Here is a 288,358-nt window from a genome sequence, read left to right on the forward strand (position 1 = left end):
CTTACTCCTTCGCAGGGCTCTGGGGAGAAGGGGTGGCCCCTCCCTCAGAGATTCAACTTCACCAGGTGGCAACTGAAATGCTAATTGGGGCCCATTAACAACCAGGATCAGCCCCACCCATGGGAACTACTCTTACACTGAGTACCTGAAGGAGGTTTTCATTCAACTTAGAAGCTAACATTCTTCAGGCAGCCAGGAAAGTAAGACTTGACAGTGGTGTGTAACATGGGTTCTCCCTGGCTCATCCAAATCCAGGAGAGGGAGCCACAAACAGCAGAATAACAACAACCACAGAAAAAAATTTGGCAGGCGCCAAGGCCCACTGTGACAGCCAAAATGGTGAAACACAGAAACAAAAGCCAAATGAAAGAACAAGAAACCTCTATCAAAGAGGAGATAAATGAGGTGCAGTTAAACAAGTTAACAGACCTAGAATTCAGAGGCATGATCTTCAGGAAGCTCAATGGCATGTGTAAGGACATGAAAACCATGAGTAAAGACATAGAAGTGTTGAAAATCAACCAGTTGGAAATTAAAACCTACAAGAAGAAATCAAGAATGACATATCAGAAATAAAGAACACATTGGAAAGTCTAAATAGTAGAGTAGAAGAAGCTGAGGAACAGATCAGTGAATTACAAGATAGGGTAGAAAAAATGAACCAATCATAAAACCAAAAGGAAAAAAAAAAATTAAAAAACAGGAACACAGATTAAGAGAACTGTGGGAGAACTGGAAATGTAATAACATTCACACCCTAAGAGTCTCCGAAGAAAAAGAAAATGAGCAAGGTTTAGATAATATATTTGAAGAGAGAGTGACAGAAAACTTCACTAATTTGGTAAAGGAAGAAGGCATTCAAGTCCAAGAAGCACAGAGAGTCCCATGTAAGAAGAACCCAAACAGGCCCATACAAAGACACATAGTAATTAAAACGCCAAAAATTAAAGACAAAGAGAGAATCCTAAAAGCATCAAGAAAGAAGAAACAGGTTACCTACAAAGATAACCCCATAATGTTCTCAGCTGACTTCTCAACAGAAAAACTACAGGCCAGAAGGGAATGGCATGAGGTAATTAAGGTCATGAAAAGCAAGGATCTAAAACCATGACGACTCTACTCAGCAAGGCTATCATTTAAAATAGGTCAAATAAAGAGATTCCCAGGAAAAAAAAAAAGGCTAAGGGAATACATTAGGACCAAACCAATGCTGCAAGAAATGTTAAAAGGACTGTTGTAATTAGCAAGAAAAATTGGAAGAAAAATATAACTACAGTAAACAAAAATGGCAATAAATAAATACATATCAATAATCACCTTACATGAAAATTGATACAATTCTCCGATACAAAGACACAGAGTAGCTGATTGGATAACAAAGCATGACTCATCTATATGTTGTTTACAAGAGACTCACTCACAACAAAACCATCACATAATTTGAAAGTGAAGAGATGGAAAAAACTCTTCCATGCAAACATAAATTTAAAAGAAGCTGGGGTAGAAATACTCATATCTGATAAAATAGATTTCAAAATGAAGACCATAATTAGAGACAAAGAAGGCCACTACATAATGTTGAAAGGATCTATCCAACAGGAAGATAAAACCTTGATAAACATATATGCACCTAATATAGGAGCACCAAAATATATTAAAAATCTTTTGGAAGACTTCAAAGGAAAAATCAATAGCAATACAATCATACCAGGGGACTTCAACACCCCACTCACATCACTGGATAGATCCTCTAGACAAAAAATTAGCAAAAAAACAGAGACTCTAAATGAAGCACTAGACCAAATGGATTTAATATATATTTACAGAGAATTGCACCCCAAAACTACAGAATTCACATTCTTCTCAAGTGCACATGGGACATTCTCAAAGATAGACCAAATGTTAAGACACAAACTTGTCTCTACAAGATCAAGAAGATTGAAATTAAATCAAGCATCTTCTCAGATCACAATGGCATGAAACTAGATATCAATAGCAACATGAACATGCAAAGATATTTGAACACATGAAAGCTAAATAGCATGTTATTAAACAACAAATGCGTCAATGAGGAGATCAAGGAAGAATTAAAAAACTTCCTGGAATTGAATGAAAATGAGCACACAACAACACAAAACCTATGGGATACAGTGAAAGAAGTTCTGAGAGGGAAGTTCATAGTACTAAAGGCCCACCTCAGGAAACAAGAAAAATTTCTAAAAGACTACCTAACCTCACAACTTAAAGAACTAGAAAGCAAACTAAAAGAAAACCCTAGAGCAAGTAGAAGAAAGAAAATAGTAAAGATCAGAGTAGAAATAAATGACATAGAGTCCAAACAACAATTCAAAGGATCAATGAAACAAAGAGCTGTTTTTTCTAAAAGATAAACAAGATTGACGGACTCTTAGCTAGACTCACCAAAAACCAGAAAGAGAACCCAAATACACAAAATCAGAAATGAAAGAGGAGAAGTAATAACAGACACCACAGAAATACAAAAGATCATGAACAACTACTATGAAAAATTATATGGCAACAAATTCGACAATCTAAGCAAAATGGAAAATTTCTAGAAACACATAGTCTCCCAAAACTGGACCAGGAGGAGATAGAAAACTTGAGCAGACCAATATCAACAGAAGAAATTGAAGATGTAATCAAGACTCTCCCAGCAAAAAAAAAGCCCAGGCTCAGATGGCTTCAAGGGGAGTTTTACCAAACATTCAAAAAAGAACTAACACCCATTCTTCTCAAACTATTTCAAAAAACTCAAGAAGAAGGAAGAATTCCAAGATCATTTCATGAGGCCAGCATAATTGTAATTTGAAAACCAGAAAAAGATATTACAAAGAAAGAAAATGACAGGCCAATATCCCTGATGAACATAGACAAAATCCTGCATACAATACTAGCAAATCAGATACAGCAACCCATCAAAAAAATTATTCACCATAACCAAGTAGGATTCATCCCAGGTATGCAAGGCTGGTATAATATTTGCAAATCAATAAACGTGACACACCACATAAATAAAATGAAGAATAAAAACCACATGATAATATCAATAGATGCCAAAAAAGCCTTCGACAAAATCCAGCATCCATTTCTGATAAAAACGCTCAGCAATGTGGGAATAGAGGGATCATATCTAGACATAATAAAGGCCATATATGAAATACCTACAGCCAACATCATACTCAATGGGCAAAAACTAAAAGCATTTCCCTTAAGAACAGGAACAAGACAGGGATGCCCACTTTTGCCACTCTTATTTAACATAGTACTGGAAGTCTTAGCCACAACATTCAGACAGGAGGTAAAAAATAAAGGGATCCAAATGGGAAAGGAGAAAGTGAAACTGTCAATATTCACAAAAGACATGATACTATACGTAGAAAACAACAGAGACTCTATCAATAATCTACTAGACTTAATAAATGAATTTGGCAAAGTAGCAAAATACAAAATTAACATCAACACATCAATGGCATTCTTATACACCAATGATGAACTCACAGAAAGAGCAAATAAGAAATCAATCCCATTTATCATTGTGGCAAAAAATTAAGATACCTAGGAATAAACCTAACCAAAGAAATAAAAGACCTATTCACAGAAAACTACAGGTCATTGAAAAAAGAAATAGAGGAAGATATAAAAAAGTGGAAGCACATACCCTGTTCATGGATTGGAAGAATTAACATCATTAAAATGTCCATACTACCCAAAGTAATCTATAGATTCAATGCAATCCACATCAAAATATCAACGACATACTTCACAGAACGAGAACAAATACTTCAAATGTTCATATGGAACCAAAAAAACCTCAAATAGCCACAGCAATCTTGAAAAGGAAGAATAAAGTTGGAGGGATCACATTACCAGATTTCAGGTTATACTACAAAGCTACTGTAATCAAAACAGCCTGGTACTGGTACAAGAACAGGCATATAGACCAGTGGAACAGAACAGAGAACCCAGAAATGGACCCAAGGCAATATGCTACATTAATATTTGACAAAGGTAGCAAGAGCCTACAGTGGAGTAAAGACAGCCTCTTTAATTAATGGTGTTGGGAATATTGGTCAGCTACATGCAAAAAAATAAAATAAAACCAGACTATCAACTCACACCCTACACAAGAATAAACTCAAAATGGATAAAAGACTTAAATGTGATTCATGAATCCATACAAATCCTGGAAGAAACTGTAGGCAACAAAATTTCAGACATCATACGCAGCAGAATTTTCACCCATGGCAACAGAAACAAAGGAGAAAATGAACACATGGCACTACATCAAACTCAAAAGCTTGTTCAGTGCACAAGATGCAATCATCAAAATGGAAAGGCAACCCACTGTATGGGAGAGCATAATTGCCAAAGATATATCAGATAAGGGGTTAGTTTCCAAAATATATAAAGTGCTCTTACAGTTCATCAAAAGGAAGACAAAGAACCCAATTAAAAAATGGGCAGAAGAACTAAATAGACACCTCTCTAAACAGGACATATAAAGGGCTAAGAGACATAGGAAGAAATGCTCAAAATTACTAATCACCAGAGAGATGCAAATTAAAACAACAATGAGGTATCGCCTCCCACCTGTCCCAATGGCTGCCATCAACAAATCATCAAACTACAAATGTTGGTGAGGGTGTGGAGAAAAGGGGACTCTAGTACACTGCTGGTGGGAATGCAGACTGGTGCAGCCACTGTGGAAAACAATGTGGTGTTATATCAAAAAATTAAAAATTAAACTTTCATTGACCCAGGGATTCCACTTATAGGAGATACCGTAAGAAACCTGAAACACCAATCAGAAAGAATATATGTACCCCCATGTTTGTAGCAGCACTATTTACAATAGCTAAGATCTGGAAACAACCCAAATGTCCATCATTAGACAAATGGTTAAAAAAGCTTTGGTACATATACACCATAGAGTACTATGCAGCTGTAAGAAAGAAAGATCTCTTATACTTTGATACCACATCGAGGGACCTGGAAAATATCATCCTAAGCAAAAAAAGCCAAACGGAGAAAGACAAGTATCATAATATCTCGCTTATTTGTGGAATACAGTGACCATAACTGTCTGAGAATTGGGGTAATCCCAGAGACGGGCAAGTGGGGTACAGACTGACAATCCTCAGAAGAGGTAATGGTGGGGGAGAGATATACCAAAGAACTTATATGCATGAACAATGGACAAGGACAACAAAGCTGGTAACAGTGTGGGGAGGGAGGGTGAGGAGGAATCAGTGGGTGAAAAAGGAGAAACATCTGAAACAAAAATAAATAAATTAATTAATTAATAATAAAAAATACACTAAAAAATAGAAGAAAAGGGACTCTAGTACACTGCTGGTGGGAATGCAGATTGGCGCAGCCACTATGGAAAACACTATGGTGTTACCTCAAAAAATTAAAAATTGAACTTCCATTTGACCCAGAGGTCCCACTTCTAGGAATATACCCTAAGAAGCCTGAAACACCAATCAGAAAGAATATATGTAACCCCATGTTCATAGCAACAGTATTTACTATAGCTAAGATCTGGAAACAGCCCAAGTGTCCATCAGTAGATGAATGGATAAAAATGTAGTGTACATATACACAATGGAGTATAATGCAACTGGAAGAAAAAAACATTTCTTATCTTTTGAGACAACATGGAGGGACCTGGAAAGTATTATCCTCAGTGAAACAAGCCAAGCAGAAAAACACAAATATCACATGATCTCACTTATTTGTGGAATATAATAAACATATCAGTCTGAAAAACAGTGTATTCCCAGAGATGTGGAAGTACGGTACAGACTTACAACCCTTACCCTTAGAAGTGTGGGTGGTGGGGAGAAGAGTTAAACCAGAGAACTTATATGCATGTACGCATAACCAATGAACATGGACAAGAAAACTGGGGACGGGGCAGGGAGGGATGAGGAGGAGGCTCTCAATGGGGGAAAGAGGAGAAACTTCTGAAACAAACAAACAAAAATAAATGAATAAATAAATATCAACAATCACGTATTTCAAAGAACTAGAACAAATATTCCAAAAATTTATATGAAACATAAAAATTCCTAAATAGCTGCAACTATCTTGTGAAGGAAGAATAAAGTAGGAGGAATCCCAGTATCGAATATCAAACTATATTAAGCCATTGTAATAAAATCAGCCATGTTCTTTCCTGGCCATTTTGGCTCAGCAGTTAGAACATAGGCCCATGGTCCAAAGAATCACAGGTTCAATTCTGGTAAAGAATGCATACCTTGATTGAGGTTTCATCTCTAGCCCTGATCTGGGTTGTGTAGGAGACAACCAATCAATGTGTCTCTCTCGCATTAATGTTAGTCTTTCTGTCTATCCCACTCTATCTGAAAATCAATGGAAACATACCCTCTGATGAGGATTTAAAATAAAAAACAGCCCTGGCCAGTTTGGCTCAGTGGTTGGAGCACTGGCCTGCGAACTAGAGAGTCCTGGGTTTGGTTCCTGCTTGGGGCATGTACCAAAAAGAAAACAAAACAAACAAACAAAAAATATAAAACAGCCATATTCCGGTACAACAACAGGCATATAGAACAATGGAAAAGAACAGAGAACACAGGAATCAACACAAGCTTTTATGCTCAATTAATATTTGGCAAAGACAAGAGCATACAATAGAGTAAAGACAATCTCTTCAACACATTGATTTAAAAAATTGGAAAGACAGGTACATGCATAAAAATGAAATTAGAATACCAACTTACACCACACAAAAAAATAAACTCACAATGGATAAAAGACTTAAATATAAGTCACAAAATCATAAAAATCTACAAGAAAACATAGGGAGCAAAATCTCAGATATCTCACATACCAGAATTTTCACCAATACATTGGCTAGGACAAGAGATACAGAGAGGGAAAAAAAGCAAATGGGACTACATCAAAATAAAACTTTTTCAATTTATTAACTTATTTTTTACAGATGTTTCTTTTTTTTCCCCATCGACACCCTCCTCATCATCCCCCCAACCTCATACCCAGCTCTGTTGTCCATGTCCATTGGTTATGCATACATGCACATAAGATCTGTGGTTTATCTCTTGCTTCCCTACCTCCTCTTCTGGGGGTTGTCAGTCTGTACCCTACTTCCACATCTCTGGGTCTACCCTATTCCTCAGACTGTTATGTTCATTATATTGCATGAATAAGTGAGATCATGTGATATTTGTCATACCCGCTTCACTTGTTTTGTTTAGGATAAGACTTTCCAGGTCCCTTCTCGTCGTCTTAAAGGATAAGAGATCATCCTTACAGCATCATAGTACTACATTGTGTATATGTACCACACCGTTTTTATCCATTCGTCTACTGATAGACAATTGTTTGTTTCGAGATCTTAGCTATTGTAGATAGTGCTGCTATGAAGACAGGGGTACATATATTCTTTCTGATTGGTGTTTCAAGTTTCTTAAGTTATATTCCTTGAAGTGAAATCACTGTGTAAGATGGCAGTTCCATTTTTAATTTTTTGAGGTAACACCATAATGATTTCCACCATGGCTGCACCAGTCTGCATTCCCACCAGAAGTGTACTAAAGTACCCTTTCTTCCACACCCTTGCCAACACTTGTTGTTTGATGATTGGTTGATGGCGGCCATTCTGACAGGTGTGAGTTGATAGCTCATAGTTGTTTTAATTTGCATCTCTCTAATGATTAATGATGTTGAGCATTTCTTCATATGTCTATTGGCCATTTGTATGTCCTTTTTGGAGAGGTGTCTATTTAGGTCGTCTGCCCATTTATTAATTGGGTTCGTTGTTTTTCTTTTGTTGAGTTGGATGAGTACTCTATATATTTTGGAAATTAACCCCTTGTTTGATTCATCATTGGCAATTATGGTTACTCATATAGTGGGATCTCTTTCCATCTTGATGGTTGTTTCTGTTGCTGTGAAGAAGCTTTTTAGTTTGATGTAGTCCCATGTGTTCATTTTCTCCTTTCTTTCTCTTGCCTTAGGTGATGTTATCAGTGAATAATATTCTGCTGCATATGATGTCTGAAATTTTGTTGCCTACTTTTTCTTCTATAATTTTTATGGATTCACGAGTTACATTTAACCTTTTTATCCATTTTTAGTTTATTCTCGTATATGGTGTGAGTTTGTGTTCTAGCTTAACTTTTTTGCAGGTAGTTTTCTAATTTTCCCAAAACCATTTATTAAAGTGACTGTCTTGATTCCACTGTATGCTCTTGCAATCTTTGTCAAATATTGAGCATATTGTCTTGGGTCAATTTCTGGGTTCTCTATTCTGTTCCATTGATCTACCTGCCTATCCATGTGCCAGTACCAGACTGTTTTGATTACAGTAGCTTTATAATATAACCTGAAATCTAGTAATGTAACCCATCCTACTTTGGTTTTCTTTTTCAAGATTGCTGTGGCTATTCGGGGTCTTTTTTGGTTCCATATAAATATTTGGAGTATTTGTTCTAGGTCTGTGAAATATGTTATTGGTATTTTGATGGGGATTGCATTGAATCTGTAGATTGCTTTGGGTAGTATAGACATTTTAATGATGTTAATTCTTACAATCCATGAACAATGTATATGTTTCCACATTTTTATATTTTTCTGTATTTCTTATTTCAGTAACTTGCAGTTTTCTGTGAAGAGGACCTTTACTTCTTTGGTTAAGTTTATTCCTAAGTATCTGAATTTTTTGCTGTGATGGTAAATGGGATTGTCTTTTCATTTCTCTTTTTGTATTTTATCATTGGTTTATAAGAATTCTGTCAATTTCTTGACGTTAATTTTGTATCCTGCTACTTTGCCAAATTCATTTATGAAGTCTAGTAAATTTTTGATGGAGTCTTTGGGGTTTTCTATGTACAATATTATGTCATCTGCAAATAATGACAGTTTCACTTCCTCCTTTACAATTTGGATCCTTTTTGTTTTTATTTTTTTCATGTCTAATTGCTGTGGCTAAGATGTTTAATACGCTGTTAAATAAGAGTGGTGAAAGTGGGCATTTAAGTCTTGTTCCCGTTCTTAATGGAAATGCTTTTAGTTTTTGCCCATTGAATATGATGTTGGATGCAGGTTTTTTGTATATGGCTTTTATTATGTTGAGATATGATCCCTCTAATCTCACATTGCTGAGCGTTTTTTTCAGAAATGAGTGCTGAATTTTGTTACATGCTTTTTCGGAATTTATTGATATGATCATGTGGTCTTTAATCTTTTCTTTTCTTTTATGTGGTGAATGACATTTATTGATTTGAGAATATTGTACCAACCTTGCATGCCTGGGATGAAACCCACTTGGTCATGATGAATAATTTTTTTTATGTATTGCTGGTTCCCATTTGCTAATATTTTAAGGATTTTGGCATTTGTGTTCATCAGGGATATTGGCCTGTAGTTTTCTTCCTTTGTAGTGTCTTTATGATGTTTTGGAATTAGAATTATGCTGGCTTCATAAAATGAGTTTGAAAATGTTCTGTCTTCTTGGATTTTTTGAAATAATTTGAGAAAAATGGGTATTAGATCTTCTTTGAATGTTTGGTTAAACTCCCTCGTCAAGCCATCTGGGCCTGGGCTTTTGTTTGCTGGGAGAGTCTTGATTACTTCTTCTATTTTCTTAGTTGTTATTGGTTTGTTCGAGTTTTCTATCTTTTGCTGGTTCAGTTTTGGGAGACTGTATTTCTAGAAATTTGTCCATTTCTCCTAGATTGTCCAGTTTGTTGGCATATACATGTTCATAGTATGTTTTGATGATCCTTTGTATTTCTGTGGTGTCAGTTGTTACTTCTCTTCTTTCATTTCTGATTTTGTTCATTTGGTTTTTCTCTTTTTGTTTCTTGGTGAGTCTGGCTAGAGGTCTGTGGATCTTGCTTATCTTTTCAGAGAACCAGCTTGTTTCATTGACCTTTTAAATCGTTTTTTTTAGTTTGTATGTCCTTTATTTCTGCTCTGACCTTTACTATTTCCTTCCTCCTACTAGGTCTGGGTTTTTGTTTGTTTGTTTGTTTACTTTCTAGTTCTTTAAGTTGTATGGTTAGAAATTCAATTAGGAATTTCTCTTGTTTTTTGAGGTAGGCCTGTAGTGCTATGAACTTCCGTCTCAGGACTGCTTTCACTCTGTCCCATAGATTTTGTGTTGTTCTGTGTTCATTTTTATTGGTTGCCAGGAAGTTTTTAATATTTTCCTTGATCTCATTAGTAACCCATTTGTTGTTTAATAACATGCTATTTAGCCTCCAAGTGTTTGAATGTTTTTGTGTGTTTTTATTGTAATTGAGTTCTTGTTTCATGCTACTGTGATCATAGAAGATACTTGATATGATTTCAATTTTCTTGCATTTGTAGAGACTTGCTTTGTGTCCTAATATGTGATCTATCTTTGAGAATGACCCATGTGCACTTGAGAACAATGTATATTCTGCAGCTTTGGGGTGAAATGTTTTGTAAATATCAATTAAGTCCAAATTATCTAGTTTGTCTTGTAAGGACTCTATGTCCTTGTTAATTTTTGGTCTAGAACATGTATCCACTGGCATCAGTGGTGTGTTAACGTCACCCACTATGATCGTGTTTCTATTGATCTCTGCCTTTAAATCCTCCAGAAGTTTTTTAATATATTTTGGTGCTCCCATATTTTGTGCATATATGTTTACCAGGTTTATATCCTCTTGTTGGATTGCTCCTTTTTAATATGTAGTGACCTTCTCAGTCTCTTATTATTGCCCTTGTTTTGAAGTCTATCTTGTCAGATATGAGTATTGCTACACCAGCTTTTCTTCATTTTCATTTTTATTTGTTTGGAAAATTTTTTTCCATCCCTTCACTTTCATCCTGTTTGTGTCTTTTATTGTGAGTTGGTTCTCTTGTAGACAGAATATATATATATATATAGGGGCGATGCTTTCTTATCCAATCAGATTCAATATGTCTTTTGATTTCAGCATTTAATCCATTTACATTTAAGGTAATAGTTTATAGATAGTTACTTGTTGCCATTTTAATTTTATGCCTGTGTTTCTCTCTCTCTCTCTCTTCCCTGTTTCTTCTTTTTCTTACAACAGTCCCTTCAGCATTTCTTGCACTGCTGGTTTGGTGGTGGTAAATTCCTTTAGCATTTTTTTTATTCATGAAGCTCTTTATTTCTCCTTTAGTTTTGATTGATAGCCTTGCTGAATAGAGTAGTCTTGGATCAGACCCTTGCCTTGCATTATTTTGTACACTTCATACCACTCCCTACTGGCCTGCATCGTTTCTATTGAGAAATCAACTGACATTCTAATGGGAGCTCCCTTGTTGGTAACTTTATGTCTCTCTCTTGCTTCCTTTAATATTCTTTCTTTGTCTTTAATGTTTGCCATTTTTATTATCATGTGTCTAGCTCTGAGTCTTCTGGGGTTCATCTTGCTTGGGACTCTCTGTGTTTTCTGGACTTGTGTGAACTTTTTCTTCACCTAGTTAGGAAAGTTTTCTGTCATATTTCTTCAAACAGGTTCTCTATTTCTTTCTCTGATTCTTCTACTTCCGGTACCCCTATAATGCAAATGTTACGTTTTGTATTGTCCCACAGCTCCCTTAAACTTTCCTCTTGCTTTTTAAATTTTTTTTCCATTTGCTGCTCTATTTGAGTGTTTTTCTCTACCTTGTCTTCTAAGTCGCTAATTCAGTCTTCAGTTTCTTCTTATGTACTATTAAACCCTTATAAGGTATTTTTCATAACAGCTATGTTATTCTATTTTCTCTTAATTTTTATGCATAGCTTCTAACTCTTTTTTTTTTTAAGATGAAGTAGTTCCCAGCTTTTCATAATTCTTGTTTTATCTTCACCACAGGACATTTTTGCATTTATCTTCAGATAGAGCAGGAGGGAGACAGAGAGGAAAAGAGAGAGAAACATCAATGTGAGAGAGACACAACAACAAATAATCAAACATCAAGTGCTGGCAAGGATGTGGAAAAAACAGTACTCTAGTACACTGTTGGTGGAAATGCAGACTACTGCAGCCATTATGAAAAACAATAGTGTTTCCTCAAAATATTAAAAATGGGCCTGGATGGTGTGGCTCAGTGGATTGAGCATTGTCCTGTGGACTGGTTCAATTCTCAGTCCGGGTACATGTCCACGTTGTGGGCTTGATCGCCAGTAGGGGGCATGTTGGAGGCAGCCAATTAATGTTTCTCACTCACATCAATGTCTCTCTCTCTCTCTCTCACTTTCTCTTTCTTCAAAAAATCAATAAAAACATATTTAAAAAATTAAAAATAAACCTGCTGCTGTAGCTCAGTGGTTGAGCATCAACCCATGCACCAGGAGGTCATGGGTTTGATTCCCGGTCAGGGCACATGCCCAGTTTGTGGGCCTGATTTCCAGTGGGGGGCATGCAGGAGGCAGCCAATCAATGTTCTCTCTCATTGATGTTTCTGTCTTTCTCTCTCTCCCTCTTCCTTTCTCTATAAAAAAATCAATAAAGAAAAAAATTAGTAGAAAAGGTATTAAAATGATACTCTAGAAAATCTATAAAAAAATAAAATAAAAATGGAACTGACATTTGACCCAGTGATCCAACTTCTAGGAATATATCCTAAGAAGACTGAAACACTAATCAAAAAAATATATATGTACCCCTATATTCATAGCAGCACTATTTACAATTGCTAAGTTCTGTAAACCACCCAAGTGTTCATCAGTAGATGAGTAGATTAAAAAACCTGTGGTACATTTACAGTGGAATTTTATACACCTGTAAAAAAAAAAGGCTCTTCCTTAGTCAGTGTGGTTCAGTGGTTGAGTGTCAACCCATGCATCAAGAGGTCACCAGTTGGATTCCCAGTCGGGGCACATTCCTGAGTTGTGGGCAAAATCCCCAGTGGGAGCATGCAGGAGGCAGCCAATCAATGTTCTCTCATCAATGTTTCTATCTCCCTCTCCCTTCCACTCTCTCTAAAATTAAATAAAGAGAAAAATATTTTTTAAAAGAAGGATCTTTTACTCTTTGGGACAGCACAGAGGGACCTGGAGAGAATTATGCTAAGTAAAATAAGCCAGTCAGAGAAAGACAAGTACCACATGATCTCACTTATTTGTGGAAAATAATTAACAAAATAAACTGACAATATAGGTCCAGAGACATGGAAGTATGAAACAGACTGAAAAACCTCAGAGGGAGAGGGGGAATGGTGCAGACAGAGCTAATATAAAGAAATTGCCCTAGCCAGTTTGGCTCAGTGGTTAGAGCTTTGGCCTGCGTTCTGGAGAGACCCGGGTTTGGTTCCCGCTAAGGGCACGTACCTCGGTTGCAGTTTGTCCCCAGCCCTGGTTGGGTCTTGTAGGTGGCAACCACATGATGTATCCCTTTCACATCAATGTTTCTCTCTCACTCTCTCGCTCCCACTCTATCTGAAGATAACTATTTTTAAAAAATGTTCTCAGGTGAGGATAAAAAAGAAGAAATTATATGCATATATGTATAACCCATGGACACAGACAATAGTGCGGTGAAAGCCAAAGGTGGGGTGAAATCAGGGTGGAAAGAATCAATGTGAGAAAAAGTAGGGATATCTATAATACTTTCAAAAATAAAAATACATTTTTAAAAAGATTGATAACAAAATATTTTTAGTGTCTTCCCATTGAGTATGATGTTGGCTATAGGTCCTTCATATATGGCCTTCATATGCAGCAGACTTTTCACTGATACATCACCTAAGGCAACAGAAACGAAGGGAAAAATGAACACATGGGACTACATCAAACTAAAAAGCTTCTGCACAGCAAAATAAACAACCATCAAAATGGAAAGGCAACCCACTGTATGGGAGAACATCATTGCCACTGATACATCAGATAAGCAGTTAAAATCCAAAATATATAGAGTACTCACACAACTCACCAAAAGGAAGACAAAGAACCCAATTAAAAAATGGGCAGAGGAGCTGAATAGACACCTCTCCTAACAGGACATACAAATGGCCAAGAGACATATGAAGAAATACTCTACATCACTAATCATCAGAGATATGCAAATTAAAACAACAATGAGGTATCACCTCACACCTGTCAGAGTGGCTGCCATCAACAAATCATCAAACAACAAGTGTTGGCGAGTATGTGGAGAAAGGGGACTCTAGTGCACTGCTGGTGGGAATGCAGACTGGTGCAGCCACTATGGAAAACAATATGGTGTTACCTCAAAAAATTAAAAATTTAACTTCCATTTGACCCAGTGATCCCACTTCTAGGAATATACCCTAAGAAGCCTGAAACACCAACCAGAATGAATATATGTACCTCCATGTTCATAGCAGCACTATTTTCAATAGCTAAGATCTTAAAACAGCCCAAGTGTCCATCAGTAGGTGAGTGTATAAATAACCTATGGTATATATACACAATGGAACACTGTGCAGTTTAAGAGAGATCTCTTATTCTTTGAGATGACATGGAGGGACCTGGAAAGTATCATCTTAAGTGAAACAAGCCAAGCAGAAAAAGACAAATACCACATGATCTCTCTTATATATATAATATAATGAATATAACAGTCTGAGGAATAGGGTAGACCCAGAAACACAGAAGTAAGGTACAGACTGACAACCCACAGAAGAGGAGGTGTTGGGGGGTGGGAATAGATAAACCACAGAACTTATATGCATGTATGCATAACCAGTAGACATTGACAACAAAGCCTGGGATGGGGCAGGGGGGATGGGGAGGAGGGTGTCAATGGGGTAAAAAAGGAGAAACCTCTGTAACAAAAATTAAATTAAGAAATAATAATAATAATAGAAGAACATGAGGTTTACTTGTAAACTCAATAAAAATTATGACAACATTCTAAAAAAAAGTTATTGATAACAAATGCTTGACACAAGGGCATCTGTGAACCAGGTGACATTTTATTAGGTGTAGGGCAAAAAGCATGGCTGGGGTGGCTCTAATGTATTAATAATGAACAAATTTCTACCTCCTGGTGGTAATTGTTTCTTCTTCAGAAACAATATTGGTTCAAAATGGCTGAATAATTGGGATATAATTTACCTCTGTATTGAACATTTCTATCACTGGGGATTCCCTCTTATCTCTTCCACCACTTCCCAGTTGCCTAGGTTGTCCCAGTGACTACCTTGAGGTACCAAATCCCTTTGTATAGAATACTAACATGTATGCAGAAAGTTCCTATAAGAAAATTTAGGTTTTTCTTAACCCTTTTGACTCATAGAATTTCTTTTTATACCAACTCACCATAATACCACATTTCAAGTGGTTAGCTGGTCATTGCTATCCTTAGGGTTCTTTGAATCTGGAGGATTATATTAGTTTTTGACATATGGCCTACTTGTAGATATAACTTTGCAATTCTGCTTCTGTAAGAGAAGAGGAGAGAAAATAAAGGACAATAGACAACTATGTGCTGACAAGCTACAAGTGGTCTGAAGCCTGGGGAATCATACTGTTTCCATAAGACTCAATGAAGGGGAATCCTGGAACTGATGGAGGAGAAAGTATTAACATTTGTTGAAGGCCTTGTATGTGATAAGAAAGTTAACTTGGAGTCTTCCCAGAAATTTCATGCAGTATGATGAAATTGAGGCTAATAGATGTCAAGTTACTCAGGTAGTAAGTAGCAGAACCAGAATAAGTGCCAAATCTGTAAGATTTCAGAGTCTATGGTCTTTCTATAAGAACAGTCTGCCTCCATAAATGGAGGGAGGAACATCTGAAATGAGTCCTGACTGGATGCTTCTCACACCTCCTCTTGAAGAAGGGGATTGCTTCCTCCATGTCTATGAACTCATCTGCTCAAGTCTGGGTTTGGCAGCTGTCAGCCCAGAAAGGGCATCAAAGGCAGTGAGAAGTATGACAGAAGCCCTACAGGTACAAAACCCAGGCTGAACCTCAGGCCTGGTTTGGCCATGCATTCCCCCCTGCTGTCCCTTTACCTAGGCCATATGAATAGCTCCTAACATATCTGGTAGTCCTCAATGTACATCCAGGACATAAATACCATTTTCCTAAGAAAAAAATTCTAAGTATTCAGAGAATAGAGCAGGCAGTCAAGCCTTGTGCAAATTCTTGCTAACACCCTTGGAAAGGGAAGACAGCAGGAAACCATTTCACCTTCCTGTGAGCTTCTTTGTTGAGATCACCAAATCTTAGCTTTCACTCATGCAACCAAAAAACAATGAACTCTAAATATGTGTTGATTATTTTGTTAGGCTCTGGGAATACAAAGACAAATGGCATACTTCCTTTCCTCAAGTAGCTCCTAGCTCTTAGTAAAATTTCAAGTTCTGAGAGGCAGTCTGGGGTTGATAGCATGAGCCCCAGAATCTGTCAGGCTTCAGTCCTGACTCTACCACTTACTATTTGTGTAACTTTGGTCAGGTGATGTAACTTTTCAGTTCTTCAGTTTCCTTAGCTCTGAAATTAGGGTTGGGAAGTTAGTTAGCCCATGTAAGGCACTATAACAATACCGAGAAATTATAAATCCTAAATAAATATACCTTATCATTACTGCTACAAACTGAAGTGAATTCTTCCAGTACCTGCCCTAGAGAATGAGTGTGTTCAGTGAATGAGGTAACTTTAGCTTTTTAGAAATCATTCTCAATACTGTATGGATATACATTAAAACCAGAAACTGGGGGTGAGGATGATCTTCAAATGAGTGGAGAAATAATCCCTTTATCCTGATTATTTTGAGAATGTTTGCCAATTAAATTAAGTAGTACTAACTAGGCATTTTATTTTATTTTTTACCTCTATTGTTGACAGTATTACAGATGCCCCTCCCCTTATTTTCCCCATTACCCTCTCTACCCAGTTCCTGTCCCACCCCAGTCACTCACCATCCTATTGTTTGTGTCCATGAGCTATGTGCATATACATATATGTTTTTTCATTAATCTCTTCCTGCCACCTTTCTCCCCATCCCTCTGAGATTCATTAATCTATCCCATAATTGCATGCCTCTGGTTCTATTTTATTCATCTACTTATTTGGTTCATTAGATTTCACATATAAGTGAGATCATGTGCTACTTGTCTTTCTCTGACTAGCTTATTTCACTTAGCATAATACACTCTAGGTTCATCTATGATGTCCCAAAGGGTAAGAGATCCTTTTTTACAGCTGCATAGTATTTCATTGTGTAAAGGTACCACAGTTTTTTTAATCTACTCATCTACTGATGGACACTTAGGCTGTTTCCAGATCTTAGCTAATGTAAATAACAATGCTATGAACATAGGGTGCATATATTATTTCTGTTTGGTATTTTGTGATTCTTAGGATATATTTCTAGAAGTGGGATCACTGGGTGAAATGGCAGTTCCATTTTTAATTGCTTGAGGAAATATTATACTATACTATTTTTTATAGTGACTTCACCAATCTGCATTCCCACAAGCAGGGTTCCTCATATTCTACATCCTCACCAGCACTTGTTGTTTATTGATTTATTGATGATAGCCATTCTGGCAGGTGTGAGGTGGTACCTTATTGTTGTTTTAATTTGATTAGTGACATCAAATATTTTTTAATATGTCTCTTGGACATTTGTATTTCCTGTTTGGAGAAGAGTCTATTCAGGACCTCTGCCCATCTTTTAACTGGATTGTCTTCTTTTGTTGAGTTGTATAAGCACTTTATATATTTTGAAAATTAATTATTTTTATTAATTTTTTTGTTACAGATGTTTCTCCTGTTTTCCCCCAGTGATTCCCCCCTTGCCCTCCCTCCCTGCCCTGTACCCAGCTTTGTTCTCCATGTCCTTTGTTCATGCACACATGCATATAAGTTCTGTGGTTTATCTCTTCCCCACCACCCCCTCTTCAGGGGATTGTCAGTCTGTACCTGACTTCCACGTCTCTGGCATTACCCCATTCCTCAGACTGTTATGTTCATTGTATTCCACAAATAAGTGAGATCATATGATACTTGTCTTTCTCTACTTGGCTTGTTTCATTTAGGATGATACTTTCCAGGTCCCTCCATGTACTCTCAAATGATAAGAGATCTTTCTCTCTTGGAGCTGCGTAGTACTCCATTGTGTATATGTACCACAGCTTTTTTAACCATTCGTTTACTGATGGACACTTGGGCTGTATTCAGCTCTTAGCTATTGTAAATAGTGCTGCTATGAACATGGGGGTACATATATTCTTTTTTTATTGGTGTTTCAGGCTTCTTAGGGTATATTCCTAGAAGTGGGATCACTGGGTCAAATGGAAGTTCAATTTTTAATTTTTTGAGGTAACACCATATTGTTTTCCATAGTGGCTGCACCAGTCTGCATTCCCACCAGTAGTGTACTAGAGACCCATTTTCTCCACACCCTCGCCAACACTTGTACTTTGATTATTTGTTGACGGCGGCCATTCTGACAGGTGTGAGGGGATACCTCATTGTTCTTTTATTTTTATTTTTTTATTTTTTTTATCCTCACCCGAGGACATTTTTCCATTTTTTGTTTAGATAGAGCGGGAGGGAGAGAGAGGAAGAGAGAGAGAGAGAAACATCGATGTGAAGGGACACATCGAGTGGCTGCCACCCGCACGACCACCCAGGGCCAGGGACAAACTGCAACCGAGGTATGCGCCCCTAGTGGGAACCAAACCCGGGTCTCTCTGTATCGCAGGCCGGCGCTCCAACCAGTGAGCCAAACTGGCCAGGGCCTCATTGTTGTTTTAATGTGCATCTCTCTGATGATTAGTGATGTTGAGCATTTCTTCATATGTCTCTTAGCCATTTGTATGTCCTGTTTGGAAAGGTGTCTATTTAGTTCCTCTGCCCATTTTTTAATTGGATTCTTTGTCTTCCTTTTGTGGAGTTGTATGAGAACTCTATATATATTGGAAATTAACCCCTTATCTGATATATCCTTGGCAATTATGCTCTCCCATACAGTGGGTAGCCTTTCCATTTTGATGATTGTACATTTTGCTGTGCAGAAGTTTTTTAGTTTGATGTCGTCCCATGTGTTTATTTTCTCCTTTGTTTCTATTGCCTTAGGTGATGAATCAGTAAAAATTCTGCTGCATATGATGTCTGAAATATTGTTGCCTGCAGTTTCTTCTAAGATTTTTATGGATTCATGAGTCACATTTAAGTCTTTTATCCATTTTAAGTTTATTCTTGTGTAGGGTGTAAGTTGATGGTCTAGTTTCATTTTTTTCTATGTAGCTGTCCAATTTTCCCAACACCATTTATTACAGAGGCTGTCCTTACTCCACTGTATGCTCTTGCACTTTTGTCAAATATTAATTGAGCATATTACTTTGGGTCCATTTCTGGGTTCTCTGTTCTGTTCCACTGGTCTATATGCCTGTTCTTGTGCCAGTACCAGGCTGTTTTGATTACAGTGGCTTTGTAGTAAAACCTGAAATCTGGTATTGTGATCCCTCCTACTTTGTTCTTCTTTTTCAAGATTGCTGTGGCTATTTTGGCTATTTAGATCTTTTTTGGTTCCATATGAACTTTTGAAGTACTTGTTCTAAATCTGAGAAGTATGCCATTGATATTTTTATGTGGATTGCATTGAATCTATAGATTGCTTTGGGAAATATGGACAATATAATGATGTTAATTCTTCCAATTATGAATATGGTCTGGCTTCCACTTTTTAAAATCTTCCTCTATTTCTTTTTTCAGTGACCTGTAGTTTTCTGCAAATAGGTCCTTTATTTCTCTGGTGAAGTTTATTCCTAGGTATCCTATGTTTTTTGCCGCAAAGGTAAATGGGATTTTTTTTTTTAGTTTCTCTTTCTGTGAGTTCATCATTGGTGTATAAGAATGCCATTGATTTCTTGATGTTAATTTTGTATCTTGCTACTTTTCTAAATTCATTTATTAAGTCTAGTAAATTTTTGATGGAGTCTTTGGGGTTTTCTACATATAGTATCATGTCATCTGCAAATAATTACAGTTTCACTTCCTCCTTTCCACTTTGGATCCTTTTTTCTTCCTAATTGCTGAGGTTAAGACTTTCAGTACTATGTTAAATATGAGTGGCAAAAGTGGGCATCTCTGCCTTGTTCTTGTTCTTAAGAAAAATGCTTTTAGTTTTTCTCATTGAGTATGATGTTGGCTCTAGGTTTTTCATTTATGGCCTTTATTATCTCGAGTTATGATCCCTCTATTCCCACATTGCTGAACGTTTTTGTCAGAAATGGATGCTGGATTTTGTCAAAGGCTTTTTCGGCATCTATTGATATGATCATGTGGTTTTTATTCTGCCTTTTATTTATGTGGTGTATCACGTTTATTGATTTGTGAATATTGTACCAGCCTTGCATCCCTGGGATGAATCCCACTTGGTCATGGTGGATAATTTTTTTGGTGTATTGCTGGATCCGATTAGCTAGTATTTTGTTCTCGGTTTTGGCATCTATGTTCATCGGCGATATTGGCCTGTAGTTTTCTTTCTTTGTTGGGTCATTTTCTGGTTTTGGAATTAGAATTATGCTGGATTCATAAAACGAGTTTGGAAGTCTTCCCTCTTCTTGAATTTTTTGAAATAGTTTGAGGATAATTGGTGTTAGTTCTTTTTTGAATGTTCAGTAAATCTCCTCCGTGAAGCCATCAGGGCCTGGGCTTTTGTTTGCTGGGAGAGTCTTGATTACATCTTCAATTTCTTCTGTTGTTATTGGTCTGTTCAAGTTTTCTATCCCTTGTTGGTCCAATTTTGAAAGACGACGTGTTTCTAAAAATTTGTCCATTTAGCTTAGATTGTCGAATTTGTTGCCATATAATTGTTCATAGTAGTTGTTAGCGATCTTTTGTATTTCTGTGGTGTCAGTTGTAACTTCTCTTTCATTTCTGATTTTGTGTATTTGGGTTCTCTCTCTTTGTTTCTTGGTGAGTCTAACTAAGGGTCCATCAATCTTGTTTATCTTTTTGAAAAATGAGCTCTTGGTTTCATTGATCCTTTTAATTGTTTTTTGGTCTCTATGCCATTTATTTCTGCTCTGATCTTTACTATTTCCTTCCTTCTACTTGCTCTGCGGTTTTCTTTTTGTTTACTCTCTAGTTCTTTAAGTTGTGAGGTTAGATAATCTATTAGAGATTTTTCTTACTTTTTGAGGTAGGCCTGTAGTGCTATGAACTTCCTCTCAGAACTGCTTTCACATGTTGTGTCTTCATTTTCATTGGTTTCCAGCAAGTTTTTGATTTCTTCCTTGATCTCCTCGGTGACCCATTCATTGTTCAATAACATGCAATTTAGCTTCCATGTGTTCAAATGTCTTTGTTCTTCTTGCAATTGATTTCAACTTTCATGCCATTGTGATCTAAGAAGATGCTTGATATGATTTCAGTCTTCTTGAACTTGTAGAGACTTAGTTTGTGCCCTAAAATGTGGTCTGTCTTTGAGAATGTCCCATGTGCAGTTGAGAAGAATGTGAATTCTGTAGTTTTGGGGTGTAATTCTCTGTAGATATCTATTAAATCCATTTGATCTATTGCTTCATGTAGAGTCTGTTTCCTTGCTAATTTTTTGTCTAGAGGATCTATCCAGTGATGTTAGTGGGGTGTTGAAGTCCCCTGCTATGATTGTATTGCTATTGATTTCTCCTTTGAAGTCCTCCAGAATAATTTTAATATATTTTGTTGCTCCTATATTGGGTGCATATATATTTATCAAGGTTATATCTTCCTGTTGGATAGATCATTTCAATATTATGTAGAGACCTTCTTTGTCTCTAGTTATGGCATTCATTATGAAATCTATTTTATCAGATATGAGAATTGCTACCCCAGCATTTTTTTTCTTTCCGTTTGCTTGGAAGATTTTTTCTCATCCCTTCATTTTCAACCTATGTGAGTCTTTTTTTTATGAGGTGGGTGTTTTGTAAACAACATATAGATGAGTCATGCTTTCTTATCCAATCAGCTATTCTGTGTCTTTTTATGGGAGCATTCAATCCATTTACATTTAAAGTGATTATTGATATGTACATATTTATTGCCATTTTTGTTTAGTGTGGTTCTATTTTTTCTTCCTATTTCTCCTGCTAATTACAGCAGTCCTTTTAACATTTCTTACAGTGCTGGTTTGGTGCTAATGTATTCCCTTAGTCTTTTTTTATTTGAGAAACTCTTTATTTGACCTATTTTGAATGATAACCTTGCTGGGTAGAGTAGTCTTGGATTCAGATCCTTGTTTTTCATGACCGTGATAACTTCATGCCATTCCCTTCTGGCCTATAGTGTTTCTTGTGAGAAGTCAGCTGAGAGCCTTATGGGGTTTCCTTTGTAGGTAACCTGTTGCTTATCTCTTGCTGCTTTTAGGATTCTCTCTTTGTGTTTAATTTTTGGCAGTTTTATTACTATGTGTCTTGGTGTGGGCCTGTTTGGGTTCTTCTTACTTGGGGCTCAATGTGCTTCTGCAACTTGAATGCCTTCTTCTTTCACCAAGTTAGAAAAATTTTCTGTCATTATTTCTTCAAATATATTCTCTAAACATTGCTCATTTTCTTCTTCTTTGGGGACTCCTATGATGCGAATATTATTACGTTTCCAGTTGTCCCACAGTATTTTTAAGCTGTCTTCCTGTTTTTTAAACATTTTTTTTTCCTTTTGGTTTTCTGATTGGTTAATTTTTTCTACCCTGTCTTCTAATTCACTGATCCGGTCCTCAGCTTCCTCTACTCTGCTTTTTAGACCTTCCAATGTGTTTTTCATTTCTGATATGTCGTTTTTAATTTCCAACTGGTTGATTTTCAATATTTTTATGTCTTTACTCATGGTGCTCATGTCCTTACACATGCTCTTGAGCTTCCTCAAGATCATGGCTCTGAATTCTAGTTCTGTTAACTTGCTTAAGTGTACCTCATTTATCCCATCTTCGGTAGAGGTCCCTTGTTCTGTCATTTGGTTTTTGTTTCTGTTTTTCACCATTTTGGCTATCACAGTGGGCTTCGGAGTCTGCCAATTTTTTTCTGTGGGTGTTGGTGTTCTGCTGTTTGTGGCTTTCTCTCCTGGGCTTGGATGAGGCAGGAAGGACCCACTTTAAACACCACTGTCAAGTCTTAACTTTCGTCTAGCTTTTTTTTTTTTTTGCCTGGAGGCTATTAGTAGAGGTCACCTGAACAACCTTGGTTTCTGAGTTGCCTGAATAACTTTCTCAGGTGCTCAGTGTAAGAGGATTTCCTGCGGGTGGGGCAGATGCTAGTTGTTAATGGGCCTCAATTAGCATTTCAATGGCCACCAGGTGGGGTGAATCTCTGAGGGAGGGGCCGCTGCCTCTCCCCGGGGTTCTGAGATGGAGTAAAATGACCACAGTCTTGAATGGCTGCACTCAGCAAAAGCTCTGAGCACCCTCCAAATCCCGAGTGTCCCCACACAGTTCCAGTCCAGTCTGTCTTCCCTCTGCTGGACCCCAAGGTGAGTGGCTGCTGCCAATTTAGCCTCTGTCCAGACTCTGCATCATGGACACACCTGGGACTTTTAACCAGAGGTCGCTTCTCCCAGCTAAGGGTGGCCGAGTCTGAGGCACTAGCCGAGGACATAGCACTCAACCGAGCCGAGGCAGCAGCAGCAGCTTCCAGCCAAGTTCCCTGGTCCCAGCCCAGGCCACTGCGGACTGTGAGCTCCCGGCCCCCTCTTGTGTCCTCGCAAGCCTACCATGATTTAGTCAGTGTCTCTGGTTATGTGGTCCTCCAAGCTGCCTTTCGGTTGCCCCTTCCTGACGATTTGTCTTTATTTTCGTTGTAAATCCAGTTTGGTCCTGGGAGATGGTCTGTGTAGCTCCATTCACTTCACTGCCATTTTTTTCTCCCCTGGGTCATATTTTTTTATTCAATCAGCTACCCTATGTCTTTTGATTGGAGCATTCAAGTCATTTACATTTAGGGTTATTATTGATAGGCACTTATTCATTGCCATTTTAATTCTTTTTTTTAAATCCAGGTTTAATTATAATAATTATTTTATTAATTTATTTTTGTTACAGATGTGTCTTCTTTTTCCTCACATTGACTCCCTCCTCCCTATTCCCTCCCACCTTATCCCCAGTTTTGTTGTCTATGTCCATCAGTTATGCATACATGCATATAAGTTCTGTGCTTTATCCCTTCCCTTCCCCCCTTCTGAGGAGTCTCAGCCATTTTAATTCTATATGACTGTTTTCCTTCCTGTCTCTATTTCTTCTTTTTCTTACAACAGCCCATTATCATTTCTTGCATTGCTGGTTTGGTTGTAGTAAACTACTTTAGCTTTTTTTTTTTTTTTATGTAAAGTTCTGTATTTCCCCTTCAATTTTGATTGATAGCCTTGCTGAATAGAGTAGTCTAGATTTCAATCCTTTTCTTTTCATTACTTTGTATACTCCATGCCACTCCCTTCTGGCCTGTAGTATTTCTATTTGGAAATTAGCTGACTGTCTAATGGGAGCTCCCTTGTACATAACTTTCTGTCTCTCTTTTGATGTCTTTAAGATTTTTCTGTGTCTTTAATGTGTGCCATTTTAATTATAATGTGTCTAGGCTTTTGGTGTTCATCTTGACTGGGACTCTCTGTGTTTCCTGGACTTATGTGAACTTTTCCTTCACCTGGTTAGGGAAGTTTTCTGTCATTATTTCTTTAAACAGGTTCTCTAGTCTTTTGTCCAATACTTATCTTTCTGGTACCCCTATGATGCAAATCTTGTTAAGATTTGTGTTGTCCCAAGGCTCATTTAGACTCTCTTCCTGCTTTTTAATTTTTTCCACATTTGCTGCTCTAATTGGGTGTTTTTTTCTACCTTCTAAGTTACAGATTCCGTCTTAAGCTTCTTCTAATCTACTATTGAATCCTCCCAGAATATATGTTTAAATTAATTAATTTACCTTTATTACAGATGTTCCCCCAGACACATTCCTCCTATCACACCACCACCCCAAAATGATCGTTGTATATGTCCATTGGTTATGCATACATACATATAAGTTTTTTGGTTTATCTCATCCCACACACCCCCCCTTTCCCCTACACTGAAGTTTGTCAGTCTGAACCATACTCCTTTCTATGTCTCTGGTCTATTTTGTTCATCAGCATTTACAGTTTATTATATTCTACACAGAAGTAAAATTGTGTGGTATTTGTTTCTCTCTGATTGGCTTATTTCACTTAACATAATACTCTCCAGGTCACTCCGAGTTTTCTCAAAGGATAAGAGATCTCTCTTAGGCTGCATAGTGTTGCATTGTGTATATGTACCAGAGATTTTTATTTCCATCAATTTAATTTTGTGAACAGATGTAACACATTTTTAAATTTAATTAATTTATTTGTTTTTGTTACAGATGTTTTTCCTTTTTCCCCACTGATTTCCCCCTCACCTTCCCTCCCCGTGCTATCCCAAGCTTTGGTGTCCCTGTTCGTTGTTCATGCACACATGCATATAAGATAGGTGGTTTATCTCTCCCCACCACCCCCTCTTCTGGGGATTGTCAGTCTGCACCCCACTTCCACATCTCTGGGACTACCCCATTCCTCAGAATGTTATGTTCATTATATTCCACAAATAAGTGAGATCATATAATACTTGTCTTTCTGTTTGGCTTGTTTCACTTAGGATAATACTTTCCAGGTCCCTCCATGTCATCTCAAAGGATAAGGGATCTTTCTTTCTTACAGCTGCATAGTACTCCATTGTGTATATGTACCACTACTTTTTTTATCCACTCATCTATTAATGGACACTTGGGATGTTTCCAGATCTTAGCAATTGTAAATAGTGCTGCTATGAATATAGGGTTATATATATTCTTTCTGGTTGGTGTTTCAGGTTTCTTATAATATACTCCTAGAAGTGGGAAGACTGGGTCAAATGGCAGTTTAATTTTTAAATTTGAGGCAACACCATATTGATCTCCATAGTGGCTGCACCAGTCTGCATTCCCACCAGCAGTGTACTAGAGTCCCCTTTTCTCCACAAGCTCTTCAGATTTTAAATGAGTGTATCTATACCCAACAATACAGAGAGGAAGATGCTTCAGGAAACCAAGCTCCCTTTGTTCTCCTCTTCTGAGACTATATAGAGGGATCATGAAACCCTTTGGTGACTTGATTTGCTGGCCAGGTAATATTACCATCCCCATCACCTCACTGAGTTCTCTGCAGAGGTGGGAAAAGAACCTCTGTCCACTCATAAGTGACTCATCCCACCTGCTAGAATATATTAAAGATCTATTGGAAAGGACAAACTAGTACTAGCCAGAAAATAAATTGATCAACTAGAATCAGGGCTTCAAATCGTTACCTTCTGAAATACATTTACATTTAAATTTCCATCATTTCAGGAAGGCATGCCAATGATGGAAAGAAACTGTAAATTACTCAGTGCCCAAGTTTTGCTTTGCCCTAGAATAATCACTGAGGAAATAATGCACAGTGGTATCATACAAAGAGTACCTAAAAGGAAAGTCAGGCTTCCTGAGTTTGGGCCTGATTCTGCTATCAATTGACTGGGTGAACCTAATCAAATTACTTTACCTCTCTGAGCCTTGATTCTTGATCTGAAAATAAAGGAGTTAAATTAGAGGATCTTTAGAGTCTCTTAGAACTGGGCAGCCAGGGGTCCTGGAGTCATCCAAAGAAAGATGAAAAAAATCCAGTGGAAATGGCAAAAAAAAAAAATTATTTTAATACTGAATCCTAGATCAAGTAATAATCCTAACAGAGAGAAAAGGTGGTGGTACAAAATGTTTGTCTTTCATAGGAACTTGTTGTAACCCAGGAGAATCAACCTCACTCAGACACAAAGTAATTTTGAATATTAGGAGCTTTATTACCTGCTCAAGGACTGCAGCCAACCTTCACAGAGAAGAACTGCAGCACCCCTTAGCAGACTTTCAGCCCTTTTAGAATCAGGGTTAAACAAGCACTAATTAGCAAGTTTGTGACAGAGAGTTAGCCAGGTGCAATACATATATTCTTAACAGTTACAGTTTTATGGTGTAAAAGGAAGCTTCACTTTCTCCTTATTTACAGCTGAAGGATGTTACTTTTCCAATTCCCAGTGGAGGTCAAATTCTGGTTAATTTCTGGTGGGGCTAAAGCCACCTATAACATTCCCCACTGGTCTTATGTACAGATCAAATCTTTGATTTCTGTTGTTCGTCTAATGGCAACCTTTGGTAATGAGAGGCTAGGACTAATAATTTGACAGATTGGACCCTCTCTCTTATGAAAATTATTAATTTGTTTGTAATTAAAGGTCCACATGACAGTCCTAGAAATAGGAGTATGAGGGGGCCTGCTAGAGCAAAGAGAAGAGTAGTGAGCCAAGGGGACCAGTTATAGAGATTTTTAAAACAGTTATTAGGGGCCTCTTCATTTCTGGCCCATTCTGCGAGGTGCTTTCTAAGAACCTGAATACTCTCTCTGATGACTCCTGATCTATTAGCATAAAAACAGCTATCTTCCCCTAGTGCTGCACATAAACCACCTTGCTGGAGGAAGAGGTATGGTGGTCGGGTTACATTTTTCAGGATCATAACATTTTCCAGGTCAGGGAGTGATATGCCTGTGTAAATGTATTAGAGGGTCATTTCTTCTCCCCAGACCCCAGCCTAAAGCCAAAGTTTCACATCCCCAGGATCTGCAGTAATAGTCAGCCGCTGTTCCACAGGACAGATTTGGGGGCAGGTTTTTGGGACAGGCATAATGTGGCATTTACACATTGTCCCGGCCATGGGTTGTACAACCCGGTCCTGGGTTGTACTTATGAGTAGGGGATGGCAGAGGTTGTCCTTCAGGTCATTGAAGGAGCTGTTGAGTCTTGTCTTGAAGAAGTTGAATAGCCTGTAAGGTCTTTAAGAGATTTCGGTTCTGAAATTCAGCAAGCTGTACAGAACTAAGTTTAGGTATAATGGGCGGGTGTCGCCGGAACATAATTTCAAATGGGGTGAGTTTAGCAACAGGTGCACACTAGTGCAAAGGGCCAGAGACTTACCCAATTTTTGCCCGTCTCTAAGTGTAGCTTAATGTTTCCTTTAGAGTCCTATTCATCCTTTCTACTTGTCCTGGACTCTGGGGCCTGTAAATACAATGTAATGTCCAATCTATCCCTACAGTTTTTGCTAGTAATTGAGATATTTTGGCAATGAATGCCGGACCATTGTCGGACCCCAATGCTAAGGGAAGGCCAAATCGAAGAATGATCCCAGAGAGTAGATGCCTGATGATGATATGAGCAGATTCCCCTTTTGTGGGGAATGCTTCAGTCCATCCCAAATAAGTATCAATAAAGACAAGTAAATATTTGTAGTTAAATTTTCATGTCAGTGAAGTCTAATTCCCAATGTTGTCCAGGTTCTCATCTGCATCCACGGGTTCCCGAGGCTGGGGATATGGGTGGGCCTTCGTTTACTTTGGTGCAGGCCAAGCATCTAGCAACAGCTGAATGAGCCATTAGTTTTAAGTCTAGAATATGTTTAGCAGTAGAACCTGATATTGGGTGATCCTCACATTCGAGATCCACTAGTCTGGCGGGCTCTTCAAGAGGGCTTCTGTAGTGTGGTCCCCTATAATCTGCAGGTCCTGTCCTCAAGTTAATTTCTGAGTTTCTTTGTAAGAGCGCTGTGGCTGCAATGGCTCTCATACAGTTTAGCCAGCCAGAAGAGACAGGATCAAGTCTCTTAGAGAGATAGGCCACTGGCCTTTTCCATGGCCCTAGGGTTTGGGTTAGGACACCTTTTGCAATTCCCCTTGTTTCAGCTACAAAGAGCTGGAAAGACTGGGTGATCTCTGGTAAGGCTAGGGCTGGAGCGGAGGTTAGGGCCCTTTTGAGTTCCTCAAATGCCTTTTGTTCTGTCTCAGTCCAAATAAGTTCATGCCCTTTCTGGAATATAGTGGGTTTGCTATTTCCGCAAAGCCTAAAATCCATATTCGGCAATATCCAATAGCCCCTAGGAATTCCCGTACCTGTCTCTTGGTGGCTGGAGTCGGGATCTGGAGGATGGCTTCAATCCTGCTGTTTGAGAGGGACCTCCTACCTTCCTTTAGTTGGTATCCTAGGTAGGTTACCTCCTATGTGCATAGTTGAGCCTTTTTGGCTGATACTCGGTAACCTAGTTTCTGCAGTTCCTCTAGGATGGCTCATGTCACTTCTAGGTATTCCTGCAAGGAAGAGGCTGTGAGAAGGAGGTCATCTACATATTGTAGAAGGCTTACCTGTGGATGGCTTTCTCAGAAGCTGAGGAGGTCCCTGCTGAGAGCTTCATCAAACAGCGTTGGGGAGTTCTTAAATCCTTGTGGCAGGCGGGTCCATGTCAACTGTCCAGAAAATCCCCCCTCAGAATCCGTCCATTCAAAGGTGAAGATGGGTTGGCTCAAAGGTGATAAAGGCAGGGAGAAGAAGGCATCCTTCAGGTCCAGGATCATGTAGAAGGTCCTAGAGGGCAGTATGAGGCTCAAAAGGGTGTAAGGATTAGGCACAGTAGGATGTATGGTTTCTATCCGAACATTTACCTCATATAAGTCCTGGACAGGGTGATAGTTTCCTGTCCCTGGCTTCTTCACAGGCAATAAGGGTGTGTTCCAGGCTGACTGGTAGGACCGGAGAATACCTGCCTATAATAGTCTTCTGATATGCTTAGCAATCTCAACCTTAGCCTTTTGGGGAATTGGATATTGCCGTATGGAGGTAGCAGAACTCAAGAGTTGAACAAATATTGGCAGTTGGTGTGCAGCTAAGCCTGGGTGGTTAGTCTCGGCCCATACACCTGGAATTTCATCCTGCAATTTTCTTAATAGGTTCTAGTTATTTGGTCTCTCAGGGTCCCCTTCATATAGTATGTATTCCTCTGATATGGTAACTGACACCATAATTGTCTGTGGTATCTCCCCTATAGATAGGGTGGATTCTCCATTTGCAAAAGATATAGTGGCCTGTAGCTTCTGCAGCAGGTTCCTTCCAAGGAGAGGGTAGGGGCAGTCTGGCATGACTAGAAAGGAGTGTGTTATAGTCCCCTTACCTAGGTCAGTGATTTGTGCCCGTGTCCAAGGATAGGGTTTGGGCTTCCTGGTAGCTCCTATAATGGAGGTCCATTCAGAGGTAAGGGGTCCATGGGGCTTTTTGAGTACTGAGTAAGTGGCCCCTGTGTCGACTAGAAAATAAATCGGTTGGCCCTCAATTGTCAAAGTTACCGTAGGCTCCTGAGGGCCAAGTTTGTAGAAGCCTTGGCCTCTTCATTCTTGGTCCTTGAAGAGGATGCCAGGGGAGTCATTAGCCTGTTCTCTCTTTTTCTTCATGATCCCCTTGGGGCATTCATTCTTCCAATGTCCCTTTCCTTTACAATAAGCACATTGGTCCTTGTTAAGGGGAGGCCTTCCTTTCTTTTCTTTTTGGTTTCCTTGGGGTCCGTTCTTATAGTGACCTTGTGGAGTTATTTTTCTGCCCTGAGCGGCTAGTAGAATTTTAGCTGCTTTGTCTGGCCCATTATGGGATCATCCCTGTTCTGGAAGACTTTTAGAGCAATTTCTAACATCACTAAGATTCTTTCCTTCAAATCCTTCTATCTTTTGTAATTTCTTTCTGATATCTGGGGCCGACTGGGAGACAAAGGCTATGTTAGCAATACGTTTATTTTCATTTGCTTCTGGGTCCAAAGGAGAATAGGTCCAGTAGGCCTCTAAAAGTCTTTCTAGGAAGGCAGCCGGAGATTCATCCCTGCCCTGTAAAACCTCATGTATCTTATTAAAGTTTATGGGCTCCTTAGCTGCTACCCTTAGACCCCCTAAGCAGAGACTGGTAATAATGGCGTAAGGCTTCCTGACCTGCATTGGAGTTGGGATCCCAGTTAGGGGGAAGTGTGGGGAGTTGTTCCTCTATTTCTTGGTGGAATGCTTGGGTGTCCCATTCCCCTTCCCCCAAAAGGCTTTTTGCCACTTCCCTATATATTCTCCCTCTCTGTTCTGACATAAATAACATCTGCAAAATCTTTTGACAATTGCCCCATGTCAGTTGATGGGTACAGAAAAGAGTCTCCATCAAGGAGATTAATTCTTGGGGCTTCTCCGAAAAGGAGAGGTTTTGGTGTTTCCAACTGTATAAATCACTAGTTAAAAAAGGGACATAGATATAACGCTGTCCTGGAGGTGCCCCTGGCTGTGGGGGCACCTCACAGAGAGGCAACATTGGAACCCGGGAGTCTGGGATTTCTTCCCTTTTACTGTAAGGGATTCCTCCATGGGTATGTGGGGGAGGAGCCTATTAATGGGCCTCAGGAGGTCCCTGTGGATAAGGGGGAGGATTTAGTAGCCCCTCGATTGGGTCCTCTGAGTCCTCAAGCAACACCGGATAGAGCCTGTTCTTAGGGCGTGGCTCCAGCTGCAGACTCCTCCGGGGTTTTTCTGAGCCCTTTGAGGGTTGCTTGAGAGGCAATTCCCCTTTTGGTCTCCGCACGGCTAGCATAATAGTGTGGCCCCCGATTTTGGCTTTTATTTCTTTCCCCTCCATTTTTGAAGGTGCTAGGCACTTTCTTAGATAGCCCTGTTTGTCATGGGCCATATCTATCCACACATTTACATATATTTGTTGGTCAGGGTGTGGAACCTTATATATCATCGCTCTGACAGCAAACAATAGGAAGAGGTTAAATAACCCCTCAGATGGCCAGTCTATGCCAAACAACAGCCATTCTAATTCACATAGGGTCCTGAGGAAGCCTGGGTCTGCTGGCTTCCCGTAGTCACAGGAACGCTTAAAGAAATCAGAGAAGTTATTCAGCATGCATTGGAGCGGTGTTTGGGCTTTTGAATCGGCTTGCCCCATTCTGTAGGAAAGAAAAGTAGCCAGCACACAACAATAACAACACAAGGACAGACAATAACAGCAGTGAATGCCCACTTTCATTCATACACCAACCGAATCCACAAGCGGATTCAAAACCATGAGCCGGGAAGGCATCCCCTCCCGACCAGGGTGAGGCAGTTCTGCGGCGTCCCTCCTGCCGAACACCCGATACAGTTCCTCAAGGAAACAACAGAAAACATACGGAAAGGAATGGTATTTCCCTTACCTCCAGAAGTCCCAGGATGGATCCAAAAAGCTCGTGGTCAAATGGAAAGCCAATTTGAGGCGAAGGATATGGAGGCTTCCTTCGCCTAGTCCAAGGAGGCCTACACCAAAGGGAGGGGGACCTTGCGGTGATCTTGCTGGGGCCTCCAAATATTGTAACCCAGGAGAATCAACCTCACTCAGACACAAAGTAATTTTGAATATTAGGAGCTTTATTACCTGCTCAGGGACTGCAGCCAACCTTTTCAGAGGAGAACTGCAGCACCTTGTAGCAGACTTTCAGCCCTTTTATAATCAGAGTTAAAGAAGCAATAATTAGCAAGTTTGTGACAGAGAGTTAGCCAGGTGCAGTACAGTTTTATGGGGTAAGAGGAAGCTTCAGTCTCTCCTTATTTACAGCTGAAGGATGTTACTTTTCCAGTTCCCAGTGGAGGTCAAATTCCAGTTAATTTCTCACAGGGCTAAAGCCACCTATACCAGAACTCACTTTATTCCTTCTGGTCCTTGGAGAAAAACATAACAGGGCTCAATGATGGAGATAAAAATTCAGAAAGGGTGGCCACTGATCAGTCAAATAGAAAATCCAAATTCACAAATATTGTAACTTATGGAACAATTTCTGGCACTGCCAAAGAGGAAACAACATGGAAGTTTAAAAATGTAAATAATAGTGCACGTCATAGGAAAACCAAATTCTGCACAATGATTTAAGAGAGAAACATGTGGGAGGAAAATATGGCAGTAAAGTGAATGAAAGCTACACAGACAATTGCACAGGACCAAACAAGAATTACAACTAAAATAAAGACAAATCGTCAGAAAAAAGCAACAGAAAAACAGCAAGAAAAGACCATATAACCAGAGACACTGGTAGAATTGTGGAGGCATGAAAGGGTGGTGGGCTGGGAGCCCATAAACAGCAGCAGCCTTAGCTATGAGCAGCACCCTCTGAGTTAAAATCCCAAGTGGCCCCATAGTAAAGAGGGCTGGAACAAAGCACTGAATTGGCCACAGCCACTCACCTTGGGCTCAGGCAGCGGGAGGGTGGACTGAACTGAAACTCTGTGGGAACACCCAGGATTTGGAGGGCGCTCAAAGTTTTTGCGTAGTTATGGCCAAAAATAACTGTGGCCAGCTTGCTTCTTCCCAGAGCTGTAGGAAAATCAGCAGCCCCTCCCCCAGAGAACCAGCCACTTTCAGGTGAGCCAAAGAAATAGAAATTGAGGCTCCTTAACAACAAGTATCTGTTCTACCCTCTGGAAATCCTCTTAGGCAGAATAGCAGAGGGCACCTAAGGCCCAGAGTAACTGAGACTAATAGCCTCCAGGCAAAAAGCTAGAAAATAACAAACTTTCCTGGGATTGCTAATATACCCAGGAAAGTAAGACTTGACAGTGGTGTTTAACATGGGCCCTCCCACACGCATGCAAACCAGTAGAGGGAGCCACAAACAGCAGAACACCAACACCCACAGAAAAAAATGAGCAGACTCCCAAACCCACTGACATAGGCCAAATAGTGAAACAAAGAAACAAATAAAAAAAAAAAAAAACAAGAAAACTCTACCAAAGATGAGATAAATGAAATGCAGTTAAGCAAGTTATCAGAGGTACAGTTCCGAGCCATGATCTTGAGAAAGCTAAACAGCATGAGTAAGGACATGAACACCATGAGTCCAGATATAAAAACATTGAAAATCAACCAATTGGAAATGAAAAACCACCAAGAAAAAATGAAGAATGGCATAACAGAAATGAAGAACACATTGGAAGGACTAACCAGCAGAGTAGAGGAAGCAGAGGACCGAATTAGTGAGTAAAAAGACAGAATAAATCATGTGGTATTTCTCTTTTTCTGCTTGGGTTATTTCACTTAGGATAATACTTTCCAGGTCCCTTCACATGATCTGACTTATATATGGAATATAATGAACATAACAGTCTGAGGAATACGGTAGACCCAGAAACATGGAAGTAGGGCACAGACTGACATCCCTCAGAAGAGGGGGTGGGAGTGGGTGGGAAGAGATAAACCACAGAACTTGTATGCATGTATGCATAACCAATGGACATGGAAAACAAAGCTGGGGATGGGGGGGATGGAGAGAGGGTGTCAATGGGGTAAAAAAGGAGAAACATCTATAACAAAAAAAAATTAAAATTAAAAAAAAAAGGACAGAATAAAAAAAAATTAGTCACAAATCAAAAGGAATAAATAATTCAATAACAGGGAGACAGGTTAAAATAACTGTGGGACAACTGAAAACATAATAATATTCGCATTACGGATGTGCCCAAAAAAGTAGAAAATGGACAAGGGTTAGAGAATATATTTGAAGAAATAGCAACAGAAAACTTTCCAAACTTGGTGAAGGAAGAAGACATTCAAGTTCAAGAAACACAGAGAGACCCAAGTAAGAAGCCAAACAGGCACAAACCAAAACATATAATAATTAAAATGCCTAAAATTAATGACAGAGAGAAACCTAAAGGCAGCAAGAGATAAGCAACAGGTTACCTACAAAATAACCCCATTAGGCTATCATCTGACTATCTGACTTCTCAACAGAAACACTGCACCCCAGAAGGGAATAGCATGAAGTAATGAAGGTCATGAAAAACAAGGATCTCAATCCAAGACTACTCTATCCAGCAATGCAATCATTAAAAATAGAAGGTCAAAGAAAGAACTACCCAAACAAACAAAAATAAGACTAAGGAAATAGATTAGCACCAAACAAGCACTGCAAGAAAGGTCAAAAGAACTGGTGTTATTAGTAGAAGAAATAGGAAGTAAAATATAACCACAGTAAACAAAAATTGCAATAAATAAGTACATATCAATAATCACCATAAATGTAAATCATTTGAATGCTCCGATAAAAAGACACAGAGTAGCTGACTGAACAAGAAAGCGTGACTCACACATATGTTGTTTACAAGAGACCCACTTCACAACAAAAGACTCACATAGGTTGAAACTAAAGGGATAGAAAAAATCTTCCAAGCAAACAGAAAAAAAAAAAAAAGCTGGGATAGCAATACTCAAAACAGATAAATTAGATTTCAAAATAAAGGTCACAACTAGAGACAAAGTAGGCCACTACATAATATGGAAAGGATCTATCCAACAGAAAAATATAACTTTAGTAAACATATATACACCCAATATAGAAGCACAAAAATATATTTTAAATCTTCTGGAGGACTTAAAAAAAGAAAAGGACAGCAAAACAATCATAGCAGAAACTTCAACACCCTGGTGACATCACTGAATAGATCATCTAGTCAAAAAATTAAAAAGATGAAGTGCTCGTTCATATAGATTTAATAGATATCTACAGAGAATTACACCCCAAACCTGCAGAATTCACATTCTTCTCACATGTACATTGGACATTCACAAAGATAGACCACATGTTAGGATGCAAATTAAGTTTCTACAAGTTTCAGAGATTAAAATCATATCAAGCTTCTCTTCAGATCACAATGGCATGAACCTAGAAATCAATTGCAACAAGAACATGCCAAGACATTAGAACACATGGAGGCTAATTAGCATGTTATTGAACAATGAATGCATTACAATAAAAATCAAGGAAGATATTAAAAAGTTCTTAGAAACCAATGAAAATGAACACACAACACAAAATCTATGGAATGCAGTGAAAGCAGTTCTGAGAGGGAAGTTCATAGCACTACAGGCCCACAACAAAAAACAACATTAATTTCTAATTGAATACCTAAACTCACAACTTGAAGAACTAAAAAGCAAACAAATAGAAAATACTAGAGCAAGTAGAAGGAAGAAAATACTAAATATCAGAGAAGAAATACATGACAATAAAACCAAAAAATTTTTAAAATTCAAAAAATCAATATAAAAAGGGCTGGTTTTCTAAAAAGATTAACAAGATTGATGGACCCTTAGCTAGTCTCACCAAGAAACAAAGAGAGAAAAACCAAATATACAAAATCAGAAATGAAAAAAGAGAAATAAAAATGGACACCACAGAAATACAAAGGATTGTTAACAGATATTATGAACATTTATATGGCAACAAATTGGACAATCTAAGTGAAATTAAAAAAAAATTCTAGAAACAGTTAGTCTCCCAAAACTGGACCGGGAAGAGATAGAAAACTTGAACAGACCAATAACATCAAAGGAAACTGAAGATGTAATCAAGACTCTCCCAGTAAACAAAAGCCCAAACCTAGATGGCTGCATGGGGGAGTTTTACAGAACATTCCAAAAAGAACTAACACCCATTCTCCTCAAACTATTTCAAAAAACTCAAGAAGAAGGAAGACTTCCAAACTCATTTTATGAAGCCAGCATAATTCTAATTCCAAAACCAGAAAAAGACACAACAAAGAAAGAAAACTACAGGCCAATATTCCTGATGAACATAGATGCCAAAATCCTGAACAAAATACTAGCAAATTGAATCCAGTAATACACCAAAAAAATTATTCACCATGACGAAGTGGGTTTCATCCCAGGGAAGCAAGGCTGGTATAATATTCGCAAATAAATAAATGTGATACACCACATAAATAAAAGGCAGAATAAAAACCACATGATCATATCAATAGATGCTAAAAAAGCCTTTGACAAAATCCAGCACCCATTTCTGATAAAAATGCCCAGCAATCTGGGAATAGAGGGATTATATCTCGACATAATAAAGGCCATATATCAAAGACCTACAGCCAACAACATACTCAATAGGCAAAAATTAAAAGCATTTCTCTTAAAAAGAGAAACAAGACAAGGATGCCCACTTTTGCCACTCTTATTTAACATGGTCCTGGAAGTCTTAGCCACAGCAATCAGACAGGAAGAAAAAAATAAAAGAGATCTAAATTGGAAAGGAGCAAGTGAAACTGTCATTATATACAGATGACATGATACTATAGGTAGAAAACCCCAAAGGCTCCATCAAAAATTTACTAGAGTTAATAAATGAATTTGCCAAAATTGCAGGATATAAAATTAATGTCAAGAAATAGATGGCATTCTTACATAACAATGATGAATTCACAGAAAAAGAAACTAAAAAAAAAAAAAAAATCCCATATACAATTGTGGCAAAAAAAGTAAAGATACCTAGGAATAAACTTAACCAAAGAAATAAAGGACCTATTCACAGAAAACTACAGGCCATTGAAAAAAGAAATAGAGGAAGATATAAAAAAGTGGAAGCACATACCTTGTTGCTGGATTGGAAGAATTAACATCATTAAAATGTTCATACTACCCAAAGCAATCTATAGATTCAATGCAATCCTCGTCAAAATACCAACGATATACTTCACAGAACTAGAACAAATACTTCAAAAGTTTATATGAAACCAAAAAGGACCCTGAATAGCCACAGCAATCTTGAAAAAGAAGAACATTTCTTGTAGTGCTGGTTTGGTGCTAAAGTATTCCCTTAGTCTTTTTTTTTTTGTCTGGGAATCTCTTTATTTGACCTTCTATTTTGAATGACAGCCTTGCTGGGTAGAGTAGTCTTGGATTCAGATACTTGGACATGGACAGCAAAGCCGGGGATGGGGCAAGGGGGTGGGATGGGGAAGAGGGTGTCAATGGAGTAAAAAAGGAGAAACATCTGTAACAAAAATAAAATTAAATAAAGAAATGTGAAAGGGTGGCGGGCTGGGAGCCCATGGACAACAATGTTCTGAGCAATGAGCAGCACCCTCAGGGTTGAACACCCAAGCCCATCCACAGTGCAGAGGGCCGAAAGAGAGTGCTAAAATAGCCACACCACCCACCTGGGGCTACGGCATAGGGAGGGCATATCAAACTGGAACTCTGTGGGGACACCCTAAATATGGAGGGTACTCAGAGTTTTTGCTGAGTTGCGGCCACAAAGGATGGTGGCCAGTTTGTTCCTTCCCAGAACAGTGGAAAAGATCAGCAGCCCCTCCCTCAGAGTTTCAGTTTTTTCCAGGTGAGGCAAAGAAATCCAAATTGAGACTCGTTTACATCCAGCATACATCCCACCCTCTCAAAATTATCATACACAAAACACCAGGGCTATATTCCAAGTCCCTGAATAACTGAGACTAATAGCCCCCAGAAAAAAGCTAGAGGATAACTGAACCTTTCCTGGGCTAGCTCATCTACCCAGGAAATTAAGACTTGACAGTGTTGTTTAACGTGGTCCCACCCAGGTTCATCCAAACCCAGTAGAGGGAGCCACAAACAGCAGAACACCAACACCAACAGAGAAATTTTGGCAGGCTCCAAAACCCACTGAGAAAGCCAAATAGGTGAAACAAATAAACAAATCCTAAATGAAAGAACAAGACAACTCTATTGAAGATGAGATCAATGAAATGCAGTTAAGCAAATTATCAGAGGTAGAGTTCAGAGCCATGAACTGAAAAAGCTCAACAGCATGAGTAAGGACATCAGCAGCATGAGTAAGGACATCAGCAGCATGAGTAAAGATATAGAAACATTCAAAACGAACCAAGTGGAAATGAAGAATGACATAGCAGAAATAAAGAACACATTAGAAGGACTGACCAGCAGAGTAGAGGAAGCTGAGGACTGGATCAGTGATGTAGAAGACAGGTAGAAAAAAACCAACCTATCAGAAAACCAAAAGGAAAACACAATTACAAAACAGAGAGACAGCTAAAGAGAACTGTGACACAACTGGAAACGTAATAACATTCGCATCATAGGAGTCCTGGAAGAAGAAGAAAATAAGCAAGGATCAAAGAATATATTTGAAAACAGAGTGACAGAAAACTTTCCTAACTTGGTGAAGGAAGAAGGCATTCAAGCTCAAGAAACACAGAGAGCCCCAAGTAAAAAGAGACCACACCAAGACCCATAGTAATTAAAATACCAAAAATTAAAGACAAAGAGAGAATCCTAGAGGCAGAAAGAGATAAGCAACAGGTTACCTACAAAGGAAACCCCATAAGGCTCACAACTGACTTCTCAACAGAAACACTAAGGCCAGAAGGGAGGGGCATGAAGTAATAAAGGTCAAGAAAAACAAGGATCTGAATCCAAGACTATAGTATCCAGCAAGGCTATAATTCAAAACAAAAGGTCAAATAAAGAGCTTTCCAGACCAAAAAAAAAAAAAAAAAAGACTAAGGGAATATATTGACACCAAACCAACACTGCAAGATATGCTAAAAGGACTGCTATAATTAGAAGAAGAAATAGAAAGAAGAATAGAACCACACAAAATAAAAATGGCAATAAATAAGTACATATCAATTGTCACCTTAAATGTGAATAGTTTGAATGCTCCAATAAAAAGACACAGAGAAGCTGACTGGAAAAGAAAGCATCACTCACATATATGTTGTTTACAAAAGACCCCCCTCACAACAAAAGACTCACATAGGTTGAAAGTGAGGGATTGGAAAAAATCTTTCAAGCAAATGGAAAGCAAAAAATAGCTAGGGTAGTAATATTCACATCAGATAAAGTAGATTTCAAAATGAAGGTCATAACTAGAGACAAAGAAGGCCACTGCATAATATTAAAAGGATCTATCCAACTGGAAGACAGAACCTTGATAAACATATATACACCCATTATAGGAGCACCAACATATATTAAAAATCTTCCGGAGGCCTTCAAAAGAGAAATCAACAGCAATACAGTCATTGCAGGGAACTTCAATACCCCGCTGACTTCACTGGATAGATATTCTAGGCAAAAAATATTAGCAAGAAAACACAGACTCTAAATGAAGCACTAGATCAAATGCATTTAATAGATATCTACAGAGAACTACACCCAAAAATTACAGAATTCACATTCTTCTCAACTGCACATGGGACATTCTCAAAGACAGACCACATGTTAGGGCACAAATTAAGTCTCTACAAGTTCAAGAAGATTGAAATCATATCAAACATCTTCTCAGATAACAACAGCATGAATCTGGAAATCAATTCCAACAAGAACATGCAAAGACATTTGAAAACATGGAGGCTAAATAGCATGTTATTGAACAATGAATGGGTTACCATGGAGTTCAAGGAAGAAATTAAAAACTTCCTGGAAACCAATTTAAATGAACACACAACACAAAATATATGGGATGCAGCGAAAGCAGTTTTAACAGGCAAGTTCATAGCACTACAGGCCTACCTCAAGAAGCAAGAAAAATTTCTAATACACTATCTAACCTCACAACTTAAAGAATTAGAAAGCAAACAAAAAGAAAACCCCAGAACAAGTAGAAGGAAGGAAATAGTAAAGATCAGAATAGACATAAATGACATGGAGATCAAGAAAACAATCCAAAGGATCAATGAAACAAAGACCTGGTTGTATGAAAAAATAAAAAAGATTGTTGGACCCTTAGCTAGATTAACCATGAAACAAACAGAGTGAACACTAATACACAGAATCAGAAATGAAATAGGTAAAAAACTGACACCACAGAAATACAAAGGATCGTTAACAAATATTATGAACAAGTATATGGCAACAAATTCAACAATCTAAGCAAAATGAAATAATTTCTAGAAACACATAGTCTCCCAAAACTGAACCAGGAAAAAACAGAAAAGTTGAACAGACAAGTAACAACAAAATAAATTGAAGATGTAATCAAGACTCTCCCAGCAAACAAAAACCCAGGCGCAGATGGCTTCACGGGGAAATTTTACCGGACATTCAAAGAAGAACTAACACCCATTCTTCTCAAACTATTTCCAAATATTCAACAAGAAGGAAGCCTTCCAAAATCGTTTTATGAGGCCAAAATAATTCTAATGAAAAAGAAAAAAAAAAAAAAAAAAAACAGAAAAATACATTACAAAGAAGAAAAACTACAGACCAATATCCCTGATGAACATAGATGCCAAAATCCTGAACAAAATACTAACAAATATAATCCAGCAATACATAAAAAAAAATTATTCACCATGACCAAGTGGGATTCGTCCAAGGGATGCAAGGCTGGTACAATTTTTGCAAATTAATAAATGTGATACACCACATAAACAAAATGAAAGATAGAAACTATATGATCATATCCATATATGCTGAAAAAGCATTTGAAAAAATCCATCCAGCACCCATTTCTGATAAAAACACTCAGCAATCTGGGAATAGAGGCATCATATCTCGACATAATAAAGTCCATATATGAAAGAACTACACCCAACATCATACTCAATAGGCAAAAATTAAAAGCATTTCCCTTAAGAACAGAAACAAGACAAGAATGCCCACTTTTACCACTCTTATTTAACATAGTATTGGAAGTCTTAGACACAGCAATTAGACAGGAAGAAAAAATAAAAGGGATCCAAATGGGAATGGAGGAAGTGAAACTGTCATTATTCGCATATGACATGATATTATACGCAGATAACCCCAAACACTCCATCAAAAATTTACTAGACTTATTAAATGAATTTGGCAAAGTAAAAGAATACAAAATTAATGTCAAGAAATCAACAGCATTCTTATACACCAATGATACACTCACAGAAAGAGCAACCAAAAAACAATCTCAATTACCATCTTGGCAAACAAAAAATTAAAGAAAACTAAAAATAAACTTAACCAAAAAATATAGGAGCTATTCTCAAAAAACTAGGGGTCATTGAAAAAACAAATAGAGGAAGATATAAGAAAGTGGAAACACATACCTTGTTCATGGATTGGATGAATTAACATCATTAAAATGTCCATACTATCCGAAGTAATCTATAGATTCAATGCAATTTCCATCAAAATACCAATGATGTACTTCACAGAACTAGAACAAATACTTCAAAAGTTCATATGGAACAAAAAAAAAAGAAAAAAAGAAAAAAAAAACCTCAAATAGCCACAGCAATCTTGAAAAAGAAGAACAAAGTTGGAGGGATATCGTTACCCGATTTCAGGTTATACTACAAAGCCACTCTCATCAAAGCAGCCTGGTACTGGCACAAGAACAGGCAGATAGACCAGTGGAACAGACCAGAGAACCCAGACATGGACCCAAGGCAATATGCTCAATTAATATTTGACAAAGGTGGCAAGAGCATACAGTGGAGTAAGATAGCCTCTTTAATAAATGGTGTTGAGAAAATTGGATAGCTATATGTAGAAAAATGAAACTAGACGATCAACTTACACCATACACAAGAATAAACCCAAAATGGATAAAAGACTTAAATGTGATGTGTGAATCCATAAAAATTTTAGAAGACAATGTAGGCAAAAATATTTCAAATATCATACACAGCAGAATTTTCACTGATACATCACCTAAGGCAACAGAAAAAAAGGAGAAAATGAACACATGGGACTACATCAAACTCAAAAGCTTTTGCACAGCAAAAGATACAATCATCAAAATGGAAAGGTAACCCACTCTATGGGTGAGCATAATTGCCAATGATATATCACATAAGGGGTTAATTTCCAATATATAGAGAGTGCTCACACAGCTCAACAAAAGAAAAACAAAGAACCCAATTAAAAAATGGGCAGAGGAACTAAATAGATACTTCTCCAAACAGGACATACAAATGGCTAAGAAACATATGAAGAAACGCTCAATATCACTAATCATCAGAAAGATGCATATTCAAACAACAATGAGGTATCACCTCACACCTGTCTGAGTGGCCGCCATCAACAAATCATCAAACAACAAGTGTTGGTGAGGGTGTGGATAAAAGGGGTCTCTAGTACACTGCTGGTGGGAATGCCGACTGATGCAGCCACTATGGAAAACAATATGGTGTTACCTCAAAAAATAAAAAATTGAACTGTCATTTGACCCTGTGATCCCACTTCTAGGAATATACCCTAAGAAGCCTGAAACATCAATCAGAAAGAATATATCTACCCCAATGTTCGTAGCAGCACTATTTACAATAGCTAAGATCTGTAAACAGCCCAAATGTCCGTCAGTAGATGAAAAGATAAAAAAAGCTGCGGTATATATACACAATGGAGTACTATGCAGCTGTAAGAAAGAAAGATCTCTTATTTTTTGAGACAATTTAGTGTGACCTGGAGAGTATTATCCTAAGAGAAACAATCCAAACAGAGAAATACAAGTAACATATGATCTCACTTATTTGTGGAATATAATGAACATAACAGTCTGAGGAATAGGGTTGTCCCAAAGACATGGAAGTGGGGTACAGACAGACAATCCTCAGAAGAGGGGTAGTGGGATAGAGATAAACCACAGAATTTATATGCATGTATGCATGTACAATGGACAACAAAGCCGGGGAGAGGGCAGGAATGGAGGGTGAGGGGGGAATCAGTGGGGGGAAAAGGAGAATTATCTGTAACAAAAATAAACAAATAATTTTTTTAAAAGCTGTAGTACATATACACAATGGAGTACTATGCAGCTGTAAGAAAGATCTCTTATCTTTTGAGATGACATGGAGTGACCTGAAAAGTTTTTCCTAAGCAAAACAGGCCAAGCAGAGAAAGACAAATATCGTATGATCTCACTTATTTGTGGAATATAATGAACATAACAGTCTGAAGAACACGGTAGTCCCAGAGACGTGGAAATGGGATACAGACAGACAATCCCCAGAAGGGGAGATGGGGGGAAGAGATAAACCACAGAACTTACATGCATGTACACATAAGCAATGGACATGTACAACAAAGCTGGGGACAGGGCGGGGAGGGAGGGTGAGGAGGGTGTCAACGGTGGAAAATGAGCAACATCTGTACCAAAAATAAATAATAAATAAATAAATAGGAGAGAAAGATGCCATTCACACTCTGGAAAATGCAGGAATTCTAACAATCTTACTCACCATAGCCATATTTTAAGTAAAAGCAAACTGAAGCAAAAGGGAGCAACATTTTGGGAACCAAAAATCGTGCTGAAAATTCTGCCCAAGTTATATCTGAGTTTCAGCCCCTTAGGTAAACTCTTTCAGCAGACCATGACCTCTCTAAAAGCAGGTTTTTTCCATGTGGTTTGATTCACAAAACAAAAGAATATTATACCTTGAGATCTGTCCTTTCTCGAAGCTGCACTTCATAACCTTCAGAGCTTGAAAAATTGTCATGGTGCTATGACTGACATGAATGTGATAAGCTGTAAAAGAAAGAGAGGCATGACTTTGGATCCTTTCAGGTAAAATCAATGAGAAAGTATTAATGTAATTAATACCCCACATCTACATGAACTAGACCCTAAACAAAATCCCTGAGAACTTTAGTTATTGTTTTACCAGGGGAGGGGTGGGTATGGCCTTCCCCACCAGACCCAAATAAGGCTGTAGCACCTAGACACCACCTCAGATAAAAGAACATGAAATAGAAAGGTGTTCATTTAACTTGAGGGTTGAGGTGGAGAAACCAGCAACCACTACTGTGCTTTCAGCTGAAATGTGACCTCCTCTGAAGGAAGTAAGGCTTCAAGCAACCTCTCACAGCTCTCACAGCTGCTGCCTGAGGTTGAACTCCCAAGGTTTACATATCCTACTTAAGAGACAAAAGAGTGACTTTTCCATATACACCCATACAACTCTATTTCAATACTGTTGTACATAAAATTTATAAAATCAATGAGAAGTGACTTAAGACTTCTGTCAACATTTTGTGCCTACTATATATTTATAATTGTCCTTTGGGTGGGTACATCTAGCTGTGTATATACACTAATATATTATTTTCTGACTAATGATCCCAACCTGGGGTAAAAGCTTTACATGGGTAACTATGACTAACAATTTTTTTATGGAAAATTTTATTTTATTTTGTTTTCATTCTTTTATTTAAATTAATTTATTTATAATTGTTACAGATGTTTCTCCTTTCCCCCCCACTGATTCCCCCGACTAACAATTTTTTTGGCATCTAAGTATAATTCTTTGGTAACTCATTCATTAACTGAAGCAGAATCATTGACCTTCCTGAAAACTGTCATCCTATGAAGACCTTCTTCAAGTTCAGTCTTAAATAAAAATCCAAGACTTTTTCTCATACACATTTGAGAAGGTAATTCTTTTAGATACCCAGTACAATTTAGGTAAGAAGACATGGTTCAAAAGACTGGAAGATATTTTTTTTTTATGTTTACTCGCAATGACTTTCCTTTATTTGACATGTCAGTACTGTTATTGGTGTTTTCCTCACTTACTCATGGTTACCCAGAACATCTAAAAAAGGGCGTCCTATTACTAAAAATTATATAATCATCTAGTGTTTCCCTAGCCAGCCCTATGTGTGCCATTTCACTAGCATCAGGTTGTCAGGGAGCCTTTCAGTAGAGTAATCCTACTGGTGGGGAACATGCAGCTCAAAAGAGAGAGAGCGAGCTCATTCAGACCATCATTTAGTTGTGTGGCAAGGAAGCTAACTCCAGGGCTGTGTCACTAGTCACTTCCATTCCAGAATCAATGGATACTACTCGGGGAGGTATTGTGAAATTGATTTTTTTAATAGACCTGTAACATGCTTCAGCCTCACATCCAAAATGAGGTTAGATGCTACACTTAACAGACATTCAATCAGGTGTACAGTTTAATGCTATATTTAAGTCACAGTTTTTAGCTTCCAGGAAAGCACAATAACTAGCTCCTTTAGTGCAAAGCCCACATGTGTATACATCTTTGTATCCCTCCTAATGCTTTCCTTGTATAATCAGTGCTTAATTAACACCTGCTGTATATGATTCATTCCATTTTCTTCTTCCTAGCTGATCACTGGACAAAGCACTGCCTAAATCTGAAAACTTCTGCTCTCAGCTCTATATATTCTATGTGAAGTGTGTGGAGATTCCTTGGTACAGACCAGAATATGATTTTAGTCTTCTACAAGCTTACATCAGTCCAGGGTACTGTGCCAAATCAGTATTGCAGTTCCATGATCAATTTCACTTCATCTTGAGTTGCACTTCTAAAGCAAAGTCATATGCTTACAGAAGTTCCTGGATGACTATGTCCATGGCCTCAGCCATGTCCATACGTTTTGAAGACTTTCCCAGATGTCAGAAAATTTATTCTGACAGCAACTTCTAAGTTTCATGCTGCCTCCTCAATCATGGCTGTATAGGCTAGATTGATTAAGACTGGATCCAATGTACAAGCCTGTTTCTGCACATGAGTGATGAGGACAGGCACCACCCACAGTGATATAGCCCACAATATATCATCAGGGACTGGTTTGTGTATATTGCTGAAATTTGGGAAGATCTCTCTTGCTTGGTAACTGCCAAAGCCAGAGCTGCTAAGGGCCTATGTGTTGTTTAAATATAAAATTTATGATTTTTCTGTACTAGCATGAACAGATTATTTTGCTCAACCAGGATATACATAAAGGCACATTGTGATTAACAGTAGCAGTAAATAACCAAGAAAGTACTGCTGGCAGCACACAAATGTCATAATGGTTCATACAGTTGTCTTCTCAAAGAAGGAGTGGTATCATTGATACTGTGGATGTTTTTATAGAAGTTAAGGGTTTATATATGAGCAAGTTAAAATTAATTATTTCAGAGTCCCAAGCTCCATAGGTTGAGGGATTATTGCCAGCTAAATTCAAGGGACCTATTTGATAAAGCCAAAAAACCCGGGGTCCTAACTACTTCAAAAAGAGTACTAAAACAGCAAACAGCAGCTGGCTAGGAGGCAAGTGGCTCTGGGTGTGTCTCCACAAACCAGTTGAATAACTAAAAATGTCAGTTTCTCAGTTATTTCTTTTTTCAACGTGACTCCCCCAAACACACCAGGCTGGCCAATTTTTTCCTTTACCCAAAGAATTTTTTAGTTGTTTTGATCAAATACTGGCTGTTTGAGTGTCACTTAGTCATAGCTTCATTTCTATAACAAGAAAGTTAAAGTTCAATCCAACATCACCCCCTACTGGTTTCCCAATAGAGACCAGAAAAAATGCATTAAATCTCTTTAATCTTCTTAAATTATCTTTTATATTTCTTCAAAACATTAAGTACCCTGCTCTCTTCCCCTTCTCTTGAAGAAGAATTACTTTCTCAAAAGTAAGAGGTTACCATGTCATCCATCTTGCAATAAGTACTTATGTAACCCTGTTGACTCCATCCAAGAAGCTGTATTCACAGTGTTTCCAAATAGGCAGTATCTGGGCATGGTAAGGCCCACCACTCCATTGATTCTGGAATGGAAGTGACTAGTGACTCAGCCCTGGAGTTAACTTCCTTGCCACACAACTAGATGATGGTCTGAATGAGCTCGCTCTCTCTCTTTTGAGCTGCATGTTCCCCACCAATAGGATTACTCTACTGAAAGACTCCCTGACAACCTGATGCTAGTGAAATGGCACACATAGGGCTGGCTAGGGAAACACTAGATGATTATAAGATTTTTAGTAACAGGCAGTTGGGATTACAGTCGACAGGTATGCATTCAATGCTAATAGGGGAGCACTGCCAAGGGAAGGAATATAGCTGCATAAAAGAATAAAGTTGCCACCAAATAGCTCTGGGGATCAGAATTAAGTCTTATAATGAGTAATGAACTCTTTGCCCTATGAGAAGCAAGTTGATAATGATGCAGACATGACTACCTTACTGATTTATACCTTTGACCTAAATAACAGTTATATCCAAGATGCTTATTATATCTGTCAACAGGGACAAATGAGTATCAAACCCAAACCAGAAATGCCTGGGCTGGGACTCAGAGTCCAAACATGTTTGTTGCAAAGAAAAAATAGGACACTTTCTTGTGCCTTAGTGTTGGAAGGAAGAATGCCATGGGGCTATTTGTCTCTCAAACTGTGTCTATCAAGAGAATTATTGCTAAGACAGTTTTTAAATCCAAAAAGAAGTAAAGTTGACTTTCAATCATTTGTATTATGGTCATGGAAGAGCAGTATATATAGATAACCTACGAATATTTATTTTTTGCCCTTAGAATGTTTTTGTTCTTATATTTTAATATTGCTCTGTTAGGTGTTCACAGAGTGAACATTACTTAATAAAACTTCAACAACCATACTGAAAACCTAGTTCAGGAGTATCTAGCAAGTTCCCACTTTCACCATTCTGATTTCTACTCTGTTTCTATTAAAATTGTTCAGAATTATCTTTTTGCTGTTTCCTGAGTTAGAAAAAGTAATTAGTTTCTTTGCTTCAAAAAGTTCTTTCTGAGATTTAATTTTTAAGAATAACAATAAGAATTAAAAAACTTGTTTCTCATTTTAATTAATTTTTCACCCATTCAGAAGCATTTACTGAGCCCTGAGCTAGGCACCTAGGGGAATAAAAAAGAAATGTAACACATAGTCTCAGTTGAACAGGAGATTATAGTCTAATTGAAGAAAAGAGAAAACAAAACAGGAAGCAATTAACTATCAACCCAAAACTATGTATGGTTGAGGCAAGATAAATGTTACAGCAGAAGTGCTGTAATAGTTTAGAGTGGGGGAAGTTAATTAGGACCTAATTCAGTTAAGAAGGGTCCAATGGAGAAAGCAGAATTTGATTTGAATATTGATGGGTGAATAGGATTTGAAAAGAACAAAAGAGATGGGAATCAAAAGTTTGTGGTTGGGATTGAGCATGGAATTTTGGGAAGCTCGTAGAGAAAGCAGTCTGTGTAGCTCAGCTGGCTAGAAAGAAAGGACAGACACAGTTGGATATTGGATTGTACAAACTGTAGGACCTTGATAATTTTGAGCAGGAAATATATGATGAAAATATGTTTTTCCTTTTTTTGGAATCAGATCAGTATATAGAATGCATTGAAAGGGGGGAAAGTATAACCAGGGAAACCTGTTAAATGGCTGTTGCAGTAATCTAATCACAATATTGTGAGTACTGGAAAGGAGGTACTGATGGTGGTGGGGCACAAAGAGTTGATAAAAGAGAGATATTGTGAAAGGAGAACCAACAGACTTGTCGACTATCTGATTGAAATCATAAGGAAATTGGCATGGGTTTATGAACTTATGTTGGTTTTTGGGAAAAGGTGACTTCAAGTTTTAGGTATGTTGAATTCAGTATAATGGTGAATCATCCAAGAAGAGATGTACTAAGGGGATTTGGAGATGTGGAACTGTAGTACAAATGAGAAATGAGAGCTTTCCTTTAAAAGAAAAATACTGAATACCTACAATGTCCTAAGCATTCGGGGTACAAACATGAATAATTTATGGTTCCAGCCATCAAGGAGCATCTAATGGAAAGACAGACAAATAAATGTAGATTATGCTGATGACTATGAGAAGGATGGATAGAGAGAAGTAAGATTGGAAGCAAAAAGATGCTATTGCAATGATCCAGGCAACAAATGCTGGTTATCTAGCCTTGAGTAATGAGAGTCAAGAAGAGACAAGACATATTCCAGAAATACTTAAAAGGTAAAACATTCAAGACTGAATAGTTAGTTGAAGAGTGAAGGTCAAGGTGAGGGAGGAATCAAGAAGAGTGACTCCCAAGAATAACTGGAATAACAAGATGAATGGTGATACCAGCAATTGAAATAGAGAATAGAAACAGAAAGAAGAGGAAGTTCCTGTAGGAAGAAAATAATTCTGTTTGTGATGTGTTGAGGCTGAGGTCCATGTAGAACATTCAGATGGAAATGTCAGAAGCAAGTTTGATATACAAGGCTAAAGCTTAAGAAAAAAGACATGGAGTCAAGATGGCAGCATAGGTAAACGCGGTATCGCCTCCTCCCACAACCACATCAAAATTGCAATGAAACTACAATACAACCATCATTCAGAACTGCCTGAAATCAAGCTGAATGGAAGTCCTACAACTGTTAAATTAAAGCAGCTACCACATCAAGACTGGTAGGAGGGGCAGAGGTACAAATGAGCTGGTCCCACACCCACGTGTGGCGGATAAAAATCAGGAGGGTACTTTGGATGGGAAGGTCCTCCCTGAGGAGTGAGGGGTCCCTGTCCCACACCAGGTACCCAACTCAGGGTCCAGTTCCAGGAAGAAAAGTCCCCATAATTTCTGGCTGTAAAACCAACAGGAACTGAGTCAGAGGGAGGCTGCGGTGACAGAAGCCCCACGCAGCTCTTCTTAAAGGGCCTGCACACAGGCTTACTTGGTCTTGCTCCCTCTGAGCTCAGAGAGGAGGCAGCTTGAGGGGCACCAGAGAACAGGGAAAAACTGAGCTGATTAGCCATGGGATGAGGGCTAGAGGGGCAGCTTCCTCTAGAACACACGTGCTGGCGGAGGCCTTTGTTCCTTTGGTGAGCCCTTCTCCCAAAGGGCAGGCAGACTGCTGCCATGTCTGGGCCTCTAGCAACCTGGCTCAAACTGTTGGCCCCAACCCTGGTGATTCCTTGAGCCCCCACCGCCCAACTTTTGGGCCCACCCAAGCTGTTTCCAAAGGCTTTACCATAGGATTAGCCTGTCTTGGATCCTGCTACAGAGTTTCCTCAAATCTCCCAAACAAGCAGCATTTGGTCTCAGAGAGCCCCATACCTCTCATTAAGTGGCCCCAGGCCTGGCACTAGAAGCAGCCAGCCTTGGTTCACAACTTGGCTTTTCCTGGACACCTCCAAGACCAGCAAATGAGGCAGCCATCTGGAGATCACTTTGTAGCTCATGCCAGGTGGCCCTGGATAAAACACAGGCAGTGGCTGACTATGCCCCAGAGCCAGCACACCCAGTGGACATCTACAGACCACATCAAAACACCACCACCCAACCACCTACACAAGTGACACACTCAATGAGTGGACTCAGTGGGTACTAGAGCCCTGCTGAAGTAAGTCTTGCTCTGTGTGGTGGGCCCCTACACAGCTGATCTTCCAAGGTAGTCAGAGGCCAGTGGCTAGTGTGCACAGCCAGTCCTTGCAGCTGATCAGCCTGAGTAAATCCCTCCCATTGACATGCCAACAGAAATCAAGACTCAATTACAACAGAAGGATGTACAGTCCACATTAGGGGTGCACCTCAAGGGCCCAGCTGGGGTGATCAGTGAGGCTGTACCACTAGCTCCTACAGGACACCTACAACATTAGGCCACCCTATGAAGCCTAGGAGACATAGCAACTCTGTGTAATACATAGAAACAATCACAGGGAAGCAGCTAAAACGAGACAAAGAAACATTTCACAAATGAAAGAAAAGAACAAAACTCCAGGAAAAGAACTAAACAAAATGGAGATGAGCAATCAATCAGATGCAGAGTTCAAAACACAAGTTGTAAGGTTACTCAAGGAACATGGTGAGACATTCAAGAGACTTAATGAGACCTTCGAGGAACTTAAGGGACCTCCAAGGAACTTAGTGACAACATCAACAACATAAAAAATGGACCAGTCAGAAACGAAGGATGCACTAACTGAAATAAAGAATAATTTACAGGGAATCAATAGTAGAGTAGGGAAAGCCTAGAAGAAAACCATCGATTTGGAATATAAGGAAGCAGAAAACACCCAACCAGAATAGTAAAAGGAAAAAAGAATCCAAAAAAAAATGAGGATAGTGTAAGGAACCTCTGGGACAACTTCAAGCATGCCAACATTCGCATCATAGGGGTGCCAGAAGGAGAAGAGAGAGAGCAAGAAATTGAAAACCTATTTGAAACAATGACAGAAAACTTCCCTCGCTTTGTGAAGGAAACAGACATACAAGTCCAGGAAGCACAGAGAGACACACACAAGATGAACCCAAAGAGGTTCACACCAAGACACATCATCATCAAAATGCCAAAGGTTAAACACAAAGAGAGAATCTTAAAAGCAGCTAGAGAAAAGCAGTCCATTACCTACATAGGAGCTCCCATAAGATTTTCAGCTGATTTCTCAAAAGAAACTTAGCAGGCCAGAAAGAAGTGGCAAGAGAGATTCAAGATGATGAAAAACAATGACCTACAACCAAGCTTACTCTATCCTGCAAAGTTATCATTTAGAATAGAGGGGCGTATCAAGAGTTTCCCAGACAAGAAAAAGCTAAAGGACTTCATCACCACCAAACCAGTACTATATGAAATATTAAAGAGTCTTCTTGAAGGTGAAGAAGAACAAAAATATAAACAATAAAATGGCAATTAATACCTATTTATCAACAATTGAATCTACAAACAAAATAAGCAGGCAGAACAGAAACAGACTCATAGATACAGAGAACTTTTTGTTGTTTGCTAGATGGGTGGGGGCTGGGGAGATGGGTGAAAAAGGTGAAGGAATTAAGAAGTACAAATTGGTTGTTAGACTGATGAACCTCAAAGGGAAGGGGGGAGGGAGGGCAGGATGAGATAAACCAAAGACCTTCTATGCATATATGGATAACCAGAGGACACTGACACTAGTGTGGGGAAGACAGGAAAGGTTCAAGATTGGGGAGGAGGTGGTCAATGGAGAAAAAAGGTAGAAATATCTGTAATACATTCAAGAATAAAAATGAGTTTAAAAAAATAAAAGAAAGAAGACATGCGCTAAAGTTGTGCAGTTGGAAGTCGTCAGCATACAAGTGGTAGTTAAATAATAAACATGAATGAGATCACCCAGAAGAGTATGTAAGGAAAGAGAAACAGTGGATGAAGGACAGAACCCTGAGCAGTATCAGTATCTAATGAAAAGAGACAGAAAAGATTATCAGACAATGGTAGAAAATAAAAGCCAGATTGCAGTGGGTTGAGAAAGAATTAAAGGTTAGAATGTGCAGAAAGCAAGGAGACCATAACTCATAGCTTTACAGAAAATATGGGAGCAGCCACAGTTAGAGAGCAGGACTTGCTAAGAGAAGCAGGAAATGAAATGAAGAAAAATCATTCAGCAAGTGAGGAGCATGTCAGAAAATGCAATTGATGAAAGTTTTAGGGATTATTTGTCAATAATATCAAATGCTGCAGAAATAAAAACAGATTAGTACTGGAAACAGTGGTAGTGGCTGAAGCCAGATTACAAAGGGGCTAAAGGATGAGTGGATATTGAAAAAGTGGCATAGTGAGTATCAATCACTCTTTTAAGAAATCTGGTAGGAAGGGAATAAAAAGAATGGGGGAAGAAAAGGAGCCTAGAAGAGCAAAGTAATGATAAAAAAAGAGGTAAGTGAAAAGGGGAATAAGAAGGGCTACTAGGTGAGATATTTCTGATAACAAGTGAGATATCTGTCAAATTATCTGTGACTTTGTTAAGGTACATGGAAAGAATATGACGAAGGAGTGATCCTGAAAATATTCAAGCAAGTGGGAGGAGTGTAGGAGACAAATACTTCAGGAGTTTATATTCTAAGTAATTAAGTGAATTATCCTAAATACAACATGTCAATATTGTATCATAGCCAAACATGGAAATGTTGGCTTTAACAATAAAGGTACACTGAAAGGGTTTGGTATCTTGGTAAACTTGGAGCAGCCTTAAAAGAATTATGCAGCAGTCCAGGCAGTGTGGCTCACTTGTTGAGAATCAACCCATGCACCAAGAGGTTGCAAGTTCGATTCTAGGTCAGGGCATATGCCCAGGTTGTGGGCCCAATTTCCAGTGGGGGACATGCAGAAGGTGGCTAATCGATGTTCGCTCTCATTAATGTTTCTATCTCTCTCTCCCTTTCCCTTCCTCTCTCTCTAAAACCAATAAAGAAAAATATTTTTTTAAAAAAAGAATTATTCAGCAACAGACACCTGGATAATCCAGCTACCAGTAATCAGGGAAGAGATACACTCTCCCTCCTTTTCTAGTTCTCCCTTGAGGCACATGGGAATGTCAACTCTCTTCCTTTAACTGACTGTTGTTGCCTGAATCTGGACTGGCACCTCTGACAGGTGCTGCATCTAAGGGCTAAAAACTTAACACATGTCAAAGCACTTAAAACCTGCGTGGTAGATAAGTGTAAACTATCTTCTCATCATCATCAATGTCAGTATCACTAAACTGGTAAGTCTTGGAACCAGCCTTGGGACTGTGGCTATGACTCAGCTCCAGAGAAAGTTTAATAATCAGCAAAGCCTCTCATAATGATTTCCTATAGCCAATAACAGTGATCTTTTGCCCTTATGGGACTTTGTATCTCAGCATGCTTCAAATCAGGGTCTCTCTTACCTGGTGCACTTTGAGAAAAGGATCCCTGCCCTCAAATAAGCATGTCTGTCGACACAGAGGTAGGCAATGGGTTCCATGCAAATGCTATATGAGAGGGAGAAACTCACTGGCTGACCATTATCACAGACTGATGCTCGGTCTTTCAGCTTTGAGTCAGTCACACAGGAGTTCCCAAGGATATTGATAAGAATATTAGAAGGGCAGGAAGCATGGGCACTGTCTGGCCTTGGCATAGAACTGCTGTCGAGAACTGTGGGTTGCATTAGTCAACAAAAGGACAGAGAAAGAAAAGAGGTGGTATAGAATATGGTTTAGTTGAGATGAGGTGGTAGCAGGAGAATTAAAACTAAAAGCAAATCACCCACTTCATAATTCTGCAGTAGCCTTCTCACTTTCATTTCAGATTATCAAGTGCCAGAGAAAGTAATTCCAATTTTACAGGTAAAAAAACAAACAAACAAACAAACAAACAAAAAGAAAACACAGACAGATTTGGTGAATCACAGCTGGTTCAATATTTTTCCTTTGCCCTGTATTTATTTTTAATAAACAGGAATAAAAATTAGATTCCATTTTGGGATTCACATAGCACTTCTCTGTCCTGGAAACAGCCCACTAACTCCCCACTGTAGCCATAAAGTACCAAAACACCTAATGGCCTCATTCCCAAGATCCCCAACAACTGTCTGAACAATATCAGCTAGATTGATTAAACCAGTGGCTGTGTTACTGCTCATTCTGAATCATCTTTAATTTTAGTTTCAACTAAATTAGCTTTTGGTGATCTGTTTTTTTCTCTTCAACTGCTTGAATTCAACAAGTTGAGACAGGTCATCTGATTCCATGGATATTTTTCCTTCTTTGTAGTTTCCATGTGTGCTTCTTGATTAATTTGAAGCTCCTGCTGATTGACAGGTATGATGTCTATTTATGAGCCCTATTTAGATGTCTTTGTCTAGCCCTGACGCTCTCTACCTGACCTTAAAGGGCCCTGTCTAATCTGAGATAAGCACATTGCCCTATATGAAATTTAAGTGTTGGAACATTTCAGACTACTGTGAAGGATTCAATGAATGGAGTTAATCATTTTCCAGCTCTGCCTTGGTTCCTGGGACAGAGGAGCTGTCTAAAATTTGGGATTCCTGTGGCATCTTTCTCCATCAATAAGACATGCATCCATGTTGCAGACAATGTGGAAACATTCCTGCAAAGCTACAAAAACTTTAGCCCATTTCTACCTGGAAACAAGATAACACATTCAATCAAGTGCAAGGAAGCATCACACCAACATGAGTGAATAAAGTCATCTATTCTCTACTCATCCCCTGCAACATTTGATAGAAAAAATAGAAATTGATAGGCTGGACTGGTGGGTAAAGGTGGAAACAAGGGATTACAATCTCAGTTAACCACTTCCCAGACCATAGAACAACAGGTGGGCTTTTAGTTATCCTATAGTAAACCCTAAGAACCTCAGGTCTAATAGCACTTTGACTTGAGTAATGCTAGAATTATCTTCTGTATAAAAATGGTACCTAGAATTACCCGCAGGAACTGCTAGGTGCTGAAGAACCAGAGAGGCCTCTGCGACCCAGCAGGGACTGTGAGATCCAGTTACCCGTGGAACCTGCAGGGTACAGGGGCACAAAAGAGGCATGTGCAACCCAGCTGTGAACAAGATAGGCATAGAGGATGTGAAAATGGAGGTAGGGTGAATGGAAGCCAAACAGATGATCTCCAAGTACCAAACAAGAATTACAACTAAAATAAAGACAAATTCTCAGGACAAAAGCAACAGAAAAGCATCAGGACAGGACCAAATAACCAGAGACACTGGTAGGATCTACGGAGGCATGAGAGTGTGGCGGGCTGGGAGCCCATGGAGAGCAGCAGTCTTAGGTGTGAGCAGTGCCCTTGGGGAATATAGACCAAGCCCACTTTACAGTGCAAAGAGCCGGGACAGAGTGTGAAAACATCCACAGCCACGCACCTGGGGACTACAACAGAGGAAGGGCAGACTGGACTGGAACTCTGTGGAAACATCCAGGATTTGGAGGGCATTCAGAGTTTTTGCTGAGTTGTGGCCACAAAGGACAGTAGCCAGTGTGCTCATTCCCAGAGCTCATAGGAAAAAAAACAGCTCCTCCCCACCCGAGACTCAGCCCTCCCAGATAAGGCAAAGAAAGGCAAATTGAGGCTCATCAACAACCAGAATCTATCCCACCCTCTGCAAATCCTCTAATGCAGAACACCAGGAATACATTCCAAGGCACTGAGTAACTGAGACTACGAGCCTCCAGGAAAAAGCTAGAGGATAACTGAATCTTTCCTGGGTTTGCAAATCTACCCAAGAAAGTAAGACTTGACAGTGGTGTTTAATGTGAGCGCACCCAGGCTCATCCAAACCCAGTACAGGGAGCCACAAACAGCAGAACACCAACACCCACAGAAAAAAATGTGGAAGGCTCCAAAACCCACTGAGATAGCCAAAATGATGAAACAAATAAACAAATCGAAAATGAAAAAACAAGAGAACTCTTTCGAAGATGAGATAAATGAAATGCAGCTAAGCAAATTTTCAGAGGTAGAGTTCAGAGCCATGATCTAGAGGAAACTCAACAGCATGAGTAGGGACATCAACAGCATGAATAATGATATAGAAACATTAAAAACCAACCAAGGGGAAATAAAGAATGACATACCAGAAATGAAGAGCACATTGGAAGGACTAACCAGCAAAGTAGAGAAAGCTGAGGACCGGATCAGTGAATTAGAAGACAGGGTAGAAATAACCAATCAGAAAACCAAAAGGAAAAAAAAACAAAACAACAATTTAAAAAAAAGGAAGATAGCTTAAGAGAACTGTGAGAAAACTGGAAACGTAATAACATTTGCATCATAGAAGTGCCCTAAGAGGAAGAAAATGGGCAAGGGTAGAGAATATATTTAAAGAAATAGTGACAGCCCAGGCCGGTTTGGCTCAGCGTTTGGAGCGTCCGCCTGCGGTCCAGAGAGACCCGGGCTCGGTTCCCGCTAAGGGCATGTACCTCGGTTGCAGTTTGTCCCTGGCCCTGGTTGGTCGTGCGGGTGGCAGCCACTCGATGTGTCCCTTTCACATCGATGTTTCCCTCTCTCTCTTTTCCTCTCTCTCCCTCCCTCCCACTCTATCTGTACAAAATAAATGGAAAAAGAATGTCCTCGGGTGAGGATAAAAAAAAAGAAATAGTGACAGAAAACTTTCCTAACTTGGTGAAGGAAGAAGGCATTCAAGTTCAAGAAGCACAGAGAGCCCCAAGTAAGAGGAACCCAAACAGGCCCACAGCAAGACACATAGTAATTAAAATGCCAAAAATTAAAGACGAAGAGAGAATCCAAAAGACAATAAGAGATAAGCAACAGGTTATCTATAAAGGAAACCCCATCAGGCTCTCAGCTGACTTCTCAACAGAAACACTACAGGCCATAAGGGAGTGGCATGAAGTAATCAAGGCCATGAAAAACATGGATCTGAATCCAAGACTACTCTATCCAGCAAGGCTATCATTCGTATTAGAAGGTCAAATAAAGAGCCTTCCAGAGAAAAAAAGGCTAAGGGAATATATTAACACCAAACTAGCACAGCAAGATATACTAAAACAATGAATAAATAAATAACTCTAATTAGTAGAAGAAATAGGAAGTAAAATAGAACCACACTAAACAAAAAGGCAAGAAATGAGTACATATAAATTATCACCTTAAATGTGAATGGTTTGAATGCTCCAATAAAAAGACACAGTGTAGCTGACTGGATTAGAAAGCATGACTCACATATATGCTGCTTAACAAGAGACCCACCTCACAACAAAAGACTCAGATACATTAAATGTGAAGAGATGGAAAAAAAAAATATTTCAAGCAAACAGAAAGGAAAAAAAAGCTACAGTACCAATACTCATCTCTGATAAAGTTGATTTCAAAATGAAGGCCATAACTAGAAACAAAGAAGGCCATTACATAATATTGGAAGGATCTATCCAACAGGAAGATATAACCTTAGTAAACATATACGCACCCAATATAGGAGCACGAACATATATTAAAAATCTTTTGGAGGACTTCAAGGGAGAAGTCAACAGCAATATAATAGCAGAAGACTTCAACACCCAACTTACATAACGGGATAGATCATCTAGACAAAAAGTTAACAAGGAAAGACACTCTAATTGAAGCACTACATCAAATGGATTTCACAGACATATACAGAAAATTACACCCCAAAACTGTAGAATTCACATTCTTCTCAAGTGCACATGGAACATTCTCAAGATAGACCACATGTTAGGTCACAAACTAAGTCTCTACATGTTCAAGAAGATTGAAATTATATCAAGCATTTTCTCAGATCACAATGGCATGAAACTAGAAATCAATTGCAACAAGAACATGCAAAGACATTTGAAAACATGGAGGCTAAATAGCATGTTATTGAACAATGAATGGATTACCATGGAGATCAAGTAGGAAATTAAAAACTTCCTGGAAACCAATAAAAATGAACACACAACAACACAAAATCCATGGAATGCAGTGAAAGCAGTTCTGAGAGGGAAGTTCATAGCACTACAGGCCTATATCAAAAACCAAAAAAGATTTCTAATAGACTATCTAACCTCACAACTTAAAGAACTAAAAGGCAAACAAAAATAAAACCCCAGAGCAAGTAGAAGAAAGGATATAGTAAGGATCATAGCAGAAATATATGACATGAAGACCAAAAATCAATTCAAAGAATCAGTAATACAAAGAGCTGGTTCTTTGAAAAGATAAACAACATTGATGGACCCTTAGCTAGACACATCAAGAAAAAAGAGAGAGAACTCAAACACACAAAATCAGAAATGAAACAGTGGAAATAATAGCTGGCACCACAGAAATACAAAGGATTGTTAACAAATATCATGAACAATTATATGGCAACAAATTCGACAATCTAAGCAAAATATACAAGTTTCTAGAAAAACATAGTCTCCCAAAACAGAACTGGAAATAGATAGTATACTTAAACAAACCAATAACAACCAAAGAAATTGAAGATGAAATCAAGACTCTCCCAGCAAACAAAATTCCAGGCCTGGACGGCATCACGGGGGAATTTTACTGAACATTCAAAAAAGAAGTAATACCCAATCTCCTCAAACTATTTTTAAAAATTCAAGAAGAAAGAAGACTTCCAAACTGGTTTTATGAGACCAGCATAATTCTATTTTTAAAAAACAAAAAAAGACACTGCAAAGCAGAAAAACATTACACCAATATCCTTGTTGAACATAGATGCCAAAATCCTGAACAAAGTACTAGCATATTGAATCCAGCAATATATGAAAAAACTTATTCACTATGACCAAGTGGAATTAATCCCAGAAATGCAAGGCTGATACAATATTTGCAAATCAATAAATATGATACAACACATAAACAAAATGAAAGATAAAAATCATATGATCATATCAACAGATGCTGAAAAAGCACTGGACAAAATCCAGCACCCATTTGTGATAAAAAAACACTCAGCAATCTGGGAACAGAGGGATCATATCTCAACATAATAAAGGCCATATATGAAAGACCTATAGCCAACATTATACTCAATGGGCAAATACTAAAAGCATTTCCCTTAAGAACAGGAACAAGACAAGGATGCTCACTTTCGCCACTCTTATTTAACGTAGTACGGGAAGACTTAGCCACAGCAATCAGACAGAAAGAAAAAATAAAAGGGATCCAAATTGGAAAGAGGAAGTGAAACTGTCATAATTTCCAAATGAAATGATGCTATACGTAGAAAACCCCAAAGCCTCCATCAAAAATTACTAGACTTAATAAATCAATTTGGCAAAGAAGCAAGATATAAAATTAATGTCAAGAAAATGATGGCATTCTTATACACCAATGATGAACCTACAGAAAGAATAACTAAAGAAACAATCCCATTTACCATAGAAGCAAAAAATAATAATAATAATAAGATACCTAAGAATAAACTTAACCAAAAATAAAGGACCTATTCACAGAAAACTACAGGTCATTGAAACAAGAATAGAGGAAGATATAAAAAAGTGGAAGTACATACCTTGTTCATGGATTGGAAGAATTAACATCATTAAAATGTCCATACTACCCAAAGCAATTTATAGATTCAATGCAATCACCATCAAAATACCAACAACATACTTCACAGAACTAGAACAAATACTTCAAAAGATCATATAGAACCAAAAAAACCCCGAATTGCCACAGCAATCCTGAAAAAGAAAAACAATGTTGGAGGGATCACTTTACCAGATTTCAGGTGATACTAGAAAGCCACTGTATTTAAAACAGGCTGTTACTGGCAGATAGATCAATGAAACCAAATAGAGAACCCAGAAATGGACCCAAGACAATATGCTCAATTGATATTTGATAAAAGTAGCAAGAGCATACAGTGGAGTAAAGACAGCCTCTTTAATAAATGGTGTTGGGAAAATTGGACAGCGACATGCAAAAACAATGAAACTAGAACATCAACTTACACCATACACAAGAATAAACTCATAATGGACAACAAACTTAAATGTGACCCATGAATCCATAAACATCCTAGAAGATACTGTAGGCAACACAATTTCAGACACATGCAGCAGAATTTTCACTGATACATCACCTAAGGCAACAGAAACAAAGGAGAAAATGAACACATGGGACTACATAAAATTCAAAAGCTTCTGCACAGCAAAAGAAACAACCACTAAAATAAAAAAAGCAACCAGCTCCATGGGAGAACATAATTGCCAATGATACATCAGATAAGGGGTTAATTTCCAAAATATATACAGTGTTCATAAAACTCAACAAAAGGAAGACAAAGAACCCAATTAAAAAATGGACAGAGGGACTAAATAGACACCTCTCCAAACAGAACACACAAATGGCTAGAGACCTATGGAGAAATGCTCAACATCACTAATCATCAGAGAGATGTAAATTAAAACAACATTGAGTTATCACCTCATACCAGCCAGAATAGCTGCCATCAACAAATCATCTAACAACATGTGTTGGCGACGGTGTGGAGAAAAGGGGACTCTAGTACACTGCTGGTGGGAATGCAGACTGGTACAGCCACTATGGAAAACAATATGGTGGTACCTCAAAAAATTAAAAATTGAACTTCCATTTGACCCACTGATCCCACTTCTAGGAATATACCCTAAGAAACCTGAAACATTAATCAGAAAGAATACATGTACCTTCATGTTCATAGCAGAACTACTTACAATAGCTATGATCTGGAAACAGCCCCAATGTCCAATTGTAGGAGTAGATAAAAAAGCGGTGGTACATATACACAATGGAGTACTATGCAGCTGTAAGAAAGAAAGATATCTTATTCTTTGAGAGGACATGAAGAAACCTGGAAAGTAATATCTTAAGTGAAACAAGCCAAGCAGAAAAAGACAAATATCACATGATCTCACCTATTTTTGAAATATAATGAACATAACAGTCTGAGGAACAGGGTAGTCCCAGAGATGTTGCATGGGTTACAGACTGACAATCCCCAGAAGAGAGGTTGTTGGGGGAGAGGTAAACCACAGAACTTATATGCATGTATGCATGATCAATGGACATGGACAGCTAGGCTGGGGACAGGGTGGGGAGGGAGAAGGAGGGGTCACTCATTGGGGGGGGGGAGAAACATCTGTAACAAAAATTGATTAATTAAATAAATAAAAATAAATAAAAATGGTACCTAAAGGGGAAACCAAATTTTAACGGCCTGTATTTCTACACACACTTTACCAAGATGAACTCTGTAGCAAAACACCAATTGGTAGGCAAAACACCATTTCTTCCTCTGTAACCCCTTCAGTGCCTAGCATGATACTGACTACACTGTGGGTAGTCAGCCACTGAAGCACAATTAACACTTTTACGCCCAACCTCTTCTTTGTCACAGTTCTAAAAAATAGCTCAAAAGAAATCTGATCAGAAATCCATGGCTTTCATTTCCAATGGTATGCCAATAAAAAAATTTAAATTTACTATTTAAATTTTAATTCATAAATAACAACATTTAATAAAATTACATCCTTCAATTTTGAAGTACATGTAGATGAGGCTCATATAAAATGTCTCTCTGGAATATATTTCTGTGCTAATTAACTTACTTTGTAGATATCATGACTGCCAATGATGGCATCAAAGAGTGTGTACAGGTCATTGAGAAGATCAACCACCTCAATGGGTTCACTCATGGCTGAGATGGTGGTGAAGTCCACAATGTCGCTGATGTAGAAGGCGACCAAGTCAAAACCTTCAGGTTTGACTGTTCAGCCATTTTTGAGGGATTTAGCAACTGATATGAAAAGTAGACACAGCTATTCCTCAGAGGACACAGGTCTCCCACCATGCCACGCACACATCTGCTAGAACACAATTTTTCCAAAGTCACTGTCAAGTAAATGATGATGAAGAAAATATCACTTGGATGAAAACATCAATTCTTTCATTTATTCTACAAATACATCTTAAATGCTTACAATGTGCTAAGCACTGTGTTAGGTACTGGAATACAGCACTTAACAGAAAGCCTTAGTCTGTGCTTTTGTGGAATTTTTTCAGCTCTCTATCCTTCTTCCTCAGCACCCCATCCCCTTGGGAAATGTTCTCAGGTGGATGCCTTTGCAAGAGACTAGTTTCCCCAATTATCTCCTAGAAGATCATGTTACAACAGAATAAGGTGCCTAGGAAAATTTAGAAATTGTGGTAACAGATAAAGCTTTCAACTAAGGTATGAAAAAACAACCCTGCTACTTTCCTCTAAGAGTTCAAATAACTGATTGGTTTTAATTGGTCAACTACCAGGCAAAGTCATGAAATGACACATAGAAAAACCAAGATACCAAAACTTATATGACCAGCATAATCCACAGGTAGTGAAAAATTAGGAAGTGTACTCTCCTCCCTTGATTTCCAATTCTTCTTTGATTTGAAGATGTGATTCAAGCCTACTGGGAGTAGAGAGAGCAGTTAGTTGATATGTTGGTTGTTTTTTATGTTTTTTTTTTTTTCTTTTTTTAGTAGAACACACTGCTATAAGGATTCACATACCTCAGGTGCTCACACACATGATGGTAGTATCTGCATTAGAAATTTTATGTTTTCTGTTTTTCGATTTCCAGCTCTTCAGCCCACTCCCAGACCAAATCTTCCAAACTGCTAGAATATTGTTCCAACATCCACATAGAATCAACAATATTGGTCTTTTTTCTTTTTGAAAGTTTTAAACTGGAAGTAAAACAGAAAGAGAAGCCAAGGAATTCTTACTTCCCAAACTCAGCAATGATGGAGCAGGATCCCTTATCAAAAACCCATTTGTTTAAAATGCCAGGGCAGGTTCAGGGAAGATTGCAGTGGGCAGGACCAGACGGAGGGTGAGTGTGTGAGAGAGTGAGCTAGTGTATGAGAGAGTGTGAGTGGACGTGAAGGTGGATGACCAAACCCGAGCAGTGCAGAGCCATGTAACAGAAAGTTCCTGTGCTGTGGATGAGAGCAGCTGGTTACCTCAGTAAGCTGCTTTTCAGGGCACTTCCCCCTGTGCCACAAGGAGGTCCCATAACTTTGGAAGATCTTGGGTCTTCCCTGGGTAAAGGCAGTGGGAGCAGCTAGGGCCCAGCAACCTGAGCCCACCAGCGTACCTGGCACCATTGGACCAGTGGAGACTCTGTGTCAACACAGACCAGTGCACAGTAGTGGAGCTCCCAAGGTGCCAGTAGCTGAAGCTGTGGACAACCAGGAGCCCAGCAGCCTCCCCAACAGTAGAAGCCTGATCAGAGTCTAGATATACCCCCAGCAACAGAGGCTGGGGAGCAGACATCCATCTCCAGGCAACAGAAGCACAGACCAGTAGCTGAGACCAATCCCCAAACACTACAGCAAAAGCTGAGCAGGAGTTGAGCCTTACACGGCAGCAGCACTCTCCAGCCACCAGCAGTGGGACCTGGGGCACCACAGAGGCCTTTGTTGTCCAGCAGCTCACAAGTGCAGTGGGAAGCCTGACCCCAAGAAGGACTGGTGCGATCCAGCTGCCTGTGGGTCCTGCTGGGTGCTGGGGCATCAGAGAAGCCTGTGCAACCCAGCAGCCCACAGCAGCAGTGATTAACCAAAGCCCCAGAGGGACTAGTGCAATCCAGCTGCCTGCCTATGGGACCTGCAGGGGGCGAGGACATCAGAGAGGCCTGTTCAACCCAGCAGGGACAGTGCCATCCAATTACCCACAGGACCTGTGGGGTACTGAAGCATCAAAGAGGAGTGTGTGACCCAGCAGCCCATAAGATAGGCATAGAGCTGGATCCCCAAAGGGACTGTGTCATCTAGCTACCCACAAGACCCAAAGAGGCCTGTGTGACCCAGCTGCACACAAGATAGGCATAGAGGATGTGAAAATGAATGCGGAGTGAATGGAAGCTACACAGACAAGTTCTGAGGGCCAAATGGGAATTACAGCTAAAATAAAGACAAATCCTCAGAAAAAAAAAGCAACAGAAAAGCAGCAGGACAGGACCATATAACCAGGGACGCTGATAGGATTTGCAAAGGCAAAGGCATGAGAGGGTGGCGGGCTGGGAGCCGACAGACAGCAGCAGTCTTAGCTGTGAGCAGTGCCCTTGGGGAATAAAGACCAAGCTTGCTCCACAGTGTAGACAGCTTGGACAGAGCTCTAAAACAGCCACAGCCACTGATCTGAGGTCTACAGCAGAAGGAGGGCAGACTGACATGGAAATCTGTGCGGACACATGGGATTTGGAGGGCACTGAGAGTTTTTCCTGAGTAGTGACCACAAAAGTGAGTGGCCAGTATGCTCCTTCCCAGAGCAGTGGGAAAAAGCAGCAGCCCCCCAAATAGATTCAGCCTTTCCCAGGTGAGGAAAAAAATGCAAATTAAGCATATTAACAAACAACATCTATTCCACCCTCTGGAAATCCTCTGATGCACACCAGGGCTACATGCCAAGGCCCTGAGTAACTGGCTACTACCCACCAGGAAAAAGCAGTAGGATAACTGAACCTTTCCTGGGCTTGCAAATCTACCCAGGAAAGTAAGACTTGACAATGGTGTTTAACGTGGGTCCACCCAAACTCATTCAAACCCACTAGAGGGAGCCACAAACAGCAGAACACCAACACCCACAGGGTAAATTTGGCAGGCTCCAAAACCCACTGAGAGAGCAAACATTGTGAAACAAAGAAACAAATCCCAAATGAAAGAACAAGAGAACTCTACCGAAGATGAGATCAATGAAATGCAGCTAAGAAAATTATCAGAAGTATAGTTCAGAGCCATAATCTTGAGAAAGCTCAACAACATGAGTAAGGACATCAGCACCATGAGTAAAGATATAGAAACACTGAAAACCAACCAAGTGGAAATGAAGAATGACATCGCAGAAATTAAGAACACATGGAAGGACTAAACAGCAGAGTAGAGGAAGCTGATGACTAGATCAGTGAATTAGAATACAGGGTAGAAATAATCAACCAATCAGAAAACCAAAAGAAAAAACACAGAAAGATAGCTTAAGAGAACTGTGGGACAACTGAAAACATAATAATACTCACATCATAGGAGTCTCTGAAGAGGAAGAAAAGGGGAAAGGTTAGAGAATATATTTGAAGAAATAGTGCCAGAAAATTTCCTAACTTGGTGAAGGAAGAAGGCATTCAAGTTCAAGACGAACAGAGAGCCCCAAGTAAGATAAAACCAAACAGGCCCACATCAAGGCACATAGTAATTAAAATGCCAGATATTAAGGACAAAGAGAGAATCCTAAAGGCAGCAAGAGATAAGCAACAGGTTACCTAGAAAGGAAACCCTATAAGGCTCTCAGCTGACTTCTCAACAGAAATATTACAGGCCAGAAGGAAGTGGCATAAAGTAATTAAGGTCATGAAAAACAAGGATCTGAATGCAGGACTACTCTATGCATCAAGGCTATCATTCAAAATAGAAGGTCAAATAAAGAGCTTTCCAGGCAAAAAAAAAAAAAAAAAAAGGTTAAAGGAATACATTAGCACCAAACCAGCAATGCCGCAATGCCAGATAGGTTAAAAGGACTGCTGTAATTAGTAGAAGAAATAGGAAGAAAAGTATAACCACACTAAAAAAAAACAAAAAAAAAAACAAAAAAACAAGAAATAAGTACATACCAATTATCACCTTAAATGTGAATGGTTTGAATGCTACAAAAAAAAGACACAGAGTAGCAGACTGGATAAGAAAGCATGACTCACAAATATGTTATTTACATGAGACCCACCTCACAAAGAAAGACGCACATAGATTGAAAGTGAAGGGGTGGAAAAAATATTTAAGCAAATGGAAAGCAAAAATAAGCTGGGGTTGCGATACTCATATCTGATAAAGTAGATTTCAAACAGAATACCATAACTAGAGACAAAGAAGGCCACTATATAATATTAAAAGAATCGGGGAACCGAAAAATGGCGGCGGAGTGAACGGGGCTACACAGACCGTCTCCCAGAACCAAACTGGAATTACAACTATAACACAGACAAATCGACGGGAAAAACCAACAGAAAAGCAGTTTGCGAAGACCATACAACGAGGGACACTGACTCCATCCCGGTAGGCTTGCAAAGGCACGAGACGGGGCTGGGAGCCCACGGTCGGCAGCTCGGCAGCCGCCTCAGCTGGGAGCAGCGCCCTCGGGTTACACTCCCAGGCGGCTCCAAAGTGCAGCCGGGACAGAGGCTGAAACAGCCACAGCCACTCACCTTGGGCTCCGGCAGAGGGAGCAGACTGGACTGGAGCTGTGTCGGGACACTCGGGGTTTGGAGGGCGCTCAGAGCTTTGGCTGAGTGCAGCCACTCAGGACGGTGGCCACATTGCTCCTTCCCAGGGCTCTGAGGAGAGGCAGCAGCCCCTCCCTCGGAGATCCAACCCCACCCTGTGGGCCATTGAAGAGCTAATTGAGGCTCACTAACAACCAGCATCTACCCAACCCTCATGAAAGCCCCGTGGCTGAGCACCAGAAGGAGTTTCTCAATCAACTGACAACCCAAAACTCATCAATTAACCTAGACTGCTAGCCTCCAGGCAAAAAGCTAGAGGATAACAGTACATTTCCAGGGCTGGCAACTTTAACCAGGAAAGTAAGACTTGACAGTGGTGTTCAACGTGGGTCCTCCCTCGCTTATCTACACACAGGAGAGGGAGCCACAAACAGCAGAACACCAACACCCACAGGGAGAACTTGACAGGCTCCAAAGCCCACAGTGATAGCCAAAATGGTGAAACACAGAAACAGAAGCCAAATGAAAGAGCAAGACACCTCCACCGAAGATGAGATCAATGTGGAGCAATTAGGCATGTTAACAGAGCTAGAATTCAGAGCCATGATCTTGAGGAAGCTGAACAGCATGAGTAAGGACATAGAGACACTGAAAATAAGCCAATTGGAAATTAAAAACCAAAAGAAGAGATAAAAAATGACATATCAGAAATGAAAAACACATTGGAAGGTTTAAAAAGTAGAGTAGGGGAAGCTGAGGACCGGATCAGTGAATTAGAAGACAGGGTAGAAAAAATCAACCAATCAGAAAAACAAAAGGAAAAAAAACTATTAAAAAACAGGAAGACAGCTTAAGAGAACTATGGGACAACTGGAAACGTAATAATATTCGCATCATAGGAGTCCCCGAAGAAGAAGAAAATGAGCAAGGGATAGAGAATATATTCAAAAACATAGTGAGAGAAAACTTCCCTAATTTGGTGCAGGAAGAAGGCATTCAAGTTCAAGAAGCACAGAGAGTCCCAAGTAAGAAGAACCCAAACAGGCCCACACCAAGACACATAGTAATTAAAATGCCACAAATTAAAGACAAAGAGGGAATCCTAAAAGCAGCAAGACATAAGCAACAGGTTACCTACAAAGGGAACCCCATAAGGCTCTCAGCTGACTTCTCACAAGAAACACTACAGGCCAGAAGAGAATGGCATGAAGTAATCAAAGTCATGAAAAACAAGAATCTGAATCCAAGACTACTCTACCCAGCAAGGCGATCATTCAAAATAGAAGATCAAATAAAGAGCTTCCCAGACAAAAAAAAAAGGCTAAGGGAATACATTAGCACCAAACCAGCACTGCAAGAAATGTTAAAAGGACTGCTGTAATTAGCAGTAGAAATGGGAAGAAAAATAGAACCACACTGAACAAAAATGGCAATAAATAAGTACATATCAATAATCACCTTAAACTTAAATGGATTGAATGCTCCCATAAAGAGACACAGAGTAGCTGATTGGATAAGAAAGCATGACTCATCTATATGTTGTTTACAAGAGACCCACCTCTCAACTAAAGACTCACATAGGTTGAAAGTGAAGGGATGGAAAAAAATTTTCCAAGCAACTGGAAAGCAAAAAAAAAGCTGGGGTAGCAATTCTCATATCTGATAAAATAGATTTCAAAATGAAGACCATAACTAGAGACAAAGACAGCCACTACATAATATTGAAAGGATCTATCCAACAGGAAGATATAACCTTGATAAACATATATGCACCCAATATAGGAGCACAAAATTATATTAAAAATCTTCTGGAGGACTTCCAAGGAGAAATCGACAACAATACAATCATTGCAGGGGACTTCAACACCCCGTTGACAGCACTGGATTGATCCTCTAGGCAAAAAATGAGCAAGGAAACAGAGACTCTAAATGAAGCACTAGACCCAATGGATTTAATAGATATCTACAGAGAATTACACCCCAAAACTACAGAATACACATTCTTCTCAAGTGCACATGGGACATTCTCAAAGATAGACCACATGATAGGATACAAACTAAATCTCTACAAGTTCAAGAAGATTGAAATCATATCAAGCATCGTATCAGATCACAATGGCATGAAACTAGAAATCAATTGCAACAAGAACATGCAAGACATTTCAACACATGGAGGCTAAATAGCATGTTATTAAACAATGAATGGGTCACCGAGGAGATCAAGGAGGAAATTAAAAACTTCCTGGAAACCAATGAAAATGAACACACAACAACACAAAATCTATGGGATGCAGCGAAAGCAGTTCTGAGAGGGAAGTTCATAGCACTACAGGCCTAACTCAAATAACAAGAAAAATTTCTAATGGACTGTCTAACCTCACAACTTAAAGAACTGGAAAGCAAAAAAAAAAAAATAAAACCCCAGAGCAAGTAGAAGGAAGGAAATAGTAAAGATCAGAGCAGAAATAAATGACATAGAGACCAAAAAAACAATTCAAAGGATCAATGAAACAAAGAGCTGGTTTTTCGAAAAGATAAACAAGATTGATGGACCCTTAGCTAGACTCACCAAGAAACAAAGAGAGAGAACCCAAATACACAAAATCAGAAATGAAAGAGGAGAAGTAACAACCAACACCACGGAAATACAAAAGATCGTTAACAACTGCTATGAACAACTATATGGCAACAAATTCGACAATCTAAACTAAATGGACAAATTTCTAGAAACACACAGTCTCCCTAAACTATTCCCGGAAGAGATAGAAAACTTGAACAGACCAATAACAACTAAGGAAATTGAAGAGGTAATCAAGACTCTCCCAGCAAACAAAAGCCCAGGCCCTGATGGTTTCACGGGGGAGTTTTACCGAACATTCAAAAAAGAACTAACACTCATTCTCCTCAAACTATTTCAAAAAATTCAAGAAGAAGGAAGACTTCCAAACACGTTCTATGAGGCCAGCATAATTCTAATTCCAAAACCAGAAAAAACAGTATGAAGAAAGAAAACTCCAGGCCAATATCCCTGATGAACATAGACGCCAAAATCCTGAACAAAATATTAGCAAATCGGATCCAGAAATACATCAAAAAAAAATATATATTCACCATGACCAAGTGGGATTCATTCCAGGGATGCAAGGCTGGTACAATATTCGCAAATCAATAAACGTGATACACCACATAAACAGAATGAAGAATAAAAACCACATGATCATATCAATAGATGCTGAAAAAGCATTTGACAAAATTCAGCATCCATTTCTGATAAAAACGCTCAGCAATATGGGAATAGAGGTATCATATCTCGACATAATAAAGGCCATATATGAAAGACCTACAGCCAACATCATACTCAATGGACAGAAACTAAAAACATTTCCATTAAGAACGGGAACAAGACAGGGATGTCCACTTTCGCCACTCTTATTTAACATTGTACTGGAAGTCTTAGCCACAGCAATCAGACATGAAGAAAAAATAAAAGGGATCCAAATTGGAAAGGAGGAAGTGAAACGGTCATTATTTGCAGATGACATGATATTGTACATAGAAAACCCTAAGGACTCCATCAAAAATCTATTAGACTTAATAAATGAATTTGGCAAAGTAGCAGGATGCAAAATTAACGTCAAGAAATCGACGGCATTCTTGTACATCAATGATGAACTCACAGAAAGAGAAACTGAAAAAACAATCCCATTTACCATCGCGCCAAAAAAATTACGATACCTGGGAATAAACTTAACCAAAGAAGTAAAGGACCTATTTGCAGAAAACTACAGGTCATTGAAAAAAGAAATAGAGGAAGATATAAAAAAGTGGAAGCACATACCCTGTTCATGGATTGAAAGAATTAACATAATTAAAATGTCCATACTACCCAAAGCAATCTATAGATTCAATGCAATCCCCATCAAAATACCAACGACATATTTCATAGAACTAGAACAAATACTTTAAAAGTTCATATGGAACCAAAAAAGACCCCGAATAGCCACAGCAATCTTGAAAAAGAAGAACAAAGTAGGTGGGATCACAATACCAGATATCAGGTTATACTACAAAGCGCCTGTAATCAAAACAGCCTGGTACTGGTACAAGAACAGGCATATAGACCAGTGGAACAGAACTGAAAACCCAGAAATGGACCCAAGGCAATACACTCAATTAATATTTGACAAAGGTGGCAGGAGCATACAGTGGAGTAAAGACAGCCTCTTTAATAAATGGTGTTGGGAAAATTGGACAGCCACATGCAAAAAAATGAAACTAGACCATCAACTTACACCATACACAAAAATAAACTCAAAATGGATAAAAGACTTAAATGTGACCTGTGAATCCATAAAAATTCTAGAAGAAAATGTAGGCAACAAAATTTCGGACATCAGACGGAGCAGAATTTTCACTGATACATCACCTAAGGCAACAGAAATAAAGGAGAAAATGAACACATGGGACTACATCAAACCAAAAAGCTTCTGCACAGTAAAAGAAACAATCATCAAAATGGAAAGGCAACCCACTGTATGGGAGAACATCATTGCCAATGATGTATCAGATAAGGGGTTATTTTCCAATATATATAGAGTGCTCATACAACTCCACAAAAGGAAGACAAAGAATCCAATTAAAAAATGGGCATAGGAGCTGAATAGACACCTCTCCAAACAGGACATACAAATGGCCAAGAGACATATGAAGAAATGCTCAACATCACTAATCATCAGAGAGATGCAAATTAAAACAACAATGAGGTATCACCTCACACCTGTCAGAATGGCCGCCATCAACAAATCATCAAACAACAAGTGTTGGCGAGGGTGTGGAGAAAAGGGGACTCTAATACACTGCTGGTGGAAATGCAGACTGGTGCAGCCGCTATGGAAAACAATATGGTGCTACCTCAAAAAATTAAAAATTGAACTTCCATTTGACCCAGTGATCCCACTGCTGGGAATATACCCTAAGAAGCCTGAAACACCAATCAGGAAGAATATATGTACCCCCATGTTCATAGCAGCACTATTTCCAATAGCTAAGATCTGGAAACAGCCCAAGTGTCCTCCAGTAGACGAAAGGATAAAAAAGCTGTGGTACATATACACAATGGAGTACTATGCAGCGGTAAGAAAGAAAGATCTCTTATCCTTTGAGACGACATGGAGGGACCTGGAAAGTATTATCCTAAGTGAAAGAAGCCAAGCAGAAAAAGACAAATACCACATGATCTCACTTCTATATGGAATATAATGAACATAACAGTCTGAGGAATACAGTAGACCCAGACACATGGAAGTAGGGCACCTACTGACATCCCTCAGAAGAGGGGATGGGGGGTGGGGGGGTGAGAAGAGATAAACCACAGAACTTATATGCATGTATGTATGACCACTGGACATGGACAACTAAGCCGGAGACAGGGTGGAGGGGGGGTGGGGTGGGGGGTGCCAATGGGGTAAAAAGGTAAAATATCTGTAACAAAAAAATAAATAATTCATAATATTAAAAGGATCTATCCAACAGAAAGATATAACCTTGGTAAACATACATGCACCCAATATAGGAGCACCAACATATATTAAAAATCTTCTGGAGGACTTCAAAGGAGAAATCAATAGCAATATACTCATAGCAGGGAACTTAAACACTGTGCTGACGTAACAGGATATATTTTCTAGACAAAAAAATTAACAAGGAAACACAGACTCTAAATGAAGCACAAGATCAAAAGCATTTAATAGATATCTGCAGAGAATTACACCCCAAAACTGCAGAATTCACATTCTTCTCAAGTGTACATGGGATATTCTCAAAGGTAGACCACATGTTAGGACATAAACTAAGTCTCTACAAGTTCAAGAAGATTGAAACCATATCAAACATCTTCGCAAATCACAATGGCATGAAACTAGAAATCAATTGCAACAAGAACATGCAAAGACATTTGATAACATGCAGGCTAAATAGCATGTTATTGAACAATGAATGGGTTACCATGGAAATAAAGGAAGAAATTAAAAACTTTCTGGAAACCAATGAAAATGAACACACAACAACACAAAATCTATGGGATGCAGCAAAAACAGTTCTGAGAGGGAAGTTCCTAGCACTACAGGCCTACCTCAAGAAGCAAGGTAAATTTCTAATACACTATCTTGCCTCACAACTTAAAGAACTGGAAAGCAAACAAAAAGAAAACCCTAGAGCAAGTAGAAGGAAGGAAATAGTAAAGATCAGAGCAGAAATAAACGACATGGAGACCAAAAACAATTTGAAGGATCAATGAAACAAAGAGCTGGTTTTTCTAAACAATAAAAAAAGATTAATGGACACTTCGCTAGACTCAGCAAGAAATATAGACAAAAACCCAAATGCACAACATTAAAAACGAAAGAGGAGAAATAAAAACTGACACCACAGAAATACAAAGGATTGTTAAATATTATGAACAATTATACGGCAACAAATTCAACAATCTAAGCGAAATAGACAAATTTCTAGAAACACATAGTCTCCCAAAACTGAATCAGGAAGAGATATAAAACTTGAACAGACCAATAACAACAAAAGAAATTGAAGATGTAATCAAGATTCTCCCAGCAATCAAAAGCTCAGGCCCAGATAGCTTTACGGGGGAATTTTACAAACAATCAAAGAAGAACTAATACCCATTCTCCTCAAACTATTTCAAAAAATTCAGGAAGAAAGAAGACTTCCAAACTCATTTTATGAGGCCAGCAGAATTATAATTCCAAAACCGAAAAAAGGCCCTAAAAAGAAAGAAAATTATAGGCCAATATCCCTGATAAACATAGATGCCAAAATCCTGAACAAAATACTAGCAAATCAAGTCTAGCAATACGTCAAACATACACCAAGTGAATTTCATCCCAGGGGTGCAAGGCTGGTACAATATTCGCAAATCAATAAATGTCATATACCACATAAAGAAAATGAAAGATAAAAATCATATGATCATATCAATAGATGCTGAAAAAGCATTCAACAAAATCCAGCACCCATTTCTGATAAAAATGCTCAGCAATCTTGGAATAGAGGTATCATATCTGGACATAACAAAGGCCACACATGACAGACCTATAGCCAACATTATACTCAATGGGCAAAAATTAAAAGGATTTCCTTTAAGAACAGGAACAAGACAAGGATGCCCACTTTAGCCACTCTAATTTAACATAGTACTGAAAGTCTTAGCCACAGCAATCAGACAGGAAGTAAAAGTAAAAGGGATCCAAATTGGAAAGGAGGCACTAAAACTGTCTTTATTCGCAGATGACATGACACTATATGTAGAAACCCCCCACAGACTCCATCAAGAGTTTACTAGAGTTAATAAATGAATTTGGAAAAGTAGCAGGATACAAAATTAACGTCAAAAAATTGATGGCACTCTTATACACCAATGATGAACTCACAAAAAGAGAAACTAAAAAAAAAAAATTCCTTTTATTATCATGGCAAAAAATAATTAGATACCTAGGAATAAACTTAACCAAACAAATAAAGGACCTGTATCCAGAAAACTACAGGTCATTGAAACAAGAAATAGAGGAAGATATAAAAAAGTGGAAGTACATACCTTGTTTATGGATTGGAAGAATTAACATCATTAAAATGTCCATACTACCCAAAGCAATTTATAGATTCAATGCAATCCCCAACAAAATACCAATGACATACTTCACAGAACTAGAACAAATACTTCAATAGTTCATATGAAACCAAAACAGACCCTGAATAGCCACAGCAATCTTGAAAAAGAGGAACAAAGTAGGAGGGATCACATTACCAGATTTCAGGTTGTACTACAAAGCCACTGTAATCAAAACAACCTGGTACTGGCACAAGAACAGGCATATAGACCTGTGGAAACAATCAGAGAACCCAGAAATGGACCCAAGGCAATATGCTCAATTAATATTTGATAAAAGTGGCAAGAGCATACAGTGGAGTAAAGGCAGCCTCTTTAATATATGGTGTTGGGAAAATTGGACAGCTACATGCAAAAAATAAATAAATAAATAAACTAGACCATCAACATACACCATACACAAGAATAAACTCATAATGGACACAAACTTAAATGTGACCCATGAAACCATAAACATCCTAGAAGAAAATGTAGGCAACAAAATTTCAGACATCATACACAGCAGAATTTTCACTGATACATCACCTAAGACAACAGAAACAAAGGAGAAAATGAACACATGGGACTACATCAAACTCAAAAGCTTCTGCACAGGAAAAGATACAACCATTGAAATAGAAAGGCAACCCACTGTCTGGGAGACCATAATTGCCAATGATATATAAGGTAAAGGGTGAATTTCTAATATATAAAGAGTATTCATACAACTCAACAAAAGAAAGACAAAGAATCCAATTAAAAAATAGGCAGAGGAACTAAATAGACACCTCTGCAAACAGGACACACAAATGGCTAAGAGACATATGAAGAAATGCTCAACATCACTAATCATCAGAGAGATGTAAATTAAAACAACAATGAGGTATCACCTCACACCTGTCATAATGGCTGCAATCAACAAATCATCAAACAAGTGTTGGCGAGAGTGTAGAAAAAGGGGAGTCTAGTATGCTCATGTTTGGAATGCGGACTCGTGCAGCCACTATGGAAAACAATATGGTGTTACCTGAGAAAATTAAAAATTGAACTGCCGTTTGACCCAGTGATCCCACTTCTAGGAACATACCCTAAGAAGCCTGAAACACCAATCAGAAAGAATATATGTAACCCCATGTTTGTAGCAGCACTATTTATAATAGCTAAGATCTGGAAACAGCCCAAATGTCCATCAGTAGACAAATGGATAACAAAGGTATGGTACATATACACAATGGAGTACTATGCAGCTGTAAGAAAGAAAGATTTCTTATCCTTTGAGACGACATGGAGGGACCTGGATGGTGTTACCCTACGTGAAACAAGCCAAACAGAGAAAGAAAAGTGTCATATTATCTCAGTTATTTGTGGAATATAATAAACATAACAGTCTGAGTAACAGGGTAGTCCCAGATACACTGAAGTAGGGTACAGACTGTCAATCCCCAGAAGAGGGGGTGGTAGGGGATAGATAAACCACAGAACTTATATGCAAGTATGCATATACAATGGGCATGCACAAGAAACCTGGGGACAGGGTCAGGGGGGTCAGGGAGGGGGTTATCAGTGGGGGAAAAAAGGAAAAACATCTGTAACAAAAATAAATTAATTAATTAATGTAAAATAAATAAATAAATAAATAAATAAATAAATAAATAAATAAAATGCCAGGGCAGGGGTAGTAAACAAAGGTCATAAAACATCAAAATTCACCACTCACCCTCAATGCCACCTTGGTTCATTCACAGGACTATTACTTTGAATATATTTTTCCCTACCCTTCTATTTCTTTTAAGTCTGAACCAAGGCATTCTGGGCAGGATCCTTCAGTGCTAAAATACTAACACATGAATAGTAGCCACTTCAAAGGCAACAGGATTAGTTCTTGAACCCAGGCCAACTGTGAGTGGTATAAGGGGAAAGAGAGCAGGGAGTGCTATTTTATCCTTCTGGACAATCAACCCACTAAATCATCTTAATTTTCAAATGGTGCTGTATTTCCAGTTCTTGAGCAGTGGAAGCTTCCTTGACCTCTTAAATATGACCCAAGATCTACATGGTAAGATCAAACCTTATTTCTTCCCATGGAGTTCTAGAATAATGGTGTTCCCTATCACCTGCCCATCGTGTTAGTCAGAGTAATGCAGAAATTCAACTGGTCTTGTCCCATTCTATGCCCTGATCCTTTAGAAGTGGCTGTATACTACAGATTTTCAATATGCCTTTCTAGGACCCTTTCCATCTACAGAGAATGGGAGGTTGGCATAGTATTAGAATGATGAGGGGGTAGTCACTTCTTGCTGCTGCATTCAGCATGCATATGGTTATGTTCCCAACAAAAAGATTAGTGGTAGTTTTGCTCGACAGATATCCAGGAATCTGACCCAATGAACCCTCCTATATGGCTGGGCCACACATCTGCCTCTTAGCACTCATTACTCCAAGGCCAACCCTAGAAGTTTTCTTCCTAGCCTGATTCACATCTACAGGTCAACCAAGGTCTTGCTAGTAATCTCAATAGCCAAATCAGATGCTTTGGGTTCCCCCTATTGCCTAATCCAGAGCTTCACACTCCTCTCTCCATTTAAGTTGTATTAGGTTCAGGGAGTTGGGAGGCTACCCTTGTCTTTCAGACAGTCTAAACTTCCACTGAAGCATTCTAATGAGGGCTGCCCCAGCAATGTCTTGTTTGAAGGTCCTATGATGTACACTTTCTATGACTGGCTTCTCTGCTATCTTCTGAAATAACATCTCTAGCATCAACACAAGGGCAAAAGCTTTTTCTCTTGTCTCATGAGACATTTTTAGAAATTTGACCTTAATAGTCTTTTGTCTTTATACACTATTGAACACCTGTTTGAGTGTCCTCAAGAAACCCAGCCAGGCTAATGGAAGCATTGTTAGCTGAGGACATGGATAACTTCTCATGCAAGGCCCCTCAGGCTTTTAATCCAACTCTTTCTTGTTTCCGCCTCATATATCTGTCACTCACAAAGCATCTCAGTGCTCCAGCCAGGCTCAAAAGCCTCTTCAGCAAAGCTGACACGGCACTCACAGAGAGCACCCTGAGTTTCAGTATCCTATAGTTTCAAAAAAGCCCTAAATTGCCTGCTCCAACATAGGAACAGCACCCTAGATCCATTAGTAGTTCTCTCTCTGTTCTTTTCTCATTTCCCCCATTTAGTTCCCTACTCTAAAGAATCAGCCTTCTTAGAAATTCTATGTTAAGCAGAGAGTTGATCACTTTTCAGGCACTCTATTGCCTCAAATTGTTCCCTAGGAACTCAAGGAATCTCCTGATTTTGTACTCTACATTTGTACTTCCATCTTGAACACCCTTTCCAATACCCCATATTGTTCTTGATTCTACAAAAACAACCCAACATTGCTTAAATAGTATACTCATCATAGTTTTCTATGATCTTCAAAGTAACCATGGCTGTTTAAAGATCCTTATCTATTCTGTGATACCCACCTTGTAACATTCTCAATGCTAGTGCCTTGAAAATGCCTGATGGTTCATTGAAAGGTTGGGTAGGACAGATTGTGGATGGTCAGGAACAGAGGTTCAGATACAGAAGAGCACAATGCTGTGCTTTTTGAGGACGTAATGGGATGCTCCAGCATCAAAGGCCTCCAAGTAGCCATATCCATGCTTCTTTCCCCAAAGGAGTGCCTTTTTCTCTTGCCAGAGGTTCCTTCCACAATATGACAAGAACCCAAGGAGTCTGTGTGGGGTAGGCTGGTTTCAGGATGATTGCTGGGCAGTGCTATGATTCACACAGTCCTTACCTGGTCAAATATGTTATCAAAAGTTGGTTGTTGTTCTGCAGCCTCAGGCCAGCACTGCTTCATCAGCTGGAGACATTCTGGAGGGGTGTGCTCAGGAGGAACCACTGGTCTGTACACAGGAGGAGGCTTCTTTAGTCTATCTATGATTTTTGTCTGGAATCAAGAAGAGAACTATCTACAAATCATGGAAAAAGCACCAAGATTTAGCAAAGATATGTGAGTTTTAGCCAAGAAAGTTACTAGTCAGGAGAAATCACAGAAAGCCCACCTCCTTACTTTCTGTTTAGGTGACATGAGTATAAATTATATCTGAGCAAAGGTTACATCAGTCAATTGAGGATAGGGTAAAGAATTAATCAGTTGAGCCCTAGCCAGTTTGGCTCAGAGATTGGAGCATTGGCCAGCGGACCAGAGAGTCCAGGATTCGGTTCCCGCTGGGGGCACATGCCTCAGTTGCAGTTTGTCCCTGTCCCCAGCTGGGGTCCTGTGGGTGGCAGCCAGTCGATGTGTCTTTCTCACGTCGATGTTTTTCTCTCTTTTCTTCCCTCTCTCCCTCCCACTCTGTCTGAAGATAGATGCAAGTGTTCTCGAGTGAGAATAAAAAAAGAAGAAGAAAGAAAAATTAATCAGTTGGATTACTGGTATCATTTAGGCACAGCTTTATTCTGCCTCTGCTAGGTTTTAGATGAGGCCTATGTGATGTCAATTATAAAACTATAACTCCAATGATCTGACTCCCTTCATTCATCCCCAAATCATCTACGTCTTCCAATCCCCACCCTAAACACAATTACCACCCCAACCCCTGAAGGCCCAAGCCCAACTTGGGTCCAAGCTATGGGCCCTGCCTGGCCCCTAGAGAAAAGGAATTAAGAAATCTAGTAGAGAGTTCAGGACCTCATTGGTATCCTCCTTACTATTTGTCCTTGAGCTCCACTTTTGGTGGAATACTTATCAGACTATGGCCTGAGTGAGCACATTGCATGCATTGTTTCACTTGGTTCTCATTACAGAAAGATAAGGTAGGAACTCTTAATTTCTCAAAAGGGAAAACTGAGGCACAGAGAGAGCAAGTAACTTACTCAAAGTCACTTGGATAGTAAGTGAACAGAATTCAGTTTGATCTCAGGTAACCTCAGTCTATTATACTGATCTTCTTACAAATGTTTCAGACCTCAACTGGGAGTTTTAAACTCCCAATTCAGACACAACAGTCATTAGTGACCAGAGGTATATATCAGTCAGACTGTTTTTAAAATGGGAGAAAACTCCCTGGAAGTAGGAGAAAACAGTTATCCTTCAATGCCCCCCAGCAACCTGCACTAGTCTCAATTTGGTCTCTGCTTCCAGCCTAGCCTTCTCCAAACCATTCCTAAAACATAAATTTGACCATGTCACTTGCTTGACTAAAACTCATTCATGACTTCTTATAACCCACAAGATAAAATCCAAGCCCTATCTCTTCTGCTCATTTCTTATCTTTAGTCCCCTGTCCACAACCCCAGTTCTAACATCTGCATCATGAACCAAATCTTGCTTGCCCCACCAGTGTGCCTTTTCCATTGGCTGTAACACTACAACAGTGCTGCTTCAGACCATAATAAATGTCCCCTTACCCCAATGAAAGAATTTCAGCTGTTGCCTCTGACTTCTTAGCTCCTTGTGACATTACACCTTCTGCTCTTATAACCCAGCTTGGCCTACACTAGTAATGGGTTCTCCATCATAGCACCCTGCTCTTGCAGTGCAGTGGGTTTCGTGTGAATCAACCCATTGGGATGCAACTGCCCCATCAACTCTCTAGCAGAGGGAGTCTTTGTTCCTTTCTCAGAATACAATCAAGTTGAATTGGTCACCTCTCTACTTAGGTTAAGCCTGATTCACGCCCTTGAGGAGCCCACATTCCAATTAAAAAATAAACAGTGACCAACAATATAAGTGCTGTAGCAGACAAACATAGTAGGTAAACACAGAGAGGGCACCTGACTCACACTGAAGAGGTCAGAGAAGGCTTCCAAGAGGAGGTGACACAATTTAGATGAGACAAGGTGGGGAGAAGGTGAGGTCATTCCAGTTACTGTGAACAGCCTGTGTGTAGACACAGGTGGGAGAGGCCACAAGATTTTCAGGGCACTGCCAATTATGGGGTTTAGGTGGAGTGCGGGGAGTGATAGGAGACAAGCCTAGAGAGCTGGTTAAGAACCAAATTGTGAAGAGCACTGTATGTCATGTGAGAAACATGTGCTTCATATAACAAGTGAAGAGGAACAGTTGGGGAGCTTTGAGTAGAGAAATGATGTGGGACTCTGGGGCAAAAGATAGCTAAGTACTTTGGGATTTTTGCTTGTTTTGTTTGCATTTTTAAAATCCTTTATTTTGAAATAAATTTAGACTTCCAGAAAAGTTGTAAAAAATAAACATTACAATTGCCTATATACCTTTCACTCAGTTTCCCCTAATGTTATCAACTTATATCACCAAAGTACAAAGGAAATTAATATTGGTACAATATTATTACTAATCTAGAGCCTTTATTTTAATTTAATCAATTTTCTCCTAATATTCTTTTGTCTGTCCCACACTGCAATTCAATATCCCATATTGGATTTAATTGTTTCTCAGTCCCCTCCAATCTGTGACAGTTCCTCATTCTTTCACTGTCTTTTATGATTTTTCTACTTTTGGGTTTTTAAATATTTTTAAATATGTTTTTATTGACTTTAGAGAAAGAGGGGAAGGGAGAGGGAGAGGGAGAGAGAGAGAAACATAGATGAGAGAGAACCCTCGATTGGCTGCCTCCTGGACATGTCCTCTACTGGGGATCGATCCCACAACCTGGGCATGTGCCCTGATCAGAACTAAACCTATGATCTCTTGGTGCAAGGGACAACACTCAACTAACTGAGTCATAGTAACCAGGGCTGACTTTGATACTTTTGATGAGTATCAGACAGTTATTTTGCGGAATGCCTCTCAATTGGGATAGGTCTGATGTTTTCCCTTAGTTATATGGAAGCTATGCATTTTTTACAAGAATACCCCAGAGGTAGTGTTGTGCCCTTCCCAGTGAATTATGTCAATGGGTACATGATATTGATAGGCATTGATCACTTGGTTAAGGTGGTGTCTGCAGGATCTTTCACTAGTAAAGTTAGTACTTTCTCACTTGTAATTAGTATCTAGTAGGTTCGTACTTTTAGAATACGCAAATATCCCACTTCCCCTCAAACTTTTGCCAACTGTTTTTTACCATTTGTTTGGCTGATAGCCAATGGGAGATGAAGATGAAAGCCTGTGGCATATCGCAGGGAATGTATGGGAACTTGCCATCCAGGAGCATTATGAGGGATACTAAAAAACCTGGCAAGGGGTGTCACACAGGAGTTGAGAGGCTGCTAAAATAAAGGACTGATATAAATCCTGTAGTCCCTTGGTTTATGTCACAGTTTGGAAAAGGACCAGCTTCTTGGGTAGGGGAATTTCTTAAAAATGCCTAAAGCTGTTTGTTTCTAAATCCTACCTGCACACATGAGCTGCTTGCATACTGGCAGGCCGTTAGCACAAACACATAGCTCCACTCATTCTTCTGGCAAATCACAACAACCTGTGTTGGTCTGATAATCTGGGTCATTGTGAGTCCCTGGGGCTCTTTTCTCACCTCCTGCTTACCTTCAGCAGGCAGATTTGTCATGCAGAATGGGGTTCCCAGGACTATCACTTCTTGAATGATGATGGCAAAGCTATAGATATCTCCTGCAGAAGAACCTCACCTACAGCCCCTGGGCGCTTTCAGCAACTCAGGGGCAGCCCAGAACTCTGAAAAACAAGCATTGTGTAATGAATGCAGTGAACATTAGTTGACAGGATGTGCAAAGCCCTAAGGGCTCCAAGGGTGCTATTTTATTGACTGTTTTATATTGTTATTAGACAGACCGGCATGCTGGTGCCTGCCCAGGGTCTAAATCTGTGAACCTAAGGAATTATGTACAGAGAAAGCATACTACTCTCCCCACCCCAGGACACTGTAGGCAGACACAACAGATGTGTGGGGAAGGGCAGAGAGGTTCAAAGTAGAAAAACTATCTGGCACTTTCTTTCTTGCTCTCTTGAGCCTGCCAGAAGCACTCAGCAGGCTTCCAGGGAAAGGCAAGTGCACTGCCAGACAGGTTTCCATAGGTTTCTGTTTGCTGAGATCTATATGTGTCTAGTAATTTTATTGTGCTAGAGATCAGGAATTTATAGGTTGGTTTCTCCAGGTCTTCTCTAAAAGGATTAGAGGATACCTAGGCCTCCTCTGTTCCTTGCAAAGCAAAAATGTACAGCAAATACTTCAACTCAGTTCTGCAAATATTTATTGAGGGTCTACTATGCATCAGGTACTGTGCTAGGTACAGGTGAGATGCCAGAGATAAATTAGGCCTTGCATTTGCCCCGCAGAGTTCACAGACCAGTGGGTAAGACAGATATGTGTACCCGTAACTGCAATATAAGAGAGCTAGTAATAAGGTCCAAGATAGAGTGCAGGAAAATGAATCTATTAAAAGCCAAATTTAACTACCTATTGTGTTGCTATGCTCCATTTCAGGCCTCATCGAGCTAAAAATACATTATTTCTGCTTTCAGAGTGTCATGGCAGTCAGAGACTGAGAAAGTTTTGGGGAGGGTCTCATAAGCAATACATAAAGAAATACACATTAACAGGGTATATAGAATAGTCAAAAAGTGGAGGAAGTGTTTTACATTAAACCATATAAAATTGCAGTTACTAAAGGTAAAGTTGGCTAAATATTGACATATTCATAAGGTTCAAATAAATAAAAAACTGAGCTGATCAAGTTAATTAAGAAAGGCTTCCTGTAAAAGTTTAATCTTAAAGGAGCTTGCTAAGAAGGTTGAGGATGCATTTTCCTAGAGCTTTGCAGGGAGAAAGAACAGTACGTGCAAAAGAATAAGAGGTAGAAAGGAGCAAATTACAGATGGTGGTGGTGGTAAGCAGATTAGCTTGGCGGAAGAGAATGGTTCTGTTAAGAAATAATGAGAAATGTGAAATGGGGTTGATAAAGTGGGGGAGAGAGGGTGGCTGGAAGAATGAGAGCAGGTGAGAGGCCCTGAGAGCCAAATGAAGGCATTTGGAGTGAATACAAAAGTCAGTAAGAGGTACAGGAGTTGGAGAAAGATTTGATGAAAACAATGTTCAGGAAGATGAATCTGGCAAATTCCACAAGCTGGATTGATGAACAAGAAAGGCTGGAGTCAGAGAGATCAGCAAAGAAGTTATTACAGGAAGAGCCAGAGTCAAGGTGAAAGGGTCTTTAATGGGGTTGGGGGTGGTAGCAGCAGGCAGGAAACCAGATACATGGGAAGGCTACAATAGAGAAGGAAGTGATAGGGCTGGGGATAGGCTCAGTGTGCTCTGAGAAGGGGAGAAAGTTGTAGTAAACAAGATTGATGACCAGATAGAGGGACTGAAGAAGTATCTGCTGAGGGTGGTGGGAAAATGGTGGTCTAGTTTTCATCTTGTTAAATCCAGAGTATTGTGAAGGGAGTCCAGGGGAAAAGCTCCTATGAAGCAGGAAGGGGGGGTGAAAGGTCTGAGATTATTTTGGTTTGTTACTGAAATCCAGGAAAGAGAAACTCACCCTGCAAATTCTTATTTTAACCCAATCCTGATCAAAATGATGGAACAAGGAATTCTAGCCTTACCTCAATCACATATTTGTCTTTTAGGTGTCCGCAACCTTTGTTCCCCATCTCCCACCCCCATGAAACTCTCTGATACACTGCCTATAGTGATTTTGTCCTTATGTCTCCTTGCCTAAGTGGACTGATATTTACAAATAAAACTGAAAAAACTGAATGATACTTTAGTCAGAGAATACATTTCTGACTATGGGATTTCAGGCATATGGTTTGGGGAGGGAGGGCAGGAGGAATATTTGCAAGCAGGGAAAATGGTATGTGACTGCTTTTTCCTGGCAACCTCTCTCCATGCAAGTGTAAAAACACAAGACAGGAAAAGAGGACAAAACTTTCTGGTAAAAGCTGGGTTATTAAATATAATTATTACCAAATAGTATCTTCAGAGAGCACTTACATGTATGTTGTTAATGGCTAAAATGAGGCTTTATCTGCACTATTACGTATATAATTGAGAGTAGACAATAATGAATACATTTACAGCCCACCCTCATTTCCCCATCCCTACTCCAGAGCTAAATAAGAGCCACTACCTACCATACTTAAAATCTTAGAAAAACTAGAAAAATTACCTTATCATGTTTTGTATCTGCTGGAGGCAGTAATAACTCTGATAAGTCACCTTTTGATAGTCAGTGTGGTACAGTACAAAAGTAAACAGAACTGAAATTAAAAACACCTGTGTTTAAAATCTCAGCTTGGTCACTAATTAGCTCACCTTTCTGGACCTCAGTTTTCCCAACTAACATGGAAGTTGAGCCAGATTATCTCCAAGAGCTTTTCAGTTATAAGATTCTATTAGACCTATTATCTAAGGTAGGGAGCAGCAAGTTATTTCATTTTATTTAATCCACTTGTTGATGCAGCAAATATTAGTCCTGTCAGGTACAGAAAGGTGCTGAAGGACGAAAACCTGTTTCTTGCCTTCACAGAGCTAATAGTTTAAACAGGGGAAGAAGATAGCTAATCAAGCATGTACTACCAACGAAGTGTGATATTACAACAAAGTTCAAAGTCCTAAAGGATTATTAAGAGAAATTAGCTCAGCATAAGGGATCATGGAAAACCTCTTGAATAAGTGGCATTTATGTTGAGCCCTAAAGAAATAGTATAATTTAACCAAAATCAGATGAGTCTATAACAGAGTTGGAAGGGAAGACTGTCCCAAGCAATGGACACAGCATGTGTAAAGGTCTGGAAGTAAGAGAGTACCTGGTGTAAATAAGCAACTGGAAGGAGTTAATAACTGCTGGATCATAGAGATGGAGGGAGGTTTGCAAGGCCCAGATCCTGCAGGGCTCTTAAGCCATGTAAAAGAATTTGAACTTTATCCTAGGAGCCAGGGGAAGCCATTCAATGCATTTGGGCACAGCTGTAGCATGATCAGATTTGCAGTTTATTTATTTATTTTTTCTCTCCAATTTTTATTAATTTATTTTAGTTACAAATGTTTCCTCTTGTTCCCCCAGGATCCCCTACTCCCCAATCAGCCCCACACACACTCCCCACCCCCCTAGCATTGTTGTCTATGACCACTGGTTATGCATACATGCATATAAACTCTTTGGTTCATCTTATCTATTCCCCCTGCCCCCTTACTCTGAGGTTTGTAAGTCTAAACCATACTCCTCTCCATGTCTCTGGGTCTATTTCAATCATCAGCCCACCTTGTTCATTATATTCCACAAATAAGTGAGATCATGTGGTATTTGTCTTTCTCTGAATGGCTTATTTCACTTAGCATAATACTCTTGAGGTCCCTCCAAGTTTTATCAAAGGATAAGAGCTATCCTTTTTACAACTACAGAGTATTCCATTGTATATATGTACCACAGCTTTTTTATCCATTTGTCTACTGATGGACACTTGGGCTGTTTCCAGATCTTAGCTATTGTAAATAGTGCCACTATGAACAAAGGGGTACATATATTCTTTCAAATTGGTGTTTCAGGCTTCTTAGGATATATTCCTAGAAGGGGGATCACTGGGTCAAATGGCAGTTCAATTTTTAATTTTTGAGGAAACACCATATTGATTTCCATAATGACTGCACCAGTCTGCATTCCCACCAGCAGTGTGCTAGAGCCTCCTTTTTCTCAAGACCCTCACCAGCACTTGTTTGATGATTTGTTAATGGCAGCCATTCTAGCAGGTGTGAGGTGATATCTCATAATTGCTTTAATTTGCATCTCTCTGAGGATTAGTGATGTTGAACATTTCTTCATATGTCTCTTGGCTATTTGTATAACCTTTCAGAGGGGTGTTTATTTGGGTCCTCTGCCCATTTTCTAATTGGGTTCTTTGTCTTCCTTTTGATGAGTTGTATGAGCCCTCTATATATTTTGGAAACTAACCCCTTATCTGATGTATCTTTGGCAATTATGATCTCCCATACAGTGGGTTCCCATCCATTTTGATGGTTGTTTCTTTTGCTGTGCGGAAGCTTTTGAGTTTGATGTAGTCCCATGTGCTCATTTTTTCCTTTGTTTCTGTTGCCTTAGGTGATATATCAGTGAAAATTCTATTGCGTATGATGTCTGAAATTTTGTTGCCTACATTTTCTTCTAGAATTTTTATGGATTCATGAGTCACATTTAAGTGTTTTATCCATTTTGAGTTTATTCTTGTGTATGGTGTAAGATGATGGTCTAGTTTCATTATTTTGCATGTAGCTGTCCAATTTTTTCTTATTAAAGAGGCTGTCTTTACTGCATTGTATGTTCTTGCCACCTTTGTCAAATTTTAATTGTGCATAATGTCTTGGGTCCATTTCTGGGTTCTTTGTTCTGTTTTATTGATCTATATGGCTGTTCTTGTGCTTGTACAAGGCTGTTTTGATTATAGTAGCTTTATAGTATAACCTGATATCCGGTATTGTGATCCCTCCTATTTTATCCTTCTTTTTCAAGATTGCTGTGGCTGTTCAGGTCTTCTTTGGTTCCACATGAATTTTTGAAGCATTTGTTCTAGTTCTGTGAAATATGCTGTTGGTATTTTGAAGGGGATAGCATTGAATTTATAGATTGCTTTGGGTAGTATGGAAATGTTAATGATGTTAATTCTTCCAATCCATGAACAAGGAATGTGCTTCCACTTTTTTATATCTTTCTCAATTTCTTTATACAATGTCCTGTTGTCTCCTGCAAACAGGTCCTTTACTTCTTTGGTTAAGTTTATTCCTAGGCATCTTAATGTTTTTCCTGCAATGGTACATGGGATTGATTTTTTAGTTTCTCTTTCTGTGAGTTCATTATTGATATATAAGAGTGCCATTGATTTCTGATGGAGTCATTAGGGTTTTCTGTGTATAATATCATGTCATCTGAGAATAATGACAGTTTCACTTCCCCCTATCCTATTTGGATCCCTTTTATTTTTTTTAATGTCCAATGGCTGTGGCTAAGACTTCCAGTACAATGTTAAATAAGAGTGGTAAAAGTGGGCATCTTTGTCTTGTTGTTGCTGTTAAGGGAAATGCTTTTAGTTTTTGTCCATTGAGCATGATGTTGGCTGTAGGTCTTTCATATATGGCCTCTATGATGTTGAGATATGATCCCTCTATTCCCACATTGCTGAGCGTTTTTGTCAGAAATAAGTGATGGATTTTTTTCGAATGATATTCAGTGTTATCTTTCATTTTGTTTATCTGGTGTATCAAATTCATTGATTTGTGAATATTGTACCAGCCTTTTATCCCTGAGATGAATCCCACTTAATTATTGTGAATAACTTTTTTAATGTATTGCTGGATCTTAATTGCTAGTATTTTATTCAACATTTTGGCATCTGTGTTCATCAGGGATATTGGCCTGTAGTTTTCTTTCTTTGTAGTGTCTTTTTCTGGTTTTGGAATTAGAATTATGCTATCCTCATTAAATAAGATTGAGAGTCTTTCTTCTTCCTGAAGTTTTTGGAATAGTTTGAGGAGAATGGGTGTTAGTTTTTCTTTGAATGTTCAGTAAAACTCCCCACTGAAGCCATCTGGGCCAGGGCATTTGTTTGCTGGGAGAGTCTTGATTACATCTTCAATTTCTTTTGTTCTTATGGGTCTGTTCGAGTTTTCTATCTCTTCCCAGTTCAGTTTTGGGAGACTATGTGTTTCTAGAAATTTGTCCATTTCACTTTGATTGTCCAATTTTGTGCCGTATAATTGTTGATGATATTTGTTAATGATCCTTTGTATTTCTGTGGTGTCAGTTGTTACTTCTCCACTTTCATTTTTAATGTTGTGATTTGGGTTCTCTCTCTTTGTTTCTTGGTGAGTCTACCTAAGTGTCCATCAATCGTGTTTATCTTTTCGAAAAATCAGCTCTTTGTTTCATTGATTCTTTGAATTGTTTTTTTTGTTTTTGTTTTTGTTTTGGTCTCCCCGTCATTTATTTCTGCTCTAATCTTTACTATTTCCTTTCTTCTTACTTGCTCTGGGTTTTCTTTTTGTTTGCTGTTTAGTTCTTTAAGTTATGAGGTTAGATAGTCAATTAGGAATTTTTCTTGTTTCTTGAGGTAGGCCTCTAGTGCTAGGAACTTCCCTCTCAGAACTGCTTTCACTGCATCCCATAGATTTTGTGTTGTTGTGTGTTAATTTTCATTGGTTTTCAGAAGTTTTTAATTTCTTTCTCGATCTCCTTGGAAACCCATTCATTGTTTAATAACATGCTATTTAGCCTTCATATTTTCAAATATCTTGGTATGTTCTTGTTGCAATTGATTTCTAGTTTCATGCCATTGTTATCTGAGAAGATGCTTGATATGATTTTAATCTTCTTGAAACTGTAGAGACTTAGTTTCCTGACATGTGGTCTATCTTTGAGAATGTCTCATTTTCACTTGAGAATAATATGAATTCTGTAGTTTGGGGGTATAATTCTCTGTAGATATCTATTAAATCTATTTGATCCAGTGTTTCATTTAGAGTCGTTGTTTCCTTGTTAAGTTTTCTGTCTAGTGGATCTATCCAGTGATGTCAGCGATGTGTTCAAATCCCCTGCTATGACTGTATTGCTGTCGATTTCTCCTGAGAAGTCTTCCAGAATATTTTTATATATGTTGGTGCTCCTATACTGGGTGCATATATATTTACCAAGGTTATATCTTCCTGTTGGATAGATCCTTTAAATATTATGGGGTGGCCTTTTTTGTCTCTAGTTATGGCCTTCATTTTGAAATCTATTTTATCAGACATGAGTATTGCTACTCCAGCACTCCAGCTTATTTTCCTTTTTGTTTGTTTGAAAGATTTTTTTCCATCCCTCCACTTTCAACCTATGTGAGTCTTCTGTTGTGAGGTGGGTCTCTTGTAAACAACATATATGTGAGTCACACTTTCTTTTTTTTTTTTTTTATCCTCACCCGAGGATATTTTTCCATTTTTTGTACAGATAGAGTGGGAGGGAGAGAGGGGAAAGGAGAGAGAGTGAGAAACATCGACGTGAAGGGACACATCGAGTGGCCGCCACCTGCACGACCAACCAGGGCCGGGGACAAACTGCAACCGAGGTACATGCCCTTAGCGGGAACCGAACCCGGGTCTCTCCGGACCGCAGGCCGACGCTCTAACCGCTGAGCCAAACTGGCCAGGGCACACTTTCTTATCCAATCAGCTACTCTGTGTCTTTTCATCAGAGTATTCAGTCCATTTACATTTAAGGTGATTATTGATATGTACTTATTTATTGCCATTTTTGTTTAGTGTGGTTATATTTTTCTTCCTATTTCTTCTACTAATTACAGCAATCCTTTTAACATTTCTTGCAGTGCTAGTTTGGTGCTAATATATGCTCTTAGCCTTTCTATTTTCTGGGAAGCTCTATTTTTCACCTTCTATTTTGAATGATGGCCTTGCTGAATAGAGAAGTCTTGCATTCAGATTCTTATTTTTCATGACCTTAATTACTTTATGCCATTCCCTTCTGACCTATAGTGTTTCTGTTGAGAAGTATGCTGAGAGCCTTATGGGGTTTCCTTTGTAGGTAACCTGTTGCTTATCTCTTGCTGCCTTTGGAATTTTCCCTTTGTCTTCAATTTTTGGCATTTTAATTACCATGTGTCTTGGTGTGTACCTGTTTGAGTTCTTAGTTTAGGCTCTCTGTGCTTCTTGAACTTGAATGCCTTCTTCCTTCACCAAGTTAGGAAAGTTTTCTGTCACTGTTTTTCAAATATAGTCTCTAACCCTTGCTCTTTTTCTTCTTCTTCTGGAATTCCTATGATGCAAATGTTTTTATGTTTCCAGTTGTCTCACTGTTCTCTTAAGCTGTCTTCCTGTTTTTTCATTGTTTTTTTTTTTTACTTTTGGTTTTCTGATTGGTTGATTATTTTTACCCTGTCTTCTAATTAACTGATCCAGTCCTCAGGTTCCTCTACTCTTCTGGTTATGCCTTTCAATGTGTTCTTTATTTCTGCTATGTCATTATTCTTTTACACTTTGTTGGTTTTCAATGCTTCTATATCTTTTCTCATGGAGTTGATGTCCTTACTCATGCTGTTGAACTTCCTCAAAATCGTGGCTCCGAACACTACCTCTGATGACTTGTTTAACTGCATTTCATTTATCTCATCTTCAGTAGAGTTCTCTTGTTCCTTCATTTTGGATATGTTTATTTCACCATTTTGGCTATCTCACTGGGTTTTGAAGTCTGCCAAATTTTTCCTGTGGGTGTTGGTGTTCTGCTCTTTGTGGCTGTTTCTACTAGGTTTGGATGAGTGGTCGAGGACCCATGTTCTATATCACTCTCAAGTCTTACTTTTGTAGGTAGATTTGCAACCCCCCCCCCCAAAAAAAAAATCAGTTTTCCTCTAGTTTTTTGCCTGGTGACTATTAGTCTCAGTTATTTGATGAGCCTTTGATTGTAGCCCTTAGCTGAATGAAAAACTCCCTCAGGTGTTCAGGGTAAGAGGGTTTTTGGAGGGTGGGGCAGTTGTTGGTTGTTAATGAGCCTCAATTTGCATTTCTCTGGCCCAGCTGAGTCAGGTTATATCTCTGAGGGAGAGGCTGCTGCTTCTCCCCAGAGCTCCAGGAAGGAACAAGAAGGCTACCATCCTGTGTAGCCGCAATTCAGCAAAAACTCTAAGCACCCTCCAAGTCCTGGATGGTCCCACAGAGTTCCAGTCTAGTCTGCCCTCGCTCTGCCAGAGCCCAAAATGAGTGGCTGTAGCTAATTTATTGCAGTGTTCCACTCCTCTTCACTGTGGCACCATCTCGAGATTTTAACCCCACAGGTGCTGCTCAGAGCTAAAACAGCTGCTATCCTTGGGCTCCCAGTCTGCCCTCTCATCCCTCCACAGACCTACCAGGCTCGATTCAGGGTCCTTTTTTTCTGTCCCTGGTTATATGGTCCTCTCTTGCTGCTTTTCTGTTGCTTTTTCTCAATGATTTGTCTGTATTTTAACTGTAATTCCAGTTTGGTCCTGGGAGATGGTCTGTGTAGTGTCCATTCACTCCACTGCCATTTAGGAATCCTCCAGATTCACAATTTAGAAGGATCTGGGTGACTGCTGTGTGAAGAATAAGCTGTGGAACTCTATCCTGAAAAGTGTAGTCTCTCAGGTTTGCAATTTAGAAAACTCCTGGCTGCAGTGTGCAAAGAACAAATTGAGCATCCATACTGTCATTGCAATTTGGAGAGTGAAATGAAAGAGTAAGAGAGACATAGACAAACACAAACACAGTACACACCACACACACACACAGTCTGCAGTGATCCTTTCTTCACTCTGACACCAGAGTTTTTTAAGTTTGAAAGTTGCCAACCTGGAAATTAAATGAAACTCTGGGAAGCTAGGCATTGTTTTTTATATTTTGTTGACCACTAATTTTGATGGGAAGTTAAGTACTTGTCACTCTGCAGCTGCTGTCCCAACATCCTAGCCCTAAGACCAGGAAACTACTCCAAATTTTCAAACTGGAATTAGCCAAATAACCATAGCATTAAGTCTACAATAAGAATAGATTGAGAGAGGGAGAGAGAAAAAGTACTCACAAGATTTTTATTGTGATTACCAGGAGCTTCTTCCACCAAATTATGGATAGGTAAAGAAAGAGGAAATTGTTATATGTTTTAAAAGGGGTGAAAGGGCTAGTCTGCAGAAGACCAGACTTGAGTTCGTGGAAATGCTGCTAAGCAGCTGCATGATTTGGAAAAATATTGAGCCTCAGTTATCTTATCTGTTAAATAAGAGATTTGGACTAGAGTTTAATATCCCACAAGTTTTGTAAAGCACGAAGATGACACCACAGATGACCGGGACCCTGTCTCTATCTCACATGTGTCCCTCTGTCTTTCATTCTTTATTTTTTTTTATGAAGTAAAGTTGGCAGTTTTAAAACTTATAATGTCAAAAGATCTTTTAAAAATATGAGTATCCGTGGGGGGGGGGGAGAGATAAACCAAAGAACTTATATGCATAACCAATGGACATAGCCAACAATGCTGTAAAGGGATCAGGAGGAGGGCATCAATGGGAAAAGGAGAAACATCTGTAACAAAAATAAATTAATTAAAAATCATAATATGCATTGTAATTTTGTATCTCTCCTTCTGACTTTTTGGGTTGTATTTTCTGTGTCACTTTCTTCTTTGCCCATGCAATACTGGTTAAAACTTTTAATGCCCCAATTTCCTGTACGTATTTTAGCCTCTTTATTGTTACTCCTTCTTACTCCTTCTCTTTCTTCCTCCCTCTCTTCCATCAGTTCATTTCCTCCTAGTTCTCACTCACCCATTCCCACTCCCCATCAGAGATTTCTCTTGATCTGTGATTATCCCTACAGACATTGTTTGGTGCTGCTACTAGTGCACTTAGCAGAAAACAAAAAAACATAAAACGGACCTTAATGGCATGCCTAGTTACTTACTAGAATGCCATAGTTCTGTCTGAAGTCATCCCACACAACCCATAGAGCATTTATTTAGTGGGGCCCCCTACTTGCTTCTGTTTCTCTGATGGAGACAGTGAGGGTAGGCTCTAGTGACATCCCATTTTAGAATGTGCTTTGTGGGGGTCCAGCTACCAAATTACCTTCCATTCAATCTGACAAGTATTTATTGAGCACCTACTGTGTGCCCAGTGCTCAGTAAATTTCTCCAGGGACTCCTAGGGTCTCCAAACAATACAGCCTAATCTTGCCACAGCAGGAACTCAACATTATTGCACAGGCATTGTTCTGAAGGTTAGGCTGTGCTAAAATTACAGCCTGCAGAATTCATTCAACTCCTTTGGCTTGGAAATGAGGCCGAATTTTCAACAAAAGTGGGGAGTTGAATCAGACTAAGGCTTTAATTTAGTGCATATTCTCATTTGAACTTTGGAGTTACCTTGTGTGCATCAGAAGAGTAAATACATTGCTTACCTTCAGCAGAAGGTTTCTCTTGGGAGAGTTTTAGCATTTCCACAATATCACTAAATCCATAATCTGTCATTTTCAGTGCAAAATGGCCATCTACCACACACTTTCGAGATTTCAGCTTCCCATGAGCAAACTCTCTGTTGTGTAAGTAATTCATGCCCTGAAGATGATACAAACAGGATTTATCTAGCAACTTATTTTAACTATTTTGTGCTTTTAGAGCCATTTCCTGAGACTCTTAATGGCATGAGTTATGATGATCCAGAATTCAGCTATATATATATATGTGTGTGTGTGTGTGTGTGTGTATGTATGTATGTGTGTGTGTATATATATATATATATATATATATATATATATATATATAATCTCCAGGAAAAGCAAACTTTGAGAGCAAGAATCGTTTTCAGGTCCTTTTTAACTTTAAAATTTTATGCTTTGATAAAGAATCATATTTTGAATGTATAGAGAATTGTTTGTTATTGGAAGATTCACTGCCATTTCAAACACAGGATGGGTTCATACATATATAATTGCCAAGAAGCCCTGGCCGGGTTTGGTTCAGCGGTTGGAGGGCTGGTCTGCAGACCAGGGAGTCCTGGAATTGGTTCCTGTAGGGGTACGTACAAAAAAAAAAATAAAGATTCTGATCCCCACAAAGGTCTAATCCAATTCTCATCCACTATTGGCAGAAATGGAAATTGGTATAGCCTTTCGTGTGGGCAAACTGGCAATAGCTACCAAGATTGAAAATTTGTGTGTTCTGTGACGTATGGATTCTACTACTCCTCCAAAGAAATGCTTGGTCATCTGTACAAGAAGACATATACAAGAATTCTCATTGTAGCTCTGCTTTATAATATTGCATTATTGGAAATACAATAAATACCTATCAAGAAGGCACTGTTCAAATTGTGGTATATCCAAACTACAGAATGTTCTGCATAAATTAAAAATAATCAGATAGATCTATATGTATCAATAGGGAAACATCTCCAAGCTGTAGACTAAGTAAAAAAAAATAGTAAGTTGCAAAAGTATGTGACAGTATGTATTTATAAAAACAAACTCTATAATGTATACCAATACACATGAAATTAATTATAAGGGTAATCATCAAATTGTTAGCAGTGGCTAACTTTGGGGAAAGATTTGAAAAAGAATGAGTAAATGTCAGTATTTGTATATCATTTCATTTTTAAATTTAATTTAATACATTATTTTTGTAATTCAAAATAGACAATAAGAAAGAAGAAAGCTGAATACTCCTGATCTCTGTAGCTTGCTTGGCAACTTTATATGACCCTCAAATATGATCTAACAGAACTCTTTCAGATGGGTTTAATCATTCATATATATAAATATATTCATATTCTAGTGTAATCATTTTAGAACTATTTATGCCAAGCCTTGTTAAGTATCTGGCTCTATTTTGCAACCTGACATCCGTTTTGTAATTGTATACTTTATATCTTGTGTCCTTAAAGAGTCTGTAGTCCCCAGTATTTCCCAGCAGAGTCTGCAGTAGGTAAGATTTTGCTCAGGTTGTCTAATGCCTGGGTTTTATTCATGATGGGCCTGAGAGTACTATCATTTGTAGGTTTCTCCATTAACCCATAGGACCTTGCCCACAAGGTAAGTGGAAAAAGTACTAAAATAGAAATCAGGAGATTTGTATTCTGTCATCAACTCTGCCACTTAACAGTTAGCTCATAAATAGTATTTATTGACTACCCACTGTGTGTGGCAGATACTACATAAAAAAGTATACATCATTTATCTTCTCTGAGCCTCTGTAAAAGAAGGCTAATCATACTTATTTCATGGAGAATTGGAACAAGATAATGTCTATAAAGCTAGCTTGAAAAAAGGTTAGGCTATAACACAAAGGTCAAGACTATGATCAATATGCAAGAAGCTCAACAAGTCATTGATTATCCAGATCAGCCTTATAAAGATGCACATAGACATAAGTTGCATTTTATTCCAGGGAATTTATGAACACCTGTGAAGCCCATCCATATGCCTATCCATGATCCTTGTTGGATGTTAATAATCCTTGCCTCAGAGAATGAATATGTTGCCTGATAGACCCAATGGTCTTTTGGTTTTCTGGTCATGCTGAGACCCATATCTATACCTGTGTTATGACAAAACCCATCACCTATTCTAGACTGAACTACTTGTTAGAAGGCAAAAGCCACACCCAGCCAGTGTGGCTCAGTGCATTGAGCATTATCCCATAAACTGAGAGGACCTGGTTCAACTCCCAGTCAGGGCACATGCCTGGGTTGCAGGCTCAATCCCCAGAAGAGTACATGCAGGAGCCAGCCAATTGATGTTTCTCTCTCATGTGGATGTTTCTATCTCTCTCTCTATTCTCTCTCTAAAAAGAAATCAATAAAAACATATTTTTTAAAAAGGTAAAAGCCAGGAGATAGGGCTAAGCAGCACCAAAGAATCTGGAAATGAGCACTTTCCCACATCCAGAAAGCAGAGAAGTGGAATGGAAGAAAAGATTACTGAAGGTGAAGAGTGATCAAGTCCAGAAGGATGTAAAAACAAATCTGGGTGAGTGGCAGGGCAAGTATAACCTTTCTATATTAGTACCTTATAACAAATATGGACAAAGAAACTATGAGAAGGGGTGGGAGACAGACCCTAGGAAGAAAAGTAGAAGAAAGAGATCATCACAAGGATCCAAGAAAAAGAAAACATCTCAAAATATTTAAGTTCTAATCTACAGGGAAAATTCAAGATTCCCTCAGTCTTTCCATGAACCTTGATGATATCCAGCAGGAGTGATGATTTAAACATCCAGACTAATTTCATATCCATTCATCAGTATGTCTTCTAGACTCCTTCGGGAACAGAATTCTGTCACAATGGCAAACATTCCTGAATTATAGAGGAAGCCCAATAAAGGGTTAAAATCCTCATGATGCAGGTTCTTTATCTGGAAACAGAGGGAGAAAGAAGAGTCACAGCTGTCCTGTCTCAAATGGGGATACATACCCTTCTTCACCCTTTTTACGATTGTTGGTTGTGGTAAGCAGAATTTTGACCTGATGATCTCCAAACCCTAGTGTTACTCCTGTGCTTGTGTTATGTGGCACAAAGTAGAGTATCAGAGTGGGCCTAATCTAATCACATGAACCCTTTAAAGCAGAAAAGAAGGGATGAGACAAACTCAGAGATTCAAAGTGTGAGGACTCAATGCTCCATTCTTGGCTTGAAGACTGAGGAAGGAGGCTACACACCAAAGAATGTGGTTAGCATCCAGAAGCTGGAAACAGCTCTTAGCTGACAGCCATCAAGGAAATGGGGATCTCAGTCCATCAACAGCATGGGACTAAATTCTACTGACAACCTGAATGAGCCTAGAAGTGATTTCCCAAAAAAACTCCAGATAAAAGCCCAGCACAAGTGACACCTTGACTTCAGCTTTGTATGATGCTTAGTGGAGTACTCTACTGAGTCCACTTAGACTTCTGAGTTACTGAACTTTGAGATAATAAATGGGCATTATTTTAAGCCACTACACTTGTGCTATTTTGTTATGGCAATAAGGTTTCTAGTCACAATTCCACTTTGTGTGTGTGATGGGGATCAGAGTGGTTTCCCACACAACCAAGCAATTTTGACACCAGCTAGGTGTCCAATAATTCAACTTGATTCTGGCACTATTTACCTGTAGATAGAGTCATATCCCACAAGTTAAGGGTTCAATCCTACAACACTTCTTTAACCCACCTGAGACACCAGTCATAAGTCCATGTCTCCTGGGTTTCTGACCTACCAGCTATAGATTGGAGGTTTAATGAACTCCTCTTTAATTTTAATTAATTTGATACAGCAGCTCATAGAACTCATATAAACATTTTACTTACTATATTACTGGTTTATTATAAAAGCATATAACTCAGGAGCAGCCAAATAAAAAAGATGCATAGTGCAAGGTAGGTAGAAAGGGCATGGAGTTTCCATGTCCTCTTCAAGCTATTCTCTCCAAATCTCCATGTGTTCACCAACCTGGAAGCTCTCTAAACCCTGTCTTTTAGGGATTTTATGGAGGCTTCATTAAAAAGGCATGATTGATTAAACCGTTGGCCATCGGTGACTGATTCAACCTCCAGACCCACTCCCTTCCCCCAGTGTCAGGGTGGTGGGACTAAAATTTTCAACCTTCTAATCACATGGTTTGTTCCTCTGGCAACCAGCTCTCATCCTTAGGTGGTTTCCTATAGTCACCTCATTAATATAACAAAAGACACCTTTATCATTATCATCACTTAGGAAATTTCAAGGGTTTTAGGAGCTCTGTGCCAGAAATGGGACAAGTCCAAACACATATTTTTTATGATAAATCACAATATCACAGGCAATGATAAAAATAATGCAATCGTCAAAGAGGAAAATTTCAGAGAGATATTTCTTAGCATATTGTAAGTGAATGCTGAAGCTGTGGCCTTCCTAATACTTTCGGGACTCTGTGGAGTGAAGCTCAGTGAATCAGGAGAACTAAAGAAGGTTAATACATTAAAAGGTGGAATAGATTGCCTACAAAATTTGTTTCAGAAAAAACATCTAGAATTTTGACTATATTTTCCCTTTGCAACTATTACTTTTTCACTGATGTGAGAAGCATTTATGTGTCTGCAATGTCCAAGACACTGGACTTCATGCTAGAGATGCAGAAACAAATAAAATGAAATCACTATCCAACCTAAACCAGCTAAGACAGATATGGAAAATCATCCCACACATAGCACAGTGGGCAGCTTTTTCTAAAAGTTCATTGTAGCAGCTCTTATGGACCAAGCAGCCAAAAACTATGAGACACTGAACTTCTCTGTTGGAAGACAAAGTACAAAGTGGTTATGTCAGAGACTGCTAGCAGTTCAATATAAATTCACTTCTTTTTTTTTTATTGGGAAAACAATTAGTCCACATTTTTCATCCTCCCTTGGAGCTAAGTGTAGCCATATTATTGAATTATTTGCAATAAAATATGAGAGGAAGTGATAAGTGATATTTCTAGTCTAAGGTTTTTAAGAAGTGGATATACAACTTTCATATTGTTTTTCCACTTCTATAGATGAATGCAGATGATGAAAAGGCCCTAGGAGATAGCATAATCATAATATTGTCATATATTGGGCCTCTGAATTGCCATATTAGAAGAGAGTCATCAGCCAACTAGTAAAACCTAACTTATACTGTTCTTTGGATGAAAATTAAACTTCTTCTGTGTTTGAGTCATTAAATATTTTGTGGTGTTTTATTATAGCATCTAGCTTTACACTAGTAGCCCAAGCATGAAAAATTTTAGGCCTAAATTTTCCCTAGATCTTTATAGTCATATGTCCTCAGCTATAAACAATAGAGAAGATTCTGTATATGCAGTCATATTCTACTCATATTCTGGACAACCCCAGGAAGCAAAGAATACTTCAAGCACCTATGTTAGCCAGTTGGTAATCTTAACATTTACTGGGTAGGCTTATACTTCACCTCTGCCATAATATGTCCCTAGCTTATTATCATCAAAAGATCAAGAGTTGAAGGTGTACTGTCTCCCAATAATATAAGTTTCACAAATCTTTTATGTTCAAGGAGGAGTCAAGATTTTAAATGATTTGGGAGCATTCATTATCATCCCTGCCTTATCATCAGACTATTTTCTTAAATAAACATTCCAAGAATTTTTTTGAACATAACTGGTAGGATTGGGTAAGTCACCATTTTTCTTATGTAAATAGAAAATATGAAAAAGGAGCAGCAGATTGAATGGAAGCTACGCTGACCTCCCAGGACCAAACTGGAATTAAAACTAAAATATAGAAAAATCAGCTGAAATAACCAACTGAAGACCAGCTGGAGAGAACCCTTATCACTAAGGATGTAAAGAGGATCCCACATTGAGTCTGGTAGGCATTACAGAGGCACGAGAGAGCTGGCTGGGCTCCCATAGGAAGCCTGTGAAGTTTCCAAGGGATCTCAACTGTAGGGGGTTCCCCCTGAGAAGTCTGGGGGACTGGGCACCCAAGCCCAGAGTGGCAGAACTGGGAAAGGTGCCCACAGAACCTGGCTTGGAAAAGCACTGGAGGTTCTGTCTGGCAAGGAGAAACAGCTGGAAACACTGGCACCCGCTTGAAGGGCCAGCACACTAAATCATCTACAGCCATTCACCTTGGGCTCCAGCAAAGGGAGATCTGAATAGACTAGAGCTGTGTGAGCAGAGTCTGGAATTTAGTGCTCTGGAGAACAAGCTGGGAAGGCAGACACCAGGAGCCATGTGCTGAGACCCCATGCTGCAGAAGCCATTATTCCCAGGCAGAGTGTTTCGATCAAAGCAGCTTTAGGAGGGATTCCAAAATGGTGGCAGAGTGAATGGAAGCTACACAGACCATTTCCCAGGACAAACTGGAATTACAACAAAAATAAAGACAAATCATCAGGAAAATGCAACAGAAAAGCAGCTTCTAGGACCACATAACCAGGTTCACTGACTCAATCCTGGTAGGACCGTGGAGGCACAATAGGGGGACTGGGAGCCCACGGTCCACAGCTCGGCAGTGGCCTTAGCTGGGAGCAGTGGCCTTAGCTGGGAGCAGTGCCCTGAGGTTAAACTCCCAAGCAGCTCCAAAGCACAGATCCAGGACAGATGCTAAAATAGCCACAGCCACTTACCTTAAGCTCCAGCAGAGGGAGGGCAGACTGGACTCGAACTGTGTGGGGACACTCGAGATTTGGAGGGCACTCAGAGCTTTTGCTGAGTTGCGGCCACAAAAAAACATTGGTCATCTTACACCTTCCCAGGTCTCTGGGGAGAAGCAAAGGCCCCTCCATTGGAGATTCAACCCCACCCACTGGCCAGTGAAATGCAAATTGAGGCCCATTAACAACCAGAATCTGTCCCACCCTCAGGAAATCCCCTTATGCTGAGCACCTGAAAGAGTTTTTCATTCAACTGAGAGCAAAAACTCTTCAAGTAACCTCTATTGATAGCATCCAGACAAAAAGCTGGATTAGCAACTCTAACCAGGAAAGTAGGACTTGACAGTGGTTTTTAATGTGGGTCCTCCCTGGCTCATCCAAACCCAGTAGAGGGAGCCATAAACAGCAGAACACCAAAACCCACAGGGAAAATGTGGCAGGCTCCAAAACCCACTGTGATAGCCAAAATGGTGAAACACAGAAACAAAAGCCAAATGAAAGAAAAAGAGACCTCTACAGAAAATGAGATAAATAAGGTGCAGTTAAACAAGTTAACAGAACTAGAATTCAAAGCCATGATCTTGAAGAAGCTCAACAGCATGTGTAAGGACATGAGCATCATGAGTAAAGACATAGAAATATTGAAAATCAAGTTGGAAATTAAAAACCAAGAAGAAATGAAGAATGATATATCAGGAATAAAAAAGACACTGGAAGGTATAAATAACAGAGTAGAGGAAGCTGAGAATCGAATCAGTGAATCAGAAGACAGGGTAGAAATAATCAACCAATCAGAAAAAATAAAAAACAAAAAATAAGAGAACTGTGGGACAACTGGAAACGGAATAATATTCGCATCATAGGAGTCCCCGAAGAAGAAAATGAGCAAGGGTTAGAGAATATATTTGAAGAAATAATGACAGAAAACTTCTCTAATTTGGTAAAGGAAGAAGGCATTCAAGTTCAAGAAGCACAGAGAGCCCCAAGTAAGAAGAACCCAAGCCGGCCCACACCAAGACACATAGTAAACAAAATGCCAAAAATTAAAGACAAAGAGAAAAACCTAAAAGCAGCAAGAGATAAGCAACAGGTTACCTACAAAGGAAACCCCATAATGCTCTCAGCTGACTTCTCAACAAAAACACTACAGGCCAGAAGGGAATGGCATGAGGTAATCAAAGTAATGAAAAATAAAGATCTGAATCCAAGACTACTCTACCCACCAAGGCTATCATTCAAAATAGAAAGTCAAATAAAGAGCATTTCAAACTAACAAACAAACAACAACAACAAAAAAAAGGCTAAGGGAATACATTAGCACCAAACCAGCACTGCAAGAAATGTTAAAGGGAACTGCTGTAATAAGTAGAAAAAAAAATGAGAAGAAAAATAGAACCACACTAAATAAAAATGGCAATAAATAAGTACATATCAATAATCACCTTAAATATAAATGGGTTGAATGCTCCGATAAAAAGACACAGAGTAACTCATTGGATAAGAAAGCATGACTCACATATATATTATTTACAAGTGACCCACCTTACAACAAAAGACTCACATAAGTTGAAAGTAAATGGATGGAAAAAAATCTTCCAAGAAAATGGAAAGGAAAAAAAGCTGGAGTAGCAATACTCATATCTGATAAAATAGATTTGAAAATGAAGGCCATAACTAAAGACAAAGAAGGCCACTACCTAATATTGAAAGAATCTATCCAAAAGAAAGATATAACCTTGATAAACATATATACACAAAATATATTTAAAATCTTCTAGAAGACTTCAAAGGAGAAATCAATAGCAATACAATCATAACAGGGCACTTCAACACCCCTGCTGACATCACTGGATAGATCCTCTAGACAAAATATTAGCAAGAAAACAGAGACTCTAAATGAAGCAATAGACCAAATGGATTTAATAGATATCTACAGAGAATTACACCCCAAAACTATAGAATTCACATTCTTCTCAAGTGCACATAGGACATTCTCAAAGATAGATCACATTTTAGGACACAAACTAAGTCTCTACAAGTTCAAGAAGACTGAAATCATATCAAGTATCTTCTCAGAGGCCAATGGCAACAAGAAATCAATTGCAACAAGAACATGCAAATACATTTGAACAAATGGAAGTTAAACAGCATGTTTTTAAACAATGAATGGGTTACGTAGGAGATCAAGGAAGGAATTAAAAACTTCCTGAAAAACAATAAAAATGAACACACAACAACATAAAATATATGGTATACAGTGACAGCATTTCTGAGAGGGAAGTTCATAGCACTGCAGGCCTACTTTAAGAAACAATAAAAATCTCTAATAGACTAACATCACAATTTAAAGAACTAGAGAGCAAACAAAAAGAAAACCCCAGAGCAAATAGAAGAAAGGAAATTGTAAAGATCAGAGCAGAAATAAATGACATAGAGTCAAAAAAAAAAAAAAAATTGAAGGATCAATGAAACAAAGAGTTGGTTTTTCAAGAGATAAATAAGATTGATGGAACTTTAGCTAGGCTCATCAAAAAAGAAAGGGAGAGAACCCAAATACACAATATTAGAAATGAAAGAGGAGAAGTAAAAACTGACACAATGGAAATACAACAGATCGTTAACAACTACTATGAACAATTATATGGCAACAAATTTTACAATCTAAGTGAAATAAACAAATTTCTAAAAACCCATAGTCTCCCAAAACTGGACTGGGAAGAGATACAAAACTTGAACAGACCAATTATAACAAAAGAAATTGAAGATGCAATCAAGACTCTCCCAGCATACAAAAGTCCAGGCCCGGATGGCTTCATGGGGGATTTTTACCAAACATTCAAAAAACAACTAACACCCATTCTCCTCAAACTATTTTAAAAAATTCAAGAAGAAGGAAGACTTCCAAACTCATTTTATGAGGCCAGCATAATTCTAATTCCAAAACCAGAAAAAGACATTACAAAGAAAGAAAACCACAGGCCAATATCCCTGATGAACATAGATGCCAAAATCCTGAACAAAATACTAGCAAATAGAGTCCAGCAATACATTTAAAAAAAAAAAAAAAAGTATTCACCATGACAAACTGGGATTCATCTCAGGAATTAAAGGCTGCTACAATATTTGCAAATCAATAGATGTGATACACCACATAAATAAAATGAAGAATAAAATCCACATGATTATATCAATAGATGCCGAAAAAGCCTTTGACAAAATCCAGCATGCATTTCTGAAAAAAATGCTCTGCAATCTGGGAATAGAGTGGTTATATCTTCACATAATAAAGGCATATATGAAAGAACTACAGCCAACATCATACTCAATGGGCAAAAACTAAAAGCATTTTCCTTAGGAACAGTATCAAGCCAAGGATGCCCACTTTCGCCAGTCTTATTTAACATAATACAGGAATTTAGCCACAGCAAACAGACAGGAACAAAAAATAAAAGGTATTCAAATTGGAAAGGAGGAAATGAAACTGTCATTATTTGCAGATGACATGATACTATACATAGAAAACCCCAAAGACTCTATCAGAAATTTACTAGACTTAATAAATTAATTTGGCAAAGTAGCAGGATACAAAATTAACGTCAAAAAAACGATGGCATTATTGTACACCAATCCTGATCTCACAGAAAGAGAAACTAAGAAAACAATCCCATTTACCACTGTGGCAAAAAAATTAAGATACTTAGAGAATAAACTTAACCAAAGATATAAAGGACCTATTGGCAGAAAACTACAGGTCACTGAAAAAAGAAATAGAGAAAGATATAACAAAAGTGAAAGAACACACCTTGTTCATGGATTGGAAGAATTAACATAATTAAAGTGTCCATACTACCCAAAGCAATCTATAGTTTCAATGTCATCCCCATCAAAATCCCAATGACATACCTCACAGAACTGGAACAAATACTTCAAAAGTTCACATGAAACCCCAAAAAACCTCCCATAGCCACAGTAATCTTGAAAAAGAAGAACAAAGCAGGAGGGATCACATTTCCAGATTTCAGGATATACTACAAAGCCACTGTAATCCACACAACCTGGTACTGGCACAAGAACAGGCAGATTGACCAGTGGAACAGAACAGAGAACCCAGAAATGGACCCAAGGCAATATGCTCAACTAATATTTGACATAGGTGGCAAGAGCATACAGTGGAGTAAAGACAGCCTCTTTAATAAATGGTGTTGGGAAAATTGAACAGCTACACGCAAAAAAAATGAAACTAGACCATCAACTTACACCCTACACAAGAGTAAACTCAAAATGGATAAAATACTTAAATGTGACTCATGAATCCATAAAAATCCTAGAGGAAACGGTAGGCAACAAAATTTCAGACATCATACACAGCAGAATTTTCACTGATACATCACCTAAGGCAACAGAAACAAAGGAGAAAATGAACATATGGGACTACATCAAACTCAATAGCTTCTGTACAGCAAATTATACAATCATCAAAATGGAAAGGCAACTCACTGTATGGGAGACCATAATTGCCAATGATATACCACATAAGGGGTTAATTTCCAATATATATAGAGTGCTCATACAACTCTACAAAAGGAAGACAAAGAACAGAATTTAAAAATGGGCAGAAGAACTAAATAGACACCTCTCCAAACAGGACATACAAATGGCTAAGAGACATATGTAGAAATGCTCATCATCATCATCAATGAGGTATCACCTCACACCTGTCAGAATGGCCGCCATCAACAAATCATCTAACAACAAGTGTTTGTGAGGGTGTGGAGAAAAGGGGACTCTAGTACACTGCTGGTGGGAATGGAGACTGGTGCAGCCACTATGGAAAACAATATGGTGTTACCTCAAAAAATTAAAAGTTGAACTGCCGTTTGACCGAGTGGTCCCACTTCTAGGAATATACCCTAAGAAGCCTTAAACACCAATCAGAAAGAATATATGTACCCCCGTGTTTGTAGCAGCACTATTTATAATAGCTAAGATCTGGAAATAGCCCAAATGTTCATCAGTAGACAAATGAATAACAAAGGTGTGGTATATATGCACAATGGAGTACTATGCAGCTGTAAGAAAGAAAGATCTTTTATCCTTTGAGACGACATGGAGGGACCTGGAAAATATCATTTTAATTGAAACAAGCCAAACAGAAAAACTAGTATCATATGATCTCACTTATTTGTGGAATATAATGAACATAACATTCTGAGGAATGGGGTAGTCCCAGAGACGTGGAAGTGGGGTACAGACTGACAATCCCCAGAAGTGGGGGTGGTGGGGGAGAGATAAACTGCAGAACTTATATGCATGTGTTCATGAACAATGGGCATGGACAATAAAGCTGGGGATGGGGGAATCAGTGAGGAAGAGAGGAAACATCTGTAACAGAAATAAATTAAAACAAACAAACAAACAAAACAAAGCAGTTTTAGCCCAGGGGAGAATCAATTGCCCAACCCAGGGAATTTTTCTCACTCCACCCACTGGGTGGAGTTTATGTCTAGGGAAGGAATAGGACCTGAGGCACATAGTAACAGATTAACAGCCAGCCTACAAGCAGAGAATTGTCTCTGAGTACTTTGAATCTTTGCCTGGCTTGCAAATGGAATCTGTTCCAGAAAAAAAAAAAAAAAAAAAAAAAAAACAGACTTCAGTGTTTACCTTGGTCTGGTCCTTAGACATCCATTGTCAGCAGAGGGAGCCACAAACTGCAGATCATTGATATCCATAGAAAGATTTTGGCAGGCTCTAAACCCTGATGAAGTGAATAGTGCTTCACATGTTAAGCAACTGCACAGAAACCTGCTCACGGCATTGGGGGTGGAGCATCACTGTCAGCCAGCCAGAGGTTCGAGTCCATGCATGAATGGGCCAACAGCAATCAAGACTCCATTACAACAAAAGGGCACACTCAAAGCTCACATGGGGCATTATTATAACATCCAGGTCTGATGATCAGGGAGATTGTGCCACTGGCTCCCACAGGTCACCTAAAACATAAGATCAGCCTACCAAGGTTAGGAGTTAAAGAAGACCTACCTAATACATAGAAATTAATGAAAAGAAGCAGCCAAAATGGTGAAGCCAAAAAAGAAGCTCCAAAGGAAAGAACAAAAGAATTGTTCAGAAGAAGGGCTAAATAAAATGGAGCTAAGCAAGCTATCAGATATAGAGTTCAGAAAAAGATTCTAAGGATGAGCAACTGCATGAGAAAAGATATAAAAACAATGAAAAATGGCCAACTGGAAATCAAGAATGACAGAGCAGAAATAAAGAATACATTGGAAGGAATAAACAGCAGATTAGAGGAGACCAATGATTGGATCAGCGAATTAGAAGACAGGGTAGAAAAGAATCACTCATTCAGAGAACAAAAAAGAAAAAACTATTATAAAACAGGAGGAAAGATTAAGAGAGCTGCAAGACAACATAAAACATAATAACATCTGCATCACAGGAGTACCCAAGGAAGAAAATGAACAGGGTTCAAGAAACTGTTTAAAGAAATAGGGGCAGAAAACTACCTTAACATAGAGAAGAAAAATAGCACACAACTTTAGGAAGCACAATGAGTCCCAAACAAGAAGAACAAAAAGATACATGCCAAGATACAACATAATTAAGAAACCATAAAAAAAAAAAAAAGGAGAGAATCTTAAAGGCAGCAAGAGAAAAGCAACAGGTTACCTACAAAGGAGCTCCCATTAGGTTGTCAGCTGATTTATCAACAAAAGCAATACAGACCAGAAGGGGATGGCATTAAATATGCAAAGTAATGATAAACAAGGACTTGAAAACAAGACTACTTTGTCCGGAAAGGCTATCATTCAAAATAGAAGGGGAAGTAAAGAGCTCCCAGACAAAAAAAAAAAGTTAAAGGACTTTATTACCACCAAACCAACATTGCAAGAAATGTTAAAGGGACTGCTGTAATAAGAAGAATAAATATATAGAGAGAAACATAGACAAAATAAATTAAAATGGCCATTAATAAGTACCTATCAATAATAACCTTACATGTAAATGGATTAAATTTTCTGATCAAAAGATACAGGGTACCTGAATGGATAAGAAAACATGACCCATATATATGCTATCTACAGGAGACCCAACTCAGAACAAAAGATTCACACAGGATTAAAGGGAGGAGACAGAAAAAAGAATTCCATGCAAATAGAAACAACCAACCAAACAAACAAATAAACAAACAAAAAACCTGGGTTACCAATACTTGTATGTAATAAAATAGACTTCAAAATAAGGCCATAATGAGAGACAAAGAAGGCTAATACATAATATTAAAGGAATCAATCTAACAAGAGGATATAACTCTGAGAAACATATATGCACCCAATATAGGAGCACCAAAATATATTTTTAAATCTCTGGAGGACCTTAAGAGAGAGATCAATAGCAACACAAACATAATAGGGAAATTTAATACCACACTGATATCACTGGATAAATCTTGTAGACAAAACTTAACAAAGAAACAGAGACTATAAACAATGCACTAGATGAGATGAATTTAATTGATATTTACAAAGCATTTCACCCTAAAACTACAGAATATACATTCTTCTGAAGTGTACATGGGATATTCCCCAAAACAGACCACATGTTAGGGCACAAACTAAGTCTCTACACGTTCAAGGAGATTGAATCTTATCAAGAATCTTCTCAGCCCTGGCCAGTTTGGCTTAGAGGTTGGAGCATTGGCCTGCGGACCAGAAAGTCCAGGGTTCGGTTCCCGCTAGGGGCACATACCTACCAAAAAAAAAAAAAAAAAGAATCTTCTCAGATCACATAGCATAAGACTAGAAATAAAGTACAATAAAAATTCTCAAAAACATTCAAACACATGGAAGCTAAATAGAATGTTAATAAACAATAAATGGGTTACTAGTGAGATCAAGGAAGAAATCAAAAACTTCCTGAAACTAATGAAAATGAACACACAAAATCTATGGGAAACAGTAAAAGCAGTCCTGAGAGGAAAGCCCATAGCATTACAAGCCTACCTCAAGTAAAAAAACAAACAAACAAAAAACTTCTAATAAACTATCTAACACTACAACTTAAAAAATTAGAAAGAGAACAAAAAGAAAAACCCACGGTTTGTAGAAGGAAGGAAATAATAAAGATCAGAGTATAAATAAATGACATAGAGACTAAAAACAAAAACAAAACCAAAACAATACAAGGGATAAATGAAACCAAGAACTGATTCTTTGAGAAAATAAACAAGATTTATGAATATTTAACCAGATTCACCAAGAAATGAGAGAGGAAGCAAATAAATAAAATCAGAAATGAAAGAAGTGAAGAAACAACTAACACCACAAAAATAAAAAAGATTATAAGAAAATACTATAAAAATTGTAGGACAACAAATTGGACAACCTAGGCCAAATGGAAAAATTCCGAGGATCATACAGTCTTTCAAGTCTCAACAATAAAGAGTCAGAAAACTTGAATAAACCAATAATAACTAAGAAAGTTGAAGCGGTGATCAATAAACTCCCAGCGAGCCAAAGCCCTGGTCCAGAAACCTTCACAGATGAGTTTTATCAAACACTCAAAGAACTAATACCCATTCTTCTCAAACTACTCCAGAAAATTCAAGAGGAAGGAATATTTCCAAGCTCTTTTTTGAGGCCATCATAATCCTAGTTCCAAAACCAGATAAAACACTACAAAGAAAGAATATTCCAGGCGAATATCCCTAATAAACACAAATATTGAAATCATCAATAAAATATTAGCAAATCGAACACATATATCAAAAAAACCATTCACCACTAACAAATAAAATTTATGCCAAGGATGCAAGGCTGGTACAATATTTACAAATCAATAAATATGATATACCACATGAACAAAATGAAGGATAACTATCATATGATTATATCAATAGATGCTGAAAGGCATTTGACAAAATCCAGTACCTATTTGTGAAGAAGAAAAAAAACCCTCAGTAAAGTGGGGATATAAATATTATACCTCAATATAATAAAGGCCATATATGACAAATCTACAGCCAACATCATTCTTATTGGGAAAAAACTAAAAGCATTTCCCTTAAGAACAGAAACAAGAGAGGGAGATCTGGTTTCACCACTCTTATTTATAATAGCACTGGAAGTCTTAGCCACAATGATCAGACAAGAAGAAAAAATAAAAGGCATCCAATTGGAAAGAAGTGAAATTATCATTATTTACAGATGACATGATATTGGACATAGAAAACCCTAAAGACTCCACCAAAAAAACAATAGATTTAATAAATGAATTTATCACATGGCCGCCCAGTGTGGCTCAAAGGATTGAGTATCATCCCATGGGCTGAGAGGTCATGGTTCAATTCCCAGTCAGGGCACATGCCTGGGTTGTGTGTTCAATCTCCAGTGCAGGATGTGCAGGAGGTAACCAATCCATGTTTCTCCCACACATGGACATTTCTATCTCTCTCTCCCTTCCTCTTGCTCAATAAAATCAATGAAAATTTTTTAAAAATAAAAATAAATAAATAAATTCAGCACAGTAGCGGGATATAAAATCCAACATTGAGAAATTGTTGGAGTTTTTATACACCAATAATAAACACACAGAAAGAAAACTGAAAAACAATTCTATTTACCATTGTATCAAAAAATTAAAATACCTACAAATAAACTTAACCAAAGAGGTAAAAGATATGTTCTCAGAAAACTATAGGACATTGAAAAAAAGAAATAGAGAAATCTATAAACAAGTGGAAGCATATACCATGTTCATGGATTGGAAGAATCAACATCATTAGAATGTTCATACTATGCAATCTACAGATTCACAGCAATCCCCATTAAAATACCAACAGCATATATCACAGATCTATAACAAATACTCCAAAAGTTTATGTGGGACGAAAAAAGACCCAAATACCCACAGCAATCTTGAAAAAGAAGAACAAAGTTGGAGGAATCACAATGCTGGATACAGATTATATTACAAAAATATTGTAATCAAAACATCCCGGTACTGGTAGAAGAACAGGCATACAGATCAATGGAACAGAACCAAGAACCCAGAAATTGACACAAGACATTACGTTCAATTAATATTTGATGAAGGAGGCAAGAGCATACAATGGAGAAAAAAAGTCTCTTCAATAAATGGTGTTGAGAAAATTGGACAGCTACATGCAGAAAAATGAAACTAAACAACCAACTTAAACCACACACAAGAATAAACTCAAAATGGAAAAAAAAATGCTTAAATATAAGTCATAAAACCATAAAAATCCTAGAAGATAATGTAGGCAGCAAAATCTCAGACATCAAAAGTAGCAGAATTTTCACTGATATGTCACCTAGGACAAGAGAAACAAAGGAAAAAATTAATACATGAGACTACATTAAACTACAAAGCTTCTTTATGGCAAAAGAAACCAGCATCAAAATGAAAAGGGAACAAACTGAATGGGAGAACATATTTGCCAATGACACATCAGAGAAGGGGTTACTATCCAAAATATATAGAGTAGTCATACAACACAACAAAAAGACAAACAATCTAATAATAAAAATAAAAATTATAAAAGGACAGCGCACTTGAATAGATATGCTTCAAACAGGACATACAAATGGCCAAGAGACATGAAAAAAAGTTCAACATCACTAATCATTAGAGAGATGCAAATTAAAACAACTATCTCACACCTGCCATAATGGCTGCCATCAACACATCCTCAAACAACAAATTCTGACAAGGATGTGCAGAAAAGCATACTCTAGTTTACTGCTGGTTGGGATATAGACTGGTGCAGCCACTATGAAAAGCAATATGGTATTTCCTCAAAAAAATTACAAATTGAATTTTCATTTGACCCAGTGATTTCACTCTAGGAATATATCCTAACATCAATCAGAAAGAATATATATGCACCCCTGTGTTCATAAGAGCAGTATTTGCAATAGCTAAGATATGGAAACAGCCCAAGTGTCCATAAAAAAGATAAGTGCATAAAAAAGTGGTGGTACATATATATAAGGTAATACTATGCAGCTGTAAGAAAGAAAGATCTCTTACCCTTTGAGACAACTTAGAGGGACCTGAAGAGTATTATGCTAAGTAAGATAAGCCAATCAAAGACAAATACCACATGATCTCACTTATTTGTGAAATGTAATGAACAAAATAAGCTGATAAACAAAATAGATCCAGAAACATGTAAGTAAGGAGTAGACTGATGGACCTGAGAGGAAAGAGGGAATGGGGGAGAGGGGCACCAAGAAGAGATAAATCAAAGAACTTATATGCACATATGCATAGCCAATGGACACAGACAACAGTATGGTGAAGGTGGTGTGGGGAGCAGATGGGTCAAGGGAGGAGGGTGTCAATGGGAGAAAAAGGAGGGACATTTCTAATTTAAAAATTAATGAATACATTTAAAAATCATACGATCACATCAATAGATGCTAAAAAAGCATTTGACAAAATTCCACACCCATTTCTGACCAAAAAAAAAAAAAAAATCTCAGCATAGTGGGAATGGAGATATCACCCGTCAACATAATAAAGGTCATATATGACAAACATACAGCCACCATCATTCTCAATGGGCAAAAACTAAAAGCATTTCCCTGAAGAACAGGAACAAGACAAGGATGTATGCTTTCACCACTCTTATTCATAACAGTACTGGAAGTGTTAGCCACAACAATCAGACAAGAAGAAAAAATAAAAGGCATCCAAATTGGAAAGAAGGAAGTGAAACTGTCATTTGCAGATGACATGATATTGTAACTAGAAAACCTGAAGGACTTCACCAAAACACTAGTAAAGTTAATAAGTGAATTTGGTGATGTAGCAGGATACAAAATCAGCATCCAGAAATCAATAGAATTTGTATACACTAACAATGAACACTCATAGAGAGAACATGAAAAAGCAATCCGATTTACTATTGCAATAGAAAAATTAAGATACCAACGAATAAACTTAAACAAGGAGATAAAAGCCCTGTTTTCATAAAACTACAGGACATTAAAAAAAGAAACAGGGGAAGATATAAAAAAGTGAACGCACACACCATGTACATGGACGGGAAGAATCAACATCATTAAAATGTCCATACTATGCAAAGCTATTCAATGCCATCTCTATTAAAATACCAATGGCGCCCGGCTGGTGTGATTCAGTGATGGAGCGACGACCCATGCAAAAAGATGTCACCGGTTCAATTCCCAGTCAGAGCACATGCCCAGGTTGTGAGCCTTATCCCCAGTGGAGGTGTCATGCAGGAGGCAGCCAATTAATGTTCTCTCTCATCAATGTTTTTGTCTCTCTCTCTCTCTGTCTCCTTTCTTCTCTCTCTAAAATCAATAAAGAAAAAAAGTTTTAAATAAAATACCAATGACAAATTTCACAAATCTAAAACTAATACTCCAAAAGTTTATATGGAATCAAAAAAGACCCCAAAAAGCCACAAAAATCTTGCAAAGGAAGAGCAAAGTTAAAGAGATTACAATACCAGATATCAGGTTATACTACAAAGCATTTATAATCAAAACAGCCTGGTACTGACAAAAGAATATATATATATATATATATGTATATGTATATATATATATATATATTTAGAACAGAACAGAGAAGCCAGAAATTGACCCAAGACATTATGATCAATTAATATTCTACAAAGGAGGCAAGAGCATACAATGGAGTAAAGACAGTCTCTTCAATAAATGGTGTTAGGAAAATTGGACAGCTGAAAAAAATTAAACTAGACGACAAGCTTACACCATACACAAAAATATACTCAAAATGAAAAAAAGACTTAAATGTAAGTCGTGAAACCATAAAAATCCTAGAAGAAAATGTAGGCAGGAAAATCTCAGACATCAAAAGTAGCAGAATTTTCACTGATATATCACCTAGGGTAAGAGAATCAGAGGAAAAAAATGATAAATGCCACTACATCAAACTAAAAAGTTTCTGCACCCCAAAGAAACCAGCATCAAAATTTAAAGTCAACCTATTTTATGGAAGAACATATTTGCTAATGGTGCATTGGATAAGGGGTTAATGTTCAAAATATATAAAGTTCTCATACAAGTCAACAAAAGAAAGACAAAGAATCCAATTAAAGAATGGGCACAGGGCTTGAATAGATACTTCTCCAAAGAGGATGTATAAATGGCCAAAAGACATGAAAAAATGCTCAACATCTCTAATCATTAGAGATGCAAAATAAAACAATTATAATGTATCACCTAACACCTATCAGAATTGCTGACATTAACAAATCATCAAACAACAAGTGCTAGTGAGGATGTGCAAGAAAAGGGTACTCTACTACACTGCTGGTGAAAATGCAGACTGGTGCAGCCACTATGAAAAACAATGTGGTGTTTCCTCAAAAAATTAAACATGAAATGGCCATTTGACCCAGTAATCACATTCCTAGAAACATATCCTAAGTAGCCTGAAACAACAATCAGAAACAGTATATTTACCCTTATATTCATAGCAGCGCTAATTACAATAGCTAAGATTTGGAACAGCCCAAATGTCCATCAGTAGACGAATGGATAAAAAAGCTATGGTACATATACACAATGGAGTACTATGCAGATATAAGTAAGAAAGATCTCTTATCCTTTGAGATGGAAGGACCTGGAGAGTATTATGCTAAGCGAAACAAGCCAATCAGAGAAAGACAAATATCACATGATCTCACTTATTTGTGGGATATAATGAACTAAACAAGCTGATGAACAAAGTTAACCCAGAGACAGAGAGGTGGGGTACAGGCTGACATGCATCAGAGGAGGGGGAGTTTGTGGGGGAAGAGATAAACAACAGAACTTACATGCATGTATGCATGACCAGTGAACATAGACAACAGAACTAGGGATGGGGGATGGGGGAAGGGGAGGAGGGTGTCAATGGGGGAAAAAAGAGAAACATCTGTAATAAAAACAAATTACTAAATAAAATTTTTTTAAAAAATTAATAAATAAAAAATTAAAGTAATTAATTTAAAAAAAGAGATGCATAAGACCTTAAAAAAAAAAAACAGATTCCATTTACACCATGGAATACTATGCAGATTATATATATATATATATATATATATATATATATATATATATATATATATATATATTTTATCCTCACCGGAGGACATTTTTCCATTTTTTGCACAGATAGAGTGTGAGGGAGAGAGAGGAAGAGAGAGAGAGAGAAAAAAACATCGACGTGAAAGAGGCACATCGAGTGGCTGCCACCTGCACGACCAACCAGGGCCGGGGACAAACTGCAACCGAGGTACATGCCCTTAGCGGCAACCAAACCCAGGTCTCTCCAGACCGCAGGCCGATGCTCTAACCGCTGAGCCAAACTGGCCAGGGCACTATGCAGCTATATAAAAGAAAGATTTCTTACCCTTTGAGATGACATGGAGGGACCTAGAGAGTATTATGCTAAGTGAAACAAGCCAGAAAAGATAAGTATAATATGATCTTACTTATTTGTGAAATACAATGAACAAAATAAGTTGACGAACAAAATAGATCCAGAGATATGAAAGTAGGGAACAGACTGATAAATCTCAAAGGAAAAGTGAGTGAGGGTGGGAATAGATACACCAAAGAACTTATATCCATACATGCATAACCAGTGGACACAGACAACAGTAAGATGGGGAGGCAGGGAGGGGTGGGAGCTGGGAGAAGGGTATCAATGGGGGAAAAAGGAGGGACATCTGTAATACTTTCAACACTAAAGATTTAAAAAAACAAATAGAAAATATTAGTTATTTTAGAGAAAGGATTGTTTTTTTTTAATTAATTTATTTTTGTTACAGAGGTTTCTCCTATTCCCCCCACTGATTCCCCCCTCCCCCTCCCTCCCTGCCCTGTCTGCACATTGTTGTCCATGCCCATTGTTCATGCATACATGCATATAAATTCTGTGGTTTATCTTTCCCCCACCACCCCCTCTTCTGGGGATTGTCAGTCTGTACCCCACTTCTACATCTCTGGGACTACCCCATTCCTCAGATTGTTATGTTCATTATATTCCATAATAAGTGAGGTCATATGATACTTCTCTTTCTCTGTTTGGCTTGTTCTGCTTAGGATAATACGTTCTAGGTCCCTTCATGTTGTCTCAAAGGGTAAGAGATCTTTCTCTCTTATAGCTGCATAGTACCTCATTGGGTATATGTACCACTATGTTTTATTCATTTGTTTACTGATGGACATTTGGGCTGTTCCCAGAGCTTAGCCATTGTAAATAATGCTGCTATGAACATGGAGGCACATATATTTTTCTGATTGGTGTTTCGGGTTTCTTAGGTTATATTCCTAGAAGTGGAATCACTGGGTCAAATGGCAGTTCGATTTTTAATTTTTGGAGGTAACACCATATTGTTTTCCATAGTGGCTGCACCAGTCTGCATTCCAACCAGCAGTGTACTAGAGTCCCCTTTTCTCCACACCCTCACCAACACTTGTTGTTTGATGATTTGTTGATGGCAGCCATTCTGACAGGTGTGAGGTGATACCTCACTACTGTTTTAATTTTCATCTCTCTGATGATTAGTGATGTTGAGCATTTCTTCATATGTCTCTTAGCCATTTGTATATCCTGTTTGGAGAAGTGTCTATTTAGTTCCTCTGCCCATTTTTTAATTGGGTTCTTTGTCTTCCTTTTGTGGAGTTGTATCAGCACTCTCCATATATTGGGAATTAACCCCTTATCTGATATATCATTGGCAATTATGCTCTCCCATACAGTGGGTTGCCTTTCCATTTCAATAATTGTATCTGTTACTGGGCAGAAGCTATTGAGTTTAATGTAGTCATATGTGTTCATTTTCTCCTTTGTTTGTGTTGCCTTAGGTGATGTATCAGTGAACATTCTGCTGTGTATGATGTCTGAAATTTTTATGGATTCATGAGTCACATTTAAGCCTTTTATCCATTTTGAATTTATTCTTGTGTAGGGTGTAAGTTGATGGTCTAGTTTTATTTATTTATTTTTTTTGCATGTAGCTGTCCAATTTTCCGAACACCATTTATTAAAGAGGCTGACTTTACTCCGCTGTATGTTCTTGCCACCTTTGTCAAATATTAATTGAGCATATTGCCTTGGGTCAATTTCTGGGTTCTCTGTTCTGTTCCACTGGTCTTTATGCCTGTTCTTGTGGCAGTACCAGGCTGTTTGAGTACAGTGGCTTTGTAGTATAACCTGAAATCTGGTAATGTGATCCCTCCAACTTTGTTTTCCTTTTTCAAGATTGCTGTGGCTATTCAAGGTCTTTTTTGGTGCCATATGAGCTTTTGAAATATCTGTTCTAGTTCTGTGAAGTATGCCGTTGGTATTTTGATGGGGATTGCACTGAATCTATAGATTGCTTTGGGTAGTATGGACCTTTCAATAATGTTAATTCTTCCAATCATGAACAAGGTATTTACTTCCATTTTTATATCTTCCTCTATTCCTTTTTTCAATGACTTGTAGTTTTCTGCAAATAGGACCTTTATTTTTTGGCGAAGTTTATTTCTAGGTATTTTAATTTTTTTGCCTCAGTGTTAAATGGGATTTTTTTTTTAGTTTCTCTTTCTTTGAGTTCATCATTGGTGTATAAGAATGCCAGCCAGTCTGGCCAGTGTGGCTCAGCAGTTGAGCGTCAACCCAGGCACCAGAAGGTCACCAGTTCGATTCGCAATCAGGACACATGCCCAGGTTGTGGGCCTGATCACTGCTGGAGGAGGCCAATCGATGTTCTCTCTCATTGATGTTTCTGTCTCTCTCCCTCTCTCTTCTTCTTTCTCTAAAATCAATAAAGAAAAAAATTTTTAAAAAAAGAATGCCATGCATTTCTTGACATTAATTTTGTAGCCTGCTTCTTTGCCTAATTCATTTATTAAGTCTTGTGAATTTTTGACGGAGTCTTTGTGGTTTTCTACGTATAGTATCATGTCATCTGCAAATAATGACAGTTTCACTTTCTTCTTTCCAATTTGGATCCCTTTTATTTATTTTTTTTCTGTTTGACTACTCTGGTTAAGACTTCCAGTTCTATGTTAAATAAGAGTGCTGAAAGTCGGCAACCATGTCTTCTTCCTGTTCTTAAGGGAAATGCTTTTAGTTTCTGCCCATTGAGTATAACGTTGGCTGTAGGTCTTTCAAATATGGTCTTTATTATGTGGAGATATGATACCTCTATTCCCAAATTGCTGAGCATTTGTATTAGAAATGCGTGCTGGATTTTGTCGAATGCTTTTTCAGCATCTATTGATATGATCATATTATTATCTTTCATTTTGTTATGTTGTTATCACATTTATTCATTTGCAAATATTGTACCAGCCTTGCATCCCTGAGATGAATCCCATTTGGTCATGGTGAATAATTTTTTTTTATGTATTGCTGGATTTGATTTGCTAGTATTTTGTTCAGGATTTTGGCAATTATGTTCATTGGGGATATTGGACTGTAGTTTTTTTTTTTTTTTTTTTCTTTGTAGTGTCTTTTCTGATTTTTAAATTAGAATTATGCTGGCCTCATAAAACGAGTTTGGAAGACATCCTTCTTCTTGAACTTTTTTAAATAGTTTGAGCAGAATGGTATTAGTTCTTCTTTGAATGTTCTGTAAAATTCCCCCATGAAGCCATCCAGGCCTAGGCTTTTGTTTGCCGAGAGAGTCTTGATTACATCTTTAATTTTTTTTGTTGTTATTGGTCTGTTCAAATTTTCTATCTCTTCCCGGTTCAGTTTTGGGAGACTATGTGTTTATAGAAATTGGTCCATTTCACTTAGATTGTCGAATTTGTTGCTGTATAATTGTTCATAATATTTGTTAACAATCCTTTGTATTTCTGTGATGTCAGTTATTATTTCTCCTCTTTCATTTCTGATTTTGTGTATTTAGGTTCTCTCTCTTTGTTTCTTGGTGAGTCTAGCTAAGGGTCCATCAATCTTGTTTATCTTTTCAAATAACCAGTTCTTTATTTCATTGATCCTTTGAATTGTTTTTGGTCTCCATGTTGTTTATTTCTGCTCTGATCTTTACCATTTCCTTCCTTCTACTTGCTCTGGGTTTTTCTTTGTGTTTGCTTTCTAGTTCTTTACGTTGTGAGGTCAGATAGTCTATTAGAAATTTATTTTGCTTCTTGAGGTAGTCCTGTAGTGCTGTGAACTTCTCTCTCAGAACTGTTTTCACTGCATCCCATAGATTTTGTGTTGTTGTGTGTTCATTTTCATTGGTTTCCAGAAAGTTTTTAATTTCTTCCATCATCTTCATGGTAACCATTTCATTGTTCAATAACATGCTATTTAGCCTCCATGTTTTCAAGTGTCTTTGCATGTTCTTGTTGCAGTTGATTTCTAGTTGCAAGCCATTGTGATCTGAGAAGATGCTTGATATGATTTCAGCCTTCTTGAACTTGTAGAGACTTAGTTTGTGCCCTAACATGTGGTTTATCTTTCAGAATGTCCCATGTACACTTGAAAAGACTGCGAATTCTGCAGTTTTGTGGTGTAATCCTTTGTAGATATCTACGAAGTCCATTTGATCTAGCGCTTCATTTATAGTGTGTTTCCTTGTGAATTTTTTGTCTAGAATATCTATCTAGTGATGTCAGAAGGAGTGTTGATGTCCCCTGCTATGATTGTATTGCTGTTGATTTCTCCTTTGAAGTCCTCCAGAAGATTTTAAATATATTTTGGTGCTCATATATTGGGTGCATATATGTTTACCAAGATTATATCTTTCTGTTGGATACATCTGTTTAATATTATGTAGTGGCCTACTTTGTCTCTAGTTATGGCCTTTATTTGAAATCAACTTAATCAGATATGAGTATTGCTACCCCAGCTTTTTTGTGATTTCTGTTTGCTTGAAAGATTTTTTTCCATCCCTTCTCTTTCAACCTATGTGAAGCTTTTTTTGTGGGGTGTTTCTCTTGTAAACAACATCTTTGAGTCATGCTTTCTTATTTAGTCAGCTACTCTGTGTCTTTTTATTGGAGCATTCAAACCATTCACATGTAAGGTGATAATTGATATGTACTTATTTATTGCCATTTTTGTTTACTGTGGTTCTATATTTCTCCCTGTTTCTTCTAATTATAGCAGTTCTTTTAGCATATCTTGCAGTGCTGGTTTAGTGTTAATATATTCCCTTTGCCTTTTTTTTGTTTGGAATGCTCTTTATTTGACCTTCTGTTTTGAATGATAGCCTTGCTGGGTAGAGTAGTCTTGGATTCAGATCCTTGTTTTTCATTACCTTGATTATTTCATGCCACTCCCTTCTGGCCTGTCGTGTTTCTTTTGAGAAGTCAGCTGAGAGCCTTATGGGGTTTCCTTTGAAGGTTACCTGTTGCTTATCTCTTGCTGTCTTTAGGATTCTCTCTTTGTCTTTAATTTTTGGCAGTTTGATTACTATGTGTCTTGTTGTGGGCTTGTTTGAGTTCTTTCTACTTTCTATTCTCTGTGCTTCTTGAACTTGAATGCCTTCTTTTTCACCAAGTTAGGAAAGTTTTCTGTCACTATTTCTTCAAATATATTCTGTAACCCTTGCCCATTTTCTTCCTCTTTGGGAATCCTATGATTTGAATGTTATTATGTTTCCAGTTGTCCCACAGTTCTCTTAAGCTATCTTCCTGTTTTTTAATTGTTTTTTTCCTTTGGTTTACTGATTGGTTGATTTTTTTCTACCCTGTCTTCTAATTCAATGATCCAGTCCTCAGCTTCCTTTACTTTGCTGGTTATTCCTTCCAATGTGTTCTTAATTTCTGCTATATCATTTTTCATTTCCACTTGGTTGGTTTTCAACATTTCTATATCTTTACTCACGGTGCTGACGACCTTACTCATGCTGTTGAGCTTCATCATGATCATTGCTCTAAACTGTACTTCTGATAATTTGCTTAGCTGCATTTCATTAATCTCATCTTTGATAGAGTTCTCTTGTTCTTTCATTTGTGATTTGTTTCTTTGTTTCACCATTTTGGCTATCTCAGTGGGTTATGGAGCCTTCTAAATTTTCCCTGTGGGTGATGATGTTCTGCTGTTTGTGGCTCCGTTTAGTGGGTTTGGATGAGCCAGGGTGGGCCCACGTGAAACACCACTGTCATTTCTTACTTTCCTGGGTAGATTTGCATGCCCAGGAAAGGTTCAGTTATCCTCTAGCTTTTTCCTGGAGGCTAGTAGTCTCAGTTATTCAGTGCCTTGGAATGTAGCCCTGGTGTTCTGCATAAAAGGATTTCCAGAGGGTGGGATAGATGCTGGTTGTTAATGAGCCTCAATTTTCATTTGTGTGCCTCACCTGGGAAAGGCTGAGTCTCCGAGGGAGGGGGGCTGCTGCTGTTTCTCACAGCTCTGAGAGGAGCACACTGGCCACTGTCTTTTGTGGCGCAACTCAGCAAAAACTCTGTGTGCCTTCAAAATCTCGGGTGTCCTCACAGAGTTCCAGCTCAGGCTGCTAGCCCTCTGCCTTAGCCCCCAGGTTTGTGTCATGGCTATTTTAGAGCTCTGTCCTGGTTCTCTGCGCTGTGAAGCGGGCTTGGTCTTTATTCCCCAAGGGCGCTGCTCATAACTAAGACTGTTGCTGTCCGTGTGCTCCCTGCCCACCACCCTCTCACACCTCCACAGATCCTACCAGTGTCCCTGGTTATATGGTCCTGTCCTGCTGCTTTACTGTTGCTTTTTTCTGAGGATTTGTCTTTATTTATTTTTAATTCCTGTTTGGTCCTGGGAAATTGTCTGTGTAGCTTCCATTCACTCTGCCTCCATTTTCATATCCTCCAGGCCTATCTTGTGTACAGCTGGGTCACACAGGCCTCTTTGGTACTGTAGCACTCTGCAGGTCCCATGGGTAAATGGATCACACAGTCCCTTTGGGGACCTGGCTCTATGCCTATGTTATGGGCTGTGTGTCACACAGGCCTCTCTGGTGCTCAGCACCCCGCAGGTCCTGTGGGTAACTGGATCACACAGTCCTTGCTGGTGTGCACAGACAGGCCTCTTGTGCTCCTTCATCCTGCAGGTCCCATGGGCAGGCAGCTGGATCACAGCAGTTCCTCTTGGGCTCTGGCTTCCCACTGCTGTTGTATGCTACTGGGTCGCACAGGCTCCTCTGGTACCCCAGCACCCAGTAGGTCCCATAAGCCCCAGGTCCCACTGCTGGTGGCTGGGTAATGCGGCTGCCCCATGGGGCTCAACTCCTGCCCAGCTTTTGCTGTAGTTTTTGGGGATGGGTCTCAGCTGCTGGTCTGTGCTTCTGTTGCCTGGGGATGGATGTCTGCTCCGCAGCCTCTGTTGCTGTGGGTATACCTGGATTCTGATTGGGCTGCTACTATGGGGATGGTGCTGGGCTCCCAGCTGTCCATGGCTTCCCTGACTAGCACCTTGGGAGCTCCACTACTGTACACTGTTCTGTGTTGACACAGAGTGTCCACTGGTCTGATGGTGCCACATGCGCTGGTGGGGTCAGGTTGCTGGGCCCTAGCCGCTCCCTCTGCCTCCTCCCTGGGAAGACCCAGGATCTTCCAAAATTGTGGGACCTCCCCATGGCACAGGGAGATGTGCCCTGAAGAGCTGCTTACCGCGGTAGCTGGCTGCTCTTGCCCACGGCCAAGGAACTTTCTGCTCTGAGGCTCTGCGCTGCTTGAGTTTGGTCATCCACCTTCACGTCTACTCACACTCTCTCACACACTCACTCTCCCTCCAGTCCCGCCTGCTGCCATCTTCAAGCCAAGAAAGGATTGGTTTTAATGAGAATCTATATAAAAGAAGGTTACTTATGCCATTTCAAACATATCACTTGCACTTGATTTGATGTACTTAACATCTCCAAAATCTCCAGAGGGGGACTTTTTCAGTCACACATAATCACCCTATTTAAAAAAGGTAGAGAATGATGATGAGACTTAGTTACTTTAGAGGATAGAGCAAATGTCCCTTTCACATGAAGGGTTTATAGTTAGACCATTAACCCACCCAAAAATGCTTTGTTCCTCCTCTCTCATCCTCCATCTTGTGGGCATTCTGTATTCTGAGCTAAAAATGAGGTTATACAGAGAAGTTAAAAATTCCAATTAACTAGAGACAGAAAAACAATTGAAGGTATGCAGACCCCCAGAAAGAAATGATATCACTCTCTGAAACAACTCCCTTCACTAACTGTAGAAAGTGCTAGGTAATTTCACTTATCCATAGCTAAGTGATGTAGCACCAGGTTCCCTGTAATTAATGGTCATGGTTGGCAGTTGCAATTCTCACTGCCTTGAGGCATTTGTGGCAGAATGTAGTGTGGCAAATATTTCCTGCATTTACCTTGATCCATTTTTCTTTTGTGAGACAGGCCATTTCGGGGGCTTCTTATGTTTTAATCATAAACAGATTGGTTTAAGTATAGATTAAACATTTTTTATTTGGATGCACAAATGTATTACCATAGTAATATGAGCAACCTAGACTATTTCAAAAGTCTATTTCTGACTTTTTAAGTACAAAACAGCAATTTCTAAAGTTGCTGTCAAGTCAAAAACAATTATATTATTGCCTTCACTTTAACACTGGTGCCTGATAGATAATTTTCTCCTACATGCATAGCCTCAAGGATTTATCAGTCATCAAACCCTATCTAGTTTCTCTGCAACCCATATTTTAAAAAAGCAATACATATATAGATTCCTTCTTCTCCATAATAATAATAATGTCTTACATTTGCATAGTGCTTTCTACTCTTCAAAGTGCTTTCACATCTATTACCTGTAGCCTCAAGATTTCATTTCAGGCTGCATCAATTTGTCATTAAGTAGAGGTAATAAGCAGAGAGCTCTGTGCAGTCAAATTCTGAAACTAAGAGAGTGTAACCATTCTCTTATTAAGGAATATCCAGGTGTGGTATTGCATCTGGAGACATGCCAGAGGCAAAGGCTAACAATGGGAGCTGCAGGCATCTGAATTACTCACCCATACTTTGTGTTAGAGGGCATCTTCTAGTCAGGGAGCTGAAAACCCTTTAACTAGGGAGTGCCTCTTAGAGGCCTTCAGCAGCTGATCAAAACTGTGCCAGCCAGGCTCAATGCCCACAGAGTTGAGAAAGGTAGTCCAGAATTGGTAGTTTGCAGCAGCAGAACTATCAAAGCACCAAATGAAGCCTTTCTGGTCTTGTGCCCAGCAATTCTTCAAGTGTGGCCCCAGTGCAGTATCATGGTCACCTGGGAACTAGTTAGAAGGGCCAATTCTCAGGCTCCACCCAACACCTACTTAATCATAGAATTCATGAGGGCCTGACATGAGCTTGAAGTTTTAACCTTCTGAGGACTTTAGGCTTTAGAGGGGTCAAAGCTTAAGCTGAAATGGGAATTCACAAAATCAGCCAATGTGTTGAATATGCCAGTGGGCAATAAAGCCTTTCCAGAACCTCTGCAACTCAACTATATTACTTGACCCATGGTCACACCTAGCTACCATGGCGCCTTTGTGCTAATTAGAAAAAGGTGCTTTCCCTCAAGTAAAAAAAAAAAAAAAGTTATATTACGGCCTATGGCAGTCCTGTGATGTTGGGCATTTGCCACAACTGTAAACATATATGGATATACCACATTCTCATTTACTCATATATGTTTCAGACACCAGGGAACACATTCCACCAGTTGCATGAACACTCTGCATACCACAAAGCCCTGCCTGCCAGGTGAGGCATCTTTTACAGGTTCAGAGTCAGGCTGTAGAGGTACAGTTGATAAGCTAAAATTGTATCTCTAAGAATATTAGGTAGGAGAAAGGAGTGAGGAAAATTTGAGTTCAACTTTAAATAGTTAGGTCTATTTAAAGTACTTTCAGAAGTGAGGAAATGATCAATCAGAAAGTATCAACTTATGCTCAGAAATTGACAGGCTTTGAGTCAAGAATAGTCAAAAACTATGTACAATGAAGTATGACAACTTGTAATGCCATCCTGGCTGGAGGAAGAGTGACTAGAATATATTCAACTTTGTCTTTGGAAAATATCATCTTCTGAACTGTAATAAAGCATTTACTTGCCTTGGGGGCGGGAAGAAACTTCTGGGGTATAGTCAAGATAGCACATAGCCAGGTACATATATGCTTACCAGTAACTATGTATGTGCATGGTCCAGTGTGCTAGTATAACTGTAGATATGAGAAGGTGTCCCTGATACCTCATTCCAGAACTAGGTTGGAAGGGCAGAATCTTTTTGTTCACACTTGCACCCCTCTCATATAAGTTAGTATATATTTACAATGTGAATAGTACCATCTGAGATATGGTGCCCTTGTGTAAGGCACAACCTGAACATCAATACTAGTAGACCTCATTCTGCCTATACTTAGTGCCTGATACCTGCTTCCTGGAGTCAACAGTGTTATAGACATGGGTTAGCGTTCACTCTGGCTTGTTAGCTTTTACAGGTAGTGAAGCAGAGCTTTGTTTCCCCTGACGATTTGTTAAATTTGAAAACTGGAAAGGATTTTAGGTATTCCTAGGCCAATCCTTCATATGATGATAGAGAAACTGAATCCCAAATAAATTAAATGACTTGCCCAAGGTCAGAAAGCTAGGTAGTAACAGAACCAAGTTCTTCCATTTCTCACTTTGTTGCTCTTAATTTCATGGGCTGTCTTTGGTTTGGGGGATTTGTGTGTGTTTGTTTTAAGATTTAAATAATTCTCACAAACTTTATAAGAAAATTTTTATTGAGTCTATGTGTGTCCTACTTCACAAATAATGAGGAAAGAGGAGGAAATGGGCAGGTTTTATCTTTACCACACATGCCCTATTTGTTTTGTTTTGTTTTCTTTTAAGAGAAAGCATAATAAAATACTTCACTAATCATTCACTTTTTAATTAAGAGGAAGAAACCTCAAACTCTGTTCACTAAAGGTTTTAGAAGTAAATTAAAGTCCATTAGTTTTGAACTAAGGCTATGGTGTATTAACTAAGAGTCAAGAGAAGTAGGTCCTAGACCTGGTTCTGCCTCAAATTCAGGGGTGGCTTTAGGACAGCCACTTAATCAGCCTGAGCCTCAGTTTCCTCACTGATACAACTGGATAACTTAGATCATTTATTAGGTCCTTTTCAGCTTTGATGATCTGATTCTATGATGAGAGAGAGAGAGACATGTTTCATGGAAAGGAGAGGAGAGGAGAGAAAGCTATAAGGAACAGAAGGCAAGAGGATAGAAAAAAAGGCTCTGGGAAATGGAGATGAATGGGGAGGGTGTGAAGAGAGAAAGAGCAAAATGAGATAAAGAAGAAAATGAAGGGAGAGGGCTTGAGAGGCAGATAGAGTCAGAGAATGGAGAAGGATGATAATTTCAGTGGGTTTCACTGTGTGTGCCAGGGTTGTACTAATGCCTATCTCAACCCTCTCCCCTAGATTGTAGCTACTAGAGCAGATCATGACATGTTCCTACTGTATTTGTCATTTACAATTTTTTATCCCTAGAGGTCTGCTCATCTGTCTCTCCTTCCACATCTCCAAGATTATCTATGAATTAAGAGCTGATTTTTATGCACAATTCTGAAGGGTATGCATACAATCAAAGTATGAATTTGTGTCAATGTACTAAAATGTTATGGCATATCTTTAGAGAAGCCTGTCTTTTCCTATTAGGTGTCTGTCACTCTAGGCACATTTTCCAGATCTTCAATAGCAATCTTCATGAAACTTTGATTTATTTTAAGCAGAAACTAGCAACACTCCTAATTGGGGGGGGGGGGCAGAAAGAGATAAACCAAAGAATATATATATATATATATATATATATATATATATACACACACACACACATTACCAATGGACACAGACAATAGTGTTGTGAAGCAGGGGTGGGGGGCTGGAGCAAGGAGGGGACCTCTATAACACTTTCAACAATAAAGATGAATTAAGAAAAAACACTCCTAATAGAGAACCATTTCAGAAAGCACACTGGACCTCACTGTTTGATCTGTTGATTCAATTAACTTAGTCTTCCTCTCAGAGTCCGCTTTAGCACTAGTCCCTCTCAGAGTCCTCTTTAGCACTAGACAGGCAGTTTTATAGTTTCAGCTGTCTTCCTTTGCAGTCCACCATTAGCTTAATATTGACTTCATTGTGTGGTATTATTCTCACTATTCTCACTAACACACTCCTTTGGTGCAGATGAAGGCCCCCTTTGGCCTACACAGTTCAGAAATACTCATCATTTGACTGACCAACAGTCATTACTGGAACTAACTAAACTTTCTGCCTCCTTTCCAAATGAAGAAATATGTGACAAATTCTTTTTTTTTTTTTTAATTCTCACCCGAGGACATTTTTCCATTTTTTTGTTCAGATAGAATGGGAGGGAGAGAGAGGGAGAGGGAGAGGGAGAGGGGGGGAGAGAGAGGGAGGGAGAGAGAGAGAGAGAGAGAGAGAGAGAGAGAGAGAGAGAGAGCACAACATTGATGTAAAAGGGACACCTTGAGTGGTTGCCACCACATGACCCAGCCAGGGCCAGGAACAAACTGCAACCCAGGTACGTGTGCTTAGCGGGAACTGAACCCGGATCTCTCTGGACCGCAAGCCGATGTTCTAACCGCTGAGCCAAACCGGCCAGGGCTGTGACAGATCCTTAAAGGCCAATTACATACAAATGTTTACTTTTTTCCCTTTTCAATTCTACACTATAAATTTCAACTCCACCAAATAAAACATACCACAATTCAACACATTTATTCTTCCATGGAAGCAGAGAATCATAGCATATCCAAAACAGAAAATGCCTTAGAAGTCTCTTCGTCCAGCAAGTCTGAACCCTGGTTGCACATATAGAGGAAATTTTAAAAACCACCAATGCCTAGACACACCTCATATCAAATGAACCAGTTATTAGGAGTGGATCCTGTGTATAGGTATTTTTTTTAAGGTTGCTACAGAGATTTTAGTGAACAACCAAGATAAAGACTTTAGTTCAACCCCTCATTTTACAAATAAAAAAACAAGATACTGCTTAGGTAACTGAGATTTACTTCATAATATTGGAGGTGTCAATACACGTATAAAGCATCAGCTCATTCCATTTGACATTCAAAAGCTATGTGATTATCTTGTCTGTAGTCTTTGAAAGAGTAGAACCGTCAATTACCCAATACCTGAAGTTTATACTTAAAGCAAATTGAATTAAGTACAAGGCAAGAACCAGAGGTTTCCTGGACAAATTTAAGTCAAAGTACTCAGCTACACTGAACAAATATATACCATGCCAATTTTGGTGTTTTGGGCCCCTGTCAATAATTTATCCAATGGAGGGGGGAGTTCACTTGGAAAACCCAATGTGGTAGACAATTAAAAAACACATTCTGTCCTGTTTTTTACTTTCTTTGTAGCTACTATTGAAGTTGAGAGTGTTTGATGCTTTTGGGAGTACCTTCAAACAAAACAAGGAAACCACACTGGGAAGGCCTCACTTAAGAGGGACAGAAAGGCAGTCTCATTCCCCTTTTACACCCTGCTTAACTCTCTCCTGCTGAGAAGAAACAGTTCATCTCCCCAACTGATGCAGGATTTGATCTGGTTTCCAAATTCCAGTATCTTAGAACAAGGGGTCAGAGGTGGCCTCTTAAAGCTTGTAAGACAGAACTTAAGTGAAATAAAAAAGATTTCTATTTAACAGCAGAAGGTAACCTTTTACTCCAACAGTACAGGCTTAAAAAATAATAAATAAATAATTTTAAAAAATAAGTAAATTATTTTTAAAATTATTATTTTAATAACATCAGAGGATAACAGGTATAGGAAGAACAACTAGCATTTGAAGAGAAAGGTTAGCCCCAAACCCTCCTCAACACAAACATTTATCTAGACATTCCATCACAAACAGTTGACTTAGAAATTCATTTCTATTAGATATAGATTAGTCATACTTATATTTTTTGGAAGGAGTTACATGGTTAAGTGTTTGGGTCTCACAGCCCTGTTCATACACATAGTAAATACATGGAGTTGAAAAATCAATGAAGTTGTAAGTCAGTCAGTTAGTTGCTGAGGAAAACCATGGTCAAAAATGTCAACCAAACAAATCTATAAGGGAACAACAGACAAAAAACTGAAAAGATTTACCAAAAATCTCAATATTTTTGCCCACAGAATAAATCCTAAGTCACTTTTTCATTTTAAAACTCCGGAAGGCAACAGATTAGATAGCTATTAATATCCTACCTCATAAATCACTGCATTGGCGTTTTCATAGGTAGCTGGAGTTAGACTCCCTGAAGAAAAGGAGAGCCCTGGAGACTTTCCACTTTGGATCTCTGAGGTGATCTGAAAGCTTATACTGGCATGACTTCCTCTCTGTGAAATAATTAGGAAAAAATAAAGATTGTGAACAAAATTCTCATAATTTAGACAGAGTACTAAACTATGGTATAGATACTGTGTTTATCTGTCTTGTTTTTTTTATTCCAAAGGAAGAAACTATATGATTTGAACTCTGTAAACACGACATAGATTAATTTTCCCTGTCCTCCGGCACTTTTAAAGCCAGGGTTGCTACTATGTTTTAATTCATATACTACAGAAGAAAGTTAAAGTTTGCAGGTACTTCCATCTCTTAGAGAGGACTAGAATCATAGATTTAGAAGGGCAAAAAGAATAAACAACCAGTAGTCATAATTTAATTTGGAACCCTCATTTTATTTTATAGACAAAATAAAAAATAAAATAAAAATCTAGCATTTTGAAAGAAATCAATTGCAGAACTAGGACAGAATCCCACCCTTCTGATTTTCAGGCCTGGATGCTTTTGTTATACCATCTCAAAAGACATCCTTCTTTGTGCAGGCAAGAGTAAAGGCAGAAGGTATCCCAGAATGTAATACAATGGTAGAGAGTTAGTAGATCATCTGCCCATGACTTATTACTCTAATACTTAAATAGGCCAAATTCCCTATTCCTTGATTTTGTTAACTTGTACACGTAAGTTTGGTAACAGAGTGCTAGGAAGAGCAGAGTTTAATGACCAAAGGAACAGTTATCTGCACTCTGTGATAACCTTTAAAATTGAACACCATTGCTTGACCAGAGTGGCTTAGTTGGTTGAGCATAATTCTATGCATCGAAAGGTTTCAGGTTCAATTCCCAGTCAGAACACATGCCTGGGTTTTGGGTTTGATTCCCAGTCGGGGAGCAGAAGGAGGGCAACCAATTGATGTTTCTCTCTCATATAGATGTTTCTCTCTCTCTCTCTCTCTCTCTCTCTCTCTCTCCTCCCCCTTCCTCTCTCTAAGCATGCCCCCTCAGGTGAGAACTTAAAAAATATCGAACACCTTTATATTCAACTGAACCTGCAGACTTATTTCACATGAAGAAATAATAAATCAACAAGTTTCTCATATTTTTCTCCATATCCCCAAATATACCTTTTTTTTTTTTTTAAATTTTTATTTATTTATTTTTTTGTTACAGATATTTTACCTTTTTACCCCATTGGCAGCCCCCACCCCACCCCCCCTCCACCCTGTCCCCGGCTTAGTTGTCCATGTCCATTGGTCATGCATACATGCATATAAGTTCTGTGGTTTATCCCTTCCCACCCCCCCACCCCCCATCCCCTCTTCTGAGGGATGTCAGTCTGTGCCCCACTTCCATGTGTCTGGGTCTACTGTATTCCTCAGACTGTTATGTTCATTATATTCTGAATATACCTTTTTTTTAAAGAATTATAGCAGTTCAGAGCTAACAGTTATATTTGATACTGTGTAGGCCAGATCCCACTCCCAACTCCAACACCCTCCTTTTATAATGAGGAAACAGAGACCTAAGGAGGGATGTAAGGACTGGAAGAAGTATGTAAGTGTTACATTTGCTAGTCTTGTGTTCTTTCTACCATGTCATGCTTTGCTTCACTTTTGCTTGCCAATAAAAGTTCATCTTAAGTACTTTCACACACTCTGCACTTAATGGTCTTTGATAAGCTAAAGATCACTAATTGCTTTAGCCTTACATTAATTTTAACAAGACGAGACTATCATGAAGTCCCAAGTTAACAGTCAACTATACCTAGCCCTAATATGTTGAAATCCCAATAGCTCAAGATTCAAACAAGATGTGAAACTGACTCTTCACATAACCTTGCATCAGAGCAAGCAGAGAGGAATCTACTTCCCTTTAATTCTTTATTTTCATATCTCAGTAGGAGCATCTAGATCTATATATTGAAATATAGACCTCTCCATTAAGGACAAAGTAGAAAGCAAGAAATTCTGCTAAAATCCACATACATTTGGGCTTTAGGTTTACTTTCCTCTAGAATTTCCTTTACTGACCTGACTTCTACTGACCTGCTTATTTTTCTAGACTTAATTAATTTTATATTCACCAAAAGTTTACACTTTTAGATATTCTATTTGCATGGAATTATTGGTTTGGTTTATTGATAGATTAGACACAGCCAGCTGCAAGCTTGTGACTACACAGCAATTAAGAAAAATGTATGGCCCCCTATCTTTTCCCTTCAAAACATGTAATACAAGCCACCAAATGCCAAAAGGGATCTAGAGGCCAAGAGCTATGTTCTCCTAGGGTAATGCTATTTTTCCTACTTGGACAGAAATAGTAAAAAATATATAAAGAACATTCTCTATAAGGCTATTAATTACTATTGCTATTCATTTTTCTCACTCATGTGGTAATGATTGCTTTTTTTCTCTCATGTCAAAATATATGCACAAGTGAAAGAAAAGATCTATCAGAATAAATAAGATTTTAAAACCCCAGACATTTTGTTCATCTTAAGGTAGCACTATTCTGTTACTTAAGGTGATCTTGTGAGAACCAGTATGAAACCCACATATATATTTTGTCTCAGTAGGAAAATGAGAAGGCATATGTAGAGGTTTTATAGATATTACTTGACCATTGCAAATCCTATACAAAGAAAAGGCTAATTCAGTCCAAAACTGAGGTACCTTTAGTGTTTTGACACTTTAGAGCCAAAACATCTAGGCAATTGATATGAAACGTCATTTTGACATGGATACCACCAAACAAGTAAGGATTATAAAAATGGATTTATTGAAAAAATGTGTTTATTGCTTTTGACCAAAATTATACACTATATTGCTACCTTTGAACAATAACTTCTAGCCATCAGCTTTTACATCAAGAAATCAATGGCATTCTTGTACACCAATTTTGAATTCACAGAAACAGAAACTAAAAAACAATCCCATTTACCATCACAGCAAAAAAATTAAAACACCTAGAAATAAACTTAACCAAAGCAGTAAAGGACCTCTGCACAGAAAACTACAAGTCATTGAAAAAAGAAATAGATAAAGATATAAAAAAGTGGAACACATACCTTGATAAAGGATTGGAAGAATTAACATCATTAAAATGTCCATATTATCCAAAGCAAGCTATAGATTCAATGCAATCCCCATCAAAACAACAACAAATATTTCACAGAACTAGAACAAATAATCCAAAAGTTTATATGGAACCAAAAACGACCCCGAATAGCCACAGCAATCTTGAAAAAGAAGAACAAAGTAGGAGGGATCACATCACCAGATATTAGGTTATACTACAAAGCCACTGTAATCAAAACAGCCTGATATTGGCACAAGAACAGGCAGATAGATCAATGGAACAGAAAACAGAACCCAGAAATTGACTCAAGACAATATGTTCAATTATTTTAGAAAGGTGACAAGAGCATACAGTGGTGTCAAGACAATCTCTTCAATATATGGTGTTGAGAAAATTGGAAAGTTACTTGCAAAAAAATTAACTTAGACCACCAACTTACACCATACACAAAAATAAACTCAAAATGGATGAAAGACTTAAATGTAACTCATGAATCCATAAAAATTATAGAAGAAAATGCAGGCAACAAAATTTCAGACATCATATACATCAGAATTTTTACTGATACAATACCTAAGGCAAGAGAAACAAATTAATTAAATAAATAAACACAGTGGACTACGTCAAACTAAAAAGCTTCTGCACAGTGAAAGAAACAATCATCAAAATGGAAAAGGAACCCACTATATGGGAGACCATAATTGCCAATGATGCATCAGATAAGGGGTTAATTTTCAAAGTACTCAAAATATATGGAGTACTCATGCAACTCAACAAAATATACAGAGTACTCATGCAACTCAACAAAAGGAAGAAAAAGCACCCATTTAAAAAATGGGCAGAGTACCCAAATAGACACATCTCTAAACATGACATACAAATGGCCAAGAGACATATGAAAAAATGCTCAATGTCACTAATTATCAGAGAAATGAAAATTAAAACAACTATGAGGTATCACCTCACACCCGTCAGAATGGCAACCATCAACAAATTATCAAACATCAAGTGTTTGCGAGGATGTGGAGAAAAGGGGACTCTAGTACACTGCTGGTAAGAATGCAGACTGGTGAAGCCACTGTGGAAAACACTATGGTGTTACCTCAGAAAGTTAAAAATTGAACTGCCATTTGACCCAGTGATTCCACTTCTAGAAATATACCCTAAGAAACCTGAAACACCAATCAGAAAGAACATATGTTCCCCTATGTTCATAGCAGCACTATTTACAATAGCTAAGATCTGGAAACAACCCAAGTGTTCATCAGTAGATGAGTGAATTAAAAGCTGTGATACATATACACAATGGAATACTATGCAGATGTAAGGAAGAAAGATCTCTTATCCTTTGAGATGGCATGGAAGGACCTGGAGAGTATTACACTAAGTGAAACAAGCCAAGCAGAGAAAGACAAATATCACACGATCTCACGTATTTGTGGAATATAATTAACTAACAAACTGATGAACAAAATTGACCCAGAGACATAGAGGTGGGATACAGACTGACAAACCTCAGAGGAGGGGGTGTTGGGGGAGGAAAGAGATAAACCACAGAACTTATATGTATGTATGAATGACCAATGAACATAGACAACAAAGCTGGGAATGGGGTGGGGGAATGGGGAGGAAGGTGTCAATAGGAAAAAAAGGAGAAACATTTGTAACAAAAACAAATTAATAAAAAAATAAGTAAAATAAAATAAAATAAAATGATATGTACTATTTGAAAAAAAAAATTGTCACAGAATTGAATACTTGTTATTTTAGTATCGCACTTACACTTCAGTACCTTACCTTTGTAATTGAGGTGGAAAATTTTATACTAGGCATATTGAGTGTGACAAATTCAGACAAATTTTACCACCTTGGGGTTCTCTGGTGGCTTCAAAAATAGAGGGCATCATCAATATGTTTTTATCACATGAAGGTAGAATATGGCTTTCAGTCAGAGCAATATTTTTGGCATTCAACAATACATTTCCAGGAACATATCAACTTTACAATAGGATCTGATTATTTAAACAAGTAAGATTTAGAGTTGTAATTAAAATCAAATCAAACAGCTGAACTGTTTTATTCCAACTGTATAGATTATTTCCCAGCAAATACATTCTCACCTAGCCAACTAGTTAAATTACACCTTTCAGTGTCACATTTAGGCAAATGATCAGTTTGGTCACAGAGATAATTAAGTTTTAGATATGGTACATGGGCATAGTGAAAGTAAATAGCATATGGGGACAATATGAGGTGTTTGTATTCTATCCCTACATCCTGTCAACACCATAATAGAATTTGCAAAGACTAGGATCTTTATTTTGGCCATAAACCAGGCTCAGAAAGGTACACTATCCTATTACTAGTTATATTTGACAAGACTTCTCCACACATTTTTTTTCCAAGCTTTGTTTATGCTGTTTTCTCTGCCTAGGATGCCTCTAGCGGCCAGATTGGTAATATAACGTGATGAAGTAGGCTGAGTAGAAGACAACAGAGTGTGATGAAAACTGCAACAAATTGCAGAAATCATGCCTCTTCCAAAAAGGGCACTTACTACTGAGTTCCAATGAATTCTCACAATGATACCCAAGGTTGATAGATTGTTCAAATTTTAAAGAGCACCCAGAAATCCAGATTTTTATGTGTAATCTCACAATGTCAAAAATCTGGCCCCTAATTTTTGTAACTGTAAAAATGTGGCTGCCAGTTTCTTGCCTGTGATCTACAAAAGTCCTATTCTTCCTTCTTTAAGACAGTTCCAGTGCTGGGTCTCTGAAAAGCCTCTCTCCACTGATCTGCTTGCTCTTAAGTCCTACCATATTTTTAGTGTCCTTTGTGCAATATGGTGTCTATCACCTTTCTTGTGTTGTATGACTTGACTCTCTGACTTGACTGTAATCTCAAGGCAGGGACTATATGCCATCTCTAGCGCAAGGCCAGGACATAGTAGCAGGCCCTCAATAAAGATCACCAATTAGATGCAGAACCACCTGAAATTGAGCTGAACGGAAGTCCTACAACTACAAAATTAAAGAAGCAGCCACACCGAGACTGGTAGGAGGGGAGAAGGCGTGGATGGGCTGGTCCCACACCCACGTGTGGCAGATAAAAATCAGGAGGGCCACCTCAGCTGCGAAAGTTCTCCTTGAGAAGTGAGGGGTCCTCGTGCCACTCCAGGTGCCCAGCTGAGGGGTCTAGTGCCAGGAGGGAAGTCCCCATAACTTCTGGCTGTAAAAACCAGTGGGAACTGAGGCTGAGAAGGCTGAGGTGGCTGAGGCTGAAGGAGCCTCAGGCAGTTCTTAAAAGGCCCATACACAGACTTACTCAGACTTGCTCCCTCTAAGCTTGGAGGAGAGGCAGCTTGAGGGACACCAAAGACATACAGGGAATATCTGAGCTATTTGGCCTCGTTATGAGGGCTGGAGAGGTGGCTTTCTCCTGGACAGACATGCTGGCAGAGGCTGATGTTCCCTTGGTGAGCCCTTCCCTGGGGAAGCAGATAAACACCATATCTGAAATTCCAGCACCCTGGCTCACACTGTTTGTCCCACCCCCCTGGTGATTCCTTGAGGCCCTGTCACACCCAACTTTCAGGCCCAACCAAGCTGTTTCCAAAGGCTTTACCATAGAATTAGCCTGTCTAGGACCTGCTACAGAGATTCCTCAAATCTCTCAAACAAGCAGCTTTTGGTCTCAACGAGCCCCATACTTCTTATTAACCTGTCCCAGGCTGGGCACTAGGAGTGGCCAGCCTTGGTTCACAACTTGGCTTTTCCTGGGTATCTCCAATCCCAGCATTAAAAGCAGTCATAGGCATATCACATTGTAGTTTATGCTGGGTGACCCCGGGTTAAACACAGGCAGTGGCTGACCATGCCCCAGAGCAAGCACACCCAGTGAACAGCTACAGACCACATCAAAACGCTACCACCCAATCACCTCCACAAGTGACAGATATAATCAGTGGACTCAGTGGGTACCAGATACTTGCTGAAGTAAGTCTTACTCTGTGTGGTGGGCCCCTACACAGCTGATCCTCCAAGGTAGTCAGAGGCCAGTGGTCAGTGGGCACAGCCAGTCCTTGCAGCTGATCAGCCTGAGTAAATCTCTGACATTGACGTGCCAACAACAATCAGGACTCCATTACAGAACTTGCTCCCCGACGGAAAGTTCAGCTCCAGCCATGTTTTCCCAGAAGTTGGCAAAAAGTCAAGGTCAAGGGCATGTGGCAGGGACCTGGGTAGTGGCCGAGAGAAGACAACTTCTTCCAGGAAAGTGTCTCCTGCCGAGCCTCATGCACCACAGCCCCCAAGCGGGTTTGTGGTGGTTCTTCTCCTCCTGTGGCCTCCCCCTTGTGGATTCCAGAGACGACCTTGCTCTGGGTGCTCCAACAGCCGGGTGACAAGAGCCACCGCCACCGCCCTTGCCACCCATTGGCAGCCCTTAGCCGCAGCCCTTCCTCCCGCACCATGGAGTTCTCCGAGAAAAAGAGGAGCAGAAAATCCCAGAGCTTAAAATTGGTGAGTGGAGATTACAATCAGGAGGCATATAAGATCTCAGAATTCAGGAACAATGTCAATGGGGAGGCCATTGACATTTTTCTAGATTCCAAAATGGCAGCGGAGTGAATGGAAGCTACACAGACCATGTCCCAGGACCAAACTAGAATTACAACTAAAATAAAGACAAATCATCAAGAAAAAGCAACAGAAAAGCAGCTTTCAAGGACCATATAACTAGGAACATTGAACAAATCCTATTGGATTGCGGAGGCACAAAATGGGGGCTGGGAGCCCATGGAAAGCAATGGTGTGAGCTGTGAGCAGCACCCTCGGGGGTTAAACTCCCAAGCGGCTCCACTGGGCAGTCCCAAGACAGAGTGCTAAAATAGCCACAGCCACACACCTTGGGCTCAGGCAGAGGGAGGGTGGACTGGACTAAAACTGTGTAGGGACACTCAAAATTTGGAGGGCGTTCAGAGCTTATGCTGAGTTGTAGCCACGCAGGACAGTGGTCATCTTACTCTGACCCAGGGCTTTGAAAGAGGTGAAAGCCCCTCCCTCAGAGATTCAACCCTACCAGGGGGGCCATTAAAATGCAACTTGAGGCCAATTAACAACCAGCATCTGCCCCACCCTCAGGAAATTTGCTTACACTGAACACCTGAGGGAGTTTTTCATTCAATTGAGAACCTAAGGCTCTTAAAGTAATGCTTCTGAAAGCCTCCAGTCAAAAAGCTACAGGATAACTGAACCATTACTGGGCTTGCAACTCTAACAAGAAAAGTAAGACTAGACAGTGGTGTTTAACGTGGGTCCTCCCTAGCACATCCAAACGCAGTAGAGGAAGCCACAAACAGCAGAACATCAACACACACAGGAAAAATTTGACAGGTTCAAAAACCCACAGAGATAGCCAAAATGGTGAAACAAAGAAACAAATCCCAAATGAAAGTACAAGAGACCTCTACCAAAGATGAGATAAATGAAATACAGTTAAGCAAGTTAACAGAGCAGGAATTCAGAGCCATGATCTTAAGGAAGCTCAACAGCATGTGTAAGAAAAAGAGCACCATGAGTAACGATATAAAAACATTGAAAATCAACCAATTAGGAATTAAAAACCATCAAGAGGAAATAAAAAATGACATAACACAAATAAAGAACACATTGCAAAGGCTAAACAGCAGAGTAGAGGAAGCTGAGGACCAGATCACTGAATTAGAAAACTAGGTAGAAAAAAAATCAACCAAGCAGAAAACCAAAAGGAATAAACAATCAAAAAACAGGAAGAGCCCTGGCCTGTTTGGCTCAGTGGTTAGAGCGTCCACCTGCGGTCTGCAAAGACCCGGGTTCGGTTCCCGCTAAGGGCACGTACCTCGGTTGCAGTTTGTCCCCGGCCCTGGTTGGTCGTGTGGGTGGCAGCCACTCGATGTGTCCCTTTCACATCAATGTTTCCCTCTCTCTCTCTTCCTCTCTCTCCCTCCTACTCTGTCTGTACAAAAAATGGAAAAATGTCCTCGGATGAGGATTAAATAAAAAAAAAAAAACAAAAACAGGAAGACAGGTTAAGAGAACTGTGGGACAACTGGAAACGTAATAATATTTGCATCACAGGAGTACCCGAAGAAGAAGAAAATGAGCAAGGGTTAGAGAATATATTTGAAGAAATAGTGACAGAAAACTTTCTAATTTGGTAAAGAAAGAAGGCATTCATGTTCAAGAAGCACAGAGAGCCCCAACTAAGAAGAATCCAAACAAGCTCACACCAAGACACATAGTAATTAAAATACCAAAAATTAAAGACAAAGAGAGAATCCTAGAGTCAGCAAGATATAGGCAACAGGTTACCTACCAAGGAACCCCCATTAGGCTATCAGCTGACTTCTCAACAGAAACACTACAGGCCAGAAGGAAAAAGCATGAAGTAATTAAGGTATTAAAAAACCAGAATCTGAATCTAAGACTATTCTATTCAGCAAGGCTATCATTCCAAATAAAAGGTCAAATAAAGAGATTCCCAGTTAAAAATAAAAAAGGCTAAAAGGAATACATTAGCACTAAACCAGCACTGCAAGAAAGGTTAAAAGGACTACTATAATTAGTAGAAGAAATAGAAAGAAAAATATGACCACACAAAACAAAAATGGCAATAAATAAGTACATATCAATAATCACCTTAAATGTAAATGGATTGAATGCTCCCATAAAAAGACACAGAGTAGCTGATAGGATAAGAAAACTGACTCATCTATATGTTGTTAACAAGAGACCTACCTCACAACAAGACACACATAGGTTTAAAGTGAAGGGATTGAAAAAAATCTTCTAAGCAAACGGAAATGATAAAAAAAGTTGGGTTAGCAATATCATATCTGATAAAATAGATTTGAAAATGAAGGCCATAACTAGAGACAAAGAAGGCCACTACATAATATTAAAAGGATCTATCCAACATAAAGATATAACCTTGGTAAAATTATATACACCCAATATAGGAGCACCAAAATATATTAAAAATCTGGAGGACTTCAAAAGAGAAATCGACAGCAATACAATCACAACAAGGTGTCTTCAACACCATGCTGACATCTCTGGATAGATCCTCTTGACAAAAAATTAGCAAGGAAACACAGACTCTAAATGAAGCACTAGCCCAAATGAATTTAATAGATACCTTCAAAGAATTACACCCAAAAACCAGAGAATTCACATTCTTCTCAAGTGCACATGGGACATTCTCAAAGATAGACCGCATGTTAAGACACAAACTAAGTCTCTAAAGTACAAGAAGATTGAAATTATATCAAGCATATTCTCAGATCACAATGGCATGAAACTAGAAATCAATTGCAACAAGACATGCAAAGACATTGGAACACAAGGAGGCTAAATAGCATGTTATTAAACAATGAGTTGGTTACCAAGAAGATCAAGGAAGGAATTAAAAACTTCCTGGAAACCAATGAAAATGAACACACAACAACACAAAATCTATAGGATGCAGTGAAAGCAGTTCTGAGACAAAAGTTTATAGCACTGCAGGCCCACCTCAAGAAAGAAGAAAAATTTCTAATTGACTATCTAACTTCACAACTTAAAAAACTAGAAATCAAAGAAAAAGAAAACCCCAGAGCAAGTGGAAGGAAAAAAATAGTAAAGATCAGAGCAGAAATAATACACATAGAAACCAAAAAGTAATTCAAAGGATCAATGAAATGAACAGCTGGTTTTTCAAAAAGGTAAACAAGATTGATGGATCCTTAGCTAGACTCACCAAGAAAATAAGAGAGAAAACCCAAACACAAAAAATCAGAAGTGAAAGAGGAGAGATAATAACTGACACTGCAGAAATACAATAGATTGTTAAAAAAAATACTATGAACAGCCCTGGACAGTTTTGCTCAGCGGTTGGAGCATTGGCCTGCAGGTCAGAGAGTCCTGGGTTCAGTTCTTGCTATGGTCATGTACCAAAAAATAAATAAAATAAAATAATAATAATAAAAAATACTATGAACAATAATATGGCAACAAATTAAAAAATCTAGCAAAATGGACAAATTCCTAAAAACACATAGTCTCCCGAAACTGAACTGGGAAGAGATAGAGAACTTGATCAGACCAATAACAACAAATGAAATTGAATATTTAATCAAGATTCTCCCAGCAAACAAAAGCCCAGGCCTGGGTGGCTTCACGGGGGAATTTTACCAAACATTCAAAGAAGAACTAATACCCATTCTCCTCAAATTATTTCAAAAAATTCAAGAAGAAGGAAGACTTCCAAACTTGTTTTATGAGGCCAGCATAGTTCTATTTACAAAACCAGAAAAAGATACTACAAAGAAAGAAAACTATAGGCCAATATCCCTGATGAACATAGATATCAAAATCCTGAAAAAAATACTAGCAATACATCAAAAAAATTATTCACCATGACCAAGTGAAATTAATCCCAGGGATGCAAGACTGGTACAATATTTGCAAATCAATAAATGTAATACACCACATAAACAAAATAAAGATTAAAAACCACATAATCATATCAATAGATACTGAAAAAGCATTCCACAAAATCCAGCACCCATTTCTGATAAAAATGCTCAACAATGTGGGAATAAAGAAATCATATCTTGCCCTGGCCGGTTTGGCTCAGCGGTTAGAGCGTCGGCCTGCGGTCCGGAGAGACCCGGGTTCGGTTCCCGCTAAGGGCACGTACTTCGGTTGCAGTTTGTCCCCGGCCCTGGTTGGTCGTGCGGGTGGCAGCCGCTCGATGTGTCCCTTCACATCGATGTTTCTCTCTCTCTCTCCCTTCCTCTCTCTCCCTCCCACTCTATCTGTACAAGAAATGGAAAAATATCCTCGGGTGAGGATAAAAAAAAAAAAAAAAAAAAAAAAAAAAAGAAATCATATCTTGACATAATAAAGGCCATATATAAAAGACCTACAGCCAACATCATACTCAATGTGCAAAAATTAAAAGCATTTCCCTTAAGAACAGAAACAAGACATGGATGCCCACTTTCGCCAATCTTATTTAACATATGACTGGAAGACTTAGCCACAGCAATCAGACATGAAAAAAAAAAACAAAAAACAAAAACAAACAAACAAACAAACAAAAACAGGGATCCAAGTTGGAAAGAAGGAAGTGAAACTCTCATTATTTGCAGATGACATGATATTATATATAGTAGACACTAAAGACTCCATCAAAAATCTGCTAGACTCAATAAATGAATTTGGCAAAGTAGCAGGATACAAAATTCATGTCAAGAAATCCATGGCATTTGTATACACCAATGATGAAATCACAGAAAGAAAAACTACAAAAATAATTTCATTTACCATTGCAGCGGAAAAAAATTAAGACAACTAGGACTACACTTATCCAAAGAAGTAAAGGAACTCTTTGCAGAAAACTACAGGACATTGAAAAAAACAAACAAACAAACAAAAACAAAAAACAAAAGAAGATATAAAAATGTGGAAGCACAGGCAGACATCCATCCCCAGACAACAGAAGCACAGACCAGCAGCAGAGACCCATCCCCAAAAACTACAGCAAAAGCTGAGCAGGAGTTGAGCCCCACAAGGCAGCAGCACTCCCCAGCCAACAGCAGCGGAATCTGGGGCTCCACAGAGGCCTGTGTGGTCCAGCAGTTCACAACAGCATTGGGAAGCCTGAACCCCATAGAGACTGTTGCTATTCAGCTGCCCTCCCACAGGAACTCCATGGTGCAGAGGCACCAGAGAGGCCTGTGTGACCCATCAGAGACTGTGCCATCCAACTTCCCTAAGGACGTGTGGGGTGCTGAAGAACCAGAGAGGCCTGTGTGACAAAGCAGCCCATAATAGGCATAGAGCCAAGTCCCCAAATAGACTATGTGATACAGTTACCCGTGGTACTTGCAGGGTGTGGGGGCACCAGAAAGGCCTGTGCGACCCAGCTGGGCACAAGATATGGGTAGAGGATGTGGAAATCAATGCTGAGTGAATAGAAGCTACACAGACAATCTCCCAGGACCAAACAGGAATTACAACTAAAATAAAGACAAATCCTCAGAAAAAAGCAACAGAAAAGCAGCAGGACAGGACTATATAACGAGGGACACTGGTAGGATCTGCCGAGGCCTGAGAGGTGGCAGGCTGGGAGCCCAAGGAGAGCAGCAATCTTAGATGTGAGCAGTGCCAGTGGGGAATAAAGACCAAGCTTGCGCCACAGCGCAGAGAGACAGACAGAGTGCTAAAATAGCCACAGCCACTCACCTGGTAGAAGGAGGGCAGACTGGGCTGGAAATCTGTGGTGACACCCGGGATATAGAGGGCACTGAGAGTTTTTGCTGAGTTGTCGCCACAAAGGACAGAGGACAGTGTGCTCCTTACCAGAGCTGTGGGGAAAAGCAGCCACACCCCCTCAAAGATTCAGTCTTTCCTGGGTGAGGCAAAGAAATGCAAATTGAGGCTCATTAACAACCAGCATCTATGCCACCCTGTAGAAATCCTATTATGAACAATACCAGGGCTACATTCCAAGGAACTGAATAACTGAAAATACTAGCCACCAGGAAAAGCTAGAGGATAACTGAACCTTTCCTGTGGTTGCAAATCTACCCAGAAAAGTGTTTACTGTGGGCCCACCCAAGCTCATCCAAACCCACTAAACGGAGCCACAAACAGCAGAACACCATCAAACACAGGGATAAGTTGGCAGGCTCCAAATCACACTGAAATAGTCAATATAGTGAAACAAAGAAACAAATCCCAAATGAAGGAACAAGAGAACTCTATCGAAGATAAGATCAATGAAATGCAGCTAAGCAAATTATCAGAGGTAGCATTCAGAGCCATGATCATGAGGAAGCTCAACCGCATGAGTAAGGACATCAGCACCATGAGAAAAGATATAGAAGCATTGAAAACCAACCAAGGGGAAATGAAGAATGACATAGCAGAAATTAAGTACACATTGCAAGGACTAACCAGAAGAGTAGAGGAAGCTCAGGACTGGATCAGTGAATTAGAAGACAGGGTAGAAATAATCAACCAATCAGAAAACAAAACAAAACAAAACAAAACAAAACAAAACAAAACAAAAAAAAAAAAAAACAAAAAAAAACAATTAAAAAACATGAAGATAGCTCCAGAGAAATGTGCGACAACTAGAAATGTTATAACATTCATATCATAGGAGTCCCTGAAGAGGAAGAAAATTGGCAAGGGATAGAGAATATATTTGAAGAAATAGTGACAGAAAACTTTCCTAACTTGGTGAAGGAAGAAGGCATTCAAGTTCAAGAAGCAAGGAGAACCCCAAGTAAAAAGAACCCAAACAGGCCAACTCAAAAACATATAGTAATTAAAATGCCAAAAATTTAAGACAAAGAGAGAATTCTAAAAGCAGCACAAGATAAGCAACATGTTACTGACAAAGGAAACCCCATAAGGCTATCAGTTGACTCCTCAACAGAAACACTACAGGTCAGAAGGGAGTGCCATGAAGTAATCAAGGTCATAAAACACAAGAATCTGAATCCAGGACGACTCTATAGAGCAAGGATATCATTCAAAATAGAAGGTCAAATAAAGAACTTTCCAGACCAAAAAAATAAATAAATAAAAAGATAAGGAATATATTAACACCAAACCAGCACTGCAAGATATGCTAAAAGGACTGCTGTAACTAATAGAAGATATAGAAAGAAAAATAGAACCACACTAAACAAAAATGGCAATAAATATATACATATCAATTATCACCTTAAATGTGAATGGTGTGAATACTCCGATAACAAGACACAGAGTAGCTGAATGGACAAGAAAGCATGAATCACATACATGTTGTTTAGAGGAGACCCACCTCACAACAAAGGACTAATATAGGTTGAAAGTGAAGGGATGATAAAAAATCTTTCAAGCAAACAAAAAGCACAAAAAAGCTGGGGTAGCAATACTCATATCTGATAAAGTACATTTGAAAATGAACACCATAACTAGAGACAAAGAAGGCCACTACATAATATTAGAAGGATATATCCAGCGGGAAGATATAACCTTGGTAAACATATAGGCACACAATATAGGAGCACCAACATATATTAAAAATCTTTTGGAGGACTTCAAAGGGGAAATCAACAGCAATACAATCATAGCAGAGGACTGAAATACCCCACTGACATCACTGGATAGATCTTCTAGACAAAAAATTAACAAGGAAAAACAGACTCTAAATGAAGCACTAGATCAAATGGATTTAATATATATCTACAGGGAATTACACCCCAAAACTGCAGAATTCACATTCTTCTCAAGTGCACAAAAGACATCCTATAAGAAAGACCATATGTTAGGGCACAAACTAAGTCCTTACAAGTTCAAGAAGACTGAAATCATATCAAGTATCTTCTCTGATCACAATGGTATAAAACTAGAAATCAATTGCAACAAGAATATGCAAAGACCTTTGAAAACATGGAGGCTAAATAGCATGTCATTGAACAATGAATGGGTTACCATGGGGATCAAGGAAGAAATTAAAAACTTCCTGGAAACCAATGAAAATGAACACACAACAACACAAAATCTTTGGGATGCAGCAAAAGCAGTTCTGAGAGGGAAGTGCATAGCACTACAGGCCTACCTAAAGAAGCAAGAAAAATTTCTAATGGACTATCTAATGTCACAACTTAAAGAACTAAAAAGAAAACAAAAAGAAAATGCCACAGTAAGTAAAAGGAAAAAAATAGTAAAGATCAGACCAGAAATAATTGACATGGAGACCAAAAAAAACAAAGAAACAAACAAACAAACAAACAAAACAATTCAAAGGATCAATGAAACAAAGAGCTGGTTCTGTGAAAAGATAAACAAGATAGATGGACCCTTAGCTAGACTCACCAAGAAACAAAGAGAGAAAACCCAAATACACAAAATCAGAAATGAAAGAGGTAAAATAATAACTGACACCGCAGAAATACAAAGGATTGTGAACAAATATTATGAACAATTATATGGCAGCAAATTTGACAATCTAAGGGAAATAGACAAATTTCTAGAAACACATAGTCCCCCAAAATTGAACCAGAAAGAGATAGAAAACTTGAACAGACCAATAACAATAAAATAAAGATGTAATCAAGACTCACCCTGCAAACAAAAGCTCAGGTCCAGGTGGCTTCACGAAGAAATTTTATTAAACATTCAAAGAAGAATTAATACCCATTCTCCTCAAACTATTTCAAAAAATTCAAGAAGAAGGATGACTTCCAAACTTGTTTTATGAGGCCAGCATAATCCTAATATCAAAACCAAAAAATGACAATACAAAGAAAAGAAAAAAAAACTACAGGCAAACCTCCCTGATGAACACACATGCCATAAATCATGAACAAAATACTAGCCTATCAAATCCAGCAATACATCAAAAAAATTATTCACCATAACCAACTGGGATTCATCCTAGGGATGCAAGGCTGGTACAATATTCGCAAATCAATAAATGTGGTATACCACATAAATAAAATGAACGATAAAAATCATATGATCATATCAGCAAACGGTGAAAGGCATTCGACTAACCCAGCAACCATTTCTAATAAAAACGCTCAGTAATCTGGAAATACAGGAATCATACCTTGACATTATGAAGGCCATATATGAAAGACCTACAGCCAACATCATACTCATTGGGCAAAAATTAAAGCATGTTCCTTAAGAACAGGAACAAGACAAGAATGCCCACTTTTGCCACTCTTATTTAACATAGTACTGGAAGTCTTAGCCACAGCAATCAGACAGGAAGAAATAATAAAAGGGATCCAAATTGGAAAGGAGGAAGTGAAACTGTCATTATTCGTAGATGAAATAATACTATATGCAGAAAATCCCAAAGAATCCATCAAAAATTTACTAGACTTAATAAATGAATTTAGCAAAGTAGCAGGATACATAATTAACGTCAAGAAACCGATGGCATTCTTATGCACCAATGAAAAACCCACAGAAAGGGAAACTAAAAATAAATCCCATTTACCATCACGGCAAAATAATTAAGCTACCTAGGAATAAACTTAACCAAAGAAATAGAGGACCTATTCACAGAAAACTACAGGTCATTGAAAAAAGAAATAGAGGGAGATATAAAAAAGTGGAAGCACATACCTTGTTCATGGATTGGAAGAATTAACATCATTAAAATGTCCATACTATCCCAAGCAATCTATGGATTCAATGCAATCCCCATTAAAATACCAATGACATACTTCACAGAACTAGAACAAATGTTTCAAAAGTTCATATGGAACCAAAAAAGACCTTGAATAGCCACAGCAATTTTGAATAAGAAGAACAAAGTTGGAGGAATCACATTACCAGAATTCAGGTTGCACTACAAAGCCACTGTAATAAAAAAGATCCTGTTATTGGCTCAAAAACAGGAATATAGAACAGTGAAACAGAACAGAGATCCCAGTAATGGACCCAAAGAAATATGCTCAAGTAATACTTGACAAGGTGGCAAGAGCATACAGTGGAGTAAGGACAGCCTCTTTAAAAATGGTGCTGGAAAAATTGGACAGCTACATGCAAAAAAAAAAAAAAAATGAAACTAGATCGTCAGCTTACACCATACACAAGAATAAACTTAAAATGGATAAAGACGTAAATGAGACTTATGGTTCCATAAAAATCTTACAAGAAAATGTAGGCAGCACAATTTCAGACATCATACGCAGCAGAATTTTCACTGATACATCGCCTAAGACAACAGAAACAAAGGAGAAAATGAACATATGGGACTATATCAGACTCAAAAGCTTCTGCACAGCAAAAGATACAATCATCAAAATGGAAAGGCAACCCACTGTATGGGAGAGCATAATTGACAATTATATATCAGATAAGGGGTTAATTTCCAATGTATAGAGTGTGCTCATACAGCTCAATAAAAGGAAGACAAAGAACCCAATTAAAAAATGGGCAGAGAAACTAAATAGACACCTCTCCAAACAGGACATACAAATGACTAAGAGACATATGAAGTAAAGCTCAACATCACTTATCATCAGAGAGATGCAATTTAAAACAACAATGAGGTATCACCTCACACCTGTCAGAATGGTCGCCATCAACAAATCATTAAACAACAAGTGTTGGTGAGGGTGTGGAGAAAAGGCGACTCTAGTACACTGCTGGTGGGAATGCAGACTGGTGCAGCCACCATAAAAAACAATATGGTGTTACCTCAAAAAATTAGAAATTGAACTGCCACTTGACCCAGTGATCCCACTTCTAGGAATATACCCTAAGAAGCCTAAAACACAAATCAGAAAGAATATATATATCCCCATGTTTGTATCACCACTATTTACAATAGCTGAGATCTGGAAACAGCCCAAGTGTCCATCAGTAGCTAAATGGATAAAAAAGTAGTGGTACATATACACAATGAACTACTCTGCAGCTGTAAGAAAGAAAGATCTCTTAACCTTTGAGACAACATGGAGAGACCTAGAAAGTTTTATCCTCAGCAAAACAAGCCAAGCAGGGAAAGATAAATATCTCATGATCTCACTTATTTGTGGAATATAATGAACATAACAGTCTGAGGAATTGGGTAGACCCAGAGACGTGGACGTACGGTACAGACTGACAATTCTCAGAAAAGGGGGTGGTGGGGGAACATAGAGATAAATCACAGAACTTATATGCATGTACACATAACCAATGGACACAGACAACAAAGTCAGGTATGCGGTGGGGGGGATGGGAAAGAGGGTGTCTGGGGAAAAAAAGAAAAAACGTTTGTAACAAAAATAAATTAATAAAAAAATATTTTAAAGACTCAATTACAATAGAAGGATGTAAAGGCCATAGGAGCATGCACCTTGAGGGCTCAACTGGAGTGATCAGCAAAGTTGTGCCACTGGATCCTACAGTACACCTTCAACAATAGGCCACCCTACAAACCTAGGAGACATTGCCACTCTAATGAATACATAGAAACAATCATAGGGAAGCAGCCAAAATTAGGAGACAAAGAAACATGTCCCAAATAAAAGGGAATAACATAACTCCTGGAAAAGAATTAAACAAAGTAGAGTTAAGCAATCAGATGCAGAGTTCAAAACACGGGTTATAAGGTTGCTCAAGGAACTGGTAAGACCTTCCAGGAACTTAAGGAGACCTCCACGGAACTCAGTGAGAACATCAACAACATAGAAAAGGACCAGTCAGAAATGAAGGCTGCACTAACTGAAATAAAGTATAATTTACAGGGAAACAATAGTAGAGTAGGTAAAGCCAAGAAGTAAACCATTAATTTGGAATATAACAAAGCAAAAAACACCCAATCAGAACAGCAAAAAGAAAAAAGAATCCAAAAAAATAAGGATAGTGTAATGAGCCTCTGGAACAACTTTCAAGCATGCCAACATTTGCATCATAGGGGTGCCACAAGGAGAAGAGAGAGAACAATAGATTGAAAACGTATTTGAAAAAAAATAATGACAGAAAACTTCCCTCACTTGGTGAAGGAAAAAGACATATACGTCCCGGAAGACAGAGAGTGCCAAACAAGATGAACCCAAAGAGGACCATACCAAGACACATCATCATCAAAATGCCAAAGGTTAAATACAAAGACAGAATCTTAAAAGCAGCAAGAGAAAAGCAATTAGTTACCTACAAAAGATCTCTCATTAGATTGTCAGCTACTTTCTCAAAAGAAACTTTGCAGGCCAGAAAAGAGTAGCAAGAGATATTCAAAGTGATAAAAAGCAATGACATAAACCCAACACTACTCTATCCTGCAAAGCTATCCTTTAGAATCGATGGACATATCAAGATTTTCCCAAACAAAAAAAAGCTAAAGAGTTCATCACCACCAAACCAGTACTATATGAAATGTTGAAGGGTCTTCTAGAAGGAAAAGAAGAAAAAAAAGTATGAACAGTAAAATGGCAATTAATACATATCTATCAACAATTAAATTTACAAACAATATGAGCAAGCAGAACAGAAACAGACTCATAGATAATGAGAACGTTTTGTTGCTTGCCAGATGGGTGGGGGCTGGGAGGATGGGTGAAAAAGATGAAGGAATTAAGTACTAATTGGTTGTTAGACTAATGAACCTCAAAAGAAAGCGGGGGGAGGACGGGAAGTGATAAACCAAAGAACGTCTATGCAGATATTCATAAACAATAGACACTGACAATAGTGTGGGGAAGGCTGGAGGGGTGTGGGATTGGGGAGGAGGAGGTCTATGGATAAAAAAAAGGGGGGACCTCTGTAATATATGCAACAATAAAGATGAGTTTAAAAAAAAGATCACCAAATAGATGCAAATCAAAACGACAATGAGGTGTCACCCTACACCTGTCAGAATGACCGCCATCAACAAATCATCAAACAAAAAGTGTCGGCGAGGGTGTGGAGAAAAGGGAACTCTAGTACACTAGAGTTGGAATACAGACTGGTGGGAATACAGGCTGATGCAGCCACTATGAAAAACAATATCATGTTTCCTCAAAAAATTAAAAATTGAACTGCCATTTGACCCAGTGATCCCACTTCTAGGAATATACCCTAAGAATCCTGAATCACCAATCAGGAAGATTATATGTACCCCTATGTTTTTAGCAGCACTGTTTACAATAGCTAAGATCTGGAAACAGCCCAAATGTCCATCAGTAGACGAATGGATAAAAAAGCTGTAGTACAGGCATATAGACCAGTGGAACAGAACTGAAAACCCAGAAATGGACCCAAGGCAATACACTCAATTAATATTTGACAAAGGTGGCAAGAGCATACAGTGGAGTAAAGACAGCCTCTTTAATAAATGGTGTTGGGAAAATTGGACAGCCACATGCAAAAAAATGAAACTAGACCATCAACTTACACCATACACAAAAATAAACTCGAAATGGATAAAAGACTTAAATGTGACCCGTGAATCCATAAAAATTCTAGAAGAAAATGTAGGCAACAAAATTTTGGACATCATACGGAGCAGAATTTTCACTGATACATCACCTAAGGCAACAGAAATAAAGGAGAAAATGAACACATGGGACTACATCAAACTAAAAAGCTTCTGCACAGCAAAAGAAACAATCATCAAAATGGAAAGGCAACCCACTGTATGGGAGAACATCATTGCCAATGATGTATCAGATAAGGGGTTAATTTCCAATATATATAGAGTGCTCATACAACTCCACAAAAGGAAGACAAAGAATCCAATTAAAAAATGGGCAGAGGAGCTGAATAGACACCTCTCCAAACAGGACATACAAATGGCTAAGAGACATATGAAGAAATGCTCAACATCACTAATCATCAGAGAGATGCAAATTAAAACAACAATGAGGTATCAACTCACACCTGTCAGAATGGCCGCCATCAACAACTCATCAAACAACAAGTGTTGGCGAGGGTGTGGAGAAAAGGGGACTCTAATACACTGCTGGTGGGAATGCAGACTGGTGCAGCCGCTATGGAAAACAATATGGTGCTACCTCAAAAAATTAAAAATTGAACTTCCATTTGACCCAGTGATCCCACTGCTGGGAATATACCCTAAGAAGCCTGAAACACCAATCAGGAAGAATATATGTACCCCCATGTTCATAGCAGCACTATTTACAATAGCTAAGATCTGGAAACAGCCCAAGTGTCCACCAGTAGACGAATGGATAAAAAAGCTGTGGTACATATACACAATGGAGTACTATGCAGCGGTAAGAAAGAAAGATCTCTTATCCTTTGAGACGACATGGAGGGACCTGGAAAGTATTATCCTAGGTGAAAGAAGCCAAGCAGAAAAAGACAAATACCACATGATCTCACTTATATACGGAATATAATGAACATAACAGTCTGAGGAATACAGTAGACCCAGATACATGGAAGTAGGGCACAGACTGACATCCCTCAGAAGAGGGAATGGGGGGTGGGGGGTGGGAAGAGATAAACCTCAGAACTTATATGCATGTATGCATGACCAATGGACATGGACAACTAAGCCGGGGACAGGGTGGAGGGGGGGGGTGGGGGGTGCCAATGGGGTAAAAAGGTAAAATATCTGTAACAAAAAAATAAATAAAAATTCATAAAAAAAAATAAAAAAATAAAAATAAAAAAGCTGTAGTACATGTACACAATGGAGTACTATGCAGCTGTAAGGAAGAGAGATCTCTTATCCTTTGAGATGACATGGAGGAAACTGGAAACTATTATCCTAAGCGAAAGAAGCCAAACAGAGAAAGACAAGTTTCATATGATCTCACTTATTTGTGGAATATAATGAACATAACAGTCTGAGGAATGGGGTAGTCCCAGAGATGTGGAAGTGGGGTACAGACTGACAATCCCCAGAAGAGGGGGTGGTGGAGGAGAGATAAACCACAGAACTTATATGCATGTATGCCTGAACAATGGACATGGACAACAAAGCTTGGGACAGGGCGGGGAGGGAGGGGGAGGGGGAATCAGTGGGGGAAAAGGAGAATCATCTGTAACAAAAATAAATTAATTACAAAAATAAATTTAAAAAAATTAAAAATAAAATAAAACAGAATCAAAATCAGAACAGAATCCCTCATGAAACTCAACTCTCCTTCACTATTTGATTCATTAACACAGCTGTTATGAGCACCTGTTATGCTATCACCACCATGTCAGGTGCTATGGGCTAACATTTAACAAATATGTACCCCTGCTCTTGAGGAACTAGCAAGCAAATGTTGAGTCCAAATGTACAAAGAAAGGATATATGATGTCAAAACCACCCTGTTGCTCAAAGTGCACTGCATCACTTCCACATAACTGTTCTATGACAGCACTATCCAATAGAAATGTTACTTGACCCATATATGTAATTTTAAGTTTTCTAATAGGCACATTAAAAACATAAGAAGAAAAAGGTGAGATTAATTTTAATAATAGGCTGTAACCCAATATATCCTAAGTATTATCATTTTGGCATGTAAATAATATATTTTTAAAAATTAATAAAGTATTTTACATGTTTTTGTACTGCCTTCTAAATCCAGTGTGTATTTTACTCTTATAGCCCATCTCAATTCAGACTAGCCACATTTCAAGTTCTCAATAGTCATTTGCTTCTTGTGAATACCATATTAAATAGTACAGCAAGAGAAAGGGAAGCTCCTTACCTTGTTGCCAAAATGGGAGTTAATAAATATCACATCCTCTAAAGTCAGTAGAATTCTGTTGGGTCCTTTGATCTACTGGATTTTATTTATACAACTCCTGAAACAAGCATAGTATCAGAGGATCGTAGAAGGCTGGATGTTTTTCGAACCTAGGGTAAATTTTCCCTATGATGGAAGTTTAAAAATATACAAGATAACTGAGAGACTAACCACACTTGGAACTTTTTCATAGTACCCACAACAAAGAGAGGCAGCAACCATGGTCCTCATAACTTGCAGAGTTACAAAGACCAAAAGAGAAAAGTAAAAATGCTATTAAAGAAACATCAAAGAGATGGGTGAAGGTGGTGTATGGGGATGGTATTTGAGTCCAAAAAAGTGGTGTTCCCACATCAAGGGCAGATTAAAAAACATCACCTCTGAATACTTTTAAAGAACCCAATACCCTTTCTCATGTGCCACAGTATATATTCTAATAATACCAGTGCCAAGAATCATTAATCTTTATTTTATAAACACAAAATACATTAAAGAAACAAAACAAAAGTAAGCAAATTGTGTGGGATCCCCTAGTGTGAGGCAGAGTGGGAACTCAAATCCTTGGTCCCTGGCTGTGGGCCCAGATTTCTGCCCACAAAACCACTTATCTTGCAAAATTGCATCTATGTGTTACCAAAGCAACAGTTTGAAAAGTGGAAAAATTCAATCAGTAGGTTGCTTTGTCTACATAATTCCAAACAAGTGGGCTTACTGGTTTGTTTTTTTCCTGTTTTATTAAATTGTTCTCTTGTCTGAGTATTACATAGACACAGTTTAAACCTGATTCTCTCTAAACATTCTCATTAATTTGCAGTGAATATACTTATTTCTTACAAATCTTACTAGATACATAAAAGTTTATGATGTCTACTCACACAGCCAGGTAGGTCATCTCAGTTGAGGTGACAGGCCAACTTGAGGTCCTGAAGGGAATCTTGGATTAGTCCATGTGGTTGTTTTGTTTTGTTCTGTGTCTTCTTGGGCATCTGACAGCTACTGTTTGGCTTTATTTTTTCCATAACCCCTTACTGATCACCCTGTGGAATGTACTAAAGCTGAGTGCCAGAGTGAGGAAAACAATCACTGAATCAAAGTGCTTTGTCAACTTGGTCTAAGAAATCTACAATGTCACTGTAGCTTTAAGTACCAGCAACCCAATCAGTTTTTCTCGGTGATTCCACTGTTTCATAAACAATTAATGTGTTTCTAATTGTCTGCCAACAAATATGTCCCTATCACTGTGGGAGCTGCTTCCCTGCAGAGAAAATTAAAATAGCCCTGTGGTGAATTCTTGGATAGACCACATGAATCTATTGGCAAAGTAAAGCATCACTCTCTAACTTATCTGTTTCATATGTGTAGTGAACTGTCTTAAAGCAGGCACACCTGTCGAAATAATCATGCCACAGAATACATTCAAGTAGAAAGAGCACTGAACTCCCAATCCAAAGACATGGGGTACAGTGCAGATTCTGTCATTTATTAGCCAGATAACCTTGGATAAATAATTTAACCTCTTCAAGCCCCAGTGCCCTCATCTATTGAGATAATTGACCTTGCATTATCTCTTTCTTTATAGTTGTTTTGAAAATCAAATAAGATAATATGAAATTTCTTTGAAAAATATGAAGCACTATAAAAGTATAGGGGTTCAGTATTATCATTATCATCATTAGTATTACAAAGCATAGAAGAGCTTTATAGAAAGGAGAGACAATCTGTTTCGGATGAGGGAGAAAGGAGTTCAAAAAATCCTTTGTTTTGGGGTGGTTGGGTTCTTTGTACATCCTTCTTTCTGAAAAAAAAACTTAAACAATCATAACACAGAAAATGAAGGAACAGAGAGTCACTCTCCTGCAAGTAATCACCATCTATTACAGAAACTCATCAGCCACTCAGCTCTTCTAATTGCAGCTGTGTGGGCAGAGAGAGGGAGGTAGGCAGCAAAGAGAGGGCATCTTTTGTGTTTTGTTAGCTAAACAACCAAGTGACTCTAAAAAATGATGTGCTTTCTCCCGTTTCTCAGTTTTCGCGACCACTTCAAGTATTGATTGTCTCTAACCCATTTTCCTCTCCAGTCATTTTCATCTCTGCTCATGTCCCTATCCAATTAGTTTCTTCTCTAGGCTTCTTTGCCCTTCAGCCCATAAACTCCAAACAACCCCACCAACCCCATGATTTTTTTTTCTTTTTGCCTTCTTTTTCCAAGAATTGCAGATTGGGTTACTCTAAGTCCAAAGAACCAGTGAGTTCCATGGGAAAGACAAGTGAAACCAGTTATTTGGGGTAGGGTTTCTGATAAATAACACAAACAGCTGAGTGACTCCATTTTCCACCTTACCATGGGGTGTTTTGGTATTGAGTAGCCAGGGCCTATTAGTCCTCAAATTTATGCCAACAAATAAATTAAATTTATTTTCATTAAGTAGCTGATAATGTTATTTAAATACTTTTTATTCTTTGGAAGCAGCTAAATTAAAGACATTAAATTTCTGTTGTGGTAACAAACTGATTTCTCTTGCTGCTTTTAAGATTCTCTCTTTGTCTTTAACCTTTGGCATTTTGATGATGATGTGTCTTGCTGTGGACCTCTTTGGGTTCATCTTGTTTGGGACTCTCTGTGCTTCCTGGACTTGTATGTCTGTTTCCTTCACCAAATTAGGAAAGTTTTCTGTCATTATTGTGTCAAATAGGTTTTCAATTTCTTGCTCTCTTCTCCTTCACGTACTTCCTGTATGTCTGTTTTATTCACCAATTTAAGGAAGTTTTCTGTCATTATTGTGTCAAATAGGTTTTCAATTTCTTGCTCTCTATCTTCTCCTTCAGGCACCCCTATGATGCGAATGTTGGCATGTTTGAAGTTGTCCCAGAGGCTCCTTACACTATCCTCATTTTTTTTGGATTCTTTTTTCCTTTTACGATTCTGGTTGGGTGTTTTATGCTTCCTTATATTCCAAATTGATGGTTTGCTTCTTGGCTTTACCTACTCCACTATTGATTCCCTGTAAATTATCCTTTATTTCAGTTAGTGCAGCCTTCATTTCTGACTGGTTCTTTTTTATGTTGTTGATATTCTCACTAAGTTCCTTGGAGGTCTCCTTAAGTTCCTTTAAGCTCTCACAAAATCCTTCAATGTCTCACTAAATTCCTTGAGTGTCCTTATAACCAATGCTTTAAAATTTGCATCTGATTGATTGCTTATCTCCATTTTGTTTAGTTCTTTTCCTGGAGTTTTGTTCTTTTGTTTCATTTTGGACATGTCTCTTTGTCTCCTCATTTTGGCTGCTTCCCTGTAATCACTTCTATGTATTTGGTAGAGTTGTTATGTCTCCTAGGCTTTGTAGGGTGGCCTATTGTTGTAGGTGTCCTGTAGGATTCAATGGCACAGCCTACCTGATCACCTTAGCTGGGCCCTCGAGGTGCCCTACTCGTGTGGACTGTACACCCTTCTGTTGTAATGGAGTCTTGATTGCTGTTGGCATGTCAATGGGAGGGATTTACTCAGGCTGATCAGCTGTAAGGGCTGGCTGTGCCCACTGACCACTGGCCTCTGACTACCTTGGAGGATCAGCTGTGTAAGGGCCCACCACACAGAGCAAGACTTACTTCAGCAGGCTCTGGTACCCACTGAGTCCACTCATTGAGTCTGTCACTTTTGGAGGTGGTTGGGTTGTGGTGCTTCAATGTGATCTGTCCACTGGGTGTGCTGGCTCTGGGGCAAGGTCAGCCACTGCCTGTGTTCTACCTGTGGCCACCTGGCATAAGCTACAAAGTGATCTGCCATTGGCTGCTTTTTGTTCTGGGCTTGGAGATGCCCAGGAAAAGCCAAGTTGTGAACCAAGGCTGGCTGCTTCTAGTGCCATGCCTGGGGACACTTAACGAGAAGTATGGGGCTTGCTGAGACCAGATGCTGCTTGTTTGAGAGATTTTAGAAAACTCTGTAGCAGGATCCAAGAAAATTTTGTAGCAGGCCAATCCTATGGTAAAGCCTTTGGAAACAGCTTGGGTGGAACTGACAGTCCTGTGCAGCAGGGCCTCAGGGGATCACCATGGCAGGGCAATGAGTGTGAGCCAGGTTGCTGGAGTCCTAGATATGGCATCCATCTGGTAGGGAAGGTCTCACCAAAGAAGCAAAGGCCTCCGCCAGCACCTCTGTCTGAGAGAAAGCTGCTTCTCCAGCCCTAGTCCCGAGACCAAACAGCTCAGTTTTTCCCTGTATGTCTCTGGTGCCTTTCATGCTGCCTGCCCTTGGAGCTTAGAGGGAGCAAGTCCAAGTAAGTCCATGTGCAGGCCCTTTAAGAGGAGCTGCCTGGGGCACACCAGCAGCCTCAGCCTCCTTCAGCTCCAGTTCCTGCTGATTTTTACAGCCAGAAGTTATGGGATTTCACTTCCTGGCATTGGAACCCTGGGCTGGAAACCTGGTGTAGGACAGGGACCCGTTGCTCCTCAGGGAGGACCTTCACAGCCGAGGTATCCTGATTTTTATCCTCCACACATGAATGTTGGACCAGTCCAGCCACGCTTCTTCCCCTCCCACTAGTCTCCATGTGACTTCTTCTTTAATCTTGTAGTTGAGGACTTCCATTCAGCTCGATTTCAGGCGGTTCTGAATGATGGTTGTTCAGTAATTTAGTTGTAATTTTGATGTGGTTGTAGAAAAAGGTAATAACGAGTTTACCTATGCTAACATCTTGACCAGAAGTTCTCTAATTCCCACTTCTATGTCTCTGGGTCTATTTTGTTCATTAGCTTACTTTGTTCATTATATTCCACAAATAAGTGAGATCATGTGGTACTTGTCTTTCTCTGACTGGCTTATTTCGCTTAGCATAATACCCTCCAGGTCACTCCATGTCATCTGAAAGTGTAAGAGATCTTTCTTTCTTATAGCTGCATAGTGTTTCATTATGTATATGTACCACATCTTTTTTATCAACTCATGTATTGATGGATGCTTGGGCTGTTTCCGGATCTTAGCGATTGTAAAATGCTGCTATGAACATAGGGGTACATATATTCTTTCTGATTGGTGTTTCAGGCTTCTTAGGATATATTCCTAGAAGTGGCATCACTGGGTCAAATGACAGTTCATTTTTTTTTATTTTTTGAGGAAACATCATATGATTTTCCATAGTGGCTGTACCAATCTACATTCCCACCAGCACTATACTAGAGTACCCTATTCTCCACATCTTTGCCAGAACTTGTGTTTGATGATTTGTTGATGGCAACCATTCTGGCAGGTGTGAGGTGAAACCTCATATTTGTTTTAATTTGCATCTCTCTGATTATCAGTGAAGTTGAGCATTTTTTCAATTCTCTTGGCCATTTGTATGTCCTGTTTGGAGAGGTATCTCTTTAGGTCCTCTGCCCATCTTTAATTGGATTATTTGTCTTCCTTTTGTTTAGTTGCATGATCACTCTATATATTTTGGAAATTAACTCCTTATCTGATGTATCATTATGTTCTCCCATATAGTGGGTTCCCTTTCCACTTTAGTTGTTGTTTCTTTTTCTGTGCAGAAGCTTTATAGTTTGATGTATTATTTTTTTCTTTGTTTCTCTTGCCCTAGGCTTTGTATCATTGAAAATTCTTCTGCATGTGATGCCGAAAATTTTGTTGCTTACATTTTTTCTAGGATATTTATGGATTCACGAGTCACATTTAAGTCTTTTATCTATTTTGAGTTTATTCTTCTGTATGGTGTAAGATGGTGGTCTAGTTTTATTTTTTTGTATGTAGCTGTCCAATTTTCCCAACACCATTTATTGAAGAGAATGTCTTTACTCCATTGTATGCTTTTGCCAGCTTTATCAAATATTAATTGTGCATAATGTCTTGGGTCCATTTCTGGGTTCTCTGTTCTGTTCCATTGATCTATATGCCTGTTCTTGTGCCAGTACCATGTTGTTTTGATTACAATGGCTTTGTAGTATAATCTGATATCCGATTCCTCATACTTTGTTCTTCTTTTTCATAATTTCTGTGGCTATTCGGTATCTTTTTTGGTTTCATATAAACTTTTGGAGTATATTTTCTAATTCTGTGAAATATGTCATTTGTATTTTAATGGGGATTGCATTGAATCTATACTTTGCTTTGGGTAGTATAGACATTTTAATGATGCTCATTTTTTCAATCCATAAACAAGGTATATGCATTCACTTTTTCTATATTTTCTTCTATTTCCTTTTCCAATGATCTGTAGTTTTCTGCAAAGAGGTCCTTTACTTATTTGGTTAAGTTTATTTCTAAGTATCTTAATTTTTTTTGTTGCAATGGTAAATGGGATTGTTTTTAAGTTTCTCTTTCTGTGTGTTCATTATTGGTGTATAAAAATGCCCAACGATTTTTGAATATTGATTTTGTGTCCTGCTACTTTGCCAAATTCATTTATTCAATCTAGTAGATTTTTGGTGGAGTCTTTAGGGTTTTTTATGTACAATATAATGTCATCTGTGAATAATGATAATTTTGTTCTTCCTTTCCAATTTGGATCCCTTTGATTTTTTTTTTAATGTCTGATTGCTGTAGCTAAGACTTCCAGTACTATGTTAAATAAGAGTGGTAAATAAGACATCATTGTCTTGTTCTTATTCTTAAGGGAAATGCTTTTAGTTTTTGCCCATTGAGTATGATGTTGGCTATAGGTTTGGTGAGACAAAAAAAAAAAAAAAAAAACCTAAATGAAATAAAAAGAGGTATAATCAGAAAAAGAACTACATGAAATAAAAAAAGCAATGTGTCAGATAAAGAATTCAAATCAATGGTTTTAAGGGTGCTCAAACAACTTAGTGAGAACTACAAGCAACTTAATGAGAACTCTTAAGAGCTCAGTAGAAACTACTTCAGCATAAAAAAAAAAGTAGAAGCTATGAATAAAATCAAGTGGAAATAAAAAATTGCATAGCTGATATAAAAAATACCTTGGAAGGATTCAATAGTAGAAGAAGCTGAAGACCGAATTAGCAAGTTAGAAGACAAGGTAGGAAAAAACCCACCCAAATAAAGTAGCAAACAGAAAATAAAAAATTAACAAGCAGGAGGAGAGTTTAAGTGAGCTTTGGACCAATAAGAAACCTAACAACATTTAAATCATAGAAATACCAGAAGGAGTAGAATCAGAGAAAGGGAAAGAGAACCTGTATGAAAAAATAATGATAGAAAACCTCCCTAATTTGGTAAAGGAAAAGTCACACATATCCAGGAAACACAGAGAGACCCTAGCCAGGTGAACCCCAAAAGACCCTTTGCTAGACTCATCATAATTAAAATGGCAAACATTAAAGACCAAGACAGAATCTTAAAGGAAGCAAGAGAGAGACAGAAAGTTACCTACAAGGGAGCTCCCATTAGACTGTCAGCTCATTTCTCAATAGAAACGCTGCAGGCCACAAGGGAGTAACACAAAGTATACAAAATAATGAAAAGCAAGGGTCTGAATCCAAGACTACTCTATCCAGCAAGGCTATCATTCAAAATGGAAGGTGAAATAAAGAGTTTCACAGCCCTGGCTGGTTTGGCTCAGCAGTTAGTGCGTCAGCCTGCGGTCTGGAGAGACCTGGGTTCGGTTCCCACTGAGGGTGTGTGCCTCTGTTGTGGTTTGTTCCCGGCCCTGGTTGGTTGTGCGCGTTGGTCATGCAGGTGGCAGCCACTCGATGTGTCCCTTTCGTGTCAATGTTTCTCTTTCTCTCTCTCTCTTCCTCTCTCTCCTTCCCACTCTACCTGAACAGAAAATGGAAAAATGTCCTCGGGTGAGGATTTAAAAAAAAAAAAGAGTTTCACCAAAAAAAATAAAAGAAAAGAAAAACTAAAAAATTTACTACCACCAAACCAGCACTGCAAGAAATGCTAAAGGGACTGTTGGAATAAGAAGAAGAAGAGGAAGAGGAAGAAGAGGAAGAGGAAGAGGAAGAGGAAGAGGAAGAAGAAGAAGAAGAAGAAGAAGAAGAAAGAGGAACACAGCCATAAAATAAAAATGGTAACTAATAAGTACCTATCAATAATAGCCTTAATTGTAAATGGCTTAAATGCCCCAATCAAAAGACATAGGGTAGCTGATGAGATAAAAACAAACATGACCCATATATATGCTGTCTACAAGAGACCCACCTGACAACTAAAGACATACAGGATGAATGTGAAGAGATGAAAAAATTTTCCAGGCAAATGGAAATGATAAAAAAAAAAAAGGCTGGTATAGCAATACTCATATCTGATAAGATAGATTTCAAAATGAGGACCATAATGAGAGAGAAAGAAAGCCACTGCATAATATTAAAGGGATTGATCCAACAAGAGAGTATAATCCCGGTAAACCTATATGCACAAAATATAGGAGCACCAAAATATATTTTAAAACTTTTAGAGGACTTCAAGGGAAAGATTGATAGCAATACAGTCATAGAGGGTGACTTTAGCACTCCATTGACACCACTTCTAAACAAAAAGTTAACAAGGAAATAGAGTTCCTAAATGATGAACTAGGTCATTTGGACTTAATTGATATTTACAGAACATTTTACCCCAAAGTTGCAAAATATATATTCTTCTCAAGTACACACGGCATATTATCACACATAGGTCATATTTTAGGACACAAAGTAAGTCTTTACAAATTCAAGAAGATTGCAATCATATCAAGCATCTTCTCAGATCACAATGGCATGAAACTAAAAATCAATTACAATAAAAACACTCAAAAATGTTCAAACACATGGAGGCTAAATAGCATGTTATTAAACAACAAATGGGTTGCCAATGAGATCAAGAAAGAAATCAAAAACTTCCTGGACCTAATGAAAATGAATATACAACAGTACACGATCTATAAAACACAGCAAAAGCAGACCTGAGAGGAAAGTTCATAGCAATTTTTTTATTTTAAAATGAGAAAATTCTGGCCAAGACAGGCTTAGTGTCTGGTCCAAATTTATATAGCTACTCAATACACTCTAGACATTCTTTCTTGAAGCTAACCAAAATAGCTCCATCTCACTCCCTACCAAACTTGCATCACATCGTTGTCAGGGGAACCCTTACAAAGAGATACAAAGATGTGGTTTGCAAGATGGAAAGTTAAAACGGGAGCGTTATGGTAGATTTCACTTTTCACTTTCTCTACATATTCATGATTTGAGGGAGGGCCCAACTGTTAAATGAAAAAATTATAAGAAAAGAGTATCATATTAAGCCATCTTTAACCATTTAATCCTGATCCTGAATTAGTTCATCAGAGTATTTGTTCAACTATTAAGGGATTTGAGGGAGGAAGACAGAGAATGATGACGATGATGGTAATTATTAAATAGGAGAGCTCTGATCCACGGAAGAAGGACAGTAAAAATCTGGACTATGGGGCTAAGGGCAAAAAAAAGTGTATCCACTCCATCAGGTCCACTGCTCCAGACCTGTTGCCATGGCCACCTCCCCCAGATTGGCTGCACTGTCCTGGCCTGTAGGTCCAGTTTGCTGCCCAGCTGTGGCGAACAAGTGCAATGACACTGGAGTACAAAGATTTCAAAATGGCGGCAGAGTGGATGGAAGCTACACAGACCATCTCCCAGGACCAAACTGGAATTACAACTAAAAAACAAATCATCGGGAAAAAGCAACAGAAAAGCAGCTTGCGAGGACCATAAAACCAGGGACACTGAATCAATCTTGGTAGGATTGCGAAGGTGCAAGAAAAAGACAGGGAGCCCATGAACAGTATCAGTCAACTGTGAGCAGTACCCTGGAGGTTAAAACCCCAAGCAAGCTCCACAGCACAGAGGACCAAGACAGAGCACTAGATTGGCTCCAGCCACTCACCTTGGGCTCCGGCAGACGGTGAACTGGCCTGGATATGTGTGGGGACACCGGTATTTGGAGGGTGCTCAAAGCTTTTGCTGAGTCACAGATAGGCAGGATAGTGGCCATCTTACTCCTTCCCAGGGCTCAAGGGGGAGGTGGCAGCCCCTCCCTCAAAGACTCAACCCCACCCAGGAGAGCCAAAAAATTCAAATTGAGACTCATTAACAACCAGCATCTGCCTCACCCTCTAAAAATCCTGTTACCCTGAACACCTGAGGGAGTTTTTATTCAACTGAGAACCCAAGGCTCTTTAACTAACTGAGACTAATAGCCTCCAGGCTATAAGCTACAGGCTAACTAAACCTTTTCTTGGGCTTGTAAATCTACCCAGGAATGTAAGACTTGGCAGTGGTGCTTAATGTGATTACTCCCACGCTCATGCAAACCCAGTAGATGGAGCAAAAAAAAAAAAAAAAAAAGCAGAACACCAACACCCACAGGGAAAATTTGGCAGGCTCCAAAACCCATTGACATAGCCAATATGGTGAAACAAAGAAACAAATTCCAAATGAAAAAAACAAGAGACCTCTATCAAAGATGAGATAAATGAAGTGCAGTTAAGCAAGTTAACAGAACTAGAATTCAGACCCATGATCTTGAGGAAGCTCAAAAGCATGTGTAAGGACATGAGCACCATGGGTAAAGACATAGAAATGATGAAAATCAACCAGTTGAAAATTAAAAACCACCAAGAAGAAATGAAAAATGACATATCAGAAATAAAGAACATGTTGGACTATCTAAACAGCAGAGTAGAGGAAGTTGAGGACTGGATCAATAAATTAGAAGACAGGGTAGTTAAATCAACCAATCAAAAAACCAAAAGAAAAAAACAATTATAAAACAGGAAGACAGCTTAAGAGAACTGTGGGACAACTGAAAACGTAATAACATTCACAGCATAGGAGTCCCCAAAGAGAAAGAAAATGAGCAAGGGTTAAAGAATACATTTGAAGAAATAGTGACAGAAAACTTCCCTAATTTGTTGAAGGAAGAAGGCATTCAAGTTGAAAAAGCACAGAGAGCCCCAAGTTAGAAAAACCCTAACAGGCCCACACCAAGACACATAGTAATCAAACTGCCAAAAATTAAAGACAAAGAGAGAATCCTAAAGGCAGCAAGAGTAAAGCAACAAGTTACATACAAAGGAACCCCCATAAGGCTCTCAACTGAATTCTCAACAGAAACACTACAGGCCAGGAGGGAGTGGCATGAAGTAATCAAAATCATGAAAAACCAGGGTCTGAATCGAAGACTACCTTAGCCAGCAAGGCTATCATTAAAAATAGAAGGTGAAAGTGGGATTCATTCCAGGGATGGAAGGCTGGTACAATATTCGCAATTCAATAAACGTGATACACCACATAAACAAAATGAAGAATAAAAACCACATGATCATATCAATAGATGCTGAAAAAGCATTCGACAAAATCCAGCATCCATTTCTGATAAAAATGCTCAGCAATGTAGGAATAGAGGGATCATATCTCAACATAATAAAGGCCATATATGAAAGACCTACAGCCAACATTATACTCAATGGACAGAAACTAAAAACATTTCCATTAAGAACAGGAACAAGACAGGGATGTCCACTTTCGCCACTCTTATTTAACATTGTACTGGAAGTCTTAGCCACAGCAATCAGACATGAAGAAAAAATAAAAGGGATCCAAATTGGAAAGGAGGAAGTGAAACTGTCATTATTTGCAGATGACATGATATTGTACATAGAAAACCCTAAAGACTCCATCAAAAATCTATTAGACTTAATAAATGAATTTGGCAAAGTAGCAGGATACAAAATTAACGTCAAGAAATCGACGGCATTCTTGTACATCAATGATGAACTCACAGAAAGAGAAACTGAAAAAACAATCCCATTTACCATTGCTCCAAAAAAATTACGATACCTAGGAATAAACTTAACCAAAGAAGTAAAAGACCTATTTGCAGAAAACTACAGGTCATTGAAAAAAGAAATAGAGGAAGATATAAAAAAGTGGAAGCACATACCCTGTTCATGGATTGGAAGAATTAACATAATTAAAATGTCCATACTACCCAAAGCAATCTATAGATTCAATGCAATCCCCATCAAAATACCAACGACATATTTCATAGAACTAGAACAAATACTTCAAAAGTTCATATGGAACCAAAAATGACCCCGAATAGCCACAGCAATCTTGAAAAAGAAGAACAAAGTTGGAGGGATCACAATACCAGATATCAGGTTATACTACAAAGCAACGGTAACCAAAACAGCCTGGTACTGGCACAAGAACAGGCATATAGACCAGTGGAACAGAACTGAAAACCCAGAAATGGACCCAAGGCAATACGCTCAATTAATATTTGACAAAGGCGGCAAGAGCATACAGTGGAGTAAAGACAGCCTCTTTAATAAATGGTGTTGGGAAAATTGGACAGCTACATGCAAAAAAATGAAACTAGACCATCAACTTACACCATACACAAAAATAAACTAGAAATGGATAAAAGACTTAAATATGACCCGTGAATCCATAAAAATTCTAGAAGAAAATGTAGGCAACAAAATTTCGGACATCATACGGAGCAGAATTTTCACTGATACATCACCTAAGGCAACAGAAATAAAGGAGAAAATGAACACATGGGACTACATCAAACTAAAAAGCTTCTGCACAGCAAAAGAAACAATCATCAAAATGGAAAGGCAACCCACTGTATGGGAGAACATCATTGCCAATGATGTATCAGATAAGGGGTTAATTTCCAATATATACAGAGTGCTCATACAACTCCACAAAAGGAAGACAAAGAACCGAATTAAAAAATGGGCAGAGGAGCTGAATAGACACCTCTCCAAACAGGACATACAAATGGCCAACAGACACATGAAGAAATGCTCAACATCACTAATCATCAGAGAGATGCAAATTAAAACAACTATGAGGTATCACCTCACACCTGTCAGAATGGCCGCCATCAACAACTCATCAAACAACAAGTGTTGGCGAGGGTGTGGAGAAAAGGGGACTCTAATACACTGCTGGTGGGAATGCAGACTGGTGCAGCCGCTGTGGAAAACAATATGGTGCTACCTCAAAAAATTAAAAATTGAACTTCCATTTGACCCAGTGATCCCACTGCTGGGAATATACCCTAAGAAGCCTGAAACACCAATCAGGAAGAATATATGTACGCCCATGTTCATAGCAGCACTATTTACAATAGCTAAGATCTGGAAACAGCCCAAGTGTCCATCAGTAGACGAATGGATCAAAAAGCTGTGGTACATATACACAATGGAATACTATGCAGCGGTAAGAAAGAAAGATCTCTTATCCTTTGAGACGACATGGAAGGACCTGGAAGGTATTATCCTAAGTGAAAGAAGCCAAGCAGAAAAAGACAAATACCACATGATCTCACTTATATACGGAATATAATGAACATAACAGTCTGAGGAATACAGTAGACCCAGACACATGGAAGTAGGGCACAGACTGACATCCCTCAGAAGAGGGGATGGGGGGTGGGGGGTGGGAAGAGATAAACCACAGAACTTATATGCATGTATGCATGACCAATGGATATGAACAACTAAACCGGGGACAGGGTGGAGGGGGGGGTGCCAATGGGGTAAAAAGGTAAAATATCTGTAACAAAAAAATAAATAAATAAATAAAAATTCAAAAAAATAAAAAAAAGAGAGAAAAAAAAAAATAGAAGGTCAAATAAAGAGATTCCCAGAGGGGGAAAAAAAAAAAAGGCTAAGGAAATACATTAGCATCACACTAGCACTGCAAGATAGGATTAAAGGACTGTATAATTAGGAGACCAAATAGGAAGAAAAATATAACCACACTAAACAAAAATGGCAATAAATAAGTACATATCAATAATCATCTTAAATGTAAATGGATTGAATGCTCCCATAAAAAGAGACAGAGTAGCTGATTGGACTCATCTATATGTTGTTTACAAGAGACCCACCTCACAACAAAAGACTCACATAGGTTAAAAGTGAAGGGATGGAAAAAAATCTTCCAAGCAAACTAAAAGGAAAAAAAAGCTGGAGTAGCAACACTCATATCTGATAAAATATATTTCAAAATGAAGGCCATAACTAGAGACAAAGAAGACCAATACATAATATTGAAAGGATCTATCCAACAGGAAGATATAACCGAGATAAACATATATTCACCCAAAATAGGAGCACCAAAATATATTAAAAATCGTCTGGAGGACTTTAAAGGAGAAATCAATAGCAATACAATCATAACAGGGGACTTCAACACACCACTGACATCACTGGATAGATCCTCTAGACAAGAAACTAGCAAGTAAACAGAGACTATAAATGAAGCACTAGACCAAACGGATTTAATATATATCTACAGAGAATTACACACAAAAACTACAGAATTCACATTTTTCTCACGTGCACATGGGACATTCTCAAAGACAGACCACATGTTAGGGCACAAACTAAGTCTCTACAAGTTCAAGAAAACTGAAATCATATCAAGCATCTTATCAGATCACAATGGCAAGAAACTAGAAATCAATTGCAAGAAGAACATACATAGATATTTGAACACATGGAAGCTAAATAGCATGTTATTAACAATGAATGGGTTACCGAGGAGATCAAGGAAGAAATTTAAAAATTCCTGAAAACCAATGAAAATGAAGACAAAACAACACAAAATCTATAGGATGCAACGAAAGCAGTTCTGAGAGGGAAGTTCCTAGCACTACAGGCTTACCTCAAAAACCAAGAAAAATCTCTAATAGACTATCTAACTTCACAACTTAAAGAACTAGAGAGCACACAAAAAGAAAATCCCAGAGGAAGTAGAAGAAAGGAAATAGTAAAGATCAGAGCAGAAATAAATGGCATATAGGCCAATAAAACAATTCAAAGGACCAATGAAACAAAGAGCTGCTTTTTCGAAAAGATAAATAACATGATGGAATCTTAGCTAGACTCACTAAGAAACAAAGAGAGAACTCAAATACACAAAATCAGAAATGAAAGAGGAGAAGTAACAACTGACACCACAGAAATACAAAAGATTGTTAACAACTACTATGAACAATTATATGGCAACAAATTCGACAATCTAAGTGAAATGAAGAAATTTCTAGAAACACATAGTCTCCCAAAACTGGACCAAGAAGAGATAGAAAACTTGAACAAATGAATAACAACAGAAGAAATTGAAGATGTAATCAAGACTATCCCAGCAAACAAAAGCCCAGGCCCTGATAGCTTCATGAGGAAGTTTTACCGAACATCCAAAGAAGAACTAATACCCATTCTCCTCAAACTATTTCAAAAAATTCAAGAAGAAGGAAGACTTCCATACTTGTTTTATGAAGCCAGCATAATTCTAATTCCAAAACCAGAAAAAGACACCACAATGACAGAAAACTACAGGCCAATATCCCTGATGAACATAGACGCCAAAATCCTGAATAAAATATTAGCAAATCGGATCAAGAAGTACATCCAAAAAATTATTCACCATGACCAAGTGGGATTCATCCCAGGGATGCAAGACTGGTACAATATTCGCAAAACGATAAACGTGATACACCACATAAATAAAATGAAGAATAAAAACCACATGATCATATCAATAGATGCTGAAAAAGCCATTGACAAAATCCTGCATTCATTTCTGATAAAAAGGATCAACAATGTGGGAAAAGAGGGATCATATCTTGACATAATAAAGGCCATATATGAAAGACCTACAGCCAACATCATACTTAATGGGCAAAAACTAAAAGCATTTTCCTTAAGAACAGGAACAAGACAAGGATGCCAAATTTTGCCACTCTTATTTAACATAGTACTGGAAGTCTTAGCCACAGCAATCTGAGAGGAAGAAAAAATAAAAGGGATCCAAATTGGAAAGGAGGAAGTGAAAGTGTCATTATTTGCATATGACATGATACTATACATAGAAAACCCCAAAGACTCCATCAAAAATTTACTAGACTTAATAAATGAATTTGAAAAAGTAGCAGGATACAAAATTAATGTCAAGAAATAGATGGCATTCTTATACACCAATGATGAACTCAGAGAAAGAGAAACTAAGAAAACAATCCCATTTACCATTGTGGCAAAAAAATTAAGATATGTAGGAATAAACTTAACCAAAGAAATAAAGGACCTATTCGCAGAAAACTACAGGTAATTGAAAAAAGAAATAGAGGAAGATATAAAAAAGTGGAAGCACATGGATTAGAAGAATGAACATCATTAAAATGTCCAAATTACCCAAAGCAATCTATAGATTCAATGCAATCCACATCAAACTACCAACGGCATACTTCACAGAATTAGAACAAGTACTTCAGAAGTTCATATGGAACCAAAAAAGACCTCAAATAGCCACAGAAATCTTGAAAAAGAAGAACAAAGTTGTAGCAATCACAATACCAGATTTCAGGTTGTACTACAAAGCCACTGTAATCAAAACAACCTGTTACTGGCACAAGAACAGGCATATAGACCAGTGGAACAGAACAGAGAACGCAGAAATAGATCCAAGGCAATATACTCAATATTTGACAAAGGTGGCAAGAGCATACAGTGGAGTAAGGACAGCCTCTTTAACAAACGGTGCTGGGAAAATTAGTCAGCTACATGCAGAAAAGTTAAACTAGACCATCAACTTACACCCTACACAAGAATAAACTCAAAATGGATAAAAGACTTAAATGTGACTCATGAATCCATAAAAATCGTAAAAGAAACTGTAGGCAACAAAATTTCAGACATCATATGCAGCAGAATTTTCACTGATACATCACCTAAGGCAATAGAAACAAAGGAGAAAATGAACACATGAGACTACATCAAATTCAAAAGCTTCTGCACAGCGAAAGATACAATTATCAAAGTGGAAAGGCTACCCACGGTATGGGAGAGCATAACTGACAATGATATATCAGATAAGGGGTGAATTCCAATATATATAGAATGCTCATACAACTCAACAAAAGGAAGACAAAGAATCCAATTAAAAAATGAGCAGAGGAACTAAATAGACACCTCTCCAAACAGGACATGCAAATGGCTAAGAAACATATGAAGAAATGCTCATCATCACTAATCATCAGAGAGATGCAAATCAAAACAACAATGAGGTATCACCTCACACCTGTCAGAATGGCCGCCATCAACAAATCATCAAACAACAAGTGTTGGTGAGGGTGTGGAGAAAAGGGGACTCTAGTACACTGCTGGTGGGAATGCAGACCGGTGCAACCACTATGGAAAACAATATAGTGTTACCTCAAAAAATTAAAAATTGAACTTCCATTTGACCCAGTGATCCCACGTCTAGGAATATACCCTAAGAAGCCTGAAACACCAATCAGAAAAAATATATGTACCCACATGTTTGTAGCAGCACTATTTGCAATAGTTACAATCTGGAAACAGCCCAAGTGTCCACCAGTAGACGAATGGATAAAAAAGCTGTGGTACATATACACAATGGAGTACTATGCAACTGTAAGAAAGAAAGATGTCTTATCCCTTGAGACTACATGGAGGGTCCTGGAAAGTATCTTTCTAAGTGAAACAAGCCAAACAGAGAAAGATAAGTATCATATGATCTCACTTATTTGTGGAATGTTATGAACATAACAGTCTGAGGAATGGGGTAGATCCAGAGACGTAGAAGTGGGATACAGAGTGACAATCTCCAGAAGAGGTGTTGGCGGGGGGGAGATAAACCACTGATCTTCCATTTATGTATGCATGTACAATGGACATGGACAACAAAGCTGGGGACAGGGCAGGTAGGGAGGGGGAGGGGGTAATCAGTGGGGGGAAAAGGAGAAACATATGTAACAAAAATTAATTAATAAAAAAAAGAAAGAACCAAAAATACAGGCCAATATCCCTCATGAACATAGATGCCAAATTTCTGAACAAAATACTAGCAAATTGGATCCAGCAATACATCAAAAAAAATTATTCTCAATAACCAAGTAGGATTCATCCCATGGAAAAAAGGCTGGGACTATATTTGTAAATCAATAAATGTGATACACCATATAAACAAAATGAAAGTAAAAAAACACATGATCATATCAATAGATGCTGGAAAATCATTTGATAGAATCCAGCACCCATTTCTAATAAAAAAGCTCAGCAATGTGGGAATAGAGAAATCATATCTTGACATAATAAAGGCCATAAATGAGAAACCTACAGCCAACATCATACTCAATGGGCAAAACCTAAAAGCTTTTCCCTTAAGGACAAGAACAAGACAGGGACGCCCACTTTTGCTACTCTTATTTAACATAGTACTGGAAGTCTTAGCCACAGCAATCATACATAAAGAATAAATAAAAGAAATCCAAATTGGAAAGAAGGAAGTAAAACTGTCATTATTCACAGATGACATGATATTATACATAGAAAACCCTCAGGACCCCATCAAAAATCTACTAGGCTTAATAAATGAATTTGGCAAAGTAGCAGGATACAATATTAACGTCAAGAAATTGACAGCATTCTTGTACACCAATGAGGAACTCACAGAAAAAGAAACTAAAACAATTCCATTTACCATCATTGCAAAAAAATTAAGATACCTAGGAATAAACCTAAGCAAAAAAGTAAAGGAGCTATTTACAGAAAACTACAGGACATTGAAAAAAGAATTAGAGGAAGGTATAAAAAAGTGCAAGCACATACCTTGTTCATGGATTGGAAGAATTAACATCATTAAAATGTCCATATTACCTAAAGCAATCTATAGATTCAATGCCATCCCCATCAAAATACCAACAACTTATTTCACAGAACTAGAACAAATACTTCAAAATGCATATGGAACCAAAAAAGACCCGGAATAGGCACAGAAATCTTGAAAAAGAAGGACAAAGTATGTGGGATTACAAAACCTCATATCAGGTTATACCACAAACCTAATATAATTAACAGAGCCTGGTACTGGCACAAGAACAGGCATATTGATCAATGGAACAGAACAGAGAACCCAGAAATGGACCCAAGACATTATGCTCAATTAACATTTACCAAAGGTGGCAAGAGCATACAATGGAGTAAAGACAGCCTCTTTAATAAATGGTGTTGGGAAAATTGGACAGCTACATGCAAAAAAATGAAACTAGTCCATCAACTTACACCATACCCAAGAATAAACTCAAAAATTAATAAAAGAGTTAAATGGACTCGAGAATCCTTAAAAATTCTAGAAGAAATTGTAGTCAACAAAATTTTAGACATCATACGTAGCAGAATTTTCACTGATACATCTCCTAAGGCAACAAAAACAAAGGAAAAAAATGAACACATGGGACTACATCAAACTAAAAAGCTTCTGCACAGCAAAAGAAACAACCATCAAAATGGAAAGGGAACCCACTTTATGGGAGAGCATAACTGCCATTGGTACATCAGATAAGGGGTTAATTTTCAAAATATATAGAATGCTCATACAACTCAACAAAAGGAAGACAAAGAACCCAATTTAAAAAATGAGCAAAGAAGGTAAATAGACACCTCTCCCAAGAAGACATAGAAATGGCCAAGAGACTTATGAAAAAATGTTCAACATCACTAATCATCAGAGAGATGCAAATTCAAACAATGAGGTATCACCTCACACCTGTCAGAATGTCCGCCATCAACAAATCATCAAACAACAAATGTTGGTGAGGGTGTGGAGAAAAGGGAACTCTAGTACACTGCTGGTGGGAATGCAGACTGGTGCAGCCACTGTGGAAAACACTATGGTGTTACCTCAATAAATTTCAAATTGAATTGTCATTTGACGCAGTGATCTCACTTCTAGGAATATACCCTTAGAAGCCTGAAACACCAATCAGAAAGAATATATGTACTCCCATGTTCATAGCAGCACTATTTACAATAGCTACTATCTGGAAACATCCCAAGTGTCCATCAGTACATGAATGGATAAAAAAAGCCGTGGTACATATACACAATGGATTACTATGCAGCTGTAAGAAAGAAAGATCTCTTATCCTTTGAGACAATATGGAGTGACCTGGAGAGCATTTTGCTAAGTGAAGCAAGCCAAGCGGAGAAAGACAAATGTTACATGAACTTACTCTTTTGTGGAATATAATGAATATAACAGTCTGAGGAACAGGTTAGACCCAGAGTCATGAAAGTAGTGTACAGACTGACAACCCTCAGAGAAGGTGGTGGGGGCAAGAGAACAGATAACCCTGAGAACTTATATGCATGTACGCATAACTGATGGACATGGACAATAAAGCTGTGGACAAGGTGGGGTGAAATTGGGAGGAGGGTGTTAATGGGGGAAAAAGTAGGAACATCTGTAACAAAAATAAATTAATTAAAAGGAAAAAATCTGGAATATGATACCTTGGTCAAAAGTCATGAGTATTAAAGTGAGGATTCTGGGCTCCCAATAATCTACAGGAGAGTCTCATGTCCCTGGGAATGAATTAAGGTCTACTATTTGATGAGCACCAGGTATTGTTCTAGGTACTTTATTCTAGTTTATTTAACCCCCACTACAATCCTGTGAGTTAGAATCATTACATCTTGGATTCCAACCAATTCTGCCTCATCTTTGGAACTTTTAAAATACCCCAACTCCATTCCCTACAAGTCCATACCATTTAGGGAAGAAGATGGTTATAGAAGATTCTTTCAGTGTAAAAAAAGAGGATGAATAAGGATTAAACAGGCCCTAAAGTACTAGTTTTCTTATTTCACGATAGTGTTGAGAGCTAGACCTATTCACAGGCAACAACACTGACAACACAGCTAAAGAAGTGATTCCTGGTACCATGAAACCACTTCACCCTAAATGGGACCAATAGAAATGGTAAATCACCATGGAAAAAAGAAAATCACTGGGTCATGTAATGAGGCAATAGTACTGCAACATGACTTACTAGAAATCAATATTAACAAGGTTATGATAGGCTTATATTTTTATATACAAAAAAAACACACAAAAATGTACCTTATAAAGTAAGCAAATTCATTAATAGATAGCAGAGCTAGAAGCAAAACAAAGCAGACCATCACAGCAAAGGCAGGGTCAATGCCTGCAGAGAATGAAAGGAAGAGGAAGAGGAAAAATGGCATTATCAGAGAGAGGCTGTAAATAAAAGGCACCACAAAGTGAATTCTCATGCTTTCTGGTGACTCTAAAATCAAGTCACACCTACCTAACTTATTTCCATTTTTCTATAGAACAATCTATCTTGTTGACTTTCTGGACACAGAAGGCAATTTCACTGTTCTGAAGCAAAACCACTAACCACTCTGACAGTGCAAATCACGTGGATTAAGGCTGACCTGGGTGTTTCTTTGGAGGAAAAAGTGCACAAATGGAAAACTTTAATACCTTATTTTAAGTTGGATAGCATTAGAGTTCTTCAGAATAAGTATTATCTCACCTGTGAAGGGTATTATGTTGCCTTTATAAAATGAAAGACCTTCTTAATTCACCCACGTCCATAGGCCTTGTGGGTTTTGATGAAAAATATAGCACTCATCCTTCAAGGGTGAATCTGGTTTTGATAATTAGTGTTTTCATCAGGATATAAATTGGCCTCTGGAAAATCTAAATATTTAGATGGATTACTAACATTTCAGAGGGAAAATATATGCTGACATGAGTAAAGATGTAGTTTGTATGTCATACTAAAGGAAAATAGAAATTAAAGTCCGTTTCAAATATATGATTTGGTTTTAGAAAGTTGTGGTGTACATAGCAATAATATGGATCCTTCCAAAGTTTCCTTCTGGCTCTCAGAGATTTGGTGGAGTTTCCCCTCTTTCACAGCCAAAAGAGTTCCATCAGTCAATCGACCTGCAAACATTTATTGCATGCTGACTGTGTTGGGCAATTAGGGGGCATAAGAATTATTAGCCATGGTCCCTATCCTCAAGTAGCAGTCTAATTGTGATGGGGAGAAACAATCAATATATAAGAAACAATTGAAAAGCAATTTTGTGTTAAGCTGTGAGGTACAGACTTTTAGTTTAATAGGAGTTTAGAAAGGAGAGGATGTAGATATGGTATTTCTGTGGTGGAACCTGATCCACAGGATTTGGATATAACAAGGGAAGGACAAGTGATCTTTTTAGCAGGAGGGAAAAGAGCAGCCTATAAAAGATGGAGGAGAAGGCTCATACCTTCCTCTTATTAGAATAATCCCTCTGGGAGTAGAATCCTTTTTAAAACAACTAGGGGATACAGAGAACAGACTCATGGTTGCCAGATGGGAGGGGAACTGGGGGCTGGGGGACTGGGTGAAAAAGTTAAAGGGGTTAAGAACTACAAATTGGTAGGTATAAAATAGTCATGGGATGTAAAGTACAGCATAGGGAATATAGTCAGTAATATTGTATTAACTATGTATGGTACCAAGTGGGTATTTAAAATATCAGGGGGACCACTTTGTAAAGTATATCATTGTCTAACCACTATGCTCTACACCTGAGACTAATACAAAATAATATTGAATGTAATCTGTAATTGAAAAATAAAATTAAAAAAAAAAAAACAAGTGGAGGAAGCTTTTAAATTGTGGATGATTATTCAAGGCTACAAAGTACCTGTCACTGTTCTTATTATTTTAAATTAACTACACAGCATGCCAAGATATTTATGACATCTGAATGCAGATGATTGATTCTGTGAGTGTTCTAATATTAAAATATGCCTTCACCTATAAAGGTTCCCTTATAACCCTAGCTCAACCAAATTGACTACCAGTGATTTTTCATTCCTTACCTCCTTGGTAGATCTTCCCTTCTGCAAACCAGCATTTTGCATCTGCTTGAGGGGGCCTGCCACGAGGGAAGTGAATGGGAGTCCCTCTGAATTGTAGCAGCTCTGTTTCCATGTCCACAGTGTAAGTACCATGGAGTTCCCATTCTTTCCAACTGATGCCCAAGATTACATATTCTGAAATTCCATTTCCATTTGAATCTGTCTTTATTAACTGGTTGAATCCATAGAACTGCATGTTTCTGGAATGCTCAAGTGGGCTGGCAGCACTAGCCTGTCCATTTTCTTTCATAGCACTATTCATAGCTTATGCAATAAGGTAAATTGAATTGTGGATGGTTCTAAACAATGGTGAAACCTATTTTTAAAAATTACAATAATCTTGAGCCCCAGTCACCCTAGAGCAATCTTAGAGTATATTCCAAGCCTGTGTTCATTATAATGGGCTACACATCTGAGTAGAGGAGAACTCTGAAGACCAAGAGGAAAAAAATAATTGTTTCTGAGGACTTGCTTGGTTTCTCCCCTGAATTTTTCTGTTTTTCTCCCCCACGCCTTAACATCTTTGAATACACCAAATATGACAATTTCATGATCAAATCAAGTCATACAGAATATATTTTTACATCTCTAATTTAAGAAAGTGATTTAGCCCTGGCCGGTTTGGCTCAGCGGTTAGAGCGCCCGCCTGCGGTCCAGAGAGACCCGGGTTCAGTTCCCGCTAAGGGCATGTACCTTGGTTGCAGTTTGTCCCCGGCCCTGGTTGGTCGTGCGGGTGGCAGCCACTCGATGTGTCCCTTTCACATCGATGTTTCCCTCTCTCTCTCTTCCTCTCTCTCCCTCCCACTCTGTCTGTACAAAAAAATGGAAAAAATGTCCTCGGGTGAGGATAAAAAAATAAATAAAAAAAAAAAGAAAGTGATTTAAAGTATTAAAGGGCACTTCAAAAAAACATATATGGAATAGATAAAAGGCACTCAAAGGAAATTTACCAGGTTAATTACTGGTCTATTATACATGGTAAAAATCATTTTGCTGGCTCTACTAAAGTGGCAGATATGTGTGGTAAGACTGTAAATAATTTGTTTCCACAATCCATGTCTTATCTTGTTTTAGTTCAAAATGGCTATTCTCCTAGACACAGGCTCCCCAGAGAAAGTGAACACTAGAATAGTTTTAAACACATATTACCACACATACACATGTAGACATGCATAGTAAAATACACACCCACAAATACAAAGCAAAATGTTGTAGTGTATGGAGAATGTAGTTTTAATTAAAAAAAAACAAAAACAAAAAAACCTTTATCTTATTGGTGTACAAAGTAGAAACTCTTTGGTGACAAGGCACTATAAAGTAGTAAGGCTGCTACAGTGGATAGCATGACTCTGCCTGCTTTATAAATGTGGTAAAAGAAATGGTATATGTGTACTATGTATGATGCACTATTCATTAATCTTGTAAGTTTACTTTTGTAACACATCTTGCATATTTTTTCCATACAGGTAGAAAAAAAGTGGGCACCATCCCTCCCTCTTTTCCCCCACACCAGCTATGGCTTCATGGTTTTCATAACATCTCACTTCTAAGATGGGGTTCAAGAAAGCTATGATCATGCCATTTAACTGAGCTTCAGGGAAGCTGATACTTGATATTTTGATTTCACAAGGTCTAGAAAGCTATCCTCCTATAACAACATTTATCTGAATTATAAGATTTAATATTGAGTGAATTATTTTTTGTGGTTGAAATACAAGTCAAGATGCAGAGAGTTGTAGCAGCTAACAAAACACTGCCATGCCTTGTTAATGTAGAGCAGAGGGTTTTCAATCCTGGCTGCACATTAGAATTATCCAAGGATTGCCAAAAATACCAATGCAAAACCCAATCCAGACAAACAAACAAACAAACAAACAAAAACACTCTAGGTTTGAGACTCAGTAATCAATATTACTAAAAGCTCCCCTGGGCATCTAATATATATTTAGGGTTCAAAATCAACAGCATAGAAGAAGACACACTGGCCTAATGCCAGGATGTTGATCAAATCACTTCTCCTATTTCTCTGGGCTTCAAAAATGAAAATGCAGAATCATAGATGTCTAAATTTTAGAGATCATCTGCTCTAGCTATATTTCTTTCTAGGTACAAAAGGGAAACCTAGAGTAGTTAAGTGATATTTCAAGGTCACTCACCTAGGCATAAAAGCAGGACTAGAACCGAGGTCTCCTATTCCTTATTTTAGCATTATTGATTGAAATAGATGTTCCTTGTGGTCCCTCCTAGTTCTAAACTTCTGTGAAATTTCCCAACTTTTGGTCTAATCCAAGGATCAAATTTAGCTTGAAGACATTTTTTTGGCTTATATATTGGTTATTTTTCATCTCTCTAATCTTTTAACATTGGAGTGCCCCACAGCTTAGTCCTTTTCCCTCTTCTCTATCTATACTCACTCCATTGGTCATCTCTTCTAGTCTCAAGCTTTAAATACCATATCTGTGCCATAAATCTCAGATTTATAGTTTCAGCTCAGGCCTCTTTCCTAAATTCCAGACTGATATAGTCAATTGCCTGCTTTGATATCTATACTTGGATGTTAATTTTAATGTATCCAAAATCAAAATTCTAATCTTTACCTCAAATTCCCCTGCTCCATATACAGTGAATATTCACCAATTTTTAAAAGTTACTCCATGCTTCCAGTCATTCAAGTCAAAAACCTTACCTCAGATAACAAAGATAACTAATAGCAGCACAGAAAATCAACACCTCAGTCTCCTGAGCTTTATTTCAATATCTCTATTTACCACTCTGCCTTAATATGTATTATGCAAATAGGTATGGTGAATGGATGGCATGTGCTGCCACCAAGACATCTACACTTAGTTGCCTACCATACACTGAGGTCCCTTAAAGGGTTTCACTAACTTTCCCTCCTGACATTCTCGGATGCTTCTTTTAATTGTCTTTAGGATTTCTGCAAAAGCCTGCCTGTTTTCTGGGGCATTGGTAGATTATGACAATAAGTGAAGACTGAAAGGTGGAGTATAAAATCAATACTATTTAAATAAATGAATATAAAACCACAGGGCAGCCAGCCCCTGAAAGGAGGGAGAATGCTAATATTCTGTTTTGAAAGACACAGAGCTTTCTGGGAAAGAGACTACATCTACCTATAGCCAAAATCAAAGATTGAAACCCTTAAATACAATACCTTCACCTCTGAGTTGACCCATCCCAAAGAGTTTTCAGCTGGCCAGGCTACACTGCCCTTTGTGCTCTCAGATTGACCCCTCTTAGAGCTGGCTGACAGCAACTCTCCAAGATTGCTGAAACCTGAACTCTGTTCTTCAGGATTCTCTAGCCTCCACCACATACCACACACACACATGCACATGCACACACTCACAGGCATGCATACACACACATGCACATATACACACATGTACAGCCACAAAAGTATGGTAGAGGGCCTTGAAACTAAGGGGAAAAGCACAGCTGTAGCAATAGCATTCAGTTACAAAAGAGTGGCTGTGTCACAATGGCCCACTCTTACTACAAGGGCTTGTATTTGTGTTCTAGCTGGTTTGTGTTCCTGTTTCACTCACTGTACCATTCACCAATGAGAATTTCCCCTTCCCATAAGTAAAATGCACACTCTGTTAGCCTTGGTCACAAAAGGTATCTAGTTGCAGCTGCTGCAAATAATGAGAAAAATAAGAGGTAAAGAGTGGAACAGAGGAAAAATGCCACTCTCCACAACCCTCTGCTCTGGCATCTGATTACAATTCCAAAGAAGAAAGGCAGAATTGGAAGAACTTCTGTCAGACAGATCACCTTACTGGCATCACAGCCCAGAATCAGGAAACCACTGATGACTTGTAGGTTTACAAACCAGAACCTATGTATGAATGAATTTTGAAAAAGTGAATGATAATTAAAACATAAACTGTTATTCATTGACTTTAGCTAGCCCTACGTAGACTTTTTGGAGGTTGTATCTGAGAGAACAAGGTCTCAGTTAAGAGCAATGATGTTTGAATTTGCTGATCATAATGGTCCATGCTTTTATTAGGTTGAGTATCATCAGTTCAGATTTACTGTGTTTGAAAGACACAAAAATGGCTTCCAAAAATTTTTATCCTTGGAAGCATGAATTAAATCTGGCTTGGAAAGCATCACTTGAAGAACAAAATGATAACATGACTTTGTAATTAATTAATTAATTAATTTTTGTTACAGATGTTTCTCCTTTCCCCCCCACTGATTCCCCCCACCCCTTCCCTCCCTACCCTGTCCCCAGCATTCTTATCCATGTCCATTGTTCATGCATACATGCATGTAAGTTCTATGCTTTATCTCTCCCCCACCATCCTCTCTTCTGGGGATTGTCAGTCTGTACCCCACTTCTGGGACTACCCCATTCCTCAAACTGTTATGTTCATTACATTCCACAAAAAAGTGAGATCATATGATACTTGTCTTTTTCTGCTTGGCTTGTTTCACTTAGGATAATACTTTCCAGGTCCCTCCATATCCTCTCAAAGGATAAGAGATCTTTCTTTCCTACAGCCACATAGTAAACCATTGTGTATGTGTACCACAGCTTTTTTATCCATTCATCTACTGATGGATATTTGGGCTGTTTCCAGATCTTAGCTACTGTAAACAGTGCTGCTATGAGCATGGGGGTACATATATTCTTTGGAATTGGTCTTTCAGACTTCTTAGGGTATATTCCTAGAAGTGGGATCACTGGGTCAAATGGCAGTTCAATTTTTAATTTTTTGAGGTAACACCATACTGTTTACCATAGTGGCTGCACCAGTCTGCATTCCCACCAGCAGTGGACTGGAGTCCCCTTTTCTCCACACTATCGCAAACACCTGTTGTTTGATGATTTGTTGATGGTAACCATTCTGACAGGTGTGAGATGATACCTCACTGTTGTTTTAATTTGCATTTCTCTGATGATTAGTGATGTTGAGCATTTCTTCATATGTCTCTTAACCATTTGTATGTCCTGTTTGGAGAGGTGTCTATTTAGGTCTTCGGCACATTTTTAATTGGGTTCTTTGTCTTCCTTTTGTTGAGTTGTATGAGCACTGTATATATATTGAAAATTAACTCATTATCTGATATATCATTGGCAATTATGCTCTCCCATATAGTAGGTTGACTTTTCATTTTGATGATTGTATCTTTTGTTATGCAGAAGCTTTTGAGTTTCATGTAGTCCCATGTGTTCATTTTCTCCTTTGTTTCTGTTTTCTTAGGTGATGTATCAGTGAAAATTCAGTTGCATATGATGTCTGAAATTTTGTTGCCTACAGTTTCTTCTAGGATTTTTATGAATTCATGAGTCACATTTAAGTCTTTTATCAATTTTGAGTTTATTCTTGTATAGTGTGTAAGTTGATGTTCTAGTTTCGTTTTTTGCATGTAGCTGTTCAATTTTCCCAGCACCATTTATTAAAGAGGCTGTCCTTACTCCACTGTATGCTCTTGCCACCTTTGACAAATATTAATTGAGCATATTGCCTTGGGTCCATTGCCGGGTTCTCTGTACTGTTCCACTGGTCTCTCTGCCTGTTCTTGTGCCAGTACCCAGCTGTTTTGATTACAGTGGCTTTGTAGTATAACCTGAAATCTGGTAGTGTGATACCTCCTATTTTGTTCTTCTTTTCCAAAATTGCTGTGGCTATTCGAGGTCTTTTTTGGTTCCATATGAACTTTTGAAGTATTTGTTCTAGTTCTGTAAAGTATGTCATTGGTATTTTGATGGGGATTGCATTGAATCTATAGATTGCTTTGGGTAATATGGACATTTTAATGATGTTAATTCTTCCAGTCCATGAACAAGGTATGTGTTTCTAGTTTTTTTATATCTTCCTCTATTTCCTTTTTCAATGACCTGTAGTTTTCTGTGAATAGGTCCTTTATTTCTTTGGTTAAGTTTATTTCTAGGTATCTTGAAATTTTTTTGCCGCAATGGTAAATGAGATTGTTTTCTTAGTTTCTCTTTCAATGAGTTCATCATTGGTGTATAAGAATGCCATCGATTTCTTGACGTTAATTTTGTATCTTGCAACATTTCCAAATTCATATATTAAGTCTAGTAAATTTTTAGTGTGGTTCTATTTTTCTTCCTATTTCTCCTGGTAATTACAGCAGTCCTTTTAACATTTCTTGCAGTGCTGGTTTGGTGCTAATGTATTCCCTTAGCCTTTTTTTGTCTGTGAAGCTCTTTATTTGACCTTTGATTTTGAATGATAGCCTTGCTGGGTAGGGTAGTCTTGGATTCAGATCCTTGTTTTTCATGTCCTTGATTACTTCATGCCATTCCCTTCTGGCCTGTAGTGTTTCTGTTGAGAAGTCAGCTGAGAGCCTTATGGGGTTTCCTTTGTTGGTAACCTGTTGTTTATCTCTTGCTGCTTTTAGGAGTCTCTCTTTGTCTTTAATTTTTGGCACTTTGATTACTATGTGTCTTGGTGTGGGCCTGTTTGGGTTCTTCTTACTTGGGGCTCTCTGTGCTTCTTGAACTTGAATGCCTTCTTCCTTCAACAAACTAGGGCAGTTTTCTGTCACTATTTCTTTGAATATATTCTCTAACCCTTGCTTATTTTCTTCTTCTTCAGGGATTCCTATGATGCAAATATTATTCCGTTTCCAGTTGTCCCACAGTTCTCTTAAGCTGTCTTCCTGTTTTGTAATCTTTTTTTCCTTTTGGTTTTCTGATTGGTTGATTTTTTTCTATCCTGTCTTCTAATTCACTGATCTGGTCCTCAGCTTCCCCTACTCTTCTTTTTAGACCTTCCAATGTGTTTTTCATTTCTGATATGTCATTCTTCATTTCTTCCTGTTGGTTTTTAATTCCCAACTGGTTTATTTTCAACATTTCTATGTCTTTACTCATGGTGCTCATATCCTTACACATGCTGTTGAGCTTCCTCAACATCATGGCTCTAAATTCTAGTTCTGTTAACTTGCTTAACTGTACCTCATTTATCTCGTCTTCTGTAGAGGTCTCTTGTTCTTTCATTTGGCTTTTGTTTCTGTTTTTCACCATTTTGGCTATCACAGTGGTCTTTGGAGTCTGTCAAATTTTCCCTGTGGGTGTTGGTGTTCTGCTGTTTGTGGTTCCCTCTCCTGGGTTTGGATGAGCCAGGGAGGACCCACGTTAAACACCACAGTCAAGTCTTAGCTTTTCTGATTAGTGTTCCTAGCGCAGGAAATGGTAGTTATCCTCTAGCTTTTGTTTTGTTTTGTTTTGTTTTGCCTGGAGGTTATTAGTAGAGGTCACCTGCAGACCCTTAGTTTCTGAGTTGCCTGAAAAACTCCTTCAGGTGCTCAGTGTAAGAGGATTTCCCAAGGGTGGGGCAGCTGCTGGTTGTTAATGGGCCTCAATAAGCATTTCAATGGCCACCAGGTGGGATTGAATCTCTGAGGGAGGGGCCTCCGCAACTCCCCAGGGCCCTGGGAAGGAGTAAAATAACCACAGTCCTGTGTGGCTGCACTCAGTGAAAGCTCTTAGCACCCTCCAAAACCCGAGTGTCCCCACACAGTTCCAGTCCAGTCTGCCTTCCCTCTGCTGGAGCCGAAGGTGAGTGGCTGCTGCCAATTAGGCCTCTGTCTAGACTCTGCGCCGTGGAGCCGCCTGGGACTTTTAACCCGAGAGCGCTGCTTCCAGCCAAGGGCGGCCGCGGCTGTGGCACCAGCAGAGGGTTTTGCACTCAGCAGAAACCCCAGGACTGAGCCGTGGTAGCGGGACACTGCCGGGGTGGCAGTTCCTTCCAGCAGAGTCCCCTGGTCCCCACGAGTCTGTGTGGCACCAGCTGAGGGCTTAGCAAGCAGAGTTCGCAGGAATCAGCCTCGGTAGCAGCGTCCCAGCCGAGTCCCCTGGTCGGAGCCATTCCGTGCCAGTCCGTGCGGCACCAGCCCAGGGCTTAGCAGGCAGCAGAGTTCACAGGACTCAGCCGGGGTTGCAGTCGAGTCCGCAGCAGCTTCCTGCGGAGCACCCTGGTCCCCGCCCAGGCCGCTGCAGATCGTGGACTCCCGGCCCCCTCTCGCGTCCTCGCAAGCCTACCAGGATTGAGTCGGTGTCCCTGGTTATGTGGTCCTCCAAGGTGTCTTTCGGTTGCCCCTTCCTGAATATTTGCCTTTATTTTCGTTGTGAATCCAGTTTGGTCCTGGGAAATGGTCTGTGTAGCTCCATTCACTCCACCACCATTTTTCTTCTCTCAAGTCTAGTAAATTTTTGATGGAGTCATTGGGGTTTTCTATGTATAGTATCGTGTCATCTGTGAATAATGACAGTTTCACTTCCTCCTGTTCAATTTGGATCCCTTTCATTTTTTCTTCCTGTCTGATTGCTGTGGCTAAGACTTCCAATACTATGTTATATAAGAGTGGCGAAAGTGGGCATCCTTGTCTTGTTCCTGTTCTTAAGGGAAATGCTTTTACTTTTTGCCCATTGAGTATGATGTTGGCTGCAGGTCTTTTATAAATGGCCCTTATTATGTCGAGATATGATCTGTCTATTCCCAGATTGCTGAGCGTTTTCATCAGAAATGGGTGCTGGATTCTGTCGAATGCTTTTTCAGCATCTATTGATATGATCATATGATTTTTATCTTTCATTTTGTTTATGTGGTGTATCACATTTATTGATTTGCAAATATTGTGCCAGCCTTGCATCCCTGGGATGAATCCCACTTGGTCATGGTGAATAATTTTTTTTGATGTATTGCTGGATTCAATTTGCTAGTATTTTGTTCAAGATTTTGGCATCAATGTTCATCAGGGATATTGGCCTGTAGTTTTCTTTCTTTATAGTGTCTTTTTCTGGTTTTGGAAATAGAATTATGCTGGCCTCATAAAACGAGTTTGGAAGTCTTCCTTCTTGAATTTTTTGAAATAATTTGAGGAGAATGGGTATTAGTTCTTCTTTGAATGTTCAGTAAAATTTCCCCGTGAAGCCGTTCGGGCCTGGGCTTTATTATGCTGGAAGAGTCTTGATTACATCTTCAATTTCATTTATTGTTTTTGGTCTGTTCAAGTTTTCTATCTCTTCTGGTTCAGTTTTAGGAGACTATGTGTTTCTAGAAATTTGTCCATTTCGCTTAAATTGTCAAATTTGTTGCCATATCATTGTTCATAATATCTGTTAATAATCCTTTGTCTTTCTGTGGTGTCGGTTATTATTTCTCCTCTTTGATAACATCACTTTTGAACAAAAAGCCAGAGACATACAGAGATCATGTTCAAAAGGGTAACTGAATTTCTGTTATTAAAGGTGGTACACCTAATAATGCATGATCTCAAACCTTGCACTTAGCCAAGAGATGGCTACTAGTCCAATCTCTTTGATATGATGCTCACAAATACAATACCCTTATTTTATATAATGAATAAGGTACAAAGACAGTTGTAGCCACTATGCGCTTCAGGCAACCTTTTCTGACAACCTGTATGGTGGACCCCATCCTGGAATGCTACAGTACTAACCACATTCCTTTCAGCCTAGTATTCTAGATGCCCATATTTAGGGTAATGGAAAACAATAGGGGCAAGGAGCATAAGGTCCTCTGAGCTTGCTGTGAAAAACAAAGGATTTTCTTTGCTTAGCCAAATAAGACTACATTTGGTGGTGGGGGGGGGGGAACATCCAAAGTGTGTATTCCCACAATATGCATTTGTAGCCAATAGAATTTTATTGAAAGCAAGGAACTACAACAAAAGAGAAGAATGTAAGCACTAAAACCTTATTTCAGAAGTATATTCTGTGCCAAAATATAAATGTGCAAATTGATAATACTTACCCAATCATCCTGAGACTAAATTAGAAAATTTGTCACTGGTGTTCCACTCCCCTATTCTCTTCATTCTCATTTATTGTTCTCTTTCCATGGCTCCTCATAAAGCCCCATCACCCCCTATATCAGAGGAAAACAATTCAATAAACCCATTCCAATCAAAGTATTAGTCATTTAGCAATGTTACTTTGAGTAAAGTATTAGACGTGGGACAGTGTAATTTTTTGTTAAGGCTCATGTGTTGTTAAATGGTCACGTTTTTGTAGCAGACTTAGGTTGGAATCCTCTCTCTGCCTTGTGCAAGCTGTATGGCCTTGGACCAGTTACCTTGAGCCTCAGTTCCATTGTCCATGAAATGGAACTATTAATACTTAATTTGTAGGCTTGATGGGATCATTTATATGAACTATCACTGTGCAGAGTAAGCACTGAAAACATGATAGCTACTGTTGTTTGCATTTCAGAAGAGGAGCACAGAGTTTTAGTAATATAATTCTGTAACTGCAATGTTCAAATCCCTTATCCCAGTCTTATTTTTTATGTTTTCATTTATTTTTTTTTAGAAAGAGAGGAAGGGAGAAGGAGAGAGAGGGAAACATCAATGAAAGAGCACATCGACTGGCTGCCACCTGCATGCTCCCCACTAGGGATCAAGCCCAAAACCTGGGCAAGTGCCCTGACTGGGAATTGACCCAGGACCTCTCAGTCCATGGAATGATGTTCAATCCACTGAGCCACACTGGCTGGGCCCTCTTCCCAGTTTTGAATTGTGACCAGTAATTAACAAAGTCCCAGTTTTATACCAAGTGTCTTACTTAGCACCCTAAAATAGTAAAACTCTTTCCCTTCATTGGGGAAAGATCTTGTTTCTATTTTTTCTACATTATATTACCTGCATAGTGTGTAGCGATAGTAATAATAAAAATAACAATATTAATAGCAATAATAATTAACATTTATTGAGGAGTTTTAGGTGCCAAGCAAGCTCTTTATGTGTATTAACTTACTTAACCTTCATAACTCTATGAGTTAGGTGCTATTGTTATTCTCAATTTTTAAAAAATTAAAAGGAGACATAGAGCTTAAGTAAATCTACATTAGTCCACCTTCAAAGCCTGTGCTCTTAGCTACTATGTTATATCTGAGCTTAATAAATACTTGCTTAATTAATTAATGGATTGTGGTAAACTCATCAATAAAAAAATCATATACACCCTTTTGTAACTTATTTCTTCCTTCAAGACCTCCTGATTAAAGATAATGAAATGCAAATTTTTTTCTTTACTCCCTTCTTCCTCTTAAACATCACTCCTAAACAACAAAGAAAACAAGGAACAAGAACATTAAATCTCCATATCGAATGGTGTTAACAAACATCTGCAACCCTAAACCACGGAAAATGAAGATGAAAAGCTGCTACAAGAGTGGCAACTAATTTAGCAGAGTGGAGGGCGATTAAACCTAAGTACTTAAAGTGGTGAACATTGGTAAGGAACAAGCAGATTTGTTCCTTGAGAATCCCAAAAAAAAACTTAGGAATTAGAGGCACCCATTACTATGGAAGTAGTTGTGAGGCAGAGCTCTAAAAGAGGGAGAGCTGTTTAAGTGTCTGTGTAAAGAGTAGTTAGACATCCACCATCCCCACTTCTACTAAGGACAGTCAGATCTCCATGGAAATAAGGTTAAGTTAATACAGAGCAACTCCAGATCTGGGACACTTAACCCAAAGGAATGTGGGAGTTAGGTGGGCCACAGAAAGAGTCATAAAGTTGAAGTCTTCATACTTAATGATGAAGAGTCCCAGTCTCCTTCCCCCAAAGTGGCTCCTAAAATACGGACAGCCAGGATTATGATTTTCAAGGAGCATTATTCTCTGAAGAAAGTGAATAGCCCAAGAGGAAAGACCTACAAATATTGGCAAAAACAAAGGGGGTGGGTGGATAAAATCTGGATATACAGTTACCCTATACTGAAAAACCAGTGGTCAACATACCCACCATGTACATACACCTTCAAATCCTCCTTTTAGAGCTTAACTCTTAAATATGAACAGACAGGCAGACTCACCAGATATTTAAGGAAAGCTCCCAACATGAAATAGAAAGACCAAAACAAAGGAGCATGAAAAATTAGGAAATGAGAAAACACAGAGAGCAGAAGAAATTTTTAAAGGAACTATAATGTGCATCTTCAGAGAAATAGAGAAAATACTATACTCATGAAACAAAGGCATTATGTTATTAAAATAGCACAATCAAATAATAAGAATTGACTCTTGGGAATTAAAACTATGATAAAAAAAAATTAGTTTTTAAATCAGTAAGAGAGTTAGAACGCAATATTGAGGAATTCTTCCAGAAAGAAAAATTAAAAACAAAGATATAAATAATACAAAATAAATTATAAGACAAACAAGATTAACCCAGGCAATCTTATATCCAACTAAGAGTATTTCCAGAGATAACAAAGACAATGTTGTTAAGGAAATTATCAAATAAATTACAAGAAAATTTTCTATAGAGAATGAGCTTCTAGATTAAAAAGCCCCATCAAATGTACAGCATAATACATGTCACACGTTATCATAAAATCTCATAATATAGTGATCCCACTTCTAGGAATAAACCCTAAGAAACCTGAAACACCAATCAGAAAGAATATATGTACCCCCATGTTTGTAGCAGCACTACTTACAATAGCTAAGATCTGGAAACAGCCCAAATGTCCATCAGTAGACGAATGGATAAAATAGCTGTGGTACATATACACAATGGAGTACTACACAGCTGTATGAAAGAAAGATCTCTTATCCTTTGGGACTACATGGAGGGACCTGGAAAGTATCATCCTAAGTGAAACAAGCCAAACAGAAAAAGACAAGTATCATATGATCTCACTTATTTGTGGAATATAATGAACATAACAATCTGAGGAATGGGGTAGTCCCAGAGACATGGAAGTGGGGTACAGACTGACAATCCCCAGAAGAGGGGGTGGTGAGGGAGAGATAAACCACAGAATTTATATACATGTATGCATAACAATGGATATGGACAACAAATCTGGGGGCAGGGCAGGAAGGGAGGAGGGGGGCGGAATCAGTGGGGGAGAAAGGAGAAACATCTGTAACAAAAATTAATTAATAAAAAATAAATAAAATAAATAAAAAGCAAAAAAAAAAAAGAATAAAGAGATAATCTTAAAAGCTTCTGAGAGAGCCCTGGCTGGTTTGGCTCAGCGGTTGGAGCGTAAGCCTGCAGACCAGAGAGTCTCAGGTTCGATTCCCGCTAGGGGCACATATCAACAATAATAATAATAATAAATAATAAAGCTTCTGAGAGAGAGAGGAAGAAGTGAAAAGAAGTTGCATCACAGGATCAAGAATGAGAATGACATTTCTGAACACCAACTGTGGAAACTTGAAGACAATGTGCCATGTCTTCAAAATGCTCAGGGGAAATGATTTTTAACCTAGATTTATATACTCAAATTATCAATCAATAGTGAAAATTTAAAAAAATGACTTTCAGACATGCAAAAATCTCAAAAATTTACCTCATTTATACCTTTCTGAGAAGCTACTAAAAGATGTGCTTCACATAGTAGATACAACACATAAAAAAGAGGAAAGGAATTTCCAGGGACATTAAAAGGGAAATCTTAGCACAACAGTTGTGCAGCAGACTTGGTAAGCAAAAAGTTTAGATTAGGATAGGAAGAGGACAGAAAGCCTCAGGAAAAACACTGGAATTGATAAGGGATTTAACAGGCTTTATCATCTATAAAATTGTTTTGAGAGGATTCTATAGCTTTATCAAACAGTATGGAAAGACTTAAAAATTTATTTATTAATTTACTTTTGTTACAGATGTTTCACGATTTCCCCCCCCAGACACCCTCTTCCCTATCCTGCCCCTCCAAACCCCTAGCATTGCTGTCTATGTCCATTGGTTATGCATACATGAATGTAAATTCTTTGGTTCATCTCATCCATCCCCCCCCCACCCCCTAATCTAAGGTTTGTCATTCTGAACCATATTCCTTTCTATGTCTCTGGGTCTATTTCATTCATCAGCCCACCTTGTTCATTATATTCCACAAATAAGTGAGATCATGTGGTATTTGTCTTTCTCCAGTTGGCTTATTTTGCTTAGCGTGATACCCTGGAGGTACCTCAATGTTGTCTCAAATAATAAGAGATCTTTCTTTCCTACAGCTGCATAGTATTTCATTGTATATATGTGCCACTGCTTTTTTCTCCACTCGTCTGTTGATGTACACTTGAGCTGTTTCCAGAACTTAGCAATTGTAAATAGTGCTGCTATGAACATAGGGGTACATATATTCTTTTGGATTAGTATTTCAGGATTCTTAGGATATATTCTGAAAAGTGGGATCATTTGTCCAAATGGCCATTCAATTTTTATTTTTTTCAGGAAACACCAGTGTTTTCCATAGTGGCTGCACCAGTCTGCATTCCCACCAGCAGTGTAGTAGAGGCCCCTTTTCTCCACACCCTCGCCAGCACTTGTTGTTTGATAATTTCTTAATGGAAGCCATTCTGGCAGATGAGGTGATACCTCATTGTTGTTTTAATTTGCATCTCTCTGATGATTAGTAATATTGAGCACTTCTTCATATGTCTATTGGCCATTTGAATATCCTTTTTGGAGCGGTGTCTATTTAGTTCCTCTGCCTATTTTTTAATTGGGTTCTTTGTCTTTCTTTTGTTGAGTTGTATGAGTTCTCTATGTATTTTGGAAATTAACCCTTTATGTGATGTATCATTGGCGATCATGCTCTCCCATACAGTGCCTTTAGCGGGAACCGAATCGGAAACTCTCTGGTTTGTGGGGTGATGCTCTAACCATTGAACAAATCAACCAGGACTGTGGTTCCACTTTTTTATATCTTCCTCTATTCTTTTTTCAATGTCCTGTAGTTTTCTGCAAATAGGTTCTTTACTTTTTTGGTTAAGTTTATTCCTAGGCACCTTAATTTTGTGCCACTATGGTAAATGGGATTTTTTAGTGTCTCTTTCTGTGAGTACATTATTGGTGTATAAGAATGCTACTGATTTTTTAATGTTAATTTTGTATCCTGCTACGTTGCCAAATTTGATTATTAAATCTAGCAGATTATTGATGGAGTCTTTAGGGTTTTCTATATATAATATCATGTCATCTGCAATAATGACAGTTTTATTTCCTCTTTTCCAATTTTGATCCCCTTTATTTATTCTTCATGTTTGACTGCTGTGGCTAAAACTTGCAGTACTGAAATAAGAGTGATGAAAGTGGGCATCCCTGTCTTGCTCCTGTTCTTAAAAGAAATGCTTGTAGTTTTTGCCCATTGAGTATGATGTTGGCTGTAGGTCTTTCATATATGGCCTTTATTATGTTGAGATATGATCCCTCTATTCCCACATTGCTGAGAATTTTTATCACAAATGGGTGCTGGACTTTGTCGACTGCTCTTTAAGCACCTATTGATATGATCATATGATTTTTATCTCTCATTTTGTTTATGTACTGTATCACATTTGTTGATTTGCGAATATTGTACCAGCCTTGCATTCTTGGGATGAATCCCACATGGTCATGGTGAATACTTTTTTAATGTATTGCTGGATCCAATTTGCTACTATTTTGTTCATGATTTTGGCATCTATGTTCATCATAGTGTCTGTTTCTGGTTTTAGAATAAGAATTATGCTGGCCTCGTAAAATGAGTTTGAAAGTCTTCCATCTTGAATTTTTTGAAATAGTTTGAGGAGAATGAGTGTTAGTTCTTCTTGAATGTTCAATAAAACTCCCCCAAGAAAGCATCCAGCCATGGGCTTTTGTTTTCTAGGAGAGTCTTGATTACATCTTCAATTTCCTTAGTTGTTATTGATCTGTTCAAGTTTTCTATCTCTTCCAGGTTCAGTATGGGGAGAAAATGTGTATATAGAGTTTTTTCCATTTCCCTTCGATTGTGCAATTTGTTGCTGTATAATTGTTCATAGTATCTGTTAACGATCCTTTGGATTTCTGTGGTGTCAGTTGTTATTTCTCTTTCATTACCGATTTTGTGTATTTGGGTTCTTGCTCTTTGTTTCTTGGTGAGTCTAGCTAAGGGTCCATCAACCTTGTTTATCTTTTAAAGAACCTGGTCTTGGTTTTATTGATCTTTTAAAGTTTTGTGGTTTGTTTGTTTGTTTGTTTTTTGGTCTCTTTGTTGTTTATCTCTGCTCTGATCTTTACTATTTATTTTCTTCTACTTGCTCTAGGGGTTTTTTGTTGTTGTTGTTTGTTTGCTTTCTAGTTTTTTTAAGTTGTGAGGTTAAATTTTCAACTATAAATTTTTCTTGTTTCTTGAGGTAGATATGTAGTGCTATGAACTTCCCTGTCAGAACTGCTTTTGCTGCATCCCATGGATTTTGTGTTGTTATGTGTTCATTTTCATTGGTTTCCAAAAAGTTTCTAATTTCTTCCTTGATCTCCATGGTAACCCATTCATTGTTCAATAACATGCTGTCTAGCCACCATGTTTTCAAATGTCTTTGTTTGCTCCTGTTGCAATTGATTTCTAGTTTCATGCCATTGTAATCTGAGAAGATGTTTGATATAATTTTAATCTTCTTAAATTTGTAGAGACTTAGTTTGTTCCCTAACATGTGGTCTATCTTTGAGAATGTCCTATGTGCACTTGAGAAGAATGTGAATTCTCTAGTTTTCGGGAGTAATTCTCTGCAGATATCTATTAAATCCATTTGATCTAGTGCTTCATTTAGAGTCTGTGTTTCTTTGTTAATTTTTTGTATACATGATCTATCCAGTGATTTCAGCAGGGTGTTGAAGTCTTCTTCCATGATTGTCTTGTTGTTGATTTCTCTTTTGAAGTCCTCCATAAGATTTTTAATATATTTTGGTACTCTTATATTCTCTGCATATATGTTTACCAAGGTTATATCTTCCTGTTGGATAGATCCTTTCAATATTACGTAGTGGCCATCTTTGTCTCTAGTTATGGCTTTCATTTTGAAATCTAATTTTCAGATATAATTATTGCTACCCCAGCTTTTTCCTTTCTATTTGCTTGGAAGAGTTTTTTTTTCATTTCTTTACTTTTAACCTATGTGAGGTGGGGCTCTCGTAAACAACATATATGTGAGTTATGCTTTCTTATCCAATCAGCTACTCTGTGTCTTTTGATCAGGGCATTCAGCCCATTTACATTTAAAGTGATTATTGAAAAAGAAGAAAAAATGGCGGTGGAGTGAATGGAGCTATACAGACCATCTCCCAGGACCAAACTGGATTCACAATGAAAATAACACAAATCTTCAGGAAGGGGCAACCGAAAGACACCTTGGAGGATCACATAACCAGGGACACCGACTCAATCCTGGTAGGCTTGCGAGGACGCGAGAGGGGGCCGGGAGCCCACAGTCCGCAGTGGCCTGGGCAGGGACCAGGGAACTCGGCGGCGGGAAGTTGCTGCTAAAGCCTCTGCTGTGACCCCACTTGAGTCCTGCGAACTCTGCTGCCTCCCAAGACCTCGGCTGGTGCCGCACGGACTCGCTGGGGCCAGGGAACTCGGCGGTGGAAAGTCGCTGCTAAAGACTCTGCTGTGACCCCACCTGAGTCCTGCAAACTCTGCTGCCTGCTAAGCTCTCGGCTGGTGCCGAAAGGGCTGGCACAGACTAGCTCCGACCAGGGGACTCAGCGGGACGCTGCTACCCAAGCTGACTCCCATGAACTCTGCGTGCTAAGCCCTCGGCAGTTGCCGCAGACTCATGGGACCAGGGGACTCTGCTGGAAGGTATTGCCAACCCGTCAGTGTCCCGCTACCACGGCTCAGTCCTGGGGCTTCTGCTGAGTGCTAAACCCTCTGCTGGTGCCAAAACCGCAGCCGCCCTTGGCTGGAAGCAGCGTTCTTGGGTTAAAAGTCCCAGGCGGCTCCACGATGCAGAGTCTAGACAGAGGCTAAATTGGCAGCAGCCACTCACCTTGGGCTTCAGCAAAGGGAAGGCAGATTCTACTCAAACTGTGTGGGGACACTCGGGTTTTGGAGGGTGCTAAGAACTTTCGCTGAGTGCAGCAACGGAGGACTATGGTTATTTTACTCCTTCCCAGGGCCCTGGGGAGAGGCGAGGCGGAGGCCCCTCCCTCAGAGATTCAATCCCACCTGGTGGCCATTGAAATGCTAATTGAGGCCCATTAACAACCAGCAGCTGCCCCAACCTCGGGAAATCCTCTTACACTGAGCACCTGAGGGAGTTTTTCAGGCAACTCAGAAACTAAGGGTCTACTAATAGCCTCCAGGCAAAAAACAAAACAAAACAAAACAAAACAAAAGCTAGAGGATAACTACATTCCCTGCGCTAGGAACACTAAACAGAAAAGCTAAGACTTGAAGGTGGTGTTTAAAGTGGGTCCTCCCTGGCTCATCCAAACCCAGGAGAGGGAGCCACAAACAGCAGAACACCAACACCCACAGGGAAAATTTGACAGACTCCAAAGCCCACTGTAATACCCAAAATGGTGAAAAACAGAAACAAAAGCCAAATGAAAGAACATGAGACCTCTATGGAAGATGAGATAAATGAGGTGCACTTAAGCAAGTTAACAGAACTAGAATTTAGAGCCATGATGTTGCGGAAGCTCAACAGCATGTGTAAGGACATGAGCACCATGAGTAAAGACATAGAAATGTTGAAAATCAACCAGTTGGAAATTAAAAACCAACAGGAAGAAATGAAGAATGACATATCAGAAATGAAAAACACATTGGAAGGTCTAAAAAGCAGAGTAGGGGAAGCTGAGGACCGGACCAGTGAATTAGAAGACAGGCTAGAAAAAAGTCAACTAATCAGAAAACCAAAAGGAAAAAACGATTACAAAACAGGAAGACAGCTTAAGAGAACTGTGGGACAACTGGAAACAGAATAATATTCGCATCATAGGAGTCCCTGAAGAAGAAGAAAATAAGCAAGCGTGCCCTGGCCAGTTTGGCTCAGCGGTTAGAGGGTCGGCCTACGGTCCGGAGAGACCCGGGTTCGGTTCCCGCTAAGGGCACATACTTCGGTTGCAGTTTGTCCCTGGCCCTGGTTGGTCGTGCGGGTGGCAGCCACTCGATGTGTCCCTTCACGTCGATGTTTCTCACTCTCTCTCCCTTCCTCTCTCTCCCTCCCACTCTATCTGTACAAAAAATGGAAAAATATCCTCGGGTGAGGAAAAAAAAAATAAGCAAGCGTTAGAGAATATATTCAAAGAAACAGTGACAGAAAACTGCCCTAGTTTGGTGAAGGAAGGAGGCATTCAAGTTCAAGAAGCTCAGAGAGCCCCAAGTAAGAAGAACCCAAACAGGCCTACACCAAGACACATAGTAATCAAAATGCCAAAAATTAAAGACAAAGAGAGAATCCTAAAAGCAGCAAGAGATAAGCAACAGGTTACCTACAAAGGGAACCCCATAAGGCTGTCATCTGACTTCTCACAAGAAACACTACAGGCCAGAAGAGAATGGCATGAAGTAATCAAAGTCATGAAAAACAAGAATCTGAATCCAAGACTACTCTACCCAGCAAGGCTATCATTCAAAATCGAAGGTCAAATAAAGAGCTTTTCAGACAAAAAAAGGCTAAGGGAATACATTAGCACCAAACCAGCACTGCAAGAAATGTTAAAAGGACTGCTGTAATTACCAGAAGAAATAGGAAGAGAAATAGAACCACACTAAACAAAACTGGCAATAAATAAGTATATATCAATAATCACCTTAAATGTAAATGGACTGAATGCTCCCATAAAAAGCACAGAGAGGAGAAAGAAACATCAACATGAAAGGGACAAATCGAGTGGCTGCCTCCCGCAGGACCCAACCAGGGCAGGGGACAAACTGCAACTGAGAAATTCCTGAGGATAGAGAAAATGCGGTGAAGTGAATGGAGCGACACAGACCATCTCCCAAGACCAAACTGGATTTACAACGAAAATAAAGGCAAATCGTCAGGAAAGGGCAGCCGAAAGACACCTTGGAGGAACACATAACCAGGGACACCGACTCAATCCAGGTAGGCTTGCGAGGACGCGACAGGCCACGGTCCGAAGCGGCCTGGGCAGGGGCCAGGGAACTCGGCGGGAAGTTACTGCTACCTCCACCCTTGCCACCCTGCATGGGCCCTGGGAACTCTGTAGCCTGCAAAGCTCTCGGCTGGAGCCGCACAGACTCGCGTGCACCAGGGGACTCGGCGGGACGCTGCTACCAAGGCTGAGACACGCGAACTCTGCGTGCTAAGCCCTCAGGGGGCACGGCGCGGACTCGCGGGGACCAGGGGACTGTGCTGGACACTACTGTCACCTCTGCAGTGTCCCGCTACCGTGGCTCAGTCCTGGGGCCTCTGCTAAGTGCAACCCCCTCACCTGGTGCCACAACCGTGGCCGCCCTTGGCTAGAAGCAGCGCCCTCGGGTTAAAAGTCCCAGATGGATCCAGGACGCAGAGTCCGGACAGAGGCTAAAATGGCAGCAGCCACTCAACTTGGGCTCTGGCAGAGGGAAGGAAGACTGGACTGGAACTGTGTGGGGACACTCGGGTTTTGGAGGGTGCTAAGAGCTTTTGCTGAGTGCAGCCACGCAAGACTATGATCATTTTACTTCTTCTCAGGGCCCTGGGGAGAGGCAGCGGCCCCTCCATCAGAGATTCAACCACACCTGGTGGCCATTGAAATGCTAACTGAGGCCCATTAACAACAAACACCTGCCTCACTCTCAGGAAATCCTCTTACACTGAGCATCTGAGGGAGTTTTTCAGGCAACTCAGAAACCGAGGGTCTGTAGGTGACCTCTACTAATAGCCTCCAGGCAAAAAAGAAAAGCTAGAGGATAACTACCATTCCCTGGGCGAGCAACACTAACCAGAAAAGCTAAGACTTGATGGTCATGTTTAAAGTGGGTCCTCCCTGGCGCATCCAAACCCAGGAGAGGGAGCCACAAACAACAGAACACCAACACCCACTGGAAAAATTTGGCAGACTCCAAAGACCACTGTGATAGCCAAAATGGTGAGAAACAGAAACAAAAGCCAAATGAAAGAACAAGAGACCTCTACGGAAGATGAGATAAATGAGGTGCACTTAAGCAAGATAACAGAACTAGAATTTAGAGCCATGATGTTGCGGAAGCTCAACAGCATGTGTAAGGACATGAGCACCATGAGTAAAGACATAGAAATGTTGAAAATCAACCAGTTGGAAATAAAAAACCAACAGGAAGAAATGAAGAATGACATATCAGAAATGAAAAACACATTGGAAGGTCTAAAAAGCAGAGTAAGGGAAGCTGAGGACCGGATCAGTGAATTAGAAGACAGGCTAGAAGAAATCAAACAATCAGAAAACAAAAAGGAAAAAAACGATTAGAAAACAGGAAGACAGCTTAAGAGAACTGTGGGACAACTGGAAAAGGAATAATATTCACATCATAGGAGTCCCTGAAGAAGAAGAAAGTAAGCGAGGGCTAGAGAATATATTCAAAGAAATACTGACAGAAAACTGCCCTAGTTTGGTGAAGAAAGAAGGCATTCAAGTTCAAGAAGCTCAGAGAGCCCCAAGTAAGAAGAACCCAAACAGGCCCACACCAAGACACATAGTAATCAAACTGCCAAAAATTAAAGACAAAGAGAGAATCCTAAAGGTAGCAAGAGATAAACAACAGGTTACCTACAAAGGAAACCCCATAAGGCTCTCAGCTGACTTCTCAGAAAAAAACACTATAGGCTAGAAGGGAATGGCATGAAGTAATCCAGGTCATGAAAAACAAGGATCTGAATCCAAGACTACCCTACCCAGCAAGGCTATCATTCAAAATCGAAGGTCAAATAAAGAGCTTTTCAGACAAAAAAAAGGCTAAGGGAATACATTAGCACCAAACCAGCACTGCAAGAAATGTTAAAAGGACCGCTGTAATTACCGGGAGAAATGGAAAGAAAAATAGAACAACACTAAACAAAAACGGCAATAAATAAGTACATATCAATAATAACCTTAACTGTAAATGGACTGAATGCTCCCATAAAAAGACACAGAGTAGCTGATTGGATAAGAAAGCATGACTCATCTATATGTTGTTTACAAGAGACCCATCTCACAGCAAAAGACTCACATAGATTGAAAGTGAAGGGATGGAAAAAAATCTTCCAACCAAACGGAAAAGAGAAAAAAGCTGGGGTAGCAATACTTATATCTGATAAAATAGACTTCAGAATGAAGGCCATAACTAGAGACAAAGAAGGCCACTACGTAATATTGAAAGGATCTATCCAACAGGAAGAGATAACCTTGATAAACATATATGCACCCAATATAGGATCACCAAAATATATTAAAAAACTATTGGAGGACTTCAAAGGAGAAATCGATAGCAATACAGTCATAGCAGGGGACTTCAACACCCCGCTCACATCACTGGATAGATCCTCTAGACAAAAAATTAGCAAGGAAACAGAGACTCTAAATGAAGCACTAGAACAAATGGATTTAATAGATATCTACACAGAACTACACCCCAATACTACAGAATTCACATTCTTCTCAAGTGCACATGGAACATTCTCAAAGATAGACCACATTTTAGGGCACAAACTAAGTCACTACAAGTTCAAGAACATTGAAATCTTATCAAGCGTCTTCTCAGAACACAGTGGCATGAAACTAGAAATCAATTGCAAGAAGAACATATAAAGACATTTGAACACATGGAAGCTAAATAGCATGTTATTAAACAATGAATGGGTCACCGAGGAGATCAAGGAAGAAATCAAAAACTTCCTGGAAACCAATGAAAATGAAGACACAACAACACAAAACCTATGGGATGCAGCGAAAGCAATTCTGAGAGGGAAGTTCATAGCACTACAGGCCTACCTTAAAAAAGAAGAAAAATCTCTAATAGACTATCTAACCTCACAACTTAAAGAACTAGAGAGCAAACACAAAGAAAACCCCAGAGCAAGTAGAAGGAAGGAAATAGTAAGATCAGAGCAGAAATAAATGGCATAGAGACCAAAAGAACAATTTAGAGGATCAATAAAACAAAGAGCTGGTTTTTTGAAAAGATAAACAAGACTGATGGACCCTTAGCTAGACTCACCAAGAAACAAAGAGAGAGAACCCAAATACACAAAATCAGAAATGAAAGAGGAGAGATAACAACTGACACCACAGAAATACAAAAGATTGTTAACAACTACTATGAACAATTATATGGCAACAAATTCGACAATCTAAGTGAAATGGACAAATTTCTATAAACACATAGTCTCCCAAAACTAGATCAGGAAGAGATAGAAAACTTGAACAGACCAATAACAACAGAAGAAATTGAAGATGTAATCAAGACTCTCCCAGCAAACAAAAGCCCAGGCCCGGGTGGCTTCACGGGGGAGTTATACCGAACATTCAAAGAAGAACTAATACCCATTCTCCTCTAACTATTTCAAAAAATTCAAGAAGAAGGACGACTTCCATACTTGTTTTATGAAGCCAGCATAATTCTAATTCCAAAACCAGAAAAAGACACAACAAAGAAAGAAAACTACAGGCCAATATCCCTGATGAACATAGATGCCAAAATCCTGATCAAAGTACTAGCAAATCAGATCCAGCAATACACCAAAAAAATTATTCACCATGACCAACTAGGATTCATCCCAGTGATGCAAGGCTGGTACAATATTCGCAAATCCATAAATGTGATACACCACATAAATAAAATGAAAAATAAAAACCACATGATCATATCAATAGATGCTGAAAAAGCCTTCGACAAAATCCAGCATCCATTTCTGATAAAAACGCTCAGCAGTGTGGGAATAGAGGGATCATATCTAGACATAATAAAGGCCATATATGAAAGACCTACAGCCAACATCATACTCAAAGGGCAAAAACTAAAAGCATTTCCCTTAAGAACAGGAACAAGGCAAGGATGCCCACTTTCACCACTCCTATTTAACATAGTACTGGAAGTCTTAGCCACAGCAATCAGACAGGAAGAAAAAATAAAAGGGATCCAAATTGAAAAGGAGGAAGTGAAATTGTCATTATTTGCAGATGACATGATAACTACACATAGAAAACCTCAAAGACTCCATCAAAGGTTTACTAGACTTAATAAATGAGTTTGGCAAAGTAGCAGGATACAAAATTAACGTCAAGAAATCGATGGCATTCTTATACACCAATGACGAACTTACAGAAAGAGAAACTAAGAAAACAATCCCATTTATCATTGAGGCAAAAAAATTAACATACCTAGTAATAAACTTAACTAAAGAAATAAAGGACCTATTCACAGAAAACTACATGTCATTGAAAAAAGAAATAAAGGAACATATAAAAAAGTGGAAGCACATACCCTGTTCATGGTTTGGGAGTATTAATGTCATTAAAATATCCATATTACCCAAAGCAATCTATAGATTCAATGCAATCCCCATCAAAATACCAACGGCATAATTCACGAAATTAGAACAATTTTTTCAAAAGTTCATATGGAACCAAAAAAGGCCTCGAATAGCCACAGCAGTCTTGAAAAGGAAGAACAAATTTGGAGGGATCACAATACCAGATTTCAGGTTATACTACAAAGCCACTGTAATCAAAACAGCCTGGTACTGGCACAAGAACAGGCATATAGACCAGTGGAACAAAACAGAGAACCCAGAAATGGACCCAAGGCAATATGCTCAATTAATATTTGACAAAGGTGGCAAGAGCATATAGTGGAGTAAGGACAGCCTCTTTAATAAATGGTGCTGGGAAAATTGGACAGCTACTTGCAGAAAAATGAAACTAGACCATCAACTTACACCCTTCACCAAAATAAACTCAAAATGGATAAAAGACTTAAATGTAACTCATGAATCTATAAAAATCCTAGAAGAGACTGTAGGCAACAAAATTTCAGGCAGCAGAATTTTTACTGACCCATCACCTAAGGCAATAGAAACAAAGGAGAAAATGAACACATGCGACTACATCAAACTCAAAATCTTCTGCACAGCGAAAGATACAATTATTAAAACGGAAAGGCTACCCACTGTATGGGAGGGCAAAATTGCCAATGATATATCAGATAAAGGGTTAATTTCCAATACATATAGAGTGCTCATACAACTCCACAAAAGGAAGACAAAGAATCCAATTAAAAAATGGGCAGAGGAACTAAATAGACACCTCTCCAAACAGGACATACAAATGGCTAAGAAACATATGAAGAAATGCTCATCATCACTAATCATCAGAGAGATGCAAATTAAAACAACAATGAGGTATCACCTCACACCTGTCAGAATGGTTACCATCAACAAATCATCAAACAACAAGTGTTGGCGAGGGTGTGGAGAATAGGGGACTCTAGTGCACTGCTGGTGGGAATGCACACTGGTGAAGCCACTATGGAAAACAATATATTTTTACCTCAAAAAATTAAAAATTGAACTTCCATTTGACCCAGTGATCCCACTTCTAGGAATATACCCTAAGAAGCCTGAAACACCAATCAGAAAGAATGTATGTACCCCCATGTTTGTAGCAGCACTATTTACAATGGCTAAGATCTGGAAACAGCCCAAGTGTCCATCAGCAGATGAATGGATACAAAAGCTGTGGTACATATACACAATGGAGTACTACGCAGCTGTAAGAAAGAAAGATCTCATCCTTTGAGACTACATGGAGGGACCTGAAAAGTATCATCCTAAATGAAACAGGCCAAACAGAGAAAGACAAGTTTCATATGATCTCACTTATTTGTGGAATATAATGAACATAACAGTCTGAGGAATGGGGTAGTCCCAGAGACACGGAAGTGAGGTACAGACTGACAATCCTCTAAAGAGGGGGGTGGTGGGAGAGAGATAAACCACAGAACTTATATGCATGTAAGCATGAACAGTGGACATGCTGGGGAAAGGGCAGGGAGGGAGGGGAATTGGGGAATCATTGGGGAAAAAGGAGAAACATCTGTAACAAAAATTAATTAATAAAAAAATTAAAAATAAAAGATTCCTATACTTGTGAGAGTGTTATTTTTAAGGGTTCTGGAGAAACTGGACCGTCCATTTGGCTTCTTCCGCCTTCAGCTGTGAAGGTGCAGCCAGGTCAGGATGCTGTTTTCCTTGACAGCTGTTGGTGTAGTCAGGATGACAGCGTATGGTCCCTTCCAGGCCAGAGTTAGTACCTGGGTGGTAAACTTCTTTACCCATATCAAGTGCCCAGGCTGGAAGGTTCAAGTGTTCCGGTTCCAAGTTGGGCACAGGCAGGGCATCACAGACATGCTTATGGATGGCCTTCTGGGTGCACTGCAGTGAACTGCAATAACTTGAGTAAGGAGCAGTTGTGAATTTCAGCCTTCAATTATCCTCTGAGCTTGGGAAGAATGGGAGGAGGTCTACCATATATAATTTCATAAAGGGAAAATCCCTCCCAGTATGGGTACATCTCACCCATAAGAGGGTGAGGAGGAGCAGTGTCGTCCAGTTTTCAACAGTTTCTAAAATAAATTTAGTTAAGGTTTCCTTTAAGGTCCTGTTTATGTGCTCTACCTGCCGTGAGCTTTGGGATCGGCAGGCACAATGGAGTTTCCAATTAACATTCAGGACCTTGCCTATGTCCTGTGATATTCTTGCTATAAAGGTGGGGCCAATTTTTGACCCTAGGGTCACAGGTAATCTGAATCAAGGAATAATTTTATGGAGTAATTTCTTTAACTACAGTGGTGACTGTCTCTGTTTTGGAAGGGTAAGCCTCAACCTACCCAAAGAAAGTGTCTCAGTAAACCAAGAGGTGTTTATATCCTGATACTGGGGGCTTAACTTCTATAAAATTTACTTCCCAATATTCCCCTGGGGAGGCTCCCCAACCCCAGATTTCCAGAAGAGCTTCCCTACCTTGCTTAGCATTAACCTGGGCATAGGTCATGCACCTGGGCACAGTGCCGTCCACTATACTGTCTAAATCGGGTATGAAGTCTCTGCCTCTCAGGAATTCAGTAAGTTTGGTGTAACCCAAATGGGCAGTCTGGTGCAGCTAGTTGACCAAAGTCTGACCTAGAGCCTCTGGGACCTAAAAGCTCCCATTAGGCAGTGTCTACCATCCATTGATTTCCTTTGTGGCTTGTTTCTGCTTGGCTAAGTCGTTTTCTGACCCAGTGTAAGTAGGAGTCAAAGGCAAATTTGAGTTTGGCATAATGACTAATATCTGGAGAGGCCCCACTGGTTTTAGGGCTGCCCCTAAAGCTTCCTGGTCTGCTGCTCGGTTTTTCTGTGCCTCTATGGAATCCCCTTTTTGGAGTGCCTTGCAATGCAGTATCTTTACTGCTTTTGGCAGCCAGGTGGCTTTGAGTAAGGTCACAATTTCCTCCTTATTTTTGATGTCTTTCCTTGCCAAGGTTAATAACCCCCATTCTCAGTAGATGGTGTTTTGCATGTGCGCTGTAGCAAATGCATATCTGTTGTCAGTGTAGATGATTATCGACTTTTTCTTGCCCCATTGGAGAGCTTGGATTAGGTGACTAGTTCTACTCTTTGGGCTGAAGTTCCCCTATTCAAGGACTGACCAGACGACGTGATCCAGAGTTACTACTGCTGTCTTGGCATACCTGATTTCTTCATGGACATAGCTGCTCCCATCTGTGAACAATACCTCATCTGATGCTGGCAATGGGACATCCTTGAGGTCTGGATGGGCTGTCTGCACTGTGTTGATTACCTCCAGGCAGTAGTGTAGAGGTTTCTCCAGTTCGTCATCTAGAAGCAGGCTGGCAGGATTGATGGCCAACATCTTGTGGAACTTGATTCAGGGCTAGGCTGTGTGGCAGTGGCCAGCAATTGATCACTAGAGCTTGGTGGCTAGCCAATTCTGGAGTCTTGTTTTCCACCCAGACTGTGGGAAATAGATGTTGCAGTTCCTCCAGGTAGGTGGAAGGTTGGTGATGGGTGGAGCAGAGGTCCTCTCCTATAAAATATACTCTTCCTAGAGGGGGCAAGTTAGGAGGATACAAGAGAGGGAATGCAGGATTGGATCCTGGCTTCCTGGGTCCATGGTGAGGTGTGACTCTTTCCCCTCGAATGATATTGTTGCCTGCAGTTTTCTGAGAAGATTATGTTTAAGTAGGGAGTATGGGCACTTCGGCATGACCAGAAGCAAATGAGTCACAGTATTTTTTCCCTAGCTTTATAGTCCTCTTTGTAGTCCAGGGGTAAAAGGGCCAACTGTTCGATGGCCCCTTGCATGGACTTTTTTTGAAGGTTAGGGCCCCATTAGTTCAGTCAGGACTGAGTAGACTACACCAGTATTTACTAGAAAACTAACCAGTTTATTTCCTACTTGTATTGTTACCCTGGGCTCCTGGGGGCTCAGTTGGAAGGAGCCTGGCCCTCGTCATTCTTCTAAGTCAAGAACGGCTTTTTACTTTGTTCCCCTATCCAATTCTGTCGTCTGTCCTCTCTTAACCCTTTAATCTAGCTACACCTCACCTTTTCTTCACTTAGTCTGACCTTCTTTCTTGTCGCACAACCCTTTCAACTACTTACAGACCTTCCTTCTTTCCCCCAATCCTTTTGTTCCCTGTACCAAAGCTTATTACTAGCTTCTCACTACTTCTGGCTGCTTCCCAAGACCCCCTTTCCTCCAAACCTGACTTTGCCCTTGTCTTTCTTATCCAGCCAATTTGGGCACTCTCACTTCCAATGTCCTTATTTTTTTCTTTTCTAATTGGGACCTAGGCCTGCTGTACTGACCCTTCCTCATGTTTCCCCTCCTAGGGTGATCCTTTCTCGTGGGCCCTGTTTCCCTTAAGGCTGCTACTATTACCTTTGATATTCTTTTATCTTGTTTTTCCCCTGGGGTATCCCTATTATTATATACCTTTTGAGCTATTTCGACCAATTGGGAGTCATTAATTCATTTGAAACCTTCTAGCTTTTAGACCTTTTTTCTAATATTTTAGGCTGACTGAGTAACAGGCCATGTTTACTGCCTGCTGCTTTTCTGAAGCGTCCGGATCTATTGGAGTGTACACTCAGTACATTTAACGAAGTCACTCCAGAAAAGCAGCATGAGATTCCTGCAGGCCCTAAATTACTTCTGACACCTTGGATAAATTAGTAGGCTTTCTAGCAGCTGTCTTTAATCCCTTTAATAAGTACCAGTAAAAAGTGCCCAGTGAATTTTTCCCTGCAATGGTATTGGGGTGCCATCTGGGCCTGAGGGTAACTGTACTCATTACCACCAAACCTGGGGCAGTGGACAGGCACTGGGCTGGCACCAAAGAGACATATCCCTTGTGTAGCTGGGCCACCCTCCCCAGGGGACCCCATGGCACCTGCAGTCTCCAGGTGAGTTCCCACACACCCGCCTGCTGCCTGCTGCCCCTGCCACATGCCTGGTTGCTGGGTGCCCCTCACTGCATCCCCAGGGTGGGTGGGAAGCTGGAGGTCTGGAAGCAGTGGCAGACTTCTGGAAGCCACACTGCTGGCAGCCATGGTGGCATTGTTCCCCCTGCTCGGTGCAGTTGCCACCAGCACTTGCACACTAGGCCCAGGCATGCGGTGGCCCCAGGATTATAAAAATGGGGAGATTTGCTTCCTTTGAGGGGGGCAGAAGGATGGGGAAGTCCCGTCCTCAGGTTTCTCTTAGGGCCCAGTTTGGGGCCCACTACCAGTATTAGACGAACCATAACAAGGTTGAGGGGGACACAGTAGGAGGCAGACGAGGACAAAAACAAGGTAGGACACACAAGACAGAAACTTCCACTTTGTCTGCCTGGCTGCTCGCCTCGTGAAGATTTAGGCACCTCTTAGCATTGGCAGTTTGGTATAACCCTCCAACTTGGATCAGGTTCACTGGTGGAGACAAAATGTCCCCAAGAACCGGATACTGCCCTTAGCTGTATTAGGTTGCTACGGACTTGCAGGTTGGGACTCACACAGGCTCCATAACAGGCATTGTGAAACACAGTCATTCACACACACAATCACACCATTCAAACTTCCATCCAGAAATTCCCTATCCTGTGCAGCATCTATGCCGCTTGGAAGGTGATCAAACTTCCCTTCTGCCCTAGAAGCAGGCTCGAGGGAATAGAATTTGCCACATTTGAATCACCCCTAATGTCTTAGGGGGATCCCTGGAGAGGAGACACTGCACTGCATCTGGCCCTCTCCCTCTCATCCAGAAAGACCAGTCACCCAAACAGATCTTATCTCCGGTGGCTTTCTTACCAGGGTTCCTTTGTAGATTTAGAGACTGTGAGGCATCTTCTGGGCCCTTCTTCCAAGACCTGAGAAAAGTATCTAGGGCCCTGGAATATCTCAGGTGGCACCTCCCCTATAGGTTTTCTCAGGTCTGGCTAGCTTCCCGGAAAGGCCACCCATCCTAGGCGTCTAGCCCCTGGTGTCACAGAGCACCAGGGATCTCACTGGGGCCTCCAAATGCTATGATGAGCCAGCAAGACAATCAGAGGTACACAGCCAAATTGTAAATGAGAGGATTGCTTTATTCACTGGCAGGCTGCAGGGGCATGGTCTCCCAAATCATTAGCCCCGAATATTCTTGCAGTCCACTTGTAAAGACTAAAACCACATCCTCTTGGCATGGCCTTGGTGAGATTAAGGGGGAACTGATACAGATAGGGGACATGAGGAGCTGTTACAAAGGTCAGGGCAATCACTAATCACAATATTTTTATGGTTTTTCTGGGTTTCCCAAGGCCATCATTAATCCCTTTATCTTTATGTTTCCTCTAGGTTTTAGTCCCTGGTGTTTAGATGTGTCAGGATGTCTACATGCAGCAACTGCTGGTCAGAATGGAGTGAAATTAAGTATTCTAGTTCAGGATGAGTGTGGGAGGACCCACCTTAAACACCACTGTCAAGTCTTACTTTCCTGGGTAGATTAGCAAGCACAGGAAAGGTTCAGCTATCCTCTAGCTTTTTGCCTGGAGGCTATTAGTTTCAGTTACTTGATAAGCCTTGGGTTGTGACCCTCAGCTGAATGAAAAACTCCCTCAGGTGTTCAGGGTAAGAGGATTTCCAGAGGGTGGAGCTGATGCTGGTTGTTAATTAGCCTTAATTTGCATTTCTCTGGCCCAGCTGGGTGGAGTTAAATATCTAAGGGAGGGGCTGATGCTTCTCCCCAGAGCTCTGGGAAGGAGCTCCCTGAGCAAGATGGCCACCATTCTGTGTGGCCATGACTCAGCAAAACCTCTGAGCACCCTTCAAATACCAGGTGTCCCCACACAGTTCCAATCCAGTCAGCCCTCCCTCTGCCACAGCCCAAGGTGAGTGGCTGTAGCTACTTTGGTGCTCTGTCCCAGCTCTCTGGGCTGTGGAACCAGCTTGGGATTTTAACCCTGAGGGAGTTGCTCACAGCTAAAACAGCCGCTATCAGTGGACTCCCAGCCCAACCTCTCTAGCTTCCGAAAACCAACCAGGCTTAATTCAGTGTCCTTTTTTCTAGTCGCTGCTTATATGGGTCCTCTTCAGCTGCTTTTTTGTTGCTTTTTCTCTATGATTTGTCTTTATTTTAGTTGTGATTTCAGTTTGGTCCTGGGAAATCATCTGTGTGGCTTCCATTCATTCACTCCACCACCATTTTAGAATCCAGACTTAGAAATTTAAATTAAGGTAAACAAATTTTAAAATAGAGCAGTTATGAACTCCAATAAAAATAAAAGGTTATACGTAAAATGAATTATTACCATAATATATCACATGGATCAGCTATAAATTATATTTATATCAGTTTAATATTAAAAATACTAAATATAAGATTGTGACATAACTATATTGAGGGTTTGAAGAAAGATAAGGAAGTATATGAAATAACAGTTCTCAACTATAAAAGGAAATCAATGAATAATATCCAAAATTGATAAATCAAGATACCAGTATCAATACGGTCCTTAGAAATGTAGAGGTAAATACCAGCATAAAGACTTAAAAGATATAAAAATGTTGCTTCTGATGAAGGGTGAGAAGAAGGCCTAGGGCCTGCTTTGTCAGTAATACATACCTTTTTAGCACTTCTTGACTTTTAAAATTATGTGCATTTATCACTTTTATAGTTGTTTGTTTTACTTTTTAAAAAAGCAACGTTATAAACTAAAAGAGGTTGCAAACCATTGCTACAGACAATATAGCCTTTGTATAGATATTTCTATTACCTTGTAAGTTATTGTCAAGGCAAAAACACAGCCATCTTCTTCATACAATTTTTTAATCATCTACTACCTGTCCCTCTCATTAGAATTTAAGCCCCATAAAAGTAGGAACAAATGACATGCTAGTAAATGTTTAACATCTCCGTGAGAAGGAAAAAGTTCTTACTTGTAGCATTTACCAATTTCTGTGATGTAAATATTCTAAATGCCTCATTTCAAGCTACCATCATGATGCTGCTGACACTGAGTTGAGAAAAGATGCATACAATTGGCTTTTTGTTTTGTTTTGTTTTCCACAATTTACATTCAATAGTATTTTGTATCAGTTTTAGGTGTATAACATAGTTGTTAGACAATCATATACTTTACAAAGTGTTCCCCCCAATATTTCTAGTACCTACAAAGGATTTTTATCAGTTGTGTGTTGGCGTGTGTGTGTGTGTATGTGTGTGTGTGTGTGTGTGTGTGTTCAGCACTGTTAATATCTATCCTAGTCACCTTTTTCATTAGAACAAGAATCAGTAAAATATTTGCTATCTATACTCAGGAGAGAAAAAGATAAGTATACCTAACGTGTCATCCGAATCACTTATTCAGAGAGAGAAGCAGTCCATGGGCTAAAGAAATAAAGAGTGAGGGACCTAGAGAATTATTATGCTAAGTGAAGAAGCCAGTCAGAGAGAAAAACACGTATCACATGATTTCACTTATTTGTGGAATATAATGAGCAAAATAAGTAGATAAACAAAATAGACCCAGAGACTGAAACAGGAAACAGACTAACAAACCTCAGAGGGAAGGGGGATGGGAAGAGATAAACCAAAAAAGTATATGCATATATACATAACCAATGGGCACAGACAACAGTGAAGTGAAGGCAGAGGGGGGTGAGCAGGGAGGAAGAGGTCAATGGGGAAAGAAAAGGAGGGACATTTGTTATAATTTCAACAATAAAGATAAATTTTAAAAATAATAATAAAAAGAAAAAAATAAAGAATGAATAAAAAGGGGAATATGGAGAATGTGAGTATTATTGACACAATCAGCTGCCTAGCTAAGAGCCTTCTTCATTGCTAACAAAATTCCAATTTTGTTCAGTTTTCCAGTAGCTATAGGGTCAGTCACAGTGGTCTCATTCCTCTTTCTAAATTATCAGTTTAAGTATGGGTATGGTACACAATTGTGACCAGGAACATTTGGGGAGAAGTTTGTTTGAAGAGCTTCTGTGAGAGGGACATTCCTCACTTTTGTCTGTAGACAGGTCCAGCTGTACGTGATGTCTGGAACTGTGGCAGCCACATTGGGAATGTGAGAGTAACCAAATCATGAGGTCAAGCTAGCATACTACGACTTACAAAATGGAAAGATGAAAAGAAATTGGTTCATTGATAACATCATTGATAAATAACTGACACTGGAGCTCCCCTAGCATCAAATTTTGGGAAAAAAAGTTACCTGAATCATTTTGTGTTGAGCTGTCTGTTATTTTAAACTAGAAGCATTACAATTAATACAGTATGCTAGCAAATGCTAGAACATTTTAAACTTATTTATGTGTCGTTCTAAGTACTTCTGCAAATTATAACCCTCAACATCTGGCCTCCAACCTATAAAAACCCCCTCTGTATTTTTTCTAATCTAACTGGCATCTTTGGCCTCCCCCTCTTCTTATATTCATCTTTTTTGCACTTTTTCTCTTAGTTTTTGTCTTTACTCTCCGTTCTTTTCTGTTTTTCCTGCCCCCACTCCTTTTCCTTCATCTGCCCTTAAGTGGCTGTGATTTGAATCTGAAATATGTTTATACATATATTCATTTATATATATAAATATTATTTCTTATATATTTAAGTTCCAAATGCTTTCTTTCATATAGCAAAAAACACCTGACCTCTCTTCTCTCCCTCACTCATTTCTTCCAATTAAGAAGAAGTGATGGTTTAGTTTGGAAATAGAACTAAGCATGTGTAGCCCAGGCCCTCCTAACATTTTTCTCTTGGGAGTGAGCTACCAATAAGGAACATGCACTCTGCTATGCATCTCCAGGCTGTACACTTTACCAAAAGCATGCTGTTGTGAGGCAGGAATATGGTGGTCCAGTAATACTGATGACTAGATGGAAAAGTCTGATTAATTCTCAGATTCATCAGTGGGAAGCTCAAATGCCTACAGATAGAAGCCACACTCTCTAATGCAAGCTTTATCAATAATAAAGATAATGTGCCTGGCTGGTGTGGCTCAGTGGTTGAGCACTGACACATGCACCAAGAGGTCACTGGTGCAATTCCCAGTCAGGGCAGATGCCCAGGTTGTGGGCCAAACCCCAATGTGGGGCATGCAGGAGGCATCTGATTGATGTTCTCTCTCATCAATGTTTCTATCTCTCTCTCCCTCTCCCTTTCTCTCTCTCTAAAAACCAATAAAGGGAAAAATAATAAAGATAATGCTTTCTTATATACCAGCTCTCATGTCTTATTGTTTAATTGGTTCAGAACTTGGGTCAGAAACAAAATTTCTTTTAATTAGGCCTGCTTGAACAGCACTAGTATATATTCAAGTTTTGCTGCTCTGTTCTTAATTATATTTTATTTATTCTTCATGGCTATATGCTGTCATACGCTCTGCGACTCTGGGTTAGCTCTGGGTTGCTCAAAGGTGAAAAAAAATCTCCAATATGTCTTTGTTTCATGTTTTCTGCAAACAACAGGTGTTTTTAATTTGTATGACTGGATGCTGCTGATTGGGTTTCCTATCAAATACAGTGGTTCTCAACCTGTGGGTCATGACCCCTTTGGGCGTCGAATGACCCTTTCACAGGGGTTGCCTAAGACATGACAATAGCAAAATTACACTTATGAAGTAGCAATAAAAATAATTTTATGGTTGGGGGTCACCATAACATGAGGAACTGTATTAAAGTGTCACAGCATTAGGAAGGTTGAGAACCACTGCAATAGAGGCTCTTGAGAGGAAAAATATTTACCTTCCTGATTTTTGAGGTTCTTTCTCATAACTTGTGAATCTGTACTTACTTGATCTGACTCCAGTTTCTCAGAAATTTCGGCTCTAGCTGCTGCCTCTGTATAGGCTTGATAGAAGGTCTTTACTTGGGACTCCACTGTAATGGTCAACACAGCATCATAGACTTCCCAGAGTTTTGGGTTGTTCTTCAGGACCTGGTAGGGGGTATGCTTATAAGGTAAACTGTAGAGCAGGGCATCACAGGGAACGAAGATACAGGTTCCATCAGTCATTTTCAGATCATTAACCCATTCCAAGGGATGTGTCTGAGTCTCTCCCTCAATCAAGGCTGAATACAAACACATGATGATTACTGAAACCAACAAAGCAAGAAGGTTATGGCAGCAATATGTTAGTAAATATAGTACCCAAAACTACAGATTGGAAGAAATAAATAAATGTATTATAACCAATTTATAAATTATTTCTATCTTATGTCTCTAAAATGAGCAAGATTAGAAGCCCAGAAATGAGGCTAGGGTATGCTCAGGGACCATGGATTAGGCATAGGGATAAGAGAGATATGTCTACAGCTGCAGACAGAAACAACAAAAAATATAACAAAGAGAAGGTAGCATAATGAAAAGGCTTTGGAGTCGAAAGACCTAGGTTTATAACCTGACATCCTCAGTTATTAGCTGTACACCCTTGGGTAAATTATTTAACCTTTACCTATCTTATTCACAAAATGGAGATAATAAATATGTGCTTCATGGTGTTGTAGTAATGACTGAAGGAGCAATGCATATAATGGTCTTAGCACATACCACTCAATAAATAGTAGCTATTATTATACCTAAGATAAGAAGGCTAAAAGGAGAGGATGGGAGATATTTCAATAGCTACTGTTGCTGTTTATTTCCAAACTCCTAAGTACATTCCAATAGATTTTGACCAACTGTTCCCGCCCTTACCAAGGCATTATAGACAATTAATTACACTCACTTATAAATGCTACAAAAAATTATGGGTGAGTTCAAGTTTTAAAAATCTAACTTCCATATAATTGGAATTACTTTGCACTCAGTTTAATTCTTCCTAGACTTATGAATCTATGTTGTTTAGCAAGGCTATGCTAGAATAGAGTGGATTAGAAGAAGCCGCGACTGAAGAATGGCAACTAGATCATGAGACTGATAGTTGTATATCCAATTTTGCCCTTGGTATGCTGAATGATTTCAGTATAAGCCCACATGTACTTCATTGTTCACGTCTTTAAAATGTAGTCTCCAATGCATTTCACAGGTCCATTCAGTAGTGTAATTAGATAATGCCTGGCAAATATTCTGAACTGCTTAAAGAGGAGAAAAGGTCCTGTTGCCATTGGTAAATATTAATTATATATGCTTAAATGAGAACCTTTAATCTCAGAAAGTTACTATGTTTAATTAATTTCAGTGACTGGTCTTTGGCATTTACACATTGCTTCATCTATTTTCCAAAACCTTTGCACTTTTTTAAAATCTCTTTTTGTTACAGATGTTTCTCTTTTTTCCCCATTGACAACCTCCTCCACATCCCTCCTGCCCCATCCCCAGCTTTGTTGCCCGTGTCCATTGGTTATGCATACATATATATAAGTTCTGTGGTTTATCTCTCCCCCCGCCAATACACCCTCTTCTGAGGTTTGTCAGACTGTACCCTACCACTATGTCTCTGGGTTAATTTTGTTCATTAGTTTGTTTAGTTCATTATATTCCACAAATAAGTGAGATCATGTGATATTTGTCTTTCTCTGCTTGGCTAGTTTTGCTTAGCATAACACTCTCCATGTCCTCCCACGTCATCTCAAAGGATAAGAGATCTTTCTTTCTTAGAGCTGCATAGAATTACATTCTGTACATGTACCACAGCTTTTTATCCACTAACCTACTGATGGACACTTGGGTTGTTTCCAGATCTAAGATATTCTAAATAGTGCTGCTATGAACATAGGGGTACATATATTCTTTCTGATTGCTGTTTCAGGCTCTGTAGGGTATATTCCTAGAAGTAAGACTCCTGTCTCAAATGGCACTACAATTTTTAACATTTTAAAAAATTAATTAATGTATTTTTGATACAGATATTTCTTCCTTTTCCCCCACTGATTCCCCCCTACCTCTCCTTCCCTGCCCTCTCCCCAGCTTTGTTGTCCATGTCCATTGTTCATGCATACATGCGTATAAGTTCTGTGGTTTATCTCTCCCCCACCACCCCCTCTTCTGGGGATTGTCAGTCTGTACCCCACTTCCACATCACTGGGAGTAACCCATTCCTCAGACTGTTATGTTCATTATATTCCACAAATAAGTGAGATCATATGATACTTGTCTTTCTCTGTTTGTCTAGTTTCACTTAGGATAATACTTTCCAGGACCCTCCATGTTGTCTCAAAGGATAAGAGATCTTTCTTTCTTACAACTGCAGAGTACACCATTGCGTATATGTACCACAGTGTTTTTATCCATTTGTCTACTGATGGACATTTCGGCTGTTTCCACATCTTAGCTATTGAAAATAGTGCTGCTATGATCAGGGGGAACATATATTCTTTCTGATTGGTGTTACAGGCTTCCTAGGGTATATTCCTAGAAGTGGAATCACTGGCTCAAATAGAAGTTCAATTTTTAATTTTTTGAGGTAACACCATACTGTTTTCCATAGTGGCTGCACAAGTCTGCATTCCCACCAGCAGTGGACTAGAGTCCCTTTTCTCCACACCCTCACCAACACTTGTTGTTTGACGATTTGTTGATGGTGGCCATTCTAATAGGTGTGAGGTGATACTTATAGTTGTTTTAATTTTCATCTCTCTGATGATTATTGATGTTGAGCATTTCTTCATATATCCCTTAGCCATTTGTATGTCCTGTTTGAAGAGGTGTCTATTTAGATACTCTGCCCATTTTTAATTGGGTTCTTTGTCTTCCTTTTATTGAGTTGTATGAGCACTCTATATATATTGGAAATTAACCCCTTATCTGATGTATTGTTGGCAATTATGCTCTACCATACAGTGGGTTGCCTTTCGATTTTGATGATTGTATCTTTTGCTGTGCAAAAACATTTGAGTTTGATGTAGTCCCATGTATTCATTTTCTCCTTTGTTTCTGTTGCCTTAGGTGATGTATCAGTGAAAATTCTGCTGCGCATGATGTCTGAAATTTTGTTGCCTATATTTTATTGTAGGATTTTCACAGATTCACGAGTTACATTTAAGTCTTTAGTCCATTTTGAGTTTATTTTTGTGTGCGGTGTAAGTTGATGGTCTAGTTTCATTTTTTGTGTGTGTAGCTGTTCAATTTTCCGAACACCATTTATATAAGAGGCTGTCTTGACTCCACTGTATGCTCTTGCCACCTTTGTCAAATATTAAATGAGCATATTGCCTTGGGTCCATTTCTGGGTTCTCTGTTCTGTTCCACTGGTCTACATGCCTGTTCTTGTGCCAGTACCAGGCTGTTTTGATTACAGTGGCTTTGTAGTATAACCTGAAATCTGGTAATGTGATCCCTACAACTTTGTTCTTCTTTTTCAAGATTGCTGTGGCTATTAGGGTTTTTTTTTTTTTTTTTTTTGGTTCCATATGAACTTTTGAAGTATTAGTTCTAGTTCTGTGAAGTATGTCATTGGTATTTTGATGGGGATTGCATTGAATCTAAAGATTACTTTGGGTAGTATGGACATTTTAATGACGTTAATTATTCCAATCCATGAATAAGTTATGTGATTCCACTTTTTGATATCTTCCTCTATTTCTTTATTCAATGACCTGTAGTTTTCTGTGAATAGGTCCTTTATTTTTTGGTTAAGTGTATTCCTAGGTATGTTAATTTTTTTCCCACGATGGTAATGGGATTGTTTTCTTAGTTTCTCTTTCTGTAAGTTCATCATTGATGTATAAGAATGACATCAATTTCTTGATGTTAATTTTGTATCCTGCTACTTTGCCAAATTCATTTATTAAGTCTAGTAAATTTTTGATGGAGTCTTTGGGATTTTCTACGTATAGTATCATGTCATCTGTGAATAATGACAGTTAAACTTCCTCCCTTCTAATTTAGATCCCTTTAATTTCTTCTTCCTGTCTCATTGCTGTAGCCAAGACATCCAGTACTATGTTAAATAAGAATGGTGAAAGTGGGCATCCTTGTCTTTTTACTATTCTTAAAGGGAAATGATTTTAGTTTTTGCCCATTGAGTATGATGTTGACTGTAGGTCTTTCATATATAGCCTTTGTTATGTCACAATATGATCTCTCTATTCCCAGAATGCTGAGTGTGTTCATCAGAAATGGGTGCTGGATTTTGTCGAATGCTTTTTCAGCATCAATTGATATGATCATATAATTTTTATCTTTCATTTTGTTTATGTAGTGTATCACATTTATTAATTTGTGAATATTTTACCACCCTTGCATTCCTGGGATGAATCCCACTTGGTCATGTTGAATAATTTTTTTGATGTATTGCGAGATTCGGTTTGCTTGTATTTTGTTCAGGATTTTGGTATCTATGTTCATCAAGGATATTGGTCTGTAGTTTTCTTTCTTTGTAGTTTCTTTTTCTGGTTTTGGAATTAGAATTATGTTGGCCTCATAAAATGAGCTTGGAAGTCCTCCTTCTTCTTCAATTTCTTGAAATAGTTTGAGGAGAATGAGTATTAGTTCTTTGAATGTTTGGTAAAATTCCTTTGTGAAGCCATCTGGGCCTGGGAGAGCCTTTGTTTGCTGGGAGAACCTTGATAACATCTTCATTTTCTTCTGTTGTTATTGGTCTGTTCAAGTTTTCTATCTTTTCCTGATCTAGTTTTGGGAGACTATGTGTTTCTAGAAATTTGTCCATTTCACTTAGATTGTTGAATTTGTTGCCATATAATTGTTCATAGTAGTTGTTAACGATCTTTTGTATTTCTGTGGTGTCAGTTGTTACTTCTCCTCTTTCATTTCTAATTTTATGTATTTGGGTTCTCTCTGTTTTTTGGTGAGTCTAGCTAAGGGACCATCAATGCTGTTTATCTTTTCAAAGAACCAGCTCTTTGTTTTATTGATCCTTTGAATTGTTTTTTTTTTTTTTTTTTTTTTTTTTTTGGTCTCCTTGTCATTTATTTTTGCTTGACCTTTACTATTTCCTTCCTTCTACTTGCTCTGGGATTTTCTTTTTTTTTTTTTTATCCTCACCCGAGGACATTTTTCCATGTTTTGTACAGATAGAGTGGGAGGGAGAGAGAGAGAGAGAGAAACATCGATGTGAAAGGGACACATCGACTGGCTGCCACCCGCACGACCAACCAGGGCCGGGGACAAACTGCAACCGAGGTACATGCCCTTAGCGGGTACCAAACCCGGGTCTCTCCAGACCGCAGTCCAACGCTCTAACCGCTGAGCCAAACTGGCCAGGGCTGGGATTTTCTTTCTAGTTCTTTAAGTAGTGAGGTTAGATAGTCAATTTGAAATTTTTCTTGTTTCTTGAGGTAGGCCTGTCGTGCTATGAACTTCCCTCTCAGAACTGCTTTCGCTGCATCCCATAGATTTTGTGATGTTGTGTGTTCATTTTCATTGGTTTCCAGAAAGTTTTTAATTTCTTCCTTGATCCCCATGGTAACCCATTCATTGTTCAATAACATGCTGTCTAGCCTCCATGTTTTCAAATGTCTTTGTTTGTTCTTATTGCACTTGATTCCTAGTTGCATGCCACAGTGATCTGAGAAGATTCTTGATATGATTTCAATCTTCTTGAACTTGCAGAGACTTAGTTTGTGCCCTAACATGTGATCTATCTTTGAGAATGTCCCATGTGCGCTTGAGAAAAATGTGAATTCTACAGTTTTGGGGTGTAATTCTCTGTAGATATGTATGAAATCCATTTGATCTAGTGCTTCATTTTGAGTCTGTGTTTCCTTGTTAATATTTTGTCTAGATCTATCCAGTGATGTCAGTGGGGTATTGAAGTTTCCTGCCATGATTGTATTGCTGTTGATTTCTCCTTTGAAGTCCTCCAAAAGATTTTTAATATACGTTGGTGCTCCTATATTGGGTGCGTATATGTTTACCAAGGTTATATCTTCCTGTTGGAGATTCTTTCAATATTATGTAGTGGCCTTCTTTGTCTTCAGTTATGGCCTTCATTTTGAAATCTTTTATCATATATAAGTATTGTTACCCCAGCTTTTTTTTTTTTTTGCTTTCTGTTTGCTTGAAGGATTTTTTCCATCCCTTCACTTTCAACCTATGTGAGGCTTTTGTTGTGAGGTGGGTCTCTTGTAAACAACATATATGTGAGTCATGCTTTCTTATCCAGTCAGCTACTCTATGTCTTTTTATCAAAGCATTCAAACCATTCACATTTAAGGTGATAATTGATATGTACTTATTTATTACTATTTTTGTTTACTCTGGTTATATTTTTCTTCCTATTTCTTGTACTAATTACATATCTTTCAGTGCTGTTTGAGTGTTAATATATTCCCTTAGCCTTTTTTGTCTGGGAAGCTCTTTATTTGACCTATTTTGAATGATAGTCTTGCTCGATAGAGACATCTTGGTTTCAGATCGTTGTTTTTCATGACCTTGATTACTTCATGCCACTCCTTTCTGGCCTGTAGTGTTTCTGTTCAGAAGTCAGCTGAGAGCCTTATGGGGTTTCCTTGGTAGGTAACTGTTGCTTATCTCTTGCTGCCTTTAGGATTCTCTCTTTGTCTTTAATTTTTGGCATTTTAATTACTATGTGTCATGGTGTGGGCCTGTTTGGGTTCTCATTACTTGGGGCTCTCTGTGTTTCTTGAACTTGAATGCCTTCTTCCTTTACTAAGTTAGGAAAGTTTCTGTTACTATATCTTCAAATATATTCTCTAACCTTTGCCCATTTTCTTCCTCTTCGGGGACTCCTATGATGCCAATGTTATTACATTTCCAGTTGTCCCACAGTTCTCTTAAGCTGTCTTCCTGTTTTTTAATTGTTTTTTCTTTTTGGTTTTCTGATTGGTTGATTTTTTTCTACCCTTTCTTCTAATTCACTGATACGGTCCTCAGCTTCCTCTACTCTGCTGTTTAGTCCTTCCAATGTGTTCTTAATTTCTGCAATGTCATTCTTAATTTCCACTTGGTTAGTTTTCAGTGTTTGTATATCTTTACTCATGGTGCTAATGTCCTTACTCATGCTGTTGAGCTCCCTCGGGATTATGGCTCTAAACTCTACCTCTGATAATTTGCTTAGCTACATTTCATTTATCTCATCTTTGATAGAGTTCTCTTGTTCTTTCATTTGGGGTTTGTTTCTTTGTTTCACCCTTTTGGCTACCTCAGTGGGTTTTGGAGCCTGCCAAATTTTTTTGCACTTCTTAAATACCCCCAGAAAGTTTCCTCTTTGAGCTAAAGCTGGTATTTTCATTTTTAAGGAATAACACTAGTATGTTATAAAGTTTATTTAAACACACCACACACACACCATAAGTTGAGTTTCCAAATAACCATTAGCTCCTTCAATATAATTACCTAAGAGGTTCTTCATTTATTGTGATGCTCAAATCATCCTTCAAATATTCTGGGGATATCCTTGGAGCTAGTTCATGAGCCACACAAGGGATTTAGCCTCCCTTGTGCATAATCACATATTGTATAATGAGTAAATAGAGTGCCAAAGAGATTTGACAAGGCAAATGTTGGATTTAGAGATAGAAACTAAAATCAAAGGCCTTTAACTCCCTATATGTATCCACACCATTAAACATGAATCAGTTTGGTCAAATGAGTCCAGTAACAGGTCCATTGAAAGGAAAAATTGAGTTAAGTCAAGCACTTCAGTTAGTTGGCCAGTTTGTCCAATATTATCCTTGGCAAATATGTCAGTGTTGGCATCTTTCTTCAACAAAGCAGAGATTAGATGACTCAACCAACATTACCCAGTAGAGACAGAAATCTATTTAATTTACTTAAAGAAATATTAAAATCACTTCTCTGGATAGAAAATGTTAAATAGAACTAAGTACATTGTATTAGTTGAAAAACATCAAATGATTTTACATACACTACATGTACTGGATGTTGTGGTGTGCCACCCAGACAGAACTCATTCTCCTAACTGCTAGGGGTGTTAGGAGATGATAGCTGATGCCTCTCTAGGAATTGTCATCAGCCAAGGACAGCCACATTTCCTTAGGTCACATCCCATCATTAGTGCGCTGGAGTCAGGTTGTGCTGGTCCACAAGAGCTTATGGTTAAATTTTCAGAAATTCTGTGAGCAGTTAATGTCATATTTGTAACATGAAATTGGGTGTGATGGCAGTGATTATACCATTGAAATAAAAAAATGCCACAAACCAGGGTTTCCTCCCCCACCCCAGAAAAGCTGGATGTTAAACAATTATTATCATACTGCATCCGTTTCTCTGCATCAACCTGTACTCAATGACTAGTCAACATGGAGATATAAAGGGCAAGACTTTGTACCTAAATTATGGACAACACTGAAGGGCCATTCTAGTTTAAGAGCTCCCACTGAGACTGCCTAAGGCCTTTGTTGCAAACTGTATGACTGGTCCATTTTTCTTTCTGCCCAATCCTACTGCCTTCTCTCCCTCACAGGTGATGTCCTTGAAATGTTTCCCCAATAAGCTTCCTGCACATAAATCTTCATTTCACAGACTCTTTTCCAGGGTGCCTACTTATAACATTGGTTTAGAGCCCCACTGTACTCTGAACTGGCCTCTGTCATGGCACATACAAAATGTTTTGTCCTTATTTATTTATGTCATTCTCCACTATGAAACTGAGCTCCTGGGACTGTGTGTTATCTATCCCATACATATTATCTCAGTACATATTACGTACAGGATAAACATTTTGATGAATATTCAAAAATTTCAGAAAGAGAGGTTGTACACTTGGGTATCTTCATTGGTTCCTTAAAAGACATGGACATATTTGAATTGTTACTAATTTGAACAGATGTATGCTGAGCAGGTAGATACTATCATGGCTGTCTTTTATGCTTAGTATCATTAAGTGTGCTTAAGACTTTACCCTCAACCTAAATCTCTCTTTTTACTTTTCCTTTCATTGGCCTATACTGAGGACAGTTCAGACAAAAAGTCAGAAGTTTTATAATCAGAAAGACACTTTCAGATCATCTACCTCCTCTCATACCTCCATTATTTTATAGATGAAGAAATGAAAGTCTCAAGAGAGAAAGATCATGGGCTTCTCTATATTTTGCATGGCAAGACCCTGCTATTGAACATATTACGTACAGGATAAACATTTTGATGAATATGTAAAAAAGTAAAAAAGCATAAATACTGAATTCAAACAACAGCATCTTAATTTAAGAGACTGAGTACTTCATAAATAGGGATTTATGAATACATCTGGTCTATGTGATGATTTTACTAAATAGTTTTATTATCTCAAAATTACATTCATTAAAATGGGATTTTACCTGTAAGTTGTTGTCAGGAAAGGATTAGTGGACAGAAACATTAAATCCTAGACAACACCTGGGTCAGCAATTGTTAAGTAACACCAATTTATAAATTTCCATTCTGATTATTACCAGACTACTACATAACCAAAACAAAGACCAGAAGATATGTTCTCCTGAAATCCCATTTTACCAAGATATATAATTAGCACTTTCTCTGAGTTATCTGAGCCCCACTCAAGCTATCTAGCAGCTCTATATCTTTATGCTTTGGTACCCACTATGGCAGGCTGTCCAGGACCCTCTCTTCTACCCTCAACACTAGCAACAGGAAATATCATGAAACTCTAGGAAAAGTCAATCACCAAGTCAATTCAATCAACTCCTACTTCTTTTTCTATATTAAAATATTCTGTATAATATTTTCTTGAGATAGAGGAACTATGCTTCTCAGAAGGCAAAGTTCACTTTTTTTTAATTCCTCACATATTACTAGCTATGTTGTACTTAGTGGAGGAACCTGGGCCCAGTCTCAGACCTAGTGAGATGGAAATAGTTCCACTAGTATCTGCTAAAGAAGCCCTTAAGAGTCATTTTCATATTGTGAGCCTACAGTATTGCTCTAAACCCCCATTCTAATGCCCTTGCTCTTCATTTTAAACATTTTGTGACATTGCCTATCACTAACATCTATTTTAACCTATTTTATTTTAACAAATGTAGAGAGAGAAGGGAGGGGAGGCAGGTCAGGGGAGGAGGGGGTAATGCAGTGTGATTTATCCCAAGTCTCACATTTCTCCAGGACATACCCTATCTGGCCATACTGTGAAATAAGTAGATTCATATCCTCTTCCTCTCAGTTTTCCCCCACCCAGTCTATAAATTGGATACATTTTAAAAAAGGGTAGGAAAGTCTAGAATCTGCATGTTTCCCAGCCCCCCCATCAGCCCCCACCACAGTGTGACCAGTATAGAGGCCTTCAAAGAATATTTTAAGAACACTACACCAAGCAATATATGGTTGTTTCTATTGGCTGAGGACATCCCACACATTTTCACTTTAAGTCCTTAGACCACCACTTACTTAGCTGCCAGTAATGATGAACTGGTCCAAGTAGCTCAGCATGATGTCAGACACATATTACAGTCAATGTCCATTCTATGTGCATTAGATCATGTTTTTTCACACCCAATACGAGTGCAAGTGCAAGTGCAAGTGCATATATTGCTTTCACATTGCTGCTCAGCTTGAGATAAGTTTTTAATATTTCTCCACACCTTGCAACATATGTTTTCTTCAAATTTCCTAAACTACTATACAAACAAGGCCTCTTAAATGCAGGAAGCCCAGATGTTTAGAGATGTCTTCTTGTGCTGGGTCTTCAATAATTATATCATTACTAATAGTGGACCCATTTATGAGAGCAAGTTTTCCTTTCACCATTTATATTTACCTACATTTATCTATAACAAATCCTATACCAATTCCTTATCAGGACTAAGGTTCTTGGCCATTGCTTTATCAGTGTCATTATTGTTATCACTGTTAGGAAAACAGGGCCTGGTACCCTGAGGCACTTAAAACATTTCACCAGTGGATCCAAAAATTATGAAGGAAAAAATTGAAGTGCTGAATTATATATCATACACAGAACACAAGATCTCAAATGAGTATGTTTTAGGGGCATACCTCAAGTGGACAGGAGGCAGTAGAGCATAAGTTTTTCATTAGACTAGTGGTTCTCAAAGTATGGACCCTGGACCAGTAGCATCAGCACCACTGTGAACTGTTTAGACATGCAAATTATGGGGTCCTACCCCAGCCCTCCTAAACCAGAAACTATGGAGGAAAGATGCAGCAATCTGTGTTTTACCAAGCCCTGAAGGGGATTTTGGTACACTCCTAGGTTTGAGAATCACTGTTTTATTTTTTTTATTTAGAAGATGGTGACACGCACAACCAGAGTGAGAGTGAGTGTGTGAGAGTGAGTGTGTGAGAGTGTGAATGAGTGGGAGAGAGTGTGAGTGAATGTGAGTGTGGACAACCAACCTCGAGCAGTGAAGAAACGCAGGGAAGAAGGTTCTTTTGCTGTGGACAGAAAGCAGCTGGCTATCACGGTAAGAAGCTCGTCTGAAAGCTTCTCCCTGTGCTGCCAGGAGGCCCTGCCATTTTTTAATACTCATGGTCTTCCCTGGGAGGAGGCAGCAGGGAGCAGCTAGGGCTGAGTGATGTGAGTCCACCAGACAGCCTTGCACCATTGGACTAGTGGACCACACTGTGCCAACAAGGAGCAGTGCAGAGTAGTGGCACTATCAAGGTGCCTGCTTCAGTAGCTGAAACCACTCAGGATCCAAGCACCATCTCCCACAGCAGCAGTGACTGTGTGGAGTGGAGCCCCACCCCCAAAAGCAACCAGAGCTTGGGAATAGAGACATACCCCCAGCAGCACTAGCACCAGTTTGAGAGCCCAGCACCTTCTCCTACAGCAGCAGTGACTGGGTGGAAGTGGAGCCCCAACTCCAACAGCAGCCAAGGCTTGGAAGCTGAGACACACCTCCAGAATGAGGGGCTCGGGATTTGACATTCATCCCCAGGCATCAACCACACAAATTGGCAGCTGAGACCCATCCCCAGCAGCATCAGCAGATGCTAAGGAGTGGTGCCCCAGCCCAAAGCAGCAGCATGACTTGGGCAGCCAAGACCTGCCCCTGAAACCTAGAGCAGCGGATTTGGAGTGGAGCCCCTCCCCCAGCAGCAGCAAAGGACCAGGAACAGAGGATCCCCAGCCATCAACAGCAGCAGAGGATTGGAAGCTGATAGCACCCCCTGGGAACAGCAGCAGCAGTAGCAGCACAAACTGGGAGACCCATCCCCAGTGGCATTAGCAGAGGCTGATCAGGAGCGGTTCCCCAGCCCAAGCAGCAGTAAATCTCAGGCAGCCACGACCTGCATGACAGACCAATACCAGCTGCCAGTTATCAATACTCCAGGACCCACAGCAGGCAAGAGGCACCATACACCAAAACAGTCCAGGAGGCACAGCAGCATTGTTTGATACACACCAACCTGCCTACACGTCACAACATTCCTTACCAGACCTAGAACTACCAGACTGTTAAAATGATGAGACAAAGAAACAACACCCAAATGAAGGAAAATGCAGAATCACCAGAAAAATTACTACATGAAATGGAAGAAAGCAATTTGTCAGACAAAGTATTCAAAGCAATGGTTATAAGCTTGCTCAGACAAATTGGTGAGAACTACAAGCAACATAATAAGAATTATGAAGAGCTCAGTGGGAACTACATCAGCTTAAAAAAAGAAGAAGCTATGAATAAAAAATCAAGAGGAAATAAAGAATGACATAGCTGATATGAAAAATACCTTAGAAGGATTCAACAATAGATTAAAAGAAGCTGAAGACTGAATTAGAGACTTAGAAGACAAGGTAGAAAAAAACACCCAAATAGAGCAGCAAATGGGAAAAAAAAATAAAAAGCAGGAGCAGAGTTTAAGGGAGCTTTGGGATGGTACAAAATATAACAACATTAGCATCATAAGAGTACCAGAAGGAAAAGAATCAGAGAAAGGAACAGAAAACCTGTTTGAAGAAATAATGACCAAAAACTTTCCTAAACTATTAAAGAAAAAAGTCACACAAGCACAGGAAACACGGAGAGTCCCAAGCAAGATGAACCCAAAGAGACCCGCAGCTAGACACATGATAATTGAAATGGTAAACATTAAAGACAAAGAAAGAATCTTAAAGGAAGCGAGAGAGAGAGAAAGTTACCTACAATGGAGCTCCCATTAGCTGTCAGCTAATTTCTCAATAGAAACACTGAAGGGCAGAATGGAGTGGCATGAATTATACAAAGAAATGAAAGACAAGGGTCTGAATCCAAGACTACTCTATCCACCAAGGCTATCATTCAAAATTGAAGAATAAATAAAGAGCTTCACAGATAAAAAAAAAAAAAAAAAAAAAAAGAAAGAAAGGAATTTATTACCACCAAACCAGCACTGCAAGAAATGCTGAAAAGACTGTTGTAAGAAGAAGAAGCAGAGAGATAGAGGAACACAGGCATAAAATAAAAATGGCAACTAATAAGTATCTATCAATAATAACCTTAAATTTAAATGGCTTAAATACTCCAATCAAAAAACATAGGGTAGCTGATTGGATAAGAAACCATGACCATATATATGCTGTCTACGAGAGACCCACCTCACAACAAAAGACTCACACAGGATGAAAGTAAAGGGATGGAAAAAAATTTCCAAGCAAATGGAAATGAAAAAAAAAAGCTGGTGTAGCAATACTCATATTGGATAAGATAGACTTCAAAATGAGGGCCATAGTAAGAGACCAAGAAGGTCACTACATAATATTAAAAGAATCAATCCAACAAGAGGATATAACCCTGATAAACATATACACACCAAATACGGGAGCACCAAAATATATCTAAAAACTTCTGGAGGACTTCAAGGGAGAGATCGATAGCAGTACAATCATAGTGGGTTACTTTAACACCCCACTGACAACACTGGATAGATCTTCCAGACAAAAAGCAAACAAGGATACAGAATCCTTAAATGACTAACTAGATCACTTGGACTTAATTGATATTTACAGAACAGTTCACCCCAAAGCTGCAGTGTACCCGGGACATTCTCAAAGATAGGCCACATATTAGGACACAAAGTAAGTCTCCACAAATTCAAGAAAATTGAAATCATATCAAACATCTTTTCAGATCACAATGGCATAAAACTAGAACTCATTTACAACAAAAATATTCAAATACTTTGAGGCATGTTATTAAACAACAAATGGGTTACCAATGGGATCAAAAAAGAAATTAAAACTTTCTGTAAACCAGTGAAAACAAACACACAACAACACAACATCTATGGGACGCAGTAAAATCAATCCTGAGAGGGAAGTTCATAGCACTACAGGCCTACCTCAAGAAACAAGAAAAATTCCTAATTGACTTTCTATCCCTACAACTTAAAGATCTAGAAAGTAGACAAAAAAAGAAAAAAAAAAAAAAGAGCAAGTAGAAGGAAAGAAATAGTAAAGCTCAGAGCAGAAATAAATGACATAGAAACTAAAAAAAAAAAAAAAAATGTAAAAGATCAATGCAACAAAGAGGTGGTTCTTTGAAAAGACAAACAAGACTGATGGACCCTTAGTCAGACTCACAAAGAAACAAAAAGAGAGGACCCAAATAAACAAAATCAGAAATGAAAGAGGAGAAGTAACAACTGACACCGCAGAAATACAAAGGATCATCAAAACATACTATGAACAATTATACGCCAACAAGTTGGACAACCTAGGTGAAATAAACAAATTTCTAGAAATACACAGTCTCCCAAAACTGAACCAGGAAGAAATAGAAAACTTCAACAGACCAACAATTAAGGAAATTGAAGAGGTAATCAAGAAACTCCCAGAAAACAAAAACCCAGGCCTGCATGGCTTCACAAGGAAGTTTTACCCAACATTCAAAGACGATCTAACACCCATTCTCCTCAAATTACTCAAAAAAAATCAAAGAAAACTGAAGATTTCCAAACAAAGATTTTATGAGGACAGCATAATCCTAATTCCAAAACCAGATAAAGATACTACAAGGAAATAAAACTACAAGCCAATATCCTGGATGAACACAGATGCCAAAATTTCTAACAAAATATTAGAAAATCAAAAAATTATTCATCATGACCAAGTGGCATTCATCCCAGGGATGCAAGGATGGTACAATATCCTCAAATCAATAAATATGACATACTACATAAACAAAATAAAAGACAAAACCCATATGATCTTATCAATAAATGTGAAGAAACATTTGACAAAATCCAGCAACCATTTCTGATAAATATGCTCAGCAATGTGGGAATAGAGGGATCTTATGTTGACATAATAAAGGCCATATATGAAATACCTACAGCCAACATCATACTCAATGGGCATCAACTAAAAGCATTTTGCTTAAGATCAGGAACAAGACAGGGACGCCCACTGTCACCACTCCTATTTAACATAGTACTGGACCTATTTGCAGAAAACTATAGGTCATTGAAAAAAGAAATAGAGTAAGATATAAAAAAGTGGAAGCATATACCATGTTCATGGATTGGAAGAATTAGCATCATTAAAATTTCCATACTACCCAAAGCAATTTATAGATTCAATGCAATCCCCATCAAATTCCAAAGACATACTTTACAGAACTAGAACAAATACTCCAAAAGTTTGTATGGAGCCAAAAATAAGACCCCGAATAGCCACAGCAATCTTGAAAAAGAAGAACAATGTAGGAGAGATCACATTACCAGATATCAGGTTATACTATAAAGCCACTGTAATTAACACAGCCTGGTACTGGCCCAAGCACAAGCATATAGATCAATGGAACACAACAACAACAACAACAACAACAAACAGAAATGGACCCAAGACATTATGCTCCATTAATATTTGACAAAGGTGGCAAGAGCACACAATGGAGTAAAGAAAGCTTCTTTAATAAATGGTGTTGAGAAAATTGGACAGCTACATGCAAAAAAATTAAGCTATCCCACCAACTTACACTATGCACAAGAATGAACTCAAAATGGATAAAAGACTTAAATGTGACTCATGAATCCATAAAAATTCTAGAAGAAAATATTGGCAACAAAATTTCAGATATCATACACAGCAGAATTTTCACTGATACAATGACTAAGGCAAGAGAAACAAAGGAAAAAATGAACACATGGAACTACATCAAACTAAAAACTCTGCACATCAAAAGAAACAATCATTAGCCCTGACCGGTTTGGCTCAACAGTTGGAGCGTGGGCCTGCAGACTAGAGAGTCCCAGGTTCGGTTCCCACTAGGGGCATGTGCCAAAAAAAAAAAAAAGAAAAAGAAAGAAACAATCATCAAAATGAAAAGGGCACCTACTATACAGAAGACCATAATTGCCAACATCAAATAAGGTGTTAATATCCGAAATGTATATAGTACTCATACAACTCAACAAAAGGAAGACAAAGAACACAATTAAAAAATGGGCAGAGGACCTAAATTGACACCTCTCCTAACAGGACATACAAATGGCCAAGAGACATATGAAGAAACACTCAACATCAGTAATCATCAGAGAAATGCAAATTAAAACAACAATGAGGAATCACCTCACACCTGTCAGAATGGCTGCCATCAACAAATCATCAAACAACAAATGCTGAGGAGAGTATGGAGAAAAATGGACTCTAGCTAACTGCTGGTGGGAATGCAGACTGGTGCAGCCACAATGGAAGACAATAAGGTGTTTTGTCAAAAAGTTAAGAATTGAACTGCCATTTGACCCAGTGATCCCACTTCTAGGAATATACCCTAAGAAGCCTAAAACACCAATCAGAAAGAATATATGTACCCACATGATTGTAGCAGCACTATTTACAATACCTAAGATCTGGAAACAGCCCAAATGTCCATCAGTAGACAAATGGATAAGAAAGCTCTGGTACATATACACAATGGAGTACTATGTAGCTGTAAGAAAGAAAGATCTCTTATCCTTTGAGACAACACGGAGGGACCTGGAGAATATTATCCTAAGAGAAACAAGCCAATCAGAGAAAGACAAATATCACATGATCTCACTTGTTTGTGGTATATAATAAACAAAACAAACTGATGAACAAAATAGACTCAGAAACACAGTAGTAGGGTACAGATTGACATACCTCAGAAGGGGCCCGGGGGGTTGTGGAGGGAACAGATAAACCACAGAACTTATATGCATGTATGCATAACTGATGGACATGGACAACAATGCTTGGGATGGGTGCAGGGGCGGGATCAGGAGGACCGGGTCAATTGGGAAAAAAAGGAGAAACATTTGTAAAAAAAAATAAATAAAATTTTAAAAGAAAGGGAAAAAAACAAAAGAGAGAGAATCACTGTTTTAGACCAACCTGAATGTATATACTGGCTTTCCCATTTACTGTGACATTGGTCAAGTTATTTAACCTCTGAGCATCAGAAGTCTCTTCAATAAAGTGCATTAAATAGTTATCAGCCTTAATTTGTAAGGATGTTGCAAAAGTTTAATGAGATGGTTCATGCAAAGCCCTTGCAAAATGACTAGCACACAATAAACTCTCAATAAATATTAGCTATTATCACTGTAGTTAATATTTTTTATGCACAATAATTTTCAGTATATGGGAAGAGGCTAGCCAGGTTCCTGTCAATAAGATAGTAATGTGGTATCTAATTTTTGGAAGAAAAAAAGAAGGCCATTTTGATTGTGTCCAATTTACTGAACATCATATTGTCAGGAAGAATTCCCAATTTAGAAGGACTTAAAGGAATCCCCAAATTGTTAGACAACCTGGTAAGCCTCAATTAAAAGGATTTCACAATCAACCAAGCATTGATAAGCAAAAAGTTGAGGAGAAGGGAGGAGGGCTTTAAATAGCCATTTGAAAAGTTTTCTAAAGAGCTTTTTTAGTGGGGCCTCCTGCTAGCCTTTGTGAGAATTAGCAAAAGAACATATTCAGGGTAATTGCAATCCCACAGGTGCTCTGCCTGGTGAATGGATGCTCTTTTGTCCCATTGGATCAAAACCTCCATCAGGGCTCATGGTTAAAGAAGCAGAGAGTGAATTGGATTTTGGCCCTCATGCCCACTTAGTTAGATTTGCTTGTGTAGGGCACAACCTACATAAACACACACAGCAGCCCTGACTACAAATTGAAGGCTTTGATTTTATTAATATCTCTCCTATTTGACTTTGTCAGAAATAAAGATTATTGGTAATTGCCCCTGAAGTTTAAAGAAATGGCTAATAATCTGTAAGAGGCTGAATGCCACCCCCCCTTCTGTGGGACTTCTTCATTTACCCCATTCTTTGGTGTTAGTAATGCCTATACCTACCTTTTTGTTATGTGAGACTCACAGGTGTTGTAAAGAAAGAAAATACCTATCTCCTCTCTAATCCTGAAGATTAAATGAGATTATCTATATGTAAATACCTTGTAAACTGTAGAGAGCTGTTCAAATGTAAAGTGGTATTATCATGCTTTCACTGTCTCTATAGTAGCATCTAACAACATCCCTGTTGTTTCCTCTCCCAAGAGCTCACAACCATAATTATTGTTATTGTTATCATCTTTACTATGAAGTTTTATCATTGTCTTGGTATTTAAGCACATTTTAGACCCAGTTCTGAGAAAGGCAGTCCTTCTGACTCCTATAAGGTACCAGTATTATTTCCTAATTGGAAATATAAATTTACAAGAGAGAGAAAAGTATACCAGCCAGTTGAAGGCTGGCTTTCTCTCCCCTTCCTCCCACCACTATCTCTCACTGCTATCACCGCATGAAACTCTCATCACTGTTATTGTGAGCAGATCACACAAAAATAATATTTCAACTATTTCTATTACTTCCAAATATTGTCAGGTCTCTCCAAATTAAGGGATACCTTTTCAGTGTATTTTATATCATAAAATGTTCTTCTCTGAATGTTTGCTTGGAGGTCCACAGTGTTAAGAAGTAGTCTTATATCCAGCAGACTAGGAAAGGCCTACCTTCCCCAGCTCTTCTCAGATGTCACACAAAAAACTTAGTGCCTTTTTGCCCTGGCCGGTGTGACTCAGTTGGTTGGAGTGTCGTCTTATACACCAAAAAGGTCGTGGGTTTGATTCCTGGTCAGGGCACATGTAGGAGGCAGCCAATTGATCTCTTTCTCTCTCTTTCTCTCTCTCTCTCTCTCTCTCTCTCTCTCTCTCTCTCTCTCTCTCTCTCTCTCTCTCTCTTTTCCTCTCTAAAATCAATATAAAGCATAATAACCTCAGGTGAGAAAAAACAATATATGGTTTGTGGAGAATTAAAAACTATTTTTTAAAAAAAAACTTAGTGCCTTTTCAGTCAAGATTGATAACAGCTATGAATACTTTAGCAGTCTCAGTCCTATCAATTGAGAGGAGCTAGAAAATCAGCAAGAGATTTTATCTGTTTTGTGCTTTATCTGTTGTTTTGTAACTTTCCTTACTGCTCTGTTAGACCAAACCATACTCATTGGCTTCTGGCTCAGTTTTTCACCATATCTCCCATTTTCTGATGGGACCGGAGATGTGCCCTGAACCATAGGCCACTTAGCTAAAGTCCTAAGACTCTGTCTATTTATGTTCATACTCAATCCTATTTCTCATGCTCCCAGAGGCTGCTCTCAATGGATGATAAAGTGGACAACAGGTCTATCTTACTTTAAGATTCTTTCCTCTTCCACAACTACTATTGTCACATCCCTCCTACCACTTGGAGTGCCCTCAGATACCAACAATTGGCTGTATCAAGCGTAAGTGAGTACCACACACTCTTTTGAACACTTGCACACTGATCTACCAGAAGTCATACTGGGAGCACAGCCTAACCAATGGCTCACTTTCCCTGCCTGTCCCTTCCCCACCACCCACCTGCCCACATTCTGACTCATTTTACTGAGGTCCCAGCATGCCTCATCTGAGTTTGTATATGTTTTGACAGGAACCAAAAGCAAAGTCCTGGAGTGTACACCTTTGTTTTCACTACCTTTTATCTCCCTTTCTGAGTCTGTACTTCACTTCTTGTTGCTGTCCTCTTTGCTCAGCATCTTTCTTTGGTCCATAACCACATACCTTCCTCTCTGGCTTTTTTCCCCTAATCTTCAAAGTTTCATTCCCTTAGTGGGATGATCCATACTGCTACAAAGAAAACAATCTAATTAAACAAAGTCATAAGACAAAAATGATTCATAGCTTAAAGTAAGGAATATTCAGTTTCATTTTCATTAACTTAAAGCAGTGTTTCTTGACTCTGGCTGTATTTTACAAGCACTTGTAAAGCTATTTAAAATACTTTTGCTGTGGCCCCACGATAAGACCATCAGAATCTCTGGAGATGGCACTTGGCATCAATCATTTTGAAAAGATGTCCAGGTAATTTCAGTGTGCAGCTGCAGTGAGAATCACCGACCTAAGGAAATAAATCTCTAATAGTAGGGCAATAATGTGTACCTTTGTTGTTTCCCTACCCCAAAGGAATTGTGGGTGGTAAGCACTCAGTTCTAACTTCTCTCAGTCTAACAGGCCAAATTGCTTCAGGACCTGAATTTTTTTAACATTTCATGCTAGAAGTCAAATGTCATTTCAAAGAGTGTACTATTTATGATGGGTGGGGTATGAAACATTCATGGAATGTAAACTTGCAGGAGACACTGGGCTTCATGAATATTTGTAATATATTATACATTTATAATATTAAATATGTTAGCCTGGTTCTGGCATCACACCTCCCTGGAAATGGTTTTCTATCTTTAAAAATATTTCTGATCTCTGCTTTAAAAATATCAACTCTATTGTGAAGAAATTGGAGCCACACTGATTACTTAACATTATAGGATCTTGTAGAGTGGAACTGAAAACAGACTACTGTAATTCCTGGAACTAAAAATTCTTGCCCTCATCCTCCCATAGTGATCATAATTAAGGTCCAATACTGGAGACACTTGAAACCTGAAATGGGATTCTGAGTATGGGTCAGGTCTTAGCTTGACCATTCTCTAACAAGCCCTTTGTTATGTTAAGGAAATGACTTGGACTAGGACTAATCCTAGAAGTAATCAGTTTGACAAAGCCCAGTGTCTGAGCTATCTGTCCCAAAGTGGTAGAGTTGCTGCAGTGAGGAAATGAGCAGTGTTCCTAATAATTAGTGCCACTTTCTAGAAAAAGATAAAATGGAGGTTTTAAAAATTAGAATAGAAAAAAGGTCAAAACCAAGTGTCACGAGGGTTTGCAATAAGTGTAAGTGTAAGTAAGTAAAATATTTGATTTAAAAGGATCAGGAAGGACTCTCATCCCCAAAATGTACCCAACTCACCCTGGTAATGCTAGTGTCAGTGGGTTAGTCCAAAGTGTTTCACAATTTGTCCATTGCCTCTGCAAAAAATTATCTTGAACGTAAAATTTCTCTTCAAAGGGGAAAGATTAAAATGTAGACTGTCTTTCCCTGGCCTGTTTGGCTCAGCGGTTAGAGTGTCGGCCCACAGACCAGAGAGTCCTGGGTTCAGTTCCCACTAAGGGCACATGCCTCACTTGCAGTTTGTGCCTGGCCCCAGTTGGGGTGGTGCAGGTGGTAACAAGGTGATGTGTCTCTCTCACACCAATGTTTTTCTCTCTCTCTCTCTCTCTCTCTTCCTCCCCTTCTCCCTCCCCCTCTATCCGAAGATAAATGCAAAAATGTCCTCGAGTGAGGATAAAAATATAATAATAAAATGTAGGCTGTCTTATTTTAATATGCTTTCATTTATCAGCCAGATATGGCATTCCATATCTGCAACTTGTGTGCTACAGATAAAATAGCCCTGGTTTGGGGGTGTAGGACAGAAGGGGGATATGAGTTTTGGAGTCCAGATGAGACAGGCTCTAAGTGAGATGTGATGACACAAAGGCCTTGGTCACCTATGAGGGAAAGTACCCAGAAGGGAGTGAAAAGAAAATCTCCCTTCAGTGACTAGAACAGACAAAAATGGAGCAATAAGAACATACTTCTTTGGCTAATCTGAAACCTCCAGGGTTCTAAGAGCATAGAGGGTATGTGAATAACATTGCTCTTGATGCTATTCTTCCTTACCCAGGTGCTGAGAGAAGGCATTGGCACCTAAGGGCACTTTAACTGCAGAGTTCTTTGTACCTTTAGTCAGTTCATAAAACAGGCTCTGTTGAAGGACAGTTTTGGAGCCTTCGTGGGAGTATAAGGGGACAAATGCATGAATAACTGGGAGTAATTTGCTACCCTAGGGTATGAGGGTAGGAAACATATTGGAGATTGTAATATCTTTCTCTGAGCCACGTTTAAACTTCAGCCAGGAGAAAGCACTCACTGTGAATTCTGTCCACCAGGCGAATCTACTGGAGAACTTCCCAAATGCTTTGTCTATCTTGTCCTGTGGTCAGGACGACCCCTACAGGTAGGATATGGCTCCGAAAAGCACTTGCTGCTTGATTGGCTGTGTGTACCCAAATGTCTTCATCTGAGGAAATTACTCCTGCAAAGCCCACTGGAAATATTCCATGACAGTTACCAGCACCCGGATGGGAAAAGGGAGTGTCTGAGAAAAGGTTGGATAGTTAATTTTATTGTCTAATTCATAGTTTACACAAGCCTGAGAGAAAATCCCTTTGTCCCAGCTGTTTCCAATAAGCGCTATTGCCTCACAGTAGCCAGGATTGACAGGTCCAATTAATATTGAGGCCATCTGGTGGTGAGAAATGAAAGATCTGAAAAGTATTATCCTAAGCGAAACAAGCCAAACAGAGAAAGATAAGTATCATATGATCTGACTTATTTCTGGAATATAATGAACATAACAGTCTGAGGAATGGGGTAGTCCCAGAGATGTGGGAGTGGGGTACAGACTGACAATCCCCAGAAGAGGGGGTGGTGGGGGAGAGATAAACCACAGAACTTATATGCATGTATGCATGAACAATGGACATGGACAACAAAGCTGGGGACAGGGTGGAGAGGGAGGGGAAGGGGGGAATCAGTGGGGGAAGAAGGAGAAACATCTGTAACAAAAATTAATTAACTAATAAAATAAATTAAATAAAATAGTCATGTGCCAGCAAAAGAAAATGGAGAGGGCCCTGGAAGTCTGGCAGTCTTCAGTGAGAATCACATATTCAAAAGAGTAACCCAGATCAAATGATGGGTCTCTGTTGATCCCTTCAGTGGTTGATCGAGCAGCAACCTCAGGCAGGGTCTTTGAGAACAATTGATCACAAGCCCAAGAGCCCAATACACCTATCTTGCAGGGTGGAGGGGTGCCCACACCTGCTGTGGGAGGGGTATGAGAGCCAGAAGGCACAAGCACCCCAGCAGATTGAATGATGCAAGGTCATAGTGTCCTCGCTGTCTTCCGGGAGACTTAAACCAGAACATAAGGTGAGAGAAAGGCCAGGGTCTCAAGAACATAGCCTTCCTAGCAAGCTAACAAAAAGATACTGGAAGCTTGCCCTGGCCAGTTTGACTCAGCGGTTAGCGCCTCTGCCTGCAGACCAGAGAGAGAGAGACCCGGGTCCGGTTCTCGCTAAGGGCGTGTACCTCGGTTGCAATTTGTCCCTGGATCTGGTTGGAATCATGCGGGAGGCAGCCACTCCATGTGTCCCTTTCACATCAATGTTTCTCTCTCTCTCTCTCTTTCTCTTTCTCCCTCCCACTCTATCTGAACAAAAAAATGGGAAAATGTCCTCAGGTGAGGATAAAAAAATAAATAAAAATATACTGGAAGCTTAGTGTGCTTTCCTGAGATGGACAGTGGTGTTTCCAAATGCCTGTCAATTAGAAGGAAAGATGTGTTACTCACATTATTCCTGAAGCTTCTCAGAATATTTGTTATGGAAAAAAGGACAAAGGAGTAGTAGTCCCAAAACTGGAAGTTTCTTTTCCCTCCCTCTGACTGAAACTCCTTTTTTTCGTGTTCTTCCTGTGCTCCTTATATCAGTGGATGACACTTTCATCCACAGTTCACCCACTTGCTCTAGTCAGAAACCTATGAGTCAACTGAGACTCTTCCTTCTTCTCTGACCCCACATTTAATCCATCACCAAGTCCTTTTAATTTAATTTCAGTAATAACTACCCACCCCACAGTATTGTGAGGATTACATAGGTTAACATATAGCAGGCACTTATAACAGTGTCTGGTATGTCACTGGCATTATATTAGTGATATTATCATTATTATAGTTTTAAATATGTCCACATTTCTCCACCATACTACCCTCATGGATAGAGACAAAGATGTAAACAGATAATGCCAATGCATGGTAAAGAGTGCTATGATTGAAGTAGCCCAGACAGAGGAAGACAGAGAAGATCACCCAAACCCAGATTTCAGGGGAGGGGAGGAAGGAGGGGAAGGAACATCTCTCTGAGTTGAGTCCTGAAAGAAAAGTTAGCCTGGAGAATGGGTTTGTGAGTGGTATTGATGCTAAGAGCCTTCCATACTAAAGAAACAGCATGCAATAAAACACGGAAGTCTAAAAAAGGATATGTTAGATTTTTTTTAGAATTCCAAGCCATTTGTTCTGCTCAGTTCTATATTATCAGCCAAGGCAGGGACAAGATCATCAAGAGTCATATATGCCATTCATAAGTTTTTATTTCATTTTATTTAATTCTCACCTGAGGACATTTTTCCATTTTTTTGTTCAGATAGATTGGGAGGGGGAGAGAGAGAGAGAAACATAGACGTGAAAGGGACACATCGAGTGGCTGCCACACACACAACCCAACCAGGGCTGGGGACAAACTGCAACTGAGGTACATGCCCTTAGCAGGAACCAAACCCGGGTCTCTCTGGACCACAGGCCGACGCTCTTACTGCTGAGCAAAACTGGCCAGGGCATTCATAGGTTTTTAGATTTAATCCTATAGACAATGGATTCAAGTAGAGGAATGGTATCAGATTTTTAGTTTTAAAAGATCATTCAAAAGACCAGGAAGATGGCTGTGGGCAAGACCAGAGGAGGGTGAGTGCATGAGAGAGCGAGCGAGTGTGAGAGAGAGTGTGAGTGAATGCGAGTGTGGACGACCAACCTTGAGTAGTGCAGAAATGCGGAGCAGAAGATTCATGTGCTGTGGACAGGGAGCAGTAAGCAGCTCTTCAGGGCGCTTTTCTCTGTGTAGCCGGGAGGCCCCGCCATTTTGAAAGATCCTGGGTCTTCCCTGAGAGGAGGCAGTGGGAGCGCCTAAGGCCCAGCAACCTGAGCACACCAGTGCACCTGGCACCATTGGACCACTAAACCTCCTGTGTCAACACAGACCAGTGCACACTAGTGGAGCTGCCAAGGTGCCTGCGGCAGAAACTGCAAATGGCCAGGAGCCCAGCACCATCCCCCAGAGTAGCAGCCAATCAGAGTCAGGATATACCCCCAGCAACAGAGTCTGGGGAGCAAACATCCATCCCCAGGCAACAGAAGCACAGACCAGCAGCTCAACTCATACCCAAAAACTACAGCAAAAGCTGAGCAGGAGTTGAGCCCCACGGGGCAGCAGCACTCCCCAGCCACCAGCAGTGGGACCTGGGGCTCCATCAGGGCCTGTGCGACCCAGCTGCCCATGGGAGCTCTGGGGAACTGGGGCTCCAGAGGGACCAGTGCGACCCAGATGCCTACAAGATTTGCAGGGAACCGGGGCTCAAAGGGACCAGTGCAACCCAGCTGCCCACAGGAGCCCTGGGGAGCTGGGCTCCAGAGGGACCTGTGTGACCCAGCTGCCCATGAGAGATCCAGGAAGGCGGGACTCTAGAGGAACCAGTGTGACCCAGCTGCCCACAAGATTTGCCAGGTGCCAGGGCTGCAGAGGGACCGGTGTAACCCAGCTGCCTACAAGATCTATGGAGACCTTGGCCTCCAGAGGGACCTCTGTGACCCAGCTGTGCACTAGACAGGCAAAGAACCAGGGCAACACAACTGCCCACAATGCTGGCAGTGAGTGAGGCTCCAGCAGGACCTGAGAAATACAGCTGTAGGTGGCACCAGAGACCAGCAAGGAACCTAACTTCAGAGGGGCCCATGCCACACAACAGCAGCACCTACCGGGAAAGACCAATACAAGCCCACAGTAGTCAACCCTTTAGGTCCCACAACAGGCAAAAGGCGACATGCAACAGAACAGTCTGGGAGGCACAGCAGTCTTATTTGATATACAGTGCGCTGCCTACACATCTTAACATCCCTCTCCGGGTCTAGAGCTACGAGAGCACTAAAATGGGGAGACAAAGAAACGACACCCAAAGAAAAGAATAAGAGAAATCACCAGTAAAGAAACTACAGGAAATGAAAGAAAGCAACTTGTCAGATTAAAGAATTCAAAACAATAGTTTTAAGGGTGCTCAAACAACTTGGTGAGAACTACAAGCAACTTAATAAGAATTATAAAGAGCTCAATGGGAACTACTTCAGCTTTAAAAAAGAGGTAGAAGCTATGAATAAAAATCAAGATGAAATAAAGAATGACATAGGTGTTATAAAAAATAACTTAAAAGTGTTCAATAGTAGATTAGAAGAAGCTGAAGACTGAATCAGTGACTTGGAAGACAAGGTATAAAAAAACACCCAAATAGAGCATCAAATGGGAAAAATAAAAAATAAAAAGCAGGAGAAGAGTTTAAGGGAGCTGTGGGACAATACAAAACATAACAACATTAGCATTATAGGGGTACCAGAAGGAGAAGTATCAGAGAAAGGAATAGAGAACTGTTTGAAGAAATAATGACAGAAAACTTCCCAAAACTGGTGAAGGAAAAAGTCACACAAGTCTAGGAAACACAGAGAGTCTCAAGGAAGATGAAACCCAAAAGACCCACAGCTAGATACATCATAATAAAAATGGCAAACATTAAAGACAAAGAATCTTAAGGAAAGCAAGAGACAGACAGAAAGTTACCTACAAGGGAGCTCCCATTAGACTTCAAGCTGATTTTTCAATAGAAACACTGCAGGCCAGACAGCAGGGGCATAAATTGTACAAAGTAATGCAAGGTAAGGGTCTGAATCTAAGACTACTCTATCCACCAAGGTTATCATTCAAAATTGAAGGCGAAATAAAGAGATTCACAGATTTTAAAAAAAAAATGTAAGGAATTTATTACCACCAAACCAGCACTGCAAGAAATGCTGAAGGGACTGTTGTAAGAAAAAGAAAAAACAGAGAGAGAGAGGAACACAGCATAAAATAAAAATGGCAGCTAATAACGATCTATCAATAATAACCTTAAATATAAATGGATTAAATACTCCAATCAAAAGACATCATATAGCTGATTGGATAAGAAAACATGACCCATATATATACTGTCTACAAGAGACCCACCTCACAACAGAAGACTCACACAGGATGAAAGTAAAGGGATGGAAAAATATTTTCCAAGCAAATGGAAATGAAAAAAAAAAGCTGGTGTAGCAATATTCATATCTGACAAGATAGACTTCAAAATGAGGGCCATCCCATCGGACCAGTGGACACTCTGTGTCAGCAGAGACTCTCTGTGTCAGCAGAGACCAGTGCACAGTAGTGGAGTTCCCAAGGTGCCAGTCTCAGAAGCTGGGGACAGCCAGGAGACCAGCACCATCCCCCAGAGTAGCAGCTCAATCAGAACCCAGGTATTCCCCCAGCAACAGAGGCTGGGGAGCAGACATTTATCCCCAGGCAAGAGAAGCACAGACCAGCAGCTGAGACCCATCCCCAAAAACTATAGCAAAAGCTGAGCAGGAATTGAGCCCCATGGGGCAGCAGCACTCCCCAGCCACCAGCAGCTGGACCTGGGGCTCCATAGAGGCCTGTACAGTCCTGTGAGCTACAAGTGCAGTGGGAAGCTGGAGCCCGAGATAGACAAGTACAATCCAGCTGCCCACCTAAGGGAACTTCATGGTGCGGGGGCACCAGAGAGGCCTGTGCGACTCAGCAGGGACTGTGCCATCCAATTACCCGCAGGACTTTTGGGGTCCTGAAGCACCAGAGAGAACTGTGCAACCCAGCAGGGACTGTGCAATCCAGTTACCCATGGAACCTGCAGGGTGCAGGGGCACCAGAAAGGCCTGTGTGACCCAACAGCACACAAGATGGGCTTAAAGGAGTTAAAATGAAGGCAGAGTGAATATAAGCTGCACAGATGATCTCCCAGGAAAAATCGGGAATTACAACTAAAATAAAAACAAATCCTCAGAAAAAAAGCAACAGAAAAGCAGCAGTACAGGACCATATAACCAGGGACACTGCTAGGATCTGCGGAAGTGTGAGAGAATGGTGGACTGGGAGCCCATGGACAGCAGCAGTCTTAGCTGTGAGCAGTGCCCTTGGGGAATAAAGACCAAGACCCCTCGACAGCGCAGAGACCTGGGACACAGCTCTAAAATAGCCACACCAATTCACCTGGGAGCTAAGGCAGAAGGAGGGAAAACTGGGCTAAAACTCTGTGGAGACACCTGGAATTTGGAGGGGACTCAGAGTTTTTGCAGAGTTGTGGCCACAAAGGAGGGAGGACAGTGTGCTCCTTCACCGAGCTGTGGAGAAAAGCAGCAGCCTCCCACCCTCAAAGATTCAGTCTTTCCCAGGTGAGGCAAAGAAATAAAAATAGAGGCTCATTAACAACCAGCATCTATCCCACCCTTTGGAAATCGTCTTATGCAGAACACCAGGGCTACATTACAAGACACTGAGTAACTGAGACTACTAAACACCAAGAAAAAGTTGGAGGATAACTGAACCTTTCCTGGACTTGCAAATCTACCCAGTAAAGTAAGACTTGACAGTGGTATTTAATGTGGGCCCATCCAGGCTCGTCCAAACCCAATAGAGGGAGCCACAAACAGCAGAACCCCAGCACTCACAGGAAAATTTTGGCAGGCTCCAAAACACACTGAGATAGCCAAAATGGTGAAACAAAGAAACAAATCCCAATGAAAGAACAAGAGAACCCTATCAAAGATGAGATCAATGAAATGCAGCTAAACGAATTATCAGAGGTAAAGTTCAGAGCTATGATCTTGAGGAAGCTCAACAGCATGAGTAAGGACATCAACATCATGAGTAAAGATATAGAAACATTGAAAACCAACCAAGTGGAAATGAGGAATGACAAAGCAGAAATTAAGAATACTTTAGAGCCCTGGCCGGTTTGGCTCAGCGGTTAGAGCTTCCACCTGCGGTCCGGAGAGACCCGTGTTCGGTTCCCGCTAAGGGCATGTACCTCGGTTGCAGTTTGTCCCCGGCCCTGGTTGGTCGTGCGGGTGGCAGCCACTCGATGTGTCCCTTTCACATCGATGTTTCCCTCTCTCTCTCTTCCTCTCTCTCCCTCCCACTGTGTCTGTACAAAAAATGGAAAAATGTCCTAGAATGAGGATAAAAAAAAGAACACATAAAGCTGAGGACCGGATCAATGAATTAGCAGACAGGGTAAAAAAAAATCAACTAATCAGAAAACCAAAAGGAAATATAATTAAAAAACAGGAAGATAGCTTAAGAGAACTGTGGGACAACTGGAAACATAATAACATTCGCATCATAGGAGTCCCCAAAGAGACAGAAAATTGGCAAGGGTTAGAGAATATATTTGAAGAAATAGTGACAGAAAACTTTCCTAACTTGGTGAGAGAAGAAGACATTCAAGTTCAAGAAGCAGAGAGAACCCCAAGTAAGAAGAACCCAAACAGGCCCACACCAAAACACATACTAATTAAAGTGCCAAAATTTAAAGACAAACAGAAAATCCGAAAGATAGCATGAGATAAGCAACAGGTTACCTACTAAGGAAATCTCATTAGGTTCTCAGCTGACTTCTCAACAGAAACACTACAGGCCAGAAGGGAGTGGCATGAAGTAATCAAGGTCATGAAAAACAACAATCTGAAACCAAGACTTCTCAATCCAGCAAGGCTATCATTCAAAATAGAAGGTCAAATAAAGAGCTTCCCAGACAAAAAAAAAAAAAAAAAAAAGGCTAATAGCATATATTAACAATAAACCAGCACTGAAAGATATGCTAAAAGGACTACGGTCATTAGTAGAAGAAATAGGAAGAAAAATATAACCACACTAAGTAAAAATGGCAATAAATAAGTACATACCACTTATCACCTTAAATGTAAATGGTTTCAATGCTCCGATAAAAAGACACAGAGTAGCTGACTGGATAAGAAATCATGACTCACATACATGTTGTTTACAAGAGACCCACCTCACAACAAAAGACTCATATAGGTTGAAAGTGAAGGGATAATAAAAAATCTTTCAAGCAAACAAAAAGCACAAAAAAGCTGGGGTAGCTATACTCATATCTGATAAAGTAGATTTCAAAATGAAGGCCATAACTAGAGACAAACAAGGCCACTACATAATATTGAAAGGATCTATCTAACAGAAAGATATAACCTTGGTAAACATATACTCACGCAATATATGAGCACCAACATATATTAAAAATCTTTTGGAGGACTTCGAAGGAGAAATCAACAGCAATACAATCATAGCAGGGGACTTCAACACCCCGCTGATATCACTGGATAGATCTTCTAATCAAAAAATTAACAAGGAAACACAGACTCTAAATGAAGTGCTAGATCAAATGGATTTCATAGATATCTATAGAGAATTACACTGCAAAACTGCAGAATTCACATTCTTCTCAAGTCCACATGGAACATTCTCAAAGATAGACCACATGTTAGGGCACAACTAAGTCTCTACAAGTTCAAGAAGATTGAAATCATATCAAGCATCTTCTCAGATCACAATGGCATGCAAATAGAAGTAAACTGCAACAAAAATATGCAAAGACATTTGAAAACATGGAGGCTAAATAACATGTGATTGAACAATGAATGGGTTACCATGGAGATCGAGGAAGAAATTAAAAACTTCCTGGACAACAATGAAAATGAACACACAACAACACATCTATGGGATGCATCAAAAGCAGTCCTGAGAGGGAGGTTCATAGTACTACAGGCCTACCTCAAAAAGCAAGAAAAGTTTCTAACAGACTATCTAACCTCACAACTTAAAAAACTAGAAAGCAAACAAACAAACAAAACACCAGAGCAAGTAGAAGGAAGAAAATGGTAAAGATCAGAGCAGAAATAAATGACATGGAGACCAAAAAAACAATTCAAAGGATCAATAAAACAAAGAGCTTGTTCATTGAAAAGATAAACAAGATTGATGAACCTTAGCTAGACTCACAAAGAAACAAAGAGAGAAAGGAAATACACAAAATCAGAATGAAAGAGGAGAAATAATAACTGACACCACAGAAATACAGAAATACAAAAGACTGTTAACAAATATTATGAACAAGTATACGGCAACAAATTCGACAATCTAAGTGAAATGGACAAATTTCTAGAAACACATAGTCTCCAAAAAGTGAACCGAGAAGAGATAAAAAACTTGAACAGACCAATAACAACAGAAGAAATTGAAGATGTAATCAAGACTTTTCAGCAAACAAAAGCCCAGGCCCGAACGGCTTCATGGAGGAATTTTACTGAACATTCAAAGAAGAACTAATACTGATTCTCCTCAATTTCAAAAAATTCAACAAGAAGGAAGACTTGCAAAATCAATTTATAAGGCCAGCATAATTCTAATTCCAAAACCAGAAAAAGACACTACAAAGAAAGAAAACTACAGACCAATATCCCTGATGAACATCGATGCCAAAATCCTGAACAAAATATACTAGCAAATCGAATCCAGTAATACACCAAAAAAAATTATTCACCATGACCAAGTGGGATTCATCCCAGGGATGCAAGGCTGGTACAATATTCGCAAATCAATAAATGTAATACACCACATAAACAAAATGAAATATAAAAATTATATGATCATATCAATAGGTGCCAAAAAAGCCTTTGACAAAATCCAGCACCCATTTCAAATAAAAATGCTCAGCAATCTTGGAATAGAGGGATTATATCTCGACATAATAAAGGCCATATATGACAGACCTACAGCCAACATTATACTCAATGGGCAAAAATTAAAAGCATTTTCCTTAAGAACAGGAACAAAACAAGGATGCCTACTATCGCCACTCTCATTTAACATAGTACTGGAAGTCTTAGCCACAAGAATGGGTATATAGACCAGTGGAACAGAACAGAGAACCCAGAAATGGACCCAAGGCAATATGCTTAATTAATATTTGAGAAAGGTGGCAAGAGAATACAGTGGAGTAAAGTGAGCCTCTTTAATAAATGGTGTTAGGAAAATTGGACAGCTACATGTAAAAAAAAATGAAACTAGAACATCAACTTACACCCTACACAAGAATAAACTCAAAATGGAATAAAAGACTTAAATGTGACTCATGAATCCATAAAAATCTTAGAAGAAAATATAGGCAACAAAATTTCAGACATCATGCGCAGCAGAATTTTCACTGATACATCACCTAAGGCAACAGAAACAAAGGGGAAAATGAACACAAGGGACTACATCAAACTCAAAAGCTTCAGCACAGCAGAAGAAACAACCACAAAAATGGAAAGGCAACCCACTGTATAGGAGAGCATAACTGCCAATAATATATCAGATAAAGTGTTAATTTCCAATATATAGAGAGCGCTCATACAACTCAACAAAATAAGCCAACGAACCCAATTAAAAAATGGGCAGAGGAACTAAATAGACACCTCTCCAAACAGTACATACAAGTGGCTGAGACATATGAAGAAATGCTCAACATCACTAATCATCAGAGAGATGCAAATTAAAACAACAATGAGGTATCACTTCACACCTGTCAGAATGGTTACCATCAACAAACCATCAAACAAGTGTTGGCGAGGGTGTGGAGAAAAGGAAATTCCAGTCCACTGCTGGTGGGAATGCAGACTGGTGCAGCCACTATGGAAAACAATATGGTGTTCCCTCAAAAAATTAAAAATTGAACTGCGTTTTGATCCAGGGATCCCACTTCTAGGGATATACCCTAAGAAGCCTGAAACGCCAATTCAAAAGAATATATGTACCCCCATGCTCGTAGCAGCACTATTTACAGTAGCTAAGATCTGGAAACAACCCAAATGTCCATCAGTAGACAAATGGTTAAAAATGCTATGGTACATATACACAATGGAGTACTATGCAGCTGTAAGAAAGAAAGATCTCTTATCCTTTGAGACGACATGGAGGGACATGGAAAGTATTATCCTAAGTGAGACAAGCCAAACAGAGAAAGACAAGTATCATATGATCTCACTTATTTGTGGAATATCATAAACATAACAGTCTGAGGAATGTGGTAGTCCTAGAGATGTGGAAGTTGGGTACAGACTGACAATCCCCAGAAGAGGGGGTGGTGGGGGAGAGATAAACCACAGAACTTATATGCATGTGTGCATAAACAATGGACATAGACAACAAAGCTGGGGACAGGGCAGTAAGGAGAGGAATGAGGGAATCAGTGGGGGGAAAAGAAGAAACATTTGTAACAAAAATAAATAATTAAAAATAAAAATAAAATAAATAAAGTTATACAGCAGAATTGGGACATTAAAAAAATGATTGCCATAGTAAGAGACAAAGAAGGTCGTTACATAATATTAACATGATCAATAAAACAAGAGGATATAACCCTGGTAAACATAAACACCAAACATGGGAGCACCAAAATATATTTTAAAACATCTGGAGAACTGCAAGGGAGAGATCAATAGCAATATGATCATATTGGGTGACTTTAACACCCCACTGACACCACTACATAGATCTAGATAAAAAATCAACAAGGTCATAGAATCCTGAATTGACAAACTAGATCAGTTAGACTTAATTGATATTTACAGAACACTTCACCCCAAAGCTGCAGAATATACATTCTTCTCAAGTGCACATGGATCATTCTCAAAGAGAGACCACATGTTAGGACACAAAGTAAGTCTCTACAATTCAAAAAAATTGAAGTCTTATAGAGCATCTTCTCAGAACACAATGGCATGAAACTAGATCTCAACTACAACAAAAACACACAAAAACATTCAAACACTTGAAGGCTAAATAGCATGTTATTAAACAACAAATACCTTACCAATGAGATCAAGGAAGAAATTAAAAACTTCCTGGAAACCAATGAAAATGAACACACAACAACACAAAATCTATGGGATGCAGTGAAAGTAGTTCTGAGAGGGAAGTTCATAGCACTACAGGCCTATCTCAAGAAGCAAGAAAAATTCCTAATTGACTTTCTATCCCTACAACTTAAAGAACTAGAAAGTAAACAACAAGAAAAACCCAGAGCAAGTAGAAGGAAAGAAATAGTATAGATCAGAGCAGAAATAAACGACATAGAGATTAAAAAAAAAATCAAAACATCAATGAAACAAAAAGCTGGTTCTTTGAAAAGATTAACAAGATTGATAAACCTTTAGCCAGATTCATCAAGAAACAAAAAGAGAGGAACCAAATAAACAAATTCAGAAACGAAAGAGGAGAAGTAACAACAGACACCACAGAAATACAAAGGCCCTGGCCAGTTTGGCTCAGTGGTTGGAGCATCGGCCTGCAGACCAGAGAATCTTGGGTTTGGTTCCTGCTTGGGGCATGAACCACCCCCCTCCAAAAAAAAAAAGGAAAAAAAAATACAAAGGATCATTGAAACATATTATGAATAATTATACACCAACAAATTGGACAATCTAGGTGAAATGGAAAAATTTCTAGAAACACACAGCCTCCCAAAACAGAATCAGGACAAAATAGAAAACTTGAACAGATCAATAACAACTAAGGAAATTGAAGATGTAATTAAGAAAACTATTCCAAAAAATCCAAGAAGACAGAAGACTTTCAAACTGATTTTATGAGGACAGCATAATCCTAATTCCAAAACCAGATGAAGACACTACAAAGAAAGAAAACTACAGGCCAATGTCTCTGATGAACACAGATGCCAAAATTCTTAACAAAATATTAGCAAATCGGATCCAGCAATACAGCAAAAAATTATTTATCATGACCAAGTGGGATCCATCCCAAAGATGCAAGGATGGTACAATATTTGCAAATCAATAAATGTGATAAAGCACATAAACAAAATAGAAGATAAAAACCATACAGTCTTATCAATAGATGCTGAAAAAGCATTTGACAAAATCCAGCACTCATTTCTGATAAAAACAATCAGTAATGTGGAAATAGAGGGATCATATCTCAACATAATAAAGGCCATATATAAAAAACCTACAGCCAATATCATACTCAATGGGCAAAAACTAAAAGCATTTCCCTTAAGAACAGGAACAAGGCAAGGATGCCCACTTTCACCACTCTTATTTAACATAGTACTGGAAGTCTTAGCAACATCATTTAAACATGAAGAAAACATAAAATGAATCCAAATTAGAAAGACAAAAGTGAAACTGTCATTATTTGCAGATGACATAATATAATACATAGAAATCCCTAAAGACTCCATCAAAAATCTACTAGACTTAATAATTGAATTTGACAAAGTAGCAGAATACAAAATTAACATCAAGAAATCAATGGCATTCTTTTACACCAATAATGAACTCACAGAAAGAGAAACTAAAAAAAATTTAAAAATCCCATTTACCATTGTGGCAAAAAAGAATTAAGATACCTAGGAATAAACTTAACCAAAGAAGTAAAGAACCTCTCCACAGAAAACTACAGGTCGTTGAAAAAGTAATAGAGGAAGATAAAAATAAGTAGAAGCATATACCATGTTCATGGATTGGAAGAATCAACATCATCAAAATGTCCATACCACCCAAAGCAATCTATAGATTCAATGCAATCCCCATCAAAATACCAATGACACACTTCACAGAACTAGAACAAATACTACAAAAGTTTCTATGGAACCAAAAAAAGACCCTGTATAGCCACAGCAATATTGTATAAGAAGAACAAAGTAGGAGGAATTATGATACAATATCAGGGTAGACTACAAAGCCACTGTAATCAAAACAGCTTGGTACTGGCACAATAACAGGCAGATAGATCAATGGGACAGAACAGAGAACCCAGAAATTGACCCAATATGCTCAATTAATATTTGACAAAAGTGGCAAGAGCAAACAGTGGAGTCAAGACAGCCTCTTCAATAAATGCTTTTGGGAAAATTGGACAGCTATGTGCAAAAAATAAATAAAAACTGAAGCTATTCCACCAACTTACACCATACACAAGAATAAACTCAAAATGGATAAAAGACTTGAATGTGACTAGTGAATCCATAAAAATCCTAGAAGAAAATATAAGCAACAAAATTTCAGACATCATACACAGAATTTTCACTGATATAACACCTAAGGCAAGAGAAACAAAGGAAAAAATGAACACATGGGACTGCATCAAACCCAAAAGCTTCTGCACAGCAAAAGAAACAACCATCAAAATGGAAAGTGAACTCACTATATGGGAGACCATATTTGCCAATGATACATCAGATAAAAAGTTAATTTCCAAAATATATAGAATGCTCATACAACTCAACAAAAAAAAAGAACCCAAATAAAAAGTGGGAAGAGGCCCTGGCCGGTTTGGCTCAGCGGTTAGAGCGTCCACCTGCAGTCCGGAGAGACCCGGGTTCGGTTCCCGCTAAGGGCACGTACTTCGGTTGCAGTTTGCCCCTGGCCCTGGTTGGTCGTGCAGGTGGCAGCCACTCGATGTGTCCCTTTCACATCGATGTATCCCCCTCTCTCTCTTCCTCTCTCTCCCTCCCACTCTGTCTGTACAAAAAATGGAAAAATGTCCTCGAATGAGGGGGAAAAAAAAGTGGGAAGAGGACCTAAATAGACACCTCTCCAAACAGGACATACAAATGGCCAGGAAATATATGAAGAAATGCTCAACATCACTAATCATCGGAGAGATGCAAATTAAAACAACAATTGAGGTATCACCTCACACCAGCCAGAATGGCTGCCATCAACAAATCATCAAACTATAAGTGCTGGAGAGGGTGTGGAGAAAAGGGGACTCTAGTACACTGCTGGTGGGAATGCAAACTGGTGCAGCCACTGTGGAAAACACTATGGTGTTACCTCAAAAAATTGAACTGCCACTTGACCCAGTGATCTCACTTGTAGGAATATTCCTTAAGAAGCCTGAAACACCAGTCAGAAAGAATATATGTACTTCTATGTTCATAGCAGCACTATTTACAATACCTAAGATCTGGAAACAACACAAGTGTCCTTCAGTAGATGAGTGTATAAAAAAGCTGTGGTACATTCACACAATAGAATACTATGCAGCAGTAAGAAATAAAGATCTCTTATCCTTTGAGATGGCATGGAAGAATCTGGAGAGTATTATGCTAAGCAAAACAAGCCAAGCAGAGAAAGACAAATATCACATGATCTCACTTATTTGTGGAATATAATGAACTAAACAAACTAATGAACATAACAGACCCAGAGACATAGAAGTAGGGTACAGACTGACAATCCTCAGAAGAGGGGGTGGTGGGGGGAAAGAGATAAACCACAGAACTCATATGCATGTATGCATAACCAATGGACATAGACAACAAAACTGGGGATGGGGCGGGGGGATGGGGAGGAGGGTGTCTATGGGGGAAAAAGGAAAAACATCTGTAACAAAAATAAATTAATAAAAATAATTTTAAAATAAAAATAATAATAAATCATTCAAGTAGCACTGTGAAGATTGGGCTGGAAAAGGGCAAGACTAGAGTGCAGGAGACCAGTGTGGAGGCTGTTGTAGTAATTCGTATGAGAAATGATGACAGATCAAGAGACATGTAGTGAAGAAGTAGAAAACTGGAGATTAATTTTACCAAGATTAAAAATATCAAAGAGTTCAAGAAAGTGGAACCAATAACAACTTTGCACTGACAAGATGTAGAAGGCAAAGGGTAAAAAGGAGGATTCTAAAATGATTTTGAGCTTTTCAGATGTAGGCAACTGGTTGAAAAAATTATTCAAGTCTCTAAGATAGAGAACACTAGAGGAAGGAGTGGGAGATATAATGCACTTTATTAGACCTGTTGAACTGGTGATGCCTGTAGAATGTACCAGTGGCAATATCCAGTAGACAGTTTGACATACTGCATCTTATAATAGAAATCTGAGCTAGAGATATAAATTTGACTGTCATCAATTAATAGCGGCTAATCGAATATATGGCAGTATATAAGATCAACAAAAGACAGTTGTAGAGTACAGAAAGAAGCCAGAGGACAAATCCCTGAGAACCTACAACACTTAAGGGTCAGGCAGAAAGAAAGAAAGTCATAATAAAAACTTATATCAAAATTCAAGAGAAACAACAAAATTCAGGAGACGTTACCTTAAAATCCAAGGAAGATGAAACTTTGAGGATGAAGTGTCTATCACACTGTAAACTCAGCAAGGAATTCAAGTAAGCTAAAGATAGAAATATGTCTGTTAATTGGATTTTGATTCAGAGAGTAAGGATGCAAGTTGAGGGACCACAATGAATCAAAAATGAATAGGAATAAATGAAGTGGTCTCAGCTAATGCAGAGGATTCTTTCAAGATGATGCAGGCAAAGATTTTCTCCATCTGGTCCTTACCTTTCTGTATACCACCATCTCCCACTATTCTCATCTGATGCTATAGTAAATTTCTTACAGTTCTACAGACATATGTCATATAGTCTGTCAAGTATAGGATTTATAAAATGACATTTCTTCTGCTTTGAATGCCGTCCTCTCTTCTCCCATACTCCACTTCTGGATTATCCTGATGAACTCTACCTTCAAAACCCAGCTGAAGTGTCCCCTACATTATGCAGCTTTAGCTAACATCCCCAGGTTGAGTTCATTGTTTTTCCATCTGTGCCTCATACTTATACCCATTAGGAAAGGTGTCATTCTAATATACATACTTTTCCTATTTATGGTGCATATTGTGATAAGGATACTGAAGTGTTTGATATCTCTGTATCTACAGGACCTCATACTTTCAGCCACAAGCAGTGGGCAACAATGAGGGCAATTCTCTATACAGAACACATCTCAGTGGAGTGGAAGTTCCTAGAGGTCCTCTTCATAGCCCCAGTGCCTAGCCAAGTTCCCAACACAGATTGAGTGTCAGATAAATGTTTGTGAAATGAATTAACAGACATTAAATTTTATCTAAGGTCAGGAATAACCATGCTAGACATAGTAAGAAGAATTAACTGCTTGGGGGAGATATTAATGAGAAAAATCCTTACTCAATTTTTAATTTCAACCAAAGATAAAAGTAACGGCATGGCTCTCTTCAGGGCTGATAATCAGCACTGGTGAGTACTGGTCAAACCCAGCCTGATTGTTCATTGCCAGAAAGAATCTGTGTGTACCAGGCCTGTTAGTTATTATCTTGACCCTCACCGTTAATTGTATAAGAAAGCTTAACTTCTCAAGAGACCAGTCAGGGGCACACCTGCTGGATCTTAAAGATCTGTCACGGTAGTATGCCCCAATATTTATAAACAAGTGAAAGCTGGTTCAAATTAGGGTCAAGAAAGTATTGAGCAGGAAACATCTCACAAAACAGCATGAATCAGAGGTTGAGGAATGTGTAGGATGGAGAGGGGAAAGTCCAACTTTGCTTGGCAGTGGGGAGGGGAGAGCTGTGGAAAAGTGGTTCTGAACTGACTATATGCAAAGGAGTTCAATTTATTACTAAACCTTCAAAAATAATTTAGTCCAACTTCTTTTCCCCAAAATAGATTTATTCCATGTGCTAGGTTGAAGGCATGAGGTTGAGAGATTCACCATGGATGAGGTGAGAATTGTGGACTCAGACATCAAAGAGCCCCAGCCTGGCACTACAATCTTAGTTCTAGTCAATAGCCACATATTACTCTTCCAACCCTCCCCTAGACCTAATCTTTTATCTGTCATGGCAAAACTTGGGAGCCAAGTCACTCTAGGAACATCCTCTTTTCTGTAGTAGCATGGAAGAAGTCCTTTTTTTTTTTTTGGTCTGCATTATAACAAGGATATTGAACTGTTTGATATCTCTGTCCTTAGAGGACTTCACTCTTTCAACCATTAGGAGCGGGAAACAGTGAGGGCAACTCCATGTGAAGAGTAGAGCCCTATTCACAACAACAGGACAAGGAGGTCAACCTACGGCCTATTCTCTCCCAAACACACATTTTGATGGGTTCTCTCCCAGAACTGGTACATTTGAGTCAGAAATTAGCACTCACATAACAGAAGCTGGGGTAATAACTGATTACTTGCTATGTATCAAAGACTAGGCTAAATGCTTTACATGTATTCTGTTATTTTAAAAATTGGATTTAAAATAACAAATCATAGCTCTTTGAGGTAAGAACTATTATCACCCTTATTTACAGATGATGAAAGTGAGGCTTGGGAAAGGTAACTTGCCTGAGGGCATGCCATGGTAGAATAAGAATGTGTACCACAGTAGATTGAGCATTGTACTAGATGGCCTGCCAGCAGCCCCTAAACTATGAAGTCACTGAGACCATCATTATTATACCTTTTATGCTACTCAAATTGAATTTGGGTGATTTATTTGTTATTTTCTAAAAATCCCTTAGTCCCCCATAAAAAATAAATAAATTAGGTAATGAGTGAGACAGGTGGAATAAACTTGGAGGAGCAAATAGAAATTTATTATCCAACTGAAAGGAATTTGCCATTAGTATTCAAGACCAACCTTGGGACAACCCACTTATGCCTCACTCAGAGCTCAGTGTTGCACAACTGGAAGTAGGGGTAACCACCAATTACATTGTATTCCAGTCTTTGAAAATGGAAATCTTGAGAGTACAACCTTTGGCCTGTTCGCTCTGATTCTCAATTTCCTCATCTGCAAAATAGAGGTAAATTTAACTTAATGCGTTGATGTAAGGTGTTATAAGATAGAATGCTGAATGTGCAGTTTCTTTTAATAAATACTAGCTCTTTCTTGCTGTTTGGAAAAAAAAAATCTGTGTTGGGAATCAAAAGACCTGAGTCCTGAATCCATTTCTGCCACTGACTCACCATGTAACATTGAAGAATTTGTTCCCCTTCTCTAAGTCTCTCTTTTTACCCCTCAGCTGAACTAGAAAATCTAGAAATCCCTTTCTTCTCTAATGTACACTTATCCTGGGATTCTGTACTTTTTGAAGGCTGTGACTTTTCTAAACCTCTGCATTATTAAATTGCTTCTGAATTCATGCAACATTTTCTAACCTTTGCCTTTCTAATTAACTTTATTTTAACTGTATTTCCCTAAGGAATTTATAATTGCTTCTGTATTACAGATGCAGTTCCTAATCATTTTAAATATGGTCTAGAATCCTCAATCAAGTAACTACAATGTGAAGTGCCCCCCACCAACGCTGGAGTTATGCTACACTGAAAATATCAGTTCCTAAATCCCATTCACTATCTTATCATTATTAACAAGTACACACTGAGAACATGATTTGTACTAAGCCTGAAACTACAAATAAGTGGGGGAATATAGGGCCTGGCTAGGAAATCTCACCAGGAAAAGCAACTATGTATGTTAGGAAAAAGAGAGCAATAATGTTCACCAACATGGTTCATATGTAAGGTCAAATTTGTAAGTTCCCTACTTGCTTTTACTGTCTGTTGTATCTCCAGTGCCCAACACAATACCTAACACTCAACAAATATTTGTTGATTAAATAGTAAATAAGAGACATGGAACATAAATTAAATGTTTTATGTTACTGTTCTACAAAGGCCTTGATCTGAACCACCTTTGACAAAATTATCTAGTAGGTAAAGTGTGTCTTCAAACTTTACATGGGTGAACCTGGGGAACATCATGCTAAGTAAAATTAGCCAGTCACACGACAAATACTGAATGATTCCACTTATATGACATATTTAAAATAGTCAAACTCATAGAAGCAGAGAGCAGAATAGCGGTTTAAAGGGCTACAGGGAGAAGAAAACGGGGATTTGATATTCAATGGGCATCAAGTTTTAGGTAACCAAGGTAAATAAGACCTAGAGATCTGATTTACAAAACAGTGCCTATAGTTGACAATACTGTGCTGTGCATTTAACATTTTAAGAGGGTAGATATCATTTTAAGTGTACTTGATAAAATAAGAAATTAAATAAAATTTTTGCTTTTTGATAGCATTTTCCAAGTTTACACATTTACAACATGGATCCTTCCGCAAGCCACATGTTAGAAAGTACCTCTTACTATTTGTTTTTGGTTGTTGTTGCCCTTTGTTAAACAATCCCGAAGCTGAAGGTTTGTTCCTCTATTCTTCCTGGGCTCTATTTCAGGCATTTGAGTGATATTTCTAACTCTGTTAGGACTCTCTGGAGAACCAGAAATTTCTATGTCACTCTAGAATTTAGTCTTGATATCTGACTGCAAGATTTTGAAAAAGAAAATTTATTCTGAACAAAAAAGGTAGAAAGACTGGGAAGGAAGGAAGGAAGGAAGGAAGGAAGGAAGGAAGGAAGGAAGGAAGGAAGGAAGGAAGGAAGGAGAAGAGGAGGGAGGGAGGGAGGGAGGGAGGGAGGGAGGGAGGGAGGGAGGGAGGGAGGGAGGGGGGAGGGAGGGAGGGAGGGAGATGTCCTACATCTTTATCTGCTGATTTGGGTTTAGACACAACATTATGAAGCTTTTGCGTAAAAGACACTGTATTAAAAAGAAGCCGGCTGAAGACTTCCCCAGGGTTATTTGGATATGTGGACATAACTAAATGTTTGAAGGTATGAAATTTTGGAAATAGGATACTACTGACCCACAGCTCTTCTGGAGTCATTGCCAAGGTAACTCGGGTTCCAACACCTGCATAGAATCAGGCTTTTTCATGTAAAGTAGCTAGAGCATAGGGATGCATCATTTCATTTCAGGTAGCTTTCAAAATCTGGTAGGAAGACTTTCACAAGGAAACTGAGTGTTCTTGAAATATGTGCAAAGAAAGACTATGACAAATACCTCTAAGAAAAATGGTTGCTCTTTCTAACTTAGGACTGGGGAACCCGGCTTGTTGCTAGAGGCCACAGTTCAGAACATGACCACAGAACTGGCTGCACAGGCACAGACCACATTACCGTTATATAAGCATAATACAGCAAAAGTTTAGGACACATGCACCACACACTGTCTCATGCACCACCCTGTGCAGAGTATCCCGCCACACGAATCTATAAAAGCCATTAGCTGTGTTGAATAAAGCGGCTGATGTTTGTTGATCCCTCCTGATGTTGGCTCTGCGTGCTTTCTTTACCTTGGGTATCTCACCTCTTTACCTTGGGTATTGCTGAAACCCCCCTTGCATCCTGGATTTCTGACACTTGTCAAGCCAAGAACTTGTATGGATGATTGTTCTTTGTTGTTATAGCCTGAATCAAGTTAACAGCTTGTGTAAGACAACAACAGGAAGAAATGAAAAAGAATCATGAGAGAAACTAAATAAAAGCTTGAATAGAGCCTTTGAGCCCAAATTTTGATTTAAAGTGTCTTGAAAGTTCTTTTTGCCCCCTTTCTTTCCTTCTTTCTTTATCTTTCATTCTTCCTTTTATTTCTTTTCTTAGATATTGCAGCAAAATTAACATATCTCAGTCAGAAATCTGAGCTCCCAAGTGGGCTGTGTTATTTCCCCATTAAAATCTTTCTAATAAACAAGAGGTATCAACTACTCACCATGTAAGTCAGTGCTCAAGTGTCTTCAGTTTACCTTCAGCATACAAAACTCTGGCATGGCTACCCAGTGTTTACATTTCAGTGCATCCTCCATGTATTCATAATACTTCCAAGTTCTCCAGTCTGTTGATAAATTCCACTAATGGGGTAAATAATTGAAAGGGATAGTAAACCTTTTTGTGAAGCACTCTTCAGCATTTCCAGACCAAGATTGGGATTAGGATTTAGAGAGACACTTCTAATCCTTTAAATTGACCCCACCTGTAACAGAGTTAGTGCTGACCTAAATGCATTGACCCAGAGATTAACAAAAAATTAGAGCCCTCTGGATAAATGTTTCCTCCATGGACTACTGCCTTCTTCTACCTCTCTAAAAGGGACTCACATATGCTCAGATTTTGTCTTTGTGTTCTTCTTTTTTCCCTTCTGTCTAATAACCTCGCATCATTCTTTCTCCAGAACAGCTTTAAATGCCAGAAAATTCATCAGATGTGATTCCAGCCCAGGATATGAAAGATGATCTAGCTGGCTTCCTGCATAATTTAAAGTATGTAAAGTTTGTCTCCTTCTATTCCCCTTAAATGCTTTCACTGCCTTTTCTTCTAAGAAAGACTTTCAACTTCCTCTCACACCTTTGCACATCCCCCGTACTTTAGATCTGTCCCTTTTCCCTTAGCAGTCCTCTCTGTCATGGACACCATCTATTCAAGACCCTCTTCTAGATTCCTAAAGGAGGAACTAAGGTGTTGGTAGCAAAAAAAAGTCTTCTATTAAATGAGGGCTACTAGGACTGAAAAAATGGCGGCGAAGTGAATGGAGGGACCCAGACCGTCTCCCAAGACCAAACTGGATTTACAACGAAAACAAAGGCAAACCGTCAGGAAAGGGCAGCTGAAGGACACCTTGGAGGACCACTTAACCAGAAACACCCACTCAGTCCTGGTAGGCTTGCGAGGACGGGAGAGGGGACCAAGAGCCCAGGGTCCGCAGCGGCCTGGGCAGGGGCCAGGGAACTAGAGGGGAAGTTAACACTACCGTCTTTCTTCCCACCGTGCCCGGCCTGGAAACCCTGTAGCCGGCTAGGCTAGGCTCTCTGCTGAAGCCGCACAGACTCGCAGCCGGCTAGGCTAGGCTCTCTGCTGAAGCCGCACAGACTCGCAGACCCCAGGCAACTCGGTGGGACCGGGGAACGCGGTGGAGAGTTAACGCTACCGCCTCCCTCCCTGCCGTGCACGGCCTTGGAAACTCTGCAGCCGGCTAGGCTAGGCTCTCCGCTGGAGCCGCACAGACTCGCAGCCGGCTAGGCTAGGCTCTCTGCTGAAGCCGCACAGACTCGAAGACCCCAGGCAACTCGGTGGGACCGGGGAACGCGGTGGAGAGTTAACTCTACCGCCTCCCCCCCTGCCGTGCACGGCCTTGGAAACTCTGCAGCCGGCTAGGCTAGGCTCTCCGCTGGAGCCGCACAGACTCCTGGCCCCCAAGGAACTGGGCGGGACCAGGGAACTCGGAGGGACCGGGGAACTAGGCGGAAAATTAATTCTGCTGCCTCCCCTCCTGCCGTGCAAGGCCCTGTAGCCGCTGAAGCCGCACAGACTCCTGGCCCCCAGGCAACTCGGTGGGACCGGGGAACGCGGCGGAAAATTAAGTCTACCGCCTCACTCCCCGCCGTGCACGGCCTGGAAACCCTGTAGCCGGCTAGGCTAGGCTCTCCGCTGAAGCCACACAGACTCCTGGCCCCCAGGCAACTCGGTGGGACCTGCGAACGTGGCGGAAAATTAATTCTACCGCCTCCCTCCCCGCCGTGCACGGCCCTGGAAACTCTGCAGCCGCTGAAGCCCCACGGACTCACGGCCCCCAGGGAACTGGGCGGGACCAGGGAACTTGGCTGGAAATTATTCCCACCACCTCCCTTGCCACCCTGCATGGGCCCTCCTAACGCTATAGCCTGCTAAACTCTCCGCTGGAGCCACACAGACTCCCGGAGAACAGGGGACTTGGCGGGATTAAAGTGGGTCCTCCCTGGTGCATCCAAACCCAGGAGAGGGAGCCACAAACAGCAAAACACGAACACCCACTGGGAAAACTTGGCAGACTCCAAAGCCCACTGTGATAACCAAAATGGTGAGAAACAGAAACAAAAGCCAAATGAAAGATCAAGAGACCTCTACAGAAGATGAAATAAATGAGGTGCAGTTAAGCAAGTTAACAGAACTAGAATTTAGAGCCATGATGTTGCGGAAGCTCAACAGCATGTGTAAGGACATGAGCAACATGAGTAAAGACATAGAAATGTTGAAAATAAACCATCTGGAAATGAAAAACCAACAGGAAGAAATGAAGAATGACATATCAGAAATGAAAAACACACTGGAAGGTCTAAAAAGCAGAGTAGGGGAAGCTGAGGACCGGATCAGTGAATTAGAAGACAGGCTAGAAGAAATCAACCAATCAGAAAACCAAAAGGAAAAAAAGATTAAGAAACAAGAAGAGAGCTTAAGAGAATTGTGGGACAACTGGAAACGTAATAATATTCGTATCATAGGAGTCCCTGAAGAAGAAGAAAGTAAGCGAGGGCTAGAGAATATATTCAAAGAAATAGTGACAGAAAACTTCCCTAATTTGGTGAAGGAAGAAGGCATTCAAGTTCAAGAAGCTCAGAGAGCCCCAAGTAAGAAGAACCCAAATAGGCCCACACCAAGACACATAGTAATCAAACTGCCAAAAATTCAAGACAAAGAGAGAATCCAAAAAGCAGCAAGAGATAAGCAACAGGTTACCTACAAAGGAACCCCCATAAGGCTCTCAGCTGACTTCTCACAAGAAACATTACAGGCTCGAAGGGAATGGCATGAAGTAATCAAGGTCATGAAAAACAAGGATCTGAATCCAAGACTACTCTACCCAGCAAGGCTATCGTTCAAAATAGAAGGTCAAATAAAGAGCTTCCCAGACAAAATAAGGCTAAGGGAGTACATTAGCACCAAACCAGCACTGCAAGAAATGTTAAAAGGACTGCTGTAATTACCAGGAGAAATGGGAAGAAAAATAGAACCACACTAAACAAAAATGGCAATAAATAAGTACATATCAATAACCACCTTAAATGTAAATGGACTGAATGCTCCCATAAAAAGACACAGAGTAGCTGATTGGATAAGAAAGCAAGACTCATCTATATGCTGTTTACAAGAAACCCACCTCACAACAAAAGACTCACACAGATTGAAAGTGAAGGGATGGAAAAAAATCTTTCAAGCAAATGGAAAAGAAAAAAAAGCTGGGGTAGCAATACTGATATCTGATAAAATAGACTTCAGATTGAAGGCCATAACTAGAGACAAAGAAGCCCACTACATAATATTGAAAGGATCTATCCAACAGGAAGATATAACATTGATAAACATATATGCACCCAATATAGGAGCACCAAAATATATTAAAAATCTTCTGGAGGACTTCAAAGGAGAAATCGATAGCAATACAATCATAACAGGGGACTTCAACACCCCGCTCACATCACTGGATAGATCCTCTAGACAAAAAATTAGCAAGGAAACAGAGACTCTAAATGAAGCACTAGACCAAATGGATTTAATAGATATCTACAGAGAACTACACCCCAAAACTACAGAATTCACATTCTTCTCAAGTGCACATGGAACATTCTCAAAGATAGACCACATGTTAGGGCACAAACTAAGTCTCTACAAGTTCAAGAAGATTGAAATTATAACAAGCATCTTCTCAGACCACAATGGTATGAAACTAGAAATCAATTGCAAGAAGAACATACAAAGACATTTTAACACATGGAAGCTAAATAGAATGTTATTAAACAATGAATGGGTCACCGAGGAAATCAAGGAAGAAATCAAAAACTTCCTGGAAACCAATGAAAATGAGGACACAACAATACAAAATCTATGGGATGCAGCAAAAGCAGTTCTGAGAGGGAAGTTTATAGCACTACAGGCCTACCTCAAAAAAGAAGAAAAATCTCTAATAGACTACCTAACCTCACAACTTAAAGAACTAGAGAGTAAACAAAAAGAAAACCCCAGAGCAAGCAGAAGAAAAGAAATAGTAAGGATCAGAGCAGAAATAAACGACATAGAGACCAAAAAAACAATCCAGAGGATCAATAAAACAAAGAGCTGGTTTTTTGAAAAGATAAACAAGATTGATGGACCCTTAGCTAGACTCACCAAGAAACAAAGAGAGAGAACCCAAATACATAAAATCAGAAATGAAACAGGAGAGATAACAACTGACCCTACAGAAATACAAAAGATCGTTAACAACTACTATGAAAAATTATACGGCAACAAATTCGAAAATCTAAGCGAAATGGACAAATTTTTAGAAACACATAGCCTCCCAAAATTGGATCAGATAGAGATTGAAAACTTGAACAGACCAATAACAACAGAGGAAATTGAAGATGTAATCAAGACTCTTCCAGCAAACAAAAGCCCAGGCCCAGATGGCTTCACAGGGGAGTTTTACCGAACATTCAAAGAAGAACTAATACCCATTCTCCTCAAACTATTTCAAAAAATTCAAGAAGAAGGAAGACTGCCAAACTCGTTTTATGAAGCCAGCATAACTCTAATTCCAAAACCAGAAAAAGACACAACAAAGAAAGAAAACTACAGGCCAATATCCCTGATGAACATAGATGCCAAAATCCTGAACAAAATACTAGCAAATCGAATCCAGCAATACACCAGAAAAATTATCCACCATGACCAGGTGGGATTCATCCCAGGGATGCAAGGCTGGTACAATATTCGCAAATCCATAAATGTGATACACCACATAAATAAATTGAAGAATAAAAACCACATGATCATATCAATAGATGCTGAAAAAGCCTTTGACAAAATCCAGCATCCATTTCTGATAAAAAAGCTCACCAGTGTGGGAATTGAGGGATCATACCTAGACATAATAAAGGCCATATATGAAAGACCTACAGCCAACATCATACTCAATGGGCAAAAACTAAAAGCATTTCCCTTAAGAACAGGAACAAGGCAAGGATGCCCACTTTCGCCACTCCTATTTAACATAGTACTGGAAGTCTTAGCCACAGCAATCAGACAGGAAGAAAAAATAAAAGGGATCCAAATTGGAAAGGAGGAAGTGAAAGTGTCATTATTTGCAGATGACATGATACTGTACATAGAAAATCCCAAAGACTCCACCAAAAGCTTACTAGACTTAATAAATGAATTTGGCAAAGTAGCAGGATACAAAATTAATGTCAAGAAATCGATGGCATTCTTATACACCAATGATGAACTCACAGAAAGAGAAACTAGGCAAACAATCCCATTTACCATTGCGGCAAAAAAATTAAGATACCTAGGAATAAACTTAACCAAAGAGATAAAGGACCTATTCGCAGAAAACTACAGATCTTTGAAAAATGAAATAGAGCAAGATGTAAAAAAGTGGAAGAACATACCCTGTTCATGGATTGGGAGAATTAACATCATTAAAATGTCCATATTACCCAAAGCAATCTATAGATTCAACGCAATCCCCATCAAAATACCAACGGCATACTTCAAAGAATTAGAACAATTACTTCAAAAGTTCATATGGAATCAAAAAAGGCCTCGAATAGCCACAGCAATCTTGAAAAGGAAGAACAAAGTTGGAGGGATCACAATACCAGATTTCAGGTTATACTACAAAGCCACCATAATCAAAACAGCCTGGTACTGGCACAAGAACAGGTATATAGACCAGTGGAACAGAATAGAGAACCCAGAAATGGACCCTAGGCAATATGCTCAATTAATATTTGACAAAGGTGGCAAGAGCATACAGTGGAGTAAGGACAGCCTCTTTAATAAATGGTGCTGGGAAAATTGGACAGCTACTTGCAGAAAAATGAAACTAGACCATCAACTTACACCCTACACCAAAATAAACTCAAAATGGATAAAAGACTTAAATGTAACCCATGAATCCATAAAAATCCTAGAGGAGACTGTGGGCAACAAAATCTCAGACATCATACGCAGCAGAATTTTTACTGACACATCACCTAAGGCAATAGAAACAAAGGAGAAAATGAACACATGGGACTACATCAAACTCAAAAGCTTCTGCACAGCGAAAGATACAATCATCAAAACGGAAAGGCTACCCACTGTATGGGAGAGCATAATTGCCAATGATATATCAGATAAGGGGTTAATTTCCAATACATATAGAGTGCTCACACAACTCCACAAAAGGAAGACAAAGAATCCAATTAAAAAATGGGCAGAGGAACTAAATAGACACCTCTCCAAACAGGACATACAAATGGCTAAGAGACATATGAAGAAATGTTCATCATCACTAATCATCAGAGAGATGCAAATCAAAACAACAATGAGGTATCACCTCACACCGGTCAGAATGGCCGCCATCAACAAATCATCAAACAACAAGTGTTGGCGAGGGTGTGGGGAAAAGGGGACTCTAGTACACTGTTGGTGGGAATGCAGACTGGTGCAGCCACTATGGAAAACAATATGGTGTCACCTCAAAAAATTAAAAATTGAACTCCCATTTGACCCAGTGATCCCACTTCTAGGAATATACCCTAAGAAGCCTGAAACACCAATCAGAAAGAATATATGTACCCCCATCTTTGTAGCAGCACTATTTACAATCGCTAAGATCTGGAAACAGCCCAAGTGCCCATCAGTAGACGAATGGATTAAAAAGCTGTGGTACATATACACAATGGAGTACTACGCAGCGGTAAGAAAGAAAGATCTCTTGTCCTTTGAGACTACATGGAGGGACCTGGAAAGTATCATCCTGAGTGAAACAAGCCAAGCAGAGAAAGACAAATTTCATATGATCTCACTGATTTCTGGAATATAATGAACATAACAGTTTGAGGACAATCCCCTAAGGAGTGGGGAGCTGAGAGAGGGATGAACAACAGAATTTATATGCATATAGGCATGAACAGTGGACATGGACAACAATCGGGGGAAGGGGCGGGGAGGGAAGGGGGAGGGGGGAACCACTGGGGGAAAAAAGGAGAATCATTTGTAACAAAAATTAATCAATAAAAAAATAAAAAATAAAAAAAAATAAATAAATGAGGGCTACTATACAGCAGACATTTATGTATCAATTTTATTGATACATAATTCACATACCATAAAGTTCATTCTTTTAAAGTGTAGAAATTGATATTTTATAATATATTTACAAAGTTGTATAATCATCATTACTATTCAATTCCAGAACACTTTTATTACCCTCACAAAGAAAACCTGTACCCAATTAGTAGTCACTTCCCATTCTTCCCCTCCTCCTAGGCCCTGTCAACCACTAATCTACTTTCTGTCTCTGTAGATTTGCCTATTCTGGATGTTCTATATAAATGTAAACATACAATATGTGGGCACTTGTGACGCTTCTTTCACTTAGCATAATGTGTTTAAGGCTCATGCATGTTGTAACATGTGTCAGTGCTTCATTCTTTTTTATGGCTGAATTATATTCCATTTTATTGGATGTTACTTCTATTTAAGCCCTTCCTTGTTTCACTATCCCCAGCTTTAATAATTGTACTTTCAAATTAAAAAGTAAAAAGTAAAAAGAAATTTGCAATAGTGCTTGGCTCATAATGAGCTCTCAATGAATGTCACTTATTTTTAATTTCATTCATTCATTCATCAATGGATGCACAACTCTGTTTAACTTTTTGAGGAATTGCCAAAGTGTTTTCCAAAGAGGCTGGACCATTTTAAATTCCCACCAGCAATATACAAGCGTTCTTGCTTCTCCATGTTCTTGCCAAACACTCATTATTATCTGTCTTTTTTTAGTATCGTAGGCATTTTTACATGTATATTATTTCATTTTATATTCATAACAACCATGAAAGTAGATTTTATTCTATTTTATAAATCAGAATACTAAGACTCTGATAAATTAGACAAAAATATTTATTGACTACTGATAATGTGACAGGCATTCTTGGAAGCCCTATCTCCTTTTATCTATACAATGACATCATGGGACAGATACTAATTGAATTCCAGGTGTACAGAGAGGTTAAAGTAACTTACTCAAAGTCACAGAGTTGCAAATCAGTGGAGCCAGAATTTAAACTCAGACAATCTGACTCTGGGTAGGTGGTGGAGTCAGGATTTAAACCCAAAGCCACTTGACTTCAACAAAGCCCGTGCTTGTCTTTGCCATATTCCACTAACACATTTCTTGTGCTCTCCCTCCAAGGCTATTTGCATTTTAACAGGTACTAGAACACCATGACTACCTAAAGAAAACAGTCCCTAATTGTAGTAATAGAAGAAGTAAATTGCCATTTTAGAAAAAACAAGTTCCCGGGAGATAACTAGACCCTTTTGCCTCCTAGAGATAATCAGACCTTTTGTTTCCTGCTTCTGTAAATTGCTTACTGCTCTGCTCTTGCATCTAAAGAATGTCCGCCCAATATACCCTAAGAAGCCTGAAACACCAATCAGAAAGAGTATATGTACCCCCATGTTCATAGCAGCACTATTCACAATAGCTAAGATCTGGAAACAACCCAAATGTCCATCAGTAGATGAATGGATTAAAAAGCTGTGGTACATATACACAATGGAATACTATGCAGCTATAAGAAAGAAAGATCTCTTATCCTTTGAGATGACATGGAGGGACCTGGAAAGTATTAGCCTAAGCCAAACAAGCCAAACAGAGAAAGACAAGTATTATATAATCTCACTTATTTGTGGAATATAATGAACATAACAGTCTGAGGAATGGGATAGTCCCAGAGACATGGAAGTGGGGTACAGACTGACAATCCCCAGAAGAGGGTTGGTGGGGGAGAAATAAACCACAGAACTTATATGCATGTGTGCATGAACAATGGACATGGTCAACAAAGCTGGGGACAGGGCTGGGAGGGAGGGGAAGGAGGGAATCAGTGGGGGGAAAGGAGAAAAATCTGTAACAAAAAGAAAGAAAGAAAGAAAGAAAGAAAGAAAGAAAGAAAGAAAGAAAGAAAGAAAGAAAGAAAGAAAGAAAGAAAGAAAGAAAGAAAGAAAGAAAGAAAGAATGTCCGTCCAGCCTGCTATAAAGCTAGGCACGCCCTGCAGCTCGGGGCCCAGAATTTGGAGCCTGCCTCCTTTGGGTCCGCACATGTAAATAAGGAAACTCTTCACTTCCTCCAGTGTTCTGTCTGAGTCTTTTCTGTAACATTTTGGTTCCCTGACCGGGAAACGGCTCCCATGTGCAGGTGATTGCCACCAGTGAGGTGGCCCCACAGGCACTCCGAGGAACCCTGTGACGAAGGGAAGCACGTGCCCCAGCCATTTCAGGTCTCTGCCCACTCCAGGTTCCACGGCCAACTGCTGGCAAGGTTCACACCCCACTTGGGCTGCCAGGGGAAACAAACAGGACCCAGCTTCAGGGACTGCACAGCTTCAGAACTGGTAAGTGCCCCGGGGACCAGGAGCCCGAGTACAGGTCCACCCTTGAGGTGGATGGAGAGACTGATCACCTCTCAGGACTTCCAGCCATCAGGTAGGGCAAGCCCTAACAGAAGGGAATGTTTAAACTTGTTTGAATGTCAGTGCGTGAATGAGTGTGAATGTCTGTGTGGCTCCACCAGTGAATACCTATGGAATCTGAGTGAGCCCCAAACCTGCGGTACCATGGTTACCTCATATCGCTTAGGGCAGTATTAGGTTCTGGAGGTCACAGTCCCTCCCTGCGGACCTGATCCGAGTCAGGGGTTTGTACTGACCTGCCAAAGCTAAGAGGCATCTAAATCTCCGTGAGGGGAGCAGCCAGGCAGGTGAACCAAAAATCCCCACCCCTTGTCTGTCTGCTCCGTTATGGGAGGAGAAACCATGGGAGGAGGCCCATTGACAGTACTTGACTGCATATTGCATGATTTTGATCAGTTCCAGGGCCAGGATCCGAGCATGACTCCAAGCCAATTGAAAACCTTCTGTTCAGCCAAATGACCTTGTTTTGGCTTAGGCTGGCCACCTGAATGAACCCTCAACATAGGAATCATACGAGCAGTACATCTATCTGATAGTAACAGGGAGGCCAGGACACCCAGACTAGTATATCTACATAGATAGATGACAGGAACTAGCTGAGGACATGCCAAAGTGGCTCCAACGCTGTGCTGGGCAGAAGCCAAAATTGGCAGAAATGACTAGAACAAAGAAAAAGACCTCACCTTGTCAAATGCAGGCAGCCCCTGCCCATGTCCTAGTGGTTCAATCTAAGGAGGCACACCGACCCCCTATTCTCAAGGATGACCCAGAGGAAGAACCGCCCGCCCACTTACCCTCCCCCATATGCACCTGACATGGTCCCCTGGGCCCCTGAAATCAACACTCCACCACCATCTGTCTCACCAGCACCGGCCCAAGAAGTGCCCCTGGCCTTCTCGGTCTCAACAAGGCGCTGGCAATGACAGCCACTCAGATGCCTCTCAGGGAGACCCAGGCCCTGCCACAGATTGGGCCAGATGGTACTGAGCAGCCAGGACAGACCATCATTTATTACCAACCGTTCACCACCACTGACCTCTTAAACTGGAAGTACCATACTCCGTCCTACTCGGAGAAACCCCAAGCCCTGATCGACCTTATAGAGTCCGTCATGCAGATGCATCGTCCCACCTGGTATCACTGCTGACAGCTACTCCTCATGTTGTTCAACATCTAGGAGCAAAGGCACATTCTCCAGGAAGGCCACCAATATCTGGAGACCACGGCGCCCATGGGCACTTTGGACTCAGCCCAATGGGCAAGAACAGCAGCACCTGAGGCCCAACCTGACTGGGATCACCACTCAGAAGAAGGAAGGGCTGCACTTCAGAGATACAGGGATGCCCTTCTCCGCAGATTCCTGGTGGGGGCCCAATGGCCTACTAACATATCAAAGGTAGCTAATGTGACTCAGCGGCCTGATGAATGCCCTGGGGCTTTCTACAAATGTCTGTGTGAGGCCTTTCAGATATACACCCTGTTTGATCCTGAAGGGCCAGACAACCAGAGAATGGTCAACACAGCGTTCATCTCCCAGTCAGCCTCGGACATCAGGAAGAAGCTTCAGAAACTCGAGGGCTTTGCTGGAATGAACATAAGCCAACTAATAGAGATTGCCAACAAGGTATACAGTAACAGAGAGGAGACGGTGGAGCAGGAGGCTCGAAAAAGAATGGAGAAAAAGGCAGCCCTCCTAGCAGCTGCTCTAGAAAAGCCTCTGCCACCCAGGAAAGGCCAGCGACCAGAAGGAAAAAACAACCTACACACTGGAGTGTGAAATCAGACCTATGTGTCTAATGCAAAGAAAGGGGACACTGGAAAAGAGAGTGTCCCAGCTGAGAGCAGAAAAGGCAGGCCGATAGGCAATTGGGACCTGAGACCCAGGCGCCTACCATCCTCAGTCTGGCAGGCCTAGATTCAGACTAGGGGAGATCAGGCTCACTAAACCTCAGCCCCATGAGCTCATGGTCCAAATGACGGTAGGGGGCCAAACCTTCCCTTTTTTGGTAAATACTGGGGCAGAACATTCAGTAGTAACAACTGCGGTTGCACCTTCCTCAGGGCATGAGATCTCTATCATTGGTGCCAGCGGACAGCCTAGTGACCCCAGATAGTTTTGTCAAGCCTAGGCTGCAGAACTTGGGGGCCACCAGGTAAGGCACGAATTCCTGTACATGCCAGAGTGCCCGGTTCCGCTCCTGGGACGTGACCTGCTTTCTGAACTAGGAGCCCAGATCTCCTTTCGCCCCTCAGGAAAGGCTCACTTACAAGATGGTGCCCCACACCTCATAGTAGTCTTAGTTCCCTGGGAATAAGAATATCGACTATATAAAGAAGCAGATGGCCCTGGCCCGTTTGGCTCAGCGGTTGGAGCGTCGGCCTGTGGTACAGAGAGACCCGGGTTCAGTTCCCGCTAAGGGCACATACCTCGGTTGCAGTTTGCCCCCAGCCCTGGTTGGTCGTGCGGGTGGCAGCCACTCGATGTGTCCCTTCACATCGATGTTTCTCCCTCTCTCTCTCCCTCCCGCTCTGTCTGAACAAAAAATGGAAAAATATCCTCGGGTGAGGATAAAAAAAAAAAAGAAGCAGACGAAGGCCAAAAGGAGCCCACAGAGGGAAGGGGGATTGACCTTCGAAAGAGATACCCAAGGTCTGGGCAGATGAAAACCTGCCAGGATTGGCAGGGAACCATCTGCCTATAATTATAGAATTAAAACCCGGAGCCAGGCCGAAACAGATCCGCCAGTACCCCATCCCCAGGAAGGCCAGGCTAGGCATCACAGAAGTCATTCAGAAGCACCTGAGGGAAGGTATACTTGTCCCATGCCAGTCCCCCTGGAACACTCCCTTGATGCCAGTGAAGAAACCAGATGGGAGCGGACACAGGCCGGTACAGGACCTGCGAGCAGTGAACGAGGCAACGATCACACTGCACCCCCTGGTACCAAACCCCTACACACTCCTTAGCCAGCTCCCATCGGAGGCGGCCTGGTTCACCTATTTGGACTTGAAGGACGCCTTTTTCTGCCTACGACTTGCGAAGGCGAGCCAACAACTCTTTGCTTTTGAATGGGAAGACCCCCACACTGCGGCGAAGACCCAACTGACCTGGACCAGATTGCCACAAGGATTTAAAAATTCACCCACTCTCTTTGGAGAGTCCTTGGCCAGAGATTTAAAACCGTTTACTGATACAGAAATGGACCTAGTGCTGCTACAATATATAGATGATCTCCTACTAGCTGCCCCCACATTGGACCAGTGCTGGGAGGGCACCTGCCAGCTCCTTGAACTACTAACAGAGGCAGGTACCGGGCCTCATGGAAGAAAGCACAGATATGCCAGGCCCAGGTAAAATATCTGGGATTCCTCATTTCCCAAAGGAAACGGGTCCTGGGCCAGGAAAGGAAGCAGGTCATAATGGCTCTACCAACTCCAGCCACATGGAGGGAACTTCAAGAGTTCCTGGGGGTGCCCGGATTCTCCCAAATCTGGATATAGGGATATGCAGCATTGGCCAAACCACTTTACCAAGTGCTAAAAGGCCCAGACACAGCAGCCCTCTTATAGGAAGCTGAACAGGATAAAGCCTTCCAGACCATAAAAGATCATCTTGGGCGCATGCCAGCCCTAGGGCTGCTACAACCCAGTCAGCCTTTCAACCTCTATACACACGAAAAGGAGAAAATAGCATTAGGGGTCCTTACACAACCAATGGGACCACAGCAAAGTTCAATTGCATACCTGTCTAAGCAACTGGACAATGTAGCAGAGGCTGGCCGCCCTGCCTGAGGGCCATAGCTGCAACTGTCACTCTCTTATAGGAGGCAAACAAACTAACACTTGGGAAAGAGATCAACATATTTGTTCCCCATGCAGTATCTAGCCTTCTAGCTGGACAGGGACACAAATGGCTCTCCAACCCGAGACTGACACAGTACCAGGGACTTCTCCATGAGAATCCCCAAGTGAAAGTCAGCCCTGTCTGGCAAATAAATCCGGCTACGTTCCTCCCTGATGAGCAGGGAGAACCAGACCATGACTGCCTCGAGACAACTGCAGAGGTACACGCCAGCCAACCAGACCTGCAGGACCAGCTTCTAGACAAGCCAGACTTAACGCTCTACACTGATAGGAGCAGTTACATGACTGAGGGGAAACAAATGGCGGGGTACGCTGTCATGGACAATGAGAAAACAATTGAAGCACAGCCCCTGCCAACCGGCTGGTCTGCACAAAGGGCAGAACTCTGGGCCTTACTTAGGGCGCTCAAAATAGCAGAAGAAAAAAGGGTCAATATTTAAACAGACTCTCGGTATGCCTTTGCCACCATACACATCCATGGAGCAATCTACCAGAGAGAGGGGACTCTTAACAGCTGAGGGGAAAGAAATTAAAAATAAGGCAGAAATACCTCGATTGCTAGAAGCAGTCTGGGTCCCATGGGGAGTAGCAGTAATGCATTGCAGGGGCCACCAGAAGGAAGAGACAGAAGTAGCCTAAGGGAACGGAAGGTCAGATCAGGCAGCACAGGCAGCAGCTAAAGAAAGGGAGACCCCGACAAACACCCAAGCCATAAAAGGTACCCTATTAGAACTGAACCTCAATCAGCCAGACCACACCCCGGAGGAACAGAAGTGGGCCATACAAGAAAACTGCCTCCAAATGCCCACCGGCATATGGAAACTGCCGGATGAACAGCTCTACATACCCCAAGGCCTGGCCAGCAATCTCGTCAGGCAATGCCAGGCCCTCACACACCTAGGGAAAACCTCTCTAGAGGCCTTACTCGGGAGGTATTACTACTTCCCTAACACGTCTGAACTATGTGCAGCGGCAGCAGCTCAATGCCTGGCCTGTGCCAGGAACAATGCAGCAGGTCACCTGAAAAGGCTTCCCGGAATACAACACAGGGGACAACAACCTTTTGAGGACCTACAGATTGATATTACTGAGATCAGGCCAAGCCTGGGATACAGATACTTACTCGTATTAGTCTGTACTTTCTCTGGATGGGTAGAAGCATTCCCCACCAGGACAGATAAAAGCAGAGAGGTAGTCAAGACCCTCCCCAGGGAAACTATCCCCTGCTTTGGGTTGCCTATGACTATTGGCAGCGACAACGGGCCAGAGTTTGTTGCAAAAGTGCTCCAGGAACTAGCAACACAATTAAAAATTACTTGGAAGCTACACACTGCCTATCGCCCTCAGAGCTCAGGAAAGGTAGAATGCATGAACCGGACTCTAAAAGAAACCCTTGCAAAGTTCCATCAGGAGACTGACCTGCCCTGGCCAGACCTGTTACCCTTAGCATTTTTCAGGGTACAAAACGCCCCTAACACCACAAGGTATACACCATTTGAGTTAGTTTATGAGAGGCCACCAGCCATACTACCCTTACCTAGAGAAGAGCTTTGGATTATAGGGGAAGCAGGGCAGACTAAGTACCTCCAGAAGCTAGGGGAAACACTTAGCCAGATACATCAGGCCGGATTAGGCCAAGGGCTCTTACCATGAGGGGGGGCAGCCCACTCACATAAACCAGGGCACTATGTATGGATTAAAGACTGGAAAAAAGAATGCCTCCAACCCACATGGACCGGGTCCCACCTTGTCATACTAACAACCCCTACCACACTTAAGGTTGCAGGAATTACTCCCTGGATCCATCACAGCTGAGCCAAGAGGGCAACGGACCCAGCGCACTCCAGGAGGACGAACGGGGACCCAGAGGACCAGCTGCCACAGTTGCCAACCCTGAAGCTGAAAAAGAAACCAAGCATTGACAGAGGCTCAGAGAAACGGACAATTGCCCAGAATGGCACCTGACAGCAGTGGGAAGTTTTGCTATAATCTTAGGCATTGGACTGACGACTGTAGCCCCAATAGAATGGAACACCTGGGAGTGACTGGCTCTTGGGGGAACATATCCTGGGCTTGTCTGTGCTTTTGGATACTTAGTATGCTTTGCTTAGCAGACCCTACCCCAATTCAAACCCCTGTATGTCAATGTAGCAAGCCTGCAGAAAGAATATGACTTGCAGGAGGAGTAGCAAGTTATAAATTCCCTGCATCACCCTTCACATGTGCCACTGCTATGCCCACGGAATGACTACAATGCTATCAGACTGGGTTCCCCACATGTGTCTGGGACAATAAATTATACATGACAGGGAAGTTGGGAGGGACCATTGGATACCAAAGTCAAAGATATCAATCATACGGGCCCCCATGTAGACAGGTTTGTTGGAGTACCTACCGCCAATTAAGTGATTTAACCCAGGAAGAATATGAGATGGTCCACAAAAAAAACTGTTAAAGAAATAGCCAGACGGCTGAGGAAAGAGGAAGAAAAGATAATATATATGGGTGCCAACCTTACTACTTTCCGGGAAGTGTTACAGAAAATCAGCTCCACAGTACAGGTTCAGGAACTAGTACGAACCATGTACTCAGCATACCAGAATATTAGCAACTCCACTTGGGATTGTTGGGTTTGTCTACCGTTCCAGGAGAAAGAACTCCTAGGAATAACTGTTCTACGTACCTGGAGTCATACTGGGGCGCCTCCTGGTCCCAGTCAGGCCCTAGCCCAAGGGCCCATAACAACCAATGTATTCCTCGATACTAGAGGATCAAATGTAACCTGCCTAGAGCCAGAGAAGGTCTCCCCAGAAGGAAACGAAATAGGGTCTCTTGACCCAGAGCTCTGTACCAGAAACATCAGTATCCCCAATAACAGCAGTTTATGTACTGAGCCAGGACTATTCCTCCTGTGTGGACGGGAGGCCTATAGGTGCCTCCCTGCCAACTGGACCTGAAGATGTCTAGAAGTCTTCCTTACCCCTAGCCTCAGCATTCGAACCCCCCAGGAAATATTGAACCTATTCCTTTTCCAACTGAGCCGAAAGGTACCTACCCAAATCAAAAGGGGGTAGGCCTAGCAGTTGCAGCCAGAATTGGCATTGCAGCTGGGATAGGGGCAGGAGTAGGGGGCCTAGGGTTCTCTGCCTCTACCTACTATAGGTTGTCTGCCCAACTTAATGCAGACATGACTACAGTAGCAGACTCCTTGACCACCATCCAACAACAGATTAATTCACTAGCAGAAGTAACCTTACAGAACCGCGGAGCTCTAGACTTGCTAACAGCAGAAAAAGGAGGAACTTGCATGTTCTTAGGGGAAGAATGCTGCTACTTTGTAAACCAATCTGGAATGTCACACAAAAGGTCAAAGAACTCAGAGAAAACATAAAACGCAGAGCCAAAGAATTAGAAAATTGGAATTGGGGAATAGACTCACAGGGCTGGCTCCAATGGCTACTTCCACTAATTGGACCGATAGCCATCATTCTCCTAGGAGTAAGCCTCGAACCATGCAGAATACGGACCATAGTCCAAACTTTAGAGACCACTGTAACCAGGCAGGCTACGGCCAAAATATTGGCTCTCCAACAATATCAGTACAGATATCAACTCTTACAAAGGCCTGATCTGTATCATGATGCAATAGGCAGCAATAGCAGCTAATAGCATCAAAAACGGGGGAATGATAGAAAAAGTAAACTGCTATTTTAGAAAAAGCGAGTTCCCAGGAGATAACCAGACCCTTTTGCTTCCTAGAGATAACCAGACCTTTTGCTTCCTGCTTCTGTAAATTGCTTACTGCTCTGCTCTTGCATCTAAAGAATGTCCGCCCAGCCTGCTACAAAGCTAGGCACGCCCTGCAGCTCAGGGCCAAGAATTTGGAGACTGCCTCCTCTGGGTCCACATGCGTAAATAAAGGAACCTCTTTGCTTCCTCTAGTGTTCTGTCTGAGTCTTTTTCGTAACAGTAGAATTTTGGGTGACCTGATCGAAATATTTGTTTAAGTGAGGGCCTTCTAGTTTTCTCTACCTACTGGTGCCATGGTGCCATATATAAGCCCCAGCAGCTACTTCACAGAAGAGTTCTGATGAGGACTAGGATGATCAAAAGATCATCATTCAAGGAATGCTCCAAAATTCTGAATAGACATGAGATTCCAAATTCATAGGTAGGAGTAGCCAGGAATTAGCATATAAATAAAATTTCTAAAGTGATTTTCTTTGGGAAAAAAAAAAAGAGTTCCACAAATACTTGTTTCTCTCTCAGGGTGGAGCAAGAGCAGGTTTGCAGTTGTGAATACAGAAAACACAGTTTATTCTTGCATTATTATTTATTAATTATTGTATTATTTTTATACCAATAGATGTGAACCTACTTTTGCCCACCCTGTATGTTAATAATCGTAGCTAATAGTCATTGAGGGTTGACTATGTGCTAGACAGTGTTCTATGGGCTTTACACACCAAATCATTGGACCATCACAACAGTCTAATAGCGTTGGTGTCATCATCCGCATTTAATAGATGAGGAAACTGAGGCACAGAGAAGTCAAGTAAAGTTACAAGGGCACAGCTAATATGTAGTGAAGCCAGATTGTAAAAATAAGTTACCTAGCTTTAGAATCCAAGGCTCTTAAACACTGTGTCTTAGAAGAAATCACATGGTGGATTTATTCATAGGCTAAAATCATACTCACTGACTCTTGCAACTTCAGTGACAGTATAATTAATAATGTTAGAACAGAAATGGAAAAAAAAATAGGTTCCTGTTCAGTCTAAAAATACACAAAAACTCCAAATCCATTTATGAGTACAATCTTAGGATCATTTCTATAGACCTTTTAGAACCATGTGTCAGAAACATCAGCTACACTGGTTACATATTGTCCCTTAGGGGTCTGGTTGACATATAGCACCAGAATGTTCATGAGATTCTACTGGATTTTATTAAAACTTTTATCAGTTCCTGTTCTACATTCCCAATATGAAAGCATAACAATTTACAAAATTCAGTCATCACTAGATCATCTTTAATTCCTAAAGAGCCATTGAATGAAAGGATCTGAAACGCCCTCCTCTCCCCCCACAAGACTGATTGTGAAGCCAGACACATCTCTCTAGCTTCTCTCTTAAGTTTAATTGCAAAGACAAAAACACAGTCCCTTAACATTTAATATATATTTTTTACTGCTAATCACTATAGGGAACCCTCAAGTATATATATATATATATATATATATATATATATATATATATACATATATATATACACATACATATATATATAATGTGAAAGTTGTAAAGACTTTCCATGACATTAGCCTGGGATCTATGTATTCCTCTTGAGACTGAGATACAGAACACACCACTCTGCAGGACTTGGGCATGTGCTATAGAAGCAGGTCCAGAATGGTGTGTTCCTAGTTAATCATCCAGAGCAAGGTTTGGACAAGTAGCTCCTTGCAGTCAGGAGTCACATGAGAACCTGGGAAGCCAGGGAGATAGAGGAAGAAGACTGAGAGTAGGAGAGGAAAACTACAAAAAAGAATGTTAAAAAAATAATCATATTCTGCCACAAGGCCTGCTGTGTCACACACACATAACCCCACTGAAGATAAAGAGGAAAACAAAATTTAACAGTTGCTGTGAGCTCTACATGCCAGTCACTGTGCTACAAGCATGAAAGTCACTGTTATTTCATTTGTCACAAAAACTCCATGACTCATGTACTATTGTTTTACTCATTTTCAACAAATAAGGCTTCAGCAGAGCAGATAACATGTGCAGGCTCAGACTAGATTCAAAGCCAGATATGCTTGATTCCAGTGCAGACTCTGAACTGCAATTTTCAACCTCTCTTTAGGGTTTCATATAAACCCTACCCCACTGAAAGTTCTTTTGCGAATTCAGGAGTAATAACAAAGTTCTCTCTCTGCTTATAGTGCTCAATAAGATATATGTTTATTCTTAAAAGAAGGATAGCTTTGGGCAGCAGGCAATATAATAGTTACACATTATTGAGTACACCCTCTTAACTGGCACTATAAGTGTATCATTTCACTTGTTTTTCACAACAATCCTAAGAAGTGGGGACAATTCTTATCCTCACTATAAAGATGGAGAAAATGAGAAAGTCCAGAGAGCTTATATGACTTGGCCAAGGTCACAAAGCTAGTAAATGGTAGAGTCGGGGCTTAAATTAAGGCAGCATGGCTGCAGGGCTCAACACTTTATAATTCTGCTATATTTCTTCCAGATGCAAAGATGTTATGGGAAGGTATTTCTCTTATCTATATATTTATTTATGGCATTATAAATGGGTTTATTTTTCTTCAGTTTTGAGGGAGAGGTGGAATACTGAGCTAGCTTTCTGCCACATTCAGCCCAGAAAAGTTGACCAGAATAAAGCTCAGTGCTGCCCTCTAGTAATCAGCTCCCAAACTGAAATTAAAGCTGCGACTGTAATGACCCTATAGAGCCACAAGATGACACTATTAGATAAGTAGTCTCAAACACTTTTTAAACAAAAGTGAGGTGGTGGAAGGAGGTACAAGAGAGTAAAGGGATAAATGGTGATAGAAGGAGAAGTGACTTAGGATGGTGAACACACAAACAATACACAGACGATGTATTATAGCATTGTACACCTGAAACCTATACAATTTTATTAACCAATGTCACCCTAATAAATTCAATGTAAAGACATTAATATGTGTTGTACGACCATTGTAAAAATATCTTAGAAAAGGCAAAACAGCAAAAATCAGAAACATATTTTGTTTTCAATTAATAAAGTATTTTCTAAAATTATAATCAAACTGTTTATATAATTTCATAAGCTTTTTATCATTATTATTATTACTATTTGGTACTATAATATTGTAACTTCTCACTAACAGCCCAGGACTTGGAGTCAAGCTGACTTGCCTTCAAACTACATCACCTCCTTTCTGAGGTGTGCAACCTCATGCTAGATAATGATAAACAAAGCTATAACCCAGAACTGTTGTGGGGATTAAAAAGATGATGCATATTATGTGTTTGACACATAACATGGTCAAAACATAGCATTTCTTAACCAGAATATTTTAAAGACCATGCTAAATCCTAGTCACTTTTGCTTTTGGAGGCCCCACTGCACACACATTTCTTTAACATGACCCACATTCTACATTAAATATATTTTTTCTCAATATTTGAAGTAATTCTAAAATTTTGCCTTGGAAATATATTATTAGTTATGACTTCTTTAAATTTTTTTCTTTATTTATTTTAGAGAGAGAGAAAGGGAGAGGGAGAGAGAGATAGAAACATCGATGAGAGAGAACATCGATGAGAGAGAACATCGATTTTCCACCTCCTGCATGCCCCCACTGTGGATTTTGCCCACAACCTATGCATGTGCCCTGACCAGGAATCAAACTGGTGACATCTTGGTGCATGGGTCAATGCTCAACCACTGAGCCATAGCAGCCAGGCTAGGTATGACTTCTTAACAGAGATTATATATACTCAGAAATTTTTGCAAATAAACTATTTTTCCAATGTATTAACATTTTTTGAACACACACAAAAAATAACTCTAAAATAGATGCATTACATTTTTGACATTTACTCAAATATTGATTTAGCAGCAGTTACCTTCAAATTTTGTAGCCAATAATTTTTACCAAGTTTCAAATACTTTTGTAGATACTTGAAAAGTTCAGAGGACTTAGTCTTTGTGTCTATTGTGTTTAATTGATTAAAATAAAAGTTTCTGGCTAACATTATTGTCATTTTACTTATGTATTATTTTATGGATCTAGAATAATTAATTTTGTGTATGAGCTAAAATTTACTCAACCATTCCTCTAGTATTACATATTTAAGTTGTTTCTAATTTTCCCTACTATAAATGAAGCTATAGTTAATAATTTTTAATATAAACCTCTTTTCAGTATATTAGGATTATTTCCTTAGAATAGAAGTGAAATAACTGGGTCAGAGTATATGAAAATTAGTAATGATTCTTGACATATATACTCTATTTAGTTTCGAAAATATTTGAAACAACATATGTTCTCTCCAACAATGAATAAAAGTGTCCATTTTATGGGTTGCCAAGGAGATCAACGAAGAAATTAAAAACTTTCTGGAAACCAATGAAAATAAACACACAACAATACAAAATTTATGGGACACAACAAAAGCAGTCAAGAGAGGGAAGTTCATAGCACTACAGGCCTACCTAAAGAAACAAACAAAAAAAAATTCCTAATTGACTTTCTAACCCTACAACTCAAAGAACTAGAAAGTAAACACACAAAAAAAAACTGAGCGCAAATAGAAAGATAGAAATAGTAAATGTCAGAGCAGAAATAAATGACATAGAAACTAAAAAATAATTCCAAAGATCAATGAAACAAAGAGCTGGTTCTTTGAAAAGATAAACAAGATGGATGGACCCTTAGCCAGACTCACCAAGGAACAAAGAGAGAAGAGCCAAATAAACATAATCAGAAAGGAAAGAGAAGTAATAACGGACACCACAGAAATACAAAAGATCATTAAAACATACTACAAACAATTATACAACAACAAATTGGACAATCTAGGCAAAATGTACAAATTTCTAGAAACACATAGTCTCCCAAAACTGAACTGAGAAAAGATAGAAAACTTGAACAGACCAATAACAACAAAGGAACTTGAATATGTAATCAAGGAACTCCCAGAAAACAAAAGCCCAGGCCTAGACAGCTTCACGGAGGAGTTTTAGCAAACATTCAAAGACAATCTAACACCCATTCTCCCCAAACTATTAAAAAATCCAAGAAGATGGAAGACTTCCAAACTCATTTTATTAGGCCAGCATAATTCTAATTCCAAAACCAGAGAAAGACACTACAAAGAAAGAAAACTACCGGCCAATATACCTAATGAACACAGACACCAAAATCCTTAACAAAATATTAGCAAATCGAATCCAGCAATACATCAAAAAAATTATTCATCATGACCAAGTGGAATTCATCCCAGGGATGCAAGGATGGTACAATCTCCTCAAATCAATACATGTGATATATCACATAAATAAGATGAAATATAAAACCCATATGATCTTATCAATAGATGCTGAAAAAGCATTCAACAAAATCCAGCACCAATTTCTGATAAAAATGCTCAGCAATGTAGAAGTAGAGGGATCATATCTTAATAAAGGCAATATATAAAAAACCTACAGCCAACATCATACTCAATGGGCAAAAACTAAAAGCATTTCCCTTAAGAACAGGAACAAGACAAGGATGCCCACTCTCACCACTCTTATTTAACGTAGGACTGGAAGTGTTAGCCACAACTATTAGACATGAAGAAAACATAAAAGGAATGCAAACTGTCATTATTCGCAGATGACATGATACTGTACATAGAAAACCCTAAAGACTCCATCAAAAATCTACTAGATTGAATAAATGAATTTGGCAAAGTCGCAGGATACAAAATTAACATCAAGATATCGACAGCATTCTTGTACACCAACAATGAACTTACTGAAAGAGAAACTAAAAAAGCAATCCCATTTACTATTGTGGCAAAAAAAAAAAATAAGATACCTCGGAATAAACTTAACTAGATAAGTAAAGAAAACTACAGGTCACTGGAAAAAGAAATAGAGGAAGGTATAAAAAAGTGGAAGCATATACCTTTTCCATGGACTGGAAGAATTAACATCACTAAATTGTCCATACTACCCAAAGCAATCTATAGATTCAATGCAATCCCCATCAAAATACCAATGACATACTTCACAGAACTAGAACAAATACTCCAAAAATTTATATGGAACCAAAAAAGACCCCGAATAGCTACAGCAATCTTGAAAAAGAAGAACAAGGTAGGAGGGATCACAATACCAGATATCATGTTATACTACAAAGCCACTGTAATCAAAACAGCCTGGTACTGGCACAAGAACAGACATATAGATCAATGGAACAGAACAGAGAACCAAGTAATTGACCCAAGTCATTATGCTCAATTAATATTTGACAAAGGTGGCAAGAGCATACAGTAGAGCAAAGACAGCCTCTTCAATAAATGGTACTGGGAAAATTGGACAGCTACATGCAAAAAAAAAAAAAAGGAGCTAGACCACCAACTTATACCATACACAAGAATAAATTCAAAATGAATAAAAGATTTAAATGTAACTTATCCATAAAAATCCTAGAAGAAAATGCAGGCAACAAAAATTCAAACAACACACAGCAGAATTTTCACTGATACAATGCCTAAGGCAATAGAAACAAAGGAAAAAATGAACACATGGGACTACATCAAACTAAAAGGCTTCTGCACAGCAAAAGAAACAACCATCAAAATGGAAAGGGAACCCACTATATGGGATAGAATAATTGCCAATGATACATCAGATAAGGACTAATTTCCAAAATATATAAAGTACTCATACAAATCAACAAAAGAAAGACAAAGAACCCAATTAAAAAAAGGGAAGAGGACCTAAATAGACACCTCTTCAAATAGGACATACAAATGGCCAAGAGACATATGAAAAAATGCTCAACATCATTAATCATCAGAGAGATGCAAATTGAAACAACTATAAGGTATCACCTCACACCTGTCAGAGTGGCTGCCATCAACAAATCATCAAACAACAAGTATTGGCGAGGGTGTGAAGAAAAGGGGACTCTAGTACACTGCTGGTGGGAATGCAGACTGGTGCAGCCACTATGGAAAACAATATTGTGTTACCTCAAAAAATTAAAAATGGAACTGCCATTTGACCCAATGTTCTCACTTCTAGGAATATATCCTAGGAAATCTGAAACACCAATCAGAAATCATATATGTACCCCTGTGTTCATAGCAGCACTATTTACAATTGCTAAGATCTGGAAACATCCTAAGTGTCCATCAATAGATGAGTGGCTAAAAAAGCAGTGGTACATATATACAATGGAACAACTATGCAGCTGTAAGAGAGATCTCTTATCTTTTGATACAACATGGAGGGACCTGGAGAGTATTATCCTAAGCGAAACAAGCCAATCAGAGAAAGACAAGTATCACATGATCTCACTTATTTGTAGAATATAATGAACAAAACAAGCTGAGGAGCAAAATAGACCCGGAGACATGGAAGCGGGGTGCAGACTGACAAACCTCAGAAGAGGTGGACGTGGGGGAAGGGAAGAGATAAACCCCAAACTTATATGCTTGTATGCATAGACAATAAGGCTGGAGTGGGGGGTGGGATTGTGAGTAGGGTGTCAATGGCGGAAAAAAGGAGAAATATCTGTAACAAAAATTAATAAATAAACATTATTTTTAAAAGTGTCCATTTTATTGCTCTGTTGCCAACTTCAAGTTGTCTAAAATTTATCTTTATTAATTTCACAGGCTAAGAAAAATTATATTTGGTTTTAATATGCCTTTTTGGATTAATAACAAGTTGCTTAAAAATTCTTTTTCCATAATTTTGTAAGCTACTTGCATTTCCTGTTTTGTGAATTATCTCTTTCCCCAATTCTAAAGTTCAATGGTAGGCAGAGAATTCACCAAAATTAATATCTTGCCCGAAGTGGGTAATTATTAATACTATGCAATTATAGACTGTGCTAATACTATGGATTGATTTATTGCACTTCCATTCCACCCTGGAATCCAATGCAACTAGGGTTTTGCATGCAAATTAAGTATCACCAAGGAGATGCACTTATGTGAAGGCTGGCAGGTGGAAATGGGCTGACAAGCTAGAAAGAGCAGTCCTATCTGTATATATTAGATTTTTCTGCAGTGCTTCTCCTCCAGCATCATGGATATCAAGAGGAACTGAGGGGTTACCCTCCAGAAATAGCAACAGCAGAAGTTTTTTACCTAGTTTGTAACCACTAGAACACAGTTATGGATGTTCTTCATCTAGCTCCCTGGGTATTCAAAGCAGCAGCTGCAGAAGTGATAATGGCAGGTTCTTGATTTTGGCAGAGATCTAGGGGTATCATCAGAGGTAGTAGCTTGCTTAAGTTTTCAGTTCCCTATTTTTCTGTAACTATTCTTTTAAATACAGCCAATACCCATCTCTTTAGACCTTTTAGCAATTTTGTAAGCACTCAAGTCTCTATTTTAGATTCTTCCTGTAAATTGTTATGAACATTTTGGAATGTAATCTGTGTCTATTATAGTTTTAAAATAGGTGTACTCTTAGACCTAGCATTCTCACTTGGAAAATTCTATTGCACAGAAATCAAAGCACCAGGACTCATTGCCACAAAGATATTTATTGCCATATTATTTGTAGTGGCAAAAAAAAAATGACAACCTGAGCATCCATCAATAGGGGAATTATTAAATTCATCAGTACATCCACACTATGGAAAAGAGGTAGGGACATCCATTCCTGCTTAAATTTAATGTGGCTTCAGTTTCCTGCACTGAACTCTGACTGATACACACACTGTCATTATCATCATTAAACATTATATATATCCAAGGTGTTTAAGAAAAATCTGATTTTCCATCCAGTTATAGACCACATAAATGAAATAAATATACAAGAAAAATTTTGGAGGCCAAATACTTATTAAAATATTGTACCACACAAGGGATTTCTGCTTCAAGATGGATTAACTTATAACTGACCAATGATGTTGCTGAGAACAACTAGAAAAATCAGGTAAAATTTTAAAAAAAAAGAAAAGAAAACATCAGAGAGCCAGGACTTGAGAGGTGAGAGCTCAGAAAGAAGGGAAACTCATCACAGTAAATCCAACTTCCTACATGTTGATATTTTTCCCCTTAGGATATTTGTCAATTCTTGGCCCAGACACTGGGTACAGGGTAGCTCCTAAGAGGCAGAGCAGCCACCAGAGTTTTAGGTAATATTACAAGGCTTGGTGGGGAGACAAAAATTGGAATTTAAAGCCTGCCAAGGCCAGCGAGAATGAGTGGCCACAGCCTGGAGAAAGGAGAAGCACAGAAAAGTGAGACTGACAGCACAGTAATTTTCCAATTAAATTGCACAGGGCAAAAAATTAGAAGTTAAAAAGTGGAGTGGAGTTTTTGAGACTCTCACAGAGCTGAGAAGACAAAGATTGGAGTTCAGAACTTCTCAAGGAGGAAGGTCCCTAGGAAACATCCACCCCAGTTCTCACTTGGGACCCCTTGGAGATCTAAATCCTAGGAATGGGGCAAACTAGAGATAGGTTGAGTCTAGTAAATATTGTAAACCAGACTCAAGTCACTTCAGGGATTAAGGTTATTTGCCCTCCTGCTGCCTTGGAGAATGTAGGGTGAATCCCCAGTGGAGGGACATAAGATCATCTAGAACTTATATACCTTTTCAGACACAAAGTCTGACAGTAAAAAATTAATCGATGTACCAAAAAACAAGCTCAAGAAGAAATAAAACCCAAGCAATAGAAACAGACGCATATGATGGACTATAAATATCTAAGAAAATACAGAACAACATGATGAATTTTACTAGAAAGCTAGAATCTATTTTAAACGAATCTGATAAAAATTATAAAATTAAAAAAATACTATCACTAAAATTAAGAATTCAATAGATGGGCCACATAAAGCCTAAGGTTTACTGCTACTTTTCAGGACATGCCAAGTACCAGCTATGTCATTTTCTTTGTTAGGCTCCCCTCCCACACTGTGTGCAGCATTTGGGGACTGCCAATAAAAATGCCCTGTGCTCCTCTGGTCAAGAGGTGGGCCCGAGGTCCAAGCCAGGCAATTGAAGCTGAGCAATGCAAAGATGGAAAACAGTTGGAGTTGATTCATAGTGTCAGTGGTGCCCTGGAAAAGTGGCCCCTCTCCCTAGATCCCAGAAGATACCTTGTTCCTGAGACCTTGTTGTTTAGTTTTTCCTTCTGTGAGCTAACCCATTGCCTTCCAAATAAATTATTTGGTTACCCAATGTATTAGTTTGGGTAAGTAATAAAATTTTTTTAAATATTAGTGGCTTTTTAAAAAATATCCATTTTGCCTGACCGGTGTGGCTCAGTGGTTAAGCATTAACCCATGCACCAAGAGGTCACTGGTTCAATTCCCAGTCAGGGCACATGTCAAGGTTGTGGGCCCGATCCCCAGTGGGGGGCATGCAGGAGGCGCCAATCGATGTTTTCTCTCATCAATGTTTCACTCTCTCCCTCTCCCTTCCCTCTCTATAAAATCAATAAAATAAAAAAAATTAAATGTCCATTTTTTCATCTATGTCCAAACCAAAGTGGGTCAGGAGGAGGACAATGCTCTATGGTTACTCAGGGACCCAGGCTCCTTCTATTCTTTGGTTCTGTTCTCTTCTATGTCTCAGGAGTTCCAATAGACTGGATGTTTGTGTCTCCGCCAAATTGATGTGTTAAAGCCCTAATCCCCAATGTAACGGTATTTGGAGTTTGGCCCTTGAGGAAGTAATTAGGCCATGAACGTGGAGCACACATGAATTGGATTAGTTCCCTTATAAGAAGGATATGAGAAGAGACATGTGAGAATACAGTAAAAAAGGAGTCATTCTGCAGACAGGAAGAGGGTTCTCACCAGGCTGGCACTTTGATCTTGAACTTATCACCTCCAGAACTGTGAGAAATAAATTTTCTCAGTTTATGGTATTTTGTTATAGCAGCTTGAGCCATGTAAGACAGGCATCCTCTGCATCAGTTGGAAGGATCAAATGTGGAAGGATTTTGTGGAAAATGACACATATCACTTCTGCTCATATTCCATTAGCCAGAACTCAGTTACATGGCCACACCTAGCTGTAAGGCAGGCAGGGAAATGTAATCTAGATGGACATCCAGAAAGAAGAGAACACTGATATTGATGAACATCTTCAGTCTATAGAACAGCCAAAGTCAGTTCTGTTATTTACAAACAAAGGACCCTAATCAATCTAGATACATAGGATTTTAACAGACAGAGCTTGAAAAGGAGGGCAATAAGATAGAAGAACTAGTGTTAACAAGAACAGAAAATCATATGGTTTGGCTGAAGTATTGAATGAATGATTGGCATTGGAGGAGGTCATCAAGAGGATGTGACCACCGGTTGACCCACGAGCTGGACCTGGACAATTGGAGGCTCTACACCTCTTCCCCTATCATTGGAATATTTATTCCACTTGTTATCCCCATGCTAGAAGCTGCCTCTGGACACAGCCTTGAGACATTAATGTGTTGTTGAGACTATCTGAATGGTGTATGTGACTGATCCCAGTTAAGGCCTGTCTTGAAACTTTTAAGATTCTTGTAGGCAGGTGTGGAGACCTACTCACATTGCAGCTGTACAAGACAAGCCTTAGAGTTAGTTCCTTTGCTTGTTTATCTTACCACCTACCAATCTGGAGAGCCTGCCTGGTTTTCCAGTCTCTCCTTGCACTCTGTGTACATGGGCCAACTTGCAAACCAACAATTGAGGGCACTTGGAGACAAGGTTCTAAGAAGAAGATAGGGTCCTGAATTCCAAACTTAATTCTGTAGATCAAATTATGGCCTGTGGGCCAAATCCCAACTTCCCCATGGTTTATTTTATAAGTATAGATTTATTGGAACACATTCATGATCATTTTTATGACTTTTCTATGAATGCTTTTGTTATACAATGGCAGCAATGAGTAGCGACAATATAGAACATATGATCCACAAAGGCTAAGAATATTTACTATATGGTCTTTTATATAAACTATTGATCCACCCCTGCTGTAAGCAACTGGGAGCCATTAACAAGGATTTTGAGCAGGTGAGCAGTATGTAAGATTACAATGACACCACTACATAGAAATAAATTGGAATATGTGAGCTGGTTGTCTGGTTTGGGTTCAGAGGAGGGGATGGTGCAGCTGGAGAGTGAGGAGTCAAGTAGGCCATCTAGAAAAGTATTACAATAGTCTAAGAAGTAATAATAGTAGCTGCCATCTATCAAGTGGCTACTACTTGACAGGCACTGTGATGTGTACCTGGCAAGCACTATAAGATTTTAATCTTTACAACAGCCCTGTGAATCACATACTCTTTTTATTTTCATTTCACAGATGAGAAAACTGAAAGTCGTGGAGATTATATTACCTCTCAGTCTCTTTTGCTGAATTTTTCTCCTCTTTCTCTTCTTGGAGGGCAGTATTTTTCAAGGAAGTTAAGAACAAGGATTCCAAAACAAGACTAAATCCAAACCCCAGTTTTACCATTGGCTTTCTATTTGACCTTGGGCAAGTTACTTAATCTCTCTGTGCCCCAGTTTCCTCATTAATAAAATGATGTTAAAGATCAAAATGGTACCTCCTAAGGTTCTAGCAAGGATCAAATGAATTACTGAAAGTAATACACTTAGGATAGCACCTGGCACTTAGTAAGATCCATAAACACATTTGCTATTACAGCAGGTCCTCGAATAACATCATTTCATTCAATGTCATTTTTTTTTATCCTCACCCAAGGACATTTTTCCATTTTTTGTTCAGATAGAGTGGGAAGGAGAGAGAGAGAGAGAGAGAGAGAGAGAGAAACATCAACGTGAAAGGGACACATCGAGTGGCTGCCTCCCGCACGACCCAACCAAGGCCGGGAACAAACTGCAGCCAAGGTACGTGCCCTTAGCAGGAACTGAACCTGGGTCTCTCTGGACCGCAGGCCGATGCTTTAACCGCTGAGTCAAACAGGCCAGGGCCAATGTCATTATTTTATAAACTAGATATGAAGAAAATATTGATTCCTGACTGGGGGCTACTGTCTGTGTGGAATGTACATGTTGTCCCCATATCTGTGAGGATTGTCTCTGGGTACTCTGGTATCCTCCCACATTCCAAAGATGTGCATGTTAGGTGAACTGGAGTATCTGTATTCTCCCAGTCTCAGTGAGTATGGGTGTGTATGTGATTGAAGGGCATCCTGTCCAGATTTGGGTCCCAAGGACTAGAAAATAATCTTACTTGTTTGTATTCATCTTTCTCAAATGTACATATAACACATTTATTTCCATTTTTAACATTAGAAGTGTCTAGTCTCTTTATTTAGAAGTTTGGTAATGTTTTTGTGACCAAAAATATATCATGGGAAATTAACTCTTGTTTATATCAATTACCCTAGGGTAAAATTGGTTTCATTATATATCATTTCACTTAAAGTTGCAGTTTCCAAGAACCTACTGACTTTGTTAAATAAGGACTTACTATATTTTTCCCAACCTCTAAATCTTAGCTTGCACCAGAACTTGGTCCAGGATCCACTTTTCTTCTCTAGCCACACTCACCTTATGTCTCTTTCTAAAATTCCTCTTTCCATGGCACTTATTTCTCATTACCCTATTTTGTTTTCAACAGCGAACAATCTGAAATTATCTTATTTACTGTTTTGTTCATGTATTTATAATCTGTCTCTCCTACTGGAATGTAAGGTTCACAAAGGTAGGAACTTAGTCTTGCTCATTGCTGAATCTTCATGACCTAGAATAGTACCTGGCACAAAGTTGATGCTCAATAACTATTCATTGACTGAGAGAATAAACTTATCCAAGTAAGTGGCAGATATAGAATTAAAATCCAGGTCTAACTGAGGCCAATGCCCATGTCTTTTATCACCATGTCATGAAACTAGAGAGGAGAGGGTGGATAACAGAAACACTCAAGAGATAGAATGAAGATAACAGCAATTGATTTGGTGACGGTGGAAGTGGAAAGAGTTGTGAGTCAAATATTATTTTGAGAGTTAGACCTGAATAATAGTAAGCTATAGATTGGATGTCATCTACTTAGCAGTAATAGTTAAAGTGTTAGTAAATAACCTACAATTAAAGAAACTGGAGGAGGAAAGGGACAAGACAGAGAGGGAAGAAACAAGAGGAAGGGACACATTAGGGTTCCAATAGGAAACAGATGTACACTCAAAATAGTAAAATTCAAGGAGGGTTTAATAAAAAATTTGTTTTAAAAGATATGGGCAAGCCCTGGCCAATTTGGCTCAGCGGAGAGAGCATTGGCCTGCAGACCAAAGAGTCGCGGGTTTGATTCCAGTCAAGGGCATGTACCTGGGTTGCGGTTTGGTTTCCAGCCCTGGTCGGGGTCATGCAGGAGACAACCAATTGATGTATCTCTCTCACATCGATGTTTCTCTCTCTCTCTTCCCCCCCTCACCTCGCCTTTCCTCTATAAAATTGAAAAATATCGTCAGGTGAAGATTTTTAAAAAAGTAATGGGCAGGATGTAGCAAAACCGTAAGGAGTAGTACCATACGCTGGAGTTGTTAAAACCCCAAGTCTGGAAGAAATGAATGAAGTGATTACCAGAATCCAAAATGATTCATGTAGGATAACTCTGAGAAGAATTGTGACCTTTGGTAGATGGACACAACCAGTTCTAGATGAGCCTACAAAGAAGGATCTGGAGGTAATTATTGCTTAATCTCACTCTATCTCCTTATAATGTCCTACTATGACCTTCCAATGGACAAACATAACTAGAAACTAACTAAAGGACAAGGGAGACTATTGATGGAATCTGTAAAGGTCAGCCTCCCAGGGATGACAGCAGGGTGAAAAAAAGTAGAGGAGTAGATCTGGAGGAGCAAGTGAAAGATATCTAACACAGTCCCCCCCACCCTTATCCTCCTCAGTGTCTACTCTTAATCCTTCATCTAGGTGAACAGTTTATTTCATGAGCACAGGGTCACACTATGTCCCACCAGCAATTGTTTGATGACAGGGTGATCTTAATTCAGTAATATTTCCACCTGAAATCTAAAACAATAGTCACCACTAGTATTTTTTACATAATGGAGTGGAGATAAAAACAGGGTTTAAAAAGGGTAATCAAATACAGCTGCTACAATCTGTTTGTGTAATTCATGTAGGTAATAATCAAAACTGCCTCTTCCACCACCCATCCTACATTCCCCTTATGCTCTGCCAGCATCCAAGTTAAATAGGGTTCTTAAACTTATGGATAAAGCAAACCCTTTATATCTACAAGATATGATTTCTTTATGATCTTATCTATATTACTGTGTTGTCTCAGTTTCCATTTGACCACTATAAATTGGACAAAGGAGAATAGTAACAACTCAGTGAATCACCTGGGTTTTAAAATAGTCTTCCTTCCTCCCACTGTATATCAGCAATGCAATTCCCCCACCCCTGGTAATTGACATCAGTAACTCTAACTAATGTTCTGATCCCTCCTCTGCTTATGGTTCAGTAGCAGCGAGTATCCTAAATGACCAGGTAATGTCTCTCAGCTCCCAATTCACTGGAAACATGAGCATTTCACTGGAGTAAGCATCCCTCCCTCAATCACTAGCATGTCTAAGCACACCAGTTCCAAGCTTGGAGATGTAGGAAGAGAATATAAATTATTAGATAGTATAGTAAGAAGGGCCACTCTCAAACCCACTCCTTAGTTCTCATAACTATACATTCTAGCAATGGGCTGCTAGTTTCAAGCATAAACAGGACTCCAACCTAACAAGCTGCTGACCCCCAAATGCTGCCATAACTGAGCCCTCAGCTGAGCACTACACATTCTATCAAGGCAGCTATTTCTGGCTAATGGAACACATGGTAATACTAGTGAATTCCATAGGTGTGAGTCTGCTATCTTACTTCCTTTGCTGTAAAGTGTATTTCTGGTCAGAGGCAATGTGACGTGGATGTATTAGTCAGGGTTCTCTGGGAAAACAGAACCAAGAGGGTATGTGTGTGTGTGTGTGTGTGTGTGTGTGTGTGTGTGTGTGTAAAAATTATATATATATATATATATATATATATATATATATATATATATTTTTTTTTTTTTTTTTTTAAGGAATTCATGCAAGTCCAAAATCTGAAAGGTAGGCCGGGGACCCCAGGTAGAGTTGTAGTCCAAGTCCAAAAGCAGTCTGTTCTTTTCTGCTTGGGGCAGGTTAGTCTTTTTTTATTCAGGCCTTCCATTGATTAGATAAGGCTCATTCGTGTTATGGAGGGCAATCTGCTTTACTCAAATTCCAGCGATGTAAATGTTAATCTCATTCAAAAAACACTTTCACACAATAATATTTTTTTTTTTTACCCTCACCCGAGGACATTTTTCCATTTTTTGCACAGATAGAGTGGGAGGGAGAGAGAGGGAGAGAGAGAGAGAAACATCGACATGAAAGGGACACATCGAGTGGCTGCCACCCGCACGACCAACCAGGGCCGAGGACAAACTGCAACCGAGGTACATGCCCTTAGCGGGAACCGAACCCGGGTCTCTCCGGACCGCAGGCCAACGCTCTAACCGCTGAGCCAAACCGGCCAGGGCGTCACACAATAATATTTGACCAAATATCTGGGCATATCCAAGTTGACACATAAAACTAACCACTACAGTGTGCTGGTTCTTGCACATAAAAATCATCCTCTAAATCAATGATGGTGATTGTGCAGAAGCCCTATGAACAGGAAGAGCAAATCTATACCAGAATATGTGTCTATTCCTGTGAAGACAAAGTACTACCCCTTTAATAATGGGAAAAGTCTGATGTAATCAACCTGCCACCAATTAGCCAGCAGATTCTCCAAGGTAATGGTGCCTTAACAGGAGCTCAGCAATGGCCTATGGTGTTGGCAGGTTGAATACCCAGCAGGAGTAGTAGCTAGAATCAACCTTAATGAGCCTTGTGCTGCTGAGTCCATGCTGAATCTCTGTCCCTGTCTGCATGCCTTTTCTATTGAGCATGGATCAATTGTGCAAGCACTGGGGTGTATAAGGAGAGATATTCACAGGCTGGGTCACCTTTCTCATTTGATCACTGAGAACCTCCTCTGGACTAGGTACCCTCTGGTGGGCATTTATGGAGGGCATAATTATCTTCACACTCTGTACCCAATCCAAGAAGTTCATTTACATATCTTTCCCCTAGATCTTGTGCCATAAATTGTCCAATTATGTTTTTTTCCAAGTCTCTGACAAGCATATACATATCTCAGACCACACCAAGGTGACAACTCGGTGTCCCCCCTGAGGTTCATTGCACTGGGAGAATTTAGTTTTCCACTATCTTTCAGAGCCACTCAGAGTAGACTTGTAGGGCAGTGACTATATAACTCAGAACAGGTAATTAGAGTTAAAGTGTTCTAAATAGTCCCTGTATTGTTTGAGAGGATGGAAAATATATTAATTTACTTTTTAAACTTTATTAAATATGCATATTAACATTTCTAGGTTAAACACTAAAAGAATAGATACCTAGCATGTAACTTTCAACTAGAAAAGGAAAAAGTAATTGAGATAAACAGACACATATTTTACAATATAAATCCAAATGGAAGTAATAAATGAAATAGACAAAGAGAAACAAAAAAAAGTAGGACAATGAGAAAACTCAAAATAAGATGTTACAAACATCCAAATACATTGTTAACCACAAAAAAACACAATAGACTAACATCTTCAGTTAAAATCAAAGGCTGGATAGAAAAACAAACAAACAAACAAAAACCTTCCAATTCCAATTGTAAGGGAGTAGCTTTTAGCAGACTAACTCTTCCACTGGAGATACTGACAAGCAACCAACACAGGCAGGACTTTATATGCTACTTTCCTTGAAAGATGGCATGCATATGAGATGAAGTCCACATTCATGCAAACATTTCCCAGAGGACATTTTTCCAGTTTGTGGAATAGGGGAATAAACTCCAAGCAGAAAGTGTCAGAATTTCTGGGATGAAGAGGCAGAAGTACAGTTCAGGGCTACCAAAGTGGCTGAAAGTTCAGGGGCAAAATCACAAAAAGAAGAGAATCACAGAGAAATTAGTTCCAAATTCTGCATTTGAATTCCTCTTAAGTCTCTGGGAGATTCCTAAGCTACACACCTGCAGGTATGTTGGAGCTGACTCACACCAGCTCATTAAAGATGATTGTGCACATCTCTTCCCAACTTAACATTCTATGATATTACTTGGCATTTCTATGGTGGGAGTATTTACAACATGTAA

The 288,358-nt window shown here is 39.2% G+C and overlaps 1 protein-coding gene and 1 long non-coding RNA gene across 4 annotated transcripts; both read right to left on the reverse strand.

Annotated features, from left to right (window-relative positions):
- Positions 1–29,203: 29,203 nt before the first annotated feature.
- GUCY2F (guanylate cyclase 2F, retinal) lies at positions 29,204–232,781 on the reverse strand. The gene is given in 23 exon segments (XM_036270053.1): positions 29,204–29,408; positions 44,022–44,112; positions 61,327–61,396; positions 62,201–62,388; positions 63,161–63,190; positions 63,193–63,302; positions 77,881–77,889; positions 78,283–78,433; positions 81,158–81,166; positions 81,963–82,109; positions 93,337–93,493; positions 96,115–96,169; positions 96,171–96,289; positions 121,863–121,952; positions 128,270–128,401; positions 151,605–151,701; positions 172,521–172,605; positions 174,303–174,657; positions 209,356–209,657; positions 231,688–231,858; positions 231,861–232,084; positions 232,445–232,626; positions 232,629–232,781. Coding segments are annotated over 23 exon segments (3,132 nt in total).
- Positions 232,782–247,660: 14,879 nt separating this feature from the next.
- Positions 247,661–253,119, reverse strand: LOC118636200. 3 transcript variants are annotated; one of them, XR_004960627.1, is made up of 3 exons: positions 252,988–253,119; positions 252,586–252,703; positions 247,661–247,737 (listed from the first exon to the last, which is right to left on the reverse strand). It is a non-coding gene; the product is annotated as an uncharacterized LOC118636200 (long non-coding RNA). The 3 variants fall into 3 exon arrangements; XR_004960626.1 differs by having other exon boundaries at positions 247,674–247,737; positions 252,572–252,703; XR_004960628.1 differs by having other exon boundaries at positions 247,695–247,737; positions 252,594–252,703.
- Between the last annotated feature and the right edge of the window lie 35,239 nt (positions 253,120–288,358).

Source organism: Molossus molossus, unplaced genomic scaffold (genome assembly GCF_014108415.1).
Source record: "Molossus molossus isolate mMolMol1 unplaced genomic scaffold, mMolMol1.p scaffold_m16_p_2, whole genome shotgun sequence".
NCBI classification, from domain to species: domain Eukaryota; kingdom Metazoa; phylum Chordata; class Mammalia; order Chiroptera; family Molossidae; genus Molossus; species Molossus molossus.